The sequence below is a fragment of the Mytilus galloprovincialis genome, chromosome 9 (assembly GCF_965363235.1).
Source record: "Mytilus galloprovincialis chromosome 9, xbMytGall1.hap1.1, whole genome shotgun sequence".
Lineage (NCBI taxonomy): Eukaryota > Metazoa > Mollusca > Bivalvia > Mytilida > Mytilidae > Mytilus > Mytilus galloprovincialis.
In genome coordinates this window covers 73,873,286-74,108,382 of record NC_134846.1, presented here as the reverse complement: position 1 = coordinate 74,108,382, position 235,097 = coordinate 73,873,286, and the positions used below count along the sequence as shown (strand labels likewise).

The window sequence follows — 235,097 nt, the reverse complement described above, 5'->3', positions numbered from 1 at the left end:
CAAATCCATGAAAAATCAACAAGAAGGGGAAATCTATTGAAACTTGTATTCACAAACAACCCTTCTCTTATATCAACTGGAAAGGCACAATGCATTTTAAATCATGACATCGCTATTACACTCGTTTCTAAAATAATACTACTATAAGCAACTTACACAAAAACGATACATCATTGGAAGAGCAAACGAAATCAGACATAAATTAGATGGAATTACATAAATGACATCATAAATGCAGGATTAAAAAAGAATTGTTCTATACCATTCTGGAACTATATGAAATCAAACAAACAAGACAACATCGGAGTAGCAACACGAAAGTCAAACGGGGGCCTGAATATGCCAACAAAGAAAAGACAGAAATTTTAAACAACCAGTTCAAATCCGTATTTACAGAATGAGATCAAAAGTCACAAAAACCAGTGCTAAAAAAGAGAATAATTTCAATTTTGGACATAACATCAGAAGGCGTACAGAAATTATTGAAAAATGTAAATCCATCAGAAGCCATGTAACCGGACGGAATTGGAATTGGAACACTGTCATAAATATTGTGCTGAAGAACTGCACATAATATCATCGCCATCTTTCAAAATCAATTGATACCGGGATCCTACCTGAAGATTTGCTGAGTGCAGGCATAGCTTCATTATTAAAGCAGGGTGACGTCCACGCTGAAGTAAACAACAAACCAATATCACTGACCTATGTATCCTCTAACCTTTTGGATCACACTATCTGTAAACACATCCTCGAACACCTGGAAAAGCACAATACTGACAATGTATAACACTATCTCAGATCAGGTTACTCATGTACAACCCAGTTGTTAGTCACAACAGAAGAGTTTTGATACTACCATACAACTCGACATGACCATACTAGACTTTTCAAAGGCATTTACTGTGCTTATCCAATAACCTTTGTGGTATTGAATTACCCTTTTCCTGACCAGTTTAAAAATTGTCAATACAATTTGTCCATTTAAATTGTACTATAGGTATTGTGAGAGCTATTATCAACAGGTGGTCATTTAACTACCTGTATATTTACCTGGATGTTTTTGACAGAGCTTATTTAAATGACTGATAGCTAGCTTACTTTCCTCATGTCCAATGTCCTGAATGGACTTTTCTATTTAGGTATGGGACATTTTACATTTAATGCACAATTTGTTCTTTCTAATAAAGATATTTATTGTATTTATTTTGCTAACAATCACAAATAAATCATTGCTGGTAAATCCCACTTTCATAATACAAAATAAAGCACTGAAATTTCTATTCACTAAGACATTTGTACTTTTTCTGATATATCGATAATAATTTAAACAGTAATTCCAATTGAAGTAGATCCTGAATTTTAAATGAAACCCAGCATCACTACTATTTCATTTCAGGAATTGTAATATTACAAAGACCACCAAATTATCAAGAAGATCTAAAAGCTCTGGAAGTATGGTCATTAAATTTGGGAATTAAATTTAATGCCACAATACTATATAATGAGCTTTAAACAAATATAACACACTTATACTAACTAGACAACATATATAAGAGCAAGTCCAAATAAATCCTCACCTAGACACGATGACTTGTAAAGGACCAGCAACAGAGGGGAAACTACAAGCAAGGCAAGCTGTACACTAGGATTCCTAGGAACTTATGCCAGTGCCCCCAAGGTGTTAAAAGCTGGCATTTGTAGCCATGGTCATATCGGTACTGGAATACGGTTCTGACATTTAGGACCCATTCACCACCAGGAATATAAAAAAGATAGAAAGCATACAAAAAAGAGGTGCACGTTTCATCCTTCCAGAGATATTGGATTTCTTACGAATATGCACTCTAAGCAGGAACTACCACATCTTCAAAAACGGAGATAACACCTGAGACGGACTATGAAGTAGTTGAGAATCGGCTATTGAACCATCTAACTACCTGCAAGAAATCAGAAACAAACGTAAAGTCAAGCAAAAAAAGATCAGTGATTTCCAATACAGGAACATCGTAGAAAGAGAAGAAACCCGAAATAGAAGATCATTCTAATTGATAGACAGCAAAACAGACATCCGAAAGAATTCCCTTTTTCCTAAAATGATAGTGCACTTGAACCATCTGGAAGAGAACATCGCATGTCAAAAGAGAGTTGAGGGATACACGGCTGCCCTACAACAGTTGGACTAACAAACCAGCTCTCCGCCAATTGAGGATATACCTACGATCGGATCCTGCACTGTGTAACGTACAGATACATTCCAAGTTTGAAGAATAAGCTAGTATACCGATTTTGAGATATAAAGTATAGGGTAGTATACAGATATTACCCCAGTGTTTGATGGGGTTCGTGTTGCTCCGTCTTTAATTTTCTATTTTGTGATTTCTGTTCTATTGTTCGTTTGTCTTTTCCTATTTTAGCTATGGCGTTGCAAGTTTATTTTCGACTTGTGAGTTTAAATGTCCCTCTGGTATCTTTCTCCTCTCATTCGGCTAATCTCACCAGTCGCGCGGTACACGGTATAAGGTAGTTTATCAATGTTCATGTCAACTTATCAGTTTAGGTATAAAGTATCAGGTAGTTTAACAATGTTCATGTAATCTAATCAATCCAGGTATAAAGTGTAAAGTAGTTTACCAATGTTCATGTAATCTAATCAGTCCAGGTATAAATTATTCGGTAGTTTACCAATGTTCATGTAATCTAATCAGTCCAAGTATAAAGTATTCGGTAGTTTACCACTGTTAATGTAATCTAATCAGTATAGGTATAAAGTATTCGGTAGTTTACCGATGTTCATGTAATCTAATCAGTCCAGGTTTAAAGTATTCGGTAATTTACCAATGTTCATGTAATATAATCAGTCCAGGTATAAATTATTCGGTAGTTTACCAATGTTCATGTAATCTAATCAGTTCAGGTTTAAAGTATTCGGTAGTTTACCAATGATCATGTAATCTAATCAGTCAAGGTATAAAATATTCGGTAGTTTACCAATGTTCATGTAATCTAATCAGTCCAGGTTTAAAGTATTCGGTAATTTACCAATGTTCATGTAATGTAATCAGTCCAAGTAAAACGTATTCGGTAGTTTACCACTGTTAATGTAATCAAATCAGTCTAGGTATAAAGTATTCGGTAGTTTACCAATCTTCATGTAATATAATCAGTCAAGGTATAAAGTATTCGGTAGTTTATCAATGTTCGTGTAATATAATCAGTCCAGGTATAAAGTATTCGATAGTTTACCAATGTTCGTGTAATCTAATCATACCAGGTATACAGTATTCGGTAGTTTACTAATGTTCATGTAATCTAATCAGTCCAGGTATACAGTTTTCGGTAATTTACTACTGTTCATGTAAAATAATCAGTCCAGGTATACAGTATTCGGTAGTTTACTAATGTTCATGTATTCTAATCAGACCAGGTATACAGTCTTCGGTAGTGTAATAATGTTCATGTAATCTAATCAGTCCAGGTATACAGTTTTCGATAGTTTTCTAATGTTCATGTAATCTAATTAGTCCAGGTATAAAGTATTCGGTAGTTTACCAATGTTCGTGTAATCTTATCATACCAGGTATACAGTATTCGGTAGTGTAATTATGTTCATGTAATATAATCAGTCCAGGTATACAGTTTTCGATAGTTTTCTAATGTTCATGTAATCTTATTAGTCCAGGTATAAAGTATTCGGTAGTTTTACCCATGTTCGTGTAATCTAATCAGTCTAGGTATACAGTTTTCGGTAGTTTTTGTATTGTTCATGAAATATAATCTGTTCAGGTATACAATATTCAGTAGTGTAATAATGTTCATGTAAACTAATCAGTCCAGGTATAAAGTGTCAAGTAATTTACTAATGTTAATGTAATCTAATCAGTTCAGGTATACAGTATTCGGTAGTTTACTAATGTTCATGTAATATAATCAGTCCAGGTATAAAGTATTCGGTAGTTTTACCAATGTTCGTGTAATTTAATCAGTCCAGGTATACAGTTTTCGGTAATTTACTATTGTTGATGTAATATAATCAGTCCAGGTATACAATATTCGGTAGTTTACTAATGTTCATGTAATCTAATCAGTCCAGGTATACAATATTCAGTAGTGTAATAATGTTCATGTAATCTAATCAGTCCAGGTATAAAGTATTCGGTAGTTTACCAATGTTCGTGTAATCTAATCAGTCCAGGTATAAAGTGTCAAGTAATTTACTAATGTTAATGTAATCTAATCAGTTCAGGTATACAGTATTCGGTAGTTTACTAATGTTCATGTAATCTAATCAGTCCAGGTATAAAGTATTCGGTAGTTTTACCCATGTTCGTGTAATCTAATCAGTCCAGGTATACAGTTTTCGGTAGTTTACTATTGTTCATGTAATATAATCAGTCCAGGTATACAGTATTCGGTAGTTTACTAATGTTCATGTAATCTAATCATTCCAGGTATACAATATTCAGTAGTGTAATAATGTTCATGTAATCTAATCAGTCCAGGTATAAAGTGTCAAGTAGTTTACCAATGTTCATGTAATCTAATCAGTCAAGGTATACAGTATTCGGTAGTTTACCACTGTTAATGTAATCTAATCAGTCTAGGTATAAAGTATTCGGTAGTTTACCAATGTTCCTGTAATATAATCAGTCCAGGTGTACAGTATTCGGTAGTTCACTAATGTTCATGTAATATAATCAGTCTAGGTTTAAAGTACTTGGTAGCTTACCAATGTTCATGTAATCTAATCAGTCCAGGTATAACGTATTCGGTAGTTTACCAATGATCTTTTTTTTTTATTCAGTCCAGGTATTAAGTATTCAGTAGTTTACCAATGTTCATGTAATCTTATCAGTCCAGGTATGAATTATTCGGTAGTTTACCAATGTTCATGTAATCTAATCAGTCCAGGTATAAAGTATTCGGTAGTTTACCACTGTTCATGTTATCTAATCAGTCCAGCTATAAAAGAGGGACGAAAGATACCAAAGGGACAGTCAAACTCATAAATCTAAAACAAACTGACAACGCCATGGCTAAAAGTGAAAAAGACAAACAAACAACAGCACACACGACACAACATAGAAAACTAAAGAATAAACAACACGCACCCTACCAAAAAACTATAAAGTATTCGGTAGTTTTCCAATGTTCATGTAATCTAATCAGTCCAAGTATAAAGTATTCGGTAGTTTACCACTGTTAATGTAATCTAATCAGTCTAGGTATAAAGAATTCGGTAGTTTACCAATGTTCATGTAATCTAATTAGTCCAGGTACAAAGTATAAGGTAGTTAACCGATGTTTAGATAATCTCATCAGTCTATGTATAAAGTAAAAGGTAGTATACCTGTGTTAAAAAAAACTAATTAGTCCAGGTATGATATATTTAATACTTTATTGGTCAGGTGATATATTTAATACTTAATTGGCTAGGTATGAGTGGAATAGTAAGTTTATTTTTCCCTGGAGTGCAGCTATTGTCCTTGTGGCGGTCGCCCTATAGTGATTAGACTGTCCGTCCGTCAGTAACAAATTGCTTCCACTATATATCTAGAGAACCGTTATTATTTCTTACTTTATGCTTGACATGTATCGTAACCAACACCAGAGATGTCATAATGCGTGTACAACTTCCGAGGTCAAAGTTCAAGGTCATGTTTTGTTTCAGTTGACAACTCCATGTTCTATGGTAAAGATTGTGTCCGCTCTATATCTTGATCGCTATGACTTCAAAGTTTATACTTGACATGTATATTAACCAACAAGAAAGGTCAAGGTAAAAAAACTTTGGTCTCAGTTGACAACCCCATGTCTTATGGGGTTGTTATGTCCGCTCTATTGCTCATGATTTTAAAAGTTAAAACTTGATCGACATGCATATGAACCAACACTAGAGGGTAGGTCATAATGTGTGTACAACGTCCTAGGTCAAAGGTCCGCCCGTCCCTTATCAATTGTGTCCGCTCCATATCTTGAGAACTGTTATGATTTCATACTTTAGACATGTATATTAAGAGACATTTATTGTCGAAATGCGCATCTAGTGCAGGAAAATTGGTACCGTTAATGTTATAACTACCACTGGGCCGATGCCTCTGCTGGTGGACTGTTAGTCCCCGAGGGTATCACCAGTCCAGTAGCCAGTACTTCGGTACTGGCATGAAAATACGGATTTTTAGCTCACCTGGCCGGAAGGGCCAAGTGTGCTTTTCCCATCACTTGGCGTCCGTCGTCCGTCCTCCGTCGTCGTCGTCGTCGTCGTCGTCGTTAACTTTTACAAAAATCTTCTCCTCTGAAACTACTGGGCCAAATGAAACCAAACTTGGCCACAATCATCATTGGGGTATCTAGTTTAAAATATGTGTGGCGTGACTCGGCCAACTAACCAAGATGGTCGCCATGGCTAAAAATAGAACATAAGGGTAAAATGCAGTTTTTGGCTGGTAACTCAAAAACCAAAGCATTTAGAGCAAATTTGACATGGGTAAAATTGTTTATCAGGTCAAGATCTTTCTGCCCTTAAATTTTCAGATGAATCCGACAATCCGTTGTTGGGTTGCTGCCCCTGAATTGGCAATTTTAGGGAATTTTTGCTGTTTTTGGTTATTATCTTGAATATTATTATAGATATGGATAAACTGTAAACAGCAATAATGTTCAGCAAAGTTAGATTTACAAATAAGTCAACATGACCAAAATGGTCACTTGACCCCTTTTAGGAGTTATTGACCTTTATAGTCAATTTTTAACCATTTTTCGTAAATCTTAGAAATCTTTTACAAAAATCTTCTCCTCTGAAACTACTGGGCCAAATTAAACCAAACTTGGCCACAATCATCTTTGGGGTATCTTATTTAAAAAAATATGTCCGGTGACCTAGCCATCCAACCAAAATGGCTGCCACGGCTAAAAATAGAACATAGGGGTAAAATGCAGTTTTTGGCTAATAACTCAAAAACCGAAGCATTTAGAGAAAATCTGACAGGGTTATATTGTTTATCAGGTCAAGATCTATCTGCCCTGATATTTTCACATGGATCGGAAAACCCGTTGTTAGGTTACTGCCCTGAATTGGTAATTTTAAGGAAATTTTGCCGTTTTTTGTTATTATCTTGAATATTATTATAGATAGAGATAAACTGTAAACAGCAATAATGTTCAGCAAAACAAGATCTACAAATAAGTTTTATGACCAAAATAGTCAATTGACCCCTTAAGGAGTTATTGCCCTTTATATATAATTTTTAGCATTTTTCATAAATTTTTGTAAAATTTTAGAAAATATTTTCCACTGTAATTACTGGGCCAAGTTCATTATAGATATAGATAATTGTAGCAACACGAATGTTCAGTAAAGTAAGATCTACAAACACATCACCATCACCAAAACACAATTATGTCATGAATTTATCTGTATCCATTGTTTAATATGCACATAGACCAAGGTGAGCGACACAGGCTCTTGAGAGCCTCTAGTTTTGTTTTGTTAAAATTTCCTGTTACAAAATGTAAGAAATTATGATAAATTAAGGAATGTATCTCCCTCATGCAAAGCTCTGATTCCTTTCACGGATTTGGCTATACTTTTTGGACCTTTTGGATTATAGCTCTTCATCTTTTATATAAGCTTTGGATTTCAAATATTTCGGCCACGAGCATCACTGAAGAAACATGTATTGTCGAAATACGGATCTGGTGCAGGAAAAGTGGTACCGTTAATGTTATTAAAATACACCAGAGGGTGTATGAATGAATGTATAATGTAGTATACATATTGACATGTGTTCGCCAATAGGTGAGAACCTTTCTTCTCGATTAGATCAAACACAGTACCAGACCGACACCAACATGAACCAAGCATTGACAAAAAATTTATAACAAACAAAACGTTCAGAATAATTCTACTGCACTAAACGTAAATATTGAACACTCACACCGCCTACTATATTGTTTCTTGGTTGACGCAAAGTCTCCTTTTTGTATCATAAGACGGGTTACTTGTAATTTATTTAAGCATTTCAATAATCCATTATAATTGAATTTTGTGTGATGTTTTGAATTGAAATACACAACTGAATCATGTGTGACAAGTTTTATTTACGATACTGGCATACTCACCAATACAACATGAGGTAACAGTGGTTGGTATACGTTTTTATCATGCAATTGGGTATCATACTATACAGATACAGCCCTACAAATATCGCTATGCTGTATCTGTATACTATACAGATATCGCTTTAAATCGCCGCCCACTGCCGGACTGAGTATTGTTTGAACCTGTGTGACCTCAGAATGTGTATTCCAGTTGCATTCCAAATTGGGAAATGACGATGACAATTGTCGATTGCAAAACATGAATGTGTATGATTGTGTTACAAAATCAACCATGTCAATTTCAGCATGCATGTTTAGTGAATGTCAAGTCTGAAGCGTAGGACAACTCGTACACTTCTGTTTCAAATTTGACAATGTCTTGTTATTTTTTCGGTAAACGTATTTCGCTCTCAACTATCCGACTATGCATGTCAAAACTTGGCATCAGACTGTTACATCAAATCAAGTTGCACTTCTCGTGGAAAATGAACGAGAACTGATACAACGGCAGCAAAAACTTGGGGAGTTGTGAATATTATCTCCTAAGCCCCCAGTGAGGATCGAACTCACGACCCCTGGTTTACAAGACCAGTGCTCTAACCACTGAGCTATGGAGGCTCTTGCTTCAGATTTGTGAAATTTCAACTCATAAAGCTAGGCCCTTTCTACTCAAATTTGACAATGTCTTGTTATTTGTTTTTACTGTTGAAATTAGTTGTTATGTTAAGATAGATAATTATTCACCTTGAGCGATGTATTATTGTTCACCATTCGAGATTCTTTTTTGCGAACCTGTCTTCAGCGTAATGTGTGATTTTGATATTACTATGCGGGCCTCAAGGGATTACAAACCGAAAATAAATGCTAAATATGTTAGTTTTTGTGTCTTTCAAAACACAAACAATTTACAGGATAAAGACAATAACTGTTTAGTGTCTTCAAATATCAGCTGTATTTGTACTCGGCTCGAAACAGGTGTAGTAGCTCGCTAAAAGCTCGCATACACCTTGTTTCCTAGCCTCGTACAAATACAGCTGATATGTAAAGACACTAAACAATTATTGTCTATGTATTGGTTCTAAAATCAACTATCAACAAATTGTCGTCTATAAGACGAACAGGTATAAAATTTGAAAAAAATCGTTGAGCAGTTGAGTTACTCAGCAATATAACTTTGCATGCAAGATTAAAAAGTAATAGAGTTATCCACAAACAGTTAACGCAGATCCAGTTCTTCTTTTCCGGTTGAGATTCCAATGAACATAAAAAAAGACCTAAAATTATTCAGGACTCAGTAATAAGTGTCGTTGTAGTATATGTTAAGCTTCCAAAGTAATTGTCAATACATCATTCCTTTGTTTAGCAGTGTATGTATTGTCATTTTACAAACTAATAGCGCACAAAAAAATTAAAACATGTAACACAGAGAAACAAGTAAAAGCACAAAAATTACGAACTCCGAGGAAAATTCATAACGGAAAGTATCTTATCAAATGGAAAATCAAAAGTTCAAACACGTCAAACGAATTATAACAACTGTCATATTGTTGACTTGGTACAGGTATTTTCTTATGTAGAAAATAGTGAATTAAACCTGGTTTTATAGCTAGCTTAACCTCTCACTTGTATGAGCGACATATCGTTGTCAGTTTATTTTCAATCTTTGAGTTTGACTGTCCCTCGGGTATCTTTCGCCCCTCTTTAGTATGACAGTCGCATACAATTCCATTATATTGACAACGATGTAAGAACAAAACAAACCGACATAATAGATAAAAATGTAAAAAATTAGGGTACAGCAGTCAACATTTTTTTATAATCTTAATCACTATAATAACAAAGAAATATGTAACAAAGAAAAACAAAAAGCCATATAGAAAAAGGACATTAGTAAAAATGAGAGAAGAAAAATAGAAGAATTTACCATACCGAACGAGTGATCAATATGTTGTATTTTCTTATTGAAAACATATTTGTAAATTTGAAGGTAGACTTTTCGAAAATGTTCTGCATTCCTGTGGGAACGAACTGTATACTTAAAAAAAAATGAAGATCAAAGAAGCCATATCATTTTCTTACACATTCTGATATTGTTTATGATCGGTCCATTAACAATCCACATGTTGCACCCATCGTGTTGCCAATTTTAGTACAAGTCCAGTAATTCGTCTTATTTGGTAGGTGACATTCGAGAAAAGGGGACGTTATATATCAGCTACCAGCTTTGAAACGAATATTCCCTGACGGTCAACCAACTGGTGATGACTTCCGTAAGAATGAAGTGATAATTTTAACTTCAACACTTTCAATTCTGGTTTAATAGCTTTTTTGTGAACGTCAACCCTCAATCAAGGAAACCAGGAAATACAAGCCCTGTAAATCGTGTCGGCTAGAATATACTCCGTATGCAGGCTCTGTTGTTGCTACATAGAAATCAAAAGTTGACAATTTGGAATCTGAAATCATCTCTTTTGTCGTAAAGTTTGTTTTTAACCAACCCTCATTGTCAATTTCTAGATGTTTTGTGTGAGTCAAGATCTGAGACAGACTTTACATCGATACTGACATGATTTTAAAAAAAATGGCCTTATAAATTTAGAAATTATAAAACAACTAAGGTTTCAACTCCCTCAGGCATTGTTGGTCTTAGATAGGTTTGCCTATTTTAAGATCTTTTTATGTTTATAGCTCTTCAACATTTTCGGTTCATATTAACCCTTGGCTTTGAGTATTTCTGATAAAGGTAAATCCAAAAAAGCGCTTCGGACGTATTAATTAGTAACGTGTTTTCATTTTTAGCTCACCTGGCCGAAAGGCCAAGTGAGCTTTTTTCATCACTAGGCGTCCGGCGTCGTTCGTCGTCGTCCTGCGTTAACTTTTACAAAAATCTTCTCCTCTGAAACTACTGGGCCAAATATAGCCAAAATTGGCCAAAATCATCATTGGGATATCTAGTTTATAAAATGTGTCCGGTGCCCCGCCCAACGAACCAAGATGACTCCTTGGCTAAAAATAGAACATAGGGGTAAAATGCAGTTTTTGGCTTATAACTCAAAAACCAAAGCATTTAGAGCAAATCTGACATGGGTGTAATTTGTTCATCAGGTCAAGATCTATCTGCCCTGAAATTTTCAGATGAATCAGACATTTCGTTGTTGGGTTGCTGCCCCTGAAATGGTAATTTTAAGGAAATTTTGCTGTTTTTAGTTATTATCTTGAATATTATTAAAGATAGAGATAAACTGTAAACAGCAATAATGTTCAGCAAAGTAAGATCTACAAATAAGTCAACATGACCAAAATGGTCAGTTGACCACTTTAGGAGTTATTGCCCTTTATAGTAAATTTTTAACCATTTTTCGTAAATCTTAGTAATCTTTTAGAAAAATCTTCTCCTCTGAAACTACTGGGCCAAATTTAACCAAATTTGGCCATAATCATCATTGGGGTATATAGTTTAAAAACTGTGTCTGGTGCTCCGCCCAACCAACCAAGATGGCCGCAATGGCTAAAAATAGAACATAGGGGTAAAATGCAGTTTTTAGCTTATAACTCAAAAACCAAAGCATTTAGAGCAAATCTAACAGGAAGTAAAATTGTTGATCAGGTTACGATCTATCTGCCCTGGAATTTTCAGATGAATCTGATAATCGGTTGTTGGGTTGCTGCCCCTGAAATGGTAATTTTAAGGAAATTTTGCTGTTTTTGGTTATTATCTTGAATATTATTGTAGATAGAGATAAACTGTAAACAGCAATAATGTTCAGCAAAGTAAGATCTACAAATAAGTCAACTTGACCAAAATGGTCAATTGACCACTTAAGGAGTTATTGACCTTTATAGTCAATTTTTAACCATTTTTCGTAAATCTTAGTAATCTTTTAGAAAAATCTTCTCCTCTGAAACTACTGGGCCAAATTTAAACAAACTTAGCCATAATCATCATTGGGGTATCTAGTTGAAAAAATGTGTCCGGTAACTCGGCCAACAAACCAAGATGGCCGCCATGGCTAAAAATAGAACATGGGGGTAAAATGCAGTTTTTGGCTTATAACTTAAAAACCAAAGCATTAAGAGCAAATCTGACAGGCAGTAAAATTGTTGATCAGGTCACGATCTATCTGCCCTGGAATTTTCAGATGGATCGGATAATCGGTTGTTAGGTTGCTGCCCCTGAATTGGTAATTTTGAGGGAATTTTGCTGTTTTTTTGTTATTATCTTGAATATTATTATAGATAGAGATAAACTGTAAACAGCAATAATGTACAGTAAAGTAAGAACTAAAAATAAGTCAGTTGACCCCCTAAGGAGTTATTGCCCTTCATAGTCAATTTTCAATAACATTTTCCACAGAAAGTACTGTTATAGATAGAGATAATTGTAAGCAGCAAGAAAGTAAGATCTACAAACACATCACCATCACCAAAACACAATTTTGTCATGAATCCATCTGTGTCCATTGTTTAATATTCACATAGACCAAGGTGAGCGACACAGGCTCTTTAGAGCCTCTAGTTTAACTGTATCTGTTGTATCCTTTACTTTAAGTTCGATGGGATAGGTGCCTTCAAAATTTTGAATTATTCAGTAAGAAAAAATTTTCTATATAGCGTTAGAATACTGCTAACTTATTTTCTTTCTTCCTATATGAAGTCAGCCTCATATTAATAAAGGAACAAATCGACAAGAAGAGGGACACAGTTTTTTCCCATTGGAAAGCCGATTGTTTGTTGAAAAACACATCCTCCAACTTAACATATAATTTCAAGCTGGATTTATTCCTCTCTAAGACGAGAAATATCTACGTTAGCCCTTCTTGTATATTCTTTTGGCGTGGCGTGCCATTGCGTTATTGTGCTATGGACCCTTTTTAGTGTTCTTGTCTTTCATTTTTGCTTATGTAGTTTGTCTATAGATTGTTGCAATGCCATTTTGTTTGTCTTTAATTGTTGAAATAGTTATTTGATTATACAATGATTAAGATTATAACAGAATGTTTCAGGAATATGACAGTTGTTATCCATTCGTTTGGTGTTTGAGCTTTTAATTTTGCCATTTGATTAGGGACTTTCCGTTTTGAATTTTTCTCGGAGTTCAGTATTTTTGTGATTTTACTTTTGTCTGCTGTAGCCCGAAATTTGACTTTCGTACCTATTATGTCTGTTTGTTTTGTTAACCCATTGTTGTCAATATAATGAACTTATATGCGCCTGTCGTACAACTGTGATGTTTAGCTAGCTATAAAATCAGGTTTACTTCACCATATTCTACATAATGAAATTCCTGTTCTAAGTTAGCAATATGACAGTTGTTTCCCATTTGTTTGGTATGTTTGAGCTTTTGATTTGGTCATTTGATAAATAACTTCCCGTTTTGAATTTTCCTTGTTATATTTTGCAAAACCTTTCGGGTGTTCATAATGCTCTTCAACTTCATAATTTATTCTCGCGATGAACTTGTGTAATGCATATAATTTTTTTTAAATGAAGAACCGTTTAAAACATCTCAATAACTCAATGGATCATCGACCTTTTAAATAACAGTTGAAAATTACATCATTTTTGTATGAAAAAATGCAGCATCCAAATTAAGTTTCCTTCAATTGATTTTAATATTTTAATATACATACATTTTATTTATTTTTTGATATAAGATAAATTACCAAAAAGGATGAAGGAGGAATTAAATACATTTCGAGAATCCATGTAGGAAAAGTTAAATAACTCTCTTATCTAATCTCTAATCTATATAAAATTTAGAAAACATCTATTAGCATAGATGTTTTCGTTCTTAAATCTAACTGCAATAATACAGTTTATCCCATCATCCTGCAATTTAACTCATCATAGACACCAGGATTGAAATTTTATATTTGCGCCAGACGCGTGTTTTGTCTACAATAGACTCATGAATGACGCTCGAATCAATTTTTTGTTAAAAGGCCAATTAACATACGAAGTCGAAGAGCAGAGAGGACCAACAATTCCTAAAAGTTTTGCAAAATACAGCTACGACAATCTATTCCTGAGGTATAAAAAAAGCCTTAGTATTTCAAAAACGTTTTGTAAACAGTTATTTTATAATAAGAACATATTAATGATATGATTTAATCCACCATTTTCGACATACGAAAATGCCTGTACCAACTCAGGAATATGAAAGTTGTTATCCAGAAGTCATGTGTTTGAGCTTTTGAATTTGCTATTTGAAAAAGGACCTCCCGTTTTGAATTTTTTTCTGCGTTCGGTATTTTTGTGATTTTACTTTTTCAAGATAAATTTAAAGATAAAATCACTTGCCTAAAGCATCATTTAGAAAACAACTGATTAAGGAACGATACTCTCATTGATTCATTGGATGAATTATGAGAAATATGAGGCAAGCATTTAAAAATTAATATCATAGATATCGATTTTTGATTTCTACTGAAATAATAAGCTTCAACAGAGCGTAGAGTTAAATCAGACTTATAATTATATATTTCAATCTTTTGTTTAATATGTTTTGTTAGGTGTATTGTGGAATGTCCTCGTTCATTTTTTTTTGCCATGGTGTTGTCAGTTTGCTTTAGACTCATTGATTTGAATGTCCCTTTGGTATCTTCCGAATCTCTCTTTCAAGGTACATCGATATAATTGTTGTCTTTCATCTTTAATCATGTGCCCAAACTCTTTTATAGTATTAGTTTGTTACTAGATAATCGAAACACAAAAACAATAAATATAATTTATTTCAAGGATTATAAAGGAACATCACAAATGTATCACTTGTCACACTGTCCTAGCAAAGGATCATGCAGTACTTAACATTTATTAAATGTCTCTGCGAGCTCTACCATAGCCCATTAATAAATAACAAATAAAAATCTATTAACACTATAACACTGGACTAATATAGAGCTATCTTTTCAGAGTCTAGGATAGAGCCGGCCAGATTAAAGTCTTAAAACGTCTTGTGTAGTAGCTGATGGTACAGGCTGTTAAAATAAATGCTATGTCCAAGTCACCTCAGCAGGACGACAACAAGTTTGTTTATAAAGTATCTGAAAAAGAAGAATATTATAAAGGTAAAGTATGTACTTTCAAGGGTATGCTTTGTAAGTGAGATTGAAAATTGAAAATTTAATACGAGTTCAGTTTAATCTAATATGAAATACAGGTTCAATATATAGTTGTGATATTTTTCTTATTCTCTTCGTATTTCTTTGAGATTTGAGAAATAACTATATAAAAAAATCCGAATATAAAAAATGTATGTTTCATGTATATATTTCCGACCGATGTATATGTGAATGGTGTACCTGTACAAATGAAATATCTTTATAGCATGTTTAGTCCATGTGGTTTATTTTACTTTGGAAAAAGTGTACCTACAGGATCTTTAGGAATTTCACTTTTTAAGCTGAATTTGATTGCAATTTTCCAGACTTGTTCTGAAACGGCTGACATTACATTGGTAGTTTGTTTACTTTTAATCATCTATAAACAAATTATTACTCTTCATAATCTAAAATATAATCAACTCACAGTTTATTGAGAGTTCATACTAGAAGACAATATACTAGTACGTTGTACTGATACAGAGCTACGGTTCTTTGCACGAAGTTTCTGTAGAGCGGTATCGGCACTGTCAGCACGTTCTTCAGAATCCTCTAATTCTTGTTGTACTTTCCTGTATTTAGCCAGATTAACGGCAGCAATTTCTTCCTGTTATGATAGAAAATATATGGTAAATTGAAAATGAACAAAATTAAAAACAAATATGTTCTCTTGTAATAAAAAAAACCATAGAATTGAATTAAGAAAAAAATATCAGCGACAAATTGCAAGAAACTTGTCTATCACTGTTTTTGTCGAGCCTTTGACTTTAGTCAAAAAAGCGAGACTAAGCGATCCTATATTCCGTCGTCGTTGGCGGCGTCCACAAATATTCACTCTGTGGTTTAAGTTTTTGAAATTTTAATAACTTTCTGAAACTATCCTGGATTTCTACCAAACTTGGACAGAAGCTTGTTTATGATCATAAGATAGTATTCAGAAGTAAATTATGTATAAATAAAATTCCATTTTTTCCGCATTTTACTTATAAATGGACTTAGTATTTCTGCGGGGAAACATTACATTCACTCTGTGGTTAAAGTTTTAAAGTTTTATATCACTTTCTTAAACTATCCTGGGTTGGTACCAAACTTTGACAAAAGCTTGTTTATGATCTTAAAATAGTATCCAGAAGTAAATTTTGTAAAAAAATAAATCCATTTTTCCGTATCTTACTTTGAGTTTGCGATTAACAGAAAGAGTAGGCAAGACACTGGGTTCCAGGGAACCCTTACGATTTTTTTTAGTTTTAGTTGTGAAGATGTAATCGGGTTTTTGTTTAAACTATTTCCTAAATAATTCTATTTATCTATTTTACTTACGACTCGTGTAGATGTATAAGGATTTTTGTAACTATTTTTTATAAATAATTCTATTTATCTATTCTACTATCGCTCATGTAGATGTTTAAGGGTTTTTGTTTAAACTATTTTATAAATAATTCTTTTTATCTATTCTACTTACAGCCTCCTCAACTTGGCGTTTGTATGTTTTGATTTTAGCATTGAGTGTATCAATCATTTCCTGGAGTCTGTCTTGGATCTTTCTATCTTCATCAGCCTGGAAGGCGATTTCCTTCAATCTTCTATCAGCCTTTCGCATGTTCTTCTGAGTTTCAGCATGACGACGTTGTTCATTATCAAGTTCACCTTCCAGTTCAGTTACCTATAAAAAAAACATTATTTTACACTAATTTTTGTCGAGCCTTCGACTTTGGTCGAAAAAGCGAGACTAAGCAATCCTACATTCCGTCGTCGTCGGCGTCCACAAATATTCACTCTGTGATTAAAGTTTTTGAAATTTTAATAACTTTCTTAAACTATCCTGGGTTGTACCAAACTTGGATAGAAGCTTGTTTATGATCATAAGATAGTATCCAGAAGTAAATTATGTAAAAATAAAATTCCATTTTTTCCGTATTTTACTTATAAATGGACTTAGTATTTCTGCGTTGAACCATTACATTCACTCTGTGGTTAAAGTTTTAAAAGTTTTAATAACTTTCTTAAACTATACTGGGTTTGTACCAAACCTGGACAGAAGCTTGTTTATTATCATAAGATAGTATCCAGAAGTAAATTTTGTAAAAAAATAAATAAATTTATTCCGTATTTTCTTTTAAATGGACTTAGTTTTTCTGCCAGGAAACAACACATTCACTCTGTGGTTAAATTTTAAAAATTTTAATGACTCTCTTATACTATTTTTAATTTGTACCAAATTTGGACAGAAGCTTGTTTATGATCAAAAATTAGTATCTAGATGGAAATTTTGTTAATATTTTGTACCTTTAAAACATTTATTAGATTCGTAAACTATCCTGGATTTTTGCCAAACTTTGACAGAAGCTTCTTACAATCAAAAGATAGTATCAAGAGGAATATTTTATTTATGTTTTTCCTCAATTTTGTTGAGCCTGCGATTTACAGCAAAAGTAGGCGAGACACTGGGTTCCGCGGAACCCTTATGTATTTTTAAATGAAAAATACAAAAATATACCATACTTCTATAAACACTGAGACTTTTAATCAGAGTTTTAAACAACAATTATTAGCTATTGCTTCTCATCATATTTTTTTTGTAATTCTATAGTAGGTTCTAAGTTCAATTACATATTTTTAGAAAATACTTATGGTGAAATATCAGATATACGCACTCTCTGTTCTAATTTGGCAATCAACTTCTTTCCTCCCTTTAGGGCCTGTCCTTCAGCCTCATCTAGTCTAATCTGTAAGTCCTTAACTGTAGATTCGATAGACTTCCGTTGTTTCTCTACTTGCAGGCTGTGCTCTTGTTCGTTTCTTAATTCATTGGCAAGTCTTTCAGCATCAGCTGTAGCCTTTCTTGCACGCTCATCAGCAGCCTTAATCTCATTACTCATGTCATCAAGATCAGTCTTGTAATATAAAGAAAACATACTATCATGGATTGTCGTCAATAAATAATAATATTGCTCATTTTTATTGCTTCTAGACTTTTCTAGCAATATGAATTAGTTTAAACAAATACACTTAGTCAACGTAAAAGGGATTGATCTCAAGTTGTTAATCATACTCTGAATTAATACCAGCATGATTTTTCTTCTTCAACATATACAATAATTTACTAGTTTGTTTCGAGCTAGAAAGAAGATTAAAGTTTTTTTTTTGCAAAATTGGCAATGATGATGATGTGAATGCAAGTGGGAAATACGATGCTACTCGTGGTGTTTGGAACATCTTCCTGATAAGATCAAGTGTGGCATGAAGGTTTTAAATAATTTGCAAAGATTAGAATGAAAAAGTGGGATACATGGTTGTTTCTCGATATTTTATGTTTTTCTATTTATCTCAGTTTCTATTCCTCTTACACTTCTCTTCAACGCTGTATTTAAACTTTGAAAAATGTAATTTTGCATGGGACAAATTGCTTCTTTTTTATTTATTATCTTCATTATATAACTTACCTGCATAGCCTGCATATCAGATTCGTGTTTACGTTTCTGTCCTTGTGCAGAACTAACTTCAGCAGATAATTCATTGACTCTATCACTGGCTTCATAAAGTTCATTCTCTGCGTTCTTTCTTGCTCTCTCTGCTTGTTCAAGGGCTGTTCTCAATTCCTCTGTTTCTCCCTGGAGCATGTTGCATCGTCTTTCTACCATGCTATATGATTCACGTGCTTCTTCACGCTGGCGTTGTTCATCTTCAAGCTGTGCTTGTATTTCCTATTAAAAGAACAAATAGTTAACCAAACTAGAACTAGAAAAAAACTGTTGAAAACATTATTAATTCAAACAGAATATTTAAATGAAGGTTCTTTCATTTATAACCAAGATGTTGTTTATTCAGTAGGGTCTATAAAATTACTTACTATAACTTGTTGTTGATATCTCTTGATATTCTTTTCTAGTTCGGCCTTTGCTCTATTAGAAGCGTCAACAGCTACCTCCAATTCGTTTATATCTTGTTCTAGTTTTTTCTTGATTCTCAATGCCTCAGCTTTACCCTTACTTTCTGCTTCAAGACTTGCATTCATCGAGTCTAAGGCCCTCTGGTGGTTGCGACTTTTAAAAAAGTAAAAATTTTATAAATCTTATATCTTAGAAAATAAACTATGATTTGTACGCATTCATTATATGTTACTATTGAGAACCAAAAGAATAACAAAAATACCGAACTTCAATGTTAATTTAAAATATGGAGGTTCATAAATACTGACAAATTCAAACTGTATCAACCAGTCGAATTAATGAAAACTTGTTTTACTTATATTTATCAATAGCTTCTGCCATATGAAAGTAAACATCTTATTCATTTTTATTATTATTATACTTTTAATAAACATCTATATAACGTACAATGTATTATGACTATCTGCACGAATAGCTGTTGTGACAAGTTTCTTCTTACCGTGTGTTTTCGAATTCGTCATCTTTTTCGTGAATTCTTCTGTCGATGTCGTTTCTGATTGCTGATATTTCTAGCTGTGATCTTGCAACTTTAGCCTCCTCTTGTTCCAAGGTAGATTCAGCCTCCTCCAAAGCGGCCTGCAGCTCTTCCTTCTCCATCTCAAGACGTCTCTTGGCTTTCTCAACCTCATGTACACTTCGTCCTCCTTCAGAAAGCTGGTCTGTTAATTCGTGGATCTCCTCTGTAAGACGAAACAGTAAATACGTGTCAGATATAAAAAAAAAACAAAAAAACAGCCATTTTGTTATTATGCCCCGACTACGATAGTAGAGGGGCATTATGTTTTCTGGTCTGTGCGTCCGTTCGTCTGTCCGTCCGTTCGTCTGTCCGTCCGTTCGTCCGTCTGTCCCGCTTCAGGTTTAGTTTTTGGTCAAGGTAGTTTTTGATGAAGTTGAAATCCAATCAACTTGAAACTTAGTATACATGTTCCATTTGATATGATCATTCTAATCTAAATGCCTAATTAGAGAATTTATTCCAATTTCACGGTCCACTAAACATAGAAAATGATAATGCGAGTGGGGCATCCGTGTACTGTGGACACATTCTTGTTAAATATTCTTTTGTTTCATATACAATTTTGTTACTATTATGTCAAATTATAATGTTGCAATACAGGACAAACAATAAATTAAATACCTTTCGAATATTGATTGTAAATTCGTACCTGCTAGATTCTTATTTTCTCTCCTCAAAGCTTCAATGGAGTCCTGTGATTCCTCAACCTGGGCTTTAACTCTGAACAGCTCTGCTGAGTAGCTTCGGGCTTCTTTCTGGGCTCCTTCCAATTCAACTTGGAGTTCTGAGACCTTGTCCTTCCATTCTTGTATCGTCTTGTCAAATCCACGCTGTCTCTTTTCCATAGCGTTGGCATTGGCAGTTGCCTATACAGAATGTATAAATTAAATACTTACTAAATGTCACAAAATATGCACAACAATATTTTAGCATCCTGTACTGTTCAATTTGTTGAAACGGTGTTTGTTTTAGATACCACAGACAAACACAGTATTAGTTTCTACAATTAATTATAATCTTCGAAAACTATATAACTTTTAAGCACATTTTAAATAATTGCACTACCTAGAATGATAGTATCGTTGTCTTACATTATTACTCGAAATGGTGACTAGTTTGAGCCACAAGTATGGTAGTTTGTTATAATTTGGAATCAACATGATTCAGAGAATACTCACTCTTTCAGCTTCAATTGATATGTCTTCCAGTTCTCCCTGGAGCCTGTTTTTAGCCTTCTCTAGCTGGTTTGCTCTTTGGTTTGCAGCTTCAGCATTCTGTTCAGCTTCAGCTAATTTAGCTTGAAGTTTACGTCTACAATGATCAAATGGACATGAAAATATATTCGAAATAATTTTACGGATGCAATGAAAGGGTTTCATTAATAACTATTCATAATATCCACAATTTCAGAAATAATTTCAGGATTAAGATAATATTTATAAAACTATTGAAATATGGTTTCGTACTTGTTTGTAAATTGTTGATACACGTTAGCTTTATTTACCTTGATTCTTCAAGTTCCTCAGCCTTCGCTGCTCCTTCACCTTCGTATTTGGCTTTCCATGCTAGAGCATCAGCATTTGCCCTTGCAAGCTGTCGTTGAAGGTCATTCTTGCCTTCTTGTTCTTCTTCAAGTTGTTCACGAACACCATCTAAGTCATTACTCAAATTTCTCAATTCACTCTGGAGTTTCTGTCTTGCCTGTAAAGAATTTAGTTCCAGTAAAAATATAGTCTTTACTCAACCTCATTTTTTATAATTTGAAATAGCTTTCAAATGATTAAATACCATCTAGTTTTACAGAGCTTAACGCAGTTCATTATTGTCACTAGTCATTTGATAGTAGAATACAAATATAAAAAATGTTAACGAATTAGAATAAATGCATATCTAAGGTATAAATAAATATTTTTTCAATTTAACTTCAAATGACTCCTAACCCAATATAAGAGTAGTTAAACATTTCTATCTTTAATGAGGAAAGGTTATAAATATATTACTAGATTTTTTTAATATTAGAACATAGTGGGGAAAAACAAACCCTTGTTTCATCTTCCAAAGCAGCTTTGGCATCTTCTAGAAGTTGAGCCAATCGTGATTTCTCCTTCGACATACTTCCAACGTTATGTTCAGCCTCCTCAAGCTGACTCATCAAGCCAGATGCATCACGCTCAAACTTAGCCTTCTGGTTTGTCATGTCAACAAGATTTCTTTGGCTTTTCTCCAATTCAGCGTTGAGGTCAGCAATCTGTGATTCGAACTGTTTGACAACCTTATCCGATGCCCCCTGAAACATAAATATTAAGGCATAGTGTACTTTACTATTGTAATTTTCAATTATCAAAAAAAAAAAACCAACACGACAAAAGACTTAAGGCTCTGATTATACATTGAAATTATCGTTAAAAAAATCATCCTCGAAATTATAAAACCAAACATTCGGGTTGTTGTCTCTTTGACATATTCCTCATTTTCATTCTCAATTGTATACCGTTATCAAACCAGGCTATGTTTTGCAATAGAGGAAAACAATCTTTTCTTTACAGTCATAGGTCTTAAAACATAGATAAATATACTTACTCTATTCTTCAACTGGTGTTGGAAGTTGGATTGCATATCATCCATCTCGCGTTTCATGTCTTTCTTTTCTTTATCTAACTTATTTCTAACTTTCTGAAGATTGTCTATTTGGTCAGCCATTTCATTGGCTGCATCTTGCTGTTTCTTGCGTAGAGATGAAACCTGAGCCTCATGTTGAAGTGCTGATTCTTCCAAATCACGACGCATTTTTACTAATTCTTGTTCTCTCTTCTTATTCAAGTCGAGCTGTGCTTGTGTGGCTCCTCCTGCCTCGTCTAATCTGTCGGCAAGTTCATCCAATTCTCTAGAAATCTCAGCACGTTGTTTGTCAACCTTTGTTCTAGCTGATCTTTCTGCTTCTAACTCTTCTTCTAGCTCCTCAATTCTGGCCTGCAATTATATTACTCATAATTACAAGTTTTGCTCTATATCCAGTTGAGATATAAAAAAGGGTAGATGTTGCACGAGTGTCAATTACCACAATATAAAGTATAAAGGCTAAAAAGACCCCGACATAATAAAAAAGGGCTATCAATCCAAATGAAAAAAAATAGCAGCCGAAATTATAACAAAACAATTAAAGAAAACTAAACAAAACAAACCAACGAAAACTACATGCTCCTGAATTAGGACAGGCACAACAAGAATAGGTTGGAGTAAAATATATTTATGCTCAGCCCTGTCATAACCTGGCACAGTAGTGTAGCGTCACATCATTAGAACAAACTGTTAAAAACAGTTGTTGAAACAAATAGGTACGACGAACAAAAACGACTAGTACAAGATTTTTGAACATTAGACACAAAGCACAGACATAAACGTAATCGTAGTTTGTGAAAGCTAGTTCAAAGCCAAATACAACTAACTAATGAATCATTTTATCCCAGACTAAAGTATCAATCACAACACATCCGATGGACTTAGTATAATGACGTTTGAGGAACGCCTGAACTTGTACAATACCATTTTATAAGTAAACAGTATCAAAAGTAGTTTTTGAAAGCTAATTCGAAGCCAATTACATCATGTTATCCCAGACTTAAGTATCAATCGGTACATATCAAATGAATTTTGCATGATGACGTCATAAATCATTTTAGGAACGCATGAAGTTGTATAATGCCAAACTATACAGTATCGCAAAATACACTTCCAACAATTATGGTTTACGTTATTCACATGTTTTGTCTATTTCAGCTTAAAAATTTACCTGTAATTCCTTGATCTTTCTTTGAAGTTGAGCTATAAGACTTTGCTCATCTTCAAGACGTGAATGAAGACTGCCAATTTCAGCATCTTTTCTGCAATAGTACAAGAATTATAGCAAAATGCTCTTATTCTATTGATACGGATAAAAAGTAAAATCACAAAAATACTGAACTCCAAGGAAAATTCAAAATGGAAAGTCCCTAATCAAATGGCAAAATCAAAAGATCAAACACATCAAAAAAATAGATAACAGCTGTATTATTCCTGATAAAATGCATCAATACGAACTTAAGAATTGTTTTATACCTCAATTATCTAATAATTGAACTTTTTCTGGTATGCTTTGACATATTGTACCCTATAACGTACGCTTAATATTAAAGAACTTCAAAAAAATATTCAAAATTCTATTATTTCCAGCTGTACAGATGTGTCTTCCTTTTAAGTTCATTGTATTATAGTTAAAAGTAAAATGACAAAAATACTGAACTCCGAGGAAAATTCAAAACGGAAAGTCCCTAATCAAATGGCAAAATCAAAAGCTCAAACACACCAAACGAATTGATAACAACTGTCATATTCCTGACTTAGAACAGGCATTTTCTAATGTAGAAAATGGTGGACTTAAACTGGTTTTATAGCGCTAAACCTCTATCTTGTACGACAATCGCATCAAATTCCAGTATATTGACAATGATGCTGAACAAAACAAACAGACATAATGGGTAAAAATGTCAAAAATTAGGGGTACAGCAGTCAACATTGTGTTATAATCTTAAACATAGCTAACGACACGTACTTCCTATTGGCATCTTCTAGATCTCTTTTCACACGTTCTAAGTCTTCAACAGCTTCTTGTGTGGCCTTTAGATCTTGTTCTAGTTTTCGTTTGGCCTTCTCTACGTCACCTCTGACCTTCTTCTCACGCTCTAAACCATCTTCAAGCTAAAAACATCAGAAATACATCAGAATTTTTTATATCAATTTCCAATTAACTCCACATTTTATCACAAAAAAGAAAACAAATATGCATAAAATTAAAACCATGATTAGAAATCAAGATAGTTAAGGTTTGTAATATTACTATTTGTTTATTACCATGATAATGTGTAAAGGTAAACCAATAAAAGTTTTTACTATGGTTTCTTTTATTTCAAGTTAAAGATATATCTTACTTTAGATTTAACATAAAAGTTGAATATGTGTTGTATACTTGAGCAAACTATCACTATAAAACATGTGTACATAGTCTTATTTAAATTTTAATCAAAATCCTTTATTTTTCTCCAAACGTCCAACTGCTATTGAATTGGTGTCTCCGAGTACCAATATTTGAGCAATACCAGAACGTTAATTAGCAGCCATATTTTTGTATCAACAATCAAGTTATGAAATATCATATATATTTTACGTAAAAGATTCGTAATGATTAGGAAAAAACATTAATAGAGGTCCCAGTTAAGTATATATGAGTACACTGGTTCAATAATTTCCTTAAAATTTATAATCACATGAAATTTGTTTTATATGACTTTAATCATCAGCAGCAGCAACAACAATAAAAAACTCAACAACAACATCAATAACAACTTACCTCATCTAAAGTGGATTCCAATTTCTGTTTAATTTTGTTAAGATGATTCACTTTATCTTCCTCCTTTTGTAAATCGCTAGTAGTTTTCTTATGAGCTTCATCCATAGCTTTTTTGTCTTTGTTCAGCTTAGATATTTGTTCATCCTGTTGTGACATCTCATCTTGGAGTGTTTTAATCTGGTTATCTTTTGTAGTTTTTTCTTGTTCAGCCTATGAATAAATAAGACAAATAAACTAAAAAGTAGACATGTGTTATGACGTGTTTGAATGCTTAGACAAAAAGGTTTATCTATGAAGCTTCTATCAAGGTGTTTTTCCTTAAAAAAAAGAACAAACATGCCCATTCGTCATATTAAAAACATCAACACATGTTCAAGTGAATTCATAATATACAAGACAGTTTACTGTATAAAGACAATACAAAATTAACATACCTTTGCAAGAGAACTTTCTAAATCTTCTATATCTTTCTTGAGCTCATCATTCTCTCCTTCCATTTTCTTTTTAATAGTTTCTAATTCGGCTGCAGCATCTTCCTCGTCAAGGAGACGTTCTTCCATTTCTTTGATTTGAGATTCATAATCAGCTTTCTGTGTGACGAGCTGTTCGACTCTCTGTTCCAAGTCAATCACATTGTCTTGCTCTGTCTGCAACTGAATGAAGAGATCATTCTTTTGCTCGAGTAGAGTGACGTTTTGTACTTCTAGTTCTTTTTTTAATCTTTCACATTTAGCTAGATCTTCTTCAAGTTTCTTCAGTTGTTCGAGTTTCTTTGTCATTTCCTCTTCCTGTCTAGCAATGTTCAACAAAGGCTTGACCTTGGCGTACAACTTCCACCATTGCCAGTTTTTGAGAACAAGCCATTTTCTGATGTTACGTTGGATGACAGAAAGACCAACTCTGGAATAACATGTGATGCATACAATATATTATCTATATAACTAAAGAATATATCTTGTTATTATATTGTTTAAAAATGACTGGTTGTTTAATAATGACATTGTTGATTAGCACCAGAATCTAGTTTAAATAAACACAAAGGATTGAAATTCTCGAAGGCATTTTTCAACTAGGACAATTAAAATGTTGAGAGTCTTTACGAATCATCAACAAAAACAACAAAAAGCAAAGATAAGTATGTATTTAATAAAAAAGAAATATATGCGTGAAATCTTTAAGAACATTGACAATTAAAGCTTCATCAATCCAATATTATTTGTTAGCAGGTGTCATGGTTTACAAAGAAATCGTCAAGTTATACATACCTTTGATCGCACAATTTTTTGTAGGATTTTCTGATAAGATAGGCTCTGATGTGAGCTTGCATCATGGAAATGATTGCACTAAGACGTTCATCACGCATATTTTCAAGATTACCGACAACACCTGCTTTGAAGAAGACTTTGGTGTTGCCAAGTCTGTATTCTGCTGGATCCAATTGTAGAGCCAACAAAACTTTCTCGGAGACGACTTTGCCGTCAACGAATCCCTGTGGGATAGCGTTTGGAGCCAAAATAGAATATCTAAAAAAGAAAATAACAATGTAAAAGCAAAAGTAGTATACCGCCGTTCATAATTCATAAAACCTTAGGAAACAAATCAATTATTAGTGGGAAAAAATGAATAACAGGAACACTGAAGTGCAACAAAATGCACGCAAACATGCATAGAAATGCCATATTCATGTCTTGTTTCAGGACATTTTAAGGAAAAATGGTGGGTTGAACCTGGTGTTATGGCTAGCAAAACCTCCCGCTTATATAAGTAAAACAATCTGGCCGAAAATTATAACGTTCTCTGGTGTATTGTTGATACCCTTAAATAATTGAGAGGATTGATACGTTTACAAATATCGTATTTATACTTTGATGCTCAAAAAACAACACCATCGTAAAGTTATGATGTGATATTCTGTTTGTAATATTTTTCAAAACCAAAGGAAAGATAACGTTTGCTATTGATATTGGGTTAACAAATATTAAATGTTTACCAATTCAATATTTTCTGGTAATCAAACGAAAACATTATTCCCACCAATTTGCATAGGTGTAATAAATTTATATTACAATTAGAAAATGGATAACACACTACCTTTGTTTGAACTCAGAGTATATGATTCTGCTGGGGAATCCTTTACGGCAAATACGGATTCCTTCCAGTACACCATTACATTGGAGCTGGTTCAATACCAATGCAGCATCAATCATACCTGGAAAAAATTAGACATTTTAATTGATATCCACCAAAACCGGTTCAGCATGTGTTTCTTATACAAGTTCTCTCACTAATTGGAAAAAAGTAAACACCTTATTGGCTTTATCTATATTATTTTGCGACAATGGGAAAGAAGCATATTTACCTGGTTGTTTCAATTCGTTAGGAATGATACATCTGACAAAGTGAGGATGTGTGCTGTACAAGTTCTTCATCAATTTATTCAAAGATTCCTAAAAAATAAAAATGAAATGGATAAATTTTCAATAGCACAATATGTTTTGTACTTATCTAGAATATTTTCATAATAAAAAATTAATATATTAAAATGCAATGATTAAGTTACAAGAATATAAAACATATTAATTTACATTGGTTTATGAAATTATGTAAACTTGAAAAAAAACCTGAATGCTGTCTTATAAACTTATTCATTGTTAAATACTATAATAAATATACATACTCTGTGCACAGCAGAAATGGTTTGGAAGGCAGAAGACTTCTTTTTCTTGTGAGTACCTCCCTCTGTTAACAAAAGACATTCTTTCTTAATTTTATCTTGATATTTTTTTTTAAATATTTTGTAGTTATAAAGTGATTTTATCTCACTGTACTTTCTTTTGTGTGAAGAAATTAATAATCTGTACATAATGGAACTTTTTTGTCCATATTGATGTAAACAAAAGTTCACAATACAAAAAAAGTATATTTCAGTAACACCTTTTCATTGAGGAATATGACAAAAGGAACAAAAATAACTTTGAAAATGTAACTATCCAAATTTATGCAAACCTGGAGCTGCTGGAGGTTGGAATAGGGTAGCTACAAGGTGCTCCTTAGATTTAGCTAGCAATTCGACAACAGTCTCGTTAATGGGATCTTTGTTCTTTTCTAACCAACCTTCAGTACCATATGGAACCTTTATGAAGAAAGAAAATGCATCAATATAAATATGAAGATGTGGTATGAATGCCAAATATACAACTCTTCGTCAAAGTTACAATGTATAAAAATTGAACAATTATATGTCAAAGTACGGCCTTCAACACGGAGACTTGGCTCACACCGAAAGGCAAGCAATAAAGGGCCCCAAACTGACTAGTGTAAAATAATTTAAATAGGAAAAACTAATGATCTAATTTATTATTTATAAAAATGTATATATAATTTGTCTATTCATCGCAACATTTATCATAAACTGTATTGTTGTTGAAATATAAAAATAATTATTTTGAGATCTTTTGGTTTGTTATATTGATACATATGTGTTTCAGAGTAAAATACTTACAACTCCGGCATAGTGACCAAGTTCGAAGTCGGATTTCTTTCCCTTTGAGGCTTTTCCTGGTTTGTTGAAATTAGGTGATTTTCCCATATGAGTTGAGTAAAGCTTTTCTTTGAAAGATTTGTCTGAAGCCTTGGGGAACATGCATTCCTCTTCAAGAATAGATAGAATACCCATGGGCTGTAAAAAAAAAGAGAAAAATATGATATTCAAACATTAATTCATAACAAAACTATTCTATTCAAGGTATGTGAATAACGTGTAATTATCTGAATAGCGTGTACTTATCTATTAAATTTTGTATCAACATTATATGATAATAGTTATCAAAGGTACCAGAATTATAATTTAGTACGCCAGACGCGCTTTTCGTCTAAATAAGACTCATCAGTGACGCTCATATCAAAATATTTATAAATCCAAACAAGTACAAAGTTGATAACTTATTTGATACAAATAAGCTAAGCGAAATGACTCGGCTGTCGTTAAAAGTAAAATAACAAAAATACCAAACTTTATTGAAATTTCAAAATGGAAAGTCCTTTACCAAAATGCCAAAATCAAAACACAGGCACTTGTTTCTATCCACGGGAAGATCCACTATCAACGTATATTTACGAATATTTACGTTGATATGGAATTTCTCATGGATAGAAACAAGTGCCTGTAAACAAAAGCTGGACTCATCAAAAGAATGAAAAACAACTGTCATAGTCTTGACTTGGTACAGACATTTCCTTGTGTAGAACAGAGTGAATTAATGAATTTCAGGCTTATTTGCAAATTGCAAACTGACGGGAATATCATACCTTCTCAATAAGATCGATACAGGCTTGCAAGTCCATACCAAAGTTGATGAACTCCCACTGAATTCCTTCTTTCTTGTATTCTTCTTGCTCCAGAACAAACATGTGATGGTTGAAGAACTGTTGCAGTCTTTCATTGGTGTAGTTGATGCACAATTGTTCGAAGGTATTGTACTATAATAGATATAAATTCGATAGTTACAACAAATAAGGTAAAACAAACCATGCAATACTGTTTGATATATTCTGACAAGGCCATGAATTTAACGTTTTTTTGCAAATACAATAATTCATATGCAGTATACTAGTAATTAAAACGCATTTTTTATCAACTTACTTTTCCATACTTTGTTCGAATACTTAATCTAACATATATTAGAACAAACTATCATGAAGGGTTTGCTGTTTATTATTTCAAAATCTACGTAATTATTTGGTTCCATATTAATCAGGCACTCACCTCGAAAATTTCGAACCCAGCGATATCCAGTACACCAATATAATAGTTCCTCTTGGCTTTGGTGTCGAGTGTTTTGTTTACTCTTACTACGAGCCAGTTGAATAGTCTGTCATAGAGAGATTTGCTCATGGCAGAAACTGAGTAGACAACCTTTAATAAAATAACAAAGATTTCATAAGTGTTTGTACATGGCACGATTTAAAGGGGCATTTGCCGCTCAAATATCTTTTCAATCCTTCCAAATATTTATCAACTTTGTCTCAATACAAAAAAAAATCTACTCAAAATGATTTTGACTTTTTTTTCCATGAGGTTTTTCTTAAAAGTTTAAAATATATTCTAATTCAAGTTATGTTGATCATCAGAAATTGCAAAGATTTATATCAAACCAATGTTTTGTAAAGCTATCGGTTGTAAGGACCATAGATATGTACCTGTTCCTTTGTACGTCCCTGGACGACAACCTCTGTTCCAACCTTAATCTTAGGTTTGACCAAAGCTTTAATGAAATCATTAGAGTTAACTCCCAACAGGAAGGAAACTTTCTCAGCTTCAGCACTACCATCAGCCTCAGCCTGTTCACCTCTTTGTTTGAAGGTCATCTCACCCATGTGCATGATGGAAGCAGTGCACTTGTATGCACTTATCTTTTCTGTCTCAGAGAATCCCAAGATATCAAAAGCTTCCTGCAAAACCATATTGAAACTTTATTTCTAATTGTATTTAAAAGAAAAATAAACCACTGATCAGTTTACATCCTTTATATTTTAAATATAGAGAGAAACCGGTTTCATGTTTTATTGACTCTGATAAGAAGTCGGTGGTATAGAACCATAAAGTAGCAAAACAATGATATCTGGTAATGGAGAATGACGTCTTATGCAATCTTAATTTAATATAGACATCCAAATACATTTGGAATTGGAAAAGCTGAGATTGATCTTTATCATTAAAAAAAATCTACAAAAAAAACACGATGGAAAGACGTATAATTTAAAAAAACAACAACAATATAATGGAAAACAATACCAAAGAATTACTTTCATTACTGATAAGATTATAACTTCTAAACATTATAATTGCATGGTTTTGTAAGTAGAAAGATCTACTAGTGGAATCAGCAATCTAATGTAACAGTTTTATTAGAAGAGGTACGTTTTAAATCTTACATCACAAAGCAATGCTTCTTCTACGTCATCAATACCATCAACAGTTAGAGCGCCTTGATTGATGAAAGAATATAGACCAGCATCTGGTTGGATCAAACATATTTCTGAAAAGGACAGCAAATTCCTACAGGTATTAAAGATCAAGGTATAAAATTATCAAGTAGGATGTAAATTAGTATAAACAAAGTCAAAACATTAAAATGTAAGCTGGTCAAACCCGAATTAAAAAGTAGCGTTTTGTGAGCTACTATGATTTATTCAAAATTCGCAATTTGAAAAAAATGTAGTATTTAATATGTATTCCGGTGCTCAAAACTGATAAAATAAAGTCTATGTTCTGGAATGAGATTACGTACCATGTAATTTAGGAATGGCACTACAACACAACTGGTAGAAAATGTGGTAATTTCTCTCAGCTGACTGTTGGAAGGTTACACGAGATTTCTCCAGCAGATCTGCAATAAAAATTATTTTCATATGACTTTCGTAAATTTATGACTCTCAAATTCAAGTTACAATTTTCAAGAAATCTCTAGTTCCGTAATTTGCCATGAAAATATTCATTTTTATTCATTATTTCACAATATAGAATAGATTTTCATTTCGACGTAAACCTGGACAATATGGTGACCATGGCAACAATGGTAAATACTCACATGTTTCAATGTCGGCACCAGAAATTTTTCCAGTTGGCCCAAAGTGAATACGGATGAACTTTCCCTACAATAGTAAGTAAATTTTAAAACACAATTGTTATGTACATCTAATTGAACTACTTCAATTACTAAAATTTCATAGAAATAATATAATGCTATTGTCGTTTTCAAACCATGCTCCTTTTCTTTTTGAAAACTGCTTAATGTGATCAACAGGTTTTATTTATAAGAATAACTTTTCAGTCACAAAGCTTAAAAATAAAACATATAAAAGATGTATTTGTTTCTACAAAAAAATCAATGAAAACCAAAGGCCAAATAAAAATATATGTGTGGTTCCAGTTAAAAAAACAAAAAAAAAAAACAAAAAAAAAAACGTCCTACCTACCTGAACTTATTTTTTTTAGATAGAACTGGAACCACACATATTATTGTTTAGTTGGCCTAATATTAAGATGTTCCATGCGCTGTCATTGAAGCCCTGTTGTCATTGTTAAAGATTTATTTCACCAAGAAAACTCGGTTAAAGTTTTTGAAGGAATCTTAATAAAAGAAAGGTGATAATAAAATTGACAGACTGTCTTTGATGGATTAGAATTTCATGTTATTGGAAATAAAAACTTGGATAGACAGTCTTTAAAGGATATTAACCAATCAGAGATGAGTTTAAGAATGATACAAATATGTTTACAAATCAAAAGCATATACATGTACTGGTAAAACTGATGAAAAAAGAGGAGTTGAATAAGTATGATGACTTCCAGTAAAAGTTAAATAAAATTGTTATGGACAAATTGCATGAATGATAAACTTGCAATACTTCATTTGCTGTAAAAATAAAACAGTTGTTTTAAACTGCCTCCTACTTATTGTATTACTTAGACAATGTAGTAAAAAGTAAAATCACAAAAATAAAAATACTGAACTCCAAGGAAAATTCATAAAGGAAAGTCTCTAATCAAATGTCCAAATCAAAAGCTGAATCACATAAAATAGTAATACATTTTATTTCCGTGAGGAGTTTATAAGAGCCACTGCATACCTTGAAAGCCCCCTTTTCGTTGGCAATTTCCGGAAAAACTTTGATAGTGCCAAGTTCTCAAAAGGCTTGTTTTAAAGTTTTCTTTGGACAAGTTGTTTATGGAAAACTTTGACAGTGGCAACAGGGCTACATTTGAAGAAAATATTTATCAATATATAATACTTACATTTCATCGTCTGTGTAAATAACAATTCCTATGTGACCATATCATATCACACCTAAACACACCAAGGCAACGAAAAGGTAAAGGTTGAGGTCACAGTGTAATCAAATTGAGTAAAACTCGCTTATAATTCTACATAAGATAAAGTCATATAGATCCAAATAATTAAAGTGAATTATAAGCGAATTTTTACTGTGTAATTAATAAACAAAATGTTAAAGTGGAAATCACGAGAAATATAAATAAAAACTTTTTTTTTTAAATTTAGTGTTGTAAAAGATTTAAAGTATGATAAAATTGATATTTCTAGTGACTTCCAATGACAAATCTAGAAAAAAAGGAAGGGATCACACATAACTGGTCAAATCTGTTCAAACAATATGGAGCATGCAAACGGATAACTCTGGAAAAAAGGTATTGGAAATGGCTACTTCTAATTTGTTAAAATAAATTGCTCATTAATTAAAAGGAAAAATCAAGAGTAATTTAGTAAACTTTTGGTTCAAAGTCTGGGTATACTTATGAATGAATGACTGTGTAAAGTATATGCTAAATTACACTTACATTATCGGTTTATAGTAGTAAATGTACATCATAATATATAGGGTTTCATAGGATAAAAGATAACACAAAGGTTTTGTTCGTAAAACATAATGAGCTTTGTAAAGAATTAGTTTCACACAAGGAGTGCAATGAAAATTGTGACAGTTTCTTGATGATATGAATGGTGAATGATCAATTTGTTTTCAATACTTACGAATCGAGACGAGTTGTTATTTCTGGTAGTCTTAGCATTACCATAGGCTTCAAGTACAGGATTAGCTTGAATGATCTGATCTTCTAGGGAACCCTTAAAAAGGAAATTAAAACAACATTATCTAAATTTATTCGAATATGGCACTTTGAAATGAAATATACTAACTATCACGACAAATATCTCTGTCGGTAAACATTTTAAAACAATGCTTTTCAAAAAATGTTTAGTGATCTTATTATGTGATAACATGAATTCTCTATAAGGTTAACACCTAAACTAATGTCCTAGTTTGTCTGGTAGCAGATGCATATATTCTCATAGAAAGTGTATGAGTAATAAAAGGAGAGCTGAACTAAACTGGGCGTCTGTACACAAATGTGTATGTTAAGATCCCCCAAGCCCTTGTCGTTTCCCAACATATAGTATCTAATAACTTTACCAGGATGTAACCCGTTTTATTACGTTTTACCTTGGTAAAATATTAAGGCTATTAAGATTTTTCTAATGATTCATGTCATGTCACAGTTATAACAGTTCTCCTGATACATATTGTTTATCAGTATATTTACCACTTTGGTATCAGGTTTCTTTTCTTCCTCGGATGCATCTTTTTTACCGAGTGAAGCAGCTACTTTGGCAAAGTACATGATTACTTTCTTCGTATTTTCAGTCTTTCCAGCTCCAGATTCGCCACTGGTTAAAATAAATGTGAAATTTGAAGAAATAAAATCGTGAAATGTACTTAGTGCAACAAAACATATCAACTAACCGCAAAGATCGACACAAACAACAAAATTTAACTACCCCCCCCCCTCCAAAAAAAAAAATCAAAAGAGGCAAAATAACGATCTAACAAAACTCGAATCTATTGTAAATATATGTATACTCACGTGATCAAAATAGACTGGTTTTCACGATCTTGCAACATGAACTGGTAGGCGTTGTCAGCGATGGAGAACAGATGGGGAGGCATTTCAGTCTTCCTCTTTCCCTTGTATTTACTGATGACGCTGTCGGTGTAGATTGGTAGACGTCTGTAAGGATTGATAGCAACGCAAAAAAGTCCAGAGTAGGTCTAAAAAAGAAGCATACTTTGCAAAATCGATCATAAAAATGATTAAAACCAAATTGGTTTCAATCTTTTATTACACAATTTACAATGCTAAGATAATGTAGTGTTGTGTTTGGTTATAATATTTTTTCAGCATTTATTTTAACAAGCGTTTTGCAATATTTGTTCATTTGAAGTTTGACCCTAACATACGTCTTGGCATATGATAAGAAGAGTCTATAGAAACAACTAGATAGCAAATTCAATACATCAAATGGCCTAAGGACGATTTGGCAAATTTGTGTAAAGATCCTGACAAAAGAAAAAATTCGAACAAGATGAAATGATATCGTTTTGACAGATATTTCGGCACAACAGATGCCTTCATCAGTGTCAGTCCTTGTTCAGTGAGTTTTCTGCGTGTTGAAAAAGCTCATTCACTATAACAGGTAATCTTAAAAATTTTATTCCATTAAAAAATAAAAACAAACAATTCTATAAGCAAGTGTCGTTGTGTTATAAAAGTTTACACCTTAATCCTTAGGTAAACGATGACAGGTACTAGTATCTTTGACATCCTAAAACTGTCTAAAACTAGTCCAAGCAACCACGACTGGTTATAACTTTTTTGTTTTCATTGCGTAAAGTGCTAAATATAAACATGGACAATATATATAAATCGTTGGACACATCTTTATATTGATTACTTACATAGATAAGCTGTGCCTTATAACGTGCTCTCAAGTTGTGCAATACAGAAGCTTCGTTCAAATATGTTAAGTTAGCCATGTCTTCACTCATTTCGTACTTGGGTGGATTCATCTGTTGGATGTCATCTTTCTTTACTGTCCTGTTCTGTGGTAGAAAAACATTTACTTCGATGAAAGTTTTTTAATTGTAGCAATCATTAAGTTTATAGTTTTAAAATACGGATAATTGTACGCTTGTACATGTTTTGTATATGTTTTGTAAATGCTTATCATTGGAACAATGAGGCCCCTCATGGGGGGGTCCTAGTAATCACATAATCACCATTTTTTTGCCAATATAATCACATAATCATTAAATATTTGCTTATCTTTAGTAATCAAAAAATCATAAACTAAAAATACAGTCCTAGGTAATCAAATAATCATGAAATATTTGGCTTAATAATCAAATAATCATTAAAAAAACGGCCAAGTAATCACATAATCAAAAACCCCATGAGGGCCCTCAACAATTGCAATCTTATATACTTTTATTGGAAATGGTACTAAGTATTTTCTACCGATTGTTCACTCTCTCTTTTCACTCATTAAATATTCAAGGCAATTCAAACCCTTTTATTACCAATATCAATCCAGAACGGACAGGGTCAGTTTATGGACTTGTACATATTGTTGACGTATATCATATACGACATGCTTATTATTTCAATTGTCTGTAAATATTTGTTTTTAAAACACGAGAAAACCCTTATAAGACTATGTATATTTTTCAGAAATAAGTACAAAAATACTGTTATTTATACCTGTTGGGATTCAGTAATTTTAACTGTAAGTTCATCTCCTTTTGAAGACTGAATTTCAGCACCAATGAATCCTTCTTTATCATCTGGGCACCAGCAAGCTTTTTTACCATCGAATTCCTTCATTTCCTTCATTAACTTGACCCGGTCCACGCACAAGTACTGGAAATCCGGGTCATCTTTGGGTACTCCCATGTACGACATCTTGACTTTTTAAGGTGACAATTCTCCAAAATACAGGAATAGTAATAACCGAAACTGGAGAAATGTGAAGATCGTCTGAGCTCTGGACAAACTACTACACAAGGCCAGAACCTACTCTAAATAAGAAATATTTATATATATAGAAATAAAGGAAAGAAGAAATAAATATGTATATATTTTGTGCTGTTTTTAGACCCTTCTACAACGAAATTTGTTTTACATGCACACGTATAAAAATTGCGGTTTTTATCCAACGCAATAATTTTTTCCTGTTTGTGTAGTATTGTCAATTTTGATGATCCAATACCTATTAAGTTTACTGGTTGGTAGATTCTTATAGACTCTATATATATATATATATTTAAAATGATTATGAACTTGATTTGAAAAGGTATAAAAATATTAAATAAAAAGGCCTCACTGTGATTTTGAGATGAAGAAAAAGAACAGCAATAAAAGCGCTGCTCCTTTGCTTTGAGTGTGTGTGTGTGGGGGGGGGGGGGGGGGGGGGGGGGGGTTGTTGTTGTTTCTGTGCATATATTGATTTTGTGTCATGAATAGATACCAAACGTTTTTCTATTATTTCCCTAACTAAGCTACCATGCTTAATTTTGATTTTTTTTATCGTGATATGACAAAACGGTTGCCTAATAGTAACACATGTATATACACGGGTTTTCTGTGTCATTGATGCTTATTCCATATATTCGTTTATTCCTAATTAATATAGATCTATTCTATTTTCAAGTACAAATTACATGAAAAATTACGAAAATATTATATTTACAAGAAAAAAATATGTATTTAAACGTTAAAGACCTACATTTGTTAACAGCCTTTAGTCCTTGTGAATAGTTGTCTCATTTTTATGGAATGCACTCATTAACCGTACAAACAACATACAAGTAGCTCATTTGGATCCTCAGCTTTACCAATATAAGTTTATGGGAGAGGGGTCTGATTAGCTAAAGTACTAGTGTATTCTTGTGGTTATACATGCGGGTGGCTGTCATATTGATATGAACACCAAAGCAGTGGCGGATCAGGGGGGGGGGGGGGTCCGGGGGGTTGGAACCCCCCTTTTTTTTGGCCGATCAATGCATTTGAATGGGAGCATATAGTTGGAAACCCCCCCCCCCCTTTTCTCTGGGTTGGGAACGCTCCCTTTTTAAAATGGCTGGATCCGCCACTGCAAATCTCCATTAAATCATAATTACTATAAACACACTCTTCAAAGTCAGATGGGCAGAATTTCGAAAATATAATTTTTACAAGAAAAAGTAAACAATAATCTAAATCCATAGGACAGTAAACAATAAACAATATTAGATTTTTGTTTCAACAAAAAAATCCAGCATCTATACCACGAAATAAGACTTTAGACCCCCCTTTTTCTCGCCTCAAAAAACAATTATCTAGACGTTAACATACGGTCTCAAACTATAAATAGGTATTTACTTTAAACGATTGAGTATAAAAGATGTGAACAGAAAAATATTACATCAACTCCAAATATTCCCTAAGTTACAAAATTAATAATGCTATAACTGATGACAACTACTGCATGAGGAAGTGTTCCTCTCTTTACATGTAATAAACTATATTTTTATTTTCTCCAAGCTTAACCCCACCCACATAAAAAATGTTTGGGCAACAGCAGTTGTATTTGAGTGTGTACAATGTAGAATGAAATTATTTTTGCTAGGTGGACCATTATGTTTTTGTTTTAAACAGTTTATATTGTAAGTCATTACAAAAATAAAAACCAGTAAATTAAACATGGTTCTCCTAACAAACAATCAAACTTTTATGTATATTCAAAAATAGCACACACCCAAAAGGTTAAAAAATTCCAAAAGTCATTCCAAGGTTAAACAACTGACTAATCAGCTACAGCTTATTTACCACAAATGTATGTTTCGTGTGATCAGTTAACGTCGAAAGCAGAAAGCAGACAACAATACGATAAGTCGCTATCTCTATTTCACTTGATTAAGCAATGGAGATCAATGATATGGAAGGAACACAAGGTTAAACTAAAGATACTCTTAAGTTATGTGATTCACATTTCATCCTGCACGTCTTGATTTATGCAGAGTGTTATCTAAGACTCTGATTGACGTAATAAGTTAAGACTGCTCCTGTCGGCGGATATACCATATTAGGTCATCCCGGAGGATGCACCAAAGAGAAACAAATATTTTATACAAATAGTGAACATTTTTAGTATAAGCATGTATATCATGTTTACTTTAAACCTCAATATGGACACGGCTTTGATTTTAGGGAGTGGCGGAAAGCTAAGATTAAGTTATTTATATGACAAAATATCAATAAATATTTTGTCTCCCGGCAAAAGATAATTTTGACTTTGTTTCTTGAAATGTGATACTACCATTTTACTAGTGCCAAAATGATAAAGAAAACGAAATAACTGTAAAAAATTACCTGCCTAGATTGAATTGTTTTTAAATTTCGTGAAAATTTATGATAATGAAACATCACGAGGGCGTTAACACGATTGGGTGGATATAATTTACTCCAAGGTACTACCAAGCTAATGCAAATTACAACGTTTTAAAATGTATGAGATGGTTCTTTAATCTTATGTTATGGAAAAATACGATAAATGCAACAGAAATTCTATTGTATTTAGTTACATCTTTGTGTAAATGATGCTGTGAATGATGTATCTTTCACGTTCATCAGTATCTTGTTAGAACCCTGTTAATGGGCGGGGAAGGTCAAATAAGGAGAAAACTGATTCGAAAGAAAAATGCTAACTTCAAAACGATTCCGTGATTGATTAAGCGTTGTATAGCGGAGAAAAGTGTAAGATAAAGACTTTCAAAGAACAACCAGCATTAATACACTAAAAATATTCAGGTACTACTTATTTTCGAAAATTTGCCTATTGTTTAGATTCCGAAAATCCTATTTATTTTTTATCATTATTTAATAATCTACATGTATAATCATTAACCATTATATATACCAATATATGTACAGTGATAACTGCCTGTTAGCCTGTACCTCCTAAATCAAAAGACTTATTTTTTTTTTCTGTTTTATCATTTAATTTGTTTAGGTACTTTTTCACCTGTTTGTTTTAATAGTTTAAACCAGATATTGAATTTAATATCAATAACATATCATCAACTAAAAAATTTCATTACCAACGCAAAATTAGAGATGAGAACTTTTTTTTGGATACTAAATTTTTTGGTTTGGAAATTTCCTGATATTCTTTAACGGTTTTTTTTTTAAATGGTAGAGATGTATTACAATTGCATTCCAAACAAACTGGCATTGTGTAAACTACATATTCCAGGAGCTTTTTTTGATTGGATGAAGTTTATGCTCAACGATCAACAGTACACTGAATAAAATCATAATGTGACATTAGTGTAATTATAATGTGAAAATATTTGTTAATCTCTAATAGTTCCTCCATTTTTTTAAACTTTATTTAGATTTTTTATTTTTACCATTAGCATTATTTTTGTATTTTTGTATTTGTGTATCTAATATTTGTTCGACTAATCTGTCGTATTTGCTTACAAATACAATAATTGAGTAATGCTGTTATTCGTATCAACAGAGACATATGTCTCTGGTATGAATTAACTAAATGTAGTTACATTTCGAAATATTAATTTATTTGTTTTGTTTTATTAATTTATTTGTCTATTCTATATTGCTTTAATCTAATCTGTCGTACGTTATATGTATTATTTATTGAAAACGATATTTCATTTACACGATGACAGTTAAAAATCCACATGATTGAGTTTCACTGTTAACAAAAGTCACACTACTCCTATGCTAAATAGAACCAACCGGCACCTACCGTTATAATTGACACTTAAGTTCCAACTTTGATAAATCCTGTGAACACTAAATCCAAGAAATATGACGACAGATGACAAATATATGTTCGAGAAAAAGGTATGTAGAGGATAAGGAAAGAAAGAAGAAAGGAAAACTCAAAGGCATAATTAGTTTATTGAGAAATTCTATAGTAGGTTCTAGTATTGGTTAAGGTAAAGGATAGAGGTAAATCACACAAGGTTCAAACATACTTACTCCTTCAGCGGTTCTGTGTAACAAAACTTTAAAATTCTTTATATATACTCGCCCAAAAAGTTAGAAAAATCTTATTGTTTTGTTTCGAGATTTTTGGTTGGTTAAAGTTTCAAGTAAATTACTTCCTGAACCAATTATAATTTTCGTTATATAAATGTATATCGATAACAGGCAGCTACTTTTGGACATAGCAGCCGTTTCCTGGTTACTGCATTGTGTAGGCTCATCAGTTTTATGATCATCTTTCATCTTATATTTCTTGCATCTTGATAAGACAAACCGAGGTATATAAATATTAAGTGTATTTCATCTGATAAACCATAAATACTGGGGATTTGTATCAGTACAAATGCTTTAATTGTTTCATTGTCAGACAAGACTGGAATCAGCCGAGAAATCATTCGAAAGGTAAAAGAGAGAAAGTATTCCAGGGGGGAGGGGGCTAATTAAGAAATAGATTTAAAAATTAAGAAAAGAAATTATTAGATTTTGAAATTTTAATATTTAAAACCAAATCAAAACTGTCCTAACTATGTCGTTGCTTTGCCGCAAAGAACTTAAGTGTATTGACAATATCGTAAGAAAGTTTTGAGCGTTGTTTTATTCGAAGATTTCTAATAAATAAAATTATTTATATACGACTATTAGTTTAATAATCAAGCAGAAAACAAGAAATGCTTTATCATAATATTTAAGTATAGCAGCAAATATTCATTGGTGTATGTAAGCGTGTGTGATAATGAGGAAGGCAGATTTTATCTATTTTTAATGGAATTGGCAAGCTTCCTAGTATGATAACATTTTACACCCCCGAAAGCTGGATAGATATTGATAAATGAAAGAATTTGCAAACAATTCTGCGGTTAAGAAAATATCTGTCTTAATCTTCATTTTTCGCCGACTATAATTGGATGTCCGTTTCTACCCTCATATAACTGTATATGCAACATTTCAGAATAAAATGTTGGGTGATTCCGTTTATGTTTTATTTAATAATCTTTGAACCAGGTATAAATGGTTCCTGTATTCACCGACTAGAATAAGTTGTTGGCTTATTTTTACATAAAATGTTAAAGATCGTATGTTGATCACTATAGATGTCTTGAATTATGTTTTTTTCCTATCACATTTTATTTTCAGATTCCTGATATATTTGAATTATTCAAATGACAGACAATTGCAGATTTCTTAGGCAGATTCATTTCATATAAAAGCAAACGGTACCACAACGAAGAATCAACAAAATTATTCATTCCCTCTTTTTTTCTTTCTCTTTTTTGTTGTTGTTATATGTGTTCCTGCTGAAGATAGATCTAGAGAACGCTTTGAGATATAAGGAGGCGTGTTGTTCTTATTTGTAAGCCATTGTATTTTTTAATCTGTTCTTGTAGCCTGACTTCAAAGTTTTAATTGCTTTTTCTGATTTCGAGGAACTATCCATCTATTCTAAATTGCGAAAGCTACAAAAACTAACCACCAAAAGCAACTTACTGTTAATCCAAATCCACTGAATTGTGGAGAAAAACAGAAACCAACGATCTTTTAAAATAAAAACCAACGATCTTTTAAAATAGAAACCAATGATTGAAAAGCCGACTAAAAAATGTGTTGTCGACTAGCTTGTGACAGCTGGTCTCAAACTGTATTTAACCGTTATTTTGACAATTAACTGCATACCATTGTCATAAGAAGATTCTTTAATGGTATCTTCACATAAAAGTAGTATAATCCATACACAACCGTTCTTGTTTTGTGACAATGCCATTGCTAGATATGGTTGATTCCTCAGATATTCCACCACGTCGTTGTTTAACAAGAACACAAAGGTTTGAGCACATATATTTATTTGCAGGGAATAACAAGAGAAAAAAATATATCTGTAACACAAATCCTAGAAAGATCACACGGACTATAATTACATTTTTACATGTCAGTGATCACTATATAAAACTATACTCTTGATTTGAATAAAAAAATAAATAAATAGTCCAATAAATTAATGAACGTTCTCAATCAATTCGTCCACTTCACATGTAACTATATAAACAGTCTTCTTCACTCTCTGGCTGTGTCACATTATAAAGGGTAAAACAGAGTTGTCTCCCGTCCTACAGTCTGAAAAAGAATTAAAATATAAAAGATTTGTTTTTTTTAGATAAAAATGTTTAATACAAATGAAACGAAATCTTGGTATTTGAAAATAAAACTGCAACTCGTCGAAACTAAGCATAAAACACAAAATTTCAAATGTTTAAATAATGGGACTTGCTTCACACCTGTTTTTTAAGAACCTTAAATCAGGTACGGTAAACATATAAAACAAGTGAAACTGTGAGCTACTTCTCACTGATGATACCCCCGCCGCAAGTGGATAATATTAATAGTGTAAAAATATGCAAGTGTTCGGTAAACAGGAAGTTGTCAAGTGATGAATCTGAAAACGCATCACACGGTATAGCTGACTTATATAAATCTCGAAACCAAATTTCAGAAATCCTTGTATTGTAGTTCCTGAGAAAAATGTGACGAAAATTTTCAACTTGGCTATCATGTGTAAAATCATACACGTGTTCGGTAAACAGGAAGTTGTCAAGTGATCAATCTGAAAACGCATCACACGGTATAGCTGACTTAGATAAACCCTGAAACCAAATTTCAGAAATCCTTGTATTGTAGTTCCTGAGAAAAATGTGACGAAAGTTTCATGGGACGGACTGACTGACGGACGGACTGACTGACTGACGGACGGACGGACTGACGGACGGACTGACGGACGGACTGACTGACAGACAGAGGTAAAACAGTATACCCCCCTTTTTTGAAAGCGGGGGTATAAATATATCTTTAAAAAAAGATCTTTTAAACATTTTTGGGGTATCAAAACCAGAAGAGGGTATAAAGAAATCTGAAACAAGATTAGAAAAGCTTATAATTAATAATACCAAAACCAGAGAAGCTTATAATGAAATTACGAAAGCCGTCAATAAAAGTCAACTTTGCCTGTGTTTTGATGTTTACTCGTTATGACTACTGCATGTTTAGTTTTCATCTACCGGAAGACTATTGTTTTAATTCAAATAGGCATAATATAAACTTAGTTATTGTAATACTGTCGTTGATATCTAACATATGTTGCTTTTTTAAACATCATTGTCAATTTATAGTCCATATTTACCTAGTATCTCCTTATGGCACTCTGTACACAGCACAGCTTACTGCTGGAAAGAAAACAAAATGTAACATTGGATAAATTAACTTTTCACAACCCCTTTTATAAATGATTGTATGTGTATCCAATCGATCATTATATGCATAACGGTAAGAGTTCTGTCATAATTTATACAAAAGTTTACGATAATAGTGATATTGTGTTGTTACTGATTTCTTTCGGTTGCTGATTTTTACTTATAGATATGTGTGCCTAATGCACATTTACCATATCCGAACTTTATAAAATCAATAATATTCAAAAAGATGAAGATATCAATAAAACAAATAAAATATAGTTTAACTAATATTACTACTTACAGTTGAGCTCATGTTGCTAACTGAAACACTTTTTATGGTCCTTGTACTGGACATTGAGCTACGGTTTTTGGTACGAAGTTTTGTCAGGGATGCTTCTGAACTCTCTGCACGCTCTTCAGCATCTTCAAGTTCGGCCTGAACTTTGCGGTATTTAGCCAGATTAATTGCAGCAATTTCTTCCTGAAATTGAAGAAAATCCATTAAAATCTTTCTGATAAAATTTTGAAAAAGCAACTTGACATAACTCTATTTGCGAATCTGACTTTGGAATCCGAGACTATATTCACCTTAAAGTTATAGTTCTTTTACTCGACAAGTAATATTGTTTTCCAGAATTAATTATTTTAGAAGTTATATTGTGTTCCTTAAGTAATTATTTTCGAAGTTGCATAACATAATAACTACATTGTAACCTTTCACAATCGATATAATTTTACTTTTGACATGAATATTATCATAATTAATGTGTATTCCTTACTTTTTTTTATAATGTTATTTCTTTAATTTAAAATTCAAACCTTAAAAAAACAGGATCGTATTACAAAGGATTTTAGATCAAAAAGTGGGAAATGCATATAATTGACTTACAGCTTCCTCGACTTGACGTTTGAATGTCTTGACTTTGGATTGAAGTTTGTCAATCATGTCCGTAAGTCTTTCTTGACCCTTGCGGTCTTCATCACATTGGAAGGCCAATTCCTTCATCCTGCGGTCAGCCTTGCGCATGTTTTTCTGTGTTTCAGCATGGCGACGTTGTTCGTTGTCTAATTCGCTCTCAAGATCTTGGACCTAATGAGGAAATAATCAGTGAAATAATTATCCGATTTTACAACTGTGGTTACCGTATTTTTTTATATTGCTGTAGTAACATAGTCTCTTTCTTAATAAAACATTAACGAAGAAATAAACAGGTTGTTATGTTTTAGACTATATATTTTTTTACTGAAATAATACATGTTTAAAAATATACCTGTCGACGAATTATTCTCCTTTTTGACTTCTGAAATTTTACTTACTCTCTGTTCCAACTTGGCGATGACTTTTCTGCCTCCTTTAACACCACTCGCCTCAGCCTCGTCAACACGGACATGCAATTCCTTTATGGTTATTTCCAAAGTCTTTCTCATTTTCTCGATTTGAGAACTGTGTTCTTGTTCAGCTCTGAGTTCATCAGAAAGTCTTGTGGTATCCATAACGGCTCTCTTGGCACGGTCATCGGCAGCCTTAATCTCGTTTTGAAGTTCATCCAGATCAGCCTAATCATGTTAAAAAATGAATAAATATTTTTACAGTTTAAATTGTCACGGCAAATGTTATCACTTTTGTTGATCCTTAATTGGAATACAATGTTCTTCTATTTAAATTTTACTGTAATACTCTAAGTTTATTCGAACTGACTTTGAATCTAGAACTTAAAGCGCTATTGTCTAAACAGTTTTACTTCTAGTATTGAATTTCTCTCAACCCTTACTTTAAATCTTAGGTTTTGATTTACTTCTATTTCATATTATTTTGTGCAAGGGAAACGACCTTTCTCTTATCAAATAATTGCATTCAAATAAATTGATACATTTCAAAATCACTGTCTGGTATTCAAATTATAAATACAAATGTGCTTACAGACATGGCTTGCATATCTCCCTCAACCTTTCTCTTTTGAGCTTGTGCCGAACTGACTTGAGCGGCCAATTCGTTGATGCGATCTTGTGATTCATAGAGTTCACTTTCAGCTGTTTTTCTTGCCCTCTCGGATTGCTCGAGAGCTGATCTGACTTCATCGACTTCGCTGACAAGAAGGTTGCAACGTCTCTCGATCATGACGTAAGATTCACGTGACTCATCACGGGCACGTGTTTCCTCTTCGAGCTTTAAGGTGAGTTCTTGAATTTGAACCACATATCTCTTGAGATTCTTTTCAGCCTCGGCCTTAGCTCTGTTTGATGTATCAAGAGCCATCTCAAGTTCATTAATGTCTTGTTCAAGTTTCTTTCTGATCCTGTGTGCCTCAGCTTTACCCTTAGCCTCTGCATCCAGACTGATTTGCATGGATTCGAGAGCTCTCTGGTGGTTGCGTCTGCAATTAAACAGTGAATAAGAAAAATAAAGATCTTATAATCTTCTTAGGCTAATTTTAAAGCATCAATGTTTAACATTGCTATCTTTGAAATTATTTTTTTAAATGCAAAAAGTCTATTCATCATTAATAATAAAAACGTCTACTCTTAGGACAGAAATTCGGAAAGACAGGGCAACAATTTTCACATCGGAGCAAGATTTATGTTTCTAACATACCGAGTATTTTCAAATTCTTCTTCCTTCTCGTGGATTCTTCTATCAATTTCAGTTCGGATGGTAGACATTTCCAGCTGAGAACGCACAACTTTAGCCTCCTCCTGTTCCAATGCAGATTCGGCTTCTTCCAAAGCAGCTTGGAGTTCTTCCTTCTCCATCTCAAGACGTCTCTTTGCTTTTTCGATCTCGTGGGAACTCCTGCCACCATCACTCAGTTGGTCGGATAACTCACGGATTTCATCTATAAAATTATAATTTAATATATTATATTTCGTATTTACTATATGAATTGATTTTATTACCGATAAAGTTTAAATGCTGAAATAGTTATAAGGTTGGTAGAAATTATGAACATGAACATTACAAATCGGTATGCACCACCGAATAGTCTTTACATCTAAGTATCCAGCATGAGTATTTTTCCAGATAATCCGACAAATTCGTATCTTAAGTTAACTAGACATTCAATACTTATATACTAATTATTTCTTAAGATAGATTCACGAGCATTAAATCAATTATTTTAAAAATTAATATAGATCTGCATTTGTCTAGCTTACCAGCAAGATTTTTGTTTTCTCTTCTGAGAGCCTCAATTGTGTCACTGGTCTCTTCATACTGAGCTTTAACTCTGAAGAGTTCAGCAGAGTAACCGCGAGCCTCGGTATGAGCTGTATCAATCTCGGTTTGGAGCTCTTTAACTTTAAGAGTCCATTCTTGGATTGTCCTGTCAAATTGTCTTTGCTTCTTTTCTAAAGTGCTGGAGTTAACATTTGACTGTAAAAGTAAGATAATAAAATTGAGAATGGAAATAGGGAATGTGTCAAAGAGACAAAAACTCGACCAAAGAGCAGAATACAAATACATGTAGTTGAAAAACTTGTTTCTATGTAAGGTTTTAACTTGCTTTCAAGACACTATAGTCAATTTTAAAGTATATTCATGTTTTAATTTTTATCTTTATTTTATTTGGCTTCTGCTATATATCAAAATGAGCGAAAATTACACTCATACTTACACGTTCGACCTCAATAAGGAGATCGTCAAGTTCTCCTTGCAGTCTGTTCTTGGCCTTTTCCAATCCACTAGCTTTAGCATTTGCAGCCTCGGCTGCCTGTTCAGCCTCTGCCAATTTTGCAGAAAGTTTGCGTCTGAAATGACAGAAGTTGCAAATGAATTCTGTTCTTTTAACAAGATGACATGGATTTTAACAATAGATTATAAAGATTGTACTTCTCAATAATTCTTTCAAGGGAAATGGTTTTAAAAGAATAAATTTAATGATTTCCTTCAAAAAACACTATTAAAAAAAGACACTACCATAAAAAAGAAAGCAAAAATATTATTATGTTACGTGCACTATTCCCCCTATAAACTAAAAATATACATACTTTGACTCTTCCAACTCGTCTGCTTTGGCGGCACCTTCGGTCTCATATTTAGACCTCCATTGTTGTGCTTCGTTCTTTGCTTTCGAGAGTTGGCGTTGAAGATCGCTCTTTGACTCCTGTTCTTCTTCTAATGATTCACGCACCGAATCAACGTCAGCATTCAAGTTTCTAACCTCACTCTGGAATTTCTGGCGCATCTACAGTAAAACAAAAAAAGTCTTATCACTATATATACAGCAAATATTCTACCACACTATAACGAGACGGTTATCATATCAGATGTTTTATCAGTCCAATGTAATGATATCAGCACAAGAGCCTTCGGACTTTTATTTGTTTTTAAGTGAATTGGTTGAGTTTATACACCAATAAATTCCTTTAAAAAGTCGTTCAATTCTATAATGTTATGTTTTAATGTAATGTTTTATACTTTATAAAGGATATCGATTTCAACTATGCACATATACTACATTAGCATAATCAATAAAAATCAAAAGAAAGCAGGTTTGACTGTAATTCTTTGTCATACGCAAAAGTAACCAATTTTAAGCATTTGTGTAGAAAGGAAATGAAAATATCAACATTTTACATGTTTAATGATTAATGATTAATAACTTACCCTGGTTTCCTCCTCAAGTGAACGTTTGGCTTCTTCTAATTGACTGGTAAGGGCAGATTTGTCCTTGGTCAAACTACCAATGGTGTGCTCAGCATCTTCCAGTTGTCGGTTAATTTCAGTCACCTCACTTTGGAGTTTTGATTTCTGTGAATTGATTTCAACAATTGTTCTCTGGGTTTCTTCAACTTTATAGGTTATTTCTGAGATTTGGGACTCATACTGTTTGGCCACCTTGTCTGACACACCCCTATTCTTCATGGAATGAGAAAGTTGACTTTGGACATCGTCGAGTTCACGTTTAAGATCTTTTTTCTCCTTTTCTAATCTGGATTTGAGTTTGTTCAATTGGTCGATCTGGTCAGCCATCTCGTTGTTAGATTCTTGCTGTTTTTTCCTGAACTGAGCAACTTGAGCCTCACTTTGAAGTGTCATTTCCTCCATTTCACGACGAAGTCTCATCAATTCGTGTTCACGTTTTTTGTTGAGGTCCATTTGAGCCTGTGTAGCACCGCCTTGTTCTTCCAGTTGAGAACTAAGTTCGTCCAATTCCCTAGCCAGTTCATTGCGTTGTTTCTCAACCTTAAACAAAGGGATATTGTTAACATGTAATAGCTTTTAAGCGCTGATGCATGAAATAGTTTATCTAAAAGTTTAGAAATATATTAAAAAACGATCTGTTTTGTTATAACCTTGATGTACATTTTACATTTTCAACTGACTTAAAACTTAAGCAGGATTATATAAGGATTCGTCATTCGACATACTTTAGCTCTTGCAGCTCTCTCGGCTTCCAATTCTTCTTCCAATTCCTCAATAATCTGTTGAAGTTCCTTAATTTTCCTGCTTTGATTTGCATTAACTCCCTCGCAGTCCTCAATTCTAGAATGCAAACTGTTGAGTTCGACATCTTTCCTAAAATTATAAATATTTGCACATAATTTTAACATTAAGAATCAGTGATACGTTAAAACTAATTTGACAATCAATTTTATTAGGAAAAAGGAACTAATTTTATTAAGAAAGCCAATTTTACTGCATTAAAACACTTTTCTAGATTAACTTTAGGAATGGTATAAGACAGATGTTTGCTAAGACATATTGTTTAAATGCATTTAGGAAGGAAGGGAGCTTAAGGTCACACTCGTTTTAAGTATTACAACCTTATACATTATTATTATCACCATAGAAATGTAGGTAGCATTAAAAGATATTATGTATATACCTCCTAACTGCTTCTTCCATTTCTCTCTTGACACCTTCTAATTCTTCTACAACTTCTTGTGTTGCCTTCAAGTCTTGTTCAACCTTACGCTTGGATTTCTCAACATCTCCTCTGACTTTCTTTTCCCTCTCTAAGTTATCTTCCATCTCGTCAAGAGTACTTTCAAGTTTTGCCTTAATTTTGTTGAGATGATTTACTTTGTCTTCTTCCTTTTGTAGATCTGCAAGAGTCTTTTTGTTAACTTCTTCCAAATTTTTCTTTTCTTTACCTAATTTGCTTATTTGTTCATCTTGCTGTGCCATCTCACCTTGGAGAGTCTTGATTTGGTTGTCCTTGTGCGTCTTATCTTGTTCAGCCTGTTTGAAAATAAAATAAATACCAAATATCAATATAAAAATCAGAAAGACTCAGGAAACTGAAATAAACGATACAAGTAAAAACAAAACCGACATTTTTTTTCGGATTATATTCACTGAAAGCATTGTCATGCCTTCATACTGAAAAAAAGCTATCTACTATTATTCAGGAATTATAATTCATAATTACCTTGGCTAATGTTGTCTCGAGATCCTCGATGTCTCTCTTCATCTCAGAATTTTCACCTTCCATTTTCTTCTTCAAACCTTCCAATTCAGAAGCAGCATCTTCCTCATCGAGTAGACGTTCTTCCATCTCTTTCATTTGTGATTCGAATTCAGCCTTCTGTGTGATAAGTTGCTCTACTCTTTGTTCAAGGTCAACAACGTTATCTTGCTCAGATTGCAGTTGTAGGTACATGTCATTCTTCTGTTCCAACAATTCAACGTTTTTAATTTCAAGTTCTTTCTTTATCTTTTCCAATTTGGCTATATCTTCTTCCATTTTCTTCATCTCTTCGAGTTTCTTCTGCATTTCTTCCTCTTCGCGGGCAATGTTCAACATAGGTTTGACTTTGGCGTACATCTTCCACCATTGCCAGTTACGGAGCAATAACCATTTTCTGATGTTACGCTGGATGACAGACAGACCAACTCTAAGTAAACAACGAAAAAGTAAGTGCTTTAAAGGTTTTTTTTGTAAATTCAAGATAGGGAGATAGGTCTTTTTTTTAATGTCCAACATTATCAATAACAAGCTAAAATAAGTTCGAATAGGATTATAAATATACATTTTTATACGAAGTATTTTAAAAGACTTTCATTTTGTTTTACCTCGAAACACCAATTACGAATAGAAAAGAACTGCATTGAAATAATCATCAAAAAATGACATTTTTATTTATTAGTTGTCTTTTATATTCAATTGTCATGATGGAATTATATATAGATATTAGAAAATGTGGTACGAGTGCCAATGAGACAACTCTTCATCCAAGTCACAGCTATAAAAACTAACCTTTGATCCTGAAGTTTCTTGTATGCCTTTCTGATCAAAAAGGCTCTGATGTGGGCTTGCATCATGGAAATGATTGCACCAAGACGTTCATCACGCATATTTTCTAGGTTACCCAAAACACCAGCTTTGAAGAAGACTTTGGTATTTCCAAGTTTGTATTCTGCTGGATCAAGCTGTAAAGCCAATAGTACTTTTTCTGTGACAACTTTGCCGTCAACAAATCCCTGTGGTACAGCACTTGCAGCCAGAATTGAATATCTTTGTTTGAACTCTGCATATATGATTCTGCTTGGGTATCCCTTACGACAGATACGGATTCCTTCCAGTACACCGTTACATTGGAGCTGGTTCAATACTAATGCAGCATCAATCAGACCTGGAAAAAATAGACATTTCTAATTGATATATACACCAAATACTGTTAAGCAGGCATCAAGAAGACCTAGAAACAATTAAACAATACAAGTATTAGCTTTCAAAACAAATAAAACTCTTATACTCCCCACTGGGAAAGTTTTATTCATTTAAAGCAAACTTTAAAAATGCGTACACATTTATTAGTTCGATATCTTTCAACATTTAATACTATCCTCATATTTTGTATATATATGATGTGCAGTTTGGCAGTTTTGGTATTATAGGCAATTCTTTAAATCAAAAATAGGACATTAGAAGCGCTTATTGATTTGACAATTAAGATAATCAAGACAGACTTTTATTTAGATTAATTCATATGTGTAATGGTACCATTGATGTATTGCATAACTAACACTTACCTGGTTGTTTCAATTCGTTTGGAATGATACACCTGACGAAATGAGGATGGGTGGCATACAAGTTCTTCATCAATTTGTTCAAAGATTCCTGTAAAAATGAAGTAAATTATGCAAGAAATCTGTAATGTTATTATTCTAATCAATTTCAAGATGTAACATGCAGCAAGATATTTTTTCGCAACTATTCAACAGTATGAATAACGATGGCTATTTTATGTTTATTTTAAGTGTTTAAAATAATTTTGATTATTATATCGGCACAAAACTGTTTATGTGTATGTTTAACAACAAGATTTTCTACAAATTCGGTACATTATACTGCAGGGTGATAACTCTGTAAAAATCAACAGAAAGTTTAACCACGTTCTATTGCTAGGGAAATATTAAGTTTCTCAATTCTTGTCAAAGGGTCAAAGTAAACAATTTTCAAAATTTTATGAAAATTAAACGAGCCAAATTTAGTCATGGTGCTTGCTACCACCTTAAGTAAAACAACATAATAAATATTTGACATTTCAAAGTAGTGAAATACAAACAACCCTATAAACAGACTTACCCTGTGTACAGCAGAAATGGTCTGGAAAGCAGAGGACTTCTTCTTCTTCTTGGGTCCACCACTTCCTTCTGCGGGAGTTTCTGCTGCAAAGAGAGTCTGGACTAAGTGTTCCTTTGATTGTTGCAACAATTGTACAACAGTTTCGTTGATTGGATCCTTGTTTTTGTCCAACCATCCCTTGAGGTTGTATGGTACCTTTGGTAATTGAGATAAATGAAAAACTTTATTTCAATAAATGTAACAATTGAAAATAAAGACGTAGACATATATATATATATTTTCCCATAAAATTGGTGTGTTATTAAATCTTGATATTGTTGTATTCTCCTTTATATGGTTTGTCATTTTAAGTTCTTTTAAAATAGGTCGGCAGTTCCACTGTCGAACTGTTCTGTTACTATGTTTATACTTACAATTCCGGCGTAATGATGGAGTTCAAAGTCGCCATTCGCACCCTTGGCTGCCTTTCCTGGTTTGGTGAAGTTGGGTGATTTACCCATGTGGTTGGAGAACAACATTTCTTTCAAGGACTTATCGTCAGCTTTAGGGAACATGCACTGTTCTTCAAGGATGGACAAGATGCCCATTGGTTTCTCGATCAGATCGATACAGGCTTGCAAATCCATACCGAAGTTGATAAACTCCCAGTGGATTCCCTCTTTTTTATACTCCTCCTGCTCCAGTACAAACATAGTGTAGTTGAAGAACTGTTGAAGTCTCTCATTGGTGTAGTTAATACACAATTGCTCGAATGTGTTGAACTGCAAAAAAAAAGTAAAAAAATGAAATACTAACGTGTGTTTAGTCGTCTGTCGTTTTATTTCATTTTATATAATCAGGACGAAGACTAGAAATAAAAAAGCTACCTGTTTTAAATATTTAGTTATAGTTTTGTATTATTTAATTTTTGTTTGGTTTTTGCCTTTATTGTCTATGTTATTGCATTGATTCAATGCTAATAGTATAACATGCTGATTTTCATGAAGGCAGTTCCAATCAAAGATTATTTGTTGCTTTGAATATATAATTAGAATTAAAAAAAGTATGAATAACATATAAAAAAACCCACTTACATCAAAGATTTCAAAACCTGCAATATCTAGTACTCCAATGTAGTAATTTCTCTTATTTTTTGTATCAAGACTGTGGTTGACTCTCTTGACTAGCCAGTTGAACACACGATCATACAAAGATTTGGACATAGCACTGATGGAGTTGACGACTTGATCTTTGGTACGAGACTGGGCCACGACCTCTGTGCCGACCTTGATCTTTGGCTTGACAAGAGATTTAATGAAATCGTTTGAATTAACTCCTAAGAGGAATGAAACTTTTTCAGCCTCTGTGGTGCCGTCTGGTTCAGCTTGTTCTCCTCTCTGTTTGAATTTCATTTCACCCATGTGCAAGATGGCGGCGGTACATTTGTAACAACTCTTCTTCTCATCCTGTGTGAAGCCCAGAATGTCGAAAGCTTCCTGAAAAGTAAAATAATTTAAAATATTTTAAGCCATATTTTTTTCCTTTTCAATTTCCTGATCGTGCAAAAATTGACAAGGAAAGCATTGCTTTGGAATATTACCCTATGCTATATGATGTTCAAAAGGGGAGAGTCTAAGAAGCCATTTCAATTTGTACACATATTTTTCGGAACGGCATTGAATGAAATTGTGTTCTTTAAACGGTCCCTCGTGATTTGCTTTGATTTCATATCAATAAAAGTAATTGATAAATTGACGAAAAAAACTTCTTCATTTGCTGAACTACATATAAGATTAATAAGAAGATCTGGTATGATTATAAAGGTGATAACTCTCCACTAGAGACCAAATGACGAAAAAGCTAGTAACTATAAGTCACCGTACGCGACCTTCAACAAAGAGCAAAAACCTTTACCGCAGCATGCTATCCAATTTTCATTGAAAATTGTAAATCTGAGGTCAAAATCAAAACGCGTTGGTTTTGGAAAGCCTAATTATTTTTTAATGTACTAACGTCCATGAGCTTCATTTCCTCATTATCATCAATGGAGTCGACGGTTAGAGCACCTTGGTTGATAAATGTATAAAGAGCTGGATCGGGGGTAAGTAACATCATTTCATGGCTTTCTTTCATGGCGGGTGTCATCAGCTGATAGAAAACGTGGTAGTTTCTTTCGGCAGATAAGCAGAAAGTGACACGAGATTTCTCCAGCAGATCTGTTAGAAAAAATAAGTTAGTGTAATACAATTTGCATTTACACATCTTTAGACATAACTTTATCAGTATATATTGCAAAAAAAACTGCTTATATTGCTTTTATCCATTGAAATCTAGACACTTTTCTTTTTAGTAATTGAAGCATGAACTTTTTTGAATTTGTTATTTGACAAAGTATTTATGAAACAAATGAAAACTTACATGTTTCAATATCAGCACCAGCAATTTTACCATCAGGACCAAAGTGAATTCGGATAAACTTTCCCTGTTAAATAAAAAGGAGATAAAGGAATGCACATGAATATTACCCTTTTTAGACATATTTTCAAATGCAATTTCAGCATCATATTAGAAAGAAAAACAAAATATACAATTATATATGAGCCAGTCCATGCGAAAAGGTACAAAAACGAAAAATTTACGAAATTCTAAAAAGTGTGCATAATTATTGGTAGTAGACTTGTGATTTATAAAACACATTTAATTTCCCTCATATCATCAAGCTGTGAGCTACACGCACCTGCGAGTGTTGAGAACCCCCCCCCCCTAGTTTTATCAAGATTTTTAGTGAATTATTTCATGTATTTCAATCATTTTCAAAGTACAGTTTAAATGGCTTGATTTGCCAATTGATAACGTTAAACCTTGTAGCAGTGGGGATAAGGCTCTCGCTTACGATGCGGATATCAATGCAATCAAACCGGGCAACGGTTCGAATCCCGTGCAACTAAGGTTGATTTATATAATATTAAATAACTTAACTTAACTTATATAATATTAAATAACTTAACTTAACTTAAATTTCAATTTCTAAAACACAAGCTGTCATAGTTTTTGCATTTTCCCTCATGTTTTAATGTTGTCTTTCTTTCTTTAAACCTGTAGATCTGACGGAAATTATTGACTTTTGTCTCTGTAGTGTCATAATTTTTTGTAGTTTCTGGTCGGTATAGCATTAGTCCGGGGAACAAATGATTTTACACTTGCTCAAATACCAAAAATTCAGATATTTCTACGTCTTTTTCGGTTTTAGTTGACAAATTCGGGATAGAATTGACAATCTTATGAATGTTTACATTAATGTAATTTTTTTTCGGATAAAATCGTTTTTCAAAAATACTATAACAAACTTTGATAACGTGTCCTGTAAAGTTTACCAAAAGGACTTTTTGTACCTTTTCGCATGGACTGGCTCATATAATTATCTAATAAATAACACTATATGTTAAAAGGATAAATTTCCATTGATTGATGAGTGTTTAACGATTTTTTTCAGCACGCTTGGGTCTTATTGGTGAATAAATATAACTTGTATTTGTTGGAACAATAGGTTTTAAAGTCTCAATTAATGTCGATAATAACAAGTTACACGCATGCCATTCGATAATACTTACGAATCTGGACGAGTTGTTATTTCTGGTAGTCTTAGCATTACCGTAGGCTTCAAGTACAGGGTTAGCTTGAATAATCTGGTCTTCCAATGAACCCTTCAAATGTACAAATACATCTGTTAATATATATAATGAAACGAAATCTGAATTCCTAAATTGATGATAAATTGAAAAGAAGTAAGTGCTTAGCAAATTTCATATATAGATATTGACTATTGCATTTAATTTCTAACTCTTTTATAAATGCTTTTACAGTTCAAACTGACCAAGGATATACGAATGATAACATATGAAAATAAGAAGATGTGGTAGAATTGCTAATGAGACAACTCCCCACTAGAGACTTAATGACATGGCGGTTAACAACTATACGGTCTTCCGCGATGAGCAAAACCCTTTTTCATGGGAGATAACTCGTGTACATGTCAAGAAACTCTAATTAGCCCGCTAATCATTTGCGAATTTTTAGGGTTATTCGTTCTTTCTTGCGATTAAATGAAAATTAACTAAATTATTCCATGTCATGTGACAATGTTTTACCCAATATAATTGTTTGTAATATATGTAAGGTATAATAATTAACACTATTCACCTTCTTTGAGGCTGATTCTTCTTCATCCTTTTCTTTCTTTGCAAGAGAGGCGGCGACTTTGGCGAAGTACATAATAACTTTTTTGGTGTTTTCTGTCTTTCCAGCACCAGATTCACCTCTGTAAGAAAAAGGGACATTAAGTAGATTTGATTTATTCAGCTAGAACTTTTGATCGAGGGTAAAGAAATGCTAATTAATGAAGTATATATACACGATCGATTGATTGTTGGTTGATTAACGTTCAGTGGCAAATATTTCATGCATGTTCAGGACGATATATGTAAATGAGAAAGAAAACAAAAGATTCAAAATAATCAAAAAAGAGCACTGTAGTGTACTCTGGTCAAATGATAAAAAAAAATCTCGTGTTTTATATAGATTAGACCGTTTGTTTTCTCATTTGAATGGTTTTACATTAGTAATTTTTGGGGCCCTTTATAGCTTGCTGTTCGGTGTGAGCCTAGGCTCCGTGTTGAGGACCATACCTTGACCTATAATGGTTTACTTTTATAAATTGTCTTGGATCGAGAGTTGTCTCATTGGCACTCATACCACATCTTCCTTTATGTATAAACATGTGATTTCAGAACTTACGTAATCAAACAAGACTGGTTTTCACGATCTTGCAACATGAACTGATAAGCATTGTCAGCCACAGAGAACAAATGGGGAGGCATCTCGGTTTTCCTCTTTCCCTTGAATTTAGCAACAACGCTGTCTGTGTAGATAGGGAGACGTCTGTATGGATTAACGGCAACGCAGAAAAGTCCAGAGTAGGTCTGTAAATTATAAATAAATCCACACTATTTTGTCTTCATCATGTTTTACGTGATCTTTGCTAGCCGAAAGTAGAGGAGGAGAGTGGATCGTAACCCTTGTCTAGCGAAGATGGTTTTGCCTATATGATTCCAATATCCACTGATGATGACCTTTCATTCGTAAATTCAGTAAAAATAATTTATAGGTTCGTTTTATCATGAAGCACGGATTTTTTTATGCTACAAATATGAAATTATGAGTTATAGCAAATTTTTCGGTTTTATTCAAATGCATATCGTTTTGATGTTGTTAGAGAAGCACGCATAAATGTTGAATTTTATTGAGAGGGGAAATTTTATATTTGATTATCCCGCATTGATTTCAGCCAATCAAAAGTTCGGATTCTTATGAAACATCTATGTACACTGTAACAGTATAGAGCCATAAAGTTTGAAAGAAAAATAAATCACCTATTACTTTGGCATTTAAATTTAACTCTTAATTAGATATCAATGTAAAGTGCAACAGGAAAGTATTTATAATTTAGTTCTGCTATATTCATTGATTCGAAAACTTACGTAAATAAGTGCGTTGGAATATCTAGCTCTCAGATTGTGAAGTACAGAAGCTTAACTTACGTAAATAAGTGCGTTGGAATATCTAGCTCTCAGATTGTGAAGTACAGAAGCTTCGTTCAAATATGTCATGTTAGCCATGTCTTCAATCATTTCATATTTGGGTGGATTCATCTGTTGGAGGTCATCTTTCTTAACTGTCCTGTCCTGTAAAGAAGTAAAACATCATTGTTTAGTATAGTCTGTAGTACCATGGTTGGTTGTTTTGATAAATGATGAACGTCTAGCGGCAATCATTACACGCATCTCCAAGACAATGGTATGTTAAGGTGAGAAGATCGTGATGGTTAGCATATTACGTCTATTTCAAATTGACTAGATGACAATTTGTCAAGGTTGAATTATTTTCTAGCATTTTGTATTTCATGTTACAATGTAAAATTATACTTTTGAATAAAAAAAAAAGTTGTCTAGCGTATTCATAAATTTTCTAGCATTTTGTATTCCATGTTACAATGTAAAATTATACTTTTGAATAAAAAAAAAAGTTGTCTAGCGTATTCATAATTGTTCACTTTATTTAGTTTTCACATTTTTGGAAACACGAGCCGATAAAAAGGACGTACAGTTTCTTAATTAGAGTTTCTTTTCGGAATTGGATCCATTTTTTTCAAAAGATTGAATCGAGAGTCAAACTATCAACTGTGTGTATTCAATCATGTTAGATTTGCGCATAATATGTCAATTGAGTTAACTAAAATAGATGAGCATGTGAATATGATCTTCCGAAGAAGTCAAATAATTAAATGGCTCTTTAATCTAACATAAACCCCAAAATTTGAAAAAAATAAATCGGAAAAGAAGATTTTCGAGTTTTAAATTGAATATTTACAAAAACAAGCCAAAATTGAGCATCAATATGTTAGGACCCGATGAATAATATCATTACCATCGGAAAACATGATTAAGTACTGAACACATTTCTTGTGCTTCAATAGTAAACATTTTAGAAAAGACATCAAATAACAAAACCATACACGCAATAATAAAACCATCATGGAGTATTCTCAATTTTCAATTGTTTATATAAATGAAAAAAAAATAAATTTTGACTTATATTTGGACATATTTATATTGTCACTTATTTTTTTTAATAAGTTCTATATCTTACTCATATCGCATTTATAATTAAAAATGAAAATTTCGGTTCTAGTTCCGTAACTAAGCATAATGTACCAGTTAATAATGGATAAATGACTGTACCTGCATTGAGTCGATACATTTAACGGTAATATCATCTCCTTTTGTGGACTGAATTTCAGCCTTTACAAATCCTTCTTTATCGTCGGGAATCCAGCACATTTTCTTGCCATCGAACTCCTTGGTTTGCTCTGCCATTAATTTCTTCCTATCTACCATAAGGTATTGATAGTCTGGATCTTTGGGGTCAATTTGGGACGACATCTTGATAGGGCGAAAGTGCTATAAGGAGACTTTTATACTCTGGACAAGTCCGTGTTGATGTGCAGAACCAGCTCTAGATAACTCTGCAAATGATAGCGCTAAATGTTAATGGTTTTATAAGAAGAAAAAAGATTTTTGTTCAACTATACGGGTGTTATTAGATTAGGGTTGTGTGTAAAGGAACAGTTTATTAGGGATAACAGGGTTTTTGTCACTCGGGAAAATATTTTTCATTTCAAACTGGTATATCACACTCATCCATAGGTTACCGGTACTATAATACAAATCAAATGCAAAATAAGAAAAGAAACAACATTAACATTTTAAATTCTCTTAGATTAATTATTCCAATAAAGTATTTATGAGAAAGAAAATTAATCTTGAAAGTCTTAAAGCTTTCACATTTGAGATGTATATAGTACAGAGGTATAAGGGTTTTAGGATGAAGGTATACACACTATACTTACATGTCTAAAGCTGTTCTGGTGCTCGGCTAAAGTATTTCTTTAGTTTTATACTTAGGCACGGACACCTATCAAATCCCTGTTATCTGATTGGCTTATCATTGTCGTTGATCGTTTTTTTTGGAAACCATTGAGAATACTAATATGGATATATCACCTTACTGTAAACCACGTGTTTGTCATCATTTGTATTATCGTCGACTTGAGCATTATGTTAATTAATGCACAGCCAAAATCTACATCGGGGGTGTTAATTATCTCCAGATATTGATGTTTCATCTGCCAGTCAATCACCGATCACCTCACTACCATACAATCTTTTAACCCTATGTTCACTGGATGTCGTTTTTTGGGGAATATAATTTGTTTTTAATATTTTCTTAACATATGAAAAGTGGAATTAGTATTTTCTTTATTTAATAATTAAGGTACAATTTAAAGTATGAAAATAATAGAAAAAGAAATAAATGTGTTATTTTGCATAAGAAATATATGATCTGTTTATCAGATTTTTTAATCCCTCTTTCTTTACCTGCTTCTCTTATTTTACATGTCGTTTACTTTCATAAAATATACGGGTAAAGTAAGCTATTTGTAACTTTAATTTCTACTTTTAAATATTGTGTCATAGAAATTGTTTAAAGTCTTGTTTTTGTGCTCCTAGTCTCTAACAACATAGATTTCATTTTATGCAAGAATAAATCCCGCTAAGCGAACTTTAATCAACTTATAATAAGTCTACTTTGGATCGTCCTAAAATCTTTGCGATAAGTATCTGATATTTATGTTTTCGTGACAAAACTTGATTAATGAAACACTCAAGGATTATGTGTTTGTTTGCCCTAAAAAATGAGTTCGTTTTGGTTTGGCACATATTCTTTTTATATAACTACTAACATCTTTCATTTTTCTCTTTTGTATGACTTTGTCTTTCATCTTTTCTTTAATCATATAAAAATAACAGCCTGAAAAAGAGAGATTTCTTATTTCACTCCTCATGCTGTCGAACTTGCCAACATAAAACAAATTTGCTCTCAGTTTTGCAATGTACTTATTGTCTATCAATAAGATGGGAATACTTTACAATTTAGTACATGTGGTATCAATGATCCCTATGTCAGAACTTTAATGGCTGCTTAAAAATAGTATGAGTGCACAATATACAGCCAATGTTCTGGTTAATATATACATGTATACCAATTCTATTATATTTGATTATAATAAAAAGATTTGACATTGATTGCAGATCTGCATAGCTTAGAGGAATTATAAGTAAAACCAGAAACGAAGGATTATATCCGTCAAGACCAGACCGACCCTTGAAAACGTTTAACAACATGTACAAATATATTGTATTACTTTCATTTACTAAGTAAACCTGTGTGATAATAGTCCGACCAGCTAATTACTATTAATCTGTATGATTTTCCTTCTTAAAAACATAATGCTGGGCAATTATTTCGCTGCTGCAAAAACAAACATTGTAAAACAGGTGGAATAGGGTACGGTACCTTCTTCTATTACTCAAAACTAAATGGTTGCTAAAGATTACAAGGGAAAATATACAGATATCTACTGAATATCCATTTAATATATTCCAATCACAGTGATTAATTATCATTATCTAAAACAAACATCTAGGTACGGGGAAAAAAAAGAAGAAAAATAGCTTATTTTTTTAATACCTATCCCATGGCAAAATTCATTAAATTTCAAGATTGATGGTTGACAACATGTATACATATATTATATTACTTTCATTTAAATGTACTAAGTAAACCTGTGTGATAATAGTCCGACCAGCAGCTAATTACTATTAATCTGTATGATTTCCCTCCTTAGAAACATAATGCTGGGCAATTATTTCGCTGCGGCAAAAACAAACATTGTAAAACAGGTGGTATAGGGTACGGTACCTTCTTCTAAACTAAATGGTTGCTAAAAAGTACAAGGGAAAATATACAGATATCTAATCAATATCCCTTTAATATATTTCAATCACAGTCATTGTCATTATCTGAAACAAACATCTAGGTACGTGAAAAAAATAGAAGAATAACATCTTATTTTTTTTATACTATCCCATTGCAAAATTCAATAAATTTAAAGACTGCTGGTTGACCAGGTATTGTATTCTCGTAACAGAAAAGACACTTTCAAGTTTTCATACTATTATATTGACCTGTTTTTACAATTGCAGTCGTCGAACTTGTATTTTTTTTCAATGATGGTCCAAGAATATAACACTGTAAAGATATAAATAAGGGGATGTGGTACGATTGCCAATGACACAACTAAAATGAACACCAATGGACAAATATTATTAAACTGTGTCACCATAAGGTCTTCCAAAATGAGCAATGTGAAACAATACAATAGAGAAAACCAACAACCTGATATATCAGAGGAATAAGAGCCGATGCGGCAGACTATAATATATTTTGTTCTGATTCTTAGATTCTTATGAAATAGGACACGTGTATTGCTTTTGATTTACGAAGATTCCTTGTGTTATCTTGTCCTTTATGTTTATCGCGTCATATAAACAGTGGGTAAAATAAAAATAAACAAGTTCAACTTTACTATTTCTAATTGTTTATAGAGAACATACAATATGCAAGAGCCTGAGAAAGATGTATGGAAGAAATCAAATTTCACTCTTGTTTAACTAAATGGTTATTTATAAACCTATTCATCGTGTCATTTGCAGAGTGAGGTTAAGCACTTGCGAGATATAAATACCGAAACATTGGAACATATATCATTTATGTACGAAATGTGTTAGTGTTTATTCCTACTATTGCTTCATGCTGTTTCTCCATTTTTTTTTTAATTAACTGGAACTATGTCCAGTGCACGATGTTTTGTCGATATTGTCAACATCGCAATGTCAACTTTATAGTGTCGTTATTGTGTTTACATTGTATCCTATCAATATGTTCTATACCTTTCGGTTTACATCGTTCCCATCGTATACATCGGGATGTTGACAATATCGTGTCGACATCGTGTTTATATTGTATATATATAGAGTCTATAGCTTTCTGTTTACATCGTTCACATCGTATGCATCGCGATGTTGACAATAACGTGTCAACATCGTGTTTATATTGTATATATATATAAAGTCTATAACTTTCTATTTACATCGTTCACATCGTATGCATCGCGATGTTGACAATATTGTGTCAACATCGTGTATATATAGAGTCTATACCTTTCTGTTTACATCGTTCACATCGTATACATCGCGATGTTGACAATATCGTGTCAACATCGTGTTTATATTGTATTATATATATAAAGTCTATACCTTTCTGTTTACATCGTTCACATCGTATACATCGCGATGTTGACAATATTGTGTCAACATCGTGTATATATAGAGTCTATACCTTTCTGTTTACATCGTTCACATCGTATACATCGCGATGTTGACAATATTGTGTCAACATCGTATTTATATTGTATATATAGAGTCTATACCTTTCTGTTTACATCGCGATGTTGACAATATTGTATCAACATCGTGTTTATATTGTATATATATATATATAAAGTCTATACCTTTCTGTTTACATCGTTCACATCGTATACATCGCGATGTTGACAATATTGTGTCAACATCGTGTATATATATAGAGTCTATACCTTTCTGTTTACATCGTTCACATCGTATACATCGCGATGTTGACAATATCGTGTCAACATCGTGTTTATATTGTATTTATATATATAAAGTCTATACCTTTCTGTTTACATCGTTCACATCGTATACATCGCGATGGTGACAATATTGTGTCAACATCGTGTTTATATTGTATATATAGAGTCTATACCTTTCTGTTTACATCGTTCACATCGTATACATCGCGGTGTTGACAATATCGTGTCAACATCGTGTTTATATTGTATTTATATATATAAAGTCTATACCTTTCTGTTTACATCGTTCACATCGTATACATCGCGATGTTGACAATATTGTGTCAACATCGTGTTTATATTGTATATATAGTGTCTACACCTTTCTGTTTACATCGTTCACATCGTATACATCGTAATGTTAACAATATAGTGTCAACATCTTGTTGTTGTTGTATATACATTTTTTTATACCCCCGTTTTAAAAAAAGGGGGGGTATACTGTTTTACCTCTGTCTGTCCGTCCGTCCGTCCGTCAGTCAGTCAGTCCCATGAAACTTTCGTCACATTTTTCTCAGGAACTACACATCCACCCTTTCTGTAATTTGGTATCAACATTTATATATGTCAGCCATACCGTGTGATGCGTTTTCAGATTCATCACTTGACAACTTCCTGTTTACCGAACACTTGTCTGATTTTACACATGATAGCCAAGTTGAAAATTTTCGTCACATTTTTCTCAGGAACTACAATACAAGGATTTCTGAAATTTGGTTTCAGGATTTATATAAGTCAGCTATACCGTGTGATGCGTTTTCAGATTCATCACTCGACAACTTCCTGTTTATCGAACACTTGTATGATTTTACACATGATAGCCAAGTTGAAAATTTTCGTCACATTTTTCTCAGGAACTACAATACAAGGATTTCTGAAATTTGGTTTCAGGATTTATATAAGTCAGCTATACCGTGTGATGCGTTTTCAGATTCATCACTCGACTACTTCCTGTTACCGAACACTTGTCTGATTTTACACATGATAGCCAAGTTGAAAATTTTCGTCACATTTTTCTCAGGAACTACAATACAAGGATTTCTGAAATTTGGTTTCAGGATTTTTATAAGTCAGCTATACCGTGTGATGCGTTTTCAGATTCATCACTCGACAACTTCCTGTTTACCGAACACTTGCATATTTTTACACTATTAATATTATCCACTTGCGGCGGGGGTATTATCAGTGAGCAGTAGCTCGCAGTTTCACTTGTTCGTTCTTTTTTTAAAAATTAGTTAACATGGTTAAGCAGTTAGTTATATAGTTAAAATTGTTTTCCATTTTTCATGTCGGCGTCTTTTATTGTTAACTATGCCATATAAACTTTGCTCAATGTTAAAGGCCATACGGTTATCTATAGATGTGCCAGTTAGTATGTATGTACTGGAAATTTTACTTATTTGCAATCATACCACTTCTTTTTTTATAAATACCTTTCTGTTTAAATTGTTCACATAACAATGCTAACAATATTGTGTCAAAATCGTGTTTATATTTTATATTGAGTCTATGGTACGTATATAAACGTTAAACTAACTGCATTTGTTTGCACCTGTCCTTAGTCAGGAATCTGTCGTTCAGTAGTTGTCGTTTGTTGAATTGTTCATACGTGTTTCTGGTTTCGTTTTTTTTTTACATTAGACCTTTATTTTTCCTGTTCAAATAGTTTTACACTAGTGTTTTTTTTTTGTGCCTTTCATAGCTTGTTACTCGATAAAAACCAAAACTCCGTATTAATGTCAAACCTATAGCGGTATACTTATAAAAGAACGATGTAAACAATATATAAGAGTTCAAACAATGTTAACAAAGTTGACTAGATATCGGTTTAATATTGTGTACATCGCGATGTTAACGATGTCAACGATGTAAACAATATATAAGAGTTTAAACAATGTCAACGATGTTCACACGACATAGTTTTAACCTTGTAAACATCACGATGTTAACGATGTCAACGATGTAAACAATATATAAAAGTTAAAACAATGTCAACAATGTTGACACGACATCGTGTTTACATTGTATACATCGCAATGTTAACGATGTCAACGATGTAAACAATATATAAGGGATCAAACAATGTAAACGATGTTGACACGACATCGTGTTAACATTGTAAACATCGCGATGTTAACGATGTCAACGATGTAAACAATATATAAGAGTTCAAACAATGTCAACGTTGTTGACACGACATCGTGTTTACATTGTATACATCGCAATGTTAACGATGTCAACGATGTAAACAATATATAAGGGTTCAAACAATGTAAACGATGTTAACACAACATCGTTTTAACATTGTATACATCGCGATGTCAACGATGTATTCATTATATAAGGGTTCAAACAATGTAAACAATGTTGACACTATATCGTGTTAACATTGTAGATATCGCGATGTCGACAATATTGAATAAACATCCTTCACTGGACATGAATGCATTTAATGAATGGCTATTATCTATTTTGAATTTATTGAACCATAAAACTAATTTTTGACTCTTCACATTGAATAATCCGCGAAGTGGATTATCTAAAATGTGAAGAGTCAAAAATTAGTTTTATGGTTCAATAAAATCAAAATAAATTATTGCCATTCATTATAAATAAATTTCTATCAAAAATTAAGGCACAAAGAACTTTTTATATAATTTATATTAACAAAAACAACGTACAAACATGTTGGCGTATGAATACTAAACTTCAGAGTGGGCGTGTCGCCATCAAAATTGACAACATTGAAAATAAAACTAATAATTTTAACCAATCAGAAGACAGTAAATACACCAAATTTATTTATAACTGATAATAATATACAAGTATTAAATCTATATCAAAACAAAATATGATTTATGTTGTTGTTGAGAAAACAATAAACAAAAAACAAATTTGATATACAGGAAAAAACAACAATCACTGAATTACAGCATACTGACCATGAACAGACAGGCATATAATGGTTTACTTTTATAAATTTTTTATTTGGATGGAGATTTGTCTCATTGGCACTCACACCACATCTTCCTATATCTATATGCAGAATGTTGCGGGGTTGGAAAAGTTTGCGGAAATCCGACCTTTTTACCTGAAAACTTTGCAATAGAAAAGAAAACTTTGAAAGTGACATTATTTAGCATTTGAAATAACGTTAGTTTATGTTGTGATGTTGCAATGCTTGTGCACTACTATCAAAGAGGTGGTATAGCCTTCTAAACAAACACCTTAATACTACCAATGTTAAGGACGTTTATACTATCGGGCAGTTTAGAAATTTCTTTTTTTAAATTAAATAACTTGCATTACTTTGAGGTGATATATTGCAAATGTATCACACATTTGCTGTTTGGAATTTATTATGTTCTACCAGGGAGGTTCTATGACTTCCTTAATTCTACTTTGTCCTCATCGTCTATATATGATTGACGTATAATTGTGCCTACATACTGTAGACTATTGGCAAATAAAGATAATTCCTATACTAATAGTTCTATTATACCTAATCATAACGGTCATTACAAGTGTATTAATCAATTAATGGATACAGTCAACACACTTGGATTATGATTATTATTACGTATAACAAACAATAATTAATAGTTTTTGAACAAACAAGACGGTATGGTAAATATTAGTTAATCTGCACAGATGGCCGTACTTGACCGAACGACGTCACAAGTCAGTTCGCAAACGGGTCTTCGACTAATATATATAACGATTTGATTGGTCATCCTTTTGCTTGAACGTTTTGGAGGTATTCTTTTCAAGACGGTATGGTAAATTAATAAAACTAGGATCAAAATGTTGATGAAATATCTAGTATTGTCCCCTGTTTTAATTCAATGAGTGATTCAATGAGTGAAGAAAACAAATTTGATTTTATATTTTCCTGCGAAGAATGTGATATTTTACTTATCATTGTTAACTACATAAGTGAAATGTATAATGAAAGAAACAATTATAATGTCAATATATGAACTGTGTAATTGATGGCTCAACTTATAATGTTATATATATTATAACATATTTTTTGTAACATAAGCATAATATTTTAATTGATAATTTTAAAGAGGAGGTATGCTGTCAAAAATAGTATTATAATTAATACTAATAATCTATGTTTTTGTTTTTCTTTCAATGCTACATGTTTGTAGTGTTTAATGACTATCGTTTTGTATTTAATATGCCACTGTCTGTTTGTTTGTTTTTGTTGTATATTTTAGTAACAATCCTATTGTTTGGATTTTATACTAATAAAATTCTTATTCTTATTCTTATTCTTTCAAGTAATCTTAAACACTAAATCTATCGGATGTTGTATTATGTGGCTTTCTTGTCTGCTTCAGACACGAGGAGGACTGTGTAAATACCACAGCTCATTGAGTATCACCCCTTGGTGTCTGTTGCAGTAGGGAAACCTACACTATTCTCAATACCTGTTACTGCAGTATATTTTATTTGCTGTGAATAAACTTTTTACATTTGTGGTGTTTTTTTTCTGTATCAGATACGAGGAGGATTGTTAGAGCTTTTTTAAGATCACAACCCTAGAGCATCGTCCCTTGGTGTCTGTTTCAGCTAAACAATCATTTATTTTTTATTTATACATTTCCAGCAAAATATTATAAAATCAAGTGAGAAAAAAAATAAGTAAATAAATAAAGTTTGCCACATCTCTGGAGTAGCAACTCTCAAATACTTTTTTATTTAACAAATAATACCTGTATGACTTTATTTCAATAGTTTATTTTACAATGTTATGTAAAATACTGTATGTTGTATCAATTATATATTTTATGTGTATATGCCCCCCTGGGGACCTAATTTGGAAAATAAAAATTTATCTAATCTGTAAGTGTACTTATTGATATTTTAGTCTTAGATGCATAATTGTGTTTTTTATTTGTTGTTGGCTTTGAATTTGGTGTCATTAACTGTGAGTTTCTCTCAGATCTGTACTTAGTCGAAATCATGGCAAAATATAAACGGTAATAACTGTTCTTTCCTAGATTTAGATATTTCAGTTTAACACGGGAAACTCTACACTAAAAGTTACGACAAAAGAGCCGATTTTTCGTTCTCTATTGTTAATTTTGGCATTACTTGCGGTGTGTATATATCATAATTCGTTTGATGAGCCCTTGTCAGTTGTGACGTTTTAAATTTCAACGAACGTACTGATGTATTACTGGTAAATTATTAAGTCAGGGATTTCTTTACCACAAATTTCTTAAAACCTATACTAAACATTCTTCCATAGATATAAAAAAAAAAGTTTTGAATTTTGGTAGTTCCTGTATTAAACTCATTTTAAACAAGATAGCACATCCTCATTTTTACGGAGATGCGGTTTACTGAGCACGGAAATTAAGACACGATACGGGTTAACTTATCGATCCTTAATAAACTTATTCTAAAAGGTAACAAGTTCAATAATGAAGTAGTAATGATATATACATATGCACATACAATTAAAATTGAGAATGGAAATGGGGAATGTGTCAAAGAGACAACAACCCGACCAACAAGCAGAAAACAGCAGAAGGCCACCAATGGGTCTTCATTACAGCGAGAAAATCCCGCACCCTTTGGCGTGCTTCAGCTGGCCCCAAACAAAAATATGCACCATTTTAGTGATAATCGACGTTACCAAATCAGCACTGTAATTATATCATTGAATATTGTTTTTATTGGTATTAATATTGATTTTGTTATCAGTAATTTAAAAGCAAACTAACAATTATTGTAATATACATATACACATTCATGGATCTACAATCTGTCGAAACCTATATCTTGGCATTGCACAAGGTCATGTTTTTCTCTGACTGTTTATGACGTTTTACACTGAATCTATTGTATGTTTGATGTGCACTTATTAATAATTTAGTCTTAAAGCTGGGGTCACACATTCACGATTTTTACTGCCGTCATTGACAGGACCATTCCCGATTAAAATTTGTCAAAAGTCTGATCAAGATCCTGTGAATCGTGGATGGAAATTCAAACTTTAATTAAAATTTGTAAAACAAATAATTTAATCACGACAACAATCAGATATTGTTCAGGAAGCGTCGATATTCAACCTTTTCCAAGCGAATTTATCTCGATAATCCCGTTCTCAATCCGCTTCTAATCCAATTTGTATCTTTCGCCTGGTAAAATTCGACCGAGGCTGTCACGACTGCGTCCCGATTCTACCGAATGTAATCCGACAGAGATCAGACAGTTACCAGACGGTGAACCGACGCTGACGGAAGTTTTTCGTTCGAAAACTGTCGGTATACTCGGGATGATCAGGTACTGTCGGAACATAGTCCTATCACGGTCCGCTCTGTTTCATTGTTAACGGCTTTGTCTGGTCTCAGTCGTATTGTATTCTGTAATTGTCGGGACTCTGACGTGGGTATCAGTGACGAATTTCGTATTAATAACGGGACTGTTCCGGAACAGTTTCGGCAAAAACGGTTCGCAATCGACAAGATCTGGATGGAATCTGGACTCAACCGGCAGAAAAAAAGCAATGAAAAATTTCTCTAGATCATTCCCGTTCCACAGGACATCGTCCAGATTACACAGAACATTGTTAGGATTTTGATCCGATACAGCAGAATCTGTCACGACATAGGCACGATTGTAATCCGACTAGACAAAATCGGCTGAGTTTCCCCGAATGTTAAGGGACGCACCTAACTATCAGGGTGCTTCGCCGAACTATTCGGACCCTTCCCGACCCGTATACAGGAATCTGTTACGAACTTATACGACTGCGTTCAGCCAATGATAGGACATTCCAGATAATTAAGGATAGTAATCCGACTTTTTTCACTTTTCTTGTCGTATCGCTGTCTGATCTCAAACGGGAACAATAATCGGCAATGTGATTTTTTTATTAGTTGTTAGTGGCTTTGAACTAATTGTCAGTAGCTGCGAGTACTCTCAGATCAATATTTAGCGTCTTTTTGTTGTTGGGATATAAAAGTACCCAGCCACATCCATATGTAATACTTGTATTTGTATCCATCTCATGAGTTAAGCCTTTTCAACTGATTTTTATAGTTCGTTCTTATGTTGTACTGTTACACTACTGTCCCGGGTTAGGGGAGGGTTGGGATCCCGCTGACATGTTTAACTCCGCCACTTTTTGTATGTATGTACCTGTACCATATCAGGAGCCTGTATTTCAGTAGTTGTCGTTTGTTTATGTGTTGCATATTTGTTTTTCGTTCAATTTTTTTACATAAATAAGGCCGTTAGTTTTCTCGTTTGAATTGTTTTACATTTGTCACTTCAGCCTGGGTCTATTAATATAGCCGACTATGCGATATGGGCTTTGTTTATTTTTCAACCCCGTATGGTATCATATGCAAATATAGTTGTTAACTTAATTGTGGAAAGTCGTCTCATTGGCTATCATACCACATCTTCTTATTTTCATATTGTGTGTCTTGTTAATCTTTGGATGTATAAGTACCCTGCCACGTCCCCTCTGTGTTTCTATTTGTATATATCTATCTGATGAGATAAGTGTTGGAGCGCTTTAAAACTAGTTTAACCCCGCCATATTCTGTATGTGCCTGTCACATGTCAGAAGCCGCCAATTCAGTTGTTGTCGTTTGTTGCTTTGTAACATATTCATTTTTGTTCATTATTTTGTACTTAAATAAGGCCGTAATTTTTCCTATTTGAATTTTTTTACACTAGTCATTTCGGGGCTTTTTATAGCTGACAATTAATGCTGTATGGGCTTAGCTCATTGTTGAACGGCTCATTGTTGAAAGGCTCATTGTTGAAGGCCGTATGGTGACTTATAGTTGTTGATTTCTGTGTTATTTCGGACTCGTGTGGAGAGTTGTCTCATTGGCAACCATATCACATCTTCTTATTCTTATAAACAATCTTATAAATAATTGGACGGCATTGTCAATTCTTGGTAAACATATCATCTTTATGTTACGTTTTCTAGTTATGCAAGATAATAAGATATTGTTTTCTAATATTATGCGTGTACTTTAGATAGAGGACAAAAAAGTTTTATCTAAAACCGTTTTGAGTGCGAAAATCTGGCTATTTCTATTACTAGGTAATGCAACCAATTTTCCTTGACTATCAAATCTACATTTTTATGTTCCAATACATGTGTATACCTTCATAATACATGCAGTGGTTTTCCTTAGTTGCTATACTTGTGTTTCGGTTTACTGTTGTCTGTGTCTATAGACAAGGCTGTTGGGTTTTCTCCTTTAATTTGTTCCATATTAATATAGAAATATCTACATGATTATTGTTGATAGATTGATTTATTGTTTTGGATCTCGATTTTTTCTGATGTCTGTCAAAAATATAAAGTGGTAAAAGACTTGAACATTTTTACCATGCAGGGTCCTTCTATAGCCTACTGCGCATGCCATGGGTTTGTTCAGTGTTGAGAGCCATACGACGAGCCATACTTGTTCACACCTTATCGTTCTAGTCCATCGTGTCGCATTATATATATAGAAATAATACCACATCTCTTTTTTGAAATCATTAAAATTGAATTTCAAAACGTGGAGTGAAAAAAAATAAACTGTTGACACAGGGAGGAAAAACGTTATTTTCGTTTTTGATTAATTTTTAGATGGATTATTTAGTGATTAGACGCAGTGTAAGTCATGAACAGCCAAGTTAACTTACAATCAATTCAAACTCTCAGATTGTTTATGTTAAGAGTAGCTGATGGACAAAATATTTCTCAGAAAGAAATGAAAATAATTATGTGGCAGTTTTTTTTATTTGCAAGAAGCTATACAAGTTTTTTTAAATAAAGTGCCAGTGTTCACCATTCGAAGGTTAAATCGATCCATTCTGCAGATGTTGTTTTTATCAGCTCGTGATTGTGTTGTTTCGATAGTCTAAATATGTTTCAACGGTTTCAACAGGTCCCAAAGGGTAAATATTTTATCCGGTATCAAGTTTCGTAATGAATTGTTTTGTGTGTTTAATTGTCATGCTGCCCACCATGGACTTTTAATTGGAACTATAAATATTCTTATATCTGTGGATTATACGTAGGAAAAAAATATTGTTTTGTATATAGTCTACCAAGTGTATATGTATATCAATTTGTAATGTTTTTTTCATTATCGGGTGTAGCAGCTTTCTTTTAGCACATCGTCACGTGACTATAAAGTTTCAGCCTTCGAACGCGTTAATCCTTACATATGTTTCACCATCTTGTATTTTGCATACAGTTTTTCATGAATCCTTTTATGCACCCTCATACCTGATATCTTTGGCTCTGACTATTGTTATTGTTAGTGCTAAACATCGTTCACTGCAACATGAAAGCAAACAAACAATTATAATCGTAATCACTATATGATCTTTCGGTTAAGTAGAACTAACAGATTTTACACTGATAAAATTTGCAGATGAAGATTGAGTTTTACTCGTTCTTGTATAGTTAAAATGTAAGTTTCATAGTTTTTCTCTTAAAATCAAACCACAAATCGCCCGGACTATCATTAAAACAAAATCCTTACATCAGACAATCTCAATTATACAGACTCAGAAATAGAGGTGAATGGCATTTCTCTAATGAACTGAGACTGGTGTAGATTTTGAAATTGGTGTTTGAGGGTAAGGTAAGGATTCTTAAGTTTCTAATCATTATTTGCATCCCATTTTGATCCGACCACGGAGATCAGCACGAAAACTTAAAATTAAATAATGGAAGGCTATTAAAATGAAAAAAAAACAACATTTTTTAAAAACTAAATTGACTTTCATCTATTGATGGTCCGAGTTTCCTTTAGTTGCTTTGAATGAACAGTTTCGCTCAACTGAGTGTTTTTATTCTGAAGTCCTTTATATCAATTTTCAAGCTCGCTTCGTGTCATTGAAACTATTCAAAACTTTTTTGTTAGTCACTAAAATCTCGATGTCTACCCAATTTGACCCGTTTAATCTAGTCTAGGTTTGAATGAAATTACCCTTCATTCAAGTTCTAGCAATTTGATTTATTGTATGATTGCTCTTAGAATATTTACCACGTCACGCTAGCAAACTAAAAAGCAATCAACTAATTATATTTAATGTTCAATTGTTTGGTTATAAATCTTTAAAAAGTCGATCTTTAAATTCCTGCATGCATGGTGGCTATATAAAAGTGATCATGTGACTGAACTCACTTCCGGTTAGAAGTTCTTTTGCTTTTTCATGACGCGTATAGCGCACCTAACCAATAGCCAACAGAAGGTAAACACATGAATTTATGTTGGTCTGATTTTCCAATTAAAAGGGCTAATTCTATAAGTTGATAAGTTGTTTCGTACTGACAAATAACAGGAATAAGCTACACCAACCCATGCGCAAAGTGTAGATCAGAACTTTAAACTACTGTAGGTGTCGGATGGGCGAATATTTCAGTTGTCACCAAGTTATCTTAAATCATATGCGAACAAATACGATCACATCAAAGGGTTATTTGGTTTGTATTGCAGTTAAATGAATGTATATTGGTGACTGTGTTTTAGGTTTCATTAAAAATATCACTTCCATGATTCAGCAATATTTGGTGTTTCTTCCCGTAGGTCACCGTTTGAACCCACCTCCACTGAAAAAAAGGTTATTTTCCGTCTTTTTTGAGATTTTAAAACGACCTTGAGAGGTGAACATTGACAACACTGTGTTTCTTTGTCATTCAAGTATCACCCTATAGTTACAGCAGTCCATTCATGCTAACTGGGAGTAAATGGGACTTGAGTGTCTTGCTGGGGAATTATTATTGTCAAGTCAGGTCTGCCGAAATGTCCGTTTTTACTGATTTTTGACAAAACGGTATTAAACCTACATTTTACAGACTAGATTCCTATAGGCCATATTATACCTCGTTGTGTTCCTGTTCCACCTATGATTTATGATTTATGATAATAGTTTATACCTACAGTCACTTCCAGTTACGTAGTGTCCATCAAAAGATGCCCACCCCACCTGATTTTGGCTACTTTTCACGTTTTTCCAATTTCGAACTCTTAAACGGCTTTCAAAGTGCCATGAACAGACATCTGAGAAGAGTTTATGGACCATGAACTGCTTGGTTGAAGTCCCTGCTATCAATACAGTTCAGCTGGGGCAGTTCAAAAACAGTATGGAGGGTCATATGGGCCATCAAAGAATGGTTGTTGCCTCCACGCCTACAGGCGGGATTGGGGGCTAAAGGGTTAAAGAAACTGATACCGAAGTATTAGCTGGAGATCAAAGATGTCAAGTAACGGACATGGAGGAAAATAATATTTGCGTGTCTATATATATAAGTGTTATATTATAATGCTTCCATGTTAAAGTTTTATTTATGAAATTGTCTTGTGCCATTGTATGCTTAAATACAGCACTTCAACTTTTTGCAGTTATGAATATACAGAAGTGGTATTCATGTTCCAATTTGAAATTTTCCTCCTTGCATAAGAATATGATAAGGCTTTCTTTTTAAAATTTCTTGCTTTTTGTAGATTGTAAGCTTAAGTAAGCAACGCATGTTTCATTATTTAACTACGTAAGGATAAACAAAGTTAATTCTTTGAGAAAACCTCTCGTTCGTATTCTTTAATTTGTGTGTTTTTTTGTTTGTTCCTTTTTGCACCTGATGGCTCTGTAATCTCCAAATCTCCAAATCTTCCAAACCAATACTTATCTAATCACTTCTGAATATTGTAAACTGATGATACAGTGACTTAAGCATTCTTGAATCTATTTCAAACTAATGCTGTTCTCTAGGACTATTTTTTTTCTCTTTCTTACTTGGTGTTTGGTCTAGTTTCATTATTGATTCTAGGTTTATCATGTGCTTTGTCTTGCTTCATCCGTTTCTTATGATTTTTACCACTTGTGTTGCCTTATCATGTCTGCATACGTTTCTCTAGTTTTTTTAATTGTTTTGTATTGGATCTTTTTTACCCATATAAATTTGTCGATACATATATTGTTTTTAAAGGATTTCATACTGGACTAACATAATCTAAGTGTATGATTCTTGATATGTTACTTGTAAAATGGAACAATTGTCTAAGCATTTATGTAACATAAGGTCCAGATGCTAATCAGTATACACCGTGTCCTTTTCTTCTTATGCTCGTTCTATATTACGATACCCTTTAAATTGTAAATTTGATTTTTTATAGATGGCCCTTATTTAACTCTTATTCACTCTATTTTATACTCATTCTGTATAAATCTGTATATAGCAGATATTTTGTTTTACCGTCTATTAACTTTGCAAAGGATATCTTTTATTTCCTTTGTAGTTTCCCTGGATTGTTTTTCCCTTTATCTGCTGTACCTTAACGTTGGTGTTTCGAACTTCCTTAGCCAGTCTGCACATCTTTCATTCCAAGAATTCGTTTGTCCACTTTTTTTTTGTACCTGTTAATTTTGTCGGTGTCTTTTTAATGTTGGAACTTAAACTAAACTGGTACGATAATCATAATAACAATTATCGTGGAGCAAAAATTCAAATTGAGATGAACTCTGGTTCTTTGGAAGGAAACTTATATTTATCTTGATGTCAGCTTAGAAATGCTTTCCTTTGTGGCATAAACTTTTTCGTATTTGCTAAGTTACTCGCAATACCGGTTAACTTGTTTCCTGTTTCTTATTTTGTATATTTCGATTTAGCAATCTGTAAGATATAGCATGAATTTATAGTGGTTTTTTTTCAATAGGAAAATAGATATACGAAGGCAACATGAAGGCTAACCAGACTGAAAGAGGTAAACCAAATCCAGCAGTCAAGCAAAAACAACGAGTTTCATGAACAAAGCATGTTATTCCCAATATTTCTGTTCAACGATTAATTCTTTTGTATTATAAGTTCATTGGTTTTTTGTAAGCATACTGTTAAGCATTCTGATTTTTTTAACAGTTTTTGTAAGTTTTATTATCATAGTCGTTTCACCAATGAGTCTGTTTTCTTGTTAAATTCAGACCAGCATAGTACAGCTACTTTTTTATACAACGTGTAAGATGACATACAACAAACTCATTCATTTTGACATATACAGCTTTAATGTATTCAAAAAATTTGCACAACAAAAACTGTTGTATCTGTTACACATATCCTTATGAGGGATCATACTATATTAAATATATACATGTTATAATTCCATGAAGTTCCAAAATAAACTGCAGTCAATAAATTAAATTTTAAAACTATAAAACCTATAAAATAAATAAATTATAGTCAACAATGAACCACAATATCCTGGCAACTCCACGGGTAAGAATGTTGTTGTTCCTTGTGTAGTAGCTGGTCAGATGTTAACATGTAGATATTCAATAATGATTTTCCTCCTCATAAGAAGGAGTAACAGAGCGACGATAAAGTCCAGTTCCACGAGATGCAGATCTAGGCGATAGCAAATTACTAGAATTTAGTGACGGACTTGAAGCTGGCTGAAAACAGACAAAAAAATGTTTATTAGAAAAACATATCATACAAATTAGTAATACGAGTTTTAGAACATTCAGAATGAAACTTGTTCGTTGTCATAGAAACTTTTCTTACATACGTCTGAAATACAAACCTGGTAATATAATCAAGTCTTTAATTGCAAGAAACATACAATAAACTTGACAGGATACATAACATCTTCATTAAAAATATACAGTAAACTACATTTGCCTTTTTTCGTTAATTGATCCCATGTGGATTTTTTGGCACCATATTGTCTATATCTTTTCAAGTCTTGTTCAGTAAACGTCAGTAATGCAGCTGCACACTACACGCGGGTAAATGAACCAAGATCGTAATTATTTTGCCGTTAAGCATAATTCTGTTGAACTATTAAAAACCTTTGCCGATTGCTGATGTTGCATTAAGTTTGATTAACAAGTAATTTAATGAAAATAGCTTAAAAACTATTAACAAGATTACAATTAAAAACACTGAAAATCGTGACACGCAATATATCTAAATAAACAATACAATTATAATTAAAACACAAGCGCAAAAAGTTTATGAACATTATTTTTGCATTGTAGTACCAGATAAAACATTGTAGAACCAGATAAAACATTGTAGTACCAGATAAAACCAATGATAAAGATCAGAAACCGCGTATCAATAAGCATGAAGGCAAGCAAGCAAATGATAAACCATAATTGAAATACGTTTAACAAATGATGATAAACAAAATATTTTTTTAGTTGCGAACCAGTCAATAAACAATGCAAAGTTAGGTAAAGAGTCACAAGAACTTGAACATTGTTAATATTTCATTAGAAACACGAAAATATGTTAAAACCAATACTCTGCCTCATTGCATGTTCTCCACAAGATAAGTCAAGGAATGGTTTATTAAATTGACAGCAAACAAGGTGTTCCTATATACTGTATATTAGTTATAAATTCAAATGATCATGGGCCATAAATCCTGAACGGCAAAAATGAAAATCGTCGATATCGAACTTAACCACATTTTTTTCATCAGTAACAGCATATATAAAATTCATAGATCTATGCCTGGACGGTTCAGTGGCGGATCCAGGGGGAGGGTTCCGGGGTTGGAACCCCCCTTTTTTTTTGGACGATCAATGCATTTGAATGGGGACATATAGTTGGAACCCCCTTTGTCCTGGGTTTGGAACCCCTCCTTTTTCAAATGGCTGGATCCACCCCTGCGGTTCATGAGTAATTGCACGGAAACGACATAAAGTGCATATTTCCAATTTACCAAGAGCCATAACTCCTTAACGACAAAAGTGAAAGTCATCAATAAGGACTTGGACTTGACCTCCATTTTGTCATCAGTAGCAGTAAAATGTGAGAGGATTGGTTGAACGGTTCATAAGTAATAGTTGGTGGGATACAATATAAAGTGCCATTTAAAAATTTATCAAGGACTTTTACTTCTGGGCGGCAAAAGGGAAAATCCTAAGTAATCGCACGGAAACAATATAACGTGCCATTTTGGATTTTCCAATAGATCAAGGACCATTAATAGTGAACAGTAAAATAGAAAATCGTCAATATTGAACTTGACCTCCATGTTGCCATCAATAACAATATATTAAGATTTGAACAAGAATGTGTCCATAGTACACGGATGCCCCACTCCCACTACCATTTTCTATTTTCAGTGGACCGTGAAATTGGGGTCAAAACTTTAATTTGGAATTAAAATTAGAAAGATCATATCATAGGCAACATGTGTACTAAGTTTCAAGTTGATGTAACTTTAACTTCATCAAAAACTACCTTGACCAAAAACTTTAACCTGAACTTTGCACTATCATTTTCTATGTTCAGTGGACCATGAAATTGGGGCCAAAACTATAATTTGGCATTAAAATTAGAAAGATCATATCATGGGGAACATGTGTATTAAGTTTCAAGTTGATTGGACTTCAGCTTCATCAAAAACTACCTCGACCAAAAACTTTAACCGGACGGACGAACGGAGGCACAGACCAGAAAACATAATGCCCCTCTACTATCGTAGGTGGGGCATAAAAATCATTGGTATCGGGATTCATAAACTATCGAACGGAAACGACATAAAGTGCCATTTTCCAATATACCAAGTACCATTACTTCTGAACGGTAAAAGCGAAAATAGTCAAGATCAAACTTGACCTCCATACTGTCATAAGTATCACCATATGACTATTGAAATTTGAAAATCATTTGTTGAACGGTTTGCAGCCGAAACCCCTAGACCGATCACCCGCATACCGTACTTATCAAATTTAATAACTTGATGAAAATGAAGAATTATTCAAATGTGATGAACAGTGTTATGATGGAATTATGAGTGATTTGTTAAACAAATTAACCACTGCAAAACACACAAACTAATAACTACCTGCCTTAAATGGCTTAATCGAGCTACAGAAAGAAAAATAACAATAGGTACTCATTTATTTTCAGTAAAGGTAAACTATTTGAAAGGTTTAACAACGAATTGTTACCTTTTTAGATCTGATCTGTCCATGCTTTTCAACCTGCTGTTTGGCTGTAAGTTACAAAAGCTTAACTTCCCTTTAAAATATATGGTAAAATCTAACTATATTCAAGCTCTAATTATTTGATTTTTTAATCATTTATTTCCATTAATATGAAATTAAACCATTAACAAGTATTCAACTAAAGTAGTCTACTTACAGTGCTAGTAGTATAACTAGTACGAGTTACAGAAACTGAGCTACGATTCTTAGCACGGAGTTTCTGAAGAGAACCTTCAGCACTGTCTGCTCGTTCCTCGGCATCCTCGAGCTCTTGTTGAACCTTTCTGTATTTAGCTAGATTAATAGCAGCAATCTCCTCCTGTAATATGTAAAAAAGTAAAAAAAGATTAAAAAAAAAGGTTTAATTCTATATCTGTTTTGTACATATATCAAACAATTGACACGAATAATCTACTATGTTTTAGACCTAACTGTTAAAGTAACCGAACTAAACGAAAAAGTAAAATAACAAAAAGACCGAATGAAAATTCAAAACGTACAGTCCCTATTAGATTGCAAAATCAGAAGCTCAAACACATCAAACGAATGAAAAACAACTGTCATATTCCTGAATTGGTACAGAGATTGTCTTATGTCGAACAGAGCTACGTTTTTACAGTGAATGCGATGTTTAATCTTCTTGGGATCATATTTTATGCGTAGGTATACTAAGTAATTTTAATTGATCTTTTACACAAGTCGCAGTTACTGATCATACGTCAATAAATTTGAAACTATATTCAATTTAACGAGACAAAAAACTTTTATATTAAATAAGTTATTTTTAGTAACAAGTACTTACAGCTTCCTCAACTTGACGTTTGTAGGTCTTGAGTTTGTTGTTGAGTTTTTCTATCATTTCATTGAGATTTTCTTGGTTTTTGCGGTCTTCATCAGCTTGGAAGGCAATTTCTTTAAGTCTGCGATCTGCCTTGCGCATATGTTTCTGTGTCTCAGCATGACGACGTTGTTCACTGTCGAGTTCACCTTCCAACTCACGTACCTTTAAAAGTAATAAGTTTAAACGTTAAAAAATGTCGTTTTACCTCAATGTTAATGAGATCGCTATGATAATCGGTTAGTTGTTTCCAGTCTATTTTAAACTCTTTGAACAGGGTTATATATTAAATAAAAGGATTTTGTCATATTACAATTAATAAATTTGATAATTAAATTGTTTATTTTGGTTCTACTACTTTCAAAATTAAAATTCAAAAGACAGCTAATATAATTGTAATTTAAAAATATATATACTCGTTGTTCCAGCTTGGCAATCATCTTCTTTCCACCCTTGAGAGCCTGAGCCTCGGCCTCCTCAAGTCGGACCTGGAGATCCTTGACTTGACTCTCCAAACTCTTGCGGAATTTCTCGATCTGTTGGCTATGTTCTTGTTCACTTCTTAATTCATCTGCCAATCTTGCGGAATCATCATTTGCTCTCCTGGCACGTTCGTCGGCGTTTCTTACTTCGTTGTTCATCTCATCGAGATCGCTCTGCATGGCCTGAATATCCCCTTCCAATTTCCTTTTGGAGCTTTGAGCTGATTGAACTTCAGCAGATAGTTCATTCACTCTATCGTTAGCCTCAAATAATTCGTTTTCTGCTCCCTTTCTAGCCCGCTCTGCTTGTTCAAGTGCTGTACGAAGTTCCTCTACCTCACCAGAAAGCATGTTACATCTTCTCTCGGCCATGTTGTATGATTCACGAACTTCTTCACGCTGGCGTTGTTCTTCCTCAATCTGTCTCTGCATTTCCTATATCAAAACATAGGAAGTATGAATATCTCTATCTCTTAACATTTCCAATACTAAGCTTTGAGTAATAGATTGAACGATTAAATCAAAATAGGTTTACATAATAAAATTAGTAAGCATTTTGTATAAGTAAAAAAAGTACCAGTATTGCTTATGAATGAAAGGCGATTTAGTGTAATCGTCAATTGGACAGCAACGATCAAAAAGTTATGCATCAGGAGATTGACATATTGTCATCAACAAAAGGCTGGTCTCAATTCAATAAGCTCATCTCTAAATCTAGCATATAATATCAACACCTACAAAGATGTTTCAACAACAAGATTTCCAAAATGACAAAAATAATAAAAACAACCACTGAACAACTTCTGGACTTGAGATAGGCATATGCCATTTTTAAACACTTACTGAAACTTGTTGTTGGTATCTCTTGATGTTCTTTTCAAGTTCTGCCTTAGCACGATTGGAAGAATCCAATGCGATTTCAAGTTCGTTTATGTCTTGTTCCAATTTTTTCTTGATTCTCATTGCCTCAGCTTTGCCCTTTGCCTCAGCTTCAAGACTTGCTTGCATGGAATCAAGAGCTCTTTGGTGGTTACGACTAAAAGTTTAAAATAATAGATTTAGAATAGCTTCGTTTCAAGGAGGTGGTTTTTGGTTATGGTATTTTAATTTTTTACGCTTAAGTATTAACATAAAATATATAAATTATAACATCCCTTTATTTTTCGCATTCCTTTTTTTTTAAATTGAATTGTTTGATTCCATCTTAAATCACGATATTTTACTAATGATTAGTTATATACCGTGTGTTTTCAAATTCCTCATCTTTTTCTTGTAGTCTTCTTTCGATCTCACTTCGAACATTAGAAATTTCAAGTTGCCCACGCATAACTTTAGCTTCCTCTTGTTCCAAGGCAGATTCAGCCTCTTCCAAAGCGGCCTGCAGTTCTTCCTTCTCCATCTCAAGACGTCTCTTGGCTTTCTCGACCTCATGAACACTTCGGCCACCTTCGCTTAATTGTTCTGTAAGCTCGTGGATTTCCTCTGTAATGAAACAATTAAATATTGCAAAATAGTCAATGTAATTAGAAAATGATAACGTAAAATAACTAGTACACTGTTAATGCCCTGTGAACTTTCATGTTCGGATAACAAGGGTAAGTTGTACAATTTATAAAGCTTGTATTTACTAAATCATATTTAATATTTGACCAACCAGCATGGTTTTAAAATTTTTAATATTCGACTCACTAGTAAGGTTCGATGATATTTAGTATCTGACTCACTAGCAAGGTTCGATGATATTTAGTATCTGACTCACTAGCAAGGTTATAACTTAATTACTATTTCACTCACTAGCAAGTATTAAAGATGTTTAATATTTGACTTTCCAGCAAGGTTTTACAATTTTTAATATTTGACTCACTTGCAAGGTTCTAAGATATTTAATATTTGACTCACTTGCAAGGTTATAACATATCTAATATTTGACTCACTAGCAAGGTTCTTACATATCTAATATTTGACTCACTAGCAAGGTTCTAAGATATTTAATATAGGCTGATTCACTAGCAGGGTTCTAACTTAATTAATATTTTACTCACTAGCAAAGTTCTAAGATATTTGATATTTGACTTACCAGCAAGGTTCTTATTTTCTCTTCTCAGAGCCTCAACTGAATCTTGAGATTCTTCATATTGAGCTTTACATCTGAAAAGTTCAGCAGAATAGCTTCTTGCTTCCTTTTGTGCATTCTCAAGCTCAGACTGAAGGTCAGTAACCTTGGCTTGCCATTCTTGGATGGTTTTGTCGAAAGCACGTTGTTTCTTCTCGAGGGAGTTGGCATTAGCATTGGCCTAAAAGAGTAACACATTAGGTCAGCCTTGCAAAAAGAGGCGGATATACGTCAAAATTCCGAACTCAAAGATAAAAGTAAAAGAAGCTATGGAAAAAAAACGATAATCAACGAAAAGACAACAACAAGACAACAACAAGACCTACCAAAACCCTGAGAAGAACATACAGCAAGAATTATGAATATTAATAAAAGAGTTCGTAATCAAAAATTAAAGTTTATGTCCACCAAAATCCAAATATATGAATAAGTGACTGTCTCAATGCACAGCTGTTACAAATTGCACGAATCCCAAAATAAAGCCATGGAACAAAAAATACTAGTTTATTATGTTACTTGAATTATAAAAAGTAAAATCATAAAAATACTGAACTCTGGGGAAAATTCAAAACGGAAAGTCCCTAATCAAATGGCAAAATAAATGATAAAACACACCAAACGAATGGACAACAACTGTAATATGCTTACAAAACCAATAAGTAAAGTGACAATAATAATACTTACTCTTTCGACATCAATTCCCAAGTCCTCCAGTTCACCGGTCAGCCTGTTCTTTGCCTTTTCGAGTGAGCTCACTTTAGCATTTGCGGCCTCGGCGTTCTGTTCAGCTTCTTGAAGTTTAGCTTGTAGTTTACGTCTGAAAATATAAATAAAATAAAAACCTCATTTCAATCATAATTTATTGTTTAATGTCCTATTTCCAAGGTTCTTACCATACAACTTTTTTGCTTCAAACGAAAATGGAAACAATTTAAACCAAAATAGTCAGGGTCTAAAACAGGGTTTAAATCACACTAACTTTCTCACCTCAACGCTTTTGTCTTCACCATCTGCTATATTGGATATTAAGATAGTAAACCTAAGCGTTGGAAGTAAAAAATCGATTGAGAGAAAACTATCCGGGTTACAAATTGAAACCGAGGGAAACACGTCAAATATAAGAGGAAAACAACGGAATAACATAAACACTGAAGTGCAACAAAACAAACGCCAACATACATAAAAACAGACTATTTGATAACAACTTCGCCATTCCTGAATTGGTACAGACAATTTTAAGGGAAAAAAATAATGGGTTAAAACCTGGTTTTATAGATAGCCAAACCTCCCGCTTATATGACAATGTTAATACATAGAAAACTTACCTAGCTTCTTCAAGTTCCTCAGCTTTGTTTGCGCCTTCACTTTCATATTTGACTCTCCATTGTTGAGCCTCATTATTGGCCTTTGACAAAAGACGCTGGAGTTCTGCCTTTGCCTCTTGCTCTTCCTCGTTAGATTCCCTCAAGCCATCCAAATCTGAGTTCAGATTCCTGATGTCACCCTGAAGTTTCTGGCGTGCCTGTGAAATTAAAGGAATTTCAACACATGATTCTTAGTTTTGATGTACAATAAAGGCAACAGTAGTATACCGCTGTTCAAAACTCATAAATCCATGGACAAAAAACAAAATCGGGATAACAAACTAAAACCGAGGGAAACGCATTAAATATAAGAGGAGAACAACGACATAACACTAAAATGTAACACATATAGACAAAATCCCACGAGAATAACAAATATAACATATATATATAACATCAAAACCAAATACATGAATTTGGGATAGACAAGTACCGTGACACGTCTTATCGCAATGTGAATTTACACTCAAAAATAAGAGAAAACAAACGACACAACGTTATAATGTAACAGTGTTCAGGAGTTTCTTTAAGGCAAAGTAAAAGATGCTTTCGGGTTTTTATTCAAACGTAAAATATAAACATCACTGAACAATAATTAATAAAAGATTTTTGAATAGAAGATTTGAGAAGTGAAGATTTAATATATTGATTAAAAAAAATATATGAATTCTCCAGTTACTGATTATTTGTTTTAAACAGATAAACAAAAACTTGAAAATAATTACTCTGGTTTCTTCTTCTAAGGCTGCCCTCATTTCATCAAGTTGTGATTGCATAGCGTTTCTTTCCTTGGTAATAGCACTGCACTGATGTTCAACGTCCTCTAACTGCTGGATAATGTTGGCATTTTCAGCCTGCATCTTGGCTTTCTGTGTGTTCAAGTCGTTCACGTTCCTATTGGAATCATCGCATTTATGTTGGAGTTCAGCAATTGTGTTTTCAAGTGATTTGGCCATCTTTTCTGAAACACCCTATTATCAAAAAATATATAAAATGTAATCCCATCACAGAATGAATCCAGGAAGGCTTTTAAATACTTTTCATCAGATTTAATATTATTAAACTCATGTTTAATTACAGTTTCATTTACAGATATCTCTGTAACCTTATATTTCTCATTTTGAATAATTGTAAATAAACAATTTTATTGAATGGTAAAGTTTGGTTAAAAGCTACGAAATTCTACGTTTTTATTACCTTGTTTTTACTAATGTGTTGAAGTTGAGACTGGAGATCATCACATTCACTCTTGAATTGCTGTCTCTCCTTTTCAGTTCTATATAGAGGAAGGAAAACACACATGAGGAAAATCACACAGGAATAACAATCAAATGGGTAGGAAAATGCATAAATAACTGTTTATTGTTTAGGATGAAGTAATATATATATATATAGGTAAAACATAGGTTACAATATTGATAGTTCTATTAACTAACAAGGTAATGTTACTGCTAGGTTTACTAATTATTCTATAAAGTATATATAACTAGGTGTAAGGTATTCTAAGCTTACAGCTGTAGACCAATTGCCTGTTAAAATTTCTTGTGACAAACTTTACTTTTTGTCAATAAATTGAATTGCTTTCTTTTAAGATCAACAAAATGAACGATCAACAATATTTCCTTGTCATATTCTTGTTCTATGTTAATTTGTATGTTTGAAAACCCCGATTCTATAAATAAAGATTACTTTTCTTTTCCTTATAAGATTTATAAAATAAATGGTCTACATCGTCATATGCTACATTTGAAATGTGGAAGCAGTTGTCTTTTAAAAGCATGAAAACATAACATAAGGTAAAACGAACACGGGAGTGTCTAATATTCATAGGTCATGGTCCACAGTATTCACACATATGTTTTCAAAAGGTCAAACCATTATTAAAAATATAATTAGTTACTTACTTGGATTTGGCCTTCTGAAGTTGGTCGATCTGGTCAGCCATTTCATTAGCAGCGTCTTGTTGTTTCTTTCGGAGGGAAGATACTTGGGCCTCATGTTGGAGAGTGGTTTCCTCTAAGTCACGGCGTAATTTCAAAAGTTCCTGTTCTCTCTTTTTGTTCAATTCAATCTAAAATATGTTTACATACATATGACTATAACTTCTTGGTTTGAATCACGATGATGGGTGATATAAATTTGCAGTTCTTACGAACAGTGTTTTAAAATTGCCGAATATATATATTAGCATATACTTTATAGATACACAAGATTAACTGATAATTTTCCTGTGAAAAGATCAAAGGACACAAAACAAACTATCTTTCATATACATAACAAAACACTGCCACAACAACAATACTAAGTTTACAAATGTTACAATTTCAGACCTTAAATTTTTTGTCCAAGTATTATAAATTAAAAAAACAAAACCAAATATTTTAACTGTTGAAGATACAAATCAATTTAAAGAATATGTTATGTAAGAATAATAAACGCTATACCTGTGCACTTGTAGCACCACCAGCTTCGTCAAGTCTTTCACTCAGGTCCTCCAATTCACGAGCAATTTCTGCACGTTGTTTGTCAACCTTTGAAAATAATGTGAGTACTTAAATTAAGGTTACAAAACATTTACAGGTTAATTCAATAAAGTGCAAATTGTCAAGAATATAACCTTAACAGCATAGATACCCAATTACATAATGATCTTCTACACCTCCTTATTTTTATACAAAACAATTGGACTTTTTTGAATTGATACAATGAATGGTTATAAACAAAACAAAACATTTGCTGTAATGAAGACTTTTAAAGATCAATTTGAAAGTAAATAAAAAAAGTTACCATACCATTTGACTTTTTCAATTGATACAATAAATGATTATAAACAAAACAAGCATTTGCTAAAATGAAGATTTTTTAAAGATCAATTTGAAAGTTATTTAAAAAGAACGCACCTTTGTTCTGGCAGCTCTTTCTGCTTCCAGTTCCTCCTCGAGCTCTTCTATTCTGGCCTGTAATTTAGATGACATGGTATCAGACATAGGTTGAATGAGAACCTAAGTGATTTTAAATGATATGCAGAATTAAACAGTAGAGAAAACAAATATTCCAGCTATGTTTCCAGAAGGAATGTATAAGTGTGCATTTGTCTGTACAATTTAGAGTTTTTCAGACATGAGTCATCAATGATTGATTCACAGAGAAACGCAGCAGTCTTAAGTTAACTTTCCAAAGATAAAAGAATTTCTATGATTCTAAAATTATTCTAAGATTAGTATATAGATAAAATTTACAGGATTGAGTTTCACTTCAAACTAACTTAGCATCTGTCGATTTGTAAAATGAACTTTTCAACTTAAGTAAGCAAATTATTTTTGTTCGAGATAAAAATATAAACAATCATTATTTGTTACCCATGGCATATGCACATATAGCATATATGTAGGTTACAGTAGGTAATATATTTATCATTGAACAGTTATTGTTTGCTGTGTATTAATAATCATAGTTATATTATATTGTGCATTTGCTAAGAGATTTGGTATGCTTGTAATGATAATATATGGCGATAATATGTTTATTATTGAACAAATAATGTTTATTATATTTATTAATTATCATAATTATATTGTATTGTCTGTATATGTTACTTAATTGGTATTCTTGCAATGTTATTACATGTCGATAATTTGCTATTATTGCTTGTTGTATGTATCGATAATCATTGTTATATTGATGGTGTGTATTTGCTAAGTGATGGGTATGCTTGTAATGTTATCATACGTCTATAATATGATTATTGTTTATTATTTATTGTGTATTATACGAAGAATAATAATAATTGTATTGTATTGTATTGTCTGAATCGCTTAATTAATTGATTTGATTGTAACAATATGGCATGCCAATTATATGTTTATTATTCAAAATTGTTTGGCATTTGTATTTGTATTTTATATTGTAAATAACAAAAAAAGCTAACTATTTTCAATGGATTTGGGAACATACTTTATTTTAACTCTTAATATGTTTTTTTAAACGTTTAATTGAACAGGTTTATAGCACAAAAATATATTATTCCTCATTTACGTTATCATGGTAACGTATCAACTAACATTTACCTTGGTAACAGCAACTTTGTTAATTATATGACAAATGTATTTATCTTTTTGGGGAAATGAGGGGGTGATATATGAGAGAGTATCCATTTTAGATGGAAAATCATGTTGTTTGTCATAGTTATGTATTATCGGTATTGCAAAACAATCCCTAACAAGACATTCCGTATATATCATACGCAATAAGGCAAGTTCCACTGAGTTCGGTATTTTTATTATTTTACTTTTTACACAGCTATCATACAAACATTTACATCAATAAAAAAATAACTTGAAAACTTATAATCTACATCTGTGTGTTCCTGATTAGCATATATTGCTTCTAAAGCAAGATATTATCGAGAACATAGCATTTGTAAAAACTATTATATAAAACTGCGTGCAATTGTGTTGTAATGTGGTAGAGTTCACCTTCGAATTTTTGCGGTGTTAGTGTTTTGTTGTGAATTGTTATTTTGTCTTTTGAATGATTTTCTTTTGGTCATTGTGTTTTTCACTGATCTATGGTTTTATGTAACCCGGATTTGTTTGTTTCTCTATCGATTTATAAGTTTCGAACATCGGTATACTATTGTTGCCTTTATTTAGACAACCCCCTTTTTCGGTATCTTCTATACTTCTTGTTAACTGATACTGCTGAATCCTCGTAAATACATACGTCAAAACAATTACAACACACACAACATATACATTCAGTAAGCATGAAATGAAAGCAGCTGAAAGCTACATACAATGTATGGTATTCAATTTAATTTGCTAGTTGAAAACAAAAAAGTATATATACCAAGTAGAACATTGTTCTCTTTCGAAATTATTACAAAACATTGGCTGTCATAAGACAAAATCAGTTAGTTAGAACTTATCAATATTTACAACTGAACTGCAAAATGTTTCAATTATAAATTGTGCTCGTAATAAGCGGTTTTCTGTGTTTACCTTTATCAAACCCGCTTATAACTAAAACAATTGAATACCAGGGAATGCTAAAATACGTAGAAATATTACCAAAATTAAACAGCCGTGCAGTTAATACTATAAAAATCTAAAACTGTTATATTTGGCTGGTTTGAAATTTTTCCATTTAATATTCCGAAGGCAAATAATATGAATGATGTTTTTCTGCGTTAGAAAATAACCCCCAGTAAAATAGCAATGATTGTATTAATCTTAGAAATAGCATATAGCTATGCACCTGCAACATTGAAATCCATGCAACAAGATTGTTTTACCTTGAATTGTTGAACATTCAGTACCAAACCAGCTTAAGCCAACACAACACAAAAGCAACTTTGAGCTTTGAAGCAACACAATTAAATTATATCCTACTTCTAACAGATTCTTCAATCCTGGGGCCACAATAGCTAAATCCGAGGTATCGCGCAGAATTTTTTTACTCCTTGCACTAAGTTTCTGGCGACCTATTTTTGAATCAAAAGTCTTCGAATAGAGAATAGGATGTGACGCAATGCCTTCCAACACAGCCGGACTGGTTCCTCGATAATCCCTTGTCAATTGTCCAATGGTAGATTCATAGTCAGAACTTCTACCTACTGAAGTTTTTGTTGTTCTTGTGGTAGTTTGAGAGGAGCTCATTTTGGGCGATAGTTGAGAGCTTGATGCTTTGGATGTTGATTTCTCTGTCACCGTCGTCACCTTGGCCGCCACAGGCGCCGGTGGCTCGGAGATGATATCTGGTGTTGGGATCCTCTCTACTGTGGCTGATTCTTCCTTTACTACAACTGGTTTTTCTTCTGTAGATATTGTTGATGTTACAGTGATTTTAGTATCAGACATACTATGTCAAACTAAAATTAAATTGATTGAAGTTGCAACTCAAGGCAACCCTCCGGCTCTATACCCAACTGTATCTAAAACCTCAAAGACAACACACTGCTAAGTCCGAAAGAACAATGAACGACTTTTGTATCAACACACTAACTACCTATCATTTACTTGGCATCGACCTTTAAAGGTGTATGCGGAAGCTATTGATAATACTTCAATGTCATTTCCATGACAACCACGTGAAGCATTTAGATGATAGATTAAACAACAATGTATAACCCACACATGTCTTATATAGAGGGGTCATGTCAGTTCATGAATGTGTGTGCGGAAGATATTGGTTAACCAGGAAGTGCTCATAAATACATGAATACCACCCCTTCTGTACCTCAAGAGGAATGTTCTCGTGTTACTGCCAGGTACGTGTTCTCCTTTTATAGCAACCAAGATAAGATCCCTCCTTCTTCTTCATTGATTGATAGGTATGATTCTACGCCTGATTAACGTTATGATATTCCTGAAGTCTGGTATACTAGACGATTAGGAATTTGCTTTGTCACGATACATAATATTTCTGACAATTACAAAAATTGCTGCCTAGAATAATTTTGATGACTATTGTTTTTCCCTTTCATACACGCGCTTACGTGTATAAACATGCAGAAGGAATTTAGATTCATTAGCATATCAATTTTTACAGTTTTACTCTAATCATATCGTCTGAGTTCACAAATATTTAACATTGGATGTATTATACGCTATTTTTGAAAATCGACAGGCGTTTCAAAAGATACAAATATAATACTTGAAATGGAAAATCCTTTTGTGACCAAATAATATCGACTTTTAAATAAAAAAAAAAAAAAAAGGATTTTTAAAAATGAAATTCCAAGGCAAATACACAAAGGTTGAATTCCACAATACCTGACAATCTCAATCTTTCGACTTTATCAACAAACGGAAACGAATGGAAAACAACTGTCATATTCCTGACTTGGTACAGATATTTTCCTAAGAATTGTTTTAGGTAGAGTTCAAAATACTGACAACGAGTACACACATGCAAAATAGCAATTGCAAAAACTGTTTAAAACAACAAAAAGCTCGATAGCTACGCTTAAAATGTTCTTACCAAAAGTTCTTTAATCTTTCTCTGGAGCTGAGCAATTAAACTTTGATCATCTTCTAAACGAGAGGACAAAGCAGCATTTTCGGCATCTTTCCTACAAACAAATTTTATTTGTATAAGTCAGATGGACCTCCTTTTTTTTTATATCCCTATAATAATTTTTTTTTTGTAGTAAATTAAAGAGTACTTGTATGCAATCATTTATATAAGTGTCAAAATATAATAATGGTATTTTTTTTAGGATACTGCTTTCTGTCATTATCAAATTATTTTAAGGTACATACTTTTTGTTCTTAACAGAGAGGCAAAAGTTACCAAAGTGACCTTCAAAATCATATGTAGAAAATAAACTGACAAGAACCATGAAAGACTAAACGACAAACAAAGTAAACAAAACATAGAAAACTAACGACTGAGCAACACGAATCCCTTCCGGGAGCGTTTCATGTGGTCCAGAAGGGTAAGTCGATCCTGCTCCACATGTGGACATCCGTCGTGTTGCTGATGCAAGTACAAACCCGGTGATAAGTCTAGTTCGGCAGGTCACATTCGGAGTACAAACCCGGTGATACGTCTAGTTCGGCATGTCACATTCGGAGTACAAACCCGGTGATAAGTCTAGTTCGGCAGGTTACATTCGGAGTACAAACCCGGTGATAAGTCTAGTTCGGCAGGTCACATTCGGAGTACAAACCCGGTGATAATTCTAGTTTGGCAGGTCACATTCGGAAAAAGGAGGACAAGATTATGGTTACGACGACTGGAACATATCCGTCGTCATCTATGAAAGCGACATTCCATAACGGTCAACCAACTCGAGAAAATTTTCGAAGGAATAATGTCAACTTGAAACTCTTATTGATTTATTTTAATGTACATACTTTCTGTTAGTTTCTTCTAATCCTCTCTTTACACGTTCTAAGTCTTCGACGGCTTCTTGTGTGGCTTTCAAATCTTGTTCTATTTTGCGTTTGGCCTTTTCAACATCACCACGAACCTTCTTTTCACGTTCCAAACCGTCTTCAAGCTAAAATGGCACACAATTCAAAACGTTATATTGTTGTACGCTACTACCAATTGACAATTTGTGTTGTTTTAATTTTCCATTTCAATACACCCATATTCTTAAATCTGTTAAAGACCATATAACAATCATTTACTGACACCCTTTAATATTTAACCAATAAATTGGTTGTGACAACCCAGATTATCGATCCTTACAAAGTTATGTAAAACTAAATACGTTGGAGTTGTTCTTGGATGTTATTAAGCATGTTCTCCGGAGGTAGCTTATCATAATGTTCATTATATGTTTGTATTTCGAAAGTCTTTTTAGAATTAAGAATATAAATTTTGGAATTGAAGTCACAATTCAACATTTAATACCTCTGCATACCAACTTTCGGAACAAGTCGGTATTATAAAAGAAGATTGACAATAACGTGGTCTCATGGAAAGACCATGATAGCATTGCTTAATAGCTTAACTTAATAATGTGTATATAATTTAAGGGAGTCTTCAAACTTTAAATATAGAATTCCTCATATTATGTTTTATCCATGTCTACAATAAAATATATTTGTACACATAGGTTAGTAAACAAATTGTTTCTACAATTTAAACTAGATAGTTTTGTATTACCTCATCAAGAGTAGATTCGAGTTTCTGTTTAAGTTTTGATAGATGGTTGACTTTGTCTTCTTCCTTCTGCAGAGCATCAAGAGTCCTCTTGTGGTCTTCGTCCATTCCCTTTTTGTCTCTGTTGAGCTTAGATATAATATCGTCTTGTTGTGCCATCTCATCTTGGAGTGTTTTAATTTGGTTATCTTTGGTAGTCTTTTCTTGTTCAGACTTTAATGATCAAAATTTCGTTTAAAATTATGACACCAAAGGACAATCAAAAATAATGTCCAAAAAAACCAATAAAACCATTGCGAAAACAAGTAATTACAAACAACAGACCTCAAAACAGTACAGAGAATACTAAAGACTGATCAATTATGTGAAATCATATTACTGAGAAGGGGCGCATACTCCAATTTTACATTTCATAATTATTTTGATACTGTTAAACACAATTATACATAGTAATATATACCAAAAAACATATCCTACCTTAGCAAGTGAGTTTTCAAGATCTTCAATGTCTTTCTTCAGTTCGTCATTTTCACCTTCCATTTTTCTTTTGATTACTTCTAATTCAGCTGCTGCATCTTCCTCGTCGAGCAGGCGTTCTTCCATTTCCTTAATCTGACTCTCAAAGTCAGCTTTCTGGGTGACAAGTTTTTCAACTCTCTCTTCCAAGTCAGCTACGGCATCTTGTTCTGTTTGGAGTTGTAGGTACAAATCATTCTTCTGTTCCAACAAGGTGACATTTTGAACCTCAAGTTCTTTCTTTAGACGTTCACATTTAGCTAAGTCTTCTCTTAATTTGCCCATCTCTTCAATTTTCTTCTTCATTTCTTCTTCTGCTCTAGCAATGTTCAACAGTGGCTTTACCTTAATGTACAGTTTCCACCATTGCCAATTTCTGAGAATCAGCCATTTTCGGATGTTACGCTGAATAACGGATAAACCAACTCTAAAATAACAATTACAGAATATTAGAGAAATGGTTTGAGTATTCATCCTTATAAATCTGCATTTACATGTTTATGAATATCTAAAAATTTACTGAAAGCTCAAAACAAATTAAAGAAGCAAAAAGTATCTCTCTGACACAATTGGTCTACATCGAAAGAGAAAAGAAGAAGCAGTAAACAATGATCTGAGTATAAACAATATTGCTTTAACATACTTCTGGTCTTGTAATTTACAAAGAAATCCCCAAGTTATCCATACCTTTGATCGCACAATTTCTTGTATGACTTTCTGATAAGGTAAGCTCTGATGTGAGCCTGGAAGTTGGAGATGATCTTTGAAAGACACTCATCTCTCATATCCTCCAACATACCAAGCACACCAGCCTTGAAGAATACTTTGGTAGTTCCTAATCTGTATTCTGCAGGATCAAGTTGGAGAGCCAGTAAAACTTTCTCAGTAACCTGTTTGCCATCAGTGAAACCTTGTGGGATTGCATTTGGAGACAAAATAGAGTATCTGTAATCAAGAATACATAGCATTACACTGGTGTCAGAAATGTGTATTCACCTAGAACCAAATCATGAAACTCATTTATAAATGAAAAGAAATAAATGTAAACTCAAAGAGATACTAAATCAGAAATATCTCTTTTCACATTAGATTTATAACATTCAAATTAGGTCTGACGTTTTGGAAATCGTAATCTAAACACTGAGATCAATTTTATGCATGCAATTCATTTCTCATAGACAGTAAAAAAAGAATAAAATTTCTAAACATAATGATTATAAAAAGGAAGATGTGGTTTGATTTCCAATGAGACAACTCTCCACAAGAGACCAAATAGTTTACCTCTGTTTGAATTCTGAATAGATAATCCTGTTAGGGAATCCTTTACGACAGATACGAATTCCTTCCAGTACACCGTTACATTGGAGTTGGTTCAGGACAAGGTGGGCATCAATCAAACCTGGTTGTTTCAATTCGTTAGGAATGATACATCTAACGAAATGTGGATGGGTGCTGTACAAGTTCTTCATCAATTTATTCAAAGACTCCTGAAAATCATAAAAAAATAGACTGTAGGTCGGGTTTCTGAATGTTACATTGGTGTTACCTTGATCTAGTTTCTTAACAGTTATATTTACTCGATTACTAATATAATATTTCCTAAATAGTTGGCAACGATTTTTTTCCTTTGCTTGTTGAATCTGCAAGTTTGAAATGAAAATATACGAAAGACCAATTTATGTAACTACAGTATTAAAACGAATATATAGTATAGATGCTTTAAAATATACGTACTTTGTGAAGAGCTGAAATAGTCTGGAAAGCACTGGACTTCCTCTTTTTGTGTGTTCCTGTGGTCTCTGAAGTATAAGTAACACAAATAAATATTTTTTTTTCTCAGATTGTATTTAAGCGTATAGAAAATAAAATATATGGCAACAATCAGATCCAAACTTCTTTTTTTAAAAGTATATGTTGACCATGTTTGTAACAGAAAAGTTGAGCTTTCAAACCTTTTAAGTGAAGAGATGTGTTGGTTCCCGAATGAATTTAGTAATTACCTGCTTCTTTGTTTTGAGCAAAGAGAGTTTGAACCAAGTGTTCCTTTGAATGAGACAGTAGTTCCACAACTGTTTCGTTGATTGGATCTTTGTTCTTTTCTAGCCAACCAACAGTACTGTATGGCACCTATTCAAAGATATGAAACAGTTTTGAAAAACCAAAATTTTAATAAAGTTTACATTAAAAGTTCAATTTAATAAATAGAATTTTATAACAAACACTAAGAATTTACACATTCTGTTAATTGTTGTGATTTCAAGCTCATATTGTATGTGTAAAAGGTTTAAATGTAAAATAGCTTTTCCATTAGGTAAAAAGAATGAGAATTAATTCAAATTTGGAGAAAATAATTGACAAAGCTGACACAACAGCGACATTTCCGTCGATAATTTCCAATCATAAAAACATATGATCAACATGTAAAAAAAAATCTTACAATTCCAGCATAGTGATGGAGCTCAAAATCAGATTGTCCTTTTCCTTTGGATGCATTTCCTGGTCTGCCAAAGTTCGGTGATTTTCCCAAGTGGTTAGCAAACAGTTTATCTTTAAACGACTTGTCGTCAGCTTTAGGGAACATGCATTCCTCTTCAAGGATTGAAAGGATACCCATGGGCTGAAATAAAAAATCAATGATATTATACAAAACGATGTTATCATTCAATACTTAAGTACATTATAAAATATTGAAACGTCAAAGATTTGAGGCAACAGAAAACAAAACATATAAAAACATCAACTAACAAAAAACAAAACATATGATAACACATGAATATTGTTTCAGGATAAAAGTATTAAATTGTAATAGAACCATTTTAAAAGTGGTACCGACTTCGATAAAGCAAAAAAATCAATTCTAAATCAAAACCAGTGAATATCAATTACCTTTTCAATCAAATCAATACAGGCTTGCAAGTCCATACCAAAATCGATAAACTCCCACACGATTCCCTCCTTCTTGTATTCTTCTTGTTCCAGAATGAACATGTGATGGTTGAAGAACTGCTGTAACCTCTCGTTAGTATAGTTGATACACAGTTGTTCAAAGGTGTTGTACTAAAAGACAAAATAAAAAATATCTTTGGACTTCCGGTTTCAAAAACTATTAATAACTATAACAATTTAAGAAAATTTGCTCACATGAATTCCTTTAACCTTTTCTCACATTGATTCAATGTGTCAATATTTTATAGCTATTGTACACACACAGACGAATCCGTGTGAAATCAGGACTCATTTCGGAAATTCTTTTTTCTGTCCTGCATTATTTAACAATAAATAACCTGCTATGGTTTCAAAAGCAGTGAACAATAGTTTTTAGAATAAGAAAATTAGCTTTGCTTACATTGAAAATTTCAAAACCAGCAATATCCAGTACACCAATGAAATAGTTTCTCTTATTCTTGGTGTCAAGGGTTTGGTTTACTCTGGTTACCAACCATTTAAACATACGGTCATACAAAGATTTAGCCATAGCACTGACGGAATATAGAACCTGAAAGAAATGTTTTGTAATTATTATACAAAAGTTAAGAATAGGAGATAACAAGTATACAGAACAAAATATTTATAAAATTAATTTTACATTTTATACTAATCAAGGTCGGAGAAAATCTTCAATTAATAATTAGGATTTCGCTCGAATCTGTAGTAGAATATGTATTTCCAAAGATAACCAGACATGACTGACTATTTAAGCATTCAACAAAAGCGGAAAAACGGACTACACTCAACAAGAGAGTTAAATCCTTTTCTTCAGTTGTGTAGAATACAGAATATCGATGATTACGTACTTCTAAAAATGATAAAAATCATAAAACATATTGTATTTTGTTATATTGAGAACTACTATACCAACTAAACTTGAATAATCAAGATTGAAGTACAAATACTAAACTCAATCCCTACCTGTTCTCTTGTACGGCCTTGTGTGACAACCTCGCTACCAACTTTAATCTTAGGTTTAAGCAGAGATTTCAACAAATCATTAGAATTGACACCAAGCAAGAATGCAGCCTTTTCAGCATCTAGAAAATATAAGATTTCAATATTGAAAAGTGTACTCATGAATAATATACTTACAAACACTGTACTGAAGAGGTGTCTATATTTTTATTAAACTTTAAAGATTGGTAATATGAGAATAGAGATTTATATCTTTATAAGGGATACGTGGGATATACGTCAATGAGACAGCAACCCAACGACAGCCATAACCAGTAGATTGATCGATTTCTGGTGGCCTAACGTCCAGTGAAAAATATTCCATGATTTTTAAGAATACAAAACCAAAGGACAATTAGACTAGAAGTCAACGCATAGTATTTAACAATAGACCGATTTTCACACGTCAAACTCTTCATTTAATTTTTTATACAACCGCAAATATTAAAATTTTGTTGGTCGTATATTGGTAAGACGTTGGCGTCGTCGTCGCCGTCGTCCGAAGTCATTTGGTTTTCGCACTATAACTTTAGTATAAGAAAATGGAAATCTATGAAATTCAAACACAAGGTTAATGACCACAAAAGGAAGGTTAGGATTGATTTTGGGAGTTTTGGTCCAAACAGTTTAGGAATAAGGGGCCAAAAAAGGGCCCAAATAAGCATTTTGCTTTGTTTTTGCACAATAACTTTAGTATAAGTAAATAGAAATCAATGAAATTTAATCACAAGGTTTATGACCACAAAAGGAAGGTTGGGATTGATTTTGGGAGTTTTGGTCCCAACAGTTTAGGAATTAGGGGCCAAAAAAAGGGACCAAATAAGCATTTTTCTTTGTTTTTGCACAATAACTATAGTATAAGTAAATAGAAATCAATGACATTTAAACACAAGGTTTATGACCACCAAAGGAAAGTTGGGATTGATTTTGGGAGTTTTGGTCCCAACAGTTTAAGAATTAGGGGCCAAAAAGGGTCCAAAATTAAAATTTGTTTGATTTCATTAAAAATTGAATTATTGAGGTTCTTTGATATGCCAAATCTAACCATGTATTTAGATTCTTTGATCTTTAGGTCCACATTGAGGTCCAAAGGGTCCAAAATTAAACTTAATTTGATTTTAACAAAAATTGAATTGTTGGGGTTCTTTGATATGCTGAATCTAAACATGTACATAGATTTTTGATTATGGGCCCAGTTTTCAAGTGGTAGCAAATCGGGTCCAAAATTAAACTTTTGTTTGATTTCAACAAAAATTGAATATGTGGGGTTCTTCAATATGCTGAATCTAACCATGTATTTAGATTTTTAATATTTGGGCCCGGTTAACAAATTGGCCACATTGAGGTCTGAAGGGTCCAAAATTGAACATTATTTGATTTCATCAAAAATTGAATTCTTGGGGTTCTTTGTTATGCTGAATCTAACCATGTATTTAGATTTTGGATATTGGACCATAATAGGTAAATGTCCAATTTAAAAATTTTAAGTTTTTAAGTTTAAGTTCTTAAACCACATTCATTCTGTGTCAGAAACCTATGTTGTGTCAACTATTTAATCACAATCCAAATTCAGAGCTGTATCAAGCTTGAATGTTGTGTCCATACTTGCCCCAACTGTTCAGGGTTCGACCTCTGTGGTCGTATAAAGCTACGCTCTGCGGAGCATCTGGTTTTATATCATATGAAAAAAGACATATATTCAAGATAGCACATAGGTTAACAGTTTGTGTCAAACAAAAACAAAATTTGTATGCATGCATATTATATTTACCGGCAGTTCCATCTGCTTCAGCTTGTTCCTCACGGGGTCTTTGTTTGAATTTCATCTCTCCCATGTGCATGACAGATGCAGTGCACTTATATAAACTGGTCTTTTCTTCATAAGAGAAGCCCAAGATGTCAAAGGAAGACTGAAAGTTATATGAAATACATGGTATTACTCAAAGGTATAGCATTTTGGTTATAATTCAATCATTCCTGTATCCATGGTGTTTCTTTCTTAAAACAATACGATAGAACAGTATACAAATATATCATATAATACTTAAATGATAGAATATTGTTCAAATATTTGATATTATAGTTTAATAATACGACACAAAATTTGAAAATATAGTGTACTTGAAGTGTTCGAAAGAATAAGAAATATTAAATGAATAGACAATTTTTAAATAGAACAGTATATAATTAAATTGTACAAAAAAAAAAATGAAAATGAGCAAGTATATAACAGCATTTAAATTGTACAATAAAATAATAAGCAAATATATAACAGTACGTCAAAGGTACAATAAAATAAAAGACAAATATATAATAACACTATTTTGCTCCTCATTTCAGTCTTTTGCATAGTTCTTTTTTACTTTCCAGTAAAAGCAACTTTCAAATAAAAGCAACTTTCTAATAAAAGCAACTTTCTGATAAAAGCAACTTTCTGATTATTTTTTATCAAATCAAATAAAAACTTCTGTCGTTCCGGCCTCATTGGAACAGTTTACTCACGTCGGCAATTTTCATTTCCTCAACATCATCAATACCATCCACGGTAAGAGCTCCTTGGTTAATGAAGGAGAACAATGCGGGGTCAGGTGTGATCAGCATCATTTCTGAAAGAATTGGTTAATAAAAGGGACATGGTTAGAGATCACACTAAGGTAAAGGGCCACAAACATTTACTAAGAGTATACACCCTTAGCAATGGAAGTGGTAGGTAAGGGTAATCCATGTGGTGGTCCTATAAGTCACTATTGACACTATCATAAAACACTTTTGAGGAAGGTATAATACAAACTGGTTAATGGTATATGGTTTAAATATTGTAAATTTGATTTTCGGGGTAAATCACATGCAACTATTCTCAAGGTTTCACTCTCATGGAATACTTACCTAGCATCTGTTATTTTGGGTATCAAACAGGTAAAAAATACAAAACACTATTTGTCCATTTAAGTATTTATGGATTACTAAGGAATTCACTCTGGCTTGCAATGTAAAATAATAAAGGCGATCAAGGGTAAGGAAAACTCCATAATGGAAAAAAGGTAAAAACTGGTTCAAACTTTTAACTCCGGTTTCTCGACCTTTAAACATTGTTGCCGAAAAACGAAACAAATAAAACTTGTTTTTCTTCTAAAAGTCGAGAAATCGAAGTTTATAAAATAATTTAGTAACGTTTTCGAATGACCTACCATGATACTTGGGATAGGCATTTGACAGCAACATGTAGAAGATATGGTAATCTCGCTCGGCAGATTGTTGGAAAGTTACACGAGACTTTTCTAACAAATCTGGAAAACAGAGATCAAGTCAATATTAAATATAAAAAAAGAAGATGTGGTATGATTGCAAATGACACAGAAATTTAACAACTATAGGTCACAATACTGTCTTAAACAATTAGCAAAGCCCATAATCTAAAAGAAACTAACAGGAGTACAAAAATAACCCCCAAAAAATTCCATTAATTTTATTTTGGTCACTTTTAAAACGTGTTCTAATGCATTTAACCTGTCTTAATGATTAGTTGCAAATTTAACATGAAAATGTAAACAAAACAAAAAAACTTACATGTTTCAATGTCAGCACCAGCGATTTTGCCTGTAGGTCCAAAGTGAATACGGATAAATTTTCCCTGAAAAATTGAATGAGTACAGTGTAGCAGTTGCAGATGAAAATGTTCATGTTGAAAAATTCTCTGTTTTACTTATAATTCTGACCCAGTACATTGCAATGTTGCTTCAAACATTTACTCGGAGTGATAATTAATTGAAGTCTCCAATTTAGTATTAAAATCGAATAATAATATTTAACATCATATATATAACAAATATCCATTATGTACTAGATTATTCTATTGGTAGAGAAGGTGGAATGGTGCATGCAAAGTGATCAAATGTAAGGTGAACACAATCTATACTACTGTATACATCAATTTCAACACAACCATTGAATGATAGAATAGCAATTTCTTATTTACGAGGTAGAATGAAATAATTAATGATAGTATTATTCCTTTTCATATGTCAATTATGAAGGTATCCGTGAATTAAAAAAAAAAAATAATTTTTAAGCATGAAATTGATGAATGTAAATAACTCGTGTCTTTTATTCATGAAGAATATTGTGTTAAATCTGTACATACATTTGTGTTTTTGGAAAGATATACTATATAAAATTCGATCATGAGTTAAAATCTAGGGTTTCAAACAATCACACGGGAGAACACACTACAAACCAAAAAAACCTGGTTTCTTCTGGTTGTTGCTACGTCATGCCAGATTATCTTTTAAATATGACCGTTCGGTGAATCCCTTATGTCCAGTTACACCAATTCGCAACCAAGTCGGCTCAGAATATCTCAATGTTGTTTTTCTTAATTGTCAGTTTTTCTCCGCATTTGTTTCACATTCTCTTAGCTAGCTGTTTGTAGATAATTCAAATAACTATACAAAGCTTTAAAATTTCACGAATATAATTATCCTTTAATTCTAGATTCGAAATGCTTGCTGTCTGTCGAAAGGAAATACTTACAAATCTAGACGAGTTGTTATTTCTCACCGTCTTGGCATTGCCAAAGGCTTCCAGTACAGGGTTAGCTTGAATGATTTGATCCTCAAGGTTACCCTAACCATGACAAAGGTAACAACAAAAGGGAAAGGTTAAAACGTAGAAAATCATGTTAAACTAAAACATTCAAAAAAAAAAAAGAAATTAATTCAACCTCCGTTGGACTGTTGAAACAATTTCCTGTATTATTTATATATGAACACTTTAAAAAAATCTCTGACAATCTGATGTGCACAAAAAAAAGTATGTTGTTTTTAGTTTTAAATAAAATTTTAAATTCTTGGTAATATCATTTATATACCCTTTTATGAAAATATGCAGACATGGTAACAGAAGCTGCTTTAGTTGTGAAATTTCCCACAAAACGATAAATCAAGTCTTTTCGGAAAATTTAACATTTTCCTACTCGTAGGAACTTGTGTTAATCTGCATGTTATCAGAAAGGTTGTTCATGAGATGTTTTTTTTTAAAGTGTACATATACTACAAAATATCACTACAAAGTATCACACAGGTGAAAGTAGGGTAAGTGCATATGATAGTGTTTGAAGAAGGTCAGAATCACACGGTTGAGCACTGAAGCTCCATACTTACGAATCTGGACGAGTTATTGTTACGCATGGTCTTAGCGTTACCGTAAGCTTCAAGTACAGGGTTGGCCTGAATAATCTGATCTTCTAGTGAACCCTGTAATGTTTGGTTTAGGGGTAAAGGGAAAGGGAAAAAAGAAAAGAAAAACGCATGTTATTAATACAATTATTGCTATAACATACGATTGTAAAACGATTCTTTTCCTTCAGTAGTTTATAAACATACATTTATTCGAACATTAGAAATTTTCTAGATAACAAGCTTTGATTCACATAACAAATGGTTCTCGTGTTGACGTAAAATGATCTGGAATATTTAAGTTGACTCAATAAATGCAAAACAAATTATTGCAAATTTCTAAGTAATTTAATAAAGTTTGAGAAACTGATTCAACTTTAAGAAAAAATAAATCTTAACATGCAGTTCAGTATACATTTCGTGTAAGCAAAATTCCATAAAGAAATTGCGATTAATCGTGACTCTAAAAAAAGTGCAGTTCTGTTGGAAAATTCACCACATGCAGTTCAGAGAATGTAGCAAGTTCCCTTAAGCAGTGAAAAGTTGATACAATTGAGAACTGTTATTTATAGAATTAGATATATTTTTGAAAGGTAAACTATGTAAATTACGTTGATAATGAATTATGCTCCTGTGGCTATTATTTTAAAGCTAAAGACTATAGTATATTAATAAAATTATTCCTATTGCTACAATATTAGAAATAAAACCTAGATTGTGAAGTATTTAGACTTTTTTTTATGCTAAAATGTTACTCTTCACACACTCAAACGGTTCAGTGTGACAGCATGACGTATGTCGACACCGGATGTAGAGGTGTAATCCCACTTCACACACTCAAAAGGTTCAGTGTGACAGCATGACATATGTCGACACCAGATCTAGAGGTGTAATACCATATAGGATTAACATGCTAGGATTGAAATCAATAAGAACAAATGACTTGGAGTCTGTGGTTAAATATAGAACGTTGAAATTGGGGGGAATTAGGGAATACGTGCAGGTGGGTAGTGTAGAAGAAAATTAAATCTTGAAAAAAGGATAATTTGAGGGGAGTGTAGCTTAAATAACAAAACAGTGTCATTTTCAGCTCTGCATCTGTTGTTATGGAAAGGAAAGCATAAAGCTTTGTCTTTAATAACAATTACAGAACTGAACACGAGAACAGTTTCATTACAGCTACAGCTGAGTAAAACTATCATGCTTCCACACACGGGGTTAGAAATCCTACAACCTTCTTTTTTCCTTCCGCTGGTACAGGCTCGTCTTCCTTGTCCTTTTTGCCAAGTGAAGCAGCAACTTTGGCAAAATACATAATTACTTTTTTCGTGTTTTCTGTCTTACCAGCTCCAGATTCGCCACTGAATAACACAATTTACAAAAGAATAATAATAAGACTACTACTGTTTAATGTTGGGCTTTATGTGTGAGTCTCTTTTGCCTGATTTCGAAATACCACCATAGAACTGTCAAGACTGCTATTAATGTTTACCCCCTGCTAGTATTGTTTTAGTGTCAAAAACATTTCCGTATAAACCATTTGAAAGTGGTCAATCAAAACCATAGCATTTGAGACGCACACTGACTTACAATTTTTTTCTGTTCCACACTATGTTTGTCTCCTTTATAAATGTTTGCAGCAACTCGTGCGAAATACATAATGACTTTCTTTGTATTCTCTGTTTTCCCGGCACCAGATTCGCCACTTGAGGTAACAAGACAAAACTCAAGATTACATCAGTCAACTATAGGGTAACTCAGGGAGACTTTTTGTAGAGTGAAATATATTTATTTTGAATTTGAATTTCACTTAGACCTGATGCCAATATTGAGTATACACGCTCCTAGAAGAGACTTAGGCTATTTCCAAGTAAAGTAATATCAAACACTTAAATTCATTTCAAATTAGCATGAACAGAAGTCCATTGCTTTGGATGGACTTCTGGTATGAATTAAACAATCATACCGTGAGAAAAACACTTTTGTTTGTGCTGATGTCTGCATGCTTTGTACTATTCAAATAGTCTGAATTGGGTACTTTTTTATCTGTATTCTTTTAAAACAAAATTAAGATAACTTTTCTCTATTCTTTATTTTTTGCCTAATATTCACTATTCCTTATTTTTTGCCTAATATTCACTATTCCTTATTTTTTGCCTAATATTCACTATTCCTTATTTTTTGCCTAATATTCACTATTCCTTATTTTTTGCCCATTATTCTCTATTCCTTTTATTTTAGCACCCCATAATTCTCTATACTTTTTTTCTGTGTTTCTCGATCTTATACATGTGTTGCTCCTTATTCTTCGCTTTTGGTACCATATTCTGTAAGACCCTCTATTATAATTTAAAGATATTAAAACAGTGCCTATGTTAGACTTACGTAATCAACATGGATTGATTTTCTCGATCTGAAAAAAAATAACAATTTTTGAACAGAAAATAATGCAGCAAATCGAAAAACATTGTTAGCAACAGGAATAGGATGCAATAATTCCAAATGAAATCAACATTACAAGTATTTCTTATTGCAATTTCGGAATTTTTTATTGTTAATGTCTTTGAATCCGAGCTTTTATCTCAGAATACAATATGGAAATTTGTTTAATATTATCTTTCATCTCTATATCTCTAAATTGTTTAACATTCAGTTTGCCAATTTTAGGTGTACATATTTAATATATGTATAGTTTTGTAAAAACATTTACACTTTCTGCGTGGTATCGGATGTCAACACAGTAATATCCATCAAAACAAAAGTGCTTATGAATTGTTCATTATAAATATTGAACTTTAAAAAAAAAAAAAAAAAACTGCACCCCTCCCTTATAAAAAACAAAAAAACCTAACATACCTTGCAACATGAATTGGTAAGCGTTGTCAGCTACAGAGAAAAGATGAGGTGGCATTTCGGTCCTCCTCTTGCCTTTGTATTTTTGTATGATGCTGTCTGTGTAGATTGATAGCCATCGGTATGGATTGATGACAACACAGAAGAGTCCAGAGTAGGTCTGAAATAAGCATAAATTGACAGGTTAAAAGTCGTTTTTAGTTTGTTTTTTTTGGCTACAGATCTGTTCTCTGTTATAGTGATAATACATATTGCCTTACATTAAAACTCAATAGTGAACATAATATATATTGCCGTACTAAATCAGAGATATGTTAGATAACACATGTACAATTAAGATTGGAAATGGGGAACTTGTCAAAGAGACAAAACCGGACCAAAGACAAGAAAACAGGCGAATATACCTTTAAAGATAAGAATAAATTTAAATTGTCGGATTTATCAAAGCAAATATACAAACGATAAAGATGAAGGATAAAGATGAAGGAAAGACATGATAACAATGATAAATAATTGCTGCAAGAATTTTTAAAATCTTGACCCTAACCAAAAACTGATATGGTTAATGAATAATGAAGATGAGAATTTATCATCAGAATTATGCATGTTCATTAAGAAATATGAAAAGTTTTAATGGGATTTATCTCCCTCTACTACTTGTAATTTGAACTTTATATTTTCTCTATAGTGAGTTCTAGAGCACCGTCCCTTGATGAATATTGTCCAGTAGCAATGTCAACCCTTGCTGCTGTGCATTAATCATGAGGAGAATCACTATTGGAGTAATCTCATGTATCTGTAGCTAGTTCTGAAGGATCTCCCCTTGATGACCTTTGCATTGTTGTGATGTAAAAGTCCCTCACTGCTGTGCACTGGTCATGAGGAGAACTACTCCAGAATGAGATACTATATTCCTGGTTCTATTTTTACTTTTTGTTTCCGTATTAATAAACTTTATATCATATTCTTTTAATATTAAATCGACCTCATTGCACTCAATGCCTCTTACCTCAATTATATCCTACATTGCTCATATTATCAATTTATTATTTGTGTATTACTTATAATATTGTGTATTTCACTAATGTTTATATAATCATTGTATGATGTTTTTGTATCTTGCCCGACAAGGGCCCATGATTGGTTTAATAAAATAATGTCTAATGTCTATATATTGGTCTAGGCTTCTGTAAGATTGGTTTAATTTATATTGCCTCGCTTTCATAACACTATTTATTTCAGTGTTAGTAACCATTTGCATTAGCATTTTTTTTTAAACAACTGTAAGTAAAATCATACGAGAATTCTAGAAAATTTAGAAAACGACAAAAAAGGCGCAAGAGCATCTTTATTGAGATGTGAAAGGGTATAAAACCTATATCAATAATAAAAATATTTTAAGTTGCAAATTGCAATCTAACCATAAGTAAAACAGAGTGATAATCCTCAACTTAATAAATAGTTAAACAGTTTTACTAAGATAAAGCTTATTGCTTCGTCTAACTTCTGGTCAAACTGAAATTCAATTTAGGAAAAAACATCACAAACACCTTGGTGCGTGAACCAAAATTACTTGGTGTCTTGACATCAAAACTGTTTGTCATAAGTTTAGGATTGAGATAATTTGTTAAAACAATTATAGGTCACCGATATTACAGCTGATGAAAAACCAAATCCAACTAAATAAAATAAATGAGTGGTTAAATGATAAGTAAAAGAGAAGTAATAGCTACTTAATAATCAAACAGTTGAAAAAATCTTGTTGATTATTCTATAAACAAATATTTTGTTTATAATTGAATTGTTTTATAATTGTTATTATTCATGTCATAAGTTTGTTTTTAATCTTATTATTCTCTTTATATATCTATTGAATGATCAAATAAAATTTAAAAAGCGAAGAAAATAAAGTCTGGTTTGCCCTTGGAGATTTTTAATATCATCATCATCATTTATGTTTAATATTCAGATAAACATCAATCACTAGTATAGGAGGAGATCATACATAAACATTTTGATGAGGAAGATGTTTGCCATCATCTGATAACTCTGACGTCATAGCTTCATGGTACTGCCTCCAAGATAAATACGGCAACAATAGCTCTCCGTATTTGTCGGTATCATGTTACAAGGGGAGTGTACCAAGGGAGAATAATTTCTAAGTTAATTGATACTCACATAGATTAAACCACTAGCGTATCTTGCTCTTAAATTGTGTAGGACAGAGGCTTCGTTCAAATAGGTCAAGTTTGCCATGTCTTCGATCTTTTCAAACTTGGGTGGATTCATCTGTTGGATATCGTCTTTTTTAACAGTTTTAGTCTGAAATTCGAGAGACGAATAATTAAAAACATATTAAAGCTGATTACAATTATTGTTCTAATGTTGTTGTTGTTTTCTTCCTTCTTTAAATATAGAGTTTGACAATCAATTGATGATATCGATAGGATTTATACTGATTGGAAAACATGTCATGTTATAAATTGAGAATTAATGGCTCTAGATTGGGAGCTAGATATCGTGATTCTGAGTTTATGTTCAAATGTATGTATCTGTGATTGATTGATTGATTGATTCATAATTGTTTGCTTAACGTCCAGTGGCAAATATATCATGCAGAATATTTAGGACTAAAATACAACTGTCAATCAGTAGGCCGGATAATAAAAAAATACAAAACAAGAAAAAAGACAGAATACAAGAGTCGCACATTAAATTCGGCAGATTATATGAAAGCAGGTCAAAAAGAGTATTGTTTGAAATTATAAATTATATCGGTTTTGAGATGCAACTAGGTTATTTATGTCGCAAGTCAGACTATTTGGCCTACTTAAGAGTACAATGATAATAAATAATATCGATTTTGAGAGAGTACAATAATGATAAACAAAAACAAACAAACTTACATCCATTTTCTCCACAGTTTTAACTGTAATATCATCTCCTTTTGAGGATTGAATTTCGGCGGCAACAAATCCAAGCTTCTCATCTGGAACCCAGCAATTCTTTTTTCCATCAAAAGGCACTGTCTGCAATTGCATTAAATCCTTTTTATCTACGCACAGATATTTATAATCTGGATCATCGGGGTGAATTCCGGGCATCTTGGCTTCTGAGTATGGTACAAAACTCCAAAATATATAGTTGGTGCCGAAACTGGCGAAACTCGGAGATCGTCTAAACTCTGGACAACTACTACACAAGTTAACCCACTAGAATCAGCTCTTTGACTGAAAAAGCGACACAAATCAAAAATTAAACTATGAAAATTCCAACAGTAACTTTGCATATAAATATGGTATTGAATTAATCATATCTTAATCAATATACTTTAAAAGTCCAGGCAATTAAAACACACTCATATACTTACTTTCAAAAGCTGTTCTGTAAAGCTTTATTATCTTGATTCTCTATTTATATACGGCAGTGTAAAAGATGATAAGATTTTCTATAATTCTGTTAAAACTCGTTTGATAAGTGGAAATATTAAAGGGGGTGTGTTTTTAACCAATCGTTCAATGTGTTATGAAAGCGTAGAAAGATGCTGGGATGCTACTTAAGGAAGTGTCTTGTTGCCAGGGGCGTCTGTTGCCGGAAGATACAAATATACCTCTCACTTCCTCTTCAATCCAACTATGTATACATACAAGATAGATAAATATGTGATTGATGAGGAAAGATGTAAATCATGTTTTGTCCTTGTACAGATATTTTCGTTTACGAATTTATCTGGTTCTTATTTGTTATTACAATATACAAAACATGCAAATATATAATAAGAAGTACATTTAATATATAGATTTCATAAATATTATTTTGTACTCATATTACGGTTATCTGAATAACACACATGCGCCTTTCATCATTGCCTACGATCTGCGTTTTTTTAACAAATTTTGAAATGTTGCGTAATATATAAAAGATTAATAGGAATCATAAAAAAAACCAAAATACCAACACCAGTCTTGCTCTAAGAATTTTATGTATATTTATTTATAACATGCAATTGTATTTATTACTATCACATTTACTTTATTCCATTTTAAACTTATTTATTCGAACTTTAACAAATTCATTAATCCACCAATGAATCGTAAAGAGACCTCGAAAGAGACAGCAGATTAGTGGACTATTTGCTTCCTAGATTGTTTTGATAAGATTAACATGTTTACAGATGTCAATAGACAACAGCTGAAAACAATTCAGATATAACAGCAAATTAAGTGGTTCTAACAGCGCACTGTAAATTCCGATATTGTTAATCGGTTTAAATGTGACTACTGCCGGTGCCGTGAGGCAAGAACACGAGCAAATATATATTGGTTTCATCTGGTTTGGTATTCTAATTGTGTCAGATATTTTCCCTTTCCGTTTAGAAACACTTTTTTTTTTATTTGGACGACTATCCCAAAAATGAATCCAAACTTTCTACTTGTGGTATTGATCTAGTACAAAACGCCACTGACAGAAATGTATAATTGGTCATAACTATGTTGTATTGTCTGTATCTGTTAATTGATATGCTTGTAATGAGCCCTTTGCTTTATAAAAATGTTTGTATAGAAATGTTATATGCTTTCGCGCGCTATACATAAACATGATTCTTATTGTATTATTATCTTATTGTATATTGTCTGTACCAATTAATTAATTGATATGCTTACAATGAGCCCTTTGGTTTGTCATTAGGAAAAACAAATATTATTATAGAAATGCTATATGTTTTCGCGCGCTATACTTAAACATGGATCCCATTGTATTGCTTATATCGATTAGAGCACATGCATGGATTCAGTGTACTCTTTTTATACGTCTTTTTAAGTTTGTTTTGATGGTCATTTTCTCGTCCAGTAGCTGTGTCTATGACAGAATAACTAAAAAGTTACTAATACTCAAATAATAACATTCGGGTTTATATTTGGCTGTGCTAAATTTCTATTTTCATGAATTTTGAACTATTGCATCTTGACTTTAAAGACGAAGAAAGTGGTTGTGACGGCACACTGATTTCACTTGAATAAATTTGACATCAGGACCATTCCTAAAAAGGCCGCTTCCAATCTTTTATAAAATTCACAGCAATATAACAACCTTGTGGGTTCACTTTATTTCTTAACATTTTATCAAATCTTAAATACATAAGTATGCGATCAAAATGTCTTGATTTTGAATTTTAACAAATGTTGTGCATTTAAAAAAGAAGTAAGAATGAAATTCTTTATACCAAACCAAAAATATGCAATATTGTTTCAAAATTGTCAACAGCAATACGTAGCGCTGAATAACTTCTTATTAGTGAAAGTTGTATATGTGATTTTTTTTTGAAAAACTGATATTTTTTTTACTTTGTGATATTCAAAGTATACATTTCAACAACTTTTTGATAAGGGGCAGGTATTATAAAGTAAAACAAATACCTGGGAAATTGGCACTTCTTGCTTCCAATGCCTGTATTTCAGAGGGAAATTAATTGTTTCTAGTACGTTGATTTTATTTTTTTTTCAAGTATGGGGTGCTCGCTACAGTTTTTAAAACCGGCTAAATGAGTAATGCACAAGTTTTAGAGACAAACTTTTATTTAAACTATATATAAAGTGCCTAGAAAATCATGTTAAGAAAGGAGAAAGCTCTAAAAACTATTATTATGTTATGATATGACAGGATGGAATTAATCATATTTTCCTTTCCGTGCACTTTTTATTTCCGGGAAGTACTTTCAATATTTACAGGAGAAAAGAATTGTATAACGAAATCTGAATTAGATTACTGTCAAATTAATAAATGTTATTTCAATAGACGGTAACACGTAAAATGCATATGTTGATTCCAATCTCAAGTTACATGGTACATAATATAGACACTCATAGATTCTAAAGTTATTTTATTCCTGTGCATGAAAGTTGGAAAAAAAAACTATTTGCTGTCCGCGTCAAAGCAATGTCGATTTCTTTTAAAGGCATAGGAAACGAGTATCAATTAACAAACTTATTTTTCAGGATAATAACAAAGTCACGTAAGAATGCTGGAGTATATTGAATGTATTTGCACTCGCTACTAAGCGGGAGAAAAGCTCAGCGAGACCCATTTCTATTTGTTTCCGAAGTTAATGTCGTAAACTTAATCATATATATTTTCAGATACATTTTTAGATGTATTGTATTTTTTGTGGGGGTCTATATAGTGTTGGGTTCCATGGGGACCTTGTTGGCACTATAGTGACTAAGCTAGTTGCATGCTTTAGATTTAAGAACAGCATTCAGTGTGTGCAACATACTGAGGATAAGACTAACATTTGCTATAGTCGTTAAAAGTGAGTAAAATGTAACGAAGAATTGTCATATACTAATTCATGTATAGGTCGAAAATATCATGTTGCTATGTGGTCGACTCTAAAACAGTTTACAGTGGTGTCATTGGTTCTTAAACACTTTTTGAAAATGCCTTTATACACAAATTTCTCCCATTAAACATTTAAGTTCTTGTCTAAACTAAAACCATATCATTATCATGAGGTATTAATTTTTTTTCGATATTGTATAAAATAAAGCAATACATGATAATTATAATTGAATGATATTAAAATTAATAACAATTACTTTTAGACATATATTTTGGCAAGCGAGCAATAAAAATCTGTTGAATCACTTAAATGTATCAAGGTATAAACTAAATTGCAGTGAATAGAGTTCGGTGTATTTTTGGCATCGAAGATAAAATGGCACTTACCAGTAAGTTAGAAGCTGTGCGCGTCAGCAGTGATCACAAAATATGTAGGTACAGATATGTATACACTGTTTATATACCAAAGTATTTTCTGATATCAGAATATTAATCTACCGGATTTAATGAAGCTATCTATTGCATATATTCGCCAGTTGTATAGGGAACACCAAAACGTTGCTAAATTTACTGGGGGTGACAATATTTTGATCTATGGAATCCATATCAAATAATTGGTGCTTTTAAATCAACTTAGAAGTTATGCTTCCAACCTCAAGAAAAGACAATTACAGAAAGGACATCAAAAACGGAAAAGTCCCAAAGTGACAATGCAAGACAAAGCAAAACAAACAACACAAATACCGCGAGTTCCACAAAAAAAAATACTTAAAATTTAAAGGCCATGCCAAGAAATTGCCTCCGTTGAAATTCTGCAAACACCCCATAGAGCAAATTACATGGATGATTAATATTGACCATTCGGTATATGGCCGTGTTCTAAGCGACACGTACATGAAGGTCATAAATTAATTTATTGAATGAAATCAAATCTTTAGCTACTAATGACTGCCGTAGGAGGTCGACCGGAATTTTTAGCGAGGATTTCTTGGCATGGAGTAACAGATAGGAAACTCAGGGTTAGAATTCATAGAACAGAAAAGGGGCAGTGGCAAATATTTCATGTATATTTTGAACACAGAGAGAATTTACCCGCACCCTTTGCCAAAAAAACCCTTTCTTTTTCTTATTCGTGCCTTCGGACTTTATGTTTTGAATTGTAGTTTCACTTTCCATGTTCGGTATTTATTCAAATGTAAGCTCCACGTGGTAAAAATCACGTGATGCAGGAATATAGTATCTTGGAGTTGGGCTATTTCTTTCTTTTCGGGCGGGGACTCCAAGCAAACAACATGCGTGTGTATAACGGCACTGTAGATTTTCGTATTAAATAAAGAAAGTTGCCGGTCCGGTAAATGAATAAATTGGTTAGAAAGCAAGGTTTTAATTTAAATTAGATTCCTAAGCTTAATTAAAATAAAAAGGGGGGAGGTGTCCACAGGGAATATTTGTATCTTATGAACTCTACATGTATAATTCAAAGGTTTATTTTTTTTTTAATTTAATTAAAAAAGAGAAAAACAAATGTAAGACAAATTGTGAATGGTCTTTCTTCCTTTCTCCCATGCCAAGAAATTGCCTCCGTTGAAATTCTGCAAACACCCCATAGAGCAAATTACATGGATGATTAATATTGACCATTCGGTATATGGCCGTGTTCTAAGCGACACGTACATGAAGGTCATAAATTAATTTATTGAATGAAATCAAATCTTTAGCTACTAATGACTGCCGTAGGAGGTCGACTGGAATTTTTAGCGATTCTTGGCATGAATAGGGAAATCCAAAATATACATTTAGTAGGCCAATGTGCTCTTAGGGAATAAATAAAGTCTGGTTCGTGTCAACAGACGTAGTTTCTATTTGGCGGTTTTGGTTTATACCAAATATACATTCCAAGACATACGTATCGATGCTTTTTTTTAGTTTAAAGTTCAATAACTGTAAACTAGAAATATGGAAAAAAAGCTCTCTGAAAATTCCATAACGGCTACGTCAGTTTGTGTGATGTTTATAATTCATGAAAAAATCTAAAATGCGTGGTACTAGGAGTGAATTTAGTAATTCTGGCTTTTGATCGCAAAACCATGCTTGAGTTGACCTAGTAAATTGGATAATCATTCTTGGTATTGACGAATTCAATATGTTCTATTAATTTATTCAGGATACAGGTTATGCAGATTGGCCTATAGTTTCTAGGCGGGTTAGGTGCAGGTCATTTTTGAATATTAATTTAACAATGAATAAAGTAAAAATCTGTATAAGAATAGGGAGAATAAGTATAATTGCAAATTAGGCACCTATCAAACAAAGTTGAAAAAAGGTGGATGTTAGCAAGTATAGGCAACCGTGCGATCTTCAAAAATAAGGCCCCGACATGCAAAATATGAAACAGGGAAATTGAGAATACTAACGGACTAATACAGAACAAAACAATCGACGAAAAACAAATTTGATCGATAATAATCAACAACAACCCTCCCCTAACCCTGGACTGTGGTGTAACAGCACAACACAGGAGCAAACTATACAAATCCGTTAAAAGAGCCCATCATATCGATACAAAACAGAAAAACATCAAACAAAATCACAGACTGGACGTGACAGAGTATATTTATCCATCCCTCATCCCTAACAACAAAAAGAACATTTAATATACAGACAGCTAGTTCAAAACTAGTTCAAAGACAATCACATCTAATCAGATCTGTCGCATGTAGTCTATCGCATGCTACACCTAACTATGCTTCTGGTAAAATGCATATTCTACACAAATAATCCTAAACGGAATTTCTATTAATAGCTATAAGTTAAAAATTCATAAAAATCTGTGAAATTCTGACTGCAATTGCAACTATAAAGAGTACCGATACACAGTTATATGGCAAGCCATTTTTTATATTTATTTCATTTTGAAGATATCTTATACGGTTAACAGTTCAGTTCTAAAGATATCAATAGGTCATAAATAAGACAAGATATCTTCTTTATTTTAAAAGATATATCATATAAACCAATTAAGATATAATATATACTTTAAAAGATAGCTTGTAACATTGTAACTATACAAGATATCACATAAAATATCTGTTTAAAAGTTATCTTTAGAATAGACATATGATTGATTGTCGGTTGAAGTTAACGGTCCAGTGGCAAATATTTCATGCGTGTACTGAAGTTCAGGACGACTTAAAAAATATAAGATGTCTCGATATTTATATAAGATAAGAATTAAGTTTAAAATATATATTTTATAAGATATCAGGTTAACTTATAAGATACCTTGAAATTAATATTATAGCTACTGAGAAACCGTCTTGCCATACAGTAAGAATGGCATTTCTTGAAAACTCTCAAAATGTAAAGTTTATCATCACTTATTTAATTACTTCCATAGGGTATATTTTCTGTTATTATTTTTAGAATCTGTAATGTGGAAGATGAAACTATTCTTCTGCAATGCCGTCTGAAAGCATTTTACTATCCCAGAACGTCTTTATAACCGCAAAGAGACCGATCTGAAGAGTGTAGCAGTTGAAAACCGCTCTTTTTATTTGGAGATCGAATTAGTGTACAATGCAAAACTTATGTGAAAGTTGAAGCGCACGATATTTTTAAATTTGCTACTTGTACCAGAACGTGTCAGCTTTAACATATTTTAACACGTAAACCTACGTCCATGAGTTTAGGTAGAATAAATCCTTGGGTATAAGAAGTGTAACAAGAAAACACTGCTCGTTATTTGACGTTAAAATTGTGTGTGTGGTGACTGTAAAACTAAAAGCTTCAGATGTGTGAATAAACAAAAGATACATTCCCCATTTCTATTCTCAATTTTACTAAAACAGTATCACCCAGTTCCTTATTTTCTTGATCCCTATATTATTTTAAACTCCCAAAATGTTCAAGCATAACAAATGAAACATTCTATGGTTTGCTTAAAAAATAAAAAAAAAAAATTTCTGCTAAAATTGAGAACCAAGGATTTGTATAGTAACTATACAAATCCTTGTGAGAACATAACATCTTTATGTAGATAAAGATATTTTGACTTTTTTTTTTAGGCAGTGGCTATTCGTCTGACTAGCCGGACAAATAGTCAAAAATGTCTATTCATCTGGCAAGCCTGACAAATAGCATTTTTACGGTTTTTTGCTATTTGTCGGCCAAATATATAATGATGAGATATCACATCATGTTTTGAAGGAGATAGTAAAGCAAGAGTAGTTTTAAAATATATTGTCATACATTGTTTTATGAAAAAGAACTCATTCTAATGAAAAAATAGACTATTTACAGTAATTGATTCATGTTTTTTTTATTCTCAATAAATTTGGGGATGGGGGCAAAATAATTCTCTCTTTTGTTGTTCTGCCTATAAATTCCTGTAAGGTAAATAGTCGGGTCAATGGTTATTGTCTTCATTAGACATCTCTGATTCCAAAAAATCCTGAATTTATTGTTTCTGTGAAGTTTGGTTAAAGTAAGGTCCTGAAATGATTATGCATGATTCTTTTTTAATTGTTCGGCGATTTTTAATTCATAGTAAATTTGAGTAAGGGGTAGGCACGTGAAAACTGTCCCCAAAAGTAGGATTGTGTTTTCAATAGAATGTTTTAGAAAAAAGGTATATTAGATACAACAGAAAAAAAGGGGGGACACCCCAACCCTGGTGTCATATTCCTAGTCCAGGCATATCAGTGCATGTTCATTGTTCTCCGTTGTAGTATAACTTAAAAATAATGCATCCAAGCAAGTTTGATAAAGTATTTTTTCCGAAATTTTATGCGTTTTGCCTCCATAAGGTAAATGGGTTAAATCATCAATTTCACTTTGATTTCAGGCATATTCCTCACGGTTAACATGTATACACTTTTGTTCACGAATCACTCCTAAAGAAATTTGTTTAAAGCAATCACATTCTCTCTTGTTTTCTTTATAACATCTTTAAAAAAAATCATGATCTCCAATTCTCAAAATGTCCATTGCATACATGCGTTTGTTATCCGACACCTCATTCGGGACACTTTCCGTGTCACATGTCACTTTTATTGATATTGAAGATTTGCGCATCCACAGACGGATGGCTGGACGAATAGAGTTTTTAACTATTCGTCCAGCTAGCCAGACGAATAGATACTCCTTTTTAGCTCACCTGGCCCAAAGGGCCAAGTGAGCTTTTCCCATCACTTGGCGTCCGGCGTCCGGCGTCCGGCGTCCTGCGTCCGTCGTCGTCCTGCGTCCGTCGTCGTCCTGCGTCGTTAACTTTTACAAAAATCTTCTCCTCTGAAACTACTGGGCCAAATTAAACCAAACTTGGCCACAATCATCATTGGGGTATCTAGTTTAAAAGATTTGTCCGGTGACCCGGCCAACCAACCAAGATGGCCGCCATGGCTAAAAATAGAACGTAGGGTTAAAATGCAGTTTTTGGCTTATAACTCAAAAACCAAAGCATTTAGAGCAAATCTGACAGGGGTAAAATTGTTTATCAGGTCAAGATCTATCTGCCCTGAAATTTTCAGATGAATCGGACAACCCGTTGTTGGGTTGCTGGCCCTGAATTGGTAATTTTAAGGAAATTTTGCTGTTTTTGGTTATTATATTGAATATTATTATAGATAGAGATAAACTGTAAAAAGCAATAATGTTCAGCAAAGTAAGATTTACAAATAAGTCAACGTGACCGAAATGGTCAGTTGACCCCTTTAGGAGTATTTGCCCTTTATATTCAATTTTTAACCATTTTTCGTAAATCTTGGTTATCATTTACAAAAATCTTCTCCTCTGAAACTACTGGGCCAAATTTATCCAAACTTGGCCACAATCATCTTTTGGGTATCTAGTTTTAAAAATATGTCCGGTGACCCGGCCATCAAATCAAGATGGCCGACACGGCTAAAAATAGAACATAGGGGTAAAATGCAGTTTTTGGCTTATAACTCAAAAACCAAAGCATTTAGAGCAAATCTGACATGGGGGTAAAATTGTTTATCAGGTCAAGATCTATCTGCCCTGAAATTTTCAGATGAATCGGACAACCTGTTGTTGGGTTGCTGCCCCTGAATTGGTAATTTTAAGGAAATTTTGCTGTTTTTGGTTATTATCTTGAATATTATTATAGATAAAGATAAAATGTAAACAGCAATAATGTTCAGCAAAGTAAGATTTACAAATAAGTCAACGTGACCGAAATGGTCAGTTGACCCCTTTAGGAGTTATTGCCCTTTATAGTCAATTTTTAACCATTTTTCGTAAATCTTGGTTATCATTTACAAAAATCTTCTCCTCTGAAACTACTGGGCCAAATTAATCCAAACTTGGCCACAATCATCTTTTGGGTATTTAGTTAAAAAAATGTGTCCGGTGACCCGGCCATCAAATTAAGATGGCCGCCACAGCTAAAAATAGAACATAGGGGTAAAATGCAGTTTTTGGCTTATAACTCAAAAACCAAAGCATTTAGAGCAAATCTGACATGGGGTAAAATTGTTTATCAGGTCAAGATCTATTTGCCCTGAAATTTTCAGATGAATCGGACAACCCGTTGTTGGGTTGCTGCCCCTGAATTGGTAATTTTAAGGAAATTTTGCTGTTTTTGGTTATTATCTTGAATATTATTATAGATAGAGATAAACTGTAAACAGCAATAATGTTCAGCAAAGTAAGATTTACATATAAGTCAAACGTGACCGAAATGGTCAATTGACCCCCTAAGGAGTTATTGTCCTTTATCATGTTTATAGTCAATTTTTAACAATTTTCATAAAATTTGTAAATTTTTATTAACATTTTCCGCTGAAACTACTGAGCCAAGTTCATTATAGATAGAGATAATTGTAAGCAGCAAGACTGTTTAGTAAAGTAAGATGTACAAACACATCACCATCACCAAAACACAATTTTGTCATGAATCCATCTGCTTCCTTTGTTTAATATTCACATAGACCAAGGTGAGCGACACAGGCTCTTTAGAGCTTCTAGTTTTTTTATTTGACATACAGTTCTTACTAGTAAAATTTTGTCTTCCCAGAGATGTATTTCCAGGACCTTTGTATTTTTTACAATAAAATCAGAAGGTAACTTTGCATAGATCACTATATCTTAAGTCAGTACATGTTCATGAAACTTCCATCAATTTTTTTAGAATGTGTGAAGACTTTCATAAAGACCATATAAGCCATGACAAAAAGTGGATTTACTCAACAGATCACATGGTGGCATGTGTTGCATGTATTGTACAGACAATAGAAGATCCACAGATATCCCATCTGAGGAAGAGTCCGTCCATAGCTTTATTGACAAAGCTGGTCCAGATACCAACTGTACTTCAAGATTTAAAGTCTGATCAAGATGTAACCTATCATATCATTCATGTTATTCTAGGTAAAAAAGCAAAATAACTGACACGTAAATTAGTTTAAAGATTTTCTTAGAAAAACAAGTCTTCTGATTCACAAGAATTGAAAATGTAACATGTTTGTAAAATGTGAATATTATAGTAGATTATGACACTCATCGGTACAAATAGATAGTTTGACCTTTGAAAATAAGAACATGAATAAAAGAACCAAGTTTGCATGTCACAAATATACAAATCAGAGAAGATTTATAAATTTTCTTCCACAAATGCATAAAGCATTATTTCTTGTATTAACAGAACAGAAGGAAAGGGGAGATAATTTGTCCTTAACAAATTTGTAATTTTATTTTTTCTGTATTTTTAAACTTAGGAAAGTTTTTTGTGCAGTCCATGCAAAAAAAAGGTGTTAAAAAGCTTATATTTTGATCTCATCCAATATTTCGTACCATTAATAGGATTAAAACAGGATAAAAAAAAAAAAAAAAAACAAAAAACAAACTCTTGTCTGACTTTGGTTTTAAAAAACTCTTGAGAGCAAATTAGGATGATAACATTGTGTTTTGTTTGTGAAGGTAAATGTAGATTATCCTTTGGGATACACCAAATTTATAAAGTTTTATATTTTTCAGATGCTTTGCTACAGACAGATGATACAACCTTTATTAGTGCTGCCTCAGATGGTAAGTACTGATGGTAGTTAATTATTGTTGTTTTCGTAATGTCACTTGCAATGAATACATGTATGAACAGTATTTTTATTAATCAATGAATCATGGGTGCTTATAGGAAAGGTACAGAACACAAAATAGTTGATTGTAAAAACTACGTAACCTCTTAGTTTTCAGCATTTCGACAAAATAAGGTCCTTGTGAACTACATTTTTCTTGGTTTATTTGGGCTTTGTTTTGTGTTCAAGGTTATATTGGTTTCTATACCTGATAGCCTTCATTTTTGGCATCACAATGAATTTCATTAAGTTTTATACCTGACTTTAAAATCTCACTAGTTTTATATGTAAATTAGTATTTGGAAGCATCCTGAAATTTATGTCTGCATCCAGTTAAAAGGAGTTCCAATAACCAGACATTTTTTTATTTTGCTTTACAGCTTGCTTAAAACTTGTTCAAAGTTGTGATTCTGAAGACATCATTGACTTTATACTCCAAGATGTTGAGAGCAAGGTTAGTGTCACTTCTCTTATACAATTTTCATTTCACATTAGTTTGGAAATATAATACGTATTCAATTTAAACAAGAATAAATACCCTTTAATGGTTTCTGCTCTACCATTAATCTGTATTGCTGACAATGAATGTTGCTTCTAACAATAAGTTCACAGTTCCAACATTGGACAAATTTTTCTACTGTTTTCTTTATTTTCCAGATGGAAGTAATAAATAGCCACAAGGAATTGTTACCTTTATATCTTCTGTTGGGAAGACTGGTTCAAAAGTTCTCTGAGCTGTCAGACAAGTGCTTACAACATTATGGTAAATCAATTATATGTTGGGCCCCTAGATAGTCAGTGGTGGCCTTTTTAGTAACTAACTTGTTAGGACTGTTATGTGAAGAAAAGTGAATAGTTCCTCAACTGATTTCAATAGTATTTATCCACAGTGTTTACACCTATGATAGGAAGATCCCTTTCAATTTTACAATTTTCAAAAAAATCATAGTTTTAATGACCTGGACCTCCTGCAGTTACCCCAAAAATCCACCTATACAACTTGAAAAAGTCAAGCAACAATAACATAAATGAACATGTTTCAGTTGAAGTATATTTAAGTAGTATTTGAAGTGATCTATGCTAAATATATTTGATGAATTATTTTTAATATGTATATGGAAAGTTGTGTCAAATTGCCATAAAACAGTGAGAAGCTCATCAACCTGAGCATGAAACTGATGATTAATTCTCTTCATATTTGCTGATTTGAATTAGTACATCTACATGTGTGTGATCTTCAACAGACACATGCAATAACCAAACCTTGATTGATATAGACAGAGAGAAGAGCTTAAGCTGCCTTTCTGCTTCTCCCATTAATCAAATTACTTCAGTGCAATGAACATCAAAAGGAATGCATATTGACACACTTGTAGTTTTTGATTAAGCTCATTAGTTTTATGAATGAAGATAAGATTGAAGGAAGTAAGGTTAATAATTAATAAGTATTAATACCTATATAGACAGAAGTTGATCCTCTTTCATTCACAGGGGGATGGGAGGGGTATCAATTGAAAACTGACATGTTTAATAATGATGGAAGTATAATTTGTTAGGGAAACAATTTAGTTTGCACACACTCTTACAGGAGAAATGAGCAAATAAAATTTATAAAACTAGACCAAATTTATATGATAAAAAAATAGATCAATGTGATCTATAAACAGCTAACTAATGCCTTAGCATATTTTATATTTTATCAAACCCATGTAGGGCCGGATCTAGCCATTTTCAAAAGTAGAGTTACCAACCCAATATAAAAAGGTGGGTAGGGTGTTCCAACCACATGTCCCCATTCAAATGCATATTGATCGTCCATAATAAAAACTTTAAAAATGAATACTCACACCACATCTTCCTATATCTACTCATATGGTTTACCTATATATTTGGGAGACATGATTTATTTATGAGTTATATTGTTTCGAATTACCTTTCTGTTCTTTGTGTCTACTGTTTCGATATTTGTTAGTTGTTTTTTGCGCCTAATACCAATCTTTTGAGTTCATTCAATTGCAATATTACAGTTGGTACTGATGTTGTGCTGTTCCAGGTTTATGGGAGAGTTGGGCACTCACACGAATGTTTAACCCTGCCACATTCTTTTTTGCTTGTCTGAAGTCAGGAGCCTGAAGTACAGTGGTTGTTTTTGAGTAGTGTTTTTTTTTATTATTATAATTGTTTTTTTTTGTAAGTTACTAAAAGCTATTTGTTTTCCTGTTTTAATTCTTTCATAATTTTCATGTCTAGACCTTTTTTATCCCACTAAACATTATGTTTTTTTTTCATTGTTGAAGGCTGTAAGGTGGCCTATAGTTGCTTATTTTCCTTTAAATTTAACTCTGATAGTTAGTTGTCTAATTGGCAATCCTATCACAACTACAGTGACAAATTACCTCTAACCATCTTCTATAGTAAAAGGATGCATATAAAATAGGGACTGACTCAGTAAATGCCTGGGTTCTGTGAATGTTCAAATGGATCAGCCTTTTATTAACCACAGAATAGCTATATTGCCCTGAGCCTTAAACAACAATTGAACTATGCATGCAAATTTTAAACAACTGCGGTAATTTCTTGTTTAACCAGATATAAAAGAGTAGTGCAGCTTAAGATATACAAGAAACTTGCATTTAAAACACAAAAATTAAGAAAAAGGCCCCCCCCCCTTTTTTGCCCCAAATCCTACACCTGCAAAATCACCTGTTATTGTGATGACAAAAATGTTTTCTCTGTAAATTATAACAACATGGACACAAGCTATTATGATCGTATGAAAATATTTATACTATTACTACTAATATACTACTGATATACTTATTTTCAGAATCATTATATACTAAGGGCTTATTATATGCATATCAATCAATTAATAGATACAGCCATACAATATAGATATGATAATTAATACATATAACAACAATAATTATTCTATAATAAACATATTATCCACATATATTATTATCACAAGCATACCAATCAAGAAAGAGGAACAGACAATACACTATAACAAGGATTATTGATACATATAACAAACAATAAATATTCAATATCAAACATATTATCATTACATGCATATCAATTTAGTAGACAATGCAGACAGTACAATATAATTATGATTATTATTGCATATAGCAAGCAATTAATAATTGTTCATCAATAAAGGTGGATAATCAGTCTATTATAGTTTTAATGGTTTGAAATTCATAGAACCAACTTATACCTATAACCTAAACAACTATTCAATGAGCAAAGGTTAATTATATTTTGAGTAAGCAAAGTATCTATATTTACTAATCAATTAAGCATTTTTAATTAATAACATAATGGCATATTCCACTACAGTGTATTTTTCTTCTTCTATTGAATGCATGATTTTTATGTACTTATACTCATATGCGGCTTAGCTTAGCGAAGGGTAGTGCGACGTAATCAGTCAAACAAACTTTATTAGATTAAACCTCTAAGGAACGATCGTTTCCATTGGTCAATTCAAACCTTCGACCTCACACCTGCGAAAATAGAACACACGTACTATAACGTTGAATGGACTGACCAATATTCACGTAGCTGGTCAAGGTCGTTTAAAGCTTCCATCGTCGTATTCGCGTACATGATTGTGTTCTTGATTATCCAATCACAATTCTAGCTTTTATAAATGTGCATGTGAAATTCATTGGTTTTATATTTTCTGCAATTGATAACAACATTTTAAACTGAAAAATCTAAACAGTTTTCACATTGAAATATTTCATTCAAATGTCTCCTCTAAATCAAGGGACGACATCAAAAGTTCAATGCAGGATAAAAAAAAAATCTTAATTCACATATTGTTTTCATTGACTACACCCTCCCCCACCCCAAGTTACTCGTCCTGACTGCCTTTTCTTTCACTGAATGGACTCGATGAAAATCAAACACTTTGATATTATTTTCCGAGTTTTAGGTATTCAACGTAGAATAGTGATTTTTTTTTTCTGATTCCGTTTAATTGAGAGAAAATTCCCGAAATTGTTTGTAAATTCATCACATGTTACCAACCATGCTTTGTTAAGAAAAAACGGAGATGGCAAACCATGGCACAGGGGAATTAAAAGTAGTTTATATATATAACTCCAACGAAATACTGTGTGATGTTTTGCTATTCTCGGTTGAAAAACGAACGTAAATTGTATATTCATAATTGTAAATATGAACATGTTAATAGAAACAATCAGTTTTAAAAAAAAAGTGTTTATTCATTAAATGTATTGATAAAAAGCTGAGTTTCTTCTTGCACATGCATTTAGTCATCCTTAATTGCTTGATATTTTGTATATCAGTTTATACACGTTTAGTTTTGTATTTTTATTTTAAATACGAATACATATACCACATATACTTTAGCGGATAGTTCAACAATGTTATGCAGCTCTATTCTTACAGTATAAAATTGAAAGATAAATGTTCATCCATTTAAAATCGAAAACAGTAAATTAATATTTAAAAAAAGAAGATGTGGTATGATTGCCAATAAGACAACTCTCCATAAGAGACCAAAATGACACAGACATTAACAACTATAGGTCACCGTACGGATTTCAATAATAAGCAAATCCCATACCGCATAGTCAACTATAAAAGGCCCCGAATTCGAACACGAATTGTTCCTTATAAACTACGCTTTCTAACAAGTATTAATTTATTATTTAGTTCCACACATGCAAAAGAAATAATCTTCGCCGATGTAACATTTCAATTTATTATAACAACCTGCCTTCACTGAATTCATTCAGGTGCACCAATGATACGATTACAGTTATTTTGTTTCTATCTTTGGCGGACAATTTCGTTTATGGTACGCTTATAGCTACATTTTTGTACTGTGTGTATGTTTTATAGCATGAAAATAATAAAAAGGGAATGTCAGTGCAACCCTCATTAATTATTGTAATGGATCAGTATTATGAGATACTTATTATAAGTGACTATGACATTGTCAGGATTATAACCTATCGGCAGTATGAAAGAAATTAATAGTGGTTCATATATTCATCCGTATAAAAGCGGCACATGTATTTTATTTTATCCTTATATTTCTCATCATGCCGGGTACAAGATAATCGAGTTGCTGCATGTATGCATAAAGAACTTAGAATATTACTTAAAAAAAAAAATCAGTATAATATTTCGACCCCACTATTTGAAGTTAACAAAACATCTATTTAATTCTTTTGACCAAAGGTTTGTAAACTATACGAAATCATTGTTTTTACGTTCGTAGTAAGCCTAACATAGTAAATTCCATTGTCGGTCACCTGTGTCAATTCACGTGCACACTGACTACATTGTTGTTGTATTTAAATCTTTCGGCCAATGAAATGAGATGTAACAAGTTGTTTGTTTATGATACGCCAGAATGTTATCAATGAACTATCAAATGCTAAAGTTGACTGCATTTTAGTATATTCAATATTTTTAAAGCTGCTGTATTTAACTGTATTATGTATTTTATTTTGTTTGTCTTTTTTCTTTTTTCCTTTTCTATTTGTATTAATAGTTTTTGAAGGCCTCATGGAAGATTAACATGTAATTGTTAAATGTGTAACCTTTGTTAAATAAAGAATTTTATTATTATTTTATTATTAAAGTATCTTGAATTTACTTGTAGAACAGTTAATAACAAAGTTGTGTACAGGACTTTGTTGTCCAGAAGAAGATGTTCAGTCTGCTATTTTGTTCATAATGGTTTACATCTTTGAAGGTCGTTGGGAAGACTTTTTATCACCTAGGCAACTAACACAACTGTGTGAAGATCTTGTGTGCATGCTTAACTCTGCCAAAACACAGATATTAATGATGAATTCTTTGGGTAAATATCAAAGTCTAACATACCATATCTGCATAGGTGTACAGGTGCTGCATTGTAAACAATCTATGTGGTGATACCAGATGGGAAATACCAAACCCAAAATAAACATGTCTGCATTTTGTTTGACCAAATTTTCTTCTAAATTATAAATAGATAAACATCTGATATATAAGTTTTTTTGTACCTATCTTTAATTGACACTTGTTGAAGATTGGTATTTTCTTGATAATGTTAAAATAACACAGTGAAATGGTTGGTTATCATTTCCTTCCAAAAAAAAACACCCTGACAAACAAAAATATTACATTGAAATCGCCCAATCGGCAAACTACAATATATAAAAAAAAAATCAGCAACAAAAATGTACAAATATCACCTTTCACATTTTTTAAAACCATTAAAATGATTCAGAAGGGATAGTGATTATGTAAAACACTAAAAGAAAAGATGATAGGAGATCTGTTACTATATTAACCAACTCAAATTATTATAATTTATGTTAGACAGACTATTTCACAAATCAGTTTTATATTTTGAATTTCATTTTAAATATCAGACATTTTAAAAGCTGAAGATGTTGCAATGAGACAACAGAACAATTGTGTTTTATCAGTAAATGCTCCATCTGTAGCTAATTATAAGATTCCATTAATATTTACTTTTGATTACGTAATCAGAAAAGATATGGAATCAAAATCATCTATAGAAAGCCTTTATGTAAATATCTACAGATTTAATGCACTTAAACATCTTCTTCAAGTAATAGACTGTTTTATTAAGTAACCAAAACAACATTCTTCACTGATGGAGTTGATAACACTTCTCTGTTGGGTGTTTAGATTAACATTCTTTAAACTGGAAGTGATCAGAAATATAGATAGAAAATTATTACAAATTATGTTTTGAACTTTGTTATTATGATATACAATGCTATTTTCATTATCTTTATATTGGAAATATATTATCAATTATGTCTTGAACTTCTTTATTATGATATACAATGCTATTTTCAACATCTTTATATTGGAAATATATAATGAAATATGTTTTGAACTTTATTATTATGATATTCAATGCTATTTTCATTACCTTTATTTTTTTTTAATGTTTGGAATGAAATAGAAGACCAATTTAGATTTTATACCCAAAATGATTTATATTCTATTGATGTTACAACTCCACTCATACAAAGTAGATATTATTGAAAGTTTTGCTGTTTTATTTAGATCTTATTGGATTTGATCCAATTGAATGGTTATGTTTTTGACTTCTCAAGTATACCTAATGAAGGTTTCTAAATGCATGCACATAATGTCCATAGCTAAATCATACACTTATATTAAAATTGAAGTTTATCATTTTTTGTTTTTAGTTTTTCAATTTGAAGTTTTGACTGGCAGTTTCCCTTTAAATTGCAATAAAAAAATCATGTTTTCTGGAAACAGAGTGTGTTTTTTTTAGGTTTTCAAATGTAACATTTCTACATTTTAAAGAATATAAAGGAAACAAAGCAGTAATTTCTAAAGTAGCAAAACAAACAACCTTTTTAGCTCACCTGGCCGAAAGGCCAAGTGAACTTTTCTCATCACTTGGCGTCCGGCGTCCGGTGTCCGTCGTCGTCGTCGTCCGTCGTCGTCCTGCATTAACTTTTACAAAAATCTTCTCCTCTGAAACTACTGGGCCAAATTTAACCAAACTTGGCCACAATCATCATTGGGGTATCTAGTTTAAAAAATGTGTCCGGTGACCCGGCCAACCAACCAAGATGGCCGCCATGGCTAAAAATAAAACATAGGGGTAAAATGCAGTTTTTGGCTTATAACTCAAAAACCAAAGCATTTAGAGCAAATCTGACATGGGTAATATTGTTCATCAGGTCAAGATCTATCTGCCCTGAAATTTTCAGATGAATCAGACATTTCGTTGTTGGGTTGCTGCCCCTGAAATGGTAATTTTAAGGAAATTTTGCTGTTTTTGGTTATTATCTTGAATATTATTATAGATAGAGATAAACTGTAAACAGCAATAATGTTCAGCAAAGTAAGATCTACAAATAAGTCAACATGACCAAAATGGTCAGTTGACCATTTTAGGAGTTATTGCCCTTTATAGTCAATTTTTAACCATTTTTCGTAAATCTTAGTAATCTTTTAGAAAAATCTTCTCCTCTGAAACTACTGGGCCAAATTTAACCAAACTTGGCCATAATCATCATTGGGGTATCTAGTTAAAAAAATGTGTCCGGTAACTCGGCCAACAAACCAAGATGGCCGCCATGGCTAAAAATAGAACATAGGGGTAAAATGCAGTTTTTGGCTTATAACTCAAAACCCAAAGCATTAAGAGCAAATCTGACAGGAAGTAAAATTGTTGATCAGGTCACGATCTATCTGCCCTGGAATTTTCAGATGAATCGGATAATCGGTTGTTAAGTTGCTGCCCCTGAATTGGTAATTTTGAGGAAATTTTGCTGTTTTTTTGTTATTATCTTGAATATTATTATAGATAGAGATAAACTGTAAACAGTAATAGTGTACAGCAAAGTAAGAACTAAAAATAAGTCAGTATGACCAAAATAGTCAATTGACCCCCTAAGGAGTTATTGCCCTTCATAGTCAATTTTTAACAATTTTCTTAAAATTTGAAGATTTTCAATAACATTTTCCACAGAAAGTACTGTTATAGATAGAGGTAATTGTAAGCAGCAAGAATGTTTAGTAAAGTAAGATCTACAAACACATCACCATCACCAAAACACAATTTTGTCATGAATCCATCTGTGTCCATTGTTTAATATTCACATAGACCAAGGTGAGCGACACAGGCTCTTTAGAGCCTCTAGTTAATAGCATACCAAGAATTATATTTAAGAAAATTACCTAACATAAAAAAAAAATATTGTTTTCATTTACTAGGTTTGCTTGCAAAATTACTGCTGAGTGAGAGATGGACAAATTTTATAATGATCTTAACCGTTGATGGAACAACACTTCTGGCAGTACTGAAGAAGATGGTAGCTTGTACTATTGAAGTTGTACAACAACTAGCTATTCAGATACTGTCATGCATTATACAAAGAGATAATCAACAAGCTTACTCCTGCCATATTCTTCAGACAGATCTTCTAGGTACTTAAAATTTGCAAGACCTAGTCAGTTTATATTGAATAAAAGGGAATATGAAAGGAAGAGAGATAAAGGTCTCTAGAAAGATGTGCTTTTCATTTTAATTGTATGACCGTTATTTTTTTTTAAAGAAAAATGCACAAATAATTTGATATTTTATTTGAAAGTCCTCCTGTAAAATATTAAAAATCTATTGGAATTTGAAGGGGGAGGTTTATCCGTTGAACATAAGACTAATATGTGAAATAAGATATGGTTAGCAATATTTGGGGGAAATTTGATTTATAGAAGAAGGCTTATGTGATTTGGGGAGGTGGTGGATTTAATCTTCAATATACTTTATATGTAATATATAGAAAGATAATCTTCTTCAGCCCAACTTAACCAATTGAAACTAATCCTAGAAGAAATGTATTTTTAATGGGAGTTATTTTGTTACATTTGTACTTCATATTATGCATAAATTTGGTACTTATCTGTATGTTGGACCTAGAAAATAACAAGGTTTTTGACAACAAGTATTCAAAATCTAAATATTAAGGGGTTCCTAGGTATAGTGTTAAGATACATTTATAGGAAATAAATCACATCACAACAATTAAATGGATGCATGTTCAAAGCAATTGAAAGAAAAATTAAGTGAGAAATACAGGTTCATGTGATCTTTAAATTATGAAAGGAAAGTTTTTTTTAACAGACTTTGAAATAAGTGGTCTACAATCAATCAATCAATGGATATTTATATTACATGTAATGGTTCATTTCTTGAGAATCAGCATCACAAGTACATTAACTTGCACTTTATTCAAAGCTTTCTAAAGTGCATTGTATACAAAAAAGCCCTCTGTGTTTATAATAAAACAACAATTAACACAATTATGTTTTTGTACAGAATTTTTATTTGAGAAGCTGAATACCAGAAATACCCAGAACATTGAGTAAGAAATAGTTTTTTGTTCTTTCTTCCAGCATTACATATAAAGGGAAATAACTACAACATTTTTTCAATGACTGCACAGTAGATTATGATTTTAGTCATAGCTCACAATCAGGGCATTTGTAAAATCTAATGGAAAATGGTTTTGGTCTAGTATTAAACAGGGTCATATCATTTGAAATTTTACAAAGCTGTGTTAGAGTTTTTCGGTTGATATTTTCATTGTCAGTTAAAATTTATTCAAATTCAAGGGGAGATAATTAAGCTAAATATTTCTGCATATTCACTGAATTTTACAATTTTTTGTGATCTTTCATCATTTAAATATAAAAAAAATATTTTAGATATAGAATGTTTTAGTTTTATTACTAGTCTTGATGAGTGTTCCATAAAAATAATGGAAAAAGTATGTTTGGGTCCATTTGTTATTGCACATTTAATAATGCCTGATTTTAAGCTGGGATCAGCATAATTTTGATGTATATTTCCTTTTATATATTTTGAAATTAAGCTGGATCATTCCTTTTTTTTGTTGGTGTTTACATTTGATATTGATTGTTATTTTATCTTTGAAAAGTCACTTATTATATGATAAAAAGGGTAAAATCTGTTTAAATTTCATTCAATTATAATTTAATTCAAACCAATTGAAAACTTATGTGAAAAACATAAAATGTTTCAGAATAGGAGTACAAATTATATACTTTATTTTTAAATCTATCTTTTATGTAAGAATTTAAAAATTTCTAGTCATGCTAATCAGTTTATAGAAATATTTCCATACAGTATACCCATTATTTTAATTTGAATATTATTTTCTAAATGTTCTTGTTATTGTATATGCATCCTTTTAGTGGAACATATTTCTCTATTTTTTATTAAATCTTTAAACATAATTACTATTTTCGTATTTTAGACATATTTTGAAATGTTTACTGCCACTAAGTCACATGGAGCAGTTCTATTCTAGAAATCATTCAGTATATGGTAAGTGGACTAAGGTTATTGACTTATTTTTCTTTCTTTCTATTTTTTGGGGTGTCTTTTATTGCTAGTAGGTAAACTTCCTGTAGTAATTGGTGAGCTATTAAGGTTCACCTTGATCTTAATAAATATCAGTATTTGTAAAGTATAATAGCAAAGTACTACTAATTGTGAAAAATATTAAACATATGTAAATGGAATTTTATTTCACCTTGAGAAACTAAAATATTTCCTTAATTCATTACAGTGGTTTTAGTTTGAAATCTCATCCTATTTCTTTTTTTCTAAGATATCAACTCAGATATTTGGAATAGTAGTAAATGGACCTGAAATGAATTATTTTAAGGCATATTTCTTTTCCTTGATTTTTGTCTAGAATATGAAGCTGAAGAGATGTAGAGTGTAAAGAGAAGTAACTCTTGAATTTTTTGTCTTCACATTTTATGATCTGTTAAATACAAACAACAGCGTCAACTGTCTGGCATATCTTTTCATTCAGTCAGATTAAAAAAAAAGAATTCACAAAGACCTATGATGAAGATATTGATGAAAGATATATTCTGTATAACTGTTCAAGTGTTTTATGATTGTACATGATTGATAGAATTTTGCTTGCCTAATTATTTGACATGACAACATGCTGTAAGCATTGTAGACCTTTAGATAACTGTAAATGCTTGGTGTATGTTTGGATGTTAAGACCCAAAGATATTTAGATTGAGGTGAGGGGGGATCTATACTTTAGGTGAGGTAACCAAGAGGCTTAGTGAAGGGGATTACAATAGTACACATTAAAATTTGGACAGTTTCTTTGTATATTTTTATAGGTATAGAAGTTCTGTTGAAGACACTACATACCTTGAAGACCATGAACCATTATGTTCTCACAAAGAAAATTATTGAAATCATTGGTATCATATTTGACAGGTAAATAACATTTGCTGTTCTTTAATAGTTTGAAAATTATTTTTTTTAAGGAAAATGGTGTGATATACTGGATGACATTGCTGCTTCATTTTTGTGAATAGGTGATCTTTTCCGTTACTTTTGCTTATAGGCTAAATAAATTTTGACATAATTGTGGGAAGGTGTATATATATACCTGACAAGGTTGACTCCTTATTTAATCTTTTTATGGTATTTCCATTTAGTATAGAAGATTATATGTTGACTTCTAGATGTTCTCTAGATGATTTGTATTTTTATTCGGTTGTCTTATTGACAAATACCACACATCTCCTTTTATTTATGTAAAATTAACTCATGTTCATGTATAAAAACTGTGCATAAGTTATATTTAGAAACTATAAATTTATAAACAGTTTTTTAAGTGATCCTTGGGTAAATATTACCAATCTGAAATAGTGTCTTTTATTATTATTATAAGCAATGTATTTCTCTTTCAGACAGCCATCTAAGTCACCATTGTTTGTTAACAGTACCACACTGAAATTGTGTCTAGATATCATTATAAGTATTGTTGAACATAGTCACCCTGGTGTCTTTGCTGCAGCCTTAGAAATGACAAAAGCCTTCTTGAGGTGAAAAAAAAATCATGTGAATATGTTTGCTTATTTTAGCCATTTACAGATCACTTTAAATAACTCAAATAACTTTGTTGATACTTTGTCATTCCAAATAACTATGTGTTATGCGTTATTGTAGATGTTGAAAATTTGATCTTCAAATTTATGACCAGTATGTAAAAATAAGAAAATTTGGTATGAATGCCCATGAGACAACTATCCACTTGTTACCAAATGACATATATAAGGATTTAGCAACTATCTGAGACTTATCACTGCACGACCTTCAACATTGTGCAAAACACATACTGCTTAGTAAGCTTTAAAAGGCTCTGAAATATTTAGTATAATCTGATTCTATAGTATCAATTCAAGTGTTGTTATTGTCTTGAGCAGAGAGCATTTATTATAAAAAAAAAAGCTGAAAAAAATAGTTTTTTTTATAGAATGCACAGTGAATCCAACACAAGGTTAGACAACTTTGAAATCAGTTAAAAAGCAACTTTTTGGTATAAAGATTTCATTTCTCTTTATTAAATTGCCAATTATGAACATATATTGTTCCCAAGTCACATGCATTTATAACAAGTTTCCAAAAGTCTCAAAACTATATTTGTACCCTTTTGAAGTTTATCATGTATTGTAAGAGTCGCATGATTTTTCATAAACCACTACTTTACAGAAAGAAAATATATAATATTTAAGACAAATTTGATACATTTCAGAAAAGAACATATGTTGAGACCTGTCCCAGTCTCAGATTTGAAGACAATTCTTCAGAAAATGACAGGAAAGGTTCAGATATTTGTATGTGAAACAGAATTATTTGAAAAACAGAAATCTAAAACCAAAGTTAGTGATGTTAGCAGTGTGTTTTGTGAAGCAATGTTGGCAGCAAGCAGGTTTGTAATTTAATTGTTACTGTATTCAAAACCAACCTTGCTGGGCATTGTTCATATCCTTTTATAAAGGGAGATGTCACTTTTCTTTTCATATGAAATTAGACATTTATTTAAAAACCTCAGAATTATGAAAATAATGACCATGTATTAATATCATTATAAAATCTTCGCAGTAGATATATGTTTTTTACAGAGAAATACAAAAGAGTTACTTAAAAGTTTGTTTTATATTTCATTTATTATGAGTTTTTTTATTGAAGATTAATTCATAATTTATTTCTCCTTAGATTAGTTATGGATTGTAAGAGAGATCCGTCAACATGTATGTCTGCTTTCCTGGCTCCTGATGCTGTAGACAATAATGGATCAACCATAGAAAGTCTGGGAGAACTAGTAGTCACAATACTGTCACAAAATTCTATCTCTTTAGCTGTGGTAACATGATTTTATGTTAAGTTTAGCTTCTGTGCTTCGGCTATGATATTATTTATTTGGTTTGTAATCTTATAACAACATTGACTATGAAATATAAAAAAGAAGATGTGGTATGACCCTTACCAAAAAGTGCTAACATGTTGCACATAAGTTGCACATAAGATGCTCACGTTAGAAACTAACATGATTGCACACGAGTTTTTTAACATGCAAATTAGGTGAGCATTTTGTGAGCAAAAAAATTGCACATATGAAACTAACCTAATTTGCATGTTAAAAACCTCACGTGCAACTGCTCATATGAGGTTTTGTTTCACATGTGCATTTTATTAGATTGCTCATATGAGCAGTTGCTAACATGTTGCACACGTGAATATTATAGTTGACCAAAACAAAATGGCTGCTTTAAAAAATGAATATTTTTCAAATTTAAATGAAAATCTTAAATAATTCAGTTGAAAATAAAATAACTGGTACATCATGTTAAAAGAGTTATTCTTTAATTATTGTCAGTTAATTATGATTTTCATATCATTTTTTTTTTTTTTATTTAAACAATAATCATGATCATGACTAAAAACATAACATTACATTATAAAACTAATAGAGGGACTTGCAAGTTTAGTACACAATGAATGTCTTTGATTAATAAGTACTGTATTTCAAAAAGTTTAAAAGGAAAAATCTTTATACATGTAGTACTTATTTTGAAGCAACCTGTATATATATTCCCATAAAGGACTTAAAATTGTAATATATTTCAAAATCTGACACAAAAATGAAAATAATGAAATAGAAATGATAACTTACAAATAATTAACCACAGCCACACTGGTTTTATCAGATTTCAACAATGCCTTTCTTCAAATAGCACAATATAGGACTTAACATTTTCCATATCCATCTACCTTCATTTATTGCATGCTTTTCATGAATTTGAATTTACAGGAAGTACATGACTGGGCATGTCATTTTGAAAAAGCTCATATGAGCAATGATGTAGGTTAGTTTTGAATGGTTAGAAGAATGGAAAAACTTTTCAAAGTACAAAACTAACATAAAACTAACATGGATGATAAAAGCTCACCTGAGGTTTGAATTGCACATGTGAGCATTATGTTAGATTTTTGTGGGCACATATGAACTACCAAACTGCACATATGAGCAACCTGATTTGCATACAATTCTTACTTGCATCTCATGTGCTTCACATGTGAAACTTATGTGCTTTTGTTAGCAATTTCTGTACAGGAATTGCCAAGGAGACAACTCTCCACAAGAAACCAAATAACATAGAAATTAACAACTATAGATCACTGTACGGTCTTCAACAATGAGCAAACTTCTTAGTAAACCATGGTAAGAATCCTTATCTCTAAAAGTCAAGTGAGGTAAGTCTCCACTGAAAACCTACTGACAATGATATAAACCAAGAAAAAATGAAAATTACACAGTCAATATTTTTCTCTTTTCATGATGTAACAGTGAGAGGAATTCAATCATAGGGTAGAATTTTCATTACTTCTACCAGTATTTTAAATATATTTTAAAATACCCGACATAGATAACAAGTTTATATTATATATTTTGTATTGCTCCTAAAGAATGTCTTTTTCATATCATTTAAAGTAATCACTGTCCTCAACACACCTCCTTCCCACACCACAAAAATTCAAATCCATTACAAAAAAGTTTTTATTTTTCAAAATAAAATTGATTGCTGACCTATTTTTCAGAGTCTTCTTGACAATAAAGACAGCCCAGACCATTGTTGTTTACTTTTCCAGTTACTAAGCAGTTTGCAACAATTAGATCAAATAGAGCACAAGAACATTGTATCACAGTTAACTTGTGGAGGAATGTTGTCTGGCGCTGTCAATATACGATGTTCTCTCAGGTATTTGATTGTTTGATTACTTTCTTTGTTAAATTAATGGGTACACAAATTTCCAAATAAGGTTGTATGCAAAACGATGAAATTGAATACCAATGAAAATACAATTTTCATTAATCCCCAAAAATATTGTATGCACAAAAATAAATGACTCCACATCAGATTGTTTGACCATTGTAATTGGTTAGAGATAGGTAACTTTTCACATGTTTTATTATACCCCGCTTTAAAATTATACCCCCATTTTAAAAAAGGGGGAGTTAAACTGTTTTACCTCTGTCTGTAAATCCTTCCATCAGTCCGTCCGTCCCATGAATATTTTCGTCGCTTTTTTTCAGGAACAACTTGACAAGGAGTTCTGAAATTTGGTTTCAGGGTTTATATAAGTCAGTTATACCGTGTGATGCGTTTTCAGATACATCACTCAACAATTTCTTGTTTATTGAAATATTTTGGCCGGGTACAGTGATTTTGCTAGCGCTCGTCACTTTCGTATTTTACGAAAGAGTTTTCTCATTGACGAAAGTATTTCAAATCAATTTCGTCACTTTAATTTTGAAAGTGTAAAAAAAAAATTCGGAATAAAAACTATAAATCTACCTGTCTTCATGTTTTTGACAAGTTTATGACCTCCAGGTAATTAACATTTTTAACAGGTGTTACAAGTTGTGATTACAACTAATCCGCTTATCGCCATCGGATGGGTCACTAATCCGTTAATTATTATTAAACCCCATAATTGAATGACCATCATAATTATTTCCCCAGGAAAATCAGTCAGTCGGCAAGTCATTTCAACAACCAGGAGTTTAGTTTCGTCAATTAATCAAAAATGTAACAACCCGGTCAGTTCGCATTTGAATTTCAATATTTTTCCAACGATCTGAAGTTCATTTGTCGTAGATTCGTCATTCGAAGGCATTTTCGTCATATTTGATTTAAATTTTCATCAAAAAACTTTCGACAATTTCCATTTAAAATAAAGAACTTTAATGTGTTTATTCAAAACTTTCACGAGTTAAACAGGTGCTTCCTGTATTGTGTTCTACGCATGCGTGAAAGTATTCCTTTGACTATTTATAGACTTTAAAAAAACGTAAGATACGAAATCATTTAATTTAGAATCAATTAAACGAGAGAGACAAATATCTCTTACTAAAGGAATTTAAATCAAAAAATGATAATTTCCTGATGAATCCGGACTCGTTTTGAATTTATTATCCACGTGTCACTTCCCGTTTTCGTTTCATATTAAAACCGAAAGTAGTAAACGTGATCTATTGTTGATTTGTTTACAACCTACTTTCAGTCATTATTATAGTTCCAAAAAGGATTTTACACATTTCTAACCCCTGGAACAAACTGAAGAGAAATTGTGAACTAAATTTCTGGATTCCATGTCAGAATCTTTCATAATAATGGCCAATACAGTCAAATCATACAATAACTGCCAATAATGCTGGTGCCTCAATCCCTTAAAATCTGACAAAGTCAAAAGATGAAGCTAGTAATATACATCATTGGCCCCTTGCTTTTACACAAAATAAGGTTGATTTTAATAGCGCGCAAAAGTGACTAAAGCCCTCAAAATCCTAGCTTAAACCCTGGCCGGGTATCATCAGTGCGCAGTAGCTGGCAGTTTTACTTGTTGTATCATGGTTGAAATTTAATTCTGTATCAATATTTCAGGGATTCCCATACAGAACTACAGCATGCAGACCCCTGCCTATTAACTTGGTGTCTGTTATCTGTATTTCAGGGATTGCCATACAAACCTATATTATGCAGACCCCTGTCTATTAACTTGGTGTCTGTTATCTGTATTTCAGGGTATCCCGAACAAACCTACAGCATGCAGACCCCTGTCTATTAACTTGGTGTCTGTTATCTGTATTTCAGGGATTGCCATACAAACCTACAGCAAGTAGACCCCTGTCTATTAACTTGGTGTCTGTTGTTGTACCAGGAAGAAAATAAAGATGATCCTTGTCCTGGAGAATTAGAAATTAGCATAGATAACATATTTGGTAATCATTTTATCATTTTGTTTACAGTATTTAATTTAGTATAATGATTGAATAGTGAAATATCAATTCAAAGAAGGACTAATAACAGATGGCATTCTCAAATTCATATTATAGTGATAGACAATGACATTTTATTAGTTATATATATTTGATGCTTAAAATTTAGTTATGTAAAAAAACAACAGCAAATAGAAACTTAATAGGCATTTCTTATTAAATTTGCTGATATTCAATTGATTTGAATTTTCATCACAGTTAACCTTAACAAAAAAAAATCATGAATTGTCCCCCCTTGACAAGGTTACTTGTAACCATTTCTAACTATGCAGATGGTTTAAATATCATCAGCTGATTTTATTTTATTTTTAAATTAAGTGTGACAGCTCTTTAAGACAAACAGCCTTTTTTAATTCACTAATGGGCTCCAAGATGGTTGAGGGAATGGTGTTTACAGTTTTAGTCTTTTATGAAGAAACATTATCTGACAGGTTGATCAAAAGAATAGGTGATGCTTTGGAACTATTGTTTGAGATTAAGTGTACTTACCAAGTTTTGTAAACTTGTTTCAGATAAAAAGTTTTATATGAAGCCAAAAAAGAGGTCCAATATGAAGCCAAAAAGGGTTCCAAGATCTACTGAACCAATTGTCCATTTGCCAATTACCGATTTGATTCTATTATTACACACTTTTTAAACGAATTACCTCCCTTTGTCACTTGTAGACTGGATCTATACTGGACAAAATTGGCTTTTGCCAATGCAAAGCATGATGAATTGAAAGTGATTTATCTGCGGTTTAACTTACTTTTCATGAAAAATAAATTCTGATGTCAAAAGTATTAAACTAAACAACAAATTAAAGATTTCCCACATTACGCACAGGTAAATTTGCTCTTTCTGCTAGCTCTCCATTGTAAATAAAAATTAATGTCGCTCATTAGGGAGACAACTTAAATAGGCATCTCTAAGGGTCAATAACGGTAATAGGCAAATGGACTATTGAAACCTAATTTTCAAAGTATGTTCCATATGTTACTATTGTGGTTCTTAATAAAGCCTGTTTTTGTTGTTTGGACAAAATAAATCTAGATATGCGATTTTGATTCGTGATAGTAACTTTCTGGTATTTAACTTCAGTGAGACTTGATGAAGTGGCCAACTACCTAACTCATTCCTGTATGAGTAAAGATACTGTATTCCTTTACAGTTTTCTACTCTATCACTGCTACAAAAATGATGATCTGTGAGTATTTACCACATTATACTCAATAATCTATGTGTTAAAAACAATTTAGCTCAAAATTTTGAATTTTAAGGAGTTTGACAGTTTAAAATTTAAATGTTTTAACAAAATCCTAGCAACTTATCAGCTATCAATACTTGTGGAGTATTGAATCAATATTGATGCTGAATTCTATTTTAAAAAAATTAAATCACAAGAAGCTAGATGAAAAAAGATAAAACAAATTGTTTTAATACAGTTTTTTAAGCCTTGAACATGAAAAAGAAACTGCAAAAAATAGTGTGAAAATTAAGTAGAAAAATACTCATTTTATTCAATTTAAACTACTTAAAAGTATCACTGGTGTCTATGTGATGATCGTAACTGCAATTACGATCATCCCAATATGGCGGACACAAAATTAGGGAAATTTTAGAAGTCTGATTTCTCCACTTTAACAGCTTATTTTCAGATTTGTTTTTTATCAAGAAAAATCTTAATGAGCATTGCCATTGAATGTGTTTTTCCTAAATGATATAAAAACTACCAGAAGAACGAAAATCGAGATAAAAAAAAACATGATGATGATACTAACTTCGTCTATGGATGATCGTAACTCAAAATTTATGATGTGTTTTTTTCTTTAAATGAACATCATATTTAGCAGAAAACGATATATTGGTATTACTGAAAACAGTATGATTTTCAAACTAAACAAAATGAGCGTTAATGAACACCACTATTTATCAAAAAGAAATGTCAAAAGGGGGATTAGCAGGCAAATGTCCTCAATATATTTATTTAAATAAAAAATTAAGTTAACATTCAAAATGAAATACGTTTATATGAAGTATCATCCCCGTGATACAGTTTAAGAATACAGGCCAAAACTTTCACTGAATATTTGAGAAATAACTATTAAGTGATGGTAGGCATGAAAAAATGCAGAACTATATATTTCATACTAGCCCCTCCTCCAATAAAAATCAAATAGTAGCTCCCTTTATTGATGGTTTCATTGGTGTTTTTTTTTTTCTTTCAACAGATATGGTTACACTTCTTAATGCTTTATTTTTTCAACCTCTCCTTTAAAAGTCTTAATCTGTTAATAAAAAAAACTATAAAGTCTGAATTCCCCTAAAATACCAGATTCTCGAAAGGTACTATTGTCCCTACAGCGCAACCTGATACGACAGCAGAGGTTGAACCTAGAACAGTTGTGGCAAATTTGGACACAATATTCAAGCTTGATTCTTTCTGAATTTGAATTGTGATCAAGTTTTTGACATAGTATAGGTTTCTGACACAAAATAAATGTCAAGATTTTACAAATCTATTGCAACTGTGCAATTAAAGATTCTTGAAAATTTGAAAAAATTTGAAAAAAATTGAAAAAAAATTTGAACCCCTTAAAAAAATTGGAACCCTCAAACTTTTTGAATCCCCCCTTGAAGCATTTACCCCCACACTCAAACCAAGCCTTTCCTTTATAGTAAGAACCTTGTAGTATGATTTCAGAGAGATCCATAGTCTTATACACGAGTTATTGCAGGAAACTAGAAAAATGCTTGTTTTTGGTCCTTTTTTTGCCCCTAATTCCCGCATGAATTGGACAATTAGCTCCAAACTCAATCCCAGCCTTCCTTTTGAGATATTGAACCTTGTAATACAATATAAGAGAGATCCATACATTTACACACAAGTTATTGTCAAGAAACAGCAAAAATGCTAGTTTTTGGCCACATTTTGGCCCTTATAAATACCTAAACTGCTGGCACCATTACCCCCAAAATGAATTCAAACCTTCTACGTGTAGAATTAAATATTGTAATACAATTTCAGAGCAATTGAAATACTTATACACAAGTTCATATCCTGAAAGTAGAAAAATGCATGTTTTGGGCCCCTTTTGGGCCCCAGATTCCAAAATGGTTGGCACCATCATCCCCAAAATCAAACTAAAGTTATGGTCCAGACACCAAATGTGTCTTTGGACCACGCAGATGACGACATCATACCATTATACGATCCCCCCATAAAAAATTGTGGTCGTATAAAAATCACCAATTTTACCAAACTGGCCATTGATATGAAATGTCCAATACCTTCTTCATATAAAAATATATGTAATCAATATTAAGTTGTTAACCCCCAATGCTGTCTAATATTGTACTATAGAGTATAGATAGAAAACAAAGAAAACAAAATCTCGCGAAATTGTAACTATTTGTGATCTTACCAATAAGACGTTACCCTCCCTCAGTGATCTTTCCTCATTATCACAATATAAGCTGATAATGTACACTTTTTCCCATACCAGACAGCTTTATTTATCAGAAAATGCTTCGTTGGAACAGACAGTTACGATCATCTTAAATAATAGTTACCATCATCATTGATAAAATAAATAAAAGTTACGATCATCATCGTGATATTTTGTATCTTGATTTTCATTCTTACTTTTCAATCATGTAAGAAAAATATTGCAATGGCAATGCTTATAAAGATGTTTCTGGACTTTATACAAACCTGAAAATAGGCTGTCAAAGTGGAGAAATCAGACTTCTAAAATTTCCCTAAATTTGTGTCCGCCATATTGGGATGATTGTAGTTGCAGTTACCATCATCACATTGACAACAGTGAAAGTATGTGGCATTTGTAAATTTAATTTATCAATGAATCTAGTACATTGTATCAAATTAATCTTGACTGATTAGGTGAATGATTCAAATATAATCGTAACACATACTTATTTCTGTTCTGTTGTTATTCTTATCAGAATCCTTCCATGTGATGAGTTGATGTTTGTTCTGGACACATTTTCTAAGGACTATGACAATGTGTCAGAGTTATCTCCCTTTGTAAAGAAACAATTTGTGTTTCTGTGGGCTGTAAGTATGAATTGTCATTCTGTTTTAAAAGATGTAATATATCAAACATAACATGATTTGCTCGTCTTGCTCTATGGGTATATGAACAACTTGGAATATGTTATATGTTTACTTTTCACATTATCGAATCGATCATCTTCTTCATAAAACTACTTTTCCAATATTGGCTCAACTTTGAGTGGGTATATGATAGTTTTCTACAAATTTTCCTCATTTGGTTAAGACAGAATGAAAAATAGCCACCTAAAGAATTCTGAGTGGCTGCTTTTGAAATATTTTCTAATCTAAAGCTGCCTTTTTTTCCTGAACATTAAGAGAATTGACATTAGAAGACTCTTTAATGACAAACAAGGGAGGTGTAGAGGTACTTCTTGTATCACTGTAACACAAGTCAAACAGGAAAACCAACAGTCTTTTCTATATAAACGAGGAAAAACGAGAAACAAGAAACTCTTTTGAAACGCATCAACGAACGATATGCAACCACTGAACAACAGGTCCCTAATGTGTTTGGCCTTCACTTTTTTCTATTAAAGCCCTACTGATGAGGCTTATGCAAGCGATACATGTGACTGGCATAAAGTTAAGATTGATGAGTTTTATGTAGTATTTTAATGAATAAACTTTTTATTATTATTTCAGATGTTAACCTGTATGACAGAAAATGTTGTTGGGCTTCCTACTAAAGGTAATATATTTTTTGCTCTGTTCTGTTTTAGAACAATTCCTTAGGATATTTATCACAATCCTCAACTCAGACTTTATTCCCTTCATAAACAGACCTTGCAATGACCTTGTCTGTCCATTTGTCTGTCTGTTCATCCTTTTGTTCCTCTGTCTTACTTAGGGGTCATCCATAATTGTCAACCATTTTCCGAAGTGTACAAAACAAACACTTTTTCAGACCCCCCCACCCTCCCTAAAAAAGTGTACATCAACCATTTTCAGATTTCAAGACAAGAGTCAATCATAAATAATAAAAAGAAGATCCTGTCTATTATAGTTTAGTTTAATATAGAAATTTGCACTGAAAATAAACTGAAAAATATCTGACATATATTCTGGAAATAAAAAAAAGAAAGCCTACCGTAAAAATGTGAATTTTTTTAACCCCCTCCCTCCAAGCGACGTTTTGTACCCTTTGGAAAATGGTTGACAAATTGGATGACCCCTTATTTTACATGAAAATAAATCATGATTTTATATTGATCATGGTGGCTTTATAATATTGAATTGTTCTGTGTAAGCTACCTTCTGGTCAGCTAGAAAGTCACCTCCTGTTTATTCACTTTGAATTTTTCTTTTAATCACATGTTTTTTTAACCAGTAAGGAGTATATATACTTTGCTTGGCATGATTAAGTTGCTTTACAGTATAAGATAGCAAATTTACCTGACCATATCGGTAAATAGGTATTTAGTTGGATCTTAACACGTACTTGTGATTTGTTTAAAACCGGTTTTGATAAAAATAAAGGAAGAAATGTTGAAATGTTCAGGACTTAATTAAATCTGTATTTTGGTAGGATGGTGCAATCATACAATTTTTATTGCGTCTTACACTTTGAGAAGCGAATAATCTTTAACTACTTTATTCAAATATTGTGTAAAAACGTTAATTTTGAGCTATGAAAGTCAAGTGGCTCGAGCATTTTTCTGAGGAAGTTTTAAAAAATTGCAAAGAAATATTTTTACAGTGGGTTAGCTTTCATTAGTCTTCGCTATCTATAGATTAACAACTTTTGGTTATATTTATAATTTAGAATCATCATTGAAGGTGGAGCATGATTGCACAGTTAATTAATTATATTGATGTGCCATTTGTATGCAAGAGTTAGAGTGACATTCCGTTGTATTATGTGCCAATTTTGAAAAAGTTATGCGAGTATTGTCTCCCCTTAACTGGTTCATTTTTTTATAATCAAGTTTAGGTTTCTGATATAATTTTGAATAATTACAAAATTATTTCAGTTTTTGTTATTGGTGTATCAAAAACATTGATGTACGAATATAATTTCATGAATTTGAAACATTTAGAATGATTACATACCAATATAAAGAACTGTTCATCATTTTTGAAAAAGACTATGAATGAAAATCGAATTATTTATCTTCCCTTGATGATAGATTGATTGGGAAATGAACCAGAGTTATCTAATGGTAATCACAGAGAGGAACTAGCAAGCAATTTTTAATTGTAGCTTATTCAACGTTAAAACAATTTTCCACTATAAACAAATGTTACTTTATACAAATATAAGGACTTTGTTAGCTAAATCTACAAATTTTATTCGATATTATGATTTTTTATTGCAATAGATTAATATGCTATATAAGAGCTGATTTCATTTAGTGTGTAGCTAAAGGTAATGTCTTTGGTTAGCTTGCTTGCTAGCTGAACCATGAAGTCATTATTAGGTTAGGTAAGAACAGATTATAATCTGTCTGTAGGACTAGGCTACTTGAAACAAGGGAAGTATACCTTTCCTAATAATGACTTCACAGTTCATCTAGCAAGCAAGATAACCAAAGATACTACCTTTAGCTACACACTCAATGAAAATGGCTGTAAAACATTTATGAAGACATGATCTTTTTAACACACAAAATAGTAATTTAGTTCTACTTGAATTGCTTCCCCTTAGATGTATGCTGATTTTATTTTTGATAGAAGATTAGATATAAAATATTTTTTACCATTATTGACTATTAACAGGCTGAAATTTATCTAAGAATAAATCCATAAAAATTGAAAAAAATATTTTAATAACATAGTTTGTTCTATATTTTGAAAGTTATAATTTTATTTAATACTGAGTATAATCATCTTGAAATAGTTATGCAGATGAAAGATACTCCATGACAAAGTTAACTCACATGTGGAAGGTGGGGTGATAATATTAGTGTCGAGGGGATGTACCTGTCTGGTACTATATCCAAACTTTTGCTAGTATTATTGCTCCATATTGTTTGGTACTACTAGAGTGCTCTAGTTGATAGTTAAGTATTCTGGTTATGAATGAGAATACAAATGTATGTAAATGATAAAATGGACTATTGAAGCTGTTGAAAAAGCATGGATATTATAATATATGTATTGGCATGGGGAGCTGGGTTTGCATGTGATCCTTGTGATTTGATATAACCTATGAAAGAACATGTAACCTTTAAAAATGTTCAAAACCATTTTATTTAAATGTTTTATTTGCTTACAATTGACCTGAGACAGTCTTTAAAACTTGACATTGTGACCTTAGTGCAATGAGGTTCCCTACTGGAACAGACAGCTCCAATATACTGTTTAAGGAATAACAGTACTGTAGTTGAACATTTTTTCGTAAATTTTTGTAATCTTTTACAAAAATCTTCTCCTCTGAAACTACTAAAACAAATTAAACCAAAATTGTCCACAATCATCATTAGGGTATTTAGTTTTAAAATCATGTCCGATGACCCTGCCCTTGAACCAAGATGGCTGACATGGGTAAAAATAGTACAATGGGAAAAATGCAGTTTTTGGCTTATATCTTTGAAACTAAAGTATTTACATCAAAGTAGACCATGTAAAAATTGTCATCCGGTTAAGATCTAGCTGTCCTGAAATTTTCATACAAATCAGAACAGCCGTTGTTTTGGATTACTGCCCTGAATAAGTAATTTTAAAGAAATTTTGCAGTTTTTGGTTATTACCTTGAATATTATTAGAGAAAGAGCTAAACTGAAAACAGCAAAAATGTTCAGCAAAGTAAGATCTACAAATAAGTCAACTTTACCAAAACGGTTCAGAAACCCCATAAGGAGTTCTTGCCCTTTAAAGTCAAATTCAACAATTTTTCCTAAATTTTGTAATCTTTTACAAAAGTCTTTTCCTGAAACAACTGAGACAAATTTAACCAAACTTGGCCACAATCAGTATTAGTGTATCTAGTTTAAAAAATGTGTCCGATGACCCTACCCACCAAACAACATGACAGACATGGCTAAAAATAGAATTTAGGGGGAAAATGCAGAAAGCTCGACATAGGGATAGTGATCCAGCAGGGGCGGTGTTAGCTAACTTCTTAAAAGCTTTATATTTTAGAAGGTGGAAGACCTGGATGATTCATACTTTGTATATAGATGCCTCATGTTACGAAGTTTCCGTCAGTCACATGTCCAATGTCCTTGACCTCATTTTCATGGTTCAGTCTGTGACAACTTGAAAAAAAGTTAAGATTTTTTGTAATGTTAAATTCTCTCTTATTTTAAGACAATAACAAGAAAACTGGATTTGGTATGTGCCTACCTTGCAAGGTCCTCATGCCCATCAGACAGTTTTCATTTGACCTCAACCTCATTTCCCTGAAACTAAAGTAAAAGTATAACGGTTGTATTATTTCATGCATCAATTGTAAATTATAATATCAGGTGAGGGACACAGGCTCCTTGGAGCCTCTTGTTAATGTTACAGTTGAAGAAAAATTGAATTCATCTTCTAAGATATTACATATTTTACATTTCTTTCGTTCCTTGGTATTTTTGTATATCAACCAGTTACCAGTATATATTTGTTTAGGGGCCAGCTGAAGGACGCCTCCCGGTTCGAGAATTTCTTGTTGCATTGAAGACCTGTTGGTGACCTTCTGCTGTTGTCTGCTCTATGGTCGGGTTGTTGTCTCTTTGGCACATTCCCCATTTCCATTCTCAATTTTACTATTAGAAGATAATGATTGCTGATTCTAAATTTGGTTAACATTTTTCTTGTTTCTTTATTAGGGTGTGATAGGTAGTATAATAAGATTGAATTTCTTGATTAGAAACATAAATGATAATTTTTTAATAAAATACATTTGTGCCAAAAAAAACATTTATTCTTATGTACTGTAAACCAACTAATTTTCAAGAGCGATTTATTTTCGTCTCATGTGAGAAAAAACTTATCCTGAATATAAATCGTTGAGAATATGTACACTTTTTATCTTTCCTTGTTGAACTGACATCAGGCAAATTTGAAAGTCGCACTGAATCGCTGCGAAATGGGCTAGAAAGAGGTAAATGTGAAATATCTGTTTTATGAAGACATGATCTTTTTAACACACAAAATAGTAATTTAGTTTTACTTAAATTGCTTCCCCTTAAATGTATGCCAATTTTATTTTTGATAGTAAACTAGATATTAAATAATTTTTACCATTATTGACTGTAAAGTGGTTAAGATTATCTAACAATAAACCCATAAAATTTGAAATATGATTTTAATAACAGAGTTTGGTCTATATTTTGAAAGTTTTAATTTTATTCAATAATGAGTATAATCATCTTGTAAACGTAATATAGTTGAAAGATTTGCCATAATAAGTAATTCTCACATGTTTAAGGTGGGGAAATAATATTGGTGCATGGCGGATTTACCTGACAAACTGGTTGACATCCAACTCATTGCTGGTATTATTGCTCCACATTGTTTAGTAATACTAGAGTCCTCTAGTTACAAAGTTAAAGTTATGTTTATCCAATTCTTGAACCGATGCTTGTGTATATCAAAATTAGTCTTCTGTGACGATTTTATTATTTTACGCAATCATATTGTATATTTGTCAAAAAAAATAAAAAAATCTCGGCCTGTTATGATGTGAAAATATTGCAGCTAATTAATTGTCATGTTTTGAAACTGTAGCTTACAGATTTGTCACCTTAGTAAACATTCAACAAAGAACCATGGATATTGAGCATGTGTATAACATGATAATAGTTTATTTCAATGACAGATCCATGCATATTGCGATTACCAGATTTTTACGAGAGGGGAAAGCTGAATTTACTGTATAAGGTAAACATATCAGCAAATGTTTACTGGAAGCAAATAACTAAAAATAAGTAAACTTCTTCTAATTTTGGACAAATTATAGAATTTTCTTTAGAAAGAAGTATATGTACATAGTAGTAAGTTTTATAATAAAAACCAGCCATTTAGTCATAAAAACATATGCATATTTTTTTTTTAATTTGAAGTTTCATTAATGACTTTAACTATTGTGGTTATGAAATGAGAATGAGAATATATATATGTATGATAGAAGTGGCCAGAGTAATTTCTGCTTGTTAAAAAAGCATGGATATCTCAATATAGTTGTATCACTTGGCATGGGGAGTGGGGTTTCCATGCAATCCTTGTGATTTGATATAACCTTTGAAAGGACGTGTAACCTTTAAAAATGTTCAAAACCGTTTTATTGAAATATTTTATTTGCTTACAAGTGACGTGGTGACCTGAGACAGTTTTTAAAACTTGACCTTGTGACCTTAGTGTAATGAGGTTCCCTACTGGACCAATTCAACAGATAGCTTCAATTTACTGTTTAAGGAATAACAGTGCTGAAGTTGCTGACCATCAATTTACATTTAACATTTAGGGGGAAATGAGGTTGCTGATTTGTATATTATATTATTAGCATACCTGATGCCACCAGCTAATATGCTGACATCTTTTGTATAAACAAACTAAAAAGGATCTTTTTTTTAAATAAGGATATTTGACATTGATAGTGGGATAGTAATTGCTTTCATAATCTTTTTTTGTTGTTGATTCTTTTAGGTCTATTTTATACAGCACATTATCTATCAAAGATTTTACTATTTCGCAAAATGATAATGATTATGCATATAAACAAATATTTTAAGTGTAAAATTAAAATCCTTGAGAAAAAACATAAATGATAATTTTAATATTAATCAAAATACATTTGTGTAAAAAAAATAAAAAAAATAAGAAACCATTGCCACAATATAGCCTTTTTGTGATGAGCATGGATGAGGCGGAATGAAGCAAACACGAATCATTTAATGATCTAATAAATCAAGTTATACTATTTTTGGTCACCAATTGAAATACCCCTGTAAAATTTACAATCATGGTTTTGAATTATCTTTTCATTTTTAAAGAGGAAATGGTCTTTTGGGTCTTTTTATTCCTTTTGAATCCTTTTTGGGTCATTAAAATCTGTATTTAATCATCGCTGGTCTTTTCTGTAAATGAGGGACGAAAGATACCAAAGGGACAGGCAAACTCATAAAACTAAAACAAACTGATAACGCCATGGCTAAAAATGAAAAAAGACAAACAAACAACAGCACACTTGACACAACATAGAAAACTAAAGAATACGAACCCCACTGTAAATCATCACTCTCTTCTGTCAATTGTTTGACATTTTATTACTGTACATCTTCAGTGCATAATTATTTTTTTTGGAAAGGTATATCATACTGATGGTTTACAAAAACTCAGGTGTTAGAGTCTGTATTTGAATACACGACCTTTAAACTTCAGAATTATAATGATGAAAAAATACACAAGAAAGTTATTTTGTTCCCCTGGAGTTGCTTCCCTTTGATGCTATTTTATTTTAAAGAATCAATTGAATCTAAATAATATTTATCATTATGGATTATATAGTTACTGAAATCATCTAAAGATACATAGAAAAAGGTTAAAATGATAATTTTAATAATATGGTTTTATCTATATTTTGAAAATTGGATATTATTCAAGACTTTGAATATAACAACTTGAAAATATTTCCTAGTCGAATTTAACTGTAATTCTAACTTAACTCACTAGTGTAACGTGGTGCAGTAATAACAGAGAAAGCTGGAAGCCAGCATTCGCTACAACATAGAACTGGAAAGTTCGTTCTCCTGTGCTGGTATTATTGCACCACATTGTTTGGAATAACTAGAGTCCTCTAGTTTTAATTGTAAATTCTAATGTGTGAAGGTTTTTTGGTGTATTTACACTTCAAATAATTCAGTAAACAATTAAACACAATGGTTGACATGATATAGTCAGGTTATTGTTGATTTGAACAATATAAAACAAGGGTTTATAATAGGTAAACTATATACACAATGTAAAAATGAAATTGTCTGCGCATCCCGATTTTAAAATATTTTTTTTATGTTTTTAAATGTTATAAACACTAAGGCATAGACTTAATGTAAACATGATGTTGGTAGATATAGGTAGATATGGTATGAGTGCCAATGAGACAACTCTCCATTCATTAGTCACAATTTATAGAAGTAAACCATTATAAGTCAAGGTACAGTCTTCAACACGGAGCCTTGGCTCACACTGAACAGCAAGCTATAAATCCCCCCCCCCCCCCCCCCAAAAAAAAAATACTAGTGTTAAACCATTCTAACAGGAAAATCAAGTCTAATCTATATAAAGAAAGAGAAATGAGAAACACTTATAAACCGCATCAACAAACGACAACTACTGAACATCAGATTCCTGACTTAGGACAGGTGCAAACAATATTTGCAGCTGGATTAAACGTTTTAATTGCTCCAAACCTGCCTTGTCTGAAACAATAGTGTAACATCACAACATAGAAAGACACACTATAAAATATCAATTGGAATGACTTAACTCCATCAAAAGACTTATGTAACACAATGAAGAATAAATTTAATTGATACTTTTTACAAGAATACTTTAAGTTGTGATATCTTTAGCTGAGAGTTGAACTTGTTTGATATATTTCAGGATTACAGACTGTTGTCAAGTTGATAGACAGCTGCCCATCATCAGTTTGGTATACACATCACCCTGCTGTATTGAACTGGTCATTTAAAGATTCTAGGATAACAAAGATCTGTGGTCAGAATGTGGTAAGTTATTTATAACACAAAGGTTATATAATAGAAGACATGGCTTTCACATTAGAGGGTTGTGTTTAAAAATTGAAGTTTAGAGTTGAAACCATTCAGTTATTTTCCCCCAAAACAAGAAGACTTATATAAATAGACACAAGTGTATCTTGGAGATACTAAAAAAGGGATATTAAAATGTGTGCATAACGTTCTCTAAAAGGGGAATGTAAAATTAACTGTAAATGGTACTGCATGCGATTATTTTGGAAATATTTCAGCAGGATGTCAGAATAATGTTTCTAGGGCTATTTAATGAAAACTCATGCAACTATATAAACAGAACATACATAATACATAAAAAAAATATTGTACAGTTACATCCAACATGGAACAAAGGAAATATATATCAAAGGAATAACGTTATCATTCATTTATTAAAAAGATATAATTTTAGGTGAGTAAATTTGCAGAAAATTAGTTAAAGTTACATATATATTATCATCTTCAGCAGGGAAGAGAAAAATTGCATCAAAATCTAGTTAAAGTTTTTAAATTTTCTAAAACATAAAATGCCTTTGAATTTAATTAATCTAGGCCATGCTATGCTTTAAAACTTTTCCATACACAGGTTTATGTGTAATTTTGAGGTGAAAACACAGCCATTTTAACCAAAGTGTCCACGTCATGAACCTTAACACTTGATTGAATTAGGATGTAGACTTAAATTTCTTTATTTCAGCTATCACACTGGTTAGATGTAATTTCCTTAAAAGAAGGTAACCACTATGATGTAGATACAGATATAACTATACTGTATCACATGTTTACAGATGAGGACTTCATATCTATTCTTCTGGTAGGTTCCACACATATAGATATTTTGTTTTAAGAATACATACTTTTCAGACTGAATGTAAGCTAGTACTTTTACAAAGTTGTTTTTATTATTGTACATGTTAAAGGAGATAAAGATATTATTATCAAACCTTTATTTATAGATAAAATGTTGAATATATATTTAAAAGAGTAGTACATGTACCAGTAATAAAACTCTAGTTTTGAAGTTATTTAATATCTTTTTAAGTGAAGAAAAGAATTATTATAAGACTTTTACTGTCTGATAAATGTTTAACAAACTCAGATATAGAACGATTAGTATAAAGTCACTCAGGCTGACCACAGTTTTTGAGCTTGTTACCAGTAAAAATGATTAAATTAATTGCAGTATTTGAAAAAAAATTTCTGATGCACTTATTTACAGTTTAATAACAATATCTTGGTCATCTTATCTCCAAAGTTGATTTTTTTTCTTGTGTTGTTTAGATAAGTTTACTTCACATCTCCCTTTATTCATGAAAATCAATGTTAGAATAGTAAAAACAGTTTCAGTTTTTGAAGGTATAAATATTGTTGCAATGATTAAATGTAGCATTTGAACCAATACTTTGAACATATTTTTCAGGCTTGTATATCAAGAATGAATAGTAGAACTGCTAAGTTGGTGCTGGAATTGTTTGAAAATTATATTTTACAGGTATACAATTGTTATTTATATATATTGTGTTCTCTGATACAAGTATAGTATATTTTGTTTATTGTTTGATAATCACATTACATGTATGTTTCATTAGAATCCTTAATAAAATTGAGAATGGAAATGTGGAATATGTTAAAGAGACAACAACCCGATCAAAACGCAGACAACAGCCGTAGGCCACCAATGGATCTTCAACGCAGCCAGAAAATCCTGTACCCAGAGGTGATCCTCACCTGGCCCCTAAATAAAATTGTGTACTAGTTTAGTGAAAATGGATGTAACACTTCTAAACCTATAAATGAAAAAACATACTAGACTAACAATGGCCAGAGGCTTCTAACTTGGGACAGGCGTAAAAATGTGGTGGAGTGAAACATGTTTTGTGAGATCTCAACCTTCCCCACATACCTCTAGCCAATGTAGAATAAAAAAAACACAAAGAAATACATTAGATTGGCTGACAACAATCCACAGGAACTCCAATATCCTATTTTATTTCTGTATACAATATAACAGCTATGACTGCATGTGCTATTCATGACAAAGTTAAAATAATGAATAATTAAAAAAATAATAAATGGAGCTACAGCTCTTAATTTCATGGTTGTAACATTAAAATGTTATTATTACAATTGAATGCTTCTTTTTATAATTTTTTACAGGGGATGACCGTGAGGGCATTCTGTTGTATTGCTGTCGCCTAGATTTCCGTTACATAATATTTGTTTTGTGTTTTTAACTGATCTATAAACATGATGTATATTGCAGGGCTCACACTACTAGGCGACTAGGGCAAAGAAGTCGCTTTTCAGACTGTCACTTCGCTTTGCCTGACCCTCAAAAGCAAGAACAAGTTGCCCTGTTGTTTACAATACTTGCTTTCAGTCGCTTTTGTCATCGGACATTTTCAATTTTTACCAAGTTGATGAAACGTCAATTTTTTATTGATAATTAAAGAAATTCAGATATAGACGATTCATTTTCTTAAGAAAAGAGGTTGAAGCATTGTTTTTACAGTTTGTAGCAGGTTATTTTATAAAAAGACAACTTTTTATCACTTCATGCACTTCCCATGCTTGTTACTCAAAAACATAAATCAATCTAACATTCGGCGGCAAAATAAGTTTGTTACTTCATTAAAACATAATATAAGGTGCATCCAGTAAATGTTTAATCCATTTATTGCATTAAAAACATCGTTTATTTTTGTAAATTTTCTTGCATTCATCTGCCTATGACCGTTTAAAAACACAACACAACTTCTGAGACAAGTGATTGTCTGACCATCCACAAGAAATTGCGGTCATCCGATGTTCAGTACTTCAGTACTTTGAATAGGATTGTATTCCTAGTAACTGTCTTGTATTTGAACATATCCCATCCTGACCATAATGAAATTTTTCAATAACCGTGATATATTTCAGATGAAAAACTCTGATGAGACACATTTGTTATTATTAAAAGTAACTGTCTGTTATTTGTAGATGACAGACTTTGATGAGAAGGGGGTTTTCCTTTTAACATTATCTGCAATAACTGAGGACAAAATTGTAGAGATTTTCTTAAATGCAGAGCAGAAACCAGAAGGTAAAACAGTAGAAATGATGATTTTGAATAAAAGAAATGTTAATTCAAACAACACTTTATAAATTCTGTGCATCTGAAGTGCTTTCTGGATTGCCCTCCATCTGGAAAGATCAAACTCATACATTTGAAAACCAAGGGTATTTAAATATGTAGAAACATTAGGAGCTTTATGACCAAAAGTAACCTACAAAGAATAGCCAAATTCAAAAAATACAAAACAACATTAAATAACTGAAAAAGATGAGAAACAAACGTTGTAGTATTATATTTAGATTGCACGTGAGAATGGTATTGGTGTTTGGGTGTGATCTGTTATAAAATCTATGCATAATACTTAAGATATTCACTAATAAGAAATCATCCAAACAATAATGAAAAGACATAAAGGGGGGCAAAATATTGCTTTTAACAATAGCTATTCATACCTTGTGTGAAGCTTAAATTTAAGTTGAAAATTAAATTAAAAATAACCACTAATTATCTCCCATCAACAATGAAGTATGTGCTTACAATATTTTTGTTTATATAGATATGAATATAGAAGTTTACATACAGATTCTGATGATGTGTAACAGTAGGAACACAGAGGATATTTCTAGTAGTTTTCTCAAGATATTGTATCATAGTAAGTATTTCATTCAATATTTATTTAACACCCACAACCCTAGCTACCTCAATTGTACAAGTCATTCCAAGAAATGAAACCAGTAACCATATAAAGGTCAGGGTGGTATGGCGAGTGCAGGTCATAACCAAATTTTTCAATCTCTGGTCCAATTAAAGTTTTCAAAAACTACAAAGACGAATCTTATCAAATTTTATAGGAATGACCTTATAGAGATCCTCTATAATAATGCTGATTGGTTGACATATGCGGTGGAAATAATGCCATTTGACCTTACATTGGAGACATATGTCTGCTAATATGTGGTGATGGCATTAGCCTTTTGCATACATTTTGAAGTTTTCAAAGATTAGAACAGCTTGACAATGTAAATTTTTTGTAATCTTTTTTTTTCTTCAAAAACTCAAACCACTATATTGTTTTCCTAAATTTTCAGTAACATCATGGCTGGATGATGACAAAGAAGAACCGATTATTTTATCCTGTCTACAGTTATTGAGTGGTGCTATGTCTTTTCATCCTGCCAGAGGTGAGATCAAAATCGATATATCAATATATCAATACATCAATATATTTTTATATATATATTATATAGCTGTGTTGAAGACCCATTGCTGGACTTCAGCTGTTTTCTGCTCTTTGTCGGGTTGTTGTCTCTGACACATTCCTCATTTCCATTTTCAATTTTATCGGAAGATAAGATAACATAAAGTTTAAAATTTAAAACTAGTGTAAGTATGTCACTTTTTGCAACTGGAGAAGTCAGGAAAAATACAGACTTTTACTGGTGATGACAAAGTTTAGTAGTCACATTTTTTTTGGGGGGGTCACAGTTTCAGAATCTAGTTCATTCTTGATAATTTTTTCCAATATCATACACTAAAATATTTTGCCAATGCCTTTTCTAATTTATCAAGCCCTTAATTTTTGTTTTCATGAACAAAAGTATTTTTTCTGTATTTAAGCCATGTTTTGAAATATGACAAGAGAAGAAGCCTTATTACGTCAAAATGTTTTGTAAATTTTATTGGAAATGGCAGTTAATGCATTTAACTGGTGAAGGGGTACATGTCATACATCACACATATAGAGGGATGGATGATAGTATTTGTTTTGCTGGCAGTAAATCTACTTATTTATGCCCCACCTACGATAGTAAAGGGGCATTATGTTTTCTGGTCTGTGCTTTCGTTCGTCCGTCCGTCTGTGCGTCCGTTCGTCCCGCTTCAGGTTAAAGTTTTGGGTCAAGGTAGTTTATGATGAAGTTGAAGTCCAATCAACTTTAAACTTAGTACACATGATCCCCTGATATGATCTTTCTAATTTTAATGCCAATTTAAAGTTTTGACCCCAATTTCACAGTCCACTGAAAATGGAAAATGATAGTGCGAGTGGGGCATCCGTGTACTATGGACACATTCTTGTTATATAGTCTTTTACTGCTTTGAAGGGAAAAGAATGTTTTACAGACTATAAGAAATTATAAACAAAGATATTTATTTTCAGTTGTCAACTTGATGGTAAACAGTTATAAGTTTATTGCATTGATTAACAGCTTGCTAACTTCTGCTGTTGTTCAGCTTCAGAATGCAAGCTGGAATATGCTATCACTAATTATATTGAATACAAAAGGACTTAATGAAAAGGTAAGTTTTTCACAAATACAATATAAATCTTTATGCCCCATTAATGGGCATTATGTTTTTTGGTCTGTGCATCTGTTTGTTCATTAGTCCGTTCATCTTATTCCTTCGTCCGTTATTCTGTTTGTCCCGCTTTAGGTTAAAGTATTTGGTCAAGGTAGTTTTTGAAGAAGTTGAAGTCCAATCAACTTGAAACTTGGTACACATGTTCCCTATGATATGATCTTTCTAATTTCAATTCTAAATTAGAGATTCTCTCCCATTTTTACGGTCCACTGAACATAGAAAATGATAGTGCAGATGGGGCATCCATGAACTGGGGACACATTCTTATAATGGTTTGCTTTTATAAATTGTTGCTTGGATGGAGAGTTGTCTCATTGGCACTCATACCACATCTTCCTATATCTATTTTAAAGAAAGCAGACTTTATTTCTTTTTTGTTAAAAAGACACCAAAAACTAATAGCATTTGTTATTGGAGTGAAATTGTAATGTAAACTTCAGCTCAACTCTAAAAAAAGTCACTCTTTTCTCTAAATCAATTGACCCTGAATTCTGTAAGAGTCAAAATGTTATCTTGGTCTCAGTGTTGAAATGCAACTCATGTTAAGTTTTCATTTTGGGTCATATTTGGAGGAATTAAAATTTTATTTCATAAATATAGCTAACGTAGTACCGTCAATGTCTATTTGTTCCACCTAACAAAAGTTCCAATGGAAACTTTGTTATAAACATTGCCATAATATGATATCTATTCCTGTTGGAATAAATATTCTATACCATTTATTCCGTTAGAAACATATACTGTAATATTTATTCCTGTGGAAATAATATTCAGAATATTTTTTGCTTTTGGAACTTATATTATGAAGGAACTTCTATTCCGTGACAGTACATGTATATATAGTTGTGCAAATTCAAGTTGTCTTGGTTGGTTTCTTATTTTACACCCCTTGAGCTGAACTCTGGTAGACTCAAAATTTTATTACTGACCCTTCGATGATTCTAGCTAACAAAAAATGACTGTACAGTTTCCATTATTGAGGTTATGACGTTGTCCTTTATTTCAGGTTGTAATGGCCATAGAACTGACCATTAATCCTGTAGGAGACTACGTCCAGAACATAGATACCGTCACACCTTATTTACAGGTGTTGTCAGCACTATTTCAGCAAGATTTTACCTGTCCAATAGTGTCTCTGAAAAATACAGGCAGATACCCACCACATATGGCATGTCCCTTCACCACCAAAGACTTTAAAGTACTCTTCATTTACCTTCAACAGCTTGTCCTTCAGGTAAATGTGTGTTTAACATGGGAACATGTAGTAATAGAAATAATTGATTTAACCAATTTAAAAAAAAAAGTGGATAGAAGGAAAGAGCCATTTTTAAACAACTTTATATTTATTTTGTCTATTATATTTCTGATTCTTAAATTGTGATGGGAGATATTAAATAGTAGGCAATTTTACTAGGACCAGAGGGGTCTTTCCTCTTTTATCTCAAATATATTTGTAACAATTTGTCATGAATGAGTTGGGTAATGGAGATAGATCACTAAAAAGAAAAATTATTGTGACAGGGAGATAATATCATGGCCATTATCAGCATTAAAGTCTCACAAACTATTTATTCTGTTGCAAATGAGCTTAAACCAAGGTTCAAGACTTGAACTGTTGATAAAAATGACTGAAAGGAGGCAATATAACAAAAGTACTAATAGTCAACAATTCGTACAAGGGAGATAGGGGAGATATAACAAAAGTACTAATAGTCAACAATTCTTACAAGGTAGATAGGGGAGATAATCTATATAGGCATATGAAACATAATAATTATTGTACATGTATAACAAAATCCCTACTAGAAAACAAGACAATTTTTTATTGAAAATGGAAATAATTTGTAATTATGAGTTATTTGCATCTTTGAAATAAAGGGGAGGGGGGATGAAGAATTTTGTTTGTGACTCTATTTGCTGTTTTTTTAATTTATTTTTGATATCCTGATTCAATGTTATTTTTGATTTTAACACAGGATGTAAATGATGTGAAATCTACTGCTGTACAATGTATAGAGGATATGTTCAGATACCTTAAGAAGCATTCATCTAAGTTAGGTAAATAATGTTTGTTTTTATTTAGATCTGTTGGATTAAATTGATTTTTTGGGGAGTCTTCAGCTACATATTGTTTTTATGCAGATCTTCAGCACATGTTCATTGTGACTATATAATCCTAAAATTACAGAGTAAATTACTTATTTGTGAATTAGTTTTAAGCAATTACTCTTTTTCTTAAACTTGGTTATTGAATCAAAATTGCCATTCAATGATGTTTGGCCAGTTGATTTCACAGAAGAAGTAATAATGGTCATGTAAAATTAGATGAACTCGATTCCACCAAACATCTACCTTATATTGGAAACTGGCAACTTTTCAAAAGGCCTCATTTGGTTGAACTAGGCAAAAATGTCAAACCAAAATGATGATATATAGTTGGTTAACTGCACATGATGACAAACAATCTAACCAACCATAAAAGTTTCTATCAAACAATCTCATAGATGAATTCACATGGCGTCTGTGGTACTCTCTCAAAAATTGTTAAATTAAAATGCAATATAGTATGGTCTACTCAAATAGTTTGATAGCGTTATTTGTGTGAAGCATTTCCAGAAATCACAATAATTAATTATCACATTTTAGCCTATTATTGCTCATTAGCAATTATAAATACATGCAATAATTTTTTAATTGTCTAATTTAAAAGTAATTAAAGTTTAATGGTGTTGTCAGTTTCAGATCTGTTAAAATGTTCCTGGAACAGCATACTATTGGAGGTTCTGATCACTATTACAGCCAGTGATCTTAGTTCAGTACAAACCACGTTACAATTGATTGATGTTGTAAGTAACGGAAATAACTTTCAAGATACCTTATTTAGCCGATTATAGTACACAGTTCTGTATAATCTTCCCTCCACAAATCGTGCAAAAACAGTTTTTAAAAAGTATGAATAATTTATTTCAAGAGTATGGTATTGCTTGAACTTAAGAAACAACAGAGCAGAAATATTCAAATTTATCAACTTTGTTTGATTCTTTCCTCCTTCTGTGTAACTACATCTTTAGATATAAGTTCCCATATTGACACAGTATGGCCCTCTGAACAATATTTTGTACTATGTGGACCTATGATGAAATCATCTCACAAATCTCAGTGTTCAATGTAAAGAGAACTAAACACAGATTTATCACAAGAACAAAATTACTGAATGCAGACTTTTAAATTTGCCTTGATTGATAGAACTGTGGACAAACAAAGTTTTAAAATCAGAAAGAATTCAAAAACTTAATCAGATGTTGACCAAAAAGTTTGGAAGCAAATGCAGTAAGAATAGATTGGAAATGGTCAATGCAATCAACAAGTGTGTATATATTGCAAGAGCAGTCTTTAAAAACTTTTTTACCTTTCAGGTGTTGGAGTTGGATCAAAATCAATCAATTTTTAAGAAGAACTCAAATCTTCATCAACATTTAGTAGATTTCATCAAATGTATTGACATAGAAGACTTAACAAATCATGCCACACTCTGCAGAATCAAAAACAAAATATTGTAAATAAACAAGTTTCATGTTCACCAAGTTAGTTTTCTTGACATGGCATATATAAATGTGTTCGTTGTTACTTGCCTTAGAGAATAAACCTTTGTATCATGTGCATTTGAACATTACCTCTTAGCAGGCTTTGTTATTCAATTCTAATATATTATTAACAAAAAGTTTTAGCATTGTTGTGGTCTATGGTTCCAGCTCGACTTGCAACTATTTTTTTTCGCTTTTTATTTTTAATGGTTTTCCAAGGACTAAATGTGTCTTGATAAAGCAAAACTTTTAATTATTTGTTCATTTTAGATCTTTTATATACCTTGCCAAATTTTTACAAAACAAGAATGTGTCCAAAGTACACGGATGCCCCACTGGCACTATCATTTTCCATGTTCCATGGACCGTGAAATTGGGTCAAAAGTCTAATTTGGCTTTAAAATTAGAAAGATCATATCATAAGAAGCAAGTGTACTAAGTTTCAAGTTGATTGGACTTCAGCTTCATCAAAAACAACCTTGACCAAAAACTTTAACCTGAAACTCCCATTTTCATTTTCTATGTTCAGTTGACCGTGAAATTGGGGTCAAAAGTCTAATTTGGCTTTAAAATTAGAAAGATCATATCATAAGCAACAAGTGTACTAAGTTTCTAGTTGATTGGACTTCAGCTTCATCAAAAACTATCTTGACCAAAAACTTTAACCTGCGAACGAACGAACGAACGGACGGACGGACGAACGAACGAACGGAGCCACAGACCAGAAAACATAATGCCCCTCTACTATCGTAGGTGGGGCATAAAAATAAAAAGTCATATCAAATTATTAGTACCGAAGCCAGGCTATGTCCAGAGTTCTATTTTACCAGGGTAAGCCTTGGCAGCAATGATGGTCTACAGACAGGGTCATACAAATCATTTTATCCTGTGTCGTTAAAAGGCCGACCGCTGGTCTAGTAATCTGTCAACTACCAAAGAAAAGTCAAAATTTTCTTGCCTTCTATGAAATGGACATTTAATATTTGGTCTGCAGTTTTATAATGTTGCTTTGTAGAGTTAGCAATTTTTCCACCAAACATATATCCACTTCCTGTTTGCCTATAGTTTGAAATTTTACAACACTCATTGTTCAAGGAAAGTTTTTGTCAAAGTTTTCTTGGCATGAGTTACAAGATAATATCAGTTATTCTCCAGTATACACACTGACTTAATCAATTACATGCAGGTCCAGACCCAGTATTGGTCTTACTTCAACTAGAAACCACAAGATTGTGATATAGTTTAGATCCATCCTCTAATTCCTTTCAGAAGAGAATATTTCTTCTAATACCGAAGAATGACCAATGTGAGAACATGGCTGCCAAGTGATGAGAAAGTTTATATGGCCATTTGAGAAGAGTGAGCTTCAAACTAATGATATAAGAAAATCATATGAAAAAGACAAACAAAATATGCATATAATAGGATAATTTATTTTATGAACAGGTATTTTACAACTTTGCATGAAATCTACAATAATTGTTGATAAAACATACTGTAGTACACAATAAAGCACCACATTCACCTAAAATATCTCTTTCTATCAACCATTCGTCAAAGTATCTGTCTAGTTTATAAACTACACATTCACCTAAAATATCTCTTTCTATCAACCATTCGTCAAAGTATCTGTCTAGTTTATAAACTATACAACAGAAACATCCTTATTTCATAAATATATTACAATTCTGCACATAGTTAGGTGTACATTATACACAAAGAATTTTTAACATGTGTTTACATGTAACAAATGTGTGCCTGTTTATCAAATCAACAACAAAGGGGTGAAGAACATTTCATATGATTTTATTACAAATGATAATTTTCTAAATAATTGTGTATTAGGAACAGGAAAAATAAATTAACTGAGCAGACCCAATGAAACTTTACTCCATTTCATCTAGTGGATTAACCAACTCCTAGATAAATTTGGAAGGAATTATCTCCTCCTGACAAAAACTTGAACAAACCAATTTCACTTACTTTAAAACTGTTAATATAAGTTTTCTAAAGTGTGCAAAAATGGTAAACAGGTATTGTGTATTCAATTAATTTCGTAGGTATCATTTTTTTGTGGATTGAGGACCAATTCATGTTTGTTTATAACTCCAAGAAAATTGGTATCTTATAAAATATTGAATAACTGGTCTTCATTTCTTATCAATAAAGCTTGATGTGTTCATGTTCCTTTAAATATCTTTTAATGTTAAAATTTTTGAGAAGAAGAAATTATGCTCCAAAACTTAAAAAGAAATTGTTTAAATCTAGATGAACCAAATTCCCAAGTTTCGTTGAGTAAAATCTGAGTTACATAAGAAGAATCACACAGATTCAAAATGATATTGGATGGAAATATATCTAACAACATTAATTTATGCTGAAACAAAATCAGTCAGGGTAATATTATAAAGAAAAAGAAGAAGAATATTTAATCAGTTCAAATTCATTACTAGACTGGGTATAACTATCCTGATGAAAGGAGAAGCCAATCCAGAGTTCATCAGAGAATTACTAGGTCAGATATTTGTCTTCTAGGGGAGAATACCTTATTTTTATTTCTTTACAATATATTATTAATCTCTAAATTTTAATATACAAATAGATATATAACTTTAAAATTCAATAACAGCTGATAATATTGTGTTTTCCAATATTTCAATCCTTTAAAAAATAAATAATATGGTGTATGTATATAATGGTAACCATCAAATACGAATCACTTTGTATTTTTAATAAATAAAACTATAGTAAAATATATTTCTTTTTAATTAAATGTCCAGTGTAAGGAGTAGATTATATACTGTTTTTTTTTTTTTGGGACCTTTAAATTCTGCTTTAGTTGTGCCTTATCCAACTCCTCTTAATAATTTGTGACAATCTTGCAATTATATAGGTAATAAAGGGGAGGGGCTGGTAAAATATACATAAGCAAGCAGATACAAGATAAATTTTCTAAATGAGTTACAACCCTATGTAATAATATATTGACTATGAGATGACTGTAATAACAGTATGAGCAAGATACAAAGAACACAACATAACAGTCGAGCTGAGATCACTGGGGAAATAGTATCAAATTACAATGTATTCCATTGAAGTAGTTTTGAATTACAAGTATTTCATTAAAGCGTGTAGTGTGTTGGATGTAAAAACCAGACAAATCAAATATAATGAGTAACTCTATTTGAGTGTTTTGATCATGCATAAAATAAATAAATAAAACACCAGATAATTTGAATGTAATGGTAAAGGGAAATAATTCACATTGTAAAACTGCAAATAAGAGTACATTTCACAATCAAAATTTCAAAAATTAATAAAAGTCCAAATAATGTTTTACTTTCCCTTGACCTTGAACAAAATCCACATTTTTTAAATATCTCCACGGAGTGATTAAACAGTCGTAGAAAAAGTCTATGTCTTTTGCAAGCTTTACCCATTTATGTTGAGTTATTTCCCTTAGATGGTGTTCCTAAAGTTTACCTTTAAGAAAAGACGAATTTAATCAGACCCTATCTAATTTGAACGTCAGATTGTTGTACAATAGTACAATGCGATAATATAAACAATTTCCAGAAAACTTGAAAATGAAAGACGTAATCTACATGCACCACCAACTCGAGTACACAGCAAATCAAGACTATTTTGATGTTCAGTAATTTATGGTCTTCTTGATCTAAATTTCAGTGTTATATGATATTATTGAAAACTACTGAAATATTTTTGAAATTTTATTCTTTTGCTACGTCATTTGCTGGAGCCTTTAAAAATTAGATGGTAAAACATATATTTGTTTGCCCAGGCAAAACTGATCAACACCCACATGAAATATCATTTTCATTTACTAGAAGTTGAGTAAAACAATGTCCAGGTTCATTAGTGGGGACAGTATCACAAACATAATTATAGAACTGGCCTTATTGATAGTGCAAAAAGGAAAAAATAATGAACTATTGTCAATATTCCTATGAATTTTTTTTTAAATTTCAAAAAGGAATTATATTATCAATAGATACCATTAAATAAGCATAAAATAAAACAACAACATGAGACGAAACATTAAACTACAACAATCAACAAATGAATAATTGCATCCTTTAATGTTGGCACCAAGATATTTATACACCATCATGCCAACGTCTGGTTGCAACTTTTATCACGTCCTTAGTTTCATCTTCAAAATATATCAATGATTGTATCATATTTCAGTTGCCAATTTATGTTATATTCATGACTATTTGTTGTCTGATTAAAACATAATAGTGAAATCTTTCAAAATTACAGACTTTAAAAACATAACAGTTTTCAAAATTCATTTTAACTCATCTGTTGAACAAAATAAAAGATATCTGCAACAATTTTTTACACAGTTGTTGGACAACAGCATACTTTTAATTCACATGAATATTTATCCTGAATAAAATAATGTTTTTTGGCTCAACTTCCATTCTTCATTGTTCGATACAATAGAATTAGCATTTCAAATTTTATTTTACCTTAAATTATATAATCACTATGTTTTTTATTTTCCAATTTCACACAACTTCTAATTCTGTAGCAAGCACTTGGGTAATAAAACATGAAAATTTTAATCACTTTTCCATTTACCCATCTGAAAATCTTCCATGTCTGAAAAATTAACACCATATTGCCTTTTGAGAGTGTACTTTCATCTTTAAAATGAATATTTCTTTTTATAGAAATATCGCTGTTCAATAAATTAAAAGCACTATATATCACAAAATCAGCTTTTGACTTGTTTTTGCAAATGCTGTAAAAATTCATAATAAGACATAGATGACTCAGTCCGATCTTCCACCATATATTGAAAAAATTCCATGCGTATTTTACTGTCCTCTCTGAAAAATAACAAAAGTAGAAATAATTATTGTTGTAGACTTTCATTTATAGTTGAATATGCTGTATGGAGCTTTACTCATTGTTGAAGGCTGTACAGCAACATAGTTGTTAATTTCTGTGTCATTTGGTCTCTTTTGAAGAGTTGTCTCATTGGCAATCATACACATCTTTTTCATATTTCAGATGAGTGGTTGTTTTGTTCATGATTGGTGGCTGTTTTAGGTATATAATAAAGTGTCTTGATCCCAACATTTTCAATTTTGGGTTATAAACTATTTTGTCTATTTCTTTCTGTAACCTTAGAAGTTGCTCTGACAGGATGGATTATGTTTGCATGTTGTGGATTGACAACTTCAGATTTACACTTATTTCAGAATATTTAAATACAAAAAATGTTCCTTTTTACTTATAATTTAAAATGTCTACATACCTTACAACATAAAATGTTGATCCGTTAGGTCGATTATCCAATAAATAATTTACAAAGGCTCTAACATTTTCTGATGTTGGGTTTTCTAATTCTGGTAAATCAATCTGTAATAAATTATAGTTTATAGTCATTTAAAGTATTCATATTCTTAGGAAATGGATTTCATTTATATTTGACATCACGGTGATGCATATTACCCTTTCAAAAGTATGTAGTGCTTTGAACATTTAAATTCATTTTTCACTTATAATCACAAAATAGTTATCACATGTATATTGTAGTTGTGCAAACAATATGTTTATAATTTTTATATTGAAACCTAATTCAGGTAAGTCAAATAAATCTTGATAAAACATAATAAATGACAGGTGCAGGTAAGGTTGCATTGTCCTGAATATTCATGAAAGAATAGCCAATAGACAATATACAAGCAAAAGTCAATAAATTTTTTGAGAGAGCAAATTATCTTCACCTTAATGAAAATCTAGTGTTTATGCATTACCAATTTAGTAATTATCCATATTATCATTGTTTGCCATGTGTTTATATGTGAGGATAATTTTAGCAGCTATAAAACAAATATTCTTGCCAGACATCAGAACTTTGTAATTTGCTACAATATATGTTTGTATGTAAATATAAATTATGGTACAAGTAAGGATAAACTTAAGATAAACAAAGTGCATGCCTACCATTCCTTCAGGTATTGACATAAAATTAGGAACATCTAATACGTCTTGACAGAACTTGTCACCAACAGCACTTCCTACATAAAAGTACATGCGATCATATGCATCTAACACATACACTCCTTGACGGTCAATATTGGCTGAAGACAGATGAAGTCTTATGGTATGTGGAATCTCTGTATTATTCTTTGTCATAACCGTCTGAAAAAAATAAGTAAATGTGTTGTAAAATCTAAGTATTTTTTTACATCCAAAATTGAAAGTTGTGTATTTATTTCACATTATGAAGAATGAAATGATAAAAGCAATTAATAATTGTCAAAGTTTAATACTTGGAGTGTTTCTTTTAATTTTCCAACATAAAAAAAATGCTTTTCTAAGACATTATGAAGTAATTGTTGATGCACTATTTTGTTTTTTACAAACAGCAAGCAAATCAGTGCTAAGTGCTTTCTTAAACTTGCAGAGAGGGGAGAGTTTTTTTTAACTCTGTATTGAAGGTCATTGAATGCCTCGCTGTTCCTTTGCTTTTTGTGTTTTTTTTTTGGCTGTACTGATTTAATGTTGTGGATAAATATTCCATATCCTTTTTTTTCTAAATCATCTTTTGATCATAGTTGAGAACACTTACAATCATATAAACAATAGCAGAATATTCAATGCAATACTTCTTATCATTTAGCATAATCTTGATTTTTAATAAACCTTTATAGTGTACATACCATACATAACTTCTATCATTGATAATGCCTTCATAAATTTAATTTTCATATGTTAAGATATAAGTTCATGTACAAGTAAATTAGATACTTACCGTTTCACCTAGTTTGTGTATAGGATATAAGTGGGGGTATATACTCTGTATAAGATACTGTATAGGTAAACTTTTACATTGCTGCATGGCAAATACTCTATCATCTAGTTTGGTAGTCGTACCAAATCTAAAGGCAGTCTAAAATAGAAATAGAGCAAAACTGATAGCTGAAATCCTACTAGGGAATTGTTACATGTAATTCAGTTAACAATGTTAGAAATAAGTGATTATCATTATCAAGTCAAAATATTTGCAATTCATCTAAGCAATTATATCATTATGTATACATCCATCATTTTCTACATAAGGAAACGTCTGTACCAAATTAGGAATATGAAAGTTGTTTTCCATTGGTTTGATGTGTTTGAGAGTTTGATTTTGACAATGAACTCTCTGCTTTGAATTTTCCTTGTTCAGTATTTTTGCTATTTTTACTTTAGACTATGAGATTTTTATGTTACCCTCAAAGAATAAGGAAAATATATAATTGTCTGTAATGGAATATACTTTCTATGAACTAAACAAGACAGAGCTTTAAATATGTGTCAGACAGAAAATTTATTATAACTCACAAATAAAAAATATAGTAATTCAATACCACAAGATAGTATATGTAAAGTCATGTAAAACTTGATCAAAAAATTATTTCCCATAACAGTACTAATGAAACCCAAAACACATTTACATTTACTTACAAATTTACACATAGCTGAGATTAGCATTGGTAATAATCTTAGTGAGTAACATATGGGTAAACTGCCTATTCTCTGTGAAGAAGGTAATGTACTACCGAAGGCTGATAATGAATCTACAGAAGCATTTAACATGGCTTCTCTGGCATCAGGTAATGAAGCTGTTACACTTCTGTCAGCACCTGTAAAAAGAAAATGTTACTTTTTACAAATTTGTTTTAACTTCCTCATTTATAACTTATTCACATTTCTGTTTACAAATTTCACTGTCAAGAGTATACCCAATTACAGGTGAAAGAGACAACTCCGGAAATAAATAAACCTTTATTTCATGGTAGATTATAATATTACAAAACCTAATGATTTTATCATTGAGAAACAACAGAATTCCAAAGATGAATAGTTTAATTTTCTTATTATACATCCCAGGGGTGTTACTTTCCTATATTTTTAGTGGTACGAGTGTGCAGCAAAACAGGGTTGCTTTTTCATGCCCTTCTGGTTAGAACAGGGTCCTTTTTTCATGTCCTGCTGCTTAGAAAAGGGTTAGCTGGTGAGAATGGGTCTTTTTTTAAACAAAGTTTTTGTCTAGAACAGGATCGCTTATTAAACAGTTTAAGATACAGTCTAGAACTGAGGTCTAGAACAGCACCTACTTTATATGGTCTAGAACAGGATCATTTCTGGTGCATATTTTTACAACGGTCTAGAACGGTATGTTTTTAATATTTCTGTTTAGAACAGGGTATGTTTTTAATATTTCTGTTTAGAACAGGGTATGTTTTTAATGTTTCTGTTTAGAACAGGGTATTTTTTTAATATTTCTGTTTAGAACAGGGTATGTTTTTAATGTTTCTGTTAAGAACAGGGTATGTTTTTAATATTTCTGTTTAGACCAGGGTATGTTTTTCCATGTTTTCTAATTTGAACAGGGTATGATTTGGCAAGTGCTGTCACCACAGTTATACCGGAAAGGTTAGTCAGTAACCCCTAGGGAAACCAATACCCTAAAGTTGTTTTTAACATTTGCCCAACACATGAAAATTAAAACTGTAAGTGTCTTTATTTCTAATCTTCATTACAAAATTTTCAATACTTTGTTTTGCCACTCACCCATTTTAGCCAGTAATCCAATAATTGCTTGTTGATCAGCCCCAGCATAAATCTCACTTAACTGATTTGTAACTGGAAGGCACATAGTATGTACACGTATTCTTCTTTCTCCTAAAATATAATTTTTACACAATTTAAATATAGGTTCCAAGGACCTTTAATTACACAACTGACATCCATAATAATAAATGATTTCTTAACGATACATATAGATTCTTACATTGGTACCAGTTGATTATCAGATTTATCCAACTGAGATAGTTAAATAATCAATTTTAAAGTCCAAGCCTTGGCGAGGACTTTAAAATTTATAAATTAACTTTCAAGATTGGATAAATCTGATAATCATCGAGTAACTATGTAAGAATCTGTTTCTCTAATGATTAAAAAAGATAAATTTCATCTTTTGTTAAACGAAAATCCCAATCGAGTGCTTTCCTTATTCCACGACGTTGTCAATTTCATGAACATCTGTTAGCACATTTTGATTCATTGAGTGTGTGTAAAAAGGTTATGACCCTCAAATTCATCCAATCATCTTTTGAGATCAACGGCAACCACACACTGATTAAACGTTTTTAAACAATAGGTTTGGAAAGGGATAAATTTCTATGTAATTAGAGAAACATTTCTTTATAGATTGGATGAATAAATGAAATAAATTGTTGGTAGATATATATATACATGACTTTCTTTTATAGATAACTCTGACAATAATGCCCTACCCATCTTTCAAGCAAAGATTGGTTTCAGAATGGCAATGGAAATCAGCAACAAATGAAAAAGCCAACAATAATTACCTTGTAAAAATATAAATCTAACACAGTGAACTGACACATATTAATCACACAATTGTCTAGCAACTTTTCAAAGACAACTGGAATAGAACATGTGTGTTAAATGATACTCTAGATATTGAGTACATAAGCGGTTCTGCTTTCTTTTTTTGTTTGATTATTGAAGTATTCTGAAGCATGTTTTTCATCAGAGATCAATTTTCTCCTTTTGTAACAATAAATCCTAATTTTCAAAGTTATCAAAATTGTTACAGGCACAAATATTATACACATCAAATGATATCATACCTTTACTTGATGTATACAATAAAGCTGCCTGGAAACATACAACACTATTTTCTGTCAATGCATCTTCTATAGACATCTGCATACCAAACCCTGCATCAGGATTGATGTTAGGTAATGATAGTAAATCTGTTGATCGTACAAAAAAGTTCCCATGGAAAGTATGGATACTCAAACCTAGAAATATAATTTTTCTAACATTTTAACGAAACCATGGAATGGAAAGTGAAAAATATTTTACTTGGACATAAAGATGAAAAAAATAAGTATGATATGTCATTAATTTCAATTTCTTCATACTCATGCCATCCTTCCTGTTTTTTCCTTTCTTTTCATATTTTATTTCTAATTGTGAAATTATATTAAAGTTTTAGTAAAAATCAACAATAATTTTGAATACAATAATCTTCTTGTTTTCTCATATTGTTTAGAATGAGAACATATGTTTCAATTTAATAATGGCTTGAACCTCACAGAAGAAAGTCTATTCTTCATCTCAAGTTTAAATATTGTAGTAAATAAGTTCAGATAAATGGATTAACCTTTAGTGCATCTTATTCTCATAACAGCCTCAAAACCAATCTTCCTTGTGAGATATCGTCTTAAATCTGTCTCAAACTTCTCTGTTAACGACGGGTTCCTCACAGAATGGAATGAGGGGAAATAGTGTATACAACCACCAGAATACTTTGATATACAGGCTGAAAGTAAAAACATATAATTAAAATCTGTTTTTCTAATTTTTCAGAATATTTTATTTTATGATGATGAGATATTTGTTTGTCTATATAAACAGTATGAATGTCAAACTTTTAGAAATTTAACAAGGTGTGTTTCTTCCCTTGGAAATATTTGAAGCAACATTTATGTGAAATATTAGGAAATAATCTAAATTGCCTTTTTCTTTAACCTTTTCCTTGATATCATATATATCTCAATTCTATTCTTTTCTTTGCATTGTTGTCCATTAAGCAAGTGTTTCATTAAATATTGGTATATTTTCTGTCATCATGATGATTTTTCAATATGAGATTATAAATTCGAAATGCAAATTAATTCCTTAATTTTTATTCATGTTTCAGTTTAATTATCTGCCCATATACTTGGTGCACTAAACTTAATTCTGCTGTTAACCTACTAGGTGAAAATGGATGAGGCTGTACAGTGATCTATAATTGTAAATTCAACATTATTTAATCCCTGGTGGAAAGGTGTCTTATTAGAAATCATACCACATCTTCTTACTTTTATCAGGAATTCTTTCTTATTTTTTGGTTAAACAATGACAGGTTTTTCTGTCATCCGTATGTTACCTGTCCTACAACTTGGTTGGCTAATAATGACAAAATTGCGGCTTTTATAAGTAAGAAGTAAATAAAGATCCCCTTTGCAAATAGGCAAACTTAACTTAATATCTTTTTATTTTAATTGTAAGAAATGCTGTGTCTAACAATTATCAGGTAAGTTCTACCAAATGTTAACTTACATATTGAACTGATGTCTGCATATTGACCATTTAACATAAACAGATCAACAGCTACTTGCTGTGCTGAACAATCTAATGCCAATTTCTTATAAAAATCTGTAGAGGGTCCTAGATTTGTTACATTCTGGAAAACAGTGAAACAACTATTAACATAATTAATCTTAATGTTTGGAACATATTGAGTATTAATGAAAAACACAACAAAATTAACAATAATTAAAACAGTTGGAAACTTAAGGGCTGAAGAGACTATTAGCAATTATTGCAATATCTAATCAAATTAATTTGATTATCTCCCCTTTCACATTCTATAATTTTACACAAGAAAATGATTAATTATGGTTTGTAATTATACTGGATACTGTAATTCATCCAGCCAAAAAAATGTCTTGATTCATCTATTTATGTTCTTTTGGGGTTTGATACTTATTTTAATGTATTTGACTTCCATTCAGAAAGTTTATTCCAGAGAAAAATGTAATTTTTAACAAAATTGGTATTTCAATTTAAAATTTTATGCAGAACTTTGATTTCCCTTCAGATCAATGATCTAGTGAATAAAAGTAAAATAACACCTAAAAATATACTATTAAAATAAAATGTATATAAAAGCATATGCCAAAAATTAGAAGAGTATGTAAATATGATCTAAATGGTAACCAACAGTAGATTGTAAAATTATTAAACCTCTTTTTATCAACCCAATGACTTACCATGAATAAACTCAATATATCCATCTAAATTTCATAAACATTTTACTATAGTGCATGCCAATATCTATAAAATTTAAATAACATATATTGAACTGAAAGGAGGAATATTTTTTTGTAGGTTTTCAATTTACCATGCTTGAGATGTGGCGCTAAATATAAAACAATATTTGTTTTCAAGCAGCCTGAAGTTAAGATACTTAAGTGGTAGATTTTTTTTTCATAAACAAAGATGAAATGCCATTATTTAAAATAAGTACAAACATTTTATGAATTTTATTTCTAGGATGTATAACAATTCTATCTTATCCATGTATTATACCTTAGTTGTTCTCTGGTTAGGATCTTCCCTATTCTCCAGTCCACCAGGACCTATAGTAGGTAATACTGTCTGTACAACTGTTATTCTACCACCTGTTGGATGCTATAATGGAAAACATATAAACATATCAATATATTATGAAAATAAACTTTAAAGTATTATTGTAAGTTCAGAATTTATTGCAAGTTTTTTTTGAATTTATTGCAAGTTTTTTTTTATCATTGCCAATAATGTGACTTGGTGAGTATGGCAATAACAAGAACTTGTATTCTGTAATGTACACATATATTTGTATGCAGCTTTTTGTGTTTAATATCACAACAATTTTTCTCACATTTTGGTCTGTCATGTGGAGATCACAATAATAAATGAACCTATAAAGTGCGTTCAATGGGCATCCATTTTGATTTAAAGAAGCAAAACTTGTAGAAATTCATCTGTTTTACAATAAAGAAATGAACAGATACATGTTAACTTACTTTTAGAATGATTTAATTAATTTCCATGCAAGCAACAGCTTTGTTCAATACACAACTGACATTGTCATTTCAATTGTGACATCAATCAGGTGCAGTCCATGTTTAATTGGAATACGAAAAGGGCATGGAAACGAAGGAAAGTCATATTAGAATATAATGTGTATACTAGTACACTTACAATTAATTTATATGCAGCCTGAAGTGCAGCTCCTAATGCACTCCCTGTTTCTCTGTTGCTTTCAAACAAAGTTGGCAGTTGATTTAATAAATCTGATACCATTTCTTTACTCTCTTGTAAATTGACTAGTAAGTTATCAGGACAAGGAAGAAAAACATCTGAAAGTAAAAGTAAAACAGGGATACAGTTAACCAATATCAATACAATAAGTTTCCACATTAAATTTGTGAGGTTTTTTTTTAAGTATTATTGTCACATTTTTCTTCCTCAGAAAACATCTGTACCAAGTCAGGAATATAAGTTTTTTATCCGTTCGTTTGATGTGTTTTTTTAGCTTTTGATTTTGCCATTTGATTAGATTCTTTCGTTTGAATTCTCCTCTGAGTTAGGTATTTTTTTTTTTTTTTTTTACTTTTTGCAAGCTCCATTGGGTTAAGGTGGTCTTCAATCTCAAAGACCATTTGCACAAAAGCTTTCGTGCTTTGTAGGATTATTTGCCATAATATTCTCTTGACTGTTATTTTGATTTTTTATGGGGACTTTGACACTGAATATCCTTAACTTATTGATACACATTCATACATGATATCTTTCAACAGATACACACTACACAGTGGTGGAGGAAATTCCACTACAATCTAACAATCTTGTTCATTTTTAAATTAAGTTGTCTAGATTCATACAAAATGAGAATTATACATACCATCTACATCAGAAACAATCAACATCTGAGGTTGTGATAAGTTCTCTTCCAAGTTGAAGAAATATAATGCACAATCATAACACAGGAAACCAATCTGAGTTCTAGAATCACTGGGAATTTTATCTAATTCATCTAATAATGTCTGACAAAATGTATTTAAATAACCTGCAATCAAAAAGACATTGTAATATGAAAAGTATTTATTAATCTCTTCCCTTTCAATTCACTAGGGTAAAGTACCGGTATACTTTATTATACTGAGGAAATGAAAATGTAAACAATCTTTTGAACTGATTCCTTTTAAGTTTTAAACTCTTCAAGAGTGTGTGTAACATTGCCTTCATTATACTATTTGTTAGTTGTATTTGGCATCAATCAGGCAGTTGGTATTCTCTTTTGATTAGTTCAATATTTTGTCATGCTAGAGCAATTTTTAGCTTACTATAAGGTGTGCACATTGCTTATTGTTGATGGCTGTACAGTGCCTTATACTTGTTTACACCCCTTTCTATTGATCTCTAGTAGATATTTGTCTGATTAGCAATCATACCATATCTCTTCATTTTATTTTATACAAAATGCTTCTACCTTTTACTATGCCTTATTTTCAATTGGAAAGCCTGTATCTTCACTTGCATAAATCTCTTCAGCTACCATTCAAAGTAATTATCAAACATTTATTGTTACATGTCTTACATCATTTAACAGGACAATGAATAAACAGACTCTTTTATTTCTAGAGCATTTAGAACAATTGTATGTATTATTCTTTTTATATAAATATAATTATGATAAAGAATTCACCAGTTTCTATTGCATTGAAAGACACGTCTAGTAAATACAGGTACACTGCTGGTTGTGGTGGACGCAACTACAAACACAAGTATTTAAGAATTAAAAAAAAAAAGTCATTTAAAATCAAAATATACATTTAAAACTAGACATTTAAAGCCAAAATACAGAAGATTTTTTTTATGTTACACATATATTTTGTTGTTGTTGAACAACTGGACAAATAATACACTTAAACAAATTACTCAAAGAATAAACTGTAATTTTCCAGTTCCTATAAATTCAATAGACATGTGTGATAATAATATCCATCTGATGAGTTGAGCTTTTTTGAACTGATTTTTTTATAGTTTCTTATGATGCACTGTCTCAGGTTATGAGGAGGTTTGGCACATTTAAATGCGTTTAACCCCTCCACACTCCCTTTATGCCTATCCCAAGTCAGAAACCTGTAATTCGTTGGTTGTCACTGAGTAACATATTTGTTTTTCATTCATTAGTCTGTACATTAATTAGGCTGTTAGTTATTTTGTTCAAATTGATTTACATTTGTCATTGCAGGGCCTTTTCTAGCTGACTATGCAATATGGGCTTTGCTCATTGATGAAGGCAGTAGTGACCTAAAGTTGAAAATTTCTGTGCATTTGGTCTCTTGTGGAGAGTTGTCTCATTGTCAATCATACCACATCTTTTTATTTATATACGAGAGATAATAAAAACATATTCATGTCGTTTGACTATATCCTACTTTGTACTAAACCAGATAGATTTTCATAGTGAGTTCACAAACTGTGAGCATTCCACAGTAAGTATGCAACCCTAACTGCATTTTACTACAATCTGATTATTATTTAGTACTACCATAGCAGTTGAAGGTTTTTGAGTACCAATAGTATCAACTTACCATATACTCTGAAGGAGCAATGAATTCTATAGTGGCAGACTTTATCTCAGGTCTTCGTTGTGGTTCTCCATATGTCTTAGTCACAGGGTCAAAATTAAACTCTTCAGGCACTAAAAATACACATAATAACTTGCTTGTGAGTAAGAGAAAATATACAATAAGATAATCATTAAGCTTTCTAGTACAATTCTAATTACTGGTCAAAGAATTAATAAGTGATATATTTTATGCATTAAAAACTGTTAAAAATTACATTAAATACTAAATTGCTTTGTATTGTTAGAAAGATACACTATATGATCTTGGTCTAGAATATTATTCAAATAATTTTTACTGAAACAAAAAGCACATCTTAAGCTCATGAGTTTCTTTCATACAAAAAATTATGTTGTCTCATTTGCGAATTAAACATTTATATTGTGATTATACTAAAAATTATTAATTAGAAATCACATAAATGTCACTTTTTCAACCATTTCTTAAGCATTGAAATAGTTTATGTAATTTAACATACATTCATTAACTCTGTAACATAGATTACACTTCCATCGTCGCTGATCCACAAAGTAAACAAAAGGATTGATATATGTCCTGCACGATCGACAGCGCACTATCACATTAGATTGTATAACAGGAAGTTGCTGAAAATGAGAGAAAAGTAAAAATAAACAACTACTATATAGTGGTTTTTCAGAATAATAGCAAAGTTAATTCTTTAGTCTTTACATTCAAAGCCATTTTTCTAGAGAATTTTTCAACTCAGTCAAACTGTTAACTGTCAAATTATATATATGTTTTTTTCAAAATCTTCTCTATTTGTTCTCTTTGTAATGAACAGAAAAGATATAAATTCAGCATGGACACAATTTACAAACTAAAGTTTCCAAATCATTTTTTTTTAAGTCAATAACACCCTGTCAATATAAGCAAGAGGAAACAGCATTGTGTATTGTCTGAGATGTCAATAATTTTTATTTCGTAAGTATTTTACACATTTTAATATGCATAAACTGTGTTTGCAAAACAGGCAAAGAAAATTATGTACATCACACACACACTTTCCATAAGATATGTATTAGATAGACGAATGATGGAAAAAATAAACCACAGCTCCTAATTTGGCAGTCATCTTATCATGGTAAAAGAAGAAAACAGAATACTTACTGATAAGTCTTTAAAAGGATGTATAAGAATGCCCAGAGGTAACCTAGATTTGTTTAAAAGTGATGATGTTTGAGGAATTGATGTCAATGTACACCTGAGGATACTGAAAAAGAATTCAAATTTGATGTTAATATTAATACCAAAAGTGTTATTCAAATTCAAATAATAAGTCAATAGTATTACAATTTTACATTCTAGATAACAAACTGTCAAATTGATATTACGAACACATAAGGAAATTTCGTAAATTGACGTTTTCAGGTTAAAAAGAACTGTCATCTTTTTTATTGGTACTACATGACTTTTAACCCGTATTCATATGATGATATGTGTTGTCCCACTTAAATTTACTTTTGGTTTTTATACCTGTTCTTCACATATTTACTTCTAAGATATTTGTTTTTCTCAATCATCTTGAAATAATTCTTGTAATAATTCTAGATTAAATGTATATGACTTACTCAGGACTACAGTTGACTTTTTTGAAGTCATTATGCAGTTTTATCTTTGGGTTCTCAATGCCATCAGCTGGTATCAACTGTTTTTCTTGTAATAAATTAACAACTCGTGAATCATCCTGTGAAATGAAGCATTTGCATTTGTCATTATACTTTCTGTCTCATCAGAAAACATGTCGAAATAAGTCAATGGCACTTTATAATATTTATTGAAACTTGAATCTTACCATTTAGAGATTTTCTCAAATTATTACTAACAAGTCATCATAATTAGTAATGGATTAGTTATTTAATAAATACTAAATATTTAAAGTTATTTGATAGTAAAACATTTGTTCTTTAATTTCAATACTTAAAGTCATAAGAAACCTCAAATCAAAAAAAATAATGAATACGTTATTTACAACTCAATGGATAGTTTTCATTATAAAACTTATGTACATATACTTTTTTTTGAAGAAAATTCTTTAATTTATTCATATTTAGAAGATGTTTACTTTATTTTAATTGCTTCCTTCCAGGAAGCAATTCCCCCGTCATGTTTTCCGTATGCAAAGTGACCTCAGTGTGACCATCTTGTAAAAATCTGGTGATCACAATACTCATGGATGTCCTTAAAATAGACTATTATCTGAATTTACATGTTAAACACGTGCTCAATTTCCATGCTTTTTGTTGATTGTTGACAAACAGATGACAATCGTTAAACTTCGGCTTCAAAACACGAACTTTAATTACCTGCCATATTTTCACCACAACACTGACCGATTGAAAAAAAAAAAAATAACGATTATACGAAATTTACACGAAAAAAATAATAAATTCGTGCACAGAAGACTAAGTTTATGATGTTTGTATGCATTGGTTCAAAAATTGGAAGAACATTATTTTTCACCGGTCACTCGTTTCTTATGACTTTAAAACCAAGCCTTTAGTGATTGTCAGGGCCGGCATGAAAAGGATAGGTGAGGTGAAGCCACTAGTGACATTTAGTTTGTACTTCAAGACTGTTAAAGGTACATTACTATTGTGTCTTTACTTCATAGACAAACACAAGGTATAAAATACAATATGTCAACTTACCATCAAAGACATTCCTCCAACATTAGGCATATTATTGTATTGTCCTGAACCATAACCATCCCCTTGCTGTTGTGGCCCTGGTTGGCCATACATTTGTTGTTGGGGTGGCAATCCTTGACTAGATGGAGGGTATCCTGGTCTTGATGGCATTGTATTTGGACCAGTAGGTGTTGACTGGTATCCAATTGGTGGTGGAGGCGGTTGACCATACTGTCCACTTATGGGTGGCATTCCAAAGTTCGTAGGTCCACTTGGTGGACCAGAAGACTGATACATATTTTGTGTTGGCCCAGGTTGAGGACCTTGTGGTTGAACATTATAATTTGGAGGTCCAGTTGGTGGACCAGGTTTAAAGTTTGTTGGTCCTGATGGGGGCCCTGTCCCCATACTATAATTTTGGGATGATCCACTTGGTGGACCAGGCCTTTGAGGCATACCTGTTGGTGGAGGCCCATAAACTGGACTTTTCACATTTGGTGGTGGACCAGGCTGAAAATAATAAAATTCTGTTTAATAAAAATAATATTTTCATTATAATATGATCTTTTGTCGTGTACAATTACTATTGTTTTATTTTTTTAGTGTATTTCGCATAAACTTATTTAGTTTTTCTATTCATGAATGCATATAACCAATTTAATTGAATTTTAAAAATGATAGAATTATACAATTCACAATGATCAAATTAAACAACTGTTAAAAATGTATCTCCTAAAAATTGGTAATATTTAAAAAGGAGAAATAATCTTTTGTTCTAATAATAAAAATTCTTTTTTATACATTAAGGTAAAAAAAAAAAACACTTTTTAATACTAAAACATTTTCTCATCATTTTCTGTGACCGTTTAGAATTGATATATATTTGCCTTTATAAAAGTTATTGGTTTGACAGGATGGTTTTTTCCCAAAAGTAGTTTCCTCATGTATTTGTCATATCAGGGACTAAACTTAACTGTTTTTGTCTAGGGGCCAGCTGGGCCCCTAAGATATTTTTTCAGGGGCCCAGTTGAAATTTTAGGAGCCCAACCAATCTTTATACAAAAAGACTAAATGAGAATAAAACTGAAGATAACTTTTTATATACTTACTAACAGTGTTCAGGTGTTCCAGTTTGAATCTCAGGGCAGAAGGTTGCTAGTGCTCCTAAGTAAGGAGTTTTATGAATAAAACAGGTGCGATCGGAGAGGAATATATTATTTTGATGCAACAATACATTGCATATATTGCAGAAGCTTAGAACTGTTACTTTTTTTCTCCATAATTGTTAAAATTAAAAGCATTTTATAAGTGCCCCCATGTAAGGAGGATCATAAATACAAGAAGTAAAACAGGAAGTACAGTCTTGTTTATGTTCAAATACAAATTTCTCTGATTCATCTTTAAATGTATGTTCATGGTATGAAACAAAATAGTTTTTTTAATAAAGCTTATAATATCTAAATTAATGCCACCAGAAATGTATTATAAGATTTGACAATATTTATTTTAGGTTATTTCCTGCCAAAATTGTCTCCCTTCAATTTTTTTCAACTTCCTGTTGACCTGACAATATGGCTGGTTTTTTTTTTAAATAAATACTATCTCAATCCAAGCCATCCTCTAATAGTGTTGATCAAAATATATTTTGCAATAAGTTTAAATTGAAGGTTGGATATCAAACTTAATATTGGGATATTTATTTACGAGACTTTGCATTCGTTTTTACATTAAGTATTTTTTTGTAAATAGCGATTCAGGGACAAGTTACCGTCTAACACAGGCTTGTAATGACTCCGTGGACGATTAGAAAACATCCCTTTCGCGATGCTTATTGAACAGTTTAGAAGAAAACACTATTCAATAATGAAATAATCGTAGAAAATTTAGCAGAGTTAAGACAAGAGTGCACACGCTGAAATGTCTCGCCTTCTATACTAATCATTGATATTATGTTGATAGTCCTAAGTAAAAAGCTAAGCTTTAAAACAACTGTACCATAAACTTAACATTAACCAAGATAACTAAACAAAGACCAATGAACCTTGAAAATGAGGTCAAGGTCAGATGAACCATGCCAGGCAGACATGTACAGCTAACAATGCTTCTATACAACATATATAGTTGACCTATTACTTATAGTTTGGAAAAATAGACCAAAACACAAAAACTTAACACTGTGCAATGAACCGTGAAAATGAGGTCACGGTCAAATAAAACCTGCGCGACTGACATAAAGATCATTAAATATTTCCATACACCAAATACAGTTGACCTATGGCATATAGTATTAGATAAAAAGACGAAAACTCAAAAATTTAACTTTGACCACTGAACCATGAAAATGAGGTCAAGGTCACATGACATTTGCCCGCTAGACATGTACACCTTACAATCATTCCATACAACAAATATAGTAGACCTATTGCATATAGTATGAGAACAACAGACCAAAACACAAAAATTGAACTATAACCACTGAACCATGAAAATGAGGTCAAGGTCAGATGACACCTGCCAGTTAGACATGTACACCTTACAGTCCTTCCATACACTGAATATACTAGCCCTATTGCTTATAGTATCTGAGATATGGACTTGACCACCAAAACTTAACCTTGTTCACTGATCCATGAAATGAGGTCGAGGTCAAGTGAAAACTGTCTGACAGACATGAGGACCTTGCAAGGTACGCACATATCAAATATAGTTATCCTATTACTTATAATAAGAGAGAATTCAACATTACAAAAAATTTGAACTTTTTTTTCAAGTGGTCACTGAACCATGAAAATGAGGTCAAGGACATTGGACATGTGACTGACGGAAACTTCGTAACATGAGGCATCTATATACAAAGTATGAAGCATCCAGGTCTTCCATCTTCTAAAATATAAAGCTTTTAAGAAGTTAGCTAACGCCGCCGCCGTAGCCGCCGGATCACTATCCTTATGTCGAGCTTTCTGCAACAAAAGTTGCAGGCTCGACAAAAACATGCTGATTGAAGGAGGTATATGACATATCGTCACTTCGGATTGAAAACATAGCTGTTCGACTGGGTTTAGGTTATTAGAAAGAACCTACTGGTTTTCGGAAATATTCTATATTATTTTATCGCTTTGAAAATTAAAGACAAAACAGGTTTACTTTTGGGAACAGTCTTCGTTAATATCGCGGGGGAAAGGGTACAAATGGGATCAAATTTTTTATAGTCGCCAGCTGGGCGATCAGGATGACTAAATATATTCGCCCAGCCGAAAATCTGGTCGCCATGGGCGACTGGGCGAGCGTTAAGTTTATTCCCTGCATATCATACCTGTGAATAAGGAGGTTGTTTTGGTGGTGTTCCACGACCTTGAATTTCCTGTGATAGAGGCGGTGTCATTGGCTTGGCTTGTTCACCTAGTGGTGCTAAATAGTAATAATTGAGACAATAAACAATAGGCAAATTGGGCATATTCAATTACATAATGTATTTCATTGGTGTATCAAAAGACAAGTTAGGATCTGTATGAAAATTGGGGAAATATACTAGTATATATATATCAATTTGAAACCCAAGTTATTGTGACTACACAAAATGTACAATGAATGTAAGTGTATAACTTCTTTACTACAATTACTACAACAGATGTCTAACATTGCATATATTCATATAAATACAAATTTAATTAAATAATATTTTTTTTGTAAATCAATATCATAGCTATAATGTTTGATATAAGCTGAAAGATTAAAGAAATAGTAATGTCATTGCAAGGTATTGCTTTGAACTATTAAAGCTGGATAGTAATTATGGAAAAAAATACAAATAATATTCCTTCATTTTGTAAGACATGATTTTACAGAAATGTTACATTACTGCTTAATGTTTCACCTACTGAATTTAAACTGTTGCATATTGATAACTATCAAGTTAAAGGGTTACAGAATTCATATATACAAATAAATAAAGCATCTTCTTCTATACAGACGGATTATAAATTGATTATGCTGTCTTAGGGTTAGACAAGAGGACTTTATCAATTCACCTTTCTAAGGTGCTTTCACAGGATATAATTGTTTAATGTACTTTCAACAAGACAAATATTGTAGGTTTCACTAAAGAAACAGCTGACTTTTCTAGACAAGTTGAGTTTACTGAAGGTTTTTTGTAAGGCTCATGTTCAGTCAGGGGACTTACTTAAATGAGTGATTTTCTAAATCACTGATTCAAGTAACATTATTTCCATAAAGGTTGAAAGTAATAGTTGTCTTTCTTTAATAATCACCTATTTTAGTACAAAATAATCACCAGAAGAAGTGATTTAATTTTACTGTAGCTTTAAATATAGAATACTAATGATCCAGGGACTAATTATGTTTCTAAACTTATCAGAACCAACATCTGTGTTGTCTAGGATGACCAGGTCATTTCAGGTGATGACCTTGTACTGAATCTAGGATAATGACATAAAAATCACTTGTTTAAGTATCATACCTCAATTTCCTTCCCAAAAATCACTTCTTTAAGTATCATTATTTTAATAACCCCAACTAATTTCAACACCCCCAAACAGTGAAATTTTTATCGTGAACAGTAGAATTTTATTACATAATCTGAAAGATGAAACCTTGAACTTTATAGGAAAATACTCCCACTGCTGGGAAAAATCTGTTAAGAAAGTATCAGTTCATTATGTAAAGCCATAATAATAGCATTTTTCAACTAAAATAGAATTTGCAGCTAAATGAAAGCATCAAAGGTATAAACCTTGATACTTAAAAGTAGCAAAAAAATCATTTTTTTTTCAATTTTACTAATGAAAAGATATTTTTTAAACCTATGTATTTAAAATTTTGGTAAAACTACAAAATCACAATTTGTGACAAAACTTCAAATTTGCTACTCAAATAAGTGATTTAACAAGAATGTGTCCATTGTACACAGATGCCCCACTCCCACTATCATTTTCTATGTTCAGTGGACCGTGAAATTGGGGTCAAAACTTTAATTTGGAATTAAAATTAGAAAGATCATATCATATGGAACATGTGTACTAAGTTTCAAGTTGATGTAACTTTAACTTCATCAAAAACTACCTTGACCAAAAACTTTAACCTGAACTTTGCAATATCATTTTCTATGTTCAGTGGACCATGAAATTGGGGTCAAAACTATAATTTGGCATTAAAATTAGAAAGATCATATCATGGGGAACACATGTATTAAGTTTCAAGTTGATTGGACTTCAGCTTCATCAAAAACTACCTCGACCAAAAACTTAAACCGGACGGACGAACGGAGGCACAGACCAGAAAACATAATGCCCCTCTACTATCGTAGGTGGGGCATAAAAATCACTTATTTCAGTAAGTCCCCTGACTGATGTTACCCAATCTTTAAATTTCAGTGAAGTTTTCTGTGGACTGTTGTCTTTATGTCATTTCACATTACCTATGTTGTCTTGTTATAGTTTTTATTGCCCCTTTGATATCCCCCTTTTTTAATTACATACCAGGTGTAAACTGCCCTTCTAATGCATCCATTGTTTGACTATTGTTCATTGGTGATGGAGTCCTGGAAGATCTCCGAGATGTAGGTTCTGAAAAAATTTCAAAAGCTGTTATTTTGTAAATAAAAGTCAATTGACACCCAGTTTCATCAGACACTTTCTGTCATCAACCAGTATTACATGTTGTTTACTATAATTTATCTCCAAAATAAACAAAAATACAAGATGACGTTCATTCATAGTTAATGGGAGATTTTGCTGAATAGTACAAATATGTTTGTGTTAGCTGTAAAAATGTTCAATTCAGCAATTCCTATTATTTTTCGAAAGTTTCAAGTATATCTTCAGCTTTTCTTGTTACATTTCAATGTACATTTTTCTTCACTTTTATTATGGGCAAGGGAAGACTTTATCTGATCTTATAATAAATGGAGTATGATTTCCAATTATCCATCAGAGACCAAAGAGCAAAGTTATGAACAGTTACAGAGGTTAAAACACAATTTTGTTTTGTGCATTATCTAAAATAAAGGCTGCATGATTAACTTACATGAATTTTTAAATGCACATACATTCAATAACAGAATATGATTTTGAGTAGATGTTTTAATGGAGTGAAAAAAATCAGAAATATATCAATATCAAGGCAACTAATTGTCATAAATGTCTACCTTGTGATAATAATATTTATATGCAATGGTATGTGCTAGCCTAGGACATTACAGAACATTTCATCACCGTTTAGTATTTATTTATAGATTTTCATATTACGTGAATCATGTTAGTTCAACACTAATATATTGAACTTATATTACAATTGTTTATGTATGTCAATTAAAAGTATGATATAAAACTACATAAATATTTCCACCCAATAATACAAATGATATAGTTTCCAAAATTGTAATTTTATAATTTATCCTTATGTAAGATGTAATCTACAGTGAAACCTGTTTTAAGAGACCACTCAAGGGGAGCAAAAAAAGTGGTCTCATAAGACAAGCAGTTTTTTAATACAGGTTCAATCTATATGAAATGCACTTGATCGGGACCTAAACTTAATTGTCTCATACGACAGGTTTACTAAATATAGTCTTATAACACAGGTCTGTTAACTATAGATGGTCTCTTGAGCAGGTTTGACTATGTTTTATTTATGTAATACATATGTAAGATGTAACTTAACTTGGTTTATGTAATGCAGTCAATCATTCCAATTATTTGTCATTAATGTGTCACATAAAAAAAACATTCTGTCTGCATAGGTAATACATAAAAGTAACTTATCAGAATTCAGTATAACAACTTCACAAACACATTAAGACGTAGTACTGAAGTGTCAGGTAAAAGTTTTGTTTTTCTGAGACATTAAATATCTTTTCCCATATTAGTTTTCTGCACATGATTTGAAGATGAATGGAATAATACAACAAAATGCAGGTTAAGATTTCATATTCATTTGTAAACAAGAGTCCTCAATGTCATGCTAGGCAAACCCTTACACATAAATCAAAGTATCGAAAAAGAGAAAGCAAGTTTCTTGACAGATTGAAAACACACATGTAAGGTGAGGCGCTGAACAAAAAAGAAAAAGTTATGCAAACAGGAAGTAGGTATCTGACAGAATGTCCAAAAACTGCTCACAGGTTACAATATATTACTGTCAAGCAGCCTAACAAATAGGAAGTCATTCTAGTTTTTGGGTTCTGATAAAAATGAGACGAAAATATTAGTTGGACAGACAGGCATATATGGTGATTGCAATATAGCCCATTGGAATGAGGGTATAATTACAAATTAATTTGGCTACATAGTCAAGAAATTCCAGATTCCATAGAAAACAAAAAAATATACATCAAGTAAAACACAATAACCAGTGCAAAGCAGTATAATCAGAAAGCAGTGACAAACACTTAAAATCAAGGTTTAATTTACTGGTTAATTCATTTTAATTGAAGAAAATATCTATCTTTTCTTTATATTTCTTCAGATTTTAATTCAAATAAATATAAAATTTTATCAAATGAAAAACATATCAGAGATAAAAAAAAATCTGATTGATTTAATATTTTTTTCATCTTTTTGATTTGAGTAAAATATACCTGAATTGTTAGGTGTTAGTCCCGGTGTAAGCTGCATGCCCACTTGGTGGGAATACTGTCCCTGCCCATGGTATGGCACAGGCAGACCATCTACAACACATATGTACACACAATAAAAAAAACATGCCATGCAGATGTTAACAACTTCACAATATGAACAAATGCAAGTTAAGATGATCTACATGATGCAATAGACAATGATACAAAAAATTAATGTCAATTGGATACCATGCCTCTCTCACACTAGTACATTTTTTTGTACTATATGTATGGTATGTGATATAAACTGCAAAATCTTGGTTTAATCAATAAATTGGCATAATTTTTAAAAAGTTCACACCCTATTGAATATGTGTTCTTATATCCTACATGTAAGTTTCATGTTTATGTGACCACAACTTTAAGGTAAGCTAGCTTCATGTACCTTAACTTTTAAGCTAATATTCAACTGATATGAAGATGCACAGGCCTCAAAGCATAATACCCCCTCCTCTTCCATGTAAAACTGAAGGGGAGGTATAAAATGGTTATCTTAGTTTTCCACATTTTTTCAAATGCCTCATAGTTTTTATTTCAGACTCAAAAAAATCAAACAGATGCATAGATATATATATCTTAATACATTACTGATTGATTCATTGGTTAACATCACTTTCAGCACTTTTATCCAAGGGGCATAACTTTTTTCAAAAAAGTTGGATAAGCACTAATTTCTGAACTTGCTAGACATTGATGATAGAAACCTTTTATAACATTTTCATAGATATCCATTACAATTAAATGAATTATGCATAGAACTAAAATTAATACCTACATGTATGTAATATTTCAATATCTATATAACCATCTAAATGTCTAAGAAGCATTTGTGTATATTGAAATTTAAACAGTAGATGTATGCAAATATTAAAAAAATGTGTATGTGTACCTGATTGTTGAGATGTCCCTGGTTGGTTATTTTGAGAAATAGTAGGAGGTGATCCTGTGCCAACTGGTAGGGCACCCATTCGAGGAGGTCCAGGATATGGCTGACTTCCTGAATATGAAGGGGCAGTACTCACTGATGGTTGACCCATCCTCATAGGTGAACCAATTCCTGGTTGCTGTGGGCCATTTACTAATGGTGGTCGATTTGGAATTCCACCTGGGAAACCAGGTCGTTGCTGTATGTTTGTCATTGGAGGTCGCATACCAGGTCTGATTTGTTGAATATTTGATGTAGGTGGCATTTGTCCTGTCTGACTAGATGGTGGACCATACATTGGTGCTCCCATCTGAGGCCTGTTTATTCCAGTGTTTGGTGGTGGTCCACCGGATTGTCCTTGAACAGGTCTTATTTGTTGTGTATTATATTGAGGAACTGATGTAGGAGAAAATCCAGGTCTTGCAGCTTGATGCTGTGATGGAAATGGTCCATTGCCCATCGGACCCTGTACACTAGGTCTTACTTGATTTGGTGGTCCATTGCCCATCTGACCCTGTACATAAGGTCTTACTTGGTTTGGTGGTCCATTGCCCATCGGACCCTGTACATTAGGTCTTACTTGATATGGTGGTCCTCCAATTCCTGATTGCATTGTAGCATTTGATGTTGGATATGATGAACCATTCAATGCTGACTGTGAAAATGGTGTTTGGCTTGGAGATTGTGGTTTTCCATGGAAAGGACCTGGCACACTTGGAGGCATAGATTTGTTCATGGGTTCAAATTTGCTATTCTGAAATCCTACAAAACAAACAAATAGCTTAACACTAATATATGAGGCAGTCGTAGGGCATTCATTTACAAAAATATATTGCATCTATACTCTGTCAAATTATAACAAAACAATGCATGATACAATCTGTATCTGTGCTAAACAGGATACTTTATTGGGGTTACTGGCTCAACTACTTTGTAAAGTGTAAAATATTTTCACATGAAAATACTATAAATCTATAGCTACCTGTCTTGATGTTTTTGACAAGTTTATGACCATCATCTAATTGAAGTTTTTTAACATGTTATAAGTTGTGAAAGTTGGATGGGTCACTCAACTGTTAATTAATTAACCCTGTTAATTATAATTTTATCAGAAATGCATAATAAAAGATTTAGGGCCATCATGGTCATGGGGTTCTTTTAAACTATATGTTGGTTAGGTAACTGGAACCATAAATATATTTTTAATTAGCCTGAGTGTAAGATCCATCACTGATCTAATGAATATCACTATGACATACATTTTTGTAAAAACAAAAGCATTGTGACATATACATGTATGAAAGTGGTCCATTTTGATACTTAGTATATGTTTGCTTTGTATATTTTAATGTGTAGTTAGTTTTCTGCTTTTGCAGGATAATGACCACAATCAACAAACTGATTATCCTGTCATGGGTTTGTTGCACATACAGAACAAACCCCTCCCCAAATTAAAAGAATTTAATTCAGCTTAGTCATCAAGGCTTTAACATCTTGTCTGGAACAGTTTAAACAATATTCTAAATTTAATTTGTAACTATTATGGTATATGTGTGCCTTGATAAAATTGACCTACTTTCATAAATATGTTGGTTTTTTTTTTAAACAATATTTGTAATATTGAAATTGATAACATTTACATTTTATACTTCAACATGATATATACATGGAATCAGAATATTTGTTGACTTACTATAGTGGCTCATAATCCAGAGAAATTTAACATAATACAGTTACACTTAATAAATATAGTAGTTCCAATATTTTATCATTTCTTGCCACGAAATTTTGACAATCTGTTAAAAACCACGTCACATCTGTCGTAATAATTTTGAACGTGTTACACAAAAATAATGTGCTTATATGGACATAGTGCTTAGTTAGAATACCAATTCAAAATACATAACTATTAAAAATAGATCGAATAATACATGAAATAAACTAGAAGCCGAAATTTACCAGAACTGCGAGACGGGTTTGACATTTCTGATGTACTATATAACTTGGTGTCTTTGGGTGGTATATATTTGCTCCTTAATCAAAATAATCTTGTTAATGGTACTGGTTCGCTAACTTGTAAATCAATAAGTTGGACTGGAAGTAATTTAGACCGCATATTGGTTGAAAAGAATATATAATTCAACATTTATTCAGGTGAGTCCACATTCTGAATTAGACCGGAAGCTTACAAATTATGGTCATGCGCATCACCAAAACGTGGCAAAGGGTGATTAAAGGAAAGAGTTTGGGCACATATGTCGACATACATATAATGTGTGCCATTGAACATTAAAACATAATTTCCTTTTCTTCTTACATAGCCGTGATACATCAGATATATTAATACACATATGTCTCAGGAAACACCAACCAATCTGGATTTGTTTACTGAAACTGATATTATCAAGATGCTTGATTTCTTGATTGACAACATATATTTGTTACGTTCGGAGGACGTGTTTTTCAACAGACTGTCGGCATTCCAATGGGAAGAAACTGTGCCCTCTACTTGCCGACTTTTTTCTTTATTATTATGAGGCTAACTTCATGCAGGAACTTCTTAGGAAGAAAGATAAGAAGTTAGCAATATCCTTTAACTCTACTTTCCGCTATATAGATGATGTTCTTTCACTAAATAATTCTAAATTTGGTGACTATGTGGAACGCATCTATCCCATCGAGCTAGAGATAAAGGATACTACAGATACAGTTAAGTCGGCCTCATATCTTGACTTACATCTAGAAATTGACAATGAGGGCCGGTTGAAAACAAAATTTTACGACAAAAGAGATGATTTCAGCTTTCCAGTTGTGAACTTTCCATTTCTAAGTAGCAACATTCCAGCAGTACCTGCATACGGGGTATATATCTCCCAATTGATACGATATTCCCGTGCTTGCATTTTCTATCATGATTTTCTTGATAGAGGGTTGCTGCTCACTAGGAAGCTATTAAACCAAGAGTTCCAAATGGTGAAGTTGTAATCATTCCTTCGTAAATTTTACAGACGCCATCACGAGTTGGTTGACCGTTATGGAATAACCGTTTCACAAATGATATCGGATATGTTCCTTTCGTCGTAACTACAATCCCCTTTCCTTTCATTAATGTGACCTACCGAATTAGACTATTTACCGGATTTGTTATCACATAAGCAACACGACGGGTGACTATGTGGAACCACATGTGGAGCAGGATCTGCTTACCCTTCCGGAGCACCTGAGATCACCCCTAGTTTTTTGGTGGGGTTCGTGTTGTTTATTCTTTAGTTTTCTATGTTGTGTCATGTGTGCTGTTGTTTGTTTGTCTTTTTTCATTTTTAGCCATGGCGTTGTCAGTTTGTTTTAGATTTATGAGTTTGACTGTCCCTTTGGTATCTTTCGTCCCTCCTTCATCCCAATCGACATACATATAATGTGTAATTAAACATTTTAACATAATTTCTTTTTCTTCTTACATAGCCGTGATACATCAGATATATTAATACACATATGTCGCAGGAAACACCAACCAATCTGGATTTGTTTACATGCACCATGGCAATTTATTTAGCATCTATATTCTCAAACTGATGTATGAAGCTTAACGCATAATATATGGTAAAATTTTGGATCGCTTTGCGGTTTGTTAAAAATAATAATTCAGAAAGACATCAAGGAGAAAAAAAATTCGTCGAAAAGTAACATAAATGTAATTTAAAATGTTAAGTCAGAATATATATTAAATACTAAATGTCTCTGGTTAATTGCATCCACAAATTAGTGAAGCGAGAGCGAGTCTGTTGATTTTCCCCTGGACATATCTCTATGTGAACGTTTTTGTTTTCGTAGGGTGTAACTGTATTCTATATATGTACTATAAGGCGAAAACGCGAACTTGAACGCAGTCGAAAACGCAAACACGCGAAAATGCAAAGTCGAAAACGCGATTTTTTTCTCCGATTTTCTGTTTTCGACTTCAAGTATTGGCGATTTCGCAATTTCGCGTTTTCGCGTTATGAATGCTTATATATAATTATTATACATTAAACATAACAAGACAATCACCATCGGGACTCATATGTTACATTCAAAGTCTTCTAGTCATATTTGATGACTGTCTTTTGATACCAAAAGAAGTTTTCAACATCATACAACTGACCAAAGTTGGAAATGTGTGTCTTATGTCATCATGGTAACTACTATGAATTGGCGTGTAACAACATTGACTACCTATGAGGACACCGGTCTCGCTTGGTATGCACCATGATCACAAGTACCCAGTGACATAAAACATTATATATGATTTTAATTCCGAGACAAGTCCCTATGTCTCAAAGGGCCATTAGCAGCATGTTATATAAAACAGAAGATGTGGTATGATTGCCAATGAGACAACTGTCCACAAGAGACCAAAATGACACAGACATTAACAACTATAGGTCACCGTACGACCTTCAACAATGAGCAAAGCCCATACCGCATAGTCAGCTATAAAAGACCCCTATATGACAATGTAAAACAATTCAAACGAGAAAACTTACGGCCTTATTTATATATGAAAAAAATGAACGAAAAACAAATATGTAACACATAAACGAACGACAACCACTGAATTACAGGCTCCTGACTTGGGACAAGCACATACATAACTAATGCGATAGGGTTAAACATGTTAGCGGGATACCAACCCTCCCCCTAACCTGGGACAGTGGTATAACAGTACGACATAAGAACGAACTATAAAAAATCAATTGAAAAAGGCTTAACTCATCAGATGGACAAAAATACAAGTGGACGTGGCCGGGTACTTGTACATCCCGACAACAAAAAGACACTAGGAACAGATCTGAGAGTATTTGCAGTTATCTAACAGCTAGTTCAAAGCCACTAACAACTCATAAAAGAATCATGCATCTAAGACTAAACTATCAATCCGTACACATCCAACATCCAAAGGATTTAGTGTAAAGACGTCATAAACAGTCAGAGAAAAACATGACCTTGCGGTGCAATGCCAAGTTACAGGTATCGACAGATTGTAGATCCATAAATGTGTATATGTATATAACATACTAGTGATATTTAGTTTGCTTTTAATTTACTGATAACAAACTGATCAATATTTATACCAACAAAAACAATATTCAATGATTACAGTGTTGAATTGGTAACCTTTTAGAATAAGTTTATTTAAAGGAGCGATAAGTTTCATTTCTAAATTTCCGGGCACGGTTAATAACATTTCTGTAAAAATGAGGATGCGCTATCCCGTTAGAAATAAGTTTTCTACAGGTAGAACCAAACTTCAAAACCAAATCTTTATATCTATGGATAAATTTAGTAAAGGTTTTAAGTAATTTATGGTAATGATATTCCTGGTTTAATAATGTACCAGTAATACATAGATTGCGTTCGTTAAAATCAAAAACGTCACAACAGACACCGGCATAGCGAACGAGCTGTGAAATATAAACACCGTAAGATGGTGCCAAAGGAACATCACCATCTAAAAATGGAAAATTAACAACAGGGAACGAAAAATAGTCCCTTTTGTCGTAAATTTTAGTGTGGAGTTTCCCGTTTAAAACCGAAATATCTAAATCCAAGAAAGCTTCAATCATGTTAACCGATTTGACTCAAATTCTCATATTTGATTTATAACATACTTAAACGTATTCAAATAACAAAAAAGTCTGAAATAAAGAATTAACAATACATGTACTCGATGATATATATCTGCATTCCTAACTCGAAAACGCGGAGTCGAAAATGCGAAATCGGAAAGACAAAATAGTTTGCGTTGTCGATTTCTCGTTTTCACGTTTTTGCGCTTTTGCCATAGAAAATACGAAGGGCAAACACGCAAAAACGCGAAATGGCTTTAACCGGCAACCACAGTAAATGAAATCAAAGAAGCTATACCCATGATTTAACTTTACATAAAGGTATATTGAAGTTGTTCTTTCCATTGACAATATACAAACTTTTCTTATTGAATCCCATTAAATAGTCATGAACTCAATCCAACTAAAATATTGATCTCTGATTACGTTATACTACATATGAGTGTAGTATAACATAATCAGAGATCAATATTTTAATTAGATTGTCATGAACTAGAAATATAGACACCACATAAACAGCCTCATCGGCATCATTTTAAGACATATACCCCGAAGTAACTTGGTTGACTACAGTCGTCATATCAATAACATAGTCTGTAAGAAACGAAATGGTTTCTTACCTTAGGCAGTAATTTACCCACTTCATCCGCGTACGGAGTTTACAGTTCACAACTTATATACGGTAATCAGGAGCTATAGAAGCTGCTACTCAGAATTTGTAAAATGGCATCACTCTTCAGTCTCTGAGAAAAATAATTATCAGCAAGGATTTTGTGAAAGAACGTTGTTCTGTCCTTTTTCTCATGGAGTTACTTGGAAAATACCTGTGAGACCTTATTATGCTTATACACAAATGTGCATAGCCTATTTACAGCAGATTTCACAGTGAGTGTGTAGACAAAGGTAATATCTTTGGTTAGCTTGCTTGCTAGCTGAACCGTGAAGGCATTGTTAGGTCAGGTATACTACCCTCATGTCGAAGTAGCCTAGTCCTACAGACAGATAGATTGGTTATCTGTCGGACTAATCTATTTTTAAGCAAGCAAGCTAACCAACGATATTACCTTTGTCTATATACTCATTGAAATCGGCTGTAATAACAAATATATAATACAGTTTCTTCTTGAATTATAGATTTTATGTGCTAACTCTATGTAGAATTGTATCTTCTTTTTATCTATATTTGTCTTTGCACTATTATGTTCCATTTGGTCGTATATGACTCTTGACGTGGTTCGGTATATAAGCAACCAGCTTTCAGGTTTATCATTGGCTTTTGTTGTTCCTTCCGAAGCACCTGTTATTGGATGTGTTCTTGTTGCTTATTCTTTAGTTTTCTGTGTTGTGTTTTGTGTACTATTATTTGTCTGTTTGTCTTTTTCTTTTAATTCATGGCGCTGTCACTTTATTTTGGATTTATGAGTTTTAATGTCCCTCTGGTATCTTTCGTCTCTCTTTGATGCAGATGAAACCAGAGATGCTTTTCGGTGACATGAGGCTTTAATAGTGTTGTTTTCATTTTGTATATCCTTGTATCATTATTTTTAATTATTCTGTATTCTATGAAGAAAGTGTATACTTCATTATGCTTTACTATACTGGCTGTATTATCAACTACTCTAACGTTTTTGTTGGCGTCTTTGTTTAATTTAATTGTCAGTATTTTTGAATGCTTAATTCAGTTGTGTTGTATGTCTGCTGTGTATATGTTTACTTAGGTTCGGTTACTAGGTCACAGTTATGGCCACGTTAACAAAGTACGTCTGTTTGGGTTGCTCACCTAATTTGGCAAGATTACAGAAAATTACTGAGCAACTGCCATACAAGTGTTCGTTCGAGCTAGCAAGAACACCGGTTTTAAACCCATCATTTTTTTACAGGAAAATACATGTGCCAAGTCAGAAATATGACAGTTGTTTCCTTTTTTTTAAAACAATGTTCTTTCAAATTTCTATAAAAATCAACAAGGATCTACGTTTTATAAATATGAATTTGCATCATAACTATGTTAACGCAAATCATATGCGAAAATCTTTACTCTTCATTAAGACTTATGCAAGCCGTGACGGGTAGACGTGTAGACGGAGTTACCAGTATGGTATTATCAAATATTCAAAACCAATAGTGCCCACTAACATAGTCATATTTGCTAACAAAAGTGAAGTAGAATAAGTCAGGCAAATTCAATCTATATTAATTCCAAATATATAATACCACATTTTGATGAATATAACTTGAAAAAAAATATTTTATCGTTTTCTTGGAATGTTTGGCTTTGTTGATCGCCTATGTTCCAATATTCAATTTGTAATAATTTCACAGATACGATAAACGATCAGTTTCATATCTTGTCAAATGTTGAAAATTAAAATTTTATCATTGCTTTTATTTTCCAGTTGATACAAAATATTACAGGACTTGCGCTTTTTCTATTTGGATTTTAGTAATAAAGTTTTGCTACCTACAGGAAAACTATTGAAACAAAGATGAGCAGAGATTCTAAATGATAAGGTTGAAGACATTATTCAGCTTTACGCGGGACGCCTTCTTTGAGACATAAGACATAAAGCTTTATTTAGAGTCGGTAAATAAGTAAGTAAATTTTATTTAGAGTCGGCATATATATACATAATAACAGACAAAATATGAGCTCTGGTGACTGGTCGACTATCACATAAAAAAATCATGCAGCATCATGCAAATACTACCAAAGAAAAATGAGAAAAAAACATGCAAATATAATGAAAGCAAATCTATTTGATTTGTGAGCCTCCAGAGTCAAAGTTCATTTGACAAGCGCTTCTATGTGCATTGAACGGGGGGAATCAGCAAATCACTTGAAAATCATAAGATTATAACAAACTAAAAGCAAAAAAACAATAAATAAATAAATATAAGCACTAGCATTTAATGGCAGATATATTCAATAAATGCATAAAAAGCAGAGCCAAAGGCCATTATAAAAAGAAAGAAAGAAATTTCGGCTTTGAGACAGCACTGGATGGAAACGACATGAACTGCAGTTGCATTTTTTACCCTCACACCAGGAATTTATATAATTCCTAAACTGGTCAAAAGAAGTCATGATTCTAGCCTCATTAGGAAGGGAGTTCCAGACTTTGACAAAGTATTGTCATCAGCATAATTATATAAAGAACATTTTTTTTACAAAAAAGAACAAATCATTTTGGTACCCCTTTAAATATATCAAGCATACCACTTAAATTTTGGTTTACTTTCACACACTGTTTTCTTTTTGGTACCAAAATGATTTGTTCTTTTTTGTAAAAAAATGTTCTTTATATAATTATGCTGATAACAATACTTTGCATACGAGGCCATATGCAGTTGTTCTACATGTGGTAGATCGGCTGTGTTCTGGTATCTGAAAGAGTAAGTGTTTTATTAAATCATGGAGATATACAGGACAATCTTTATTAACAATTTTTGAAAACTTCAATAGCCAACGATCGCATTCTTCTTATTTTTAGAGATGGTATTTTTTTTTGTTTTAAGGGATTCACGTTGGTTTCCGGTTAATTTGTATGCAGTGATGTAATTTCTATACTATATAATTATTCTTCAATGCCTCTTCTGTGATCTTATCCTGTTTTCGACCGTCTCTACTGCAAAATGGTTTAATTGCCCCATTTACATTCTCAATTTTAATTGGATTTGAATTAGCAACCTGAAATATAGGTATTATGCCGATGTGTAGCCGGCTTCAAATTGAGTCATTTTACGCGCTTGATATGATTTCGAAATCAAGTATGATTTTCCTTTTCTATCGTTGACACCGATATATGGCATCTATAAACCAGCCTCGAAAGGTTACTCCTTCAAATGATTATGATGGGAGAATGGGCACAAACATCTCTAACGTAACGGCACCTATTTAGCAAAAATAGCAGCGGAAATCTTACAAGATTTCTTAGAGACTAAACATGTTGTATTTTTATGATTTGATACTATGCACGTCTTTCAACATAAGTAAAAATATTTAGAAATACACAAAACATTCACAGTATTTATCAACAACGTCATTAAAACGTTATCTTTTTTAAATTAGCAAATGCAATATGTTTCAAGTATCCATTTCTTAAAAAATGACGATTAAGCATGATCAAGCATGGGCAAATATCAATTTGTTCAAACTGATATTTGAAAAAAATAAACTAAAGCTCTGTTAATCGACTTTTGACGATGCGAATTTAAGCATGGATGCAATTTCGGTACTCATTACAGAAACATTGATGGTTTGGAGGTTAGTCCAGACCAATCTTTCTATGATTCCATATGGATTGAAAATCAAATTGGTGTACCTATATAATAAAGAAGGATACGGCTACAAAATTGACACAAAATGGAAATTTTTGTTTTGATCATAGAAAAACGTAGTTGAAGAAACTGTCAAAATAGGTGCAATTTGGGTACCGTCACGTTATATAAATAAGATAAGATTTTTATTTCCAATAGAGGACTCCCATTATGAGCATAGTCAGTACAGTGATTTTTATATTAAACAATTGCAATATAGAAAATACACACACTAAAAAAAAACTAACTGAAAAACATGAAATATAATTTGAGTTAATATAAAACTGCGAAATAATTATCTATTTGATAGAGGAAATGAGGAAAGTGTATGATCTCTTCTGCTGTTATAGATATATTATCCCTCCTCAGGAATTAGAATTCAATTTTTACCGCATGAAAACTATTGAAATTGAATTCTAACTTTATGTTTATAACCAGTCATATATAAATATATACATGTCTCTGATTAAAACTAAGCCGATCTAACGTGAGGGTACCCAAATTGCACCTATTTTGACAGTTTTTTAACCTACGTTTATTTATGCTTCAGACACAAGTTTTCATTATGTGTTTATTTTGAAGATGTATCATTGTCCTAGGGCTTAGGAAAACTGCATGTAATATTTCAGCCAAAACAGAACTGGGCAGATTTTCTATGGCTTCATTTATTAAACCACAAGTTATGCTATATTTCTGTAGATTTCATACCCATGATATTAATCCTCTGTTAAAAGAAGCCTATGAATTAAATAAGTCCCTGCATAATGATGGTTTTCATAGTTGGTATACATTTGCTCTAAATATTTTTAAAGAGACTGGATTAAATGCTAAAGATTTTGAAACTTGTGATAAACCATACAATAAAATTAAATATTCCTTAAAGATGAAGTTTAAACAGGTATCACATGAATTTTATACAAAAAAAGTCTTGAATAAACTTTCTTCTATAACAGACAGTTCGAAATTATTTCTATATGGTCAAATAAAAACTGAGATAAAAATTGAAAATTATTTATTAAAAGAATCAAATTTTAAAACCAGACAATTAATTTCTAAATTAAGGGTTAGTGACCATAACCTAGAAGTTGAAGTGGGAAGATATAAAAATGTACCCAGAGATCAAAGGTTATGTAAACTTTGTAATAAAATTGATGATGAATACCATTTTTTACTATACTGCAAACTAAACTCAACTTTAAGAGATTGCTTATTTTTAAAGATTAATAATTTAAATCCTGATTTTACAAATTATCAACCACTTTTAAAGCTAAAACAACTTTTAATTCCTAAATCTGAGCTTTTGACAGAAATTGGTGACTTTATAAAGCAATCATTAGAATTGCGAAAATGAGGTCCATGTCCATCAAAGGCTACATTAATTACCATTTATAACTATGTTTTTTTTTATGTTTATATTTGTAATTCTTCACTGTCTGTATTAAATGTTGTATTTGTGTTTGCTTGACCCATATGGGTGTATTTTTGCAAATAAAATTATTATTATTATTTACTACATGGTTTCCCCAATTTAATTTTGAATCCATGTGGAATCATAGAAAAATTGGTCACGCCTTAAGGGCATACGATACAGTTACAGGGGAGGTAATGACGTTGCTAACGTAAAATGTTATTTTCGCGACGTCAAACTATGACATATCGGGGAAAGATGCATTTTCGACTATTTTTTATCATTCAAACTGATTTAATTTGAAAACGAGTGCATGGACCCCTATTTTTAAAAACGACATTTTGTTTCATTTTGCAGGGAGATTATGGGGACCAAGTTTTATAAAACTGTAAATAGAGGAATTTTTTTAATTTTAATAAATATACAGCAAAAAAATACGACTTTTTCTTAATTCATGACCATTTGATAAATATGAGTTATTTCTGAATAAAAAATCCATATTTTTTTTAGGATACTTATAAAATACAAAACTTAAAAATTATCTAACAAAAAACAATTTGTGCTTATCTTTTAAACAAAAAAGTTACGGTTTTCTTTCGAAAGAGAAAATACGGCCACAAATCCGAATTTTGAGCAAATATACAAAATTTCGACCTCATTTAACTCAAAAAGTAGCACATGAAGGTGTATTTTTTATTACATATTTGATTTAAGCAGGCAAAAACTAGCCTATATGGAAATTTTCATCAAACTGTAGATACAGGATCAAAACTGTATCGTATGCCCTTAACTGACCTCGAAACCATCAATGATTCTGTAAAGAGGAGTACCAAAATTGCACCCATGCTTAAATTCGCATCGTCAAAAGTCGAATAACAGAGCTTTTGTTTAATTTCTTTAAATATTTTGAACAACTGGATATTAGTCCATGCTTACTCTTCATTTTTTAAGAAATAGATACTTGTAACATATTGTATTTGTTAATTTTAAAAAGATGACGTTTTGATGACGTCGCATGACGACTTTTTCCGTACATTTTGCTTTTTCATTAAACACTTCATCTGTTGATAAATACTGTGAACGTTTTGTGTATATCTAAATATGTTTATCTATTTTGAAAGACTATCAAATCATAAAAATACAAATTGTTTAGTCTCTAGGAAATCTTGTAAGATTTCCGCTGCTATTTTTGCTAAAGAGGTGCAATTTGGGTACTCGATGCAATTTGGGTACCGTTACGTTAAAGGTTTTACTGTAATTTTTGTTCTTTCTTTTATCCCCCATATTTTCAGGAACGATAACTAAATCAACTTCCGTATTATTTTTTTTTCGTTGAAGTAAAAATGGAACTTCAAGATGTCTTTTACAACAATGCAGAATATATTGAAACTGTATATCATTTTATTATCATTTCCATTCGTTGTATATGGGTTGGGACCCCTTAATTAAAAGAAGGCTGCAAAGTCTTTAAAGGACCTCTATGTGTCAAAATTATGGCTAAATCAATCATGAATCAAAAATTATATTGAAATAACTAATCAGTCTGTTATGATTATGACTATATTTTCACACACTTAAAAAAAGTCTTTTGTACTTTAGTGGTCCCTATTCTTTATAGTATTGGTTTACTTATGTTAAGGTAAACAGGTAAAGGGTTACATTGTAGGTATGGGTTAGGGTATTTTTAAAGATTTAGAATGGAGAATATTTCTACATCTACATCATTGAAATGGAAAGGGTCTAAGACCCATCACGCAAGTACTAATTTGCTAATAGCTGTATATATGTTAATTTCCCTTTGTGTAATTTAGAGCACTGTCCCTTGAATCTTGCACAGAAACAATGTCAACTTGCTGCTGTGCATTAGTCAATAATGTCATGAGGAGAGCCTCTATTGGGGAATTATCTCACATTTGTAACTGGTTCTTAATGACCTTCCCTTGATAACATTGAGCTCTGCATTGTAGTGATGTAAAGTTTGAATAAAAGTTCCTCGTTGCTGTCTAGTACTTTTTAGTAATGAGGAGAACTACTACAACAAAAATAAAGAAACTTGTTCCGTTATTTCTGTTAAAATATATTTATCTTTTAATTTAAAAAAAAATCAAACTCATTACACTAAACACTAATACTGAAATAATATTCTTTATTGCTCATATTTTTTTGTTGTGTTAAAAATGTGAATTTTTACTTTTTAAAAACGGGCATATTTTATAAATATTATTGTGATGTATATGTATCTTGCCTTGAAACTGCCTGGGTGGTCTCATGGTAGTGTGTTTGCCTCGAATGAGGGAATTTACACTCATGTTGTGGGCTTGAACCCATGAAACTTTGAATTTGGTATTTGCTGCTTCTCTGCTAAGCACACACCATTAATTAGTAAGTGCAAAGACTGGTCAACTCTGTGTCAGAGTAATGTGTCTGAGTAAGATAACTTGTCTTCCTGCAGACTGTTACCTTGTGAAGTACATATAGCAGTTGAAAATCTAGCTCATATTGTCTAACATATTGTCTAACATGTCGTTCTACAATGTAGTGCAAAGCAGGGTTAATGTTCATATTAGTATTACATTAATGTGTAGTCGTTCTGAATGTGTATATTCATTTGTCCTTGAACGTTAAGCAGCCATCATCATCCTGCCTTGACAAACGCCCATGATTGGTAAAATAAGATAATGTCTAATGTCCATTAGAATGGACCCTTAGTTAAAGAAGGCCCTTGCAACATTTACCCTTATATGAGTGAGACAGAGGTACTAATTAATGAGCTTCAAAGAATGTTGGTTTTTAGCAAGTTAGATTTGTGTGTTTTTATAACTTGTCTTATGCTACTTTTTCAAACAATTAAAAACCACTTTTGGAATATGCATATATGTATATGCTCTTTTATTTTTGTTAAATGAAAATCTGAAAATTAAGTTTTCACCTGTAAAAATGACCCCCCTGTCAATTCATGATAGATATTAAATAAATTTCATGTATAAAAAAATGAAAATATTTTTTATTTATTCTTTCAGGCATCTGGAAATAAAGTCAGTCGTCAATCAGTTTTGTGTGGAAGTCAGAATATAGTCATAAATGGAAAGGTATGTTAACTGTAAACTTGAAAATCTTTGCAATGCTTATTTATGTATAAACAAAATAATTTATGTGATTGAATTTGTAAATTAGCTTTTTTAGCTCCCCTGGCCTGAAGAGGCAGTGTTTGCTATTGCCATCACTGCGTTAAATTCTTCTTTTTTTTTTGGAACTGCTGAATCTCGATTGAAACCAAAGTTGGCTTAATCTAAAGAATGCCCACAGTGAAGGTTTGTGATTTTCACTCATACATGTCGTATGGTTAGAAATAGAGCTTAGGGTCATTTTAGGGATAATATTTCAAAACATGAGCAACTGGAGAAAAAATAACACAGTGAAAATGGTCAGCACCACTTACTCCATCCCTGAAATAGGCTGCAAATTTAAGAAAAATGTGTCAACCCTGTTAGAGACGACATCAAAAGTTCAATGAAGGATAAAAAACTTTCCACTGACCCCCACACCCCCCCTCTTAACTTAATTTGGGAAAAATTGATTGACTAATAGGGATATATGTAAAATTGATTTTAGATTAACAAAACTTGCAGCAATATAGACCCCCACACCCCCAAACTATTTGATTTAAGTTTTTTATCCTACATCGATCTTTTGATGTCGTCCCTAATATGTAGTCATTGTACATAAAATGTTGAATTTTACTTTTTGGCATATCTTGGCTTTTGTTTAAAAAACAGGAGATTGAGTGAGTATATACCAATTGTCATTCTTAAGTTGAATAAACATATTTTATAAATAATTAAAGCAATTCAATATCTTACTGCTGCATAATTGTTTATATTTTCAGACAGTTATAATGACAGATTGTGTAATAAGAGGAGACCTAGCTAATGTCAGAATAGGAAGGCATTGTATTGTTAGTAGGAAAGCTGTTATAAGACCTCCATTTAAAAAGTTTAGCAAAGGGTAGGTATATTAACTGTAGAAGACAGTTGCAGCACATGTATTGTTGAAATGCTTTCATATATTGAAAGCATGTAGTTCAATTTGATTATTTATTAAGTCAGTTAAAAGATGAGGTATGATTGCCAATGAAACAACTTTCACCAGGGACCAAAGAAAAAGATGTAATATCACTATCCAGCTTTTAACAATGTGTAAAATAAAAAAAAAACTTAAAGGTTTTTTTGGCTACTCTTTTTCCTTATAAGAACTCATTTATTATATTATGTTTTACAATAAGTGTTTTTTATCATTCTCTAAAAGCACAAAACTATTGTAAACCAGAAAGAAAAAAGGAAAAAAAAACAAACGAAAATAATTTTGCAGAATTTTGCAAGTATATATTTTTGTGGTTAGTACATGTAGAAAGTTTGTAAGATTTTTTTATATGGCAAACTAATAATTAGATTTCGATTTTTGGCTGAACTATTATGATTATGTACAATTATGTACTGTTATAATTTTAAACCTTTCTATTGTAGTGTGGCATTTTTCCCTATTCATATTGGAGATAATGTGTTTATTGGGGAAGACTCCATTGTGAATGCAGCCCAAGTTGGTTCTTTTGTTCATATTGGTAAAAATTGTGTAATTGTAAGTATACAGCTTGGTGAATCACTTACAAACTATAACCTTAGCCATATGTCATAATATCTGTGTACAAATTAACAGCCTACACTATTGTTTCAGATAAGGGTGAAGGTTGGTACCTATAAAAACATTTTTTGGGGCCCTATATAGCTTGCTGTTTGGTGTGAGCCAAGGCTCCATGTTGAAGACCGTACTTTGACCTATGATGGTTTTTCTTTTACAAATGGTGACTTAGATGGAGAATTGTCTCATTGGCACTCATGCCACATCTTCTTATATCTAGTTGATGAAAAGAAAGGAAAGTGCCATTAGTAATAAAAGTTTAGTATTGTGTTAATGAATGGAATGCAAAGTAGTCCAAGAGAGTCACAGTGATAATATAAACTAGAGATCAAAAGAATCCAATATAAAATTATTATAGACATGAATTGACATCCTGTACTTTGTGATATAGTGCTTGCTTGAATGAAGTCAACACCCAACAAAATGGAATAATGTCTTGGTAGCAGTTTTTTAAAAGGAATTCTTATAGTGTCAGTGACTTACTAAAGGCCAGTAATATACAATGGACAAACAGACCATCAAGAAATTGCAGGACAACAAAGAAACAAATAGTGATTTTGAAACTTGATAGAAAAAAAAACCCACGAAAAACTGTATGCATGCTGAAATTAAACAATTACTTTTATGTAGTTTAAAGTCAAATACAACATATTCTATTTTAGGGAAGAAGATGTGTATTGAAAGATTGTTGTGCCATAGCTGACAACACAGTTCTTCCTCCAGAAACTGTAGTTCCTCCTTTCACAGTATTTTCTGGTTCTCCAGGTATAACACAGTAGAATAGAGTAATGAAATAATTCCATTCAAATCTGTCTTTTATGATCATTTTAGGGCAACTGCCCAAAGATTAAAATAGACAGTTGGTATTGAGGCTACTTTTACATTATTTCCAAGAATTCAATTATGATACACATTAGAAAGAAAAATAAGTTGGAAATTTTGAAGTAAGGTGAAAAGTTCTTCATGTATTTCTTGCATATTGAAAATTTTACATGGTGTACACTTTTTTACACAACATGATTATATAGTGTACATTTAAATCACAACATTAACATAATATTTTATTTTGTAGATACCACTTACTACCAAACCTTTTGCTTCGATCTCTTTTTTTTTTAAATTACAAATTCATAATTCTAGGAGTTTTGTTTTGTACTTCGACCTTATTAAATGTACCAATAACACCTTTTACTTATTATGTCAGATTATGAAAAACAATGAAGTTGACGCAACTAAATTATTTTCTCAGGTAGATTTACCTCAGAGCTTCCAGAATGTACACAAGACCTAATGATAGACGTAACTATGAGCTTTTATGACCATTTTAAATCTATAGGAGGACCAAAATCTAAAGACAGGAAAAGGTATTCAATCATTTTCACAATAGTATTTCTGTTATAGATTATATTGGAACTGAATATTTTCCCATCTATAACTATAATCTTATGTGAAATTACCTTGGATGTCATTCAGATTGTTGAGAGTTTACAAATATAACTATATATGAAAAATGTGTGGTTTACCTTACATAGTAATCATCTTAATGTGTACAAAACAATACAGATTATTTGATAAAAGTTGGAAGAATTATTTTCCATGTAAACAATTTTCTTAGAATAAAAACTTATGTTTACACCATCAATGTTCAAGTTTTAGTGAATGATAATGATAGCAGTGGTGAGTTGATGATAGAACGATCCAAACACCTAGTTAAATCCTGCTTGGAAATCCTTAATTCTTATTGGCTAACCTTAGAACCTGAGATGTTCAATTGCACTTTATTTACTTTAATATTGATAGTTAACAAATTAATGAACCCAAAAAATCCTTAATTAAAAAAATATATTCTTGGTCGTGTAAATGTACTGTTTCAAAGGCCTAAATTGAAAGAGAAATCTTTATATCAGCCCCTTCAGAGGGAATATGGCAAAACCAGGAAAATAGATGTTCCCCTTTGAATGACCTTTTAAATATTGTTATCAATGATATGTATCACATTTAATATGGTTAAAGTTTCACCTTTGTTATTGGTACTAAATCTGTGTTTAAATCCTCTAGAAATATTCTAATTTTTATGTTTTCACCTCAGGGAATTGTGCATGTCACATTTGGAGAATAACAATCCTGTTTTAGAAAGACATGTTTTATACACATTAGCAAGCTTATTGGATTCTGGGAACAAAATTATTTTATTTGAAATTCGTAAAATTTTATTTCTTCTTCTGTTATGATAAACTGATCATAGATACCAGGATCTTTCTATGTCTTTTTGCAAGACTCAAACAAAAAATCTCAAATAAAAAAAATAATAATTGCATTTAAGCGGGTCTAAATCATTTATATAGGATTTCTCTATATTTTTCTATAAATGAACTTTATCTTATAGTTAACAGAAAAATAAGAAATTTATTACAGAAATCGCTCAAATTTTACAATAATTTAGTTCAAGTACAGCATATATCGAAATTATATTAAAAAATATAGGTCACCGATGAGTTAAAAGAGATATTTCAATTTTAAAGCCAAAAAATGGCATTTTTCCACCAAAGGGAGATAATTTGGAACTTTTCAATGATGTTTACATTTTAAAAGTCATCTGGGGCCAACACGAATTAACTGTTTTGAATGTGTTTTGTACCATATGATAAAGTAACAACTACTTAAGGTAATAAATAAAATTTGTAATGAAAAACAAATGTTTAATTTTTTTCTGAAATTTTTATACCCTTGAGCCTCCTTAAGTGAATTTCATTGAAACCTTTGATAATTTTACACCAATATATCCTCATAGATTTGGAAAATCATACCTTAAAAACATTTCAGTTCAACATGTCCAAGTGTAGGGAGATGTGGGGCCATATGCCTATGAAAAAATAATTAAACATGCCTACATTTTAACTATGAGAAATGTAAGGCTCACAATATTTTACAATCCCAAGTTTCATAAAAGGTTCAAATAAGTTCACCTAGACTTGCATTTAATGCTTGAATGCTTGAATGTCTATGCTAAGTTTTGCCTCTAAGTTGCTTGTGTGAGTTTTGTTATTTTCATACTTGGGTCAATATAGTTTTGAAATCAATATTTGACCACTGTTTGGATATCAATATATTGGTAAATTGTAAAACATGGTTTTGGAATAGACCCACTTTTAATGCTTTTGGGCAGTGATGAAGTTTTGCATTAGGTTCAAGTCTTTTGAGAACATTTGTGTCTTACATATTAATCATATGATTTCTATATAATAAATTTCTCATTGATAGGAATAATATTTTTGCTTAGCCCTTAGATTTTCTTTATTTAAGACAAAAGTTTAAAATGAACTTGTAGTTTATCTCACCTTGTCCTGTAGTTAAATCGTACAGCCTGCCTCTTAATACTTGTATTAAGTTCATTTGGCAAATGAGGGAGATTGTGTTTCTAAAACATATATTTATAGTCTAGGTATGCCTTTTTATCAATTTATTACCATTTTTGCTGTAAATGGACAAATGAAAGTGGTAGCCTCAATAATTTCAAGGGAAAATTTTCCTAGAAATGCTGCCATTGCACCAAAGTTATCCAAGCACTACACCAGTCTTTTCTGCATTAGTTTTGGCTTCAGAATTGAAGCTTTAGTGAATTCAAAATTCAAAGGCCTTGCTTCACATCTATACATGTTAGGGAATAATAAAATATCTGCAAAAAAAAAATGAATAAGGAATTTTAGAGGCCAGATTCTAATTAAATATTTTTCATTTCGGTCTAAAAATTTTACTGTTTATCTAAAAAATCAATTTGAAAGATTTATTTGCATATTAAGAATTCGTAAGGATAAAAAAGAAAATGAGAACGCAAATATTTTGAGTATTTGTTAATCTAATAGAATAATGACAGACAGCAAATGAACTCATTCAAACATTCCTGTACATGATAAAAAAGGAATCTAGTTCTTTTGCATCTTCTTTTAAAAATTTCTTTTTGGTATGAAAAGAAAATTTAAAGAGTTGTTCAAGTACTCATTTCAATAAGATTTGACATTTAATTTTATTATACCTGTATTATTATAATGATCGTTATTATATTTACAGGTAACATTGCTGTATTGGTATAAAAAAGAATGGAAAATGAAGAAAACTATGTAGTGCTTGAACTTTATTTATTGAAAGAAAGAGTGCTTTATTTCAGTTTTGTACATTTTGGTGAATGGCAGTTTTATTTTAATTCTTACTTCAACCAGGATCCAATGAGTTATATATTGTTTTAACACCTACAATATAGGGTCCAGACTGTAGAAGATGTTGGATGTGAATCTCTGGATATTGTCCTTTAAAAATTATAGATAGTGCATCAACTGCCCCTTGTTTGGATGTCAGCTTCTACTCATATTGATTGTGGATCATCTCTGCTTTTGTATCTGCTTTAAAGGCCTGTCAGAAGAAATAGACATACCCTTATTTCTAAGAAAGTGTCATATCAAACATTTTATTCTGAAAATTGTTTTTATTCTCAACTTAATGGGAAGAAAGATTCAGATCAGCTATATTCACTGTTAATTCTCCACATAAAAATGTGTGATTTTCAATCATATTCAGATAAAGAAAGTATATTGATTTTAAGAAATCTATAATTATAGTTGATACAATTTGTCCATTTACACCAATTCTTAAATGAGCTATATTAGAAACATTTATTATGATTGACCAATAAAAAGTTTGATCTTACTTATTTCATTTTAATAGGATGAACTAGAAAATTTATGCTTATAGGAATTCAACTTGTTTTATGACTATTCTGTAACTGAGTTTTCAAGGACTTGTTAGTTGAAATATATTGCCAATTTGGTTAGTGCAAATTGACTGTATAAGATGACAAATTTTCATATTCTATGTTTTTATTATAAGGTGATATGAGTGATATATTATTATAAATAATTTATGTACTGTGCAATAAAATATATACACTTGGAATATTTTTTAAATACTTTTTATGTGTTTGAAAGATTTATGTTTTCAGACTTTCCAGTCTTACATATTTTCTTTTTTCCAGTCTTTGTATGTTCTGAAGGTTATTATTATGATAACAAAATTTACTATAAAAAAGATGATTTCAGCTTTCCAATTGTGGACTTCCTATTACTATTTAGCTACATTCTATCAGTACCTGCATACTCATACTTAATATATATGTTGTGTACAAGTTATCATTTTGTCATCAAGATGTGGAACCTTATAGTTAATAGGTTATAGATGACAATAGATATTTTCCTATTAAGGTAGACTTTTTTCTGTCCTCTTTAATCAATTATGACAACACAGAATAAGATAATAAAATTAACGGTACCAATTTTCTTGCACCAGATGGGCATTTCGACAATACATGTCTCTTCAGTGATGCTCGTGGCCAAAATATTTGCAATCCAAAGCTTATATAAAAGATGAAGAGCTATAATCCAAAAGGTCCAAAAAGTATAGCCAAATCCGTGAAAGAAATCAGAGCTTTGCATGAGGGAGATACATTCCTTAATTTATAATAATTTCTAATATTTTGTAACAGCAAATTTTAATAACACAATAAATCCATATTTTCATGCCAGTACTGAAGTACTGGCTACTGGGCTGGTGATACCCTCGGGGACTAATAGTCCACCAGCAGAGGCATCGACCCAGTGGGAGTAATAAAATTAACGGTACCAATTTTCTTGCACCAGATGCGCATTTAAAAGATGAAGAGCTATAATCCAAAAGTATAGCCAAATCCGTGAAAGGAATCAGAGCTTTGCATGAGGGAGATGCATTCCTTAATTTATAATAATTTCTAATATTTTGTAACAGCAAATTTTAATAACACAATAAATCCGTATTTTCATGCCAGTACCTCACACAGGATTTGTATTTACAATTAGAAACCCAACTTTGAAGCAGGATCTGTATTGCATTCAACAGTTCTACCAGTCACTGAAATTACCATCGACCTACAGTAATACATATAAATATTACATCCATAGAATAATCTGCTTACACTTTTGGAGACCTGAGATGGGGTTTGTGTTGCTAAGATTTTAAAAATTTTTGATGTATTATTATGAAGGCTGTTATTTGTCTTTTTGTCATTAGTCCCTTACTGATGATGTTAAAGGGGACTTGAGATTTGCACTCCGTCTGTCTGTAGGTCTGTAGGTTTTCCAGACTTTTCATGCTTGAAGATGTTGATTTGATATCTGGTTTATAGTTTTATCATGACAAGTTAAAGATCAAGTTCCGGTCTGATGATTTTGTGCAGAGTTATGGGCCTGGGACTTGAAACTAAATTCACTCAAATATTCAGTTTTCGACACTTTTTTGTATGATTTAAAAATTGGTTTATAGTTTTATCATGACCAGCTACATTTCAAGTTCGTATTTTGTAGAGAGTTATGGTCCTGGGACTTGAAACTAAATTCACTCAAGTATTCAGTTTTCCACACATTTTTGTATGATTTGAAAATTGGTTTATAGTTTTATCATGACAAGCTACAGATCAAGTTCGTATTTTGTTCCGATCTAATGATTTTGTGCAGAATTATGGTCCATGGACTTCGACAAATTCATTCAAATAGTCAGTTTTCCACATTTTTTTGACATTCTTGAAGATATTCATTTGATGATTGGTTTATAGTTTTATCATGACAAGTTACAGTTCAATTTTGAATATTGTTCTGGTCTGATGATTTTTATATGCAGAGTTTCTTAATGTAAATACAAATCCTGTGTGAAGTTATTCTGTGTTTTCATAATGCTTGTATCACTAGTTTCCTTACAAGTATATATACTTACTAGTAATGTAAGCATTATGTGGGTATTGCATGGCAATACAAAGTCCCCAATCTTTGCTAGCCAAGGGTAAGAATCATCTCACATCCTCTCCTCCCTTGGTGGATTGAGAAAATTTCGGAGACACATGGTAATGATTTTCATTGGTTGCAATCATCCTCTCAAAAAGCGTTTCTAACATGATCAAGTGTAAATGTAGAAATTGTAGGTAAACAATTGTCACGTGCTGATTATACAACTATTCTTTATCACCCAAATCAGACGACGATATTGAGTTACAATTTGAATGTTCTCAATCAACTAATAGAAGTCCCTTCCTTGTATGTTTCTTGTACAAATGTTGGAATGTCAACATAGATTTTCGTTTCCTGCTTCACCAAGTTTGTAAAACTATACACTACAATGTTTTCACCTCCGCACTGAAGAGAATTCAAGTGCTATCATTGGTCAAGAATAATGTTTTCGGATGGGCGTGACTTTATACAACCGATAGATGGTGCAACATTGTTATCACAAACGTTGGCCCAATCTGCCAAGGGTGGAGAGGAGCGGAGTGGATCACAACCCTTGATAGTCCTCTATCGGTTAAAAATAGTTGTTGCATTGGAACAAAATTCTTACTCGATCTATAGCTTGTCTCGGTGTAAAAGAGGAACGAAAGATACCAAAGGGACAGTCAAACTCATAAATCTAAAACAAACTGACAACGCCATGTCTACAAATGAAAAAGACAAACAGAAAAACAATAGTACACATGACACAACATAGAACACTAAAGAATAAACAACACGAACCCCACCAAAACTAGGGGTGATCTCAGGTGCTCCGGAAGGGTAAGCAGATCCTGCTCCACATGTGGCACCCGTCGTGTTGCTTATGTGATTACAAATCCGGTAAATAGTCTAATTCGGTAGGTCACATTCATAGTCTGTCCGTAGGTCTGTAGGTTTTCCAGACTTTTCATGCTTGAAGATGTTGATTTGAAAATTGGTTTATAGTTTTATCATGACCAGCTACAGATCAAGTTCGTATTTTGTTCCGGTCTGATGATTTTATGCAGAGTTATGGTTCTGAGACTTAATTGAACAAAATCCACTCAAATAATCAGTTTTCCACACATTTTTGTATGATTTGAAAATTGGTTTATAGTTTTATCATGACAGGCTACAGATCAAGTTCGTATTTTGTTCCGGTCTGATGATTTTGTGCAGAATTATGGTCCATGCATGGACTTCAAAAATTCATTCAAATAGTCCGTTTCCACATTTTTTTGTCGAGCCTGCAACTTTTGTTGCAGAAAGCTCGACATAGGGATAGTGATCCGGCGGCGGCGGCGTTAGCTAACTTCTAAAAAAGCTTTATATTTTAAAAGGTAGAAGACCTGGATGCTTCATACTTTGTATATAGATGCCTCATGTTACGAACTTTCCGTCAGTCACATGTCCAATGTCCTTGACCTCATTTTCATGGTTCAGTGACTATTTGAAAAAAAAGTTAAGATTTTTTGTAATGTTAAATTCTCTCTTATTATAAGTAATTGGATAACTATAATTGGTATGTGCGTACCTTGCAAGGTCCTCATGCCCGTCAGACAGTTTTCACTTGACCTCGACCTCATTTCATGGATCAGTGAACAAGGTTAAGTTTTGGTGGTCAAGTCCATATCTCAGATATTATAAGCAATAGGTCTAGAATATTCAGTGTATGGAAGGACTGTAAGGTGTACATGTCCAGCTGGCATGTGTCATCTGACCTTGACCTCATTTTCATGGTCCAGTGGTTAAAGTTAAGTTTTTTGTGTTTTGGTCTGTTTTTCTTATACTATATGCAATAGGTCTACTATATTTGGTGTATGAAAATATTTTATGATCTATATGTCTGTTATGCACTTTTTATTTGACCTTGACCTCATTTTCCCGGTCCATTGCTAAGTGTTAAGTGTTTGTTTTTTGGTCTGTTTTTCTTAATTTATAAGCAATAAGTCAACTGTATTTGTTGTATTGAAGAATTGTTAGCTGTACATGTCTGCCTGGCATGGTTCATCTGACCTTGACCTCATTCTTGATCAATGTTTCGTTTAAAACTGGTTATGTAAGTGATTTTCCATGGACCATAACCATAGCTGATTATCCATATCCCAACCTGTTGATTGTATTTATTTATTGTATTCTGTATTTTGGTGGGTTTGATCACATTTCGTCATTGGTCATAATTCAGTTCTGACGTCAAATTTTCTTGTTTTTTACAGGAATTTCCTAGAACCCAGGCTCACAATGCCTCAAAGAATTGTGTTTATAAAATTGAGAACGGAAATGGGGAATGTGTCAAAGAGACAACCCGACCATAGCACAGACAACAGCAGAAGGTCACTACAGGTCTTCAATGCAGAGAGAAATTCCCGCACCCGGAGGCGTCCTTCAGCTGGCCCCTAAACAAATATATTTACTAGTTCAGTGATAAAGAACGCCATACTAAACTCCAAATTTTACACAAGAAACTAAAATTAAAAATAATACAAGACTAACAAAGGCCAGAGGCTCCTGACTTGGGACAGGCGCAAAAATGCGGCGGGGTTAAACATGTTTATGAGATCTAAACCCTCCCCCTATACCTCTAGCCAATGTAGAAAAGTAAACGCATAACAATACGCACATTAAAATTCAGTTCAAGAGAAGTCCGAGTCTGATGTCAGAAGATGTAACCAAAGAAAATAAACAAAATGACAATAATACATAAATAACAGACTACTAGCAGTTAACTGACATGCCAGCTCCAGACTTCAATTAAACTGATTGAAAGATTGTCTTCATAATACGAATATCAGGCACAATCCTTCCCGTTAGGGGTTTAGTATCATACTATCATAACATATATTAGAAGAACATAACCCGTGTCATGCCAACAACTGGTATTTAAATAAATGTGTTTAGTTCCGATTCAAAGACCCTATAAGTGAATCAATATTAACGCCAAAATATGCAATCTTTTATGACCTGACAACAGTATCGTAACTATATCCCTTCTTATTAGTCTATTTAAAGGTTTTGTTAGCTTCTGAGGTGAATACTGACAATCACATTTTTGTGCTTAAAAAAGAAATTTCCATAAAAAATTGGATGTGAAATACCTGAACGTATAAGAAGTCTGCATGTTGAGCTATATTTACGAATGATGTCCTTATACCGATGATAAAATTTAATAAATGTTTTGACTAGTTTGTGATATTGAACCCTGGTGTAATAATTTTTCAGTAATACATAAATTTCTCTCGTTAAAATCTAAAACATTGTTACATACACGAGCGAATCGTACACGTTGAGATATATAAACAACGTAAGATGGTTATAGTTATCAAAGGTACCAGGATTATAATTTAGTACGCTAGACGCGCGTTTCGTCTACATAAGACTCACCAGTGACGCTCAGATCGAAATAGTTTAATAGCCAAACAAGTACAAATTTGAAGGAACATTGAGGACCCAAAAATTCCAAAACGTTGTGCCAAATACCGCTAATGTTATCTATTCCTGGGATAAGAACATCCTTAGTTTCCGAAAATAATAAAGTTTTAAAACAGGAAATTTATAAAAATGACCATATAATTGATATTCATGTAAACACCAAAGTTCTGACTACTGGGCTGGTGATACACTCGGGGACGAAACGTCCACCAGCAGTGACATCGACCTAGTGGTGTAAATAGTTATCAAAGGTACCAGGATTATAATTTAATACGCAAGACGCGCGTTTCGTCTACATAAGACTCATCAGTGACACTCAAATCGAAATAGTCAAATAGCCAAATAAGTACAAAGTTGAAGAGCATTGAGGACCCAAAATTCCAAAACGTTGTGCCAAATACCACTAATGTTATCTATTCATTGGATAAGAAAATCCTTAAGTTTATCGAAAAAATAAAAGTTTTATAACAGAAAATTTATAAAAATGACCATATGATATTCATGTCAACAACGAAGTGCTGACTACTGGGCTGGTGATACCCTCGGGGACGAAACGTCCACCAGCAGTGGCATCGACCCAGTGGTGTAAATAGTTATCAAAGGTACCAGGACTATAGTTTAATACTCCAGGCGCGTTTCGTCTACATAAGACTCATCAGTGACGCTCATATCGAAATAGTTCAATAGTCAAACAAGTACCGGCGCGCGTTTCGTATACATAAGACTCATCAGTGACGCTCATATCGAAACAGTTAAATAGCCAAACAAGTACAAAGTTGAAGAGCATTGAGGACCTATAACTTTACATTAATTGTTTCCCATAGACATGGAAGAAAAGTATCCTGTAAAGCAATTTATATATAAGGGGATTATGAAAAAGACATAAGACAACATAACCTTTTTATTTTAAGATAATAACTCTATTTTAAAATTACATATGAACAAGTGTATTTAACAAGCAAGCATATGTAAGATAGTTTATAGGCACTAATATAAATCGGTTTACTTGACAATGTTCACACTAGCCCAATTCAGTGGGCTGCTTCCAAAGTAAAGACAGGTAGTCAAAGGTCTACTATCATCTATAAATTCCCTTTTTGATATAAAATTACTAATTTTTGTTTATTTAACTGCTATTAGGGTTGCACTTTGTAAATTCCGCAGTTTCACAAATCAAGCTTTTTTTGTGAAGAAATATATAGATAAATTGATTTGTTTACGTACTGATTCCCACATATGATCTATATGTTTCATCCTTCAACAATGAGAAAACAACATTAGTCAACTATTAAAGATTTAATTTGAATAGAATATTAACTTTAAAGATTACCTCAATAATCATTTTTTGGATCTAACTTGGCCTAATGTGATATTTGCTTGTGACACTGTCTGTAACTTAATAGTTGTAATTATTTGTTTGCACAAGTTTTGATTACACATTACACTATTGCTTTAATGACTAATTTTGATTAATTGTTCAATCAACACTTTAACAACCTGATATTTTAACTTCATATAACTTGGCTTCCTTGGTTGTACTGCTTATAGATTTGGTACATCCAATGACAAGCTGTCCTGTTGACGTAAAGGCCAGGGAAAGTGGAAGTTCTATTCCTAAGTCTTTTGTGTTGAACATTGTAATCAGCCGACCTGTATTGGTTAGAATATGCAAGTAACAAGTGTTTAGATCCATTACAATAACATTGTCTCTTGGTGTTGTCACTATTCTTATTGGTTGTAATGGTCTGTCTGTGTTGACATCTGTATGTCCTGTATATGCATTGATTATATTCCCTCCCTGTCCTAACACCAACACTCTACCTCTGTCATTATTTGTCTTAAAATCTGCTACATGTATATTCCCATTAATTGTACTGGTTATACACCTTGGATAATTAAATATAGGTTGATTATGTTGATCATTTTCATATACATTTTTATGATCTCCCTTCTCATTCATTACAAACACAGCTCTTCTTCCTAGTTTATCATCATTACCTCCTACTATGACTTTGTTACCACTGGTAATGTGGATGCATGTGGGAACTAAATGTTTCAGATCATATACAGTATCTGTCAGATTACAAGTAATGATATTGAGTTGTTTTAGTCTTGATCCTTTTGTGGACAGGAGAACATCATTAGATTGAAGTGCCGCCATACCATAGACCTTGATGCTGAAGTTTGATATTACTCTAAGCTTGTTTCCTTGTAACTCAACTCTTTGTAAATCTTCATCTTTTCCAGAACTTATCCACAATGAATTGTCCGGGGATGGAGATAAATGTATAATCTTGCCAAGTTCTGTTTGATATTGTTTATCGATAAATAGCACAATATTTGGATCAACTGATGAAACTTGCTCTCTTTGTATGACTCCAACATTAGACTGAGTGATCTCCCCTGGTATAAATATTGGGGTAGAGCTATAGCTTGACTGTGTATGTGGTGCTTGGACTGTCATGGATTGCTCAGTTAATCTGATATCTGAGAAAAACTTTGTGACATCAGTATTTTGAATTATTTCCTTGACTTCATTGTCCTTGTCTTCTGCCAGCTCCATTGAACTAGACATTGCATTTTGATCAGATTCAATTGACTTCACAGCAGTTTTATGACCTTGTTCTAATTCATTTCTAATCCCTTTAAAATAGTTATCTACTGCAGCTCTGACAGCTTTTTCATGAGTAAGAATATCTTGACTTACTTTTGTGAATTTTGACTTTTCTGACGTTATTAGTTGGTTCATCTGATCAATTTTAGCTACCATGTTTAATTTCTCTTTTTGAATATTAGCTTGTTTTTTCTTGAGTTTGTCTACTTTCATATCATATCCTTCCATTATTTCGATAAGGTCATGTTTCTTGTGAACCTTTGACACACAAGTTGGACAGATCAAATTGTCACAGGTTTTACAGAAAAGACAGCAGTTTTGTCCATCATGTTCTTTGCACTTTATGTTTTTAAAATCTAATTCTGCAGAATGCAGTCCTATCTCCCTTATATCAATGATCTTATGATCCTGTGCATTTTTAAATTTTGAATGTACTTTTTCCTTGCAATGATTACACATAAGTAGTCTACAGTCCAAACATTTCCACTTAATTGGTCTATCAGCTTCACATAAACCACAACTAACAGGTACCTGGCTTATTTGAATGGAATGCGAGTATGCCATATTTGTAACTTGTAACACAGGTATTATACTTTCTGGATGTTTATCTTGGTTACATTAGTTAGATGATATCAAGCTCAAAGTTGTGTATGCTTATAATATGATATGAAATGTACATTAAAATAACATTGATGACCAAAATATGATAAAGGGATGTGGTTTGATTGCCAATGAGATAACAATCAACAGTTCAAAGTTTTTTTTTAAATAAAAGATAGTTAGAAAACTTTATCTGTTTAGATGTAGATTTTCACAATAGTAGACATGTAATGTATATGTATAAGGGTTGCTAAAAATTTCAATACTATAACGAGAATAAATGTTATCTGTTATTGTCTGAATATATACTTTTGTGGTTAAAAAAAAAAATTGACTTCAGCAATGATTTTTGTAAATGAAAGATTTTAAAAAAGGCAATGTGAATTGTTATTAAATATTTATATTTGAATTTATAATTTACTTACAGACCAGTATTATTCTGTAAATAACTATCGAAAAGTTGGTCTAGTCTTTTGGTCAAACAGATTTTATGGAAACTGCCCTAATTATGTGCTCAAAATGTCTAATTTATCTCATTCATAAAATAATGATATAACATTCATGCTTATTAACAATCATATTCATGCACTACAATGTAGAAATATTTTCGAAACGGATCCCTTATCTTTACTAACATGTTTCTTCTACAAGGCTATACCTGTATGCTATCTAAAAAGCAAGACTCTAGCTAGTGTTGCACTTTGTATTAATTGCAATAAAATAAAACTCAGCTTATTTTTTAATTTGATGAATTGTCTGAATGTATAACAACTAATTAGATAACAAGTTATTAGTTACTGAGTCCTTCAGTGGCGGATCCAGGAGGTGGGGTGGAATTCCGGGTGTTGGAACCGCCTATTGTTTGGACAATCAAAGCATTTGAATGGGGACAAATAGATGGAACCCCTCTTTATCTTTGGTTGGGATCCACTCCCTTAAAAATGTCTGAATCCGCCTCTGTCCTTTCTATGCCTATTGGCACATTGGACAAGGAAAAGTCCCCTCTACTATTTTCTGTTGTTTGCATTTCTTTCCACTATTCCTTTAATTCATTTTTAATAGTGTGTCTCGATGTTGTTTTTGGTCTTTCTTCATTATTTTCCCTTCTGGTGTCCATCTCAGGGCTACCTTGATCGTGTCGTCAGATGTTTTGCATAGAACATGACCAAGCCACCTTCACCTCTTTTGTTTCAGTGAAGTCTCCATGTCATTGGTGTTGGTATTCTTACGATGGTCTTTGTTGGAGATTTTTGTTTGTCAAAAATAAGTTCACTATCTTTCCCAGACATGTTTTATGGAAGCTGGAGCGTCTGTTGATATCTTTTTCAGTCCTTCTCCAGCACTCTGATCCATAAAGAAGTACAGATAATACACAGCTGTTATAGAGTCTGAGCTTTTTCTTGTGTTTTTGTTGCGCCAACCAAGCAAAGCCCTTACATGGCTAGTAGTAGAACAAACGAGTATATTGCAATTTATTGTCTTATATTTTGAAACCTTTAATTAAATCTGCAGAGAAAACCATGCTCAGAATGTTGTATTTTCATTACAACCTTGTAGGAGTTACTATCCCTTAAATGACAAATTTGGTACAATTTTAGTACAGGGTATTATGAATTTTTGAAATACTAAGACTTTTTTACCTCAGGAATAGATAACCTTAGCTGTATTTGGCAAAACTTTTAGAAATTTTGGTCCTCAATGCTCTTCTACTTTGTACTTTATTTGGCCTTTTAAACTTTTTTGGATTCCAGCGTCACTGATGAGTCACAGACGAGCGTCTGGCCTAAATACAAAATTTAATCCTGGTATCTTTAATGAGTTTATTTATAACCTATTTTCTTAAAACAAATATATTCTATAGACAAAAATTGATCAGCAGTAAGAGGAACATTTAGTTGTTCATCCCCCCGTCTCCCCCTTTTTTTATTAAATATAAATGATCGTCAATGTGACCCTGTCACCGTAGGTGTTCAAGGTAGGCTTTCAACGAGCATATCGGCAAACAGCTATTGGAAAAATTAGGTGACATACGTTTAACAAGTGTATAGTGAATCTCCCAAATTTTAAGTCAGGTGTTTGATTTTAATCTAAGAGTAAATAGATATTTTTGTCTCCTTTACACCGTCTCTCGTTTTCTATGTTGTGTTTTGTGTACTGTTGTTTGTCTGTTGGTCTTTTTCTTTTAAGCCCTGGCATTGTTAGGCTATTTGCTTCTTATGAATTTGAATGTCTCTTTGGTATATTTTGTCGCTCTTTTATAAATGTGACATATATCTCTATATCCATAATGTGTTATTACCATCTGTTATGTCGATGTACCTGCAATGTTTCACTCCGTTCAGAATTCAAGGAATTCTGATTATTTCATTATCAGTTTTGTCTTATAAATACACGAGACTACTATACTATGTGTAATCAGAAAATGTTAAATAAAATAATCCTTTCGTAATTTTTTAGGACACCATCACGAGTTGTTTGACCGTTTTCACAGAAAACGAGGAATATGTTTTTATGGTCGTTACCACAGTCCCACCATCTTTTCTGCGAATGTGACATACCGAATAACACTTATCACCAGATCAGTACTATCATTAGCAAAACTAAGGCAGCAACATGGGGAGCAGAATCCCCCAGTTTCCCTCCGTTTTTTTTATTGAGTTCTTACTCAGTCTTCATTTTTTTTTGCGTTTTTCGTTATTTGCCATGTGGCATTGACAGTTTGTTTTCGACTTACGATTTCAAATATTCTATGGTATCTTTCGCCACTCTTTAATTACATATTAAGTTTACCTGATAAGAGAGTTAAAAAGAGTTAAAAGACGTCTTTACATTTATTGAATAGTTTCTATACTAAGGCTATCAATGATGTATATATAAACTTATTTGGGAAGGGGGCCAAAAACGCCTCTTATCATACCTTGTCCTTTAATTTGAGTTTGGCATGTATTTGAAATAGATTTAAACACATTAATTTCTTTATACTTGTTGTATCAGTCTATGGAAGAAGCGTATCGATAAAAACTTTTCTTATATCACATAGCGATATTGTCTAATATCAATTGTAAATATGCAGACATTCCATGCGGAAAATGTTGTTTTCGGCAACGAAAAATTAAGAAAATACTAACTTTAAAACTTATTGTTCAAATATAAACAACAATTAAGTCTAAATATACATTCATAAGTTAGTTAGAAGCTAAAGTTTATGTCCGTGTAAAATTTGAAGTGCTGTGTTTTTCTTATATGCATAAATAAACAAATGCTATTATTTCTTATATCAATGCGATACTTTTAAAATATCATAGCGGTGTTTTTATTATATCAATATTAGTACTTATTAGTATTTAAAATATTAGGCTGCTGTACCCATATTTTGACAATTTCACCTATTATGTCTATACACGTGAGAGGTTAAGCGCTATAAAACCAGGTTCAATCCACCATTTTCAAAATTTGAAAATGCCAGTACCGAGTGAGAAATATGACAGTTGTTATCCATTCGTTTGGTGTGTTTTATCATTTGATTTTACCATTTAATAAGGAACTTTCTGTTTTGAATTTTCCTCGGAGTTCAGTATTTTTATGATTTTACTTCTTAGTAGTATTGTATGTAAATAAGCAGTTTTAAGACCATTGCTTAAATTCAAATTGTTTTTGGTAACATCTTACAAATTTCTCAATTGGTTTTGGAAGCAAAGTTAATCAAATAAGGGTTTAATAACCAATGTCGTAATCAAATAGCTAAGTATCAAAATGATTGTTCACATATATGACATTTAGAAAAATTTTATAATGAACGCACCGAAATAATATATATCCGATATCCTCGCAACGCACGCATGGATGACTTTCTTTATTGATAACAATGAAACTAACTTGTGACAAAGATGAATCATACTGTCCTCGTTCAGATTGATTCGACAAAATCTGACCTGTACTTTTGAATCTCCTTTTTTATACAAATTAGACCGTTGGTTTTCCTTTTTGAATGGTTTAACACTAGTAATCTTTTTGTCTCTATATAGCGTGGTCTTCGTTGTGAGCCAAGGCGCCGTGTTTAAGGCCCTACTTTGATCTATAATGGTTTACTTTAAACAAATTATTACTTTGATGGAAAGTTGTCTCATTCGAACTCATGCACCATCTTCTTATATCTATAAATCTTTAAAATTTCCCTTTGTAAATAACTGCTTTCCAGTCCTCCAAATGAATGATCTAAATTTATAAATATAGAAAAGATATATACACATTTCTAACATCAAAAGACATTTACATCTTATTTATTTGTGTTCTTAACAATTTTTTTTAGTACTCATTGAAGAAATGATTTTATAACAAGCGATACGGATTGTTATTTTATACTAAGAAATGTTCGCGAATTTATACGATCGATTACTAGTCAAAAACGAAAGTCAAATCTCTGTGCAACAATACATCGGAATGCCCTCACGGTCATTGTAATGTAAATAAACTCATCATAGATACCAGGACTAAATTTAGTATATACGCCAGACGCGCGTTTCGTCTACAAAAGACTCATCAGTGACGCTCGAATCCAAAAAAGTTAAAAAGGCCACGGCGAGCTGATTATGTTCATAGAGATATCGATTTACCAAAAGTCTTTGATATCCAAAATGAACTGTTTTCCTTCTCAATATTTTTTTTCTATGTTAATAATAAATACATTTTCTGTTTGACAAGATTTTTGATTTTCGTTGTATCTGAAGTTGCCCAATTTATAGTCTGAGGCTACCTCAGTTGGTATCTTCAAAGTTCGGGACATCAGCATTTGTACATTTTAATTTGTTTGGATTATTCATTTTATCATTTGAATATTCATTGTAATTTGGAGCTGTATTGGATTGGATTGTTTGAATGAATGTTTCTTTTAAGTAATGATATTTTTTTGTCTATTTCGATATTACCAAGGTGGATATGCTATAGCAGTGTGACCAGCATATTAGAATCTAATAGGTCGGTAGACTATTTGCAACCGCATTTAAATTCCGCCATTGTATCATCACTTCAAATAGAATTAGTCGGTTAAACCCTGTGATTGAAAACAATAGACTGAACATGTTGTTAACACTTTCAACTATCAATAGGGTCAAGCAACATTTTCGAAATGATAAGTTCATGTAAGCGTTAATTTTGTTACAGTTACGAAATTTTAGTGATATTGATCCTAAAATATTAAACCGGTCATGATCTAAGTTTGTGAATTATGTTTGCAGTTTTCTTGACATGCATTGTGACGTGTCATCGTATTCATTTTATATTAGAAAACTATAGCAGTTATATTAGAAAAGTATCGCATTCATAAATTTTTTATATTAAAAAATCATCGCTATGATATAAGACAAATATCGCATTGATATAATACAATATAGCAGTATCTTTGACTTATAGGTGATTCTGGCTTAGCAAACAATTGAATTCATCTCAATTGCATTCCACTAAATTTGCTATATGATATTTATAGAATGTGTACATCTACAAATGATAAATCGTGCATTTATGTTTCATTTATTCAACAATTCAATTTTCTCGTTTAAATACACCTTGCTTGTTATTACATAAAATAATTCATGGAAATTATACACCAGACGTATGTCGTGATAAATGTCACCCTGTTTTAAGAAAAGAGTCATTACTTTATGCCGGGAAATCTGCCTTTCTGCGTACAAATGCTAACATTCGTCTGAAATTTCCCACAATGCAATTCGTTGATATAAGACAATATCGCTCGTTGATTTAAGAAAAGTTTTTATCGAATCGCTTCTTCCATAGACTGTGTATGTACATTATATTTTATCATCAAATAAATAAATTGATTTTTCTGTCACCCATCAGTAACACAACAAACACACCCTCGAGTTAACATGTATTGAAATAATAAGGTAAGACACTTATTTCTAATTTCGTTTTGGATTCCAAATTAAAACAAAAAATAATGGTTAATTTTAAATTGCAATATAAGATGTGACCATTGATAAAATACCGATTTATAACACATTTTTCTAAAATCCTTCGTTGAAAGATCTAAACATGCTGGTAGTAAACCAAGAATAATGCTACGACGGCACCTAATTTTCATTTTATGTTCATTTATTTAACACTTCTTCAATGCTGCGGCTGATGGACTGCCAATTCCCGAGAGTATCATGAGCATATTAGTCAAGTCCTTCAGTACTTCATTTATATCACATCTATCTTAGTAAGGAAAATAATTTTACTGCACCAGACCTTTGGCCTTTTTGCCTTTTAACATTTTTCGATTCGAGCGTCACTTTTGCAGATGAAACGCGCGTCCGGCAGAAATATTAAATTTCTATCCTGGTATCTATAATGAGTTTGTGTACTGCACCAGACGCGTTTTTATGAAACTTCATGTTGATAAATAATCGAAACAAAGTCCCAAACCTCGCACGCAAAGTTTCCTCAAATGGATTTGGTTATTCTTTTCAATGTACTTGGTCATAAAGCAAAGCTGATCATGATTCCAACGAAGTACTTGTACATTCTTAGCTTTTAAATTAATATGTGTTTGAACTTTCCTGATAACGGTAAATCCAGAAAGCGATCTAGACGCACACCTTTATGTTTTTTCCCCATTTTTATCACGCTCAGGTGAATTTCTACCAGGTAAAAAATCAGTGCTTTAGTTCAATGCCATTTATAGCAGATCTTTATTAATAAAATAAACCAATTTTCATGCATGGTAAGTGCATTTTTTAAAATTTCCATAGATATATACTTATCTACACTAAGCTTTCAATGTTTGGGTTTTAACGTTATTTTTGAATGATAATCCAGAAAAGCTGTCGGAAGCATAAAGTTTTTAAAATGTTATTTTCATTAATTCGCCCCAGTTGATCCGATTTTATATATAAAAAAAACCGTTAATCGTCACAATATATATGTTACGTTTGGATGACCTTGATCAACACACATACGCTAGCTTTTCATGTAGAATGGGCGGAAGCTACTAATATCTTATAACTTTACCTTCGTTATATAGATAATGTCTTCTCGATAAATAATTCAAAGTTTAGTATGTATGGTAAACTCATATATCCCATTGCAATTGAAATAAAGGAATTTTTGTCTGTTTCTTTCTTCTTTTTTTAGGTAATGCGTTGTCAGTTCATTTTCGACTTTTATTTAGTATGAGTTTGAATGGGCTATTCGTATCTATCGCCTCTATCTTATACCTCAGAGTTTGTCTCGTATTTTGACTTACGTATAGACATCGAGGGTAGATTGAGACGAATACTTTACATCGAAATTAATGATATCAGCCTCCTAATTGTGAACTCTACGTTTCTATGTAGCAAAAAAAGTAAAATGAAAATATTCCAGCTGACCCTGCGGACATAACATATATCTCCCAGTGATACAGTTGAATTATGTATACATATAAATTGTTTACCCTAATTTTATCATTGGAATTACTAGAGTAACACATAACACAGATAATTTGCATCGTAAAGAATATTTTGAAGTGTTTTTTTTTAAACGACTAATATAAGCTGGTTGAATATGGATGTTTTTGGCTTTAAACTAGCTTTCAATAACTGTGAGTACTGTGGTTTCTTTATGAATTTTGTAATTACATAAGGTTTTTGTTGTGGCTTGTACCAGTCTATTGAGATAAGCCATTTCAAACTGATTGTTTTACAGTTTGTTCTTATCTTGTTACACCACTTTCATCGTGTTGTTTAATGTCAGAGATATTTGTTTTTCGCTTTACTTTTGTTGTTTTTTTTTTTAATTAGGCCGTTTGTTTTCAAATGTTGTCTTGCCTTTTGTTACAGACTAGACGATAAATATCGTTTATGCTCATTGTAAAAGTTTATACGGTGAAATAAAGCTGCTAAAATACATGTCATTTGGTCTCTTGTTGTAGTTGTATCATAGGTAAATACACTACATTGTATTATTTTTATAATTACGTCTTATCCCTTAACTTTAAATGTGATTGTCATTCAATTTTCTTGACGCGATTGTTGACGCTTAATTTATGATATGGTTCTAAATCTTTATCTCCATCCGAGAAATGACGCACTGACTACTACTCTATAACTCTCATTCTATAAAGAGGTGTTGGAAGTGCTTGGTTATTTGTTTTAACTTTTAAATATAAAAAAAGAAGATTTGATATGATTGCCAATGAGACAAATCTCCACAAGTCAATTGCGAAGCATTTATACACAATTTGGGTTGCTGTTTTCTAGTTATTGCCATATTAACCGATTTTTACTATTTTAGCTGCTCACTCAATTTTGTCAATATAAGCGAGCTATAAACAACTGTTATACAATTGGGTTTAGCGAGCTATGAAACCAAATGAAACTCACCATTTTATTCAAAGGCAGGAATATGTCACTCGTTCCGTTTATGGACTTCCTATTTATGGATTTACCTTGGAGTTCGGTATTTTTGTAATATATTTATGCTACTTATGATTTGCAATTCAATTTGAAGTGCTTTTCTTCAAATATCATCATCAAATCGTGTCATTTATGAAGCAATAGATCCATTTTTCCAATTTTAAAAAAATTATATAATAATACGATAAAAGCAGATTAAACATTTTTTCTTTCTAAAGCGTTTTGTAGAACACTTTTACCATAATGTCTTACGAGTCGAAAACACGCAGAAGAATAATTTTAACATAAAACGTTAAGCCAACAAGATAATAAATTTCTATTTTCTACATTGTTTCGTTTCATAATTTCTTCCCTTTTTCTATTGTAGATTAAACTGAGCCTAACAATGAAACTAGTTGACCTATATGTTCCATTCTTTGTTTTCATCTCTGTACGTTCTATTGCTATTTTTACAGAACAGAAATGTACAATTCATGGAAGTACCAATGATATTACCTGCATTTGTCGGAAACAAAATATAGCTGACATTCAGACTCAATGTCCAGAAAATACAACTACTCTAGACATTAGAGACAATGTTTATCCTATTCTTCGGAATTATTCTTTCTCAAAGTGGACACAATTGCAAACTTTGATATTAGTGAACTGTAAAATACATGAAATAGAACAAAAAGCGTTTGTTTTCTTGTCTGAACTAATACGTCTGGACATGGGGAAAAATTCATTTAGGGATAACTCATTACCAGATGGTGTCTTTGATCCGCTGGTCTCACTGAGGTATTTAGGTATGTATGACAACATAGGGGAAATGACAAACTACCCGGATGTTCAAATAAGTGATCTTATTAACCTTAAGCAACTTGTTATAAATGGTTTGGATGGCAAAGTATTTGGAACAGGATTTGGGAAGCTTCAGCAGTTTGAATATTTGTCATTACAACCTTGTCGATACCAAAAGTTGACGAATGAAACATTTGTTAATCTGAGAAACTCGCCTATATCGTATCTGCAGTTAAAGTGTAATCTCATTTCAGTTGATACTGATGCTTTTAAGTCACTTCAGTCATTGACAACTCTAGATATCAGTGAAAACAAGTTTCTGAAAATATCGAGCTTACTACCATCTTTTCATGTTTTTCATGGCCGTAATATGTCATCTCTATTGCTTCAGCGGAATTATCAAACGAACGAAGTTGATACTATAACAAAGACCAATTTAATTACACTGGGAAGTATTTGTGTATCTACTATTGACTTACATCGAAATCAAATACTTGTTTTACAGATAGCTGACCAATCAAAAATGCCATATATACATTGTCTACAAAATTTGAATCTAGCAGAAAATGCAATGAGTCCTAGAATTTATTTCACACCCCTTCTTCTTCTTCTATCATCTGCGATGAAAAATTTGAAAAAACTTGACATTTCGAAACAAAGATTATATTATACAACAGATATCAACATAAACAAATTATTGACAACAAATTACATCAGAAAGAATCTCCCTTATCAAATACCTATTCCCGAAAATTTAGAATATCTAAATGTTTCAAACCAGAACTACAAGTCAACGAAATTTAACTTTGATATCTTCTTTACACATGGAAACAAATTAAAACATTTTGATTTCGCAAATAATAAATATACATCATGTGCCGGAACTTTGAGGGGTTTATCTAATTTGATAATGCTGAATTTTTCTGGATCATCATGTTCTGATATAGCGGTAGACTTTTTCAACTTCATTCCAACTCTACAGAAACTTGTTTTCCAAAGAGCAGACCTGGGATATGTGATAGCAGCGGAAAGATATTCAAAATTACTTGATAACATGTTGAATCTTTCATACGTTGATTTCACGGGAAATGGAATAAAATTGATCAATTCGAAACTTTTTACTAAACAGAAAAGATCATTGGAAACACTGATATTGAAAAATAACAAACTCCCATACGTTCCTATAAATGCTAAAGATTTCCCGAAACTTTCAATCTTGGATTTAAGAACTAACAATATAGAATATTTTCCAGAGAACATCATGAATGAAATAGATGAAGCTTTAAAATTGTCTGAAAATTTTATGATTCATCTTTTCGATAATCCAATAAAATGTAATTGCGCAACTCTTACGTTTATTGCATGGCTTAATGAAAGAAAGATATATTTTGACAATGACGGAAATTATACCTGTCAATATACCGATGGAAGCTTAACTACCACATCATGGATATATCGTAACCTACGAGCATATCAGATAAAATGTATGGCAAAAACATGGCTTTTGATTTCTGCTCTTCTGACATTTTCTCTCCTAGTTCTAATGATGATAGTCGCATGGTCGTATAAGTATAGAACGGCGCTTAAATTTTGGTATTACAATATACGTCGTAAATACAGACTTCTTCAAGATACACACATTACAAGGCGTAAATATGATGCATTTGTTGCCTATCATCAATCAGATTATAAAATTGTTAAAACAAAAATTGTGCCATTTCTGGAAGGCGAAAAAAGTCTGAATTTGTGTATACACCAACGAGACTTTTTATCAGGATTATATATTGCTGACAATATTTTGGATGCCATGAAGAATAGTAAAAAGATTTTAATATTAATAACAAAGAATTATCTTGATAGTAAATGGGGGAAATTCGAACTAGACATGGCGAGAATGCAGCTATTCCAAGAAGACAGAAATCTGCTTATTACAGTAATGATAGAAAACATACCACCTTCTCATATGCCGAAGCCGTTACTTGATATTTGGGAACGCATTACGTGTATTGAATCTGATGACAGTTTCTGTAATGACATAATTCCTACAGAAGGCTTACACGCCTGGAAGCAACTGTATGAATCTATAATAAGTTTATAAGCAGTTACTTTTCATCTTACATTCGGAATTACATTAGTTAAAACTATCATGAAGACAACATAAAAACCACCAATAACTCAAGTTTACGCAAGACGGACAACACAATGGACAAAAAAGATAATACCACCAAAACAAATACTAGCACATAAATATGGATTGTAAAATAACAAAAATACCAAATTCCAAGGAAAATCTTTAAAACAAATCAAACGAATGAAACAACTGTCTTATTCCTGACTTGGTTTAGGAATTTCCCTTATGTAGAAAATGGTGGATTAAACTTGGTTATATAGTTTGCTAACTTAACCTATCACATGTAGACATTTACATTAACATAGATGAAGTTGGGTCATATATCAACCGGGTGAAAACATGTACCTGTAACTAAAGGCAACTGTAGTATACAGCTGTTCTATAGTCATATATTGATTAACCAAAAGAAATCCGGGTCACAAACCAAAACAGAGGGAAACACCTCAACTATAAGAGAAAAATAACGAAAGAACAAAAAAAAAACTACTACAAGAAACTGCTATCAAACGGTGACGGCTTTGAGCGATCATTACAGAACCAAAGCAAATTAACCAAAACACTTTTGTTGAATTGTAGACTATTAAAACTTAAACTTTATTTTATGTACACCTCAAAAGCATGATTTCATGGGTATTTATAACACAGGTTTCCTTGCTTTAATTTTACCTTTTTTTATTTGGACGTTTGTAAATCCCAATTTGTTTTGCAATGGAGCGTTTTAACGTTTACACTTAGTTAATGCACAAACGATAACAACAGCAGAAAAGATAAATTCATAGGTACATCAATTTAAGGTATTGTATAGTTTAAAATCTCATAGTAAGTCTGAGGTATTCATTCAAAGACCTATTTATGATATATGTTATGTTTATGAATGAAATATGAAATATGAAATGCAAATTCATTGTATGGAGAATAAAAATTGAGTAAAATGTAGAACAGTTATGCATAATTTCAGAGTATATTGATTATACCTCAGTTTTTTAAAGTATAATATCTTTAATCTTCGATATATTTAAAGATCAGTGGTAAAATACTTTTAGAGCCAGAGGCATTAAACTTTGTACATATAAATCATTTAGAAAAGATTCGAAAAAAATAAAATGAAACGTTTTGTAAAATTAGAATGCCAATTACAAATTAGATTCATTTTGATGTTATATGCAGCATCGAGAATCGAAAGAGGAAGATTTAAAAATTAACTTTTAAAAAGTACAAATGTACAGTGATGTATTTACAGCTAAAATATTTTGAATTCCATTTAATTATAACAAGTCAGTTATTTGATGATTTTAAGGAAGATTTTTTTAAAGTTGATTAGACGTCGTCCAATGATCAACGGATATTATTGATTCGATTTTTAGATATAAATTTGAATTATAGCTGTGCAGAAGCCTGTTAAAATATCTTTTTTCATAGAAAAGGTGAAATATTATATGGTGTAAATAAGGTATAAATATTTTTTATATTAAACACTCTGTGTACTTATCTGCTGTCATTGTCACTTATGATTATTATTGTATAACTTATAAGTTATATTGTTAGGGTCACCCTTATGCAATATTGTTCTATATAACAGTGGGAGATGAGAACTATTGTAATGAATTCAAAAAACATTGTCTATTCACTGCAGTACCATTTACTTAATTTTATAATTAAACATAAAAGTTATATATCCAATTACCAGCAATTACGGCGACACACACATGTGCGTATACTGATTAAAGATATATATGAGAAAATTGACATACTTTTAGTATGATTTCATAAATCTTCGAACTTGTATATATAAAGGCAACAGCAGTATACCGCTGTTCAACAGCCATAAATCAATTTAGCAAAAACAAGTCCGGATCAAAAACCAAAACCGAATCACATGGCAAAAAACAAAATGACAAAACACATCAAAAACAAATGGACAGCAGCTGTCGTATTCCTGTCGTATTCCTGACTTGATACAGGCATTTTCAAATGTAGAAAATGGTGTATTGAATCTGGTTTTATAGCGCTAAACCTCTCACTTTGTAAGGCAATCTCATCAAATTCAGGAAACTCATCAACTATAAGAGGAAAACTACGGAACAACATATTTCCTCCTTATAACTCTGTTGGATCAGTTACTGTGTAAGGAACACGGTCCTGTATATGAAGTCCATATAGTGTGAACATGCACAGAGGGGCAGAGGGTATGCTACTACCGAAAAAAATTAAAATTGATAACTGGGAAGTTGAAATCGTTCCGTTTGTCATAGATTTTAATGTGGTATTCTTTGTTTCAAATTCACTGGGATATATGAGATGTAAGAAATTTACCTGTGATGTCATTTTTTGTAGCGTTGATACATTTGTGTGACGCAAAGTTCATTATTCTATTGAGACGTAAATAAATTTTTGGTGTTATTCTGTAGGTACCATGTCGAAATGTATTATTATATTAGTTATTTATGTATTTCTGTCCTGAGTGTTCTTGCATTTATTTGTATTTGTACTGTATTCCTGTCACGTAATATTGTCATTTTAGCAGTATTATTAATTTTGCTACAAAAGCGGGAGGTTTGGCTAGCCCCATAAATTCAGGTTCAACCCACAATTTTTAAAATGTCCTGTACGAAGTCAGAGTATTGCAGTTGTAATCACATAGTGCGTTTCTATGTATGTTGGCGGTTTTTTTTGTAGCAGTTCAGTGTTTTTGTTGTTTTTTTTCCCCTTATAGTTGATGTGTTTCCCTCAGTTAAATCGATATATGACTATTGAACAGCAGATTACTTCTAATGCATTATATTAATAAAGTATACTTTGTTAATATGTCTTTTGGTTGAGTTAAACCATTCCAATTGGTATTTTATAGTGTATCTTTCTATGTTATGATGTTACACTATTGTTTCAGATAAGGGTGAAGGTTTGGTACCATTAAAACGGTTAAACCCGCTGCAATTGTTTGCATCTGTCCTAAGTAAGGAATCTGATGTTCAGATGATGTCGTTTCTTGATGTGGATTTAAAAGTGTTTCTCGTTTCTCGATTTTTACGTAGATTAGACCGTTGGTTTTCCATATCGAATGGTTTTACACTTGTATTTTTTGGTGCCCTTTATAGCTTGTTGTGCGGTGTGAGCCATGCCTCCGTGTTCACGATTTTGACCTATAATGGTTTACTTTTATAAATTGTGACTTGGAAGGAGAGTTGTTTCATTGGCACTCATACCACATTTCTTATGTTTATTTAGTTACTTTTAACAAGTCATATTGTGATGCCAACGAGTAAAGAGGAACAACTCTTATCATTTTCGCACTTATAAGTGATATATAACAGATACATGCATGAATCGAAATAATGGTTTCACAAATGAAAATATTTATCATATTCAAATTCAAACACATTTTATTTTTAACGTAATGTTAATATTTATATTACCCTCATTTGTCAGTGAGTTGCACCTCTTTCAGGATCGATGATCTTTAAACATAGATTTTTCTTTATTTTATACTAAGAAATTATAAAGTTTTCATATTGTAGGATGGCTATTTTTGTTAGAAATGATAAGCATTATATTTTTGTAGGCGTAGTAAGAACACTTTAAACTAAGAATATTAGCCAAAAAAATAATTTAAAATATCTCTCATAATTGCATTATTGTTTTACAGAGAGTCAATGTATATGAAACATCATGATTTGTTTACCCTTCGAGGACACCTGAGATCACCTCTGTTGGGGTAAACAGGGATTTTTTTAAATCTTGCTTTAGTTTTAAGTGTTGTTCTTTGTTCTTTTTGATTTTTCGATGTCAGTCAGTTTTTTATTCCGGTAATACCGTAATCCTTTTTTATCATTTGTCATGACAAACGGGTTTCAATTTCATAATTTCACAATTTTATAATTGGTCAAATTTTAGGGTTAGACAAATTCAATGACCGATGGTTTACGAATTTAGTGATGTTTTAGACTAAGTGAAGAGTCAATTACTATTCCATGATTGAAAGACGGATAATGACTTGATATAGCTTATCAAAGTATTTTATATGAGTAATACGACGTACGTTACCTGTGGAGCAGGTTCTGCTCCCCCTTCTAAACAACCTATTTATCACCGTCGTTTTGGGTGGGTTCGTTTTCCTTAGTCAGAATTTTTTATTTTTTTTGTATATACACATATTTTGAGGGGAAAATGGAGCTGTTAAATGTTATAAACCCTGTTGATTCCTAATTAATCAAACATTGTTACAACTGAATATTAACTAGTGACTGATGGATCAATTTTAAATCTTTATTATAGGAATCGGAAAAAAATCTACCAAAAAAAATAATGTTATGAAGTTATTATAGAAAAAAGGGGATGAAGCATATATGTTTAGATACCTTATCAAGATGAACTAACTCATGTAGGTTCAGAATTAAGAAAGAGGGACTTAATTAAATACTTCTCTGAAAGTCTGAAAAGATTGGTGATGATTTTCACTATACACTTATCTATACAGCCCTGACGTATAGCAAGATATCTCATCTTCAACATATTAATTTGTATTTTTAGACGAGGCAATGTTTTTATTATAAATACAGAATTTCGTTCTCCTAGACGACATTGCTTTTTGATGCTTTCTGTTTGTTCAAATAGTTATGTACAGAATCTGTCGATTATCATGTATGTGAAGAAAAAATTAAAAATTAATTTTTAATCGGTATTGTCAATCGTTCTTTAAATATTCGCAAAACAAAATTTTACAATCATTTTTCTTATTTGATGAATAACTGCGATTTCAAGAGAAATGGTGCGTTGTCATTTTTTTTTTATCAAATTTGTATAGCTATTATTTTGTTTCTGATGACGGTAAACCCAGAAATAGGTTCGACCGCACGACATTAACGAAGTGTTATTTTCTTTAACTAGCATTGCATCGATACCACTGCTAGTGAGTAGTCAGCGCTTCTGTACTGACATGATATTATAAAATTATAATTAGATAAATAAAGAAATTATTAAGAAAAAGTAAAATAGCAAAAATTCCGAACTCCAAGTAAATTCAAACAGAAAGTCCATTATTAAATGGCAAAATCAAAACATCAAACACATTAAACGAATGGAGAACAACTGACATATCCGTGACTTGGTAGAGGAACATTACACTTAACGACAAAGGACATCAATGGCCAACATTTGGTTTTAAAAAGTTATGAACCAAAGCAAAACACAATGAAATTAAGGAAGAAATCAATGTTTTTTTTTCTAAGATGTAAAAATGGTAGCGTTACATTACAAACATATAAGATGGAAATTTGCCGAAATTCCTTTTTGATGAAGATATGAAAAAGGTAAATTATATAATACAAATAATGAATAATCCAATATCGCCTAAGACCATCATGCCCGATGGATTTGCAACTAGAAATTTCATTACTTTTTAATAACTCATAAACAGAATAGTAACAATAGAATTGTTTATCAGAATCAAATCACTTGGTAGATGGAACGGTAGGGACAAACACTTTACGTGCAGGACAGCGAGTATAGCTCACACGACTGATGAATCTGTGTTTTACAAATAATACACGATGGTCTTGAAGTATACATTGTGGGTACTAAAGTTGTTAATCATCTTAATAACGTGCTACAGTGTTCTTTTCTTTGTCTTTATGAATATTATTTTTACTGTTTAGCCTGCTTTTATTGATATCCATTTGACGTGACTTTGTACTTATACATCCCGTCATTGTGTTATTGTTCTATGATAATTCTCGTATTCTTGTCTTTCATTTTTGCTAATGTGCTTTCTTGATTCAAATGACATTTCTCTGGACTTATACATCCCGTTATTGTACGTTGATTAATTTTTTTTGTATTTTTGTCTTTCATTTTTGCTTAAGTACTTTGTTTATATACCTTTTTGTGCTTCTTTGTTACATATTTGTTTGTTTTTATAGTGCTTAAGAATATAACACAATGTTGACTGCTGTATCCTTATTATGGACATATTTACCTATTATGTCTGTTTGTTTTGATCACATGTCGTTGTCAATATAATGAAATTTGATGGAACTGTCATACAAGTGAGAGGTTTTTCTAGCTTTAAAACCAGGTTTAGTCCACCATTTTCTACATAAGAAAATGACCGTACCAAGTTAGGAATATGACAGTTGTTGTCTTACGCTTGATGTGTTTTAGCTTTAGATTTTTCAATTAGATTAGGGACTTTCCTTTTTAATTATCCTCGGAGTTCAGTATTTTTATGATTTTCATAATAATAGTTGCAGAAAATGAAAATAAAAAGTTAGTATAACATTTTCCATCTCTAGAAACCTATGATGCATAAGAACTTGAATATGCAAGAAGCGATATGACTAACACAGAAACAAACCATATGCTCTGGACTGGTAAGTAGTTTCTGCACAATTATAACAACCATCGTGTTACACATTGCAAATGATATCAATACTCTCGGAGGGATGACTTCAACTTTTCAATTTGGAACCCTTAATTGGTGCAATGACTTCCGTGATAATATATAAATCGTTTGAGAGAAAACAAATCCGGATAAAAACTAGAACCGAGGGAAAACATTCACTATAAGAGCTAAAGGAACAACAGGAACACTGAAGTGTAAGAAAAACAAACGCCAACAGACATAGAAAGAACTATTTTGTAACATCTGCCATATTCTTGACTCGGTACAGGACATTTTAAGAGAAAATGGTCAGTTGTATCTGGTTTAATGGCTAGCCAAACCTCCCTCTTATATGGCAATGTTTTCGTGACAACATTTCGTGACAGACATACAACTCAAAGACTTAATATAAAAGTCAACCAAACATGCAAACCATAGAAGAAGAACAACGAACATCAACGACAGACACCACAGAATATCACAAACAGTGACGCGTTTTCGTAACGAACAGCAAGCACAGACTTTGTACACTTATTTAACAATACCCGTACAAACAATTTTCATGACAATTATGGTATTGAGCGGCAATTTTATTTAACTATACCTAAGTTGTATATTTAATGTCCACTGTAAATGCATAATGATACATGTAATATGCTTGCATGGAAACATGGCCAATTATATAACAATAATGTCAACGACAGACACCACAGAATATCCCAAGCATTGACCGGCTTACGTAACGAACAACAATCGCAAAACTTTGTACACTTATTTAACAATACCCGTCCAAACAATTTTCAGAACAATGATTGTATTGAACCGCAATTTTATAATTACAAACAATAAGACACAACACATTGTCTTAACTACTAGTATACCTTAACTTTGAAAAACATAAGCTTCGCTTAAAACTTTATATTTAAGATCCGTTGTAAATGCATTGTGATACATGTAATATGCTTGCATGGAAACATGGCCAATTATATATAAGAAACAATAATGTCAACATGCTGTCTTATGTAAGCTTTATATGGATGTATCTGTACACTGATAAGGTGTTATATTTTACCCTATTAAACACTAACATGTTCAACCCCGCCACATTATTTATGTATGTTCCTGTCCCAAGTCAGGAGCCTGTAATTCAGTGGTTGTCGTTTGTTTATGTGTTACATATTTGTTTTATGTTCATTTTTTTACATAAATAAGGCCGTTAGTTTCCTCGTTTGAATTGTTTTACATTGTCTTATCGGTGCATTTTATTGGTGACTATATGGTATGGGCTTTGCTCATTGTTGAAGGCCGTACGGTGACCTATAGTTGTTAATGTCTGTGTTATTTTGGTCTTTTGTGGATAGTTGTCTCATTGGCAATCATACCACATCTTCTTTTTTTATATCAAACTTTATAAAGAGTTAAGCCAAAAAAAGCTACGTTCGGTTATCTTAAAGATATACAAATATATGAAAGGGGAAAATGAACCAATGATAAATTTAAATATTAATAATAATACTTGGATGTATGATGACCTTGACTACTAATGAGCCATCTTACAACACCATACTTAAGATAATAGAAATGTTGAAAACTTCTATAATAATCTTTGTAATTTATAATAGTTTGAAAATTGTAAGTTGTCCCTTTTCATGCATTGCTATGAATAAATGGAGATAAGAACACAAAACAAACATTCTCGCTGAACTTCGTCACCTTGCCTTTACTCAAAACAGAAATAGTGAAATATGAAAACTGATAATAACAAGTAGATTAGAAAACACTTTTAAATTGTCATTGGAAAAAGGTGAAGAGGAACGACGTATAATAAATTATTAGGTCATGGACATATCCGTTTTTCAATGTCAAACTTGTTTTTATTGAAAACTAAGGCCAAACAAAGAAGAATGGGATACAATATAAATATATAAAAATTCGTTTATGAAAATTCTACATTAAAAGATGCAGAACTTATTACGAAGGACGTAGATTTGATAAAATATTTTAATTAACGTATTGGTATATCAAATGCGCAATGTAGCTTATAGGAATTCACTTATTTACTGTTAAGAGGGGCATTTCAACGAGGAGTCTATTTTCGCTTATTCTTGATTAAGATGAAATCTTCAGATTATTTCGATTTTTTATAAAGAAGATTAAGAATTGGTGCCCTAAAATACGAGTATAAATCACATCGTGGAAAGATTTCGCTCTTGAAAGTATGAGTGTAAATCCGCGCTAAAACATACCATTGTACAGAGTCATAATGAACTGTAAGAATCATATG

The 235,097-nt window shown here is 32.1% G+C and overlaps 7 protein-coding genes, 1 long non-coding RNA gene and 1 other non-coding gene across 19 annotated transcripts; 3 read left to right on the top strand and 6 right to left on the bottom strand.

Annotated features, from left to right (window-relative positions):
• Nucleotides 1-8,645: 8,645 nt before the first annotated feature.
• Trnat-ugu (transfer RNA threonine (anticodon UGU)) lies at nucleotides 8,646-8,718 on the bottom strand. Its single transcript has one exon. It is a non-coding gene; the product is annotated as a tRNA-Thr (tRNA).
• A 6,095-nt stretch (nucleotides 8,719-14,813) lies between these two features.
• Nucleotides 14,814-36,483, bottom strand: LOC143045911 (uncharacterized). Its single transcript, XM_076218751.1, has 33 exons — nucleotides 36,167-36,483; nucleotides 35,365-35,508; nucleotides 34,493-34,677; nucleotides 34,172-34,295; nucleotides 33,603-33,695; nucleotides 31,641-31,704; nucleotides 31,341-31,439; nucleotides 30,985-31,088; nucleotides 30,250-30,501; nucleotides 29,816-29,965; nucleotides 29,359-29,529; nucleotides 28,553-28,729; nucleotides 28,057-28,183; nucleotides 27,728-27,789; nucleotides 27,410-27,497; nucleotides 27,142-27,259; nucleotides 26,316-26,573; nucleotides 25,485-25,950; nucleotides 25,051-25,260; nucleotides 24,256-24,401; nucleotides 23,458-23,548; nucleotides 22,248-22,637; nucleotides 21,709-21,954; nucleotides 21,172-21,368; nucleotides 20,846-20,978; nucleotides 20,317-20,533; nucleotides 19,590-19,830; nucleotides 19,051-19,243; nucleotides 18,644-18,904; nucleotides 17,855-18,094; nucleotides 16,663-16,863; nucleotides 15,628-15,807; nucleotides 14,814-15,143 (listed from the first exon to the last, which is right to left on the bottom strand). Exons 1-32 carry the CDS (start codon nucleotides 36,365-36,367, stop codon nucleotides 15,631-15,633), a joined length of 5,826 nt encoding a protein of 1,941 aa, XP_076074866.1. The 5' UTR covers nucleotides 36,368-36,483; the 3' UTR covers nucleotides 14,814-15,143; nucleotides 15,628-15,630.
• A 5,797-nt stretch (nucleotides 36,484-42,280) lies between these two features.
• Nucleotides 42,281-59,677, bottom strand: LOC143045910 (myosin heavy chain, striated muscle-like). Of its 3 annotated transcripts, none has more exons than XM_076218748.1 (27): nucleotides 59,656-59,677; nucleotides 58,988-59,271; nucleotides 57,788-57,931; nucleotides 56,985-57,169; nucleotides 56,391-56,508; nucleotides 55,802-55,894; nucleotides 54,609-54,672; nucleotides 54,204-54,406; nucleotides 53,285-53,686; nucleotides 52,625-52,972; nucleotides 52,212-52,406; nucleotides 51,656-51,743; nucleotides 50,880-51,255; nucleotides 50,052-50,517; nucleotides 49,506-49,861; nucleotides 49,048-49,195; nucleotides 48,284-48,862; nucleotides 47,665-47,861; nucleotides 47,292-47,424; nucleotides 46,834-47,050; nucleotides 46,274-46,514; nucleotides 45,602-46,055; nucleotides 44,998-45,237; nucleotides 44,570-44,770; nucleotides 43,982-44,161; nucleotides 43,629-43,671; nucleotides 42,281-42,568 (listed from the first exon to the last, which is right to left on the bottom strand). In XM_076218748.1, exons 2-26 carry the CDS (start codon nucleotides 59,186-59,188, stop codon nucleotides 43,666-43,668), a joined length of 5,835 nt encoding a protein of 1,944 aa, XP_076074863.1. In that variant the 5' UTR covers nucleotides 59,189-59,271; nucleotides 59,656-59,677; the 3' UTR covers nucleotides 42,281-42,568; nucleotides 43,629-43,665. The 3 variants fall into 3 exon arrangements, with proteins under 3 accessions (XP_076074863.1, XP_076074864.1, XP_076074865.1); XM_076218749.1 differs by having other exon boundaries at nucleotides 43,629-43,668; XM_076218750.1 differs by lacking the exons at nucleotides 57,788-57,931; nucleotides 58,988-59,271; nucleotides 59,656-59,677 and adding an exon at nucleotides 57,728-57,774.
• A 16,708-nt stretch (nucleotides 59,678-76,385) lies between these two features.
• On the bottom strand, nucleotides 76,386-108,630 carry LOC143045909 (uncharacterized). 6 transcript variants are annotated; one of them, XM_076218741.1, is made up of 37 exons: nucleotides 108,616-108,630; nucleotides 108,152-108,475; nucleotides 107,424-107,567; nucleotides 105,249-105,405; nucleotides 104,778-104,805; nucleotides 103,627-103,753; nucleotides 101,749-101,841; nucleotides 100,786-100,849; nucleotides 100,407-100,505; nucleotides 99,721-99,824; nucleotides 98,990-99,128; nucleotides 97,183-97,301; nucleotides 96,620-96,769; nucleotides 96,160-96,330; nucleotides 95,711-95,890; nucleotides 95,274-95,400; nucleotides 95,008-95,072; nucleotides 94,555-94,760; nucleotides 93,961-94,218; nucleotides 93,235-93,700; nucleotides 92,761-92,970; nucleotides 92,001-92,146; nucleotides 91,123-91,213; nucleotides 87,042-87,098; nucleotides 86,586-86,672; nucleotides 86,046-86,212; nucleotides 85,339-85,417; nucleotides 84,867-85,112; nucleotides 84,103-84,299; nucleotides 83,462-83,594; nucleotides 82,742-82,958; nucleotides 81,906-82,146; nucleotides 81,508-81,700; nucleotides 80,599-81,099; nucleotides 80,147-80,347; nucleotides 79,502-79,663; nucleotides 76,386-76,791 (listed from the first exon to the last, which is right to left on the bottom strand). In XM_076218741.1, exons 2-37 carry the CDS (start codon nucleotides 108,347-108,349, stop codon nucleotides 76,672-76,674), a joined length of 5,943 nt encoding a protein of 1,980 aa, XP_076074856.1. In that variant the 5' UTR covers nucleotides 108,350-108,475; nucleotides 108,616-108,630; the 3' UTR covers nucleotides 76,386-76,671. The 6 variants fall into 6 exon arrangements, with proteins under 6 accessions (XP_076074856.1, XP_076074860.1, XP_076074859.1 ...); XM_076218745.1 differs by lacking the exon at nucleotides 108,616-108,630 and adding an exon at nucleotides 79,203-79,225; XM_076218744.1 differs by lacking the exon at nucleotides 108,616-108,630 and adding an exon at nucleotides 79,203-79,225 and having other exon boundaries at nucleotides 76,386-76,787.
• Nucleotides 108,631-115,145: 6,515 nt separating this feature from the next.
• LOC143045908 (meiosis inhibitor protein 1-like) lies at nucleotides 115,146-159,143 on the top strand. Of its 2 annotated transcripts, none has more exons than XM_076218739.1 (29): nucleotides 115,146-115,273; nucleotides 118,732-118,970; nucleotides 119,577-119,627; nucleotides 120,055-120,128; nucleotides 120,332-120,437; nucleotides 125,325-125,525; nucleotides 128,441-128,653; nucleotides 129,543-129,588; nucleotides 130,504-130,574; nucleotides 131,399-131,498; nucleotides 131,978-132,112; nucleotides 132,823-132,999; nucleotides 133,287-133,434; nucleotides 135,171-135,331; nucleotides 137,228-137,355; nucleotides 138,493-138,598; nucleotides 141,358-141,469; nucleotides 142,112-142,157; nucleotides 149,999-150,123; nucleotides 150,845-150,961; nucleotides 151,568-151,639; nucleotides 153,127-153,229; nucleotides 153,759-153,854; nucleotides 154,291-154,383; nucleotides 155,361-155,500; nucleotides 156,570-156,797; nucleotides 157,540-157,621; nucleotides 158,300-158,409; nucleotides 158,980-159,143. In XM_076218739.1, the coding sequence occupies exons 2-29, from the start codon at nucleotides 118,733-118,735 to the stop codon at nucleotides 159,121-159,123; spliced, it is 3,423 nt and encodes a 1,140-aa protein (XP_076074854.1). In that variant the 5' UTR covers nucleotides 115,146-115,273; nucleotide 118,732; the 3' UTR covers nucleotides 159,124-159,143. The 2 variants fall into 2 exon arrangements, with proteins under 2 accessions (XP_076074854.1, XP_076074855.1); XM_076218740.1 differs by having other exon boundaries at nucleotides 115,179-115,249.
• Nucleotides 159,144-163,740: 4,597 nt separating this feature from the next.
• On the bottom strand, nucleotides 163,741-187,845 carry LOC143045907 (protein transport protein Sec24A-like). 2 transcript variants are annotated; one of them, XM_076218736.1, is made up of 23 exons: nucleotides 187,603-187,845; nucleotides 185,608-186,405; nucleotides 184,680-184,769; nucleotides 182,581-182,667; nucleotides 180,399-180,493; nucleotides 177,107-177,595; nucleotides 176,027-176,142; nucleotides 175,566-175,668; nucleotides 174,916-175,042; nucleotides 174,402-174,511; nucleotides 173,510-173,576; nucleotides 172,706-172,870; nucleotides 172,003-172,160; nucleotides 171,346-171,447; nucleotides 170,314-170,437; nucleotides 169,370-169,528; nucleotides 168,831-169,004; nucleotides 167,746-167,856; nucleotides 166,636-166,814; nucleotides 165,941-166,078; nucleotides 165,130-165,327; nucleotides 164,438-164,541; nucleotides 163,741-164,006 (listed from the first exon to the last, which is right to left on the bottom strand). In XM_076218736.1, the coding sequence occupies exons 1-23, from the start codon at nucleotides 187,625-187,627 to the stop codon at nucleotides 163,892-163,894; spliced, it is 3,834 nt and encodes a 1,277-aa protein (XP_076074851.1). In that variant the 5' UTR covers nucleotides 187,628-187,845; the 3' UTR covers nucleotides 163,741-163,891. The 2 variants fall into 2 exon arrangements, with proteins under 2 accessions (XP_076074851.1, XP_076074853.1); XM_076218738.1 differs by lacking the exon at nucleotides 184,680-184,769.
• A 10,413-nt stretch (nucleotides 187,846-198,258) lies between these two features.
• LOC143045906 (dynactin subunit 5-like) lies at nucleotides 198,259-206,370 on the top strand. 2 transcript variants are annotated; one of them, XM_076218734.1, is made up of 8 exons: nucleotides 198,265-198,365; nucleotides 199,995-200,063; nucleotides 200,861-200,979; nucleotides 201,498-201,609; nucleotides 202,332-202,434; nucleotides 202,919-203,033; nucleotides 203,320-203,346; nucleotides 205,738-206,152. In XM_076218734.1, exons 1-7 carry the CDS (start codon nucleotides 198,318-198,320, stop codon nucleotides 203,330-203,332), a joined length of 579 nt encoding a protein of 192 aa, XP_076074849.1. In that variant the 5' UTR covers nucleotides 198,265-198,317; the 3' UTR covers nucleotides 203,333-203,346; nucleotides 205,738-206,152. The 2 variants fall into 2 exon arrangements, with proteins under 2 accessions (XP_076074850.1, XP_076074849.1); XM_076218735.1 differs by lacking the exon at nucleotides 203,320-203,346 and having other exon boundaries at nucleotides 198,259-198,365; nucleotides 205,738-206,370.
• A 6,537-nt stretch (nucleotides 206,371-212,907) lies between these two features.
• On the bottom strand, nucleotides 212,908-215,155 carry LOC143047042 (uncharacterized). Its single transcript, XM_076220028.1, has one exon. It carries the CDS (start codon nucleotides 215,095-215,097, stop codon nucleotides 213,409-213,411), a length of 1,689 nt encoding a protein of 562 aa, XP_076076143.1. The 5' UTR covers nucleotides 215,098-215,155; the 3' UTR covers nucleotides 212,908-213,408.
• Nucleotides 215,156-220,927: 5,772 nt separating this feature from the next.
• LOC143045905 (uncharacterized) lies at nucleotides 220,928-228,183 on the top strand. Its single transcript, XR_012969041.1, has 2 exons — nucleotides 220,928-221,033; nucleotides 223,894-228,183. It is a non-coding gene; the product is annotated as an uncharacterized LOC143045905 (long non-coding RNA).
• Nucleotides 228,184-235,097: the final 6,914 nt, after the last annotated feature.

Bases quoted from the DNA above. Each gene is read 5' to 3' on its own strand.
- LOC143045906 (XM_076218734.1), top strand. From the start codon at position 198,318: ATGGAACTTCAAGATGTCTTTTACAACAATGCAGAATATATTGAAACT. The intron at 198,366-199,994 runs GTATATCATTTT...TTATTCTTTCAG, and splicing joins ATGCAGAATATATTGAAACT to GCATCTGGAAATAAAGTCAG. The intron at 200,064-200,860 runs GTATGTTAACTG...TTATATTTTCAG, and splicing joins ATATAGTCATAAATGGAAAG to ACAGTTATAATGACAGATTG.
- LOC143045911 (XM_076218751.1), bottom strand. From the start codon at position 36,367: ATGTCGTACATGGGAGTACCCAAAGATGACCCGGATTTCCAGTACTTG. The intron at 31,705-33,602 runs GTAAGTATTGAA...TTACTATTGTAG, and splicing joins ATAACAACTCGTCTCGATTC to GGAAAGTTCATCCGTATTCA. The intron at 31,440-31,640 runs GTGAGTATTTAC...TTTTTATTGCAG, and splicing joins TGGTGCCGACATTGAAACAT to ATCTGCTGGAGAAATCTCGT.
- LOC143047042 (XM_076220028.1), bottom strand. From the start codon at position 215,097: ATGGCATACTCGCATTCCATTCAAATAAGCCAGGTACCTGTTAGTTGT.
- LOC143045910 (XM_076218748.1), bottom strand. From the start codon at position 59,188: ATGTCGTCCCAAATTGACCCCAAAGATCCAGACTATCAATACCTTATG. The intron at 54,407-54,608 runs GTAAGTTTTCAT...TTTTTCTAACAG, and splicing joins TGGTGCTGATATTGAAACAT to ATCTGCTGGAGAAATCTCGT. The intron at 50,518-50,879 runs GTTAGTTTTTAT...TTGTTTACTTAG, and splicing joins AAGAAACTTCAGGATCAAAG to AGTTGGTCTGTCTGTCATCC.
- LOC143045908 (XM_076218739.1), top strand. From the start codon at position 118,733: ATGTGTGAAGACTTTCATAAAGACCATATAAGCCATGACAAAAAGTGG. The intron at 153,855-154,290 runs GTAAGTATTTCA...CTAAATTTTCAG, and splicing joins TCTCAAGATATTGTATCATA to TAACATCATGGCTGGATGAT. The intron at 154,384-155,360 runs GTGAGATCAAAA...ATTTATTTTCAG, and splicing joins GTCTTTTCATCCTGCCAGAG to TTGTCAACTTGATGGTAAAC.
- LOC143045907 (XM_076218736.1), bottom strand. From the start codon at position 187,627: ATGTCAAACCCGTCTCGCAGTTCTG. The intron at 186,406-187,602 runs GTAAATTTCGGC...TTTGTTTTGTAG, and splicing joins AAACCCGTCTCGCAGTTCTG to GATTTCAGAATAGCAAATTT. The intron at 175,669-176,026 runs GTAAGTCATATA...ATTCTTTTTCAG, and splicing joins AAAGTCAACTGTAGTCCTGA to TATCCTCAGGTGTACATTGA.
- LOC143045909 (XM_076218741.1), bottom strand. From the start codon at position 108,349: ATGCCCGGAATTCACCCCGATGATCCAGATTATAAATATCTGTGCGTA. The intron at 104,806-105,248 runs GTATGTTAGGTT...ATTTTTTTTCAG, and splicing joins TTACCAATTCATGTTGCAAG to ATCGAGAAAATCAATCCATG. The intron at 91,214-92,000 runs GTATGTACATTA...ATTTGTTTGTAG, and splicing joins TTAGAAGAAACTAACAGAAA to GAAAGATGCCGAAAATGCTG.